The sequence below is a fragment of the Numenius arquata genome, chromosome 6 (genome assembly GCF_964106895.1).
Source record: "Numenius arquata chromosome 6, bNumArq3.hap1.1, whole genome shotgun sequence".
NCBI lineage: Eukaryota > Metazoa > Chordata > Aves > Charadriiformes > Scolopacidae > Numenius > Numenius arquata.
The window spans coordinates 17,201,878-17,490,235 of record NC_133581.1 but is presented as its reverse complement, the minus strand read 5'-3'; the positions used below and the strand labels follow the sequence as shown (position 1 = coordinate 17,490,235).

General features: G+C 41.8%; 5 protein-coding genes and 2 non-coding genes across 13 annotated transcripts; all 7 read left to right on the top strand.

Annotated features, from left to right (window-relative positions):
* The first annotated feature begins 120,539 nt into the window (after positions 1–120,539).
* Positions 120,540–183,467, top strand: OSBPL5 (oxysterol binding protein like 5). 2 transcript variants are annotated; one of them, XM_074148591.1, is made up of 23 exons: positions 120,540–120,675; positions 127,216–127,293; positions 129,167–129,171; positions 137,396–137,476; positions 138,124–138,225; positions 139,839–140,042; positions 145,952–146,036; positions 155,909–156,080; positions 161,306–161,525; positions 165,671–165,855; positions 167,282–167,363; positions 167,987–168,085; positions 169,055–169,151; positions 170,096–170,194; positions 171,438–171,535; positions 173,639–173,728; positions 176,517–176,653; positions 179,368–179,553; positions 180,093–180,231; positions 181,351–181,472; positions 182,017–182,027; positions 182,106–182,208; positions 183,332–183,467. In XM_074148591.1, exons 1-23 carry the CDS (start codon positions 120,540–120,542, stop codon positions 183,465–183,467), a joined length of 2,667 nt encoding a protein of 888 aa, XP_074004692.1. The 2 variants fall into 2 exon arrangements, with proteins under 2 accessions (XP_074004692.1, XP_074004693.1); XM_074148592.1 differs by lacking the exon at positions 139,839–140,042.
* Positions 183,468–187,770: 4,303 nt separating this feature from the next.
* Positions 187,771–196,737, top strand: LOC141465374 (uncharacterized). Its single transcript, XM_074148743.1, has 9 exons — positions 187,771–187,900; positions 188,772–188,903; positions 189,113–189,224; positions 189,821–189,894; positions 190,596–190,691; positions 191,662–191,696; positions 194,355–194,690; positions 195,139–195,187; positions 195,994–196,737. The coding sequence occupies exons 1-9, from the start codon at positions 187,771–187,773 to the stop codon at positions 196,287–196,289; spliced, it is 1,260 nt and encodes a 419-aa protein (XP_074004844.1). The 3' UTR covers positions 196,290–196,737.
* A 246-nt stretch (positions 196,738–196,983) lies between these two features.
* CARS1 (cysteinyl-tRNA synthetase 1) lies at positions 196,984–233,746 on the top strand. 2 transcript variants are annotated; one of them, XM_074148404.1, is made up of 23 exons: positions 196,999–197,090; positions 202,891–203,136; positions 205,987–206,078; positions 206,909–206,997; positions 207,303–207,399; positions 207,848–207,946; positions 208,953–209,102; positions 210,326–210,466; positions 211,203–211,291; positions 212,449–212,570; positions 214,951–215,063; positions 215,618–215,746; positions 215,960–216,089; positions 216,408–216,511; positions 217,531–217,628; positions 219,094–219,283; positions 220,302–220,370; positions 223,204–223,285; positions 227,800–227,880; positions 228,245–228,312; positions 229,645–229,704; positions 230,987–231,070; positions 232,165–233,727. In XM_074148404.1, the coding sequence occupies exons 1-23, from the start codon at positions 197,066–197,068 to the stop codon at positions 232,297–232,299; spliced, it is 2,493 nt and encodes an 830-aa protein (XP_074004505.1). In that variant the 5' UTR covers positions 196,999–197,065; the 3' UTR covers positions 232,300–233,727. The 2 variants fall into 2 exon arrangements, with proteins under 2 accessions (XP_074004506.1, XP_074004505.1); XM_074148405.1 differs by lacking the exon at positions 202,891–203,136 and having other exon boundaries at positions 196,984–197,090; positions 232,165–233,746.
* Positions 233,747–239,742: 5,996 nt separating this feature from the next.
* On the top strand, positions 239,743–268,326 carry NAP1L4 (nucleosome assembly protein 1 like 4). 5 transcript variants are annotated; one of them, XR_012463285.1, is made up of 17 exons: positions 239,751–239,836; positions 241,605–241,645; positions 243,774–243,805; positions 245,053–245,114; positions 246,722–246,821; positions 247,709–247,850; positions 247,958–248,044; positions 249,591–249,716; positions 250,502–250,573; positions 254,140–254,279; positions 256,253–256,398; positions 257,887–257,909; positions 258,525–258,644; positions 258,928–258,957; positions 260,233–260,310; positions 261,475–261,512; positions 267,044–268,326. XR_012463285.1 is itself a non-coding variant. In XM_074149716.1 (17 exons), exons 3-16 carry the CDS (start codon positions 243,792–243,794, stop codon positions 261,478–261,480), a joined length of 1,125 nt encoding a protein of 374 aa, XP_074005817.1. In that variant the 5' UTR covers positions 239,761–239,836; positions 241,605–241,645; positions 243,774–243,791; the 3' UTR covers positions 261,481–261,512; positions 267,044–268,323. The 5 variants fall into 5 exon arrangements, 3 of the variants coding, with proteins under 3 accessions (XP_074005818.1, XP_074005817.1, XP_074005816.1); XM_074149716.1 differs by having other exon boundaries at positions 239,761–239,836; positions 260,254–260,310; positions 267,044–268,323; XR_012463286.1 differs by lacking the exon at positions 261,475–261,512 and having other exon boundaries at positions 239,761–239,836; positions 267,044–268,323.
* LOC141466263 (small nucleolar RNA SNORA54) lies at positions 248,240–248,368 on the top strand. The gene has a single exon (XR_012463299.1). It is a non-coding gene; the product is annotated as a small nucleolar RNA SNORA54 (small nucleolar RNA).
* On the top strand, positions 251,783–251,903 carry LOC141466262 (small nucleolar RNA SNORA54). Its single transcript, XR_012463298.1, has one exon. It is a non-coding gene; the product is annotated as a small nucleolar RNA SNORA54 (small nucleolar RNA).
* Positions 268,327–286,293: 17,967 nt separating the features above from the next.
* PHLDA2 (pleckstrin homology like domain family A member 2) lies at positions 286,294–286,692 on the top strand. The gene has a single exon (XM_074149773.1). It carries the CDS (start codon positions 286,294–286,296, stop codon positions 286,690–286,692), a length of 399 nt encoding a protein of 132 aa, XP_074005874.1.
* Positions 286,693–288,358: the final 1,666 nt, after the last annotated feature.

Here is a 288,358-nt window from a genome sequence, read left to right as displayed (position 1 = left end):
TTGTGAGCAGCCTGAGTAGGCCTGCTGTCTCCAATCCTCCCTGCTCCGCTGGTGAACCAACACCAGGCAGGCATCCTGAATGTGGCCGCAGGCCTGCTGCCTGCTAACGGGTGTGGGGAGGACTCGTTTCAAAGAGCGGAAGTCACAGCACCCAGATGGGTTCTCCTTTGGCAGCAGATGAAAGCTGTGCGGTTTCAGAACAAAGAGCTCGATTTTTGCATGTAGGAAATTAAGAGATCAGCTGTGTAATGTTATGCAAGCTGGAGGGAAGCCCTATAAGTTAAAAAAAGCACATTATACTTGGTGCATTCACTGGTGATGCTGACTGAGGCATTCTGCACTAACTGAAGTTACAATACAGTGCAGGTGACGGAGCTGGGCCAGCAGAACAGTGGTGACCAACAGATTTATACCTCTTCTACACTGCAGTACATCACTGTTACTAAAAGCAGGAGAAAGGGTTTTTTTTAAAACAGAAATCTATTTGAGGTTGTTTGGAAATGGGGGCTGGAGTAAAATGAAAGCAATGGTATCTAGTACTTAAATTACAGAAGCCAGCAATAATTTCTTACTTTTCCTCAGTTTGGCTGTACCCATGGACTTGCACGCTTGGGGAGCTGACTCGGAAGGACCAGGCTGGTATCTTCTAAGGAAGGCTTCATGGCTTCCATGCATGATCCTGTTGAGCACACACATGAGTTAAAGCAAGACTCCTGTGGCACTGGCAGTTGAGAACAGCTTTTAAGTTACTGGCTCATCGAAAAAGCTACTGTGCTGTATGTAGTACCTTATTCCAGGGGTTTATACATGAGAGTGCCCTGGAATCAGTGGACTAAACACAGATGTGGTACTACCATGGGAGCAAAGATGTACCTGTCACCCTGAAGGAATGTACCTTGAGGCACGAGACGTGGAGAAACCTGAGCGCACACATGGTTGCCCACAGAAACATGTACAGCAAATCTAAAGAAGGGTAAATAGTGAAGAGACAATTGTAAAGCTAATAGGAGAGAAAAGAACAAGTTAAAGGCTTGTAGTTTGATAAATAATAATATGCAGTGGGTCGATCTCCACTGGCTGGAGACCCCCACCCAGCTGCTCTCTCACCCCTCCCAATTGTGGGGGAGAAAATAAGATAAAAAAAGCTCATAGGCTGAAATAAAGTCAGGGAGACTGCCTACCCATTTACCATCATGGGCAAAATGGACTCAGCTTGGGGAGAATTAATGTATTGCTGATTAAAATAATTTTGGATAGCAAGAAACAGAGACAAATTAAAACACCTCCCCCCACCCCTTTTTACCTCAGGCTCATCTTTGCTCCTTCATTCCCAGCTCTTCTGCCCGGGGAGACGCAGGGCGATGGTGAGTGGGGCTGCAGCCGCCATAACGGTCTCTCTCCACCCTCTCTCTCCCTCACACCTTCCCAGGCAGCGGCGGGGGATCCCTGCTCCAGCGGCCCGAGCTCCCTCCGGCCTGGCAGCCGGCAGGGCTGTTCCTCACACTTTCCCCCTCACTCTTGGCTGCCCGTACAGCGTTGTGCCCTGTCGGGGGAACGTTGTCCCAGCGGTGCCACAAACTCCACTGACAGGCTGGATGGGGCTGTTGAGGAACTGGCTGTGTCTCCTCACAGCAGCTGCCCTGCAGCCCCCTCACTGCCAGCACCCGGGCACCGAAACCTGGCATGGGACCTCCTCATCACCATGCTGCCATTAAGCCCAGGCTCCTCATCTGACCTGGCCGCTGTGTCCAACCCACCCTGCTCCCTCCCCTGCTTGGGACAGGACAGGCATGGCCCTGCAGCCATCACCCAGCCCTGAGGCAGTGCCCAGCGCTCGTGTCACCCAGTGGGTAGGTGCTGCCTTCTTCAGATATTTCCCTCCAAATAGACATGAAGCAAAAACATTGCTGAGAGAAACAGGGAGTCTCATCCTAGGTGAGAGTGCCCTCAGGGCCTGCTGGGGCTCGTGTTGCCCTGGGGTGGGCGGGAGGGGACGCTGAGGCAGCTCCTCTGCGCTCCTGACCACTTTGGGGACTGAGGGGAGGTTGTTTGGGACCTCACATCAGGGTTCTGGGGCACATGTTGATGGCTGCACCATGTTTTTGGGGGGTATGCTGGGCTCTCCCCAGCCCACAGCACCTGCTTGAGAGGCAGGAGAGTTGTTAGGGAGCCCACAGGCCTTCCCAAGGCCTGAACCAAATGAGTCAGTAAAAATGCAGGATTTTGGTTTCTCTGGCAGAAGTTAACAATGCCCAGAGCCAGGCCCTGATGTAGGCTCACACCCTTGAGATCTGGTGGCAATGAAGGGCTTGAGTAGATGAATCTTGCTGATTGATCCTTGTGCAAGTGGAAGGGAAAAGGGGGTGAGGATGGAGGGACTCATGAATAATTAAACACTGAGATGGAGCAACATCCATAATGCATGATAAATTAGTCCAAGCGCAGCAGAAGCAGCATGGGTAAAGTTTGTTTCGACAAGCATAAAATAGGATGTGACAAGGTATTTATGCCAGAACAGCTGTTTTGCTAAAGTTTTTCATTTATTTATACAGATTTCCTCCCCCTCGCAGTTAGGGGTTCTGCCTAGGGTGGGACAGAAATAGGCAACTAAGCTGGAAAATAAATTTGGTTCCTGCTGGGTCCCAGTTCAGCACAATCCCCACCTGGGAGACCTGCCTCCTTGCTTAGTACTAGACTTTCCTATTTGATAATCTGATGCAATATTTCCCATGCTGAGAGTCGGCCTGGTCGGGCTGCAGTTTGATTGCAGTTTAGGCGGATAGGGTAATGTTCATAATTCCATGGAAACTGAGAGGCCTGTGTTGATTGACTCTAGCCTTTTGTGATCCTGGTTTCCCCAGATGCCTAATTCCTTCCAAACTGTATTTGCTGTTACAACATAAATTATTTATATTTTAAGATGTTACATTCATTACAGATGGTAATGAGGCTGCCAACCAGAGGGCATTGACTCTATACTGCAGTGTCACACTGATTTAAGGGGGGGAATGTGTGTGTGTAAATAAAAACCCAGTTCCTTCTTTTTTTGAAACAAACCTGGCAGGTCTGTTTAAGTTTAGTTTTCCTGTAAATAACACTAAAGGCCAAAAGCTGTGTTAATAGGCTTGCAAAGCTGCTTCATCTGAATCAAAGTGAGTTCTGAGCAATATGACTTTTTTTTTTTTCCCCCACTGTGAATCACTTAAGGTCTCCTTTCCTGTGTTAATGGATAAGCTAGGTATTTGTCATGATAGATGACAGGACGCCATACACAGAAGGTGTTTATTACAGATAACTGGTGCAGCTAACTTGACACACAAAAAACCTTGCTTTGGCGGGGCTGGCTTCATCCCTTTTGCTCATCATGGGCTGCATGTGGAGCAGGATTGTGTGAAGCCACCAGGAGCTGAGCACTGAGCCTTTCCTACCACTCCTGCACCCTTCACAGGAGGGCTTACTGAAACACCAATCCTTTGAGCTTGTCCCTCCTTCCAAGCTCTGCCCACTCCAAAGCAGTCTTCTCACTTAAAGCACGGGCCACTGGATGTCATGCCTGCTGACCTGCCTTCTCCAAGAGAAGGTATCTTACTTCTCACAGGTGTAAACAATACACAGGGAAGTAATTTTCTGTTGCTCTCTGCAGGCTGCATTTTTCTACCCTAGGACTGATGTATGCTTTCTGGTGCATATTGTAGTTCTTTGGCTAGGATTCTGCTTGGATTTCTCCATGTTTCTGGAGGTGACAGAACAGTACTCTCGAACCAGGGACTGCTTAGACATGAAGTTAAGGGAAAAAACAGTCTAAATTCTTCTGATTGTTCTACTGTTTCTTCCTATACATGGTTTTTCATTGTTGCTTGCTAGAAAGGTTAAAGCTATGGAAAGTGACACTATCATGCTGCCACTTGTGCGCAAAGTAGGTGTGAAGGGTTGAGTATAAGACAGCCGTGTCCCAAAAATCAATATATTCTCTTTAAACATTGATGTTATTTATATATATATATATATAAATCTATCTATCTATCTAAAAATATATATTAAAGAAACATGCTAATACTGAGTCCATAAAACATGCAAAAACAGGGGACAGCTGTTAAATGGTAGAACTGCACAACCCTGTTGCTGAGGACACACTGATGCAGCTGCATATTCAGATGCTGGAAGGGATGGGGAAGAGGGAAGCAGCTTTTGATCTTGTGTTACAGAGAAGCCCAATGCAGTTTTAAGAGCCTTAGCTGTAACTACAAAGATAAGCTTCAGTTCCTTGAACTGTCATAGGCTTCCTGCATGCTGCTGGGCTTGGTAGTAAAAAAGTCATGTGACTTTCCCAGAAGTAGCGTCCTACTTCACAAAGCCATCCTAAGGATAATGCAGGAGAATAAAATTGTGCTATGGCCAGGCAAAGCACACACGTGCTATGGAAACTCCTCAGTGAGCAGGTTCAGCAGGTGAGCAGAGTTCTTTTTTTCTTTTTTTCCCTTTTTCTTTTTTCTTTTTCTTTTTTTCTTTTTTCTTTTTTCTTTCTTCTTTCTTCTTTCTTCTTTTTTCTTTTTTCTTTTTTCTTTTTTCTTTTTTTCCTTTTTCTTTTTTTCTTTTTCTCTTTTTTTCTTTTTTTTCTTTTTGGCTTTTCCCCTTCAGCTGTTGCAATGACTCACTGATTTGCATGACCACTCATGTTATGGTTTCCGAAAAGCTTTGAGCACACGATTGTGATGATGAAATGCCCTGTCAGCTGTTTCTAATTCAGTTAGTTTTTTTTTCTTTCTCTCGCTTCTCCTCCTAGTGCCTTGATCTAGATGGGCCTTACCACTTTAAAAGTAAAGTGGGACACAGGGATGTGAGAGAGAAAAGGAAAATTTCTGAACTCCCTGCCCTGTTCCAAATTAATTAGAGCCAAACCTACCTCAAATACGAGTAGAAAGCGCCTTAGAAAATGCTCTTCATTATTGCATTTAAACACTGAAACTAAAGTTTATGATGAATGATAAATCCTGTGTTAGCAGTTCTCTGTGCAGTTTGACTACACTCCAAATACACAGGAGAAGACGATGTACATAATTACTGTGTTTCCAGTGCAATGTGCACAACCTGCAGAATAAATCAACCCTCGAATGCTTGCCAGTGGGATGGGATACCAGCACAGCTACCTGGCTGACTGAGTTTTCTTTTATCAGCTGTATGAAAATTAAGAAGTTCCTGGAGGCAGGCTGTTGTGGTAATCTGCTTGGTGTCCCCCACTGGTGTGGGCCCCCCTGGTCTGCTGCTGACTTTGTGCTCTCCTACTCCCAAAGGTATGGGGGCTCATTTGCTTGCCATGTTTCCCATAGTTTCTGTAAGATGTCTGCTTCCAATAAGTGTATGTCCTGCTCTCTTCACAGACAAGACACTGTTTTCCTAAGCTACTACTCGACAACCCTCTTTCCACAGCACCAAGACTTCCCCCTTTGACGGAGCACCCAGCATGTAATTACCTTCAGGGTGGCATGTGCTCCCTGCCCAGCACTGCCATTGAATGGGCAATATGGCAGTGTACAGTGGCTTCAAATGAAATCCCACGTTTTCCAAAGATAGCAGACGACCCCCAGCTGGAAGAAAAGCCTGTGTGAATTGGTGTGGGTATATGCTAATTTACATAAAAGGAAAATCCAGATCATAAATGCTTGCACGTGTAGCTTTCCAAGATCAGAGTACAAAGTGCAGGCTATTGAATTCAGTTAGGCTGTGCCTCTGTGCTGCCTGATTTTGGCGTACTGTAGCTTTTTAGGAGCTTCTTTTCCAGCTACCCCAGCGTAACACGGCCTTCAGTGCCCCGGAGGTAACATCTTTGGCTTGTGATCCCCCAAAGGGCTGTAGTATCAGCATGTAACGAGAGCAGAGGTAGCACTGTCTCACATAAATAAGTGAAAATACATCCATACAAAACAGGAGATTAAAGGCTATGGCACATGAAAGGGAAAAGCAGTTATTGCTATTGACAATCTTGCTGACCCTATTCTAATATAACTTTTTTTCCTTACCATTTGCTTTTCATTAAGAAACCCCTCCCATTTCAAGATGCAGTGTAGCTTTTTGCAAAGTCTTAACTTTCCAAGGTGTTGTCTGTGCTACAGACAACTTTGTCCTCTAATACATGTAGCTGAGGGTATGTAATGTTACTAGTGAAGATTAGATGATATTTGCTTTTTGCTTGTGTCAGAAGACTGAAAATAAATGTTGCTGGAAACATTGGTCTTGGCCTGGGCTGCCCTCAGATCTGGTGGCAAGTCAATTTTGCAGATGAAGGACCTTTGTGCAAAACTTCTGTGGAAGCAAATCCAAATAGTTTTTACCTCAAAAAAGTTAGAAGAGGTAAATGCCAGCAAGGGAGAAAAATAGTGTGCAGAGACCACTGTGGTTTTTCTCTATCAGGATTTCATAGCAAAATGGGTCATCTACTGTCAAAATACACATTTTCAGACCAGTGACATATAGGCCTGGTCTCCCTCCTAGTGTTAATTTAGGAGTAAAGACCTCCTAAGGCCTTTCCTGACTTGCTAACATGCTTAACTGCAACAAATGCCTTGTCATCCTTAGGATTTACTGCAGGTTAGCTAACAGATACTAAGACTAACTTTTTTGGCTTTTTGTAGTAAAGCCAAGACCTAAGGTTCCCCAGATGTCATCCAGCTCCAGCTGCCGCCACTGCGAAGTTCTGTTGCATGCTGGGGTATGTCGCTGCTGCTGTAGGCTCGCAGGGTGAAATCAAGGGCTCTTCCAAATGGCATTGAAGTCCAGGACAAACACGTGTGTCTGAGGACAGGATGGCTTCATGCAGCCACTGCAGCAGGTCCAGCTCTGGAAGATAAAATAGAGGTAAGATTCCAGTGGTCTCCACGCTGCCCACCACGAACAACAACTCTGTCCGCAAGTGAATGCTAGGTGGTTTGAGCAGCAATTCCCACCACCCCATGCAAAGCTAGGTCTGATGTGGTATCCCCGCTAACAGCATGAATTCAAGGCTCTGGATGTCGCTATATTGCTTCCCAGCACGAGGTACCTGCTTGACTGATTTCTTTACCCTTGTCAGTGTTCAGAATAGCTGTGCATCTATTTTAGTCAGGCAAGTCAAGTGCCAGTTGTTTTTCATGCAGGATGACTGTGTACAGCAGCACAGGCAAGGGGAAGGTGGATTTTTGGAGAGCAGACCCTTAGTGTGGGGCAAAATGCTCGCTTGCACTCTGATGCTGATTTTCTTCTTCATTGGCTGCTCCTGAGTCTGCAGCCGGAGGAATGGTCTCCTGTGGAACGGCAGCTTTAGACAATTTTATTGGCTGATGAATCTGATCTTGCCTGGCCACCTTCCAGAAACACTGACTTGCCCGAGATGAGAGTGAGAGGAAGGTTGCTCTGCCTGAGGCTGTAAAGCAATTGTTTCGAGATCAGCATAACACCCATGCCTTGCTGCACGGTAAGTATATAAAGATAGGTCCGTATACACACATATATATGCGTAAAATGCTTTATAATATAATTGCTGACAGAATTAAATGTGCAGCTCCTGTGGACTGCGTCTCGTTTGCTGCTTAATTATGTGAAAATGTACTTGGTAAATTGCTTGCTGTCACAAAATGCTCAATTAACTGTTGCAGTCATCTAAGTTGAAACACTGCATTTGTCTCCTCCTCTGATTATTTCCTGTGCTGCCAAGACATTGATTTACGCTTTTTGCCATAAGAGAACAAAATACAGCTGCAAGATGTTGATCTTAAAATGATTTCTTCAGCTTTATTCTTTTGCTGGTGGAAAGTGAAAATACCAGAGCTGCTTGCTAATATTCGCTCAAGTCTCCTAAAAATTGCTGATTAATCTTGCCCTTTCTTTTATACGGGTAACTTCTGTGAAGTTTGGTGCTCTGGATTCTTTTGCAAGTTGTGCTTTGCAACAGAGCAAAAATAGGGCAGAGCTAAGGAAGAGAACATTTTTAATGTATCCCCCAAAGTGTGTGGTGCTCAAAGTGGCAGGACACTGCATTGCACCTACATGAGTTACAAACAGCTCTCCAGATGAACATTTCTGAAAGAGCCTCCAAAACTATTGCTACCTAAGGAATTGATGGGTGAGCCACAGCACTAGCACAGAGGGAAGCATGCAGCATTTTAGACTGCAGCAGCTCTGTAATATCTAAAGATGCAGCTAATCCTGAGAGAACAGCATACCTGTTGCTTCAAAAGTGATACCAAATATTTTAACCTTCACTCTAACAGCTTGCAGTGCCCCTAATAGCCAGATTGGAGTTGGAAACTGTGACTTCTTGATAACTTTGGGAAACAACCATTTATCACTGTACTTGTTCAAAATACCTCTCTCTAATGTTTTGTTATTCTTTGTTAGGAGAGGTGGGGAAGGCAGTGTTTTCTGCAACCAGCTCTCCATTGAGCGTAGTGCAGGAACAATATAGCATCCTCAGGGCTAAGACAAAGTATTACATTAAAGATAAGTAAAGCTATATACAGTCCCCAAACACTTCCTGAGCTAGAACTTTCCATATTCTTGGGCTGTGCGTAGCACAACTGTGTTGATGGCAGCGAAGCTTTTCTTCATTCTTCTTCCTAAGGGCCAAGGGGGAACGTGAGCAGCTTCATGTTTTGCCTTGACTGGAATAGCTTTGCAGTACCATATTGGCCTGGGATGCGATGGGTTCCTTAAGGAGCCAGAAATAGATGGCATGGTACTGGCTATAGCCTCTAAAAATCACCTGTATTGTTATGTTTTGAGAACTATGGAAAGAGGTCGGAGTAGGAGGGCCAAGTTTTGCAGGTGGAGGAGAGACATGTACATTCATTTGCAGCTGTAGTTGTAAGGGTTTCCCCATTATGTCCAAGTGGGGAGGAGGGGTCTCTCTTGGTGCAATTCCTGGCTGTATTTCAGCTGCAGAAGGAACTAACCCTGTTGAACTGGCTCCCATGACAAGTGGAATGGCACTATACAAAGTTGTGTAGCTCTTGCACCAGGTGCAGTTATGAGAGTGAAATAGGACCTTATCTTAATGAGAAATGATGCGGCAAATGTGTTTTAGTATGACTTTGGTGCAATTGTGCCAGGTAGCACTGACAAAATTTGGTGCTGTGTCTTCTAAACATTCATAAATGTAAAATAAATGTAAACAGTCTAAACTACTGTTTTGCTTGCTCCTGTGTTTCTGTACTACTCCTGCTCCTGGTTTTGCTGGTTGAGGCTTCTAAGGGAGTGGGGGGAAGTTGATGTTCATACTCATTGGTTTTCAAACATCCCTTCTAGAAATTACAGGCATTACCATTATATGGAAGGTGAGGCAGTATCTACAGAAGAGAATTATCTAGTTTTATAGATGTGTTTGTGATTTCCTGGGATTTTGTTGCGGAATTTCAATTAGGGCTTCTTTCAGGTTAAGATTTAATACATGTGGAAAACATAGTATTGACATACCAGCTGGGTACCTGTTCACCCTCTTGGAAAAGTGTTTTGTATTAATGTCAAACATGCATCTGCGGAGTTGTAGTTGTAATACCAAAAAGGAAGGAAAATGGGAGGAAACTGTGTATGAAGATGTAAATTCTGCTACTTTTAGGTTTAAATGAGAAGCATTTGAAAGCAACACATGGTAGAAATGGAGCTTTACCACTAAGCAGGATGCAGCTCACTTGAGGGGGGAAAGCATGGTCTTCTTGATTCTCCAAAGGGCTCTTTGAAACCCTGTTACTGCTGTACTGCTGGTGTGTTTCTGCAAAACAGCAATCGTGCAAAAGCTAAATGCAGGCTGGTCATTTATTTTTTGAGCATTTGCAATCACTCTAGGTGCCACAACAGTTAAAATGCTGATGACCTTGGTCACTGTCAAGCCAAAAGTAAAGGTGGCCTCACTTTAGACACCTGTGGAATTGATACCCAAGGAGCTTCCATGTACCTGCACTGTGCTGGTGGTCTCTGTGAGCAGTGCCCAGGAAGAGAGGGTGGCTTGGGTCCCTATGGCAGGGCAGGGGAGGAGAACAGGTCACATCAGATGCATTGTCCTTTCCTGGCATGCCCCAGAGCTCATAGGAGTGCAAAGGCCATGACTGCAGCCAGCCTCAAAACGGCATGGCAACATTTTTGCTGTTCTGCTGTCAGTTGTCTGGTATGGTGCTCTGTACCCCAATTGCCTCCCTCAGCCTTGTAAACGTGCCAGGATGATGATCTCTCATTTTTCTTGGAGTAGATAAAAGATAAAGGCATTTCCAGCCCTTTTGCCTGGAGGGGGAAAAATGGAATAAAGTGGAAAAATCTCAGAAGAGGAGGCAACTAAAAATACCATAAAGCTTGTGATCTTTGTTAATGGTTATATTTGGCAATTCTGTAGAAACGGATCTGAGAGAAAACTATGATTCTCAGACTTTAAAAAAAAAAATTTCAAAAATCGTTTCGTTTTTAAATTAAGATATGAGTGAAGAAAGTGGAAGTATATTGTTTTGTATTTTGACAGTTTAAAATAGCTTTTGTGCAATGCTTTTACAATATGTTACTTTAGAATGTGGACTTGCAAATTACAGTAGTATTTTAAAGCACTTGAAATTCAGGATGACATGTAAACTGACTGCAGTGATTTTATTTTTATCTTGATTGGTTTTGTGTTAGTTTGGATGTGAAATTGTATTTCTGTATGTGTATATAAACATAGTGCTATTAACATGTATGTAAGTAGGAAGCTGGTAGGCAATATGCTTACATATATACCAGTGTTATTATTGAGCCATAATATGAACATTTACTATGAGTATCCATTTGTAAACCTGATGTGTTGTGAATTCATGCTAGGAGTAATAAGGCAAGAACCTGTTTATGCTCTGTGATACAAATAGCCAGATCAACAATGGGAATGAAAACTGGAAAAGTGTTTTAATTACAGCCCAACAAATGGTGCATTCATTTTTCATTGTTAATAAATGGCCCATATGGCATCCTTTGCTCACATGGTCTGCAGCTTCTGCAACAGTAAGGCATTTATTTTCAGGGAATACAGAACAACATTTAATCTGGGCTTTCTGAGCAGAAGATTGTCTTAAGTAAGAAAATGGACATTACCAGGAGAAGGTACCTTAAGTAGCTCAGAGTTTTCCAGTCTGAAGGCTTGGTGCATGTTGCATGCATGTCAGCAGCAGGGCCAGCAACTTCCTCACATTCCAAATCAAACTGGGTAAAACCAGGAAGGGTTTTTCCCCACCAGAAAATTTCATTCTTTCACAAAATGAGTGAGGATGGTTTTTCCATGGCACACAATCCAGATTCCAGGAGGCCTGGCATGGAGGGACAGATAAAAACTAACCAAAGAAGGGGGTTTTATTTAGAAAGCAAAATTGGAATTTCTTTGTGTGTGAGAAATATGCAACACAAAAACCAATCCCAACCCAACCCTTCTCCCCTTCCTCCCCCAGCCCTGCTTCCCACACACATCTCAGAATAAAGACAATGTATTTGCTTTTAATCACAGTATTTATCATACCTTTTAGAAACAAAACTGAAATCCATAGCCAGGACACCAGCTGGAGACATTCAGGAATATCTCTGGAAATACCATCTCGGAAAGCAAAGCTTACTGAAGTTTGCTTATTATTATCTTCAAAACATTGCTGTTGGCGAGAAAACAGGAGCTAGGCGACAACTAGTCTCCCTGTTTTCTACACCCACTGTCACAACAGATGGATGGGTGATAGGATCTCTCCAGAGCAGCTCGTGTCCTCCCTTACAGTGTAGCTCTTGTAGCTACTCTGATCTCAGTGGGCAGACAGTGTTTGGGACCTTCCTGGGGTGTTTCTACCAGAAAATGATACTGATTATACACAACTCATATCTTTAATGTAATCTTATGTGTTTACAAAGCATGTGTGTATGTATGCTTCTGTTTCCCCGAACACAAGAGATTTCCTCCCTCACAGTTTTCATGTGATCCTTCCAGGGGCAAGGAGATGCAGGAAGGAAGCAGGGAGAAGGAGCTGGGGGGAAAGCCTATTGGTCTTGCTTTGGGAAAGCTTCGTCAGTAAGATAGCAACCTACAACCACTCGTAATCTGCTGCAACGCTGTCAGCCCCCCCAGAGTAGTCTGAACTTCTGGTCTGACAGTAGCAAATGACCAAACTGCACAGACTCACTCATTGCTCCATATAAACACAGATTTGTGTCCCCTTAACCTTTTGCAAATGATGGGTACAACATGATAGCTTAAAACCTAAGGCAGATGGTGTATTTCCGTACCATGCATCATTTTGTATGTGCGATGAAATGTGGCTGGCTAAGCGTGTCCAGATGGGCATTGCTCCTTTGATGAAGAAATCATTGAAATGTGGGAATTTGTGGGAATTTAGGCTAAAATAAGCTCTTACACGGAGTGTTAGTACAAGGCACAAAGTTGAAAAAATCATTCTCCACATATGTAACTAAAGTGTGGGGGGAAAAACCTTTAAAAGATTGTGTAATGGTTTAAGTTACTGCTTCGTGGAGCTCAAATATAAGGCACTTAAAACACTGTGAAAACGAGGAATGTTTTGAACTCTGAGCCGATACTCAAGTGCTAATAAATAAAATGCTTCCCCAACATGCCTGATTTCACCTTTCAGCTGACTTTTTAGGAAGGATTTTTGAGGAAAATATTCTATCTTTTGTTACATGCCTATAATTTTCAGGCTAGACTACAGAGGGATTATATACTTGTTATTTTGGTTTCCCTTTAGAGAGTTCTGCAATGTTTCATAAATCCAGATGATTGGTACAGGTTTTAGGGAATATGTAATTTGCCATGTGCAATATATGCTGGTCACTTTCTCTGTTCCTAGAGGACATGGCAGCTAACAAAAATGATGTCTGACAGGTTGTTTTGGACTGCGAAGAATGATCTGTCATCTCCTCGGGTTCTTGTAAATTGCTGTAGCTCAAGATTGGTATAAAATATTCAAAGTTGTCAAAAGTAGCTTTAAAGCCACTGACTTTTCAGCTTTTAAAAGTGGTTTAGATAGGGGCTTACGCTGTTGAATCCTGTAATCACCTTTGAAATGCTTTTCTAGTCCATCTTCCTTGAATGAATAGAAAGTTCTTTATTTATCAGAAGTAAAAAGTGCCTAACTTTGGCCACAAAGAATTTCTGATCATGAACGTGCTGAAGTGTTATCTGTGAGAAGTAAAATTTGAATTTGCTGAACTGATACTGTCAGGGACAGTAATGGGTAAATGCCTCAACCTTTGTAATATAAATGATTATGTTTGAAACTAAGCATGGAGGGGAAAGGCACTTGTCTCAGGAAAAGAACAGTGAGCACTTGAATTATTTTTTCTTCTTCCAGAATCCATGCCAGAAATAGGAATTTCCTCAAGCAGTTCTATCACAGCAGATTAGGTTTTTATATTAAATGTTTCTGCCTGGGCTGCAAACCAAACTTCATTCCTCTTGCCCTTATTTAATACAGTGGACATGAAAATTTAATATAAAAAAAGGAAACATTTAGTCAACTTCTTACCCCCCTTTTGTGGTACAATGCTCTGTCTGGGTGGAAGGACAAAGATATGACACATGAAAACATGACAGATTTGTTTTCAAGTTTATGTCATATGTTGGCTCCAATATATGGGCATCACGCTTTTCACCAGAGTATCACAGAAATGCCGTGAAGCCCCTATATGGATGGTGATTTCTGCATGAGAGCGAAGGTAACAAATTTGACCCAGTCAAGTTTGTGATATATATAGACACCCACTGCAGCAACTTGCATCAACGCAAGCTGTGAGTCGCAGGTAAGCCACGTGGCCATGTCCCGGCAGTTAGTCCCTACTTCATACTGCAGTTAAGCTGCACTGACTTCTAGGAGGTTTTTTGCATCTGCATCAGGCATTTGCACTGGTGCAATGGCTGTGTTTCAGGTTTTCCCAAAATGCCACAGAAACACACCAGCTGGTCCCAGGAAAACTCTTGTCTGCATGAAGTTTTGAAAAAAGATGGTTAGATTTCTGAAAAATAAAATGGGAACTAGTAACACTGAGTAATCTGGGAGATGGCTTTTGATCTAGGTTTTATTAATGATTGTTTCCTATTGTGGTTATTTGCGTACATTACTGAGTCCAGCAGAGCTATTTTCCTTGCTCTGGTTGTTTCATGAAATTCCAAATTATAGAGCTGTCACTCATGCTTGCCGGGGATGAAATGTTGATGTGATGTAAGTTAACTATAGGCAAGGTGGCTTAATTAACGCTTGGGGTTTGTCTTTAATAGGTGGGTTTAGGATATGCAATTTTGTTTTGTAGTAACTTCCAATTTTTCTTTTACATCTTTCCTTTTCCACTGTAGCAGTGGAAAAGAGCTCATTGCTCTTTAGCTGTCATATGACCATGCAGCTCCACAGAGGGACAGAGAAGGCTCTGTTCAAGAAAAGTCAGTGTATTTGGGGCAGGTCTCAGCAAATTAACTGGGACCCTGTTTTTCTCAAGGCTGATTTATGCCAACAGGGAGATCCTCATACAGAGTGAAGCAGCACTGTGCTGATCTCAACAGAGCTACTTTTTTTGGTGGGGGTTAAAAATCTGATTCCAAGTGTGTATGATTCTCTCCTTACGCTGATGCAATTATCACCACTGTGCCTGGGGAAGGTTTTGCCTCTGTCTCCTCTGCTCCTCTCTTTATGGCCTAGCAACACTCCAATGCACTGTTGATTTTTTTCTGAAGGTTATCCATGGTCACATGGTGAGCTGTGTTTGTGGTTGGGTGTTGCTACTTGTGTGAGCTTTGATGCCACAGGCTTGGTGGCAGTGAAAGCACAGCAACCCTGGCTTTGCCGCAGCCTTACTGCCTGCAACGGGGCCCCAAGACCTGGTTTGTCCAGTTCAGCCCATGCTGCCATCTCACTTACCGCTCACTTGGTTTGCCCCCACATACTAAGACCATGCTTTCCTCCCTGCAGCACAGCATATTGAAGAGGTAGGGGTTACTCTGGGATGTGTTTGCCAGCAGAGGCTCACCATGCTATATTGAACTGGTTTGCTTCTTTTGTATGGCAGTAGGAAAAGCCTGTCCCCATGCTGCTGCTCCTGCTTATCTTATCATTTCAAAAGACACAGTCCATTTGACTAGCACTCCTTCTGTGTTTGTAGGTTAGACACAACTAACTCCCTGTGGGTCAGCTTTACGTCTTCAGCTGTAAATGTAGGTCAGCTGGCTGGCATGCAGTATATTCCTTATCCTTAAAAGCACAGGTCCGCACATGCAACTTCACGGTATGTTGCATTTGCTTGTCTTCTCAGAAAGCTTATTTTCCTAGTGTAACAAGTGGTTCAGCTGTTCTTGTGACATTAGGAGTCCTGCCAACATGGTAGCAAAATATTTTTCAGTCTAGGTGTTGCAGACACATAATGAGAGCATTTTCTGCTGTTTCACTTGAGGGTTTCCCTGCCACTTTTTTGGTAGGGAAGACACTGATCATAGCTCTGTTAAGGAAATTAATTATAGGGTGTGACAGTGCCTATAAATCGAAGCAAGTCCTTCAACTGTTCTGCTGTGCTCAAGGTCTGTCTCTCCTGATGCTAAACCTAGGATTTGTTCATTCCTATATCCTAGAGAGCCTGTCAGAGTTTTGAAGTCTAAATGTGAAGGGGATTCTCACGAGCTCACAGGTACCCAGTTGGGTTCGCTTACACTGCTGAAGGACCTGCTGTTTCCTTTGTAGCACACATTTGGTTTACATATCACTGCCTGCAGACTCTAATCTTAGATATGACACTTAACATGCTTTTAATTTTTTTTTACCGCCGTTTCCTGAGAAGTTGAGGCTGATGCAACCCTTATGCGAAAGGAAAAGCCCCAAAATGTTTCCCAAAAAATACAGCACAAACCAGCCAACGGGTTCATGAATCAGAAAATTTATTTTGCGTTGTTTCACACAGAAGAACGTGGGTGGTGTGAAGCTCCCTTTGTCCATGGCTGAAGGGACCCTCCAGCTGCTTGTAGGATCATGATGAGGTACAGAGAAGGTACAGAGCTTCCTTTGTCTGCAGCTGCGGGGACCTTCCAGCTGCTTGTAGGACCATGGCAGGGTACAGACTGGGGCTATGGATGACCTCCAGAGGTGCCTTCCAACCTCAACCGTTCTGTGATTCTGTTGTCTGTGTAGTAGTAACTTTTCAGCAAAATTCAGCTGAGGTACAGCTCTCAAAGGCAAACAATTTATGACAAGCGTCTGCACCAAGGGGAAGGCTCTAGCATGGATGGGGCGGTTGTGTGTCTTGGTTGGCATGAGTATGCTTGGACTGACCAAGTGTTCATGATCCCCCAGAGCCACTGGGGTTTGTGAATATAGAAAGGAGTAAGGGGATACACTAGAGGAGAGCTATATGGAGATACAAGACCTATTAGTGGTCTGTGGAGAGATAAGGAGGTGGTGCATCAGTGCACAAGATGTTTCTAGACTTCATTGCTTTTGCTGGCAGAACAACTTGTTTGCAGTATTTAGAGAGAAGGAGATGTGGATGTAGCTATGGTAGCTAACCAGGAAAGGAGAGTGGTCCCTTTTCTGTATCGTACATTTGTCTTCAACAAAGCAAATTTGCAGGGACATAATAAGTGTGGCCAGCAAAATAAGCATGGTCTGTAATATAGTAATCCCTCTATTCAAATATAAGACAGGTTGGCAACTTTCTTAGGGCAGAATTGTCTTTTTAATGAATGGAAATGTCTCAAAAAAATTATTTTTCCCCCAAACTGGATTTTCTGAATAACTGAAACTTGAAATATGACTCTTTTATTGAAATGAATTTATTTGGCTACCAGAAAGAGTAAAAGAAATTCAGGAAAAACTAAGAAAAGGGTTTGGTTTTTTTTTTAATGAAATGTTTTGCAATTTTTTGAGAAAATATCACTGTATAGTAGATTGTTGAGATTATATGATATGAAGTCAAATAACATTAAAAAGTGCTTAGTTCCATTGCTTCAGTAATAGGATGCTACTTTATCCTACTCATAAATCTTCAATTGACTTTTTTTTTTTAAACTTCTGTCTTCTCCTCCTTGAGCACAGAACAGAAATGCAAAACCCTACGTGGGAAACTGAAATCTCACAATTCTACTGCAAACAAATCTGCTAAAGTGATGCCAATTTAATAAGTCATTTGCAGGGCCTTTTCACTTAAGAGAAAATAAATTCTTAAGGGCATCCTTAAGATCAGTCTGACCTGTTACCTCTGTGATCAGCTGTCCTTCCAGAAAGACACTCAAAATAAGACCAATAATTAAACCTTTGAAAAAAATAGCCTCAGACTTTGGGAATTTTGCCTGGCACCATTTGGTGGGGTGCCACCAAAGACAGCCAAGTTCACCACCCAGCGGGTAACCAGTCCCATGGGCAGATATTAGTAACATTTGTTGATCACTTAGAAAGAAAGACAAGTGCCGTTCAAGCTTCATTCAACTGTCAGTAAATACATGTTGCTTGCAGAGAAGTTACCAGTTTCCTACAGCAGAAAATCAGACGATTTGGAACTTTAACCAATTTTCTTGCACAAAATTACAGGAGAATAAAATAGGACTTCATAATGGCAATGATGCATTAAATACGAATTGTCTGTTGCCTCCCCATAAGAATCAAAAGATATTTTGTATCTGCCAATATATGTAAAAAACCTGGGGTTTTTTTCCTCATTTTGCTAACCGTAAATAGCAAATCTTCAAGATTAACTCTATATTCTTAGTAGCCATTTCCAGCTGGGAAAGGAAGGATTGCTGGTCAGATGTTAGAGCACTGCCCCAAGAAAACGAGGGGGAAATTCTGATCAAGGGCCAATTGCTGAGAATATATTACCAATCTGGAGGTGTGACAGGCAACCTGCAGTGGAAGGCAGAGGCAAGCCTGTCCAACTTGGCCCTGGGTCCCCCATCAAAAAATCACTGGCAGAGTACATTGCAGCTTTCTGCTTTGATGCTCCTTGCTCTACCAGCCAAGGATTTGCTTTTCCTTCTGCCCCTCATGGTGCAGCAGGATGCAGTTTGCCAAGTTAATCAACTTTCTCTGAAAAAGGCATTTCTGGCCTGGCCGTGACTGAACGCAGAATAAGATTTACCTGTGCGTTGCCAGAGCTGAGATGACTGAAGACAGGTTTTTGCATCTTCAGGGAGAGTCCCATGTACTGACCTTGGCCCAGCCTGCGTCAGCCAGACCACATCCCCAAAATCTCTGGGGTGGAGAGGGAAATGGCCCCCCTCTGGATAGAGGCCGGCTGATTTTGCATGCACAAGGATCAGCCGGGTGCAACACAAAAGAGTTGTGCAGTGGCTGTTCAGACGCTCACAAGTAATGAGATGTCAGGGGGTTCTTCCCTTGAAAGGCTCTGCAGAGAAATACTCCTCTAAAAATGCTTGGCTGGAAACACACCTGCTATTGTAATCTACTGAATAGATGTGAACTAAGCTTCATTAGGAGTTTTGATGGGTCTAGGCAGATTCAGGGCAGCAATCAGACTGTGACCTAACCAAATCTGTCTCTTTTTCTACTCTTCCATTAACTAGCTGAAGTTGATTTGCTTTCATTATGTGAGTCCATTTGGGCAGCAGTAAGGATGGACTGGGAGTAGACGTTCAGTGAGCAGCAGAAATAGGGAGGAAAAGGTTTTTTCCAGTGGCTGCTATAATGTTCTTGAATTGTGATGGGGAAGGTATCTAGGCTTTTATTGTTACTGCAAACACGTGCATATGGCAGGAATTGGGAGGGGGAAGGATCTGCCCGCTTTGTTGTCAGCTGAGGATCAGGCTGCCAGCAGCAGATGCTAACAGTGGCTGTTTTAAATCAGGCTGTGTCAAGGTTTTGGAGGTGGAGGCAATGTGCATTTAGAGCCAGGGCAGTGACCTGGAAGGAAGCAGGAAAAGCGCTGATGACGCTGACAGCAGATGACACGTGGGTCAGAGGTGGCACGAAACAGAAGATGGTTGCTGGGTCAGGGCCGTCTGGCTTGGTTAGAGGTGGGCGCAGGAAGCAAACTCTGTCTGTTTCTATGTGGGCCACGTCTCTGTGCTATGAATGTCAGAGGAGGGGGAGCAGGGAGTCTCCTCGAGCATTCGAACCAGGTGAGCTGAAACACAGGGAGGGAAGTCAGGTGCAGCTGGTTTTTGGAGTCTTCTCACCAAAGACTGCTGACTGGGAAGGACATTGGTGGGTGACTTGCGAGCTGTCCGTCTTGCCTCCTGCCAATGCGCCAGGAGGAGATCCTTTCCCACATAACCTGACTGCGGCCTGTGGATATCAGCAGCGTGAGAGGATGCTGTGCAGGGACACCCGAACTGCTTCCCTGTGGCTTTTTCTGGGTACCAGAAGCAGCATAACTGCCTTAGCCCAGCCTCAAATCTTGGCTAATTTAGCCTGCCTGGCAACAAGACTAATTCAGTTAGGTGGGGAGCAGTATCTGGAGGCTGTGCTGCTGTTTGCACTTGACTTACCCTGGCTGTCTCTGCCCAGAACTGCATCCTGCTGCAGAGACCTCTTATCAGAGATGACAGCATGTCAGAGGCTCTGCTCTCTGGAAGCCAGCACTGGGAGTGGAGGATAAGCAGATAAACATGATTTTTACATGAAAGAGGGTAATCAATCACTGGAACAACTTACCAGTGCTTTTTGTGGACTCTTCACCGCTTACAGCTGCTAAATCAAGATAATACACGTTTTTTAAAATATAAAATACGTACGTATGAGTGAGTTCAGTGACATCTTCTGCCTTGTTCCAAACAATAAGCCAGACTGTGATCACAGTCATCTTTTCTGGCGCTATAAAAATGACTGTGTACATAATCTATAGAGTGATAATGAATATTAAAAGTATATTATTAATTTTCTCTTGAAACATGTCTTCTCATGTCTGGATCCTTCTTCTGACACACACGTACATTTAATAACATGTTAGTTCTTCATAGCTAGTTAATGTGACCTTCATTTATTCTGGCATAAAACAACTAACATTTTTCCGAGTATTTAATAATCTCCTTGCAGAATTAAGTATGAAAAGCTGAAGTCTCAGAGTCCAGAACTGCTGAAGAGCTGAGGACCCAGTGCGAAACAAATTGTCTCTGTAATATTAGCAGAGTTGAGCATGACCAAGAATGAATTTTAGTAAGATCAGGATTTATGCAAATTAAGGGACTTTGAATATGGAGCGAAAATCCACTGAACAGACTGGAGGAGCTACCCTGGAAAAGGTTTCACCATGTTTCAGGCTCTTGCTTCTTTTCCATATACCTGCTCATTGCTACCAGCCGTGGCAATCAGCAGAAACAGTTAAAGATGATAGGCTGTATTTTGCTAGGGTATATCTTTGCATAGTTTACTACTGATTTCAAGGAGGTAGCTCGCTGGGACTGCTCAAAGTAGAGTTGGATCTGGGTGTGCCCAGCTGCTGCTTCCCCAAAAGCCTCAGTGAATGTGGGATTGGGATGGAGTTCCACTTGGGAGGGGACTGACAGTGGAAGTGGGGCTGCTTGTGGTGCCAGCACGCCCTGCAAAAGGAGCAGGAAGGCCAAAGACACTGAACTTTGGGTCTGGGCAGGGTTCAACAAATTGGAAGCACACCTCTGCACATCCTTGGCTCTGCTGTATTTGTAGCCAAGGAAGTTTATAAACACCTTGTTCATAGTTAAGTGTGTTGCATTGTTAGTAACTGCCTCATGGAAGAAGGGTCAGTTGTATCCCAAAGTAAAACACCTTTATCAGGATCGCTGCAAATTAAATTACTACTTTACTTTAGACTTTTTTCCAGTGGTTGTGAATTCCTTGGAGATGCTTTGCTTTATTAACAAGAGGAGTGTGTGCTCTGCCAAAAGCTGAAAAGAAATAGGTTACCGATTTCCAGAGGATATGATTACAAAAGGCCTTGCAGCCGCTAAAGTATAGTTTAAACCTTTTCTACCTGAGCTTTGCAGGTGCTATGTTTGCCAGGTTGGCTCCCAGCCTAAGAATGTCAAACATCAACTCTCACACAATAATTTTTTGCCTTGTGGTTTCCTGGTGCGTCCATAGAGGGAACACACCACTCTGTGGTGCTCTGATATTGGTCCCGGTAAAGGTCCAAATATGCAAATTCAAGTCTACTGTAAGCATTTTGCAAAAACTCTTATAAAATAAGTCACTGAACTGAATTGCCAAGTACTATAAACATGAATTATTCTACTGAAATGATTTCCAATGACTTCAGGATTTATGCCAGACAGAGATAAAGCCAGCAACATAGTAAAGCAAATTCAGAGAAATGGAGTTCAGTTGTTTTTAATTTGGGCAAAAGAGGCCTTCTCTTCTATCAAACAAAGGAAAATCCACTCTTTAGCTGTTTCTGGATGTGCCCAGAGGCAATAATATTTTTGCAGCTTGATTTTTAGTTTCTTTTCACCTCATACTCCCTCTGCATTGAAGAACAAGGTACCCTTAGCCTTGTCTTTTAAACTTGCAACCCTCTTATCTGGCCTCACACTAGAAACATTTTTATTAGATATTATTTGGCAGTGTCATAATTCACAAACTTCATTTCTGTAGACTGCAATCTCAACCCTAGCATGACAGTGTGTGCTCTATGGCCCTGTGCAGAGTCTATGGAGGGAACTTAAAGATAACTGGTCCCAATTCATTGAAATCCTGAGATTGCAACTGAGATACCAACTACTCACAAAAGAGAGGGCCCTGCCAAGGAGGTTTGATCAGTGGTTGTTCTCAGTGCTTTCCCTTGGCCAGGACTGAAGAGCCAACTGTGGGGGAAGGTCCTCAAGCAGGTAGGATGGGAAAAAAGGAAAAACTCTACCATGATCCCCTTCAGGAACACCTCGGCAGTCCTTATCTCTTCTCAGATTACTGTTTTAGAGACTGATTTTTGCTGTATCTGTGGGTCAACACTGGGGTAAGAATGAATTTCTTTTTTTTTTTTAGGACGGTGAAGAAGCCTTTGGCATAAGGAGGATGATTTTCCAGTGAAATACAAAGTCAGGTCATATACCTGGCTCCTTCTCAGCTGGCTGTCACTCTGTGCAGCAAGCTGCCAGGCAGTGATGTCTAGTTTCTTGCTATTAAAAAAAGGCAATCAAACTAGTTTCTGAGTGCTCCCCTTTTGAGGAGCTGCTTTAAAACTCTTGAGTTAACCAGGTTTTTCTTGTGGAGATGTGAAATCTGATGAACTTCTGCATAAAAGCCTTAAGATCCTGGATATAATAGTGTCTTATAGCGTGGTTTATTGCACAACAAATTAAATCACTGGAGGAAGCCCAGCTCTCTTTCTGATAGCACTCCCTTAAAGATCATTGGTTTTATGCATGAATATAATGAACGTGACATTCTTAAAATTTTTGGTGTTAATGTGTGTGTTCTACCATTGAAGGCAATCATAAAATGATTTTCATTTCAATAAAAACAAACCTAAAATGCTGTGTCAGAAAAGGCTTCCAGGCAAATTTTAACTCTACAGAAGCTATTTTGCCTTGTCAGACTAGCTGACTTTAGTTAGACTCCTGCTTAATAGGAATCTCCCAACTGTTGGTGGAGGATAAGCATTTCCAGAGGGCAAATCATTGTACCCACCAGTGATGCCCTTTTAAAAATAGGATTAACTACACTGTGAAGATCTGGGTCACTGTGCACTGACTGGAGGAGTGACACCATTGACTAGATGGCTGCAGTTGCCTGTAGTTCACTCCAAATGTTTATTCTTTACCATACATGTTTAGGTGCTTATAAAAAGTTTTCAACTCATCAGTCCTTCCCTGTCAAAATGTGTGCATATATAGTTGCAGTTCACACTAGTGGTGAATTTAATTTAAAAGAACTGAGATTATCCATTCTTTAAAAGCCTTCATCTTGATCACCTTGACTGCGGCCAATTTTCTAGGCAATGAATGCAAATGATACTGTTATTTCTGTTTACCTTTCTCTTACATGTTGCCTTTGTTACTCAGATATTTTTCTCCTTGTTTTTTTTGTTTGCTTTCTCACCTATACTCCATCTATACTGTAAGCTCTTGCAAGGTAGTGCTGATTTAAAGCTTAGTGAAATCATGTCTCAGTCATGTTCGTCTCAAAGACCTGTACTGTAGTGTTGTGACTCTCCCTGGTGCTAGTGGGAGCCATGCACCTCAAGTCTCGCATGCCCTTTTGAAAATATTGGAGCAGATTTAGTCTTTTAAGGCATATTGTACTTCCCTCATTTCTTGGATGATTTCCATTTCTGAACAATGTACTAATTTCTGTGCATTTAAACCACTTGCTGTGGAGAGCAGCAAAAAGAAGCAATTTCCTGTAGTTATTCTGTCATTTCCATTCTAGTCAGGGCTGGAATCTTGTTCAGCAAAAAATACTGATTGAAAATCAGCAAAATACTTTGCAAATTTGTGTTGATTTTGCAAATAATTCAAGGAAGAGAAAAAAAGTTTTATCTCAATATACCTTACATTTTCTTGAGCAATAAGTATATCCTTTCTTATCAGGCCTTATTAAGTTACCTGTAGACCTGAGTAATTTTGTCTTGGCAGGGACATGTTTTTCAGTCGTCTTGCTTGTTTATTCATGTGGTCTGCATGGGAGACCTATTATGACTTTGGTGAAAGCTAAGGCTGTATCACAGAATCGTCATGGTTGGAAAGGACCTCTGAGATCACCGAGTCCAACCATACACACACAAAAAGAACCTCTACAATCTCGGCCACTAGAGCATACCCTGAAGTGCCACAGTGTTGTACTGTGTAAAGATGGCAAGCCTGTTCGGCACAGGGTACCCTGTGTGCCAGAGAAGCCATAAAGCCACAGTGAATGATGCCAACACATCCTTTTTTTCAGCTGGGTTGTCAGAAAAGCCACGTTGCTCCTATATGTTCTACTCTAAGACAAATTTGCCATCTTTGGGCTAAAATGCAGCACCCCGCCTCAGTACTCCCGTAGCCCTCCTGAAATGGCCAATATGACTCGGAAAGGCTCAAGCTTCATCCTGGAATAACTTCCACAAACAGGAAGTCAACACTTAAAGGCACTCGCTGATGTGCTGTCGTAGTTTGGGCTGAGCTGGCCACTAAAACAAACAACAGATGCCCTCCCCAACCTCTCCCTTCAGGGAGAGAAGGATGAGAGAGAAAGAGACTTATGAGTTGAAAAGAAACTAAACTAATGAAATATTAATTATAAAAAGAAAAGATAATAATATCCAAAGAAAAGAATATACAACCCACATCAAGCTCCTGGCAGGCACTGGGAAAGTCCCAGAGTGGACTCAGCAATGGATGGGAATTGGATTCCAGATCTGGATTTAGGAATGCACAGATTGGGATTAAAGGTTGATGAACAGACAGAGTTCTCCTTGGGTGCTGGTCATTGAGGAAAGAGAGCTGACCCTTTGATCTCTCAGCTTTTATACTGAGCATGGGGCAGATGGGATGGAATACCCTGTTGGTCAGTTTTGAGTCACCTGTCCTTTCCGTTCCTCCCCACAAGTGCGACCCTTCTATGCTCTTCCACTTCCCACCCTCCAACGGGGCAAATAACAAAGTGGGCTAACCTTGTTTGTTATAGCAATAAGTATAAGCGAGAGCCTCTCTGCATACCATTCCTTGGTATTAATTATAAACATCAGGACTTACCTCTGCTAGAAGCGGATACTGCCTGAAAAATATCCCACTAATTTCAGAGAGTGCAGTTAGTTAGAAGAGACTTAACTGAAAAGTAAAATTACCAAACAGAAAATCAGTTCTGTTTTACCTCAAGCCAGGACATTTGCACACATTGCTAATTTGGGTATAGTAAATATTGTCCTGAAATATCTATTGGCTTTCTCTGCCACTTTTTCTGAAGAACAAGAGGATTGCAGCGCAGATTTAATGGACAGTGTTTCTAACAGGCAAATCAAATGCTTCAAGCCTGGAGAAAAACTAATCACATCCCCTTCTCAGGACTAAAATTTCTGCATAATCCCGAGTGAAAAAAAAGTTACATGGAAATATATCTAGAAGTAGGCTCCAAGGGGAAGATTCTTTAACGCTATTTTTATTCTTATAATCAGAAACCTGAGGAAGGAGGAAAATCTCTCTGTGGGAGTATAAAGTGCTTACCAGTTAATGACATGGAATCAATATCAGGAATGTTAAGTTACTACATTATGTTCTCCATTAATTCCCTTTGCACTCATTTATCTTGAAGCCTCTTAAAAGAGCTGGTGATTGAAAAGACATATCTCTTGAAAGCATAAGGATTTATTCTTGAAAAGCATCTATTGTTAACAGTCCCTTGTGACAACCATCTGATTGTATCGTTGGTAGCACTGGGATCTCATTTATCTTTTTTTAGTAATTCCAAGGTTTATTTATATTAGCGTCTATTATTTGGAGCTGGAATAATATTCCATCTCTAAAAAGTTCATTCAGAGAGAAAAGTGCCAGTGGGCAAATGAGAGAGCTCTGTATTCTGGGGAGATATTTATCTCAGTCCTAAGGCTGGCACAAAGCTCAAAAATCTCCTAAACCCTCCCTTTAAGCCTTCCCAACAGGGCCCTGACTCTGAATGCTTCCAGGTGTGGCTTCCCTGTGCAGGACTATGTTTCGCTGCATAGGGCATTTCTAGAAGATGTGCCTCCAAGAAAAGTCAGAAGCATCAATGTGCAAAAGTAGCACCTTCCCTGTTTGGTTGTTGTTACCGTTTTTTAATCTCACCCCCAAAATTTTCTGGAAGTCAGGTGTGATGTCTCTAAACATGAGATAGCCAAAATCACTATGAAGAAGCTGTTTAAAAGTGAGCTGTTAAAAGTGACCATGGAAACCCTGATGCCCAAGAGAAATGTCTAATAAAGATAAGAAAGTCACACAATTTACCAGGTAGAAGGCAGCATCTTAAACAGAAAGCATTGTTCTCTTTTATTTCCAGCGTCTGAGCAGCCCCCATGCTGGCTGGTAGCCAAGAGATGGGCTTTTTCTTCCACTTTGCGAAGTGAGCACAGAACTCAGGGTGAGTGATAACCCGCAGAGTGCCTTCCGAGTAAAGATGTCCTCTGGTGCACTACAGGCTTCAGAGAGCAAAGCTTTGTCCAGACTCTGTGCTAGGCATTTCTAGAGTGTTTCTGATGGCTTGTCTCCTCTTTGGGTTTTGTTGTTTTTGTTTTTTTTAATTCTGCTTTTCTGCAGAGCTTTGTACTAGACTATACAGGATCCAGAAAAGGTTAAGCACAGCATTTTTCCCCCCTTTTGGGACAGGGAAACAGGCCAGCAGCCTGCAGGCACTTTTCCTTAACATTTATTGAAACCTTTCAGCTTCAACAGCTCCACATGTGCCTGTGTCGAACCAGAAGTGCCAGAATAATTTTTTACAGGTGGATAAATGAGGTGCCTGAGTGTTTGCACATGTGCCCAATCTATTGCAAACTGCACTGTAACATATTAGCTTGAGCCATAGGCCCTTGTCCCATGCAAGAAAGTGAGGCAGAATAATAATAAATGAATGCAAAGCATTAATGCTCCTGAGATAGATTTATTCTAGCTTCCTGGAGATCAAGTAGTGCTGAAGCAGACTTTATGCTGCAAGGCAGTACAAGCCTGTCTAAGACCCTGAATTTGTAGGTACTGAGTGATTATTTCAAAGATTTTGCTACGTGAAAGGTTACAGCTCTTGGGAAAAGGTAGGCTTTCCATCTGCACTCTGAAAGTCTCAGTGCAGTGTTGTACCTGCTATCATTTTTCTTCCTTAGAATGAAGGGTGTGACAAAACCAAGGGATTCTATGATTCTATGACATTTTCCCATGTTAGTGGTGATTTGGAGTGGTTTAGTGCATAAATACATTAGCAGTGACTCCTGTTAACTAAGATAGTTACACATGCTGAGTTTCATCAAGGCTTAATACAAATGTAATGGGCTAATCACTATCTTGTTTCTGTTAATTGTTAACAATTATGTTTTCCATAATTAATTGCTTGTGCACATCACCCAGACTCACTAAGATGTGTGCATCCTCCTTGGCCACCCAAGACTGGCTTCCCCCACCCACATCACCCTCTCACTTCTCATCTCACATGGTTGTTTTCTTCCCACATTCCTGCTCCTATGCTTTGGTCTTAGGTCTTCCTGTGGATGTCTGCCACGGATGTACAGTGTGGGGGTTTTTGTTCGGTTTTTTTCCTGTAGAAAATTTAAAGAGGATTTTCTGGTTTAGAAAATCAGAAGTTGACTCTCTTGACTGAAGAATGACGAAGGGAAAACAAGGTGAAGATACGTAACACTAGGTTGCTAAGAAGCTTTCTGGTATGGTGATTCTCTAAGTACCCCATTAGAAACTAGCTCTGAAACAAGTTGCAGATCTTTTTATGTTCTTGACTTACAGGGCAACTTAAACATTAAATGATTATCTATTCTGCTATCCATGGTATTAGTATGAATTAGTGTGCTATTTTTTGTAGTAGATAAAAATAGTGAAATTGTCTTTTTATTTTCTTTTTTTTGGTAAATGTGCATTTCTTAGATGTTGCTCCAGTTCTTGTGAGTTCCAGGAGTTGGTGTGTTATTCTTCAATGAAATGAGCAATGTTAAAGCGTATCCTGCCTCATAATGGCATGGTGTCTAATCTCAGCTTCACTTCAATGTTGAACTATTTTCCTGAATTGCAGTATTTATGATTTAGACACGCAACATCCTTTCTGATGTTTTATGGTAATAAGAGTCTAAGAATAGCTGATCAGCCTGAATAACTCTTAGCAATTAATATCTGCTGTATTTATCTGTGGAATCAGCTCATGTCATTCATTAAGTGTCTTTAATATTATGCACAACATTTAGTGCATTTTAGCTTTTGTCCCAAGAATTTGGGATGTATTTTGTGCCTCTGACACCTGTCAGCTGATAAAAACCAGAGTAGGAAATGGCTGAAAAGAAAAATTCCCTTTGTCATAACATAACACAATGTAATTTCTTGGTAAAAGATAACACTTTATTCTAAAAGTTCATTGGCAGTAGCTATTTACTTTCCACCCCAAAGTATCTGATTTTGACCTTACACACCTTTTATACCAGTGTAGTTTTAAGAGCGTCAGTAAACTTTTGATTTAGGCACAAATGCAGCAATGTGATTAAACACACATTGATTTCCATCAGGATGAAGTTTGTACTTAAAACTAATTATGTACTTAAATATGTTGCTGAAGATGACTTTTCCACTGATTTATGCAACTGAGCTCAAAAATACATATGAAATAAGACAGGTAACTATTTCTTTTGAGATATCATTTCCTGTCTCCTCCTCTCTTCCCCATTTCTCTGTACTAAAAGAGTATCTTTTTTTTGGATTTCCAAAGACTTGACGGTGGCGTTTTCTGCAGCTATGCTGATGTCCCCAGATTTATGCCAATAAATCTAATCCATATGCTTTCCGTCTTTCCTTAGCAGCCTCACTAGACCTACAGTAGCTGTTAAAGCAGTTTTGCTGCTAAAACTTCTATTTAGCCTTTCTTTTTTTGCTGTGTCTTTTGGAAAGATTGATTTCTGCAGAGACTGTTAAGCTTTAAATCTTCAAGTTTCTTCAGCCTCGTAATTAGTGATGATGGGGCACTTACTGCTGTCACAGAGCCTCTGCAGGATATACCAAGCCTGCCTCAGCTCAGGGAACTCTCTGCTCACTCCTTTGTGAGTGCAGCCACCTCCTCTGCTCCAAAGGTGTGGAGTAACAAGGGGAGGCCAAAGCCTTCGGGCATTCTCACCACCCTCTAGTATTGGAGCGCTTTACCTGTTTTCCACTGTTCCTATGATTTCCAAAGCACAGGGCCTGACCCAGTGTGAGCACTGGGAGATCTGCTTAGTTGTGGCTAACTGCTGTAAAATTAGATGGTACTTCCAGCCTGTTCCTGCCTAACACTGTTTCTAGGATTGCTGTTCTGCAGTCACCGTTGCTGTAAGTGGGAAGAGGCCCTCTTGCTGGCAGTTGCAGTAGAGCACCTGAACAAAAAAATTGTTCCCTGGGCTTTGTTCAGTTCCAGGCATGGTGCTTTGCTGAGGATTTATCTGACTTTGTGGCTACTCCGGGTTAGTAAATAATGCCTCACTGTAAGATAAGGGAAGTTTTTCCCTATGCCTGTCAGTTCACAATTCCTCACGATCTACAATAGTGGAGAAAACCATGATAACCTTTGCCCTGAAGTTGATGGACTGCTGCGATCAGGGCAATTCATCCACTTCTTAACTTGAAGGTTATTAAAAATACAGTGCCTTCCCTGTTGAGCAGTGATAGTCAATGCAAATATTGACTATATAGCAAATATTAACCCAAAAGGTATAAATCCATAACAAGCCCTCTGGCACAGTGCTTTATATGTCATGCTGGGTGCTGTCGTAATTCTACGCTAAGTCTTAGTGCTTTGTTGCCATGCCCTTGAGCTACTCGTTAATGTCTGTGCAAAGAGTGCCTAAAATATGAGCACACCAGAATATGCATTGAGAGCCAAGTGATGTGCACCGGTAGCATGCACTTTAAAGGGCCCAGAGTGAGTGTAGGCAGCTCAGTTGGCTTTGTCTGGTCACACTTTTTGTCTTCCCAAGGCTGGCACATCCCTGCAAGCAGGCAGAGAGGCACAATGCACCCTGGGCAGCCTGTGCAACGTGCACCGGAGAGAGGCTGCAACACCTTTAGTACATTTACACTTGGGGACAGATGCGTGCTTACTTCCTGACAGGTACGCCGGACAGCAGAAAGGGGATCCCTTCTAAGTAATTTGCAAAAAAGAAGGCATAATCTGGTTTAGAGGGTGGACATACCAAACTGCATGACAAGAGGCTCTGAGGTTGGAGCGCAGTGGGTTGGGAAGGTGCTTCCCAGCCCTTTCTCTGGAGCACTAACCCATAGCTGTGCAGGTCATGGTGAACCAGTGCTTCCAGGGGGATAAGGCAGGATGCAACCTATGGCAAAGGTAGCTAGTAAAAGAGCCCTAGAAAAAAATATGCACAGAGTCCTTGAGGACAGCTGAGAGCAATTTTTAAAGAGGTCAAATGTGAATATTGGAAGCCTTCTACTCTCACAAGCTGCTTTTGTTCTGCCTCTGTATAGAAACAATCCCGCATGTTGGGGCCTCAGTTTGGGTCAGGCTGCCTCAACATCACAAGTGAAGAAAAAGCAGAAGATTCTCTCTTTAACGTAGAAAAGCCAGAAACTATTCTTGCTGAGCATTCTTGTTATCACAGAGGTTTACAATTTATGGGGTATTTGTCTTTTAACTCTGAAAAAATGGGTGAGAGCAAACTGCGTTCAGATGTGCACATAAGTTCTAATATACTGAAAGAACCCAATATTCAGGAAAAACTGTCTGTGGCTTCCAACATATAATCTTGCCTAACTGAAAAATCAGGCTTGTGCCCAGAATATGTATTTGGGGTTTTATAGGAGGGAGATAACACTCTAGTTTGAAAGAGAAGCAGGGAAGTTTCAAGGTGCAATGTTTTCTTCGGTGTCCAAACCAAGAACCAGAACAAGAGGACGACTCCCAAACCTGGCCCCATTTATTTAGCAAAAATTCATCTACTTAGAACCCAAGCACTAATTGATGCTGATTGAGACAATTTACTTATGCAGTGGTGAACGCACAAATACAACCCTACCCTTTGGGACTAGACACTCAGATCTTCAGGTGGCCAGGAAAGAAGCACGTGGAGATCTGTACTTCTCCACTGAAGAGCCACAGGGTGAGCTTGGACACGCAGGGAATTCTCTCCTTTATTGTCAACTTTGTGGCAGTGTACTTAGCAGCTCCTAACATCTAGGCAAAGGGCTCAGCCTTTGGCTGCTGCAGAGAAGAAATGAAGGGGACCAATAGCTATTCTTCTGTCCTCTTTTCTTTTCAAGCCATGTATGATTCATGGATTACATTAGCATCTCTCCAACAGAAGGACATGGATCAGTAATGACACCAGTACAGAGATGTTGAGTAACAGCTTTCTGCTTTGATTACAAATCACATTGCTTATGTTGCATACTGCCAACCTTGTCTGTGGCTCTCATCTATGCAGCGCTCCCCATTTACAATTCTCCAGGCTTCAATATGTCATGCTAGATACACCCTCCTTTGCAAGGAATCCATACCATTTCAGGAAAATGTGCACTGATGAAAGTAATCAGCATTGGGCCAGGATACAGAAAGCATTATGCAGAGTGGCTTAACTTGTCAACATGATAGAACAGGTCACACTGATGTAATTGCTAGTGCTGACCCTCTGCCTTTGGGCATGGAGCGTGGTATCTATGTCAGTGTTACAGTACTGCCGTCTGCCCTGGGTGGAGAGGATGCCCTTCTCCTGGCTCAGCTTTGGTTCGGGTCAGATGAAAGCACATTTTTTGTCAAACTTGAAGAGTATTGCAGACTTTAAATCATTTTTTGCCCCACTGAATGTTCTCTTTGCAAAACATTAGCTACACAAGACATGAAAAACTGTTGCCTGTTGTCCAAGGTGCCTGTTTTGACATTAAAAAGTTATAGATTAATAAATTAATAAACAGGCCAAGGACAGGCAGACTAAAAATGCCCAAAAGTACCAGACAGATCATTGGTGGAGCACAGTGTGATCAAAGGTAAGGTAAATTTATCTGAGATGGCATATGCACATAGGAAAAATCAGATGCTTCTACTGTTCTGAGTAGCTGTAAATTTGCACAGTATCACCAAAGTCTGGGGTTGTACATACATGAGTGCTTAAGATCAGACCTCTTTGCTAAATGTATTTACTTTCTCAGCTAAGCTCCAGCCTATTCAGTGAATTAATATCATGCCTAGCACAGCCTGCTTGTCTTCCCAGCATGTTTCCCTGAGAGCAAATAAAGAGGTGTCTTTCCCCTTCAGCTGGGGAATCTCACCTGTGCTCTGTGGCTGGGGTTGCATTGGAGTGGGAATTGCAGTCCAGCCCTTTACAGTGCTTCTGCCACAGTGAAAACCAAGTGTTGTGCTCTGGGGTCACACCGCAGCTGCGTCTAAAACCTGCCCTCAAGCAAAGATGAGATCACTCTCACAAAGAATAAAATATTTTAATATAAACATCCACCTTCATATTTATTGCTCTTACAGGGAAGATCTAGCTCTTTAGGTGAGACATTTTTCCCCCTAGTTACCAATTTCAGGAAATCAAAATACGTGTTGGGAGAAGTGAAAGCTTACAGATTTGTGGCCGTCAGGGACTCATCTCCTGCCCAGTCTCCAGAGAGATCGCACTTTTCACGGTGCTGTGTAGAGGCAGCTGCAATGTACTTGGGTAACATTTCTTGTGTCCTCACCATTTCTTGGGAGCTAGCTTCCAAATATCTCATATCTCACTTGACTCCTACACATAAGCAGAAACAGCTGCAGAAAACCTAAGAATGGCTTGGTCTATTTTTGTCCCAGAAGGTGTCACTGAAGAGCCAGGAAAGGTGCATGTTTAGTAATAGTCTTAACTGTGGCCTCATGAAGTGGAGCCTGGAGAATATTAAATGCAATTTGGAGCCAGAGATCCCTATGGCTACCTGGGGGCTAAAGATCTGGAGATTTTTGCATCAGAGAATGATCACCCGGAAATTTACAATGCAGTGTTATTCCTCAGCTAAATCATCTCATGGTCTGTAACAAAACTAAATGATTCTTGGGAGGTGGTGGGAAGAGGTTCGTAAGTTCAGAAGTGCTTTTTTATAACATACTTTAAAGGAATATGTTTACCTTCTTGCTCTTCGTTTCATACCTGTTGTGTCAACTTCAAATCATAAAGTGCAACCTTCATGCTTTTTTGCAACGTCTTCGTCTTTAGGCCATTCTTAAGGAGGAGAGGAAGAACTGGGACTTTCTGTTGGATTGTTTTGCATTATCAGTAGACACAGAACTAGCACAGATTTGGCAATGATGTAAGAGGCTTCAAGGAGCTTGCAATGGGAATTCAACCAAGAACAATTTACGCACGGCAAGCTGGGTGTCCCTCTCTCCATTTGGAAATAGTAGTTTGAGTTACTGTTTTAATAGTCTTTTCTCCAGTTTTAAGTGTCTTGTGAGTCTTGATCTGATACATAAAGCAAAGACATTTAGCGTACCTGCCTCCAAGATGGGTGTTAATGTAACCAGTGTAGAAAACCCCCTCAAAAGTCTACTAAACACCCTGCATTAAGCCAGTCTCTTACCTACTGAAGACCAGACTGTGATCTGATGTGGGGGTAAGATTATCCTACACCAGAGTACTGCAGGTTATTTCCTTCCCCAGAAACATCTGCTACTGTCTGAGGCAGGATAATGGACTAGATTATTGCATCCATATTGCCATTCCTGTGCTTTAAAGAGAGTAATTGGAAGGTCTTAAAAAAAAAAAAAAAGAGGTTTAGTTGGTATGTCCAGCTATATAGCTAGTACATAGCTAGCCAGTTCTCTGCTTTTCAGGATACTGATGCTGCAGACCTTGTCCTTTTCTCTCAATTTCTAATAGTGGGTTTATCTAGCCTATAGTTTAATACACCACAGGTTTTTGACATGTTGTTAGTTCTCTGAGGTAAAGAACAAAGGAGGGAGACTCTTAAGTTTTTCCCTGACTGACAGAGCTATGCCAGGTTTATTGCTCCAAAGGACTTCCAAGGTCTGAAGGAAGGAATATAAAAAATAATCCCAAATTCTGTAAAAGTGTGAGTTCTTATTTGATAGAAACCACTTGAAATTTCTTTTAAGTGAAAATTGAAATACTTTTTCTAACCTCCTCAGCACCAGTTTAATCATACAGTGACTGTAGGTACATTTAATGGCAGAAATAGCATAAACTCATAGGAATGTGTAAGAAAAACCATTATTGTTGTTTCAATAAAAAGAAAATAAAGTGGAAAAGACCAATTTTTAACAACATAATAGAGTCTACCCAGTGACATTCTGCTAAAAAGATATATGGTCACACTAAGGCAGTCCAGCAAAGGACCGTTGCAGGTCTCAGTGCTGGAATTTTGCCATTTAATCTTTCCTCTGGCAGATTAGCACAGAGATTACATAGCCTCTGTGCATTGTTATCCACAGAAATAAAACCTATAAGAGTTTGTTCACCCGCATTCCCCACTTCATTTATTCATTTTTTATTTCAGCCACTAATCTGCTAAGGATTTCAGCCTTTAGCTCAGGGTTATCAGAATGGCATTGTGAGTGGATAACATCTGTTTCAGCTTTCATCCATCTAAAACACAAGCATTAATCACTAGAAATGGAGTGTGAAATGGAGAGAAGAGTTAAATGCACATTTGATTCTGAACACTCTTAGAGAAAATGGCTTTTGGGATCTGACCAGAGGGAGAGCTTCGCTGTGCTATCGCTGGGGTTGCCAGTGCAGTTTGCATGAAAAGCTAGTCATATTATCTGACAGAAATTCTCCTTCCTTCAGTTTGTTTTAGAAACATAATAAATCTTTGTCCTGTTTATTTTAAAAGAAATGTTAAAAACAATAAACCCCAAAACAATGCCTCTGTTTAGTTCAATTTGGTTGTGGTTATTAGAAAGCTTCTCTTTCCAGGCTTTCTGTGCCCTGGTTGCTGTCTCCAGCCCTGAGCTGTTGCAGCCTCATGCTGCAAATGGGTAGCTGTGGCCCGGCTTTCCAGCAGGTGTGAAGAAAATATAGCGAGGACTAGGAACAATCTTGGACCAAGACACAATGGGCTGACTTAATAGGCTTTTTCCAACCACAGTTTAGAGATTTTCACAGATCTCAGCAAGATGTGGTGTGTTGATTTTTTTTACTGGTCTGGCATGCCTCACGGTAGCTGGACTCTTATTTTTTAAGTCACTTTAAGAACAATCACCAGCCCTGCCTTCATCAGAGCAACAGGCATGAGGTAGCAGGAAACTGCTTAGTTTTCTCTCCAAATTCACTTGCTATTGTACATTTAAATCTTTATTAGTGAACTTCATCTATCTCTAGTTTTCCCTTCCACCAGACTTTCTCCTTCTGTATGGTAAAGATTTGCCTTCCTAGCTAGAAATACGAGTCTCAAACAGCAGCACTATTGGAAGGAATGTATAGTCAGCATATCAGTATTTATGTGATGTCAGTCAAATATCTACTGTAGAGAGACGTCCTGTTTCTTCAAGCAGATTTGTTAAGGGCTGTAAGATTTACTCCTGTAAGCAAATTTTTTGCAGTTAAGATGCTCACTTTGGGTGGGGTTAGTTTGGCTTGTGGCTGACCACGTGTATTTCTCCGACAGTTGCACAGGGAATACGGGCACAGGGAATTACGGGCACAAGTTGGAACATAGGAGGTTCCACTCGAATATGAGAAAGAATTTCTTCACGGTGAGGGTGACAGAGCCCTGGAACAGGCTGCCCAGGGAGGTTGTGGAGTCCCCTTCTTTGGAGATTTTCAAGACCCGCCTGGATGCAGTCCTGAGTAGCATTCTCTAAGCAATCCTGCTTCAGCAGGGGAGTTGGACTAGATGATCTATACGGTCCCTTCCAACTCTAAAAAAAAAATTCAGTGAAATTCAGTGAATTTTTACAGCACAGTGGAGTAAATTTGCTCTGTTTTGTGTGGATTTGTGTGTACTGGGTACCCTCTCTGCGCTGGAGAACCTGTTGGGTGTTGTGGTCGGTCTGGCAAGCAGGAGGTGTAAGACAGCTATATTCAGATGTAGCTGGTGGTACATGTTTTGTATGTATGCTCTTTTGCAGAGGTGATTTCCAGCTTTGCTTCTTACATCACAAGACACTCTGAAAACTGGCAGTAATTACCCTTAGAGAAGGCTTCTCACAGAATTTCTCCAAAACCACAGAATACAATTCACCTAGTCAATACTACCTACTTCTGTCATTTTAAAACCTCTTCTTTCATCAACAGCCAGTTAACTGAGTTCGTCAAGGCATCATTTCTGTGCAGTGCAATGAATTCAGCACACTACCTGTCCCTATTTCCTTTCTCACTCCTTCTCCTGGTCACACTTTGAGATAAACTGTTCTGAGCATCTTGAGCTTTAGATGTCCCTGGAGAAAGCCACTGCAGCTCATTAAAAACACCCCAAGAACCCTTACCCACCCATCAGGTCAGTGCTACACCTCTGGGGGGGCACCGGAAGTGCCCTGTTTCCAGACGCTATGTGGGGTTTCTCTCTGGGAACAAGAGAGAACCATGTTAACAGGAGTATTATTTCTCTAGCATTTGAAAGCTGAGCCCACCTTTAACCTCTTCTAGAAAAATGACTTCATTTGGTACCCTCCCCCTCACTTCCTTGCAGTTTCACTGTAGGTAGACTTAAATATGATCATCATTTGCACACCAGCAGCCAACCTCTGTGTTTTGGGAAGTGTTTCTGCAGGCCCACGTCCTTTGGTCCTTTGATTTCCTTGTGTGCTTTGTTGAGAAGTGAAATAGTTAATGTTTACTGGCATTACAGTTATAATACTTGTCAGCTGAGTTGGCATCTGTTCAAAAGAAGGCAAATATCATGCAGCAGAGCAATCAGTTCAGTCTCTCTTCAAACTTGGCTTATTGACATGGGATAGTTATAATCGAAAGGGAAAGGGAGGGAGTTTCAACCTCTGTAATTAAACCAGCAGTAGCTCCCAGGAGGACACTTTGTGTCTAAAATCAAGGCCTGCCCTTTTTACTTTATAGTGCTGCATGACTTCTTTAAGCTATCTTGACAAAATCTAGTCTTCACCTAAAATCAGAATGTCCACCCTGGTCTAACGCGAGTCATTTAATTAGACTAGTCTAACCAGGAAAAAAAGTCTGCATAGACAAGCTCACAGGTTTCTATTTATATTCACTGGGTGTTTAGAAATGTCCCTTCCCATTTTAGCAGAACAGAATTTCCTTTCACAAGTGAACTGAGAGTCTGCCAAGCAACTGCCAGACATCGAATGACGTTGAATCCTTTGTGGTTTCTGGAGCTGATGCCATTTACCTGGGTTTTGGGTAAGAATAGAGTCTGCTCCCTCCTCAGACAGTGCTCTCCTACCTTTCCACCCCCAGCCTCCCTCTGCCAAGCATAGTGCTCCCATACCAAGCAATTTTTTCTTTCTGTTAAAAAAAAGAGGAGACGAGAAGAGAAATTGTTGGCAGTTTGTGGCCTTATGCTTTTAGAATTATTTAGGGTATATTTTGCTGGCTCTCCTATAAAAAAGGTGTAGAAAGACCTTTATTAGTGTTTTTTTTCTAGGCAGGCAACAGCCTAAAGACAGAAATAGAGACACTGTCTCTGACTGATTTGTCTCTTCTCTAAAGGTAACTTTTCTTCTTTGCAAGTCCTTTGAGTTTTGGAAAATAATATCTTTGATTCTAAGAACGCATTGGTACTTTTAGAAACTCCTTCAGGTTTTTTTTAAGGGAAAATCTAAGGAACCCACAGGAAAGCAATTAGAGAAGAACAAGTCAGTGACTGTGTTTCTCTCTATAAGTGATAAAGTGCAATAATGAACTAAATAAAATATTGTTATTTATATGGGAACAGGAGTAATTGCAGTTCTAAACATGGTAGGTAAGACATCCACTGATGTCAAGAGTTCAAAATGTAAGTAAACAAAGTCTGTGGGAAAGGCTCCAGCCTGCAGATGAAGAACTGCGAGCAGGTAAAAGGTTTGCACCCAGAAATTCAGTAGCAGAGGCCACAACTGGGAATTGGTCTGATGAGGATGTTATTTTCCTCACCAGACTCCTCCTTTCTTTCCTTTGGGCTCTGTGCTTTGTACCAGCTCACAGAGAAGGCTTTTTGAAACTATTTAGTATTCATCACAGATGATACCCTGTAATTTTGTGAAAAGTAACATCTGTTCAGGGAGAAAATGTGTGTACATGTATATGCAGGTTTCTAAGATACGTATTTGAGAGAAGAAGAGAAAACAATTTAGCTTGAATATCCTTAAAATTTACTAGCCCATTTGACATAATCCAGTGACCCAACCTCAGAGCAATCTTCTCAGGTAAAGAAAAAGCATGCATAATGATCTTCAAACCTCCAGTTGACATCAAATGGCATTGCTCCATTACAGATCTAGTCTGTTATGGTTTTGCTGCCTGATAAAAAGAATTTCCCACCACTGGCAACTGGAATTTTTCAAAACCAATCTATATACTGGACTTCACTCTGGCTTTAACCAGCAGAGCCTTGTATTCCTTCTGCTGCTGATACAGGCCTCCTATGAGTTTTCTGACCGAGTCCAGAGCTGCTGAGTTTCATCTGGTTTCACTGGAAAGTTTGACAGTTATGAGGAGCACAGAGTTTTGCTGCAGAACCACAAGTTGGCTGAGATGCTTGGCACAGCTTTGATGAAAATAGGCTGAATTTCAAGGTTTTAATATGACCCCACACCCAGGAAGCTTCATTTGGATTCTGCTTTGCTTAAAAAACTTCTTTTGCCAAGGGTTACTTAAGGTACTTTTGCAGACTACTACAAAGTTAGCTCTCCATATTCAAATGCAATTATTTGTCTCCCCCTGAGATCAGCTAAAGAGAATATTTTATTCTACTCTTTATTCTACTCTCTCCTTTGTACCCAAGGATCTAATGGGAAACAGGACAAGGATTAATTGGATGTCATAGAGCTCCAGAAGGTCTCTTGTTCCGAATGGCAAGAGATCATTGATGGTCTTGAACTCTGGTTTCATTCAAATATGCCTGAGGAACATTACTCCCCTAGTCCTCTAGTCATACAAACATAAATACAGATAATAACACTTTAAATTAACACATTTCATACATTTGTATATTTATTACAATTTCTTGGTCTATGTAACCACAGATAGCATTTGTTGTTCAAAACTATGATATGTTTTTCACTGATTGCCTTTTTTAAGAAGAGATCTGTTCTTAGAAGTATGTCTTACTTCTAATCCCTGTATCTTTACCATGAGAGTTCAAAGTGGATGGGTGCTGCATTTAACATGGTTCATCTTCAGAACAGTAGCATAAAACCACCATATGACAGTGGCTGATTGAGTAACGCAGCCTTTGGCCCCATTGCAAGGCTTGCATTCAGTAGAGGCCTGGGTAGAATATGGGGCTGCATAGCACCAGGTGTGGGTTCTGCTTCCAGCAGTGACCCGTGCGGGATAGCTGCCCCACCTGCTACACAGCCGTCCCCCCTGAGGTGAAGTGGGGACGAGTAGCCTGACCCTCACTTCCAGGTAGTGATTGAGGGAGCGTATAATAGAAGGGCTAAGCAATGTGCTCCAGGGCTTGTACAAACCTAAGGAGCTATTAACAGTCAGTAGATAAGGTGACACGTTATCCTAAAATCTGTCTCTTTGCATTCAGCAGTATTTTTTTCCACCAGTATCTCTTTCTTCAGTCAGCAACCCGCTCATACCTCAGATGTGTCATTCTTCTTTTTTTTTCCAGACATATTAGCAATATGGTTTTGAGGTAAATCTCCAGATTGTCTTTATTTACTTTTCTTTGATTTGTAGTCAGAGCAGTCTCAGAGTACATGCACCTGGATTCCCTTTCAGTGAAAGCATGGGAAGATGTACTCTAGGAGCATACCTAATTCACTGTAGCTGCTGACAGATGCTGACTTGATGGGATCAGACTAAAGCTAGTCCAAAGCCAGCTCTCTGAAATGCAAATAGTGGGGATGTTGCATCCTCACTACCAATTTCTTCACCCTACAGATCAGCTCCTGCTTGCTAATGTAGCAATAGCCTGAGAAAGCCAAACACCACAGCAAGCCTGATTTCACTGTATGAGGCGATCAGGAGACATAATAAATGGCAGTGGAACAATGAAGTTCATCAGGACTGAAAACAGTCAGACATTAATAATACTTCCCAAGCTATTATTCCACTGTTTCAAGACTCAAATAGTAGCTAAATCCAGCCATCCTCTGCGAGGATGCCTTTGTGTTTGGACTTCAATAGAACAGATCTAATCAGTGACTGGGATCAAATCATGTCCTCTATGGCATAAAAGACATGGACATTTTGCTCTGGAACAAACCTTTGTGTGTTCCCCTTTTGGGCTGTAAGTCAGAGCATGGTCTTTGATAGTGTTAGATCTGTTATGGGGAAACAGATTTTTTTCTTCTAGGCTTCACTCTTTTGTGTTTTACTTCTGCAATTGTAATTTGTGACAGGAGCACTGAACAGGTCTCCCTGTTTGAAGCAAAAGGAGGACAAAAATACTGGCATCCCTCTGTGCAGACAAACCAATAAGCCAGCTGCCCTTCAGCAGTAGCAGAAAATATTATTGTACTTTCTCTTCCTGATCTCCTTCAAGCCCTGTGGCAAGTGCAGGTGTCCTGTTCTTGGGAGGCATCAGCAATAACAAAGAATCCTTAAAAAGAATTGAAACAGTCAAGGAGACTTTTTTGCTTGATCACAGATGGAGACAGAACATGGATTTCAGAGAGCAGAGCAAGAAAGAAGCTGTGAGAGGTTCCGTAATTTATCAGAGATGAGCTGGCTGCAAGACTGAGTCAAGAGTCAGGCAAAATAAAAAGGGTCAAGTATAAGAACAAACACATCCTGTAATGTTTGGAAGAAGCTGCAAGCTCGGGAATATGATATAGGGTTATTACAAAACTACTAATAGATCAGGTTTGTGACTCTCTGGCCTGACTTCCAGATCAATAGCGTTATGTTGGGTGTCAGGAATTAGATTCAGTCATCTGTAAGTTAAAATGCCCCTCTCTGGAGAGGATGAAGTAACGAAATAAAGCAGAACTAAGCTGTGACTTTCTGTCTGCCTAGATCCAGATCTATCTATGGGCAGAGTATCAATCAGTCAATAAATAAATAGATATGTATAGAGAGATTGGTACTGGCCTAGACAAAGATCGGTGTTTCTATGTCTGTGAGACTGATAATCAAATCCTTTATAGAGAGATGTGCTTATGTTTCTTCTTGCTGTAATGTTTCCTGTATGACAACAGCACTCAGTCCAGACAGATTAAACTTCTTGGCATCTGCTCAAAGTTTATCTGGGGCAGGAAGAAAAATAAACTTAAAAAACCTGTCCATTTATAAAGTTTGACTTCATATGGACATTTCCCATTAGCTGTTGAGGAAAACAGTAATAATTCAGAATCATGTCAGCTATCCATACTGGTGTGGATGTTCCAATCTTATCTAGCAATGAAAAAATTTCATTTACATATATATTCATATGCTTGTATGCATATATTTACATATAAGTGTATGTTTTACTTTTATCCTTCAAGGCTTTGTAACAGCTAGCTTGCTTTGCAATTAGTTTGAAATATGATCAAGAACAAGGGCTATTGGAACGTTTTTGAATAGGAAGTTGGTTTGATGTCATGTCTTATCAAGGGTTTTGAAATCTAGCCCAGATTTTACTGGATGATTTGTCAGATCCTGGATATCTCAGCTGCTTTCCAGCCTGCTGCTAGCTGCAAAACGAACCTAACTCACCAGATCAGCTCAGTGTGTTGGGCTTCCCTCTGAGAGGAGACTTGCAGTTCGCTACTAGCCAGGCCTGCAGGAGCAAATCAATGGCAACCAAACTCACAGAATCTACTTGGTTGGAAGGGATCTTTGAGATCATCGAGTCCAACCAACAAAAAAACCCAAAAAACCACCACCACACACCACCAAAACGAAACCAAAACAAACACCCACAACCACACACCACACCCACCCACAAACAGACACAAAACAACAATCTCAATCTCAGGCACTAGAGCTTGCCCTGAAGTGCCATGTCTACACGTTTCTTAAATACTTCCAGGGATGGTGACTCCACCACCTCCCTGGGCAGGCTGTTCCAGTGCCTGACCACTCTCTCAGTAAAGTAATTCTTCCTAATATCTAATCTAAACCTCCCCTGTCACAACTTCAGACCATTTCCTCTGGTCCTGTCATTATTCACTTGGGAGAAGAGGCCAACACCCACCTCTCTACAACCTCCTTTCAGGTAGTTGTAGAGGGCAATGAGGTCTCCCCTCAGCCTCCTCTTCTCCAAAAGAGAACTCCTTGATCTTTGATGGGTTTTCACACCAAAGCCATCATGGCAGCCTTCAGCTTAATTTTCTATTGTAGACACTTAGAGGAAAATAAAACAGGTTCATGGCGCTTGATGTGAACAGCTGAACAATAAGAAATGAGGACCTCAGGTGGTCACAACTAAACCTCATTTGACTGCAGCCATAACAAGACCAAGGCATGTGGAAGAAGTGTCTTACCTCCCAGCACAGACATTAATCTAGGACTCCTGAGGGTGAGCCCCCTTGAGATGGAAGTTTATGTTAGCAAGGGTGCATGATAGGGAAGGTGAGATCTGCCCAAGCAGTCTTGTTTAATATAAGATACTTGAGACCACAAAAGACTTCTCTGGGATCAGGTCTGGGTAGAAACAGTTGCAATGACACTGTGCTTAGATTCCTGAAAAACACCCTTGGGGTTAAGGTTGTAGAAAGCAGGGCACCATCGAAGCATATAACAGGTCTTATAGAGAAAGTGAAGCAGGTAAGAACATCTGTGACCTTTTATTGTCTTACTGCCAGGTCTTTAAAATTACCTCTGAAGCCTCTGCTGCAACCTATTGCTGGAGACTCTTTCCTGAAAGCGCAAACCCTCTTTCACAGGACCATGAGAGCTGTGAGTGGCTCATGAGTCCTTTGAAGCCTTAGCCCACTGGGTAAAATTCATAGACAAATAACCTCTTTGCTGTAACCCAAAGCCCAAATGTGGACATTTGAAAATCTTCTGACCACAGTATGTGGGTAAAGAAAGACCCTCAGATTTTTTACTTTCTCCATCTTCTCTAGCCCTGCTGCAGGCAGGGAGCATGGCGCTAACATGGCCAACATCCATCATTCACACAAAATGTCTCCTAAGCTAAACTCAAGGCAGTCCACAGGGAGTATTGCAGGTAGAAAACAAGAGAGCAGAAAAAGAGATGAAATACAGAGCAGCAGAATCTAAACAAGATGTTAGAATTGTGTTATGTACCCGTCCCAATAGCAGACTGACAAGAAGGCCTGTGTCACTGTATGGTGAATATATTAGCCAGGAGAAAAGTTCTCACTAGTGAAATACTCAGGAAAAATTACCTCTGCTAAGGGAGGAAAAAAAACCCAGCCAGAAACATCATCTCAGCAGGGAACACACACCAGCAGACAGGAGCTGCTAAAGTAAACAAACAGAAGCGCAGTCTGCAGTATCAAAACACGGTGACATTCTGCTCCCTTTGATGCTTGCCCACTGTCGGCTGCAACATCTTCATGCTGCTGTTTTTGTGCTTTGCAATGTGACGTGAAACTCTTTGCAAAGCTGTTATCTGTTATCACCGTGCAGCCTCCCGTGTAGAGCCCTAACTTTCAGCAGTCATTACTTGCTGAAAATTTTCCTCTACCTTTTGCCACAAGAGGACTCCTATCTCCAGTGGCTCCCAGGGAGATGTTTGTGGTTTTTTCTAACTTCCTCAGAGACCCATTCTAGCAAACTTGCAATTAGGAACCTGGTTTAGCAGCAGCTCTGTTTTTCAAAATGTAAAATGAGGAAATATGTTTAGCTGTGGACTTACTTTTTCAGAGCTCTAAGCAGACAGACTACTATTTGTTAACAAGAAACTCCTGCTCTGTCCAGCTATGGCTTTAAAAATTTTTGCTAAGGAACTTTGCACTGGAAAATGCAGGCGGGTAAAAGTTACGTTTTTCTTATCATTAATTGTATACAGCTGTGTTGAAGCTTATGGCTAATGATAAAGACCTGTTTTCAATAACTTCTGTTTTAACTAATTTGTTTTAAAGTTTCCTGCTTCTTGTCTTGCTATGTGTCATGAGCTTAAGGGCAAGTATCTTGCAATGATAACAACCATTCATATGATGTCTGATTAATGTGGTTATGGTGGCTGTAGAGACATTGTACTAATTATCGTGATAAGAATATGATTATTCCTCTCAATTTCCATTTTGATAGAGGCCAATAAATATATCTGATAGCTTTTATGGTATTTAATAACCTTTCTAGTCATAAATGTGATCTCGTAGAACTATTGCAGGTATGTTGTGAGATATAGGAAAGCATAAAATGCAAAGTCTTGCGAACGCTGCAAAATGAGTATGTATTTGCATTTTACATAGGTGGGGTCTGATCGATGTTGGGGGGAAGAGGAGCTCAGCAGTTAGCAAGAGGTGAAGGATTCAAAGAGGAAGATGTGGGGAAAAAGGTTTCAATCATTTCCTAGAGTAAATGGCAGGCTGCTGACCTGCAGGAACAAAGTGATCTGGCTGTTGCTTCAGCTCACCTCCCTGTCTCTCTTTATCACAATTTTTAAACAGCACAGATACTGCATTGTTGCATATCTTTTAGGGTTGTTTTAAAAAGATGCTAATATTGTTTTTAAGTGCCCTGACTATTAAGCTCTCTGGATTGCATCATTGGATTGTAAGGACTGGAGTAACACAACTGAATCACGCTGGTTTCACTGTTCCAGCACTACAATTACAGTTTATTGTGCTTTGCTGTTTTTTCTTACCCTTGCTTATGATAGAGTTCACACCAGTTTACAAGCCCTCTTAGGATAGAGTTATATTGCTGTGGTGAGAAAGGTAAGCGGTGCAAACACTGGCAAATGCCCAAAGAAAGTATCACAGCTGCAGACGCCCTAAAAGGAAGGCTGGTTTCTCACAAAGGGAAATTGAAGCCAGAATAGACCTCAGCTCTAACTGCTAGGTACAACCATCAGAAAGCTTTTGTCAAAGGGATATGTCATATCTGGGGGAGACTGATGACTTAGCTTTAAGCTAGGAAGCTCAGGTGGTGTTAGCACAGAAGCTGGTGCACACATCAAAACCCTGCCCAAATTCAGGGTTGGGTCATGAGCTCTCTACTCCACAGCCACCCGGTTAGGGTTTTACAGGCAGCGCGGGTGTATCTGCATGAACTGCAGATGGCGCAGGCAAGATAATCGCAACCAGCAGAGTCTGAGCGGATGTGTTGTCCTCTGAATGGCTGTTAACAGAACAGACACTAGAGGGCTGTGGAAAATAGTCTTTGACAATAATACTGTTTGCATGGTTCAGTTTCCCCACTTTTCTGTAAGGGATTTGTAAGGGGGAGAATGGGTCCAGGTCCTGTCGTTGACAGACAGGCAGGGAAGTGATGGATGTTGCTTTCTCTGTCTAACCGAGAGTCAGAGGACCCATCTGGTGCAAGGTCTGAAGACACAGCAAATCCAATTTCAGGGCTCTCTGGACCACATTGGAAAAGCCATGGCTACATGATGCAAAGCATCAGCCTGATGTAAATTTTCTCTGATGGTCCAACCTAATTTACAAAATATTGACAGTTTAACTGTGTCTAACTTCGCTCTGTGTATCAAGATCAACAATGTCACATGCACTGTCCTAAAGCACATAAGAAAATGTAAAGTATTATTCTTTGTCTCTAATTGTTTTGACAGGAATGTTTTTGGATGCTTGTTTTTTTTATCAAATGACCTCTGCATGGAAATGTGGCAGTGAACGGATGAAATATTAATAATCATGGAATGATTGCCTGAGAAGAAAATCCTTTAGTGGAAAACTTTAGCCAAAACACTTTTAAAAGTGTTTTAAAAATTTTTAAAACAGAAGTCCTTGGGAAATGGACTTTGAGTCCCGCTGTGATTTGTGTAGGGATGCTAGAAATCCTAGATATCTGTATCAAAGTAGCCAACGAGCCACTTCAGTTGCCATGGCTGGACAAAGCCAGTCTGGATGCAGACAGCAGAATCAATGTCAAGCCCACAGTTCAGTGAAAAAGCCATTTGGACCAGGCAAGGTGCTGGCTGCACTTGAGTGGGCCAATCCTAAAAGCAGAAGGGTGAATGGAGTGGGAGGCATGGAGATGAGCTTGGCATGGCCTGGAGCAGACAGGGCAGGAGGCAGTGAGGAGAGGGAGAAGCAAAATTAGCTGGGGTAAGCGGCTTCTGCCTCCAACACGGTGGCTCTGCCTGCAAGTACCCTGAGCCAGGGTGACAAGGGGACTTGGCTCATGCTGGTTCTGGCATCTCCATCTAGCACCCTGCCCCATTGCACAGTACAGGCTTGCCTGCAGGGTAAAATTTTGGTGAGGATTAAGTCAAAATCCCAACCAACTTGAAGGCAGCTGAAATCATGATAACTTTCCACACCTTGCAGGTGATGGCAGAAGTCACTACAAATACAGATGAATCTAATAATTACCTGCCTATGCAGGTGTTTCAGCAGTTTATTTAATAGGTAGAGAAGGGCTATTGGTGACTCTTGAATAGCAGGAGCAGTTTAGGCTGTGTGACCTGTCCATAGTCTAGTTTATAATCTGTTTATAGTTCTGCTTTGTACTAGAACCTCTAGGAAAGAGCAAAAATAGATGGTGAATTTTCTCTCCAGTACTATGCTGTACTCCTAGCTAGCTATTGTACGTATTGTTCTATGTCCCACCAAGCTCCCTAGGAGAAAATCAGTTACTTCTACTGACTAGTGTTAGGTATGTGGAAATAAGCAATGCAGGGTGAAGCCTTGTAGTCTGTAGATGGGCTGTAGTTGGCTGGAGGCAGGAGAAATTGTGCCCTGGTCCAAGTCGAGTTTGCAGCTTTGTATGAATTCAGGATTTTTCTTTTAGATCTGAGAGACCTTTTCAGTTAATGAGTTGTTGCTCTTGAGAGTTGGAATCTGACTTCCTGGGTAGCATGAGGAATATCAGAACTTGTGTGTCTTTGTCTGGGTTTAGAGGCTGCACACACTAAAGAGAAAAAGGATCTAGTCTTTTCTCTGAAGGGTGGGGTAGCAGAGCGTTTCAGGCATCTGGTTTAACACTTCTGGTTTCAGAAGCCTGAGTCTAAGCTCCACGCTTTTCTTTGTGCCACGGGCTCAGCTGTATGTGGGTGACTCAGGCTCGGCAATGAAAGTCAGACAAGCATGTTGGTCACATTCTCCCCTCATGTGATTTTGGTTTCAGTAAGTTTGGGTGCCTTTTAACTCTGCTACTCCAAGTCTGGGTGGACTTTTGGCGTTACCTTTTCCCACGACGAAGAAGGAGATGTGATGTCCCGCTTGGCTTCCTGTTCTTGGTCCAGCATTGAACCATGAGACCCACAGGGTGGTGGGGAGAGGAAGCAGCAGCGAGGTGTGTGTGACTGGGTCGTTTTCTGCTTGTGATATTTTACTAGATATTGTACTGCCTGTAAAGTCATGCCTTCCCCAAGGGGCAGGCAGGCTGTGGCCAGGGACGCGATGATTGGACTGTCCTCCTCGTCTGGAGGAGCTTAGGAGTCTGTGCTTGCCATGGGATTGATTTTTCGCTCTGGATGCACAGGCGAAGCTGGGAGCGTGCCTGGCTGCGTGTCAGGGTTGCATATTGCATGGGCGCCTTTGAGTCACGGCGTCGGAGGAGGCATATGGCTGGATGCTGAGACAAAGTGCTCCTGCAGCTGGAGGGCTTCAGCGTGGCGATTTCCCCAGGTTGACTTTTCTCCATCACCTTGCATATAGCATCAGTGAGCCCCAAGGATGGGTAGTTGCTTGCCTGGGGAGGGGGGTCTGCATGATTTTTGCTTCGGGGTTTGGGGTGGGGTTGGGTTTTTTGCTTCATTTACTCTGCCTTGGCTTCAGCCTCTCCCTGTGTCAGGGAGAAGAAAGAAACAAACTCCGGGGGGGAGAAATAACAAACCAAACCTAGCCGAGCCCCAGCCGGGGTGGCGGGGAGAGGCCGGGGCTGTCCCGGGGGCGCTCCCGCGGGCCCCGGCGGCGGCGCGGGTAGCCGAGCACCGCGCCCGCTCCGCGCCGATCCCGCCCGGATTTTGCACGTTTCCTTTCTTTTTTTTTTTTTTCCTCCTTTTTTTTTTTCCTCCCCCTTCTATTTTTTCCTCTATTCCCCCTTCTCTTCCCTCCCTCCCTCGCGTGGTTGGATCAGTCTTTTGGTATTTCCTGCCGCCGCCGCCTCCCCCGAGCAGCTGTCCGGCCGCGGCCCGCCGCTGCGCGCTTTCCGTACCGCGGGGGGAGAGGCTCCGCGGGGCCCACGCGTGTCCCCTCCATCCCATCCCACGCGTGTCCTGGCGGCGGCGATGCGGGCGGCGCGGCGGCGGCGGCGGGGCGCGGCGTGCTGAAGGCGGCCGCCCCGACCAGGTAAGACGCGCCGGGCTCCCCGCATCTCCAGCCTGTGAGTCGGCTGTCTTCCAGCCCTTTACCCGCAAAAAGCCACTTCCCCCCCCACCCCAACAACCCTCGAAAGCCATCCTCCCCAAAATACCCTCTAAAAGCAAATATTCCCCCCCTCCATTTACCCAAATAAATCCTTTCCAACCCCAAAGCCAGACCTTCTCACTGATCCTCTCTCTGCCTATTTTTAAGCATAACGTAGTACCCCGGAGTCGTTTTATGAGCAGAGTGATTTCAGCTGAGCATTGGCAGCTCCGGGAAGGTAACCCTGCTGTCTCTGCCTGTGCTTTGTGCCCAGGCTGTGTGTAGCAAGGGTGTTCTGCTGTTTCTGTGAGTGCCTGTTGCAGTTTGGGGTTTGGTGATGGGAACTGTGGGAAGCTCCCCCCGCACACACTGGCATCTCTGCATGGCAGGGCTGGACGGCCGGTGTGTGGCCAGTGTGGTGTGGGGGATTGCAGGCTGTCAAGGTGACATCGTTTCTTTAGATGTGTGGGATTATCTGGTCGGTGGAACCCATTTTTAATGTACCTCTTCCAGGTTGGTGAGGAAATAGTCAGTATCCTGTCTGCACTGATACTGATTTGCTATGTGTGAGTGAGGATATTAATTACTTTTCTTATAGGTGCTCATAAGGATACCATACTGGAGACCATTTGCATTGCTATCAAAAAACCAGGTAGACCTGTGTTCGGCAATGCTTTTAGCTTGCACTAAGTGAAGTGAGGCAGCATTCCTGGAGAAATAAATATATATATGTACATACAACTGTCTGCTGGATCAGAAACCATGTTTTTTGAGTGCTACGCAAACCTAAAGTGCTATAGTGTGAAACAATTGTTTAACATAAGTGAGGAGGAAACTTCTTTAAGCTGTGTAGTCACCTCCTCACTTCATCCAGCTGCAGCAGTATCTTTGTTGTCAAAATATTCCTTCCCTCTCTTTGCACTGATGCACAAGATAATAGTATTCAGCAACGTCTGTAGAGCAGAGAGTAGCCACTGCATTGGATGTGTCCCCAGCTGCCATCTTTCCTCCTTGGCAGCAAGTTTCCAAAGAGTTGTGAGTGGGAAAGGGAAGGAGATAAAGCTCGTCATGCTTTGCGGCAGCTTCCCCTCTGCGCATGGTAAGTTTTGCTTGCCAAAAGTGGAGAATGGCTGTTCTCTGCAGGGCAGCTCATGGTGGGATGGTAGGTGGCCCTGAGAGTACGCTCACCCCAGCCTTGCGAGGTGGGTGGTGGCCAAGCTGGGCCAAAAAGATGTGGGGCAGCAAGGGAGTCTAGTTAAGCGGTGTTTACTTTGTACCGCTGTTGATCAAGGTAGGGATGGCAGCTCTCTGATTCAAGGGAAAAAATGCAGTCCTTAGTCCTGCCCGCAGCCGGTTTTGGTCTGAAGTGGACAATGTGAACCTAAGGAATGATTTAATCAGGGTGCTACATGAATGTAACTGAAAGGCGGATTTACTGCTGTAATCTTTTCATGGTACTTAATTTAATTTCCATGTGCTTTATTGTAACACTGATTCATCAGGTGAGTGGGAGGGAGGCTTGTACAGTACAGGTGGTTCAGTTTCCATTAGGTATTTAGCAAGGTGCTTTCTTGGGGCTCCGTGTCTGATACTGCACTGCAGTTTGGAATCTGAGCTATCTCTAGGGAAAGGCCATTCCTGCAATCTGTAATGGGCAGTGTTTGAAGTCAGTGAGCTGTGTTCAGAGCAAAACTCAGACTCGAATAATTCATATTATGTTCCTAGATCATTAAAATTTTAGTTAAGCTGATCTGAATTGGGTTAGACTCATTTCTTGTCCAAGGGACTCATCATCTGCTGGAGGTAATCATAAGATTGTCAGTGTTGCCGGTGGCAAAGATCTTTTAGGGCTGGATCAGGAGCTTAAGGCGCAAAAAATGAGACTGCCCTGAAGTGTGTCAGCAGGGTTCTGCTGCTTCTGAGCCACGGAGCAGAGACCTCCTGCAACTGTACAGATTAGTGCTATTTGATGTCCTGTTTTATTTGGGGAGGAAAAGCTGCATTTAGCGTTTCTTCTCCTGACCTCCCTGCCTTTGGAGCATTAATAGCATAGTGTTTTCTCAGCCAGAAATGCTACTCCTCACGCCTCCACTCTTCAACATGAGACGTCTCTGGCAGCACATTGTAGGTGTTTGTGCATGCCTGCTGTGGTTACTAAGGTAAAGGAAACACAAGCAGCAGCTCGGGGAATGGAAACAGTCAATCCAAATGCCAAATACATCTGGGTTTGGGCACAAATGACAGTGACCTGCTATGCCAGCCTGTCTCAGTGTGGGGCTGGGCTTGGTTACGCCTTGTGCAGGCTCCTGATTGTCGTTGGTGTTCCTGCTCTGGTTTCCAGAGCACCAGGCTTCTGAGACTGAGCAAACTCCTCTCAGGTGCTGCTGCGTGTGGAGCTCGCAGCCCTCCTTATGGAGCAGTGTGGTTGTGTTGTGTTCCATTGTAACTGTATCTGAAGGACAGCCCCTCCCCACCACAGTGGCTCTTTCTGGCTGTGCAATAAAAGAGGAAGGAGAACTGTCCTGAAAAACGTCCTTTTGACAAGCAGCTGCTGAGCCTCTGTGAAGCCCTAAGGAGCAGCGTACGTCCTACCCAGACCTTCCCACCTGCTGCTTTATTGCTTCAGAGGATGAGCTGCTCAGGACTTCATCCCAAATCCCAAGTGGGACCCCTCACGTCTGTCTACACGCTGCCCTGGTTTTGCCCATTGTGCCTGCCTGCTTTCTTCATGTCTCCCCCCCATGGTGATGGGTTACTCTTCAGGAGCGGTTTTCCTGCCTGCAAAATTTACCCATGTGCTTCGGCTGTGATACTAATTGGACATAGCACATTTTAGCATACTGTATATTTTAAGACAGCCTTCAATTAGTAGCAGCTAAACGCTTCTATCCATTGGTACTCTGGAGATGGTGGGAGCAAAATTAATTCATGGATGCTCTCTCCCAGGCTTGGAACGTGAGATCAGGTGAGCCAGGAAACAGCAAAAACTTCCCAAAATAATGCCTGCTGACCAGGAGTATTTTATCATTGAGGAATTCAAAAGCCAAGACTACTTCAATAATTTCCACACTTCTGGATTATTGGAGTACTGTTAAAAGGTGTAAGGGTGTCGTGCTTGCATCAGGCTCTAGGTACCGTATAGGTATCTGTGTAATACGAGAAGATCAAGGGATTAAAGGGGAATATTCTGTAAAAGTGGAAACAGACAGCAGGCTAGTAAGTTACCCTTACATGGTTTCTTCCCATCACAACAGGAGTGATGTGAAAAGTGGATTCTTTTTTTTAGGTTGGAGTAATCCAGCTGCTTGTGTGTTTGTTGGTTTTGTTTCTTTTTTTTCCTTGCAACCTGAACAAAAAACATGAGCATATCCCTTGTTCTCTAGTCTCAAATAGTTTGTATTGTGTTGGTAGAGCTACAGTTGAGTTTGTACCATTATTTCCTTTACACTCCTTTTGGATTGAGGGTTTTTAGATCTCTAAATCAAATTCTAGATTGAAAAGGCTCCTTTCTCCTCTTTGCTTAGTGAAGAGCTAGGTGTATACCTAGGCTTACGTTTTGAAATGTGTCACTGAGGTCTGTGCTATGGGCCGATATCATGCTGGCAGATAATAGCTTTTGTATGTGTTTTGTTATACTCTAAGCCAAGCTTTGACTTCTTGGCAATTGACTATGGGGCTGTATGAATTTGTATGTTTTGGCAACCTGGTTGCCATTTGCATGATTATAGTATCAGTGTAAAATTAACCAACTAAAAGCAAAAGGGAAATACACATGTCCTTCATAAACTGGGTCATGTGCAGCTATCCTTGGGTGGGGGGGGAGGTGGGCAGAATCAGCACTGAATCTGGTTGCTTCATCCTGTCTAATCTGTCAGTGAATCAATCAATGTCAAATTGTACCCCCAAGGAATCATGTAATAGCTATTTTGTGTGTATTCCCAAAACGGGATGCTACTGTAGTAGAGTCCCAAAGGGTGTGCTGTTTGAATTGATCAGCAGAGACTAAGATAAAAGCAGACTTGCTGCTTATCTCTCTAAGATGCGGAAGAGAGGCATTGAGTGATGAAATGTCTAGTTCTGTCTTAGAGTGGCAAGCTTGAATGTGAACTTGGTCCTTCTGCATCCCAGCCCAGCACTTCGAGCACAAAAGCAGTCTCCCGCCAGCTCTCCTTCAGTTTTCTCAGTGCAAAAACATGGGACTGCTCTAAAAGGCACTTTAATTTCCATGCTAATGCAGGTTGTTCCAGACAATTTGTGTGTTGTTGCTCCTTCCCACCTCCAGTGCTGCAGACAGTTTGGCTTTTGTTACCTGTGTTGTTTGATCCTAGTTAAGAGTGCACAGCCTACGCTACCATTGCACTTTTTGATTGTTTTGCTCTTTTCTCAGATTACAATGACAGGGGATTGTCTCCTCACAGCAAACAATTGCCACGTCCCAGTGAGGAGAGGAAGGGAACTCTGCTGGTATGGGTAGCTATTACTCACTGTGGGTAATTTTGGGAGAATGAAAAGAACAATTTAATTTATTTTTTTTTAAATCTTTTCTTTTTGCCTTTTTTCTTTTTGGTATGACTTTCAGCGTTTTACCACTTCTATGTGGTAGCAGGGGGTCACTGAGGCTTTTTGACACTGTATCAAACATTGCACAGTTCACCCAGAGAGCTGCTGCTGGCTCATCTGCAAAATCCCTGGAAGCTGAATGTGAAATTGCCACTGGAATTAATGCTGGACTTGGGGGGGAGGGTGGGTGTGATTCTGGTAAGCTCCTGGCATGGATGCAAATAGATGAGATTTCCATTTTATAAGATGAATCTTTCTGTCTTTTCTTGCTGTGTTGCCTTCAAAAGAACCTTGTGCAATGCTGCAAGCCTGACAGTTGCTGATACAGGGAATAGGTTTTTTCCCCTTACCTTACTAAGGCTAAAAATCTGGATTTGGAGATTGCTTCCTGACCTTTTCTTTCATATGTGGGTCAAAGATGGTTCAGGTCTGGGCAATATTATTTTTTTCCCCATAAAGTTGTAAATCCTTACTTGGATTATGAAGGCTTTCTGTGAACAGTGAATGCAACATACAAATTACAGCACTAGTGGGCAAGGCAGTCATTTAAGTTGCCTTCCATGGAGCTCTCTGTTATTGTCAATCTAAAGGAGGACACAGGTGTATTAGGCATTAATACATAGTCTTTGTATTTTTGAGTTTGGTTTAAAGTAGAATTTCTTCTTTCCATTTTAACGTCTGTTAATTTGGCCCAACCTCATCATCTTGCTCGGCCTTTTTAACATCCCTCACTGAAAAGGAGATGTAATTTGATAAGAATGGATATAAATTATTATTATTTTTTTTTTAATTCAGGTTCAGTGAATGCACACCAGGCCCTATATTTTTTTCACTGATCCACCCAGGCTTTGTTGCTTGTAATCACTCTGCTGTTACCACTTGAATTTGTCTCTGGACTCCAGGTCACGGAAGGCGTGTTAGCATACATGCACTCATTTATTCATACAGCTATGCATTGTGGTAGACTTGGGGAGCTCTAGTTGTGGACAGCGCTGGAGGCTGTGTAAACCAAGCCCAGACTGTCAGGCATCTAACCTAATTTTTTCCAAGCTGGTATTCAAGTTCTGACTTGTGGAAACCCTCAGCGTAGGTGCTGAAAGCTTTCTTTTCCAAGAGGGTGAGGTGTGCTGAGAAGCTGGGAGGCTCCCCTAGCCATGACCGTATCTGAGAAGTGCGGTGTAGGGTCTCCTGTTCCTGAGTGCCCTGAGAAGGTACGTGGCCAGGCTGTGTTAACATCAGCTTCCCATGCCTTTTTCATCTTCTCTTATGTCTGCTGGGATTACAAGGTCTTTGGTGTCAAGGTCTATCTTTTATTTTAAGTTCACACAATGTTTAGTGTAATGTGGCCTTGGCTTCTGCTGGACTGTTCTGTAATATAAATAAAAGTAATCCCATTGTGTAAACAAGATACTGAATAAGTCCTCTAAATTAGCTACAAAAGCGGGTAAAACAGTGCCAGTTTTATTCTCTTCTCTGTACAGGTGCATCCTCATGAGGAAATAAAAGGTAGGTAGGGATCAAGTGAGAAACATTGAGCAACAACCGACTGTGACTCAGAAGTAATTTAACCACAATAATCCCCACAGTGCTAAAGATTCCTTTTCCCAGAAATGCACAATATGCTTTTCTCTGCTATAAAGTTGTTGTCAACTGACACAATTGTGTTAATATAAGCCTTACTGTTATCCACAAAATGCACAGTTAGTTACGCCCACTGCTAATTATTGCTAATGTTCTCCCAATTGTTGAACAACAATATAATAAAGATATTTCCTGTTTAATATTTTATTCCTGATGGCTGGTACGCTTACACTGTGTTAAAAATGCTTTTAGTATCAGTTCAAGTATTACCAAGCCAGTGTTTGATTTATTTATGAGAGCATAGAATGACCATTTACCAAGAGCCTCAAATGCCTCTTGTAGATGCTTTGTCTATTTTATTATTATTTTTTTTTTGCTGAGTAGCAGTATAGAAATTAATTGCTTTAAACAGACTGACCTTCTAGGAAAGATCTATGTTTCTGATTTTCACATCCTTCCATGGTACAGATGTGAACAGGTATGAAATCCATGTCTGCGCTTTGTCCTAACAAATGAAATCATTTTGACTGCAATGGGGTTGCTCTAAATAGGGACTTGTTTGTGTGAGTCAGTGTTTGCAGAACTGGATCTTCCAAGGTCTTAACAATTATCATCATATATTTATTAGATGACATGTAAATGCACGTTGCTTCTTACCTGGTTTCCTCCTGGCCTCTTTAGTTTGATCTCCTGTGTTGTGTTTGACAACCTGACCCTCTTGAAGTCTGTGTATTTTCCTGTTGAATTTACAGCAGCCAAGTGCTTTTTATCCTGTGTGTGTCTCAGAAATCATGTTAACAATACATTGCTAGCTGGAGAGAACTTTTGCTGAAAGCACACAAAGGCAATAATTTGCTTTGTTATTTTGTAAAATGCTAATTTTTCCTCATATGAAAAAAAGGAAACTTCATTGGGATGAATGAAAGGGAACAGAGAATTGGTGCTCAAGTACTGTCTCCGCAATGCGAAAGGAACATTGTGCTATCATTAATGAGATTCTCCTGTTTTTCCTTGGAGATGTGGTATTGAATTTGGAAATAGAATTTGAACAATTTTCAGCTGAACATCTCACTTTTCTGCTCACTGAATAGATACAAACCCTTATTGTTTAATAGCTAAATTCACTTTTAACTGGTAGAGTTTCATAGAGGTAAGATAATAATGTTGAAAAAGTGAGAGTTTTTTTCTAGACACTATTTAATTTGCCATAATTATATTAAGTGCTAAATTGAAAGGAGCTTTTCTAGTTAAGATGAGGATAATGAATAGTTGTGCGTTATTACCATAGCCACAACGGGCGAAGAAAGAAGAGATTTCAGTTTTGCTCCAGACAGAAAATCTGCATCAATGTGGTCCTTAATAATTTCATTTCCCCTCTCTGTTGCTGACTCCAAGGCTTTGCTGGAAGAGTTTTCTGCCCTTTGTACCCCAGGGACGCAGCAGTTTTTGAAAGGAAACGGCAGGCACTTCAAGTGAAAATGGCTGTGGAAATAGCGTGAAGAAGCAGATTGCATCTTCAAGCCAAGCCTGGAGCTACATAAGCAGGGGCACTGCATGGAAAATGCTATTGCAAGAGTCAGCTCTGAAGGCACTGAATTGTAGCATGGCTCCCCGGAGGCTCTGCTCCCTCTGTGCTTCACCCACGCTACAGAGCAAGGTGTAGTTTGCTGCTGTTTTCGCCTTGTAGCAAGTTGCAACAGCTCAGGTCCCCAGGCTGGTTGGGTGGGTGCACATCAGCTCCCCGCACCATCCGCCAGCTCCTGCCTCTGCTGCTTTTCCCCGGCTGGAGCTGCAGGCAGCTTGTGAGGACGATTTGAGTGCCTGAGCAAATCACAAGGTGTGCAGTTGTGTATCCTGTGTGAAATCTCACCATCTCCTTGTTTTGTCATGTTTGGTGCAAATGAGAATGGCATCTTTATACTTTTCACGTGGAGCTGCTATAAGCACACCCTGCCTCTCCATGTGGATAAAAGGGATTTATTTGGGACAGGATTTCACTGAGTCTTCAGAAGTTGCGACTGTCAAGGGCAAACCAAAGCGTGTCCCCTCATTTATTCGCATCTGTACCCTGGGGTCCAAGACGCCACTTCTCTGCAGCATTCCCTCCACCATCTTCTCTTGCTGTCCTGCTAGGACTGCTGCCAACCTCCTCCCCAGGGACTTGTCCCATACGAGCATTTGTCTTCTGGGGATTGTACTCAGTCCATTCTCTTACCTCTCAAAATCTATCAAGAGTACACATGATTGTACTTGACACTTGTGATCTGGACTGGATGTGAACCCCTGGGGAAAGGCAGTGCGTGAATTATTTAATCTCTTGAGCATTCCTGGCTTTTTGCTTGATTTAATAGAAGGTCTGTGTCAGCCCCACTTAAACTTCAGAAAGCTGAGTATTTTGAGCACATTGTTGAGTTCATATCCTTGTTCCAAATTCCTTGAACTGCAATATAGGAGACTTACACCAATGTAAGCAGTGTCTGCTTCTAGGTGGGTCCGAAATATTCCCCATAAATGTTCTGTTTTCTTCCCTTTCTCCTTCCCTCCCCCAGTAATTTGGTATTATTTATATTATATTTATATTAATTCTGGATTCAGACAGGTTGAGGCACTGAAAGTAGGATAATTTTGTGGTTAAGGCATTTGGCTTTTGATTAAGGAGATCAGCAATAGTTCCTGCTTCCATCACAGGGTTCATGTAGCTGTGGGGAGATTGCTTGCCACCCATGTACCTCTGTCTGCACTGGAAAAATAATGAACAGAAAGTAAGTGTTGGGATTACGTTTTTATTTATTTTCCTGTGCTGATGACCTACAGGACTCTGTTAGGAGGGTAGCGAGAGGGTCTGATCTCTTCTGGGGGTTATTTGGCCTTGTTTGCCTGCCCTGTCCCAGCCAGGGTATACCTGCTTACTCTCTGGATAAAGCTAGTGGGAAATCTTCAGGCCCATCTTCTTTTTTTTTTTTTTTTCACTGCCACTTTTTCGTCCTGCTCTTTGCTTTCATTTGACATCAAAATTAAATGGTGAGTTAAGTAGTGTAGCTCTTAATAATGTTTTGAAAATGAGCTGAGCTGCGTGCATAGACAGTGCCCACAGGAAGCCTTGAATTATTCTGTAGTATTTTTAATGGGCAATCCCACTGCGCTCGATGTTGTTGGCTCAGTGATTCTATCTTAGATGAGCTACGGATGAGCCTCCCAGTACTGTAAATTCTGTACCATTTAGTTTTGGGTACCAGAAAATGAAACAGCATATGAAATAATAAAAAGGTTTATTTTACTGAAGTCAGTAAAACAATTTTTTCTTCAGGCTGGTTTGGAAATGGACCTTAGAAGAAATAAGTGGAGAATAAATGCAGTGTTTGGGGGCTAGAAATGTATAACAAGCAACAGAAGCTGCCTGTCGCAGGCTGTCCCGCTACTTGCTTACAGCGCAGCAAGGTACAGCACTTGGGCAGTGCCTGGAGAAAGATGCCACAGCACTTGGCATGGTGATCTCCTAAGGTGCTTATCTGGTGAGTAAGTGGGATCAGGTAGGAAGGCTGGAGTTTGCTTTTTGGACAGTTCAGCTTTTCTTTGCATTCTGGATTTTAAAGCCGGAGGTAACAGTCCTATTGATCTCAATTGACTTTGCATCTGCCAGGCCAGGATTTTGTCCTGGGATTCTTACCTCATGTCTAGTAACTTCTGATTGAATTACAGCATGTATCTTAGGCATGCAGTGCATTTTAATTTCTGTTGGTGATTCTTTTGTGCTCTTCGGCAATGTGTGCAAAGGGTAATTATTTTTACAATAAAACATGTACTTCCTTTCCGATCTGTTTTTTTTGTAGCTTCATTTTTCCAGCTTTCTGATATCTTTTCCCTCTAAGTAATTGCAGTCTATGATCAGGTGATGCTTTAAGTGTCTTTGATAAGTAGGTTGAACACCTTAAATCTCTCATTGCAGTTGATTTAAGACCTGGAGACAGCCTTGTGGTTTTTTGCTGGGCGCTTTCCAATTTCTCATGATGCTGTATTTCAGGTAAAGATAAAGTTTGCATGGAGCTGCCACATACAGAACTAAGGCTGCATTCTGGCTCCTGCTTCTTTTTGTTCCTTCCCCCCCTTGTTTATGTTTCCAGGAATTGAGCAAGTCCTGTTCACCCACGGTATTACACTTGGCATTCAGACTCTGTGGGTTATCTATAATTCTTTATAAATCAGAACTGTTTTGGAAAACTAAGGTATGTGTCTGGACAGAGAGGAGGGGGCGTTTTGGTCTGGTATGTGGCAATACAAGGTTATTTATTATAGATTGTGTTCTCTGCACTTTAATAATCTACTGACATTTTGCCAGTAACAAAAGGTCAAGAAAAAAAGTTACTTCCTTCAAATCATGGCATTTGATTGTTCTTATTATTAAGCAGAGCATGGTTTCCTTGCAACAAAATTTCAGCCATCCACAGCTTTGTCAAAGATGAATTACCAGCTGATACAAATGTATAAAAATAAAAGTTAGATCAGCTTTCCCAAGCATCATTTGTATGCCCCTGTCCCCTGTTCCAGTGATTTGTCCTTTCCTGAAGCAGGGTATAGAGGAGATGCATGAAAAATACTGTGCCTTGAACACTGAATACAGTAGTGAAAAGAAACAATCAGAAGTTGATACTTGGAAAATGAGGCATGAAGTTGATTTAAAATGCTGCTAGAACCATCTCTGTGCTCTCAGGTTTACAAGATCTTATATATTCCTAATTTTTAGCAATGGTTTTCCATGTTACCTATTAAGAATCCTCTGTTATGTCCAAAATACAGTTATTCAGTGATATGTATCCTTTTTTTTTTCCTTTGCCTCCAAACTTCCCTAATGATTTTTGTGTCTGAGATGCCTCCGTTTGAAAAGGCAGTACTGTTTTTCTTATAATGCCAAACAGCCCTTACTGATACAGAAATCATACAGTTGGAGGCAAGGCTGTAGCTTAAATATAACAGTAGTGATTCGGCAGTAGATGGGCGTCAGCAGCCAAGTTGGAGATGCCACAACACCAGCCGTGATGTGGAGCTTGGGTGGGCGCGTGGGAGCTTGAAGGGAAAGGTGCTGGCTCCTTGCAGGGTTACTGTTTGTGGAGGCAGCAGGCAGTTGTGGCAGATTGATGAGTATTAGTGTTGTGAATTAGGGTAGTTTGTTATGTCACACAAAGAGGCAGCACAGCTGGTGTATTTTTGTTAAAGGAAATGAACAAAAGTGTCTTGAAGGGGAGTGCTGGCTTGATTCTCTTATAACAGGACGTTTGCTACTACCTCTCCTTAAAGCATCTCTGTAGATGTCTAAGAATGCATGCTGAATTATAACAATTATATGGCTATGGTGGACAGAGGAATTGTGTGCTGCAGTTCTTACTGCCCAACCACCCTCAAAGTGAATTTGAATGTAAATACTTTCAGAAAAGGGAGTGTTGAATGGTCTGTATTGGGGGAAATAGCATGTGTAGTCTCTGGCTATGTGAGTCAGATTTTTTTTTTTTAGAATTTTACAGTGTCATTACCTGAAAGTCCAGTGGGCAGAAGCTGCATGTTTAGCTGCCCAAGAATTCAATATTGCTATTAATTGGTGTTGGAAATAAGCCAGATCCAGTTGAAATTAATTTATTTCAAAAAGTGCTGTTAGCCAAAGAACTCTTGGGCAACTGAGTGGGTTTTACTTTTTTACAAAGCATTGTATGTGTTGGGACTCTGCACGTATTTGTCCTGGCAGTGGCTGCTGCTTTATAAAATGCTGAAATGTGTTGGAGCTGGAGTCAGCCACTGGCTGCGTAAGGACTGAAGGAGCATTCCCAGCTTCCTGTCATCCCATGGGATAATGGGAAGTCATATTCATGCCTGCTTTTCTAGCCTTTTATGTTTAAATGTTTTTAAAGCTTATTGTGCTTGTGCAGAATAACACAGTGTATTTCTGTACTTGCTTTCTACCAAACAAACATGTTGCTCCTCACCCAGCAAATGTGTGCTGGGTACCTAAACAGACTTATTAGATCATAGAATGGTTTGGGTTGGAAAGGTCCTTAAAGATCATTGAGTTCCAACGCCCACCCCACTGCCTACCCCCCCCAAAAAAAGTACAAAATACAAAAAGTGCAAAAATCTTGTATTTTACCTTAAAAATATCTTTTTCTTAGGTCGACTTACATCTAGAGGTAATTCTTTCCTCTCTAAGATCATTCCTGCTGTAAGAAGGGATGCAGGTTTCCCTTGTGAAAGCATCCGGTGTTGCTCTGTTTATGTTTGTGTGTTGGTCCTCCTGCTCTCTGGAGTATGTCTCTGGCAAAATACAGTCATTTCCGCTCCTAAATTCTTTGTTTAGCCAGCACTATCTATAGGCAGGGAGATAAAGGTGGAAACTTTGAATGAGACTGGAGAAATGGTCCTAATTTCAGGAAGGTCCAAGCTGAACAGGAAGGGAGCAGGTGGGCAGGATGCTCTGGGGCAAACACGTTGTGTAATGCAGGAGCCTGTCTACATACAACAGTGGTATCTTTCTTACAAGTCAGACAGACTGATGTTACACTTCTCATTAATCAGATACCAGTGTTATCTCAACCTGGGAATTTCTGTGGCTTGTCTCCGCCCCAGCTTAAAATTGGACTTGATGAGCAGCTTCTGGAAAGTGGGGAAAAAAGTTTGTCATGACCCGCCACTGTTTTCATTTACAGCTGATTTACTGGGCCTTTTCTTGGTGTTTTCACTAGTTCTTCATATACTTTTGATGGATTGTTAACAAAAAAACCCAACATTTATTAGACTGTGTTTTCATCATAAACATAATTCAAGGATGTGTCTCCCACTTCTATTTAAAACCTGATAATAAATCAGGCAGTTAAGCAAATACCAGGTTAGCTCAGTGGTCACAGAAGAGAAAGACAGAGCCAAGGAAAGGAAGGCAGGGTAATACCATGGCAACTGAAACACTTTTTTGTTTTCATTCAGATATTTTCAGCTAATGGTGATTTTTCATTTATGTAAGTTGATGTGTTGTGTCAGTGTTAGAAGCTGCCAGTGTAGATGTCAATTGACATTGAATACATTACAGGGACTGCTGCATAAAATGATGTTAAGGAAATGTAAGGAATGCTTCAGCAGCTCTCCTTATTAGTAGTAATAAAATCTAGATTAAAAATTGCAGCCCCAGTTAAATCAAGGTATAATTAGACTTGCAGTAGTCCAGAGCCTTTGCTTTATTTCCACAGTTACCTTCCTGCTGTTTCAGACACTCCACTCAGGTAGACACATTTGTTATATTCCTTCCTTTGGTGCAGGCGTTCCCAGGAGAGGTGGTCTAAATACGTTCAAAGAAAGTGATAAATTGTTTTCAATCTCTCCTTAGTTTGAAGTGGATTTTTTTAATCTATATATCCATTTAGGCCCTGCTCTAAATCCCACTGAAATCATCAGGGGGAGGGGGGACGCAAAACAAACAATGGAAACAAGAAGTAAATCAAGCCTATGGGTTGTACTCATGGCTTAAATATGTAAAGGCACTATCTTCATACACATTTGGGCTTTCATTGTGGTCTTGTTTTCTGTGAGCTGTGCATGTTTTATGGACTGACAGTGTGATGCAATGGACCTGTAGAATGTCAGCAACCTGACATGTTTGTAGGTGCAAGCAGGACATGCCCTTTACTAGGTGTTTATGAATTTTCCAGTATGCAAGACAGCAGCTGCTCTAGAAGCGTAAAGTTATGCAAAATGTGTGTAAAATCAGGGCAGAAAACCTTCCCCTGTCTCCCCCAGGGCATGCAGAGGTCAGGTACCTTGGGCTGAAAAGGTTTTCTTCCATGAGGTTTTATTTGCACACTGGGGAGCCTTGGCTGGGTACATATTCAGCACTGTCCCCTCTTGGAGCAAGGAAATCTGGGAGCAGCGATACGAGGTCTTTTTTTCTTTTTCTTTTTTTTTTTTTTTTTTTCCAAAAAGAAACAGCATTAGACGCACAAAAAGATCCTATTCCTTGCAGGATAAATGAAGGTAGCCCTGAGACTGCTGTAATTTATATGCTTCCCTTTTTTTGATGTTGTTGCTGGGAAAAATAACAGTGTGCCTGCTCACTGTCCAGAGATCTACTGTGCCGAAGCAAATAATTGCAGCACATGGCAAGCAGAGAAGGCACCAAGGTGTTTGATGGATGAATGTTCCTCCCCCAAGCAGAGAGGGATATTTGTGAGAAGCTGGTAATATACTGTCGTTGAAATGGCCCATTCACTGTATAGAATTCCTGATGAAGTTGCCCAGCAGAGCCTTTAACAGCTGGTGAATGAACAGAAATCACTATAGATAAGTCAGGTTGGCACCTAAATGATTGGGCCCTGATCAGGCCATGTTACCGCTTTGTCTTGACGAAGGCAGGGAAGATTTCATTGTGGGATGACTAAAATTTGCCCCAGATCCATTCCTCTTACAGCTGCCTCAGTTCATCTGAAAGAAGATGCTTGGCATGTCATGCTACTGTTGAGATTTGGTCTTGCACTAGTGTTTCAAAGTCCTTATCCTTGATCAGAACAAGATGCTGCTCAAACAGGTCCCAGAGAGCCGGTGGTGCAGGACAGTAATGAGCTGGATGGAGGGATGGAGAGCTGGAGCATCCATGTGAATGAGCATGGCTGCTGAAGAGCTCTCCAGAAGTGAGAGCAGTTACAGCTAGCTGTGAGGGCAGAGACAGGTTCCTGGGCTGTAATTACAAAGGCTGGTGTTTTAATTGCTGCTACGTGCTTCAGAGGTGTGTTCAACATTAAGAGGGTGCTTTACAATAGCAGCATTTAACTTCTTTCTGTCATCTGCTTTCTTTTTAATTGATCTAGGCTGGGATTTACCAGAGGAGGCTTCCTGAGCTGTGTAAATCCCTTGAAAGGATGTGAGCACTGGGTTCCTAACTCTCCTGGAGGGGATTTCATGTTCCCCCTAAACCAGGGTAATTGAGTCCAATTCAAGTCGGGAAGCACAGATTGCATACAATTAGATGTTCAAAATTAGAGCTCTAGTATGCAGGTATAGTCAAAATAGCTGGGACAGTGCTTCTCAAAAAGTACTTGGCTCATCCCTTTGTTAGGAATAATATTAAATATCCAGGAAAATATTGCCAGTCTCAGAGATCCTGAAGTTGTTAGAACTTGTGAAGTTCTATTTAAAAATAGAAACTTGAAGGACGGGGGGTAAGGAGCTTTCTTTACTGTTAAATTTTTAAAATTCTATCTTATGTTCCATGTACACTTCCAAGCTTTTTCTTTTCTCTCTGACCAGAAAAGGTGTGTTTTTCAGGTTTTACTAACAAACATTTTTTCAAAGCAATCCCCTGAGGTCTAAAAGGAAAAAAATCCAAACAACTGTGAAATTGATTATGAAATGGCAAACCATAGCAGCCCTAGTTAAAACACAAAATAGAGCCAACATCTCTTTAGTATCCTCTTTTACGCTCCCAAAACCTTTCAAGTTTATGAATAGTAGCTTTAGTGCCAGAGGAAGCCATTTGCTCTGTAGGAGAACAAAATATATTGGACTTAACTCCAAGATAATACAAGGGATGGGTCGTAAGCCTCTCTGTTGACATGTAAACTGTGTGGATACATGCAGATAGGAGCATGGATACAGATTTGTCCATAGGAAGCGGTCAGTACCAGCACACTTACTTGTAGTCTGGATGCGAGGTAGCCGTGTGTGCCAGGCGGTCCTCCTGGGCTGCTGCATTCCCTTTCGCAGGAGGCAGGCAGAGTACGTAGCAATGTGCATACCTGCGACTGGTTCTTGGAGCAGCGCACTTGCAGGTGTCTTTTATACAGCACAGTGCTGTGCCTTTCTTCACTTAATATAATTGGCAGACTTGATTCAGGATAACGCTCTTCCCAATTGATGTGGTGGTAATTAAAGTCACTGTTATACATTAGGTACTCACTATCGTACGTTATGTACTCATTGAAAGAAAAAGAGAAAATAGGTAAGGAAATGCCAGCTTTGAAGAAGAGGAGTGGTTGTGCCAATTATCTTGGATGAGTTGTTCAGTGACAGCTAATCCATGTGAGTGAAAACAAGTCCTCTGTGATGCTGTGCCAAGGTCAGGAGTTTGAGCTCTATTTGGAGAGTGAAAGTTACAGTCTTGCAAATTAAAGCTCCTTAGAAGAAAAGATCTTTATTGCATAAATCGAAGCAGAGCTTTTCCGACTCTGTCATCCATATAATCTTCTCCCATTGATGTCCTCAAAAGGACCATGGCAGAGTAGAGCTAAGATCCCTTCACATGAAGTGCTCAGCAGCACAGGTGTGTAACGCTGGGTTTGTGAAACTTGTCTTAGTGTGGGTATGCCCATGTGCATGTGTACGCACACAGGCTGCCAGAGGAGATGAAGCAATGCATGCACTTGATTCTGTGGGATAGCAACTACTGTAAAAATACGTTAGCCTTTGCCATCTGTGATTACAACAGAGCTGTACTGATTTATACCACCTGGATCTTCTGCTCAGTGTGCTGCTATGTTTTCCCCAGCTGGGAAATGGTCACATTCAGAAAGGTGACTGACTTCATTTTGTCCATGTTTTCTCATTTTGCAAGTAGGATTGAGCCAGCACTTAGTATGTTGGAGGTTGAGCTACATTTGCAATACAATTCTAGTAGCTGGTAGTCTGGGGTATCTGGTTTATCCATATGAATCACTCTGTTGTGCAGAACAAGGTCATTTTCCTTTCTGCCTTCTGTCTGTCTAACCAGATGCTTTCTCGTAGACATTTTGTTCAACACCTGTGAAATAGTTTTCAGTTCACTTCATATTTGGGTTATATATGTCTGTCCATGTCCTCCTGCCTCCCTCCATCCTCGTTATTGGCAGATACACTATATAGGCTAGCCAGAAATTGACATTTCATTTTAGTCTCTGAAAAATAATGATATAAATGCCATGATAGACTACAGTTTGTAGGACATGTGGTCTGTGATGCTAACCAAGAAGATGCCCCTTTGTCTCATTATGTTGGCCTCGCTATGTATGTGATCACACCCATTTTAGTATGTACTAGTACTATGTATTTTAATATCCATAGCAGAGTATAAATATAGTACTTCCCGTATATAGCTTTTTTTCTTTAATATGGTCATTTTGTATAAATAGTACTGTTTTCATGCAGAGGTTGGTATATATTCACTTGTCTATACAGATGAGTGTGTAAGGTCCTGGATGTGGAATCTCATTGATTTTATTTTACACATACATTGGTGTGATTGAAGAAACAAGACCTCAGTATATAAAATGCTATCGTATAGTTTACACTTGCCTCTCCTGCAAAGTGTGTGTATAGAAAGGAATTGATGGCCTTAAAGATAGCTACCTCCGAGCATTAAGGGTTTGTTCGTTGCAAAGAACAAGTTAGATAGATTGGTCCTTCAAATATGAAGTGTTGCTGGAGCTCAGCATCATCAGTACTTCTAGTGCAGTGTGAAAACAAACATTGAGGCCCTGAATTCTTTTGCAAAACAGGATTGCTATGTTCCAGGCAGCCCTGCCGGCTGGTGCCTCTACCAGCCCCAGGGTCACCCGCCCTTTGCAGCGTGGGCGCTCTGGCTGCCAGCTTCTCTCCTCTGCTCTTCCCTGCTCTCTTCAGCGCAGCCTGATAAATTAGTCCTTCCAACTTAATTTGTTGTGGGAAATAGCTCCCAGCAGCTTGTTTCCTTATTGCTGATCCATCCAGGGAAAGTCACTACCACTTGACACCGTTCTAACCTATCGGTAAGTAATTGTTATTTCTCGCTGTCTGGGGCTTTTTTTTATTCCATGTTTGGGATGATACCCCCTTCTGGCACTGAGACACTGTGAGCTTAATTGATATGTACTAAATGCCCTGGAAAAGCAGAAGGGGCAAAAAGGTGCTGTCAAACAGTAGGATTTTTCAAGTGGAAATACCCCATTGCTTGCATATAATTGAAGCCAGGCTTTTCCAGAGCGTCTCACTTGCGTGGGCATCTGCCAGTGCTGGCGAGCTGTGAGTACAGACACACCCTGTAATTACGTAAACGCAGGATAAATCTAAGAGGGGCAAAGTCTATTAAAGTTATATTTTGGAAGACAGGATTGTTGTTAAGGTTTTTGAGGCTTGGAGTTTTTAAAACTGTTTATGAAGAGAAAAGCTGCCATTGCTGTGAGAAAGCTGTGGAGGGGAGGGGATGAGCCTGGGGAGTTCTGGGGATGAGTCTTGGGGTTCCCTTTGCTGCTACTGAATACGAGCACTCATGCCATGAGAAGCACCAGTGCTAGGTGGCGTGCACCGAAGCCGAATAAGCAGAAGGGCAGTGCAAATCAGATAAAGCAGGTTCTTGAACAGATTGAGCTTTATGCTTTACTACATCAGAACATAAATGTCAAATTCCTTTTAAATACCAGGCAGTGCGCAGCTGCATTGAGCTAACATAGCTGCTGTGGTCTGCTGGGTGGGAGAGTGGGGTCAAGCTGTTTCCCCCATGAGCCAGAAATATGGTGGTTGTGTTTCTCAAAAGTAATTACTGCGTTTCCCCCCAGCCTGAGGTGACAGGTCACCCCCTTAGCGTGGTGAAGAATGTGTCCACTCAGCGCTGGGGGAAATCCTGGAATAGTCCAGAAGTGCCAAGCATGCAAACACAATACCGGCATTGGCAAATTGGCGTGAATAGCTTCGCAGCGCTGTAATGTGGGCTGCAAATTGCAAGGCTGATTCCTTACAAAGACCACAGATCCATCACTTTGAAATGTCAGGCCTTTGTCACCCAAAATAGGCTTTTGTCTTCTTTTTCCATGTGTGATACATGGAATTTTTTCATTTTTCTTTTTTGCTTTGTGTCATACAGGATAATTGGAAAAGACTCTGGGCAGTTCACACTAAGAAGCTTAGCTAGGAAAAAAGGCTGACCAAAGATGCACAGACAGAGTTGAGTTGTGGTCGAGGCAGGCAACCAAAGAGGCAGCTCTTGGGACTCCCAGTACAGTGTTAGGATGCTCTCCCCTCTCTGCCCACTGCAATGTTGTGTATGTAAGGTCTAGGAGAGCCACTACTGAGTGGTTATGACTGAAGCCCAAAACCCTAAATTCCCCTTTTTACCGGCTTGTGTTGAGGCCCAGGCTGTCACATTTGCATTTTCAATGACTGGATTGTGAGAGTGGGCTCTTTCCTTCCAGTTTATCTGCACAAACCAGGCATGTATGGATCCTGTGTGAAAACGTATGCAGTGTTAGCAAGAGGGAGATGTGATCCCTCTCAAGATCTCAGCTGTGGTGATTTTCTGAATCTTGATTAGATGAGGTGTGTGGTCCATGTATGAGTTACAAGTCTCAGAAAGGAAAGAAAAACCAAGTCTCTATTTTTACATACATGCTTATACCACCAGAATTACAGCATGTACCTATGTGTAGTACATACTTAAGGTCTCGTTGAGCTTTGAGGTTGAGGGCTGTGCTGTGCATGGTGCAATGGGAGGGGATTCAGGGTGTTGCCAGTAGCATTTTTGTTCTGATAAAGATTGTGCTTTGCAGATACAGTCTCTTCTTGTGGAGTAATCTCCACTTCCTGTACTCTGTTTCATGTTGTGGAGCAGTCCTGGAGTATGCAAACTGGATTACCTTCAGATGAAACTAAATTGTGGTCCAACTGCTTATGATAACCAGAAGAGATAGCCCAGAGTAAAACCTGTCCTGTAACTTGATTCCCCAATCTGGATTCATCTGCCGTCTCGGTAATTACAGTTCATGAGTTTGAATCTTCGTGTTTGCGAAATACATCAGCCCATGAGCAGTCTTGGAGAAATCAGCTTGATGTTAAAGTCATTGGCCCATGTGCTGTGTGGGAGCCTAGAGGAGACAGGTTGTCTGAGGGCCTTTCACAGGTGTGGTGGAAGATTAAGAGGTTTAAAGTATTGTGGGTTACCACATTGCTCCTAAGTTTGGGCCCAGCAGCGTGGGACATATTTTTAATGTGGTCACTGATGTTGTTGAGTTCTGACCAACAAATGGGAGAGCTCAATTTCATTCTCATGGGTCTTCTGTGCTCCACGGTAATCTGGAGGGCTTGTAACCTCCTCAAAACTGGAGTCCAATATTTGTGCTTTTTCTTTTAGCTAATACCTAAACTTAGAGGAGAAAGTAGCCTTGTGCTGTTTCAGTGTAATTATTACTAACAAATATCACACAGGAAACATAGGATACTGAAAATTATCTTGGCAGCAAAGTACATGAAGAGCAGACTTTCGTTTCTAAGTTTACTTTCTAAATAGCTTTTTTCCTTTTAGATTTGGAATCTTTTCTATATAAATTAATTTCAGGTAAGAAAGGGTGGGTTGATGAAGGTTTAGTTTTTTGGTTTTGTTCTTATCTCACCATTCTTCTGCTCTCCTGGGTTAGTTTCATGTGCACAGGTTGCTTCTGTGGAAGGAGGCAAATAAACCCAACTACCTCCACTTTTTCTTTTTCTTTTTTTTTTTTTTTTTTAAGGTATGAAAATAAATGTTTCTTCCCCCTTTACTGGGAGGCAGGGCATGAGCACTGTGTAACTCTCTGAGTGAGTGGCAGAGGGAAGTGGATGTGTCACTGTTAATGGCAGGCTATCCAGCGCTGAAGGGCACACGAGAATAGCTTTTTCTGAGCAAGTTTGTAAATGCCCTTCTCAGAAATGTCATGTGAGTCCCCTTTTCATATGCCAGCATCCCTTTCCAGTAAGTTGAAGGCAACCCAGCTGCTCCTGTTTCCAGAATGAGACGTGTGAAGACAAGAGTGTATTTCTTGGAAGATAAGTAAAAGCCTCACATCCAAGCATAACTTTAGGGAAAACGAGGATTTCTCCTCACCCCTCCATGTTAGTATGGTTGCAGTTGATTGGCTGTGTCATGTGCAAGGCTTGAAAAGTCTACTAAGAGTCTCATTAGCTTAATCAGAGTTGAATTTCACCAAGCTTTTCATACCATATTCTTTTTCTTATGCATCCTAACATAGTGTCGGAGGCCATGCCAGTGAAATTAGGCCCTTGCTTTCTGGGACATATGAAAACCCAGAGCTAAAAGCCTAAGAATTCATATTTGGGGACCTAGTTCTGATATACCTTCCTGCCCCAGCACTGTCACATTGCTGGTGCCTTTGCAAAGCTCTGTGTAATTCAGCTGTAGGGCCAGAAATTCTGCTCCCGTGATTGGTCTGTAGGTCAAGACGTTCTAAGGTGTGAGCAAAAATCCCCTACCAGCCCAAAAGAGAAAATAGCGTTAGACTTTTGGGGGAAGAGGACCAGCAGCAAGTGTGCAATCACCCTTTCACTGTGAATGCTAATGCCTTAGCATTTATATAGTGTTTTCTGCTTGGCCTTGGACAGGGAATTGTTCGCCATGTGAACCATTTGCTCATACTTTTCTAAAGCCAGGAAATTTTAAACATCTAACCATGCCAGACTTTGAGTCAGCTCTGAGCAACACTCCTAAAACCTTTAATGGACTGTGAAAGAAGGCAAGAGCTCAGTGGCTCATCATCCCATCACAGAGCTTTCCTTTGCAGGGACACCCTCTGCAGGTGCTTCTCTCCATCTGCTCTGAGGCTGTTGTCCTTTCTGGGTGCACAGAAGCTGCACAGTCATACCTCCAACACATGGGGAAGGATGTTAGTGACCTGCATCTCATGGGACCTGTGGGATAAGGTCCTTTTGGTTGCAGTGAGGTGCATAGGTGTTAGTGGAACAGCTCCAGCTGACCTCAATCCCCAAATCATCTTTTTGTGCTGCAGCTCTCTGCTGATAAAGTCCTCGTTGGCGTAAAATGTCATATGGACCAGAAGCAGCTCGCAGCTATCATCTGAAAAGGTTATGTTTTACCAGTGGCTTGAGTTTCCTTTTTTCATAATGTTGGGTGAACCTGTTTTAAATTTCACTGGGACAACCAGGAACACAGACTGATAACCTGAGAGCATTCTGTAGCTAAATCTGCATCAGCAGACTTAACAATTAATGAAGTGGCAAGGCTTCCCACTGAATTCCTGAAGGGTAGTGATGGAACCCCTCTTCAGCACTCTGTGTATTATGCAAGCAATATTGAAAGTAATAGATTGCTGTGAGGAAACGCTCTGATCCTTTTTTTCTTTAATATGCTCTTTTTTTCCTTTAAAGAGTTTTAATTTTTTTTTTCTTTTTAATTTTGACACTTAGCAAGTAGAAAGTTGTTCCTGCTGGGCTGGAACAAGCTGGTGTAGTCTAAGTTGTTACTTGTTGACTTATCCTTGCACAACTCCCAGGAAAATGTACTGCAGGCTTTGCTCCATCTGGCTAAATGCCCCATCCTCTGTGAGGCACAAATTGAATTAACAAAGCTATTTTCTACAGTCTGGCTGTTGCTACTCAGTCAGACACTGTTAGAAACCATTTTAAACATGGATCTCGAAGTCGATTTCATGTCAAGTACAAATAGGCGCTAGAAAGCGATACCTTTGTAGCTAAAGACTGAAAGTGGTGTTGATTTTTCCTGTCTTCAGTGCCAGCTTTGGAATATGAACACAGCGTGTGTCCCAGGCAGTCTTGCATGGTAATAAGTACTTCCACATATTATTCAGGTGCCTGAATTGACATCAGGATTCTTGGGGATCTTGGCTTACTCTAAAGACTTAAAATATAGAAAATCATAGTCTGAATTTTGCTAGCATATCTACAAACAGCTCCAAGGTAGGTGTGGGATGGAGCTCCTTTTGTTTTGTGAATTCACCCTCCTTTGTTCTGTATCTATCTCTTGGACTTGCTGGAAAGTAAATCTACTTTTCCTCAATCTGCATTATAAAAGGAAGCTCTTTTGTTATGTGTCTGCATTTCATTTTCTCTGGCCACCTCCACACACACAATCTCCAAACTGTAGCTCCTGTGGAACAAAGGCTTCTCTACCCTTTTGTAGTTTTGACAGCACCAGGTTTTAAGCCCTCTCAGGGCGATATGAGTGGAGCTGAGCTGAGAGACCATGATGCAACCCTAACCTGGTGTCGAGGCTCCCATCCAGGTACTGGCAATAAAGACAGCCTCTCCTGAGCCTGGGAAACAAAATGGGTTTTTAGCAGATGTATGAGTTTAAACAAAATAAAATGAAGCTGCCAGCCCTTTCCCCAGACACACTAGGGACTTGAGGTCAAAACCAAGTCTAGACACTACCTCTAGGAGCCTGTGATTCCAGGGCTACGGCTCTCAGCTGACCCAATCTGCTTTTTAAGACTGAGATGAATCTGTTGCGGTGGTAGGGTTTATCAGTGAGCTGCCAAGGTGTATACTGTTGTGTCAATGGGGAAAGGTCCCACATGAAGATATATCATAAAAATTGAATTTCCTCTCCCCTAATGTCAAAAATGTGAAGCTGTCTGCCATGGAGCTCCAGGGGAAATGATTAATGGGGACCTTGGAAATATGAAAGCTGCACTGCTGAGCCTGTCGGCTATACAAGCTGAAAGGTCTAACATCCCTACAACTGCAAGCTAGTAGGAAGTGTGAGGTAGCGTTGCTGCCTTGGCCTCTCCTCTGTCATCTTGCCCTTCCTTTGCAGCTCAATCCAATCTCAAGATGGATCCAAAATATAGATACAAGCTGGCAAATTTCTGAGTGAACAGTGTTCTTTCCCACATCCCTCTGTTGTATCTGCACCAGCTCTGTTAAATGAGATGTGCTTTGAGGAGCAGAAATGTTTAGATGCATTTAGTAGTGACTTAGCTTCTTTATTTCTTATCCTCCTCTGTTCTCTCAGAAATAGGCAGCGAGTGGTTGGATCATGGTGTTGCTATGGTGAGTTTTAAGATACACCTTTGATCACAGTTGATAGATGCCAGTGAGCATATTAATTCCAAGCTGTCCATATGGTTCCAGACCAAAATACCTCTCTCTTGCTACTCTTAATTTTGTTGAACACTTTGCCTGCTAGCTAACAGACTACTGTGTCTTACTGTGCTACTCTTAAGAAATCGGATCAGGTTTGATATTTCCTTTTCTTATTGGAGCAGCCACTTGCAGAATTAAAGCTGAGTTTCTATTTGTGAAAGTAGCGGTCAGGTCACTGTGTCTTCCTCAGAGCTGACTTTGGCAGCTTTTTAAGATTGGGGGTAAAAAGAACGTTTGGAGATGAGAGGAGAAAGGCTTTGTGCACCAAAGCATGAGGTACCACAAGTGTGGACTTAATGATTTAAATTGCTTATACCCTTGTTTCTTGCTTTTTCAGTCTTCCTATTGCACTGTTCACTCATACTGAAGTGTATGTATTTGCAGAAATGGTTTCCCTGAAATTTGGGGCCCTTTTATGCAAACAAGTGTTTGCTGATGTGAGTAAATTGCATGGTCAAGCCCTGGCATTTGTGTCGATCTATTCCGTAGTGGTGGGGTTGTGTTGTGCTGCTCAGTATCAACTCCTCTAGCCAATTCAGCAGCAGAGTTAATTGGAAGGAAGAATCCTGTTTGATTTTCCTTTGGTAGTAGCTGCAAGAAAAGGCCCCACTGATAAACATTGCCGTGTATGCAAATTAGTGTCACATCATGGCATACTCTTGATGTTGAAGTGTAAGGAGAGAAAGTGAAGGCTTTGGAGGTCTGATAGGAGGAATCAGAAAGTGTTCCTTGTCAGACTCTGAGAATATGAGGGTTTGTACCCTGAGAGCCTGAGTCCTAAGTGGGACTGGTTTCCAAGAAACAGTGCTTCCAGATAAGCAAGCACTTCATGTATAGTACTTAAAGCATCTGATACCTGCTGCTTCACTTCTGCTGAGAAGTTAAGTGAGGTCACCTGGCTTAAGATCAACCTCTTCTTGGGTGAAGCATCTTAGTAAAGGAGTAACTTTAGCTTGATACCGTATTGGTGTTGTCCTTAATGAACATGGAAAGGACCCTTTCTGCTCATGGACTTCAGGATTGTTACCAGAGGCTTTTGCTGAGCTGGCTTCAGGTAATCTGTATATTTAGCTATTTAATGTGAACTTCTGGGTATGTCAAGAGAGACACTGAGATTCTTCCCCTGAAAATCAGTAGCAGACGAAGATGGTTTTGTCCCAACAAGCACAATTAAGTCTACAAAATTGTTGAGCGAGAAATATGGCTGGAGTGGCAGATATTAAATGCATTCATAACTTTGAGATAACTTTCCTGTATTGGAGATGATGTAGGAATGACTGGATTCATGCATAAATGTGGGAGCAAGTGCTGTAATTAAGAAACACTGTCAAAAATCAGTGTTTTCCTTGTGTTTGTTTGGGCGAAGTCTGGCCTGCTGATCTAGCAATGCTACTCTGTGGCAAGGTTGGCTGGATGGTGGTTTTCTGGCCTTCGACTTCACTTGTTCTGCAATAGTTAAATGCCTCCTACCTATGAAAATATTTTGCTATCCTGTGTGGTTTTATACAAATATGACTGAAAAGCCAAGTGACAGGGAATGTGGTGCTCAGTCATTTTCTGTGATTTATGCTCTGGTTTATCTGATGAGACAGCCTAGGTACCCAGGAGAACAGTCTGAATATCTGTGTGAGCAGAGATCAGATAGTGGTCTGCCATGGCTTCTTGGGCTGGAGGGCTTAATCAGCTATTAGAAGACGATATTAGGAAATGTGGTTTACAAAGAGTCTCTGTTCAGAGAGTTTTGAGTCTTTTGTCAGTTCTAATAGAATATTCAAGAGGAAGTTTGCAATTTCAATCTAATCCTTTAGGTTTTACTTTTCATTTTTGTGTGCTTGTTTTTCTGCCAAGCAATTGCCCGCTGCAACTATTTGCTAGGACTTGCTTATCTAGGCTTCTGTTATTATCCTGGTTGAATATTATTATTTACTTGTATAGTAATACCTAGAGCTTCTAATCTGGGTTCAAAGCCCTATTGTGCTAGATATTATACAGACCTAGTTTATTAAAGGTGAGTATTCACTTTCCTAGGAATGTATGGTCTTGCCTTATGATATCAAGAAGAGACAGAACAAGGTAAAAACAAAGCCTTCACATGCAATATAATAAGCAATGGTCAATGCACACCAGCTGTCTTGTTTTGAAATGACTAGAAAATGTTGTTTTCCACAGCAAAACAGCAATTACAAAAGTATTTTCATTTTTGGTGCCTCTGCAAAATATTTGCAGTGCTTTTTCAGTGCAGAATGGGTTTTGCTACTGTTTGCAGGACTACAGCCAACTTCAATCAGCGGGCACAAGAGGTTGCTTTAAACAGAAATTAGGAAATCCCAGGTTTTGCATGACAAACTTTAGTCAAGTGTATACTCCTTTGAATTAAAACCTGGCCTGAGCCTCCAGTAAGTCCTTGCCTTGGTCCAGACCCTGTAAGCTTCAGCATCTTCTGACCGCTTCTGCAAAGCAGTGGGCATGGCTCACGTTACTCCTACTTAGCATAAGTCTGCTACAATTGTATTACAAGAGGCAGCATCGCCGACCTTAAAGGGATTAAATAGATACAGTTTTTTTGATAAATCCGAGTATTCCTCATACGCTAAACTGGATGGTAGCGTTAGCCAGGCTGGGAACTGGCTGGTTGATGTGCAGCCCTACCAAGAAGGACTGTAGGGTCACCATGGACACAATGTTAAAGATGAGCCAACATTGTGCATAAGGCAAGCTACACGCTGGACTGCGCTGTGAGAGGAGCATTGCCAGCAGATTGAAGGAGATTAATATTTTCTTCTACCCTGTGGTGCCCTCCCACATAAAGGGGGTTGTGGAGAAGCTGAGGGGGCCCAAACCTGCTGACCTCATTTGGTTTATGAGAAAAGCAGTAGCAGCGAGTTTGAAATTTTTTCAAGAGTACCACAAAATGAAAGCTGAATGCGTCCCAGCAAGCACAAAGTCTGGGAATTTCCTTTCCTGTGGGAATGGAGGTTTTAAACGTTATCTTCCTTATCTTAAATGCCTTCTCAGCAAGCCTGTCTGTACCAGTGGGATTTGTCCACCCAAGTCTGGTGGTGTACTTGGAAAAAATCAGCTTTTGCATAATCAGCCTCAATAGGGAGGGTACCTGAAGCTTGCGGGGTCAGGTTTGTTTTGTTTGTTGTCTTGTTTTGGGATTTTTTTCTTTTTTTTTTTTTTGGAACAACAGTGTATTTCTCCTGCCAGCAAGGAGGCAAACATCTCTTCCACCTTGGAACTGTGCAGCCTGCACTTCTGTTTTTCTGTTGGCTCCCACACTTGGCTTTCTGTTGTTGCTGCTGCTGGTGAGCTTAATTTCGGAGATGTGCCAGGCTTAGCAGACAGATCCAAATTTAGGTCTCTCTGCCTTTAAACTGAACAGAAGGTCTACAGAAGGCATTTTTTAAGGTAGCTATTCAGAACAGCTAACAACAGAGGCTTATTGGCTGTGCATGAGACTTCACAGCATCCCTGGACCTAGCCATGCTGGGCACATGGCTTTTTTTCTTTTATGCCTTCGTTACTTGCCATGGTGATGGCCCTAGGTGACAGTGGTCCCAGAGAGAAGGTGGGAGCAGAAGCCTCTGGCCAGTCCGGACTCTTGGGACTAGAGTTACTTTTACTTTTCAAGAGTCAGGGTCACTTTATGCCACCCAGGCCTGTTTCCTTGCTTAACTTATGTCTCTTGATGCATCTCCTCTCTTTTTCATATTCCTAGTGAAATGCTGATGCAGTGCATTTTATTCCAGCCTGGAAGAGAAAGATGTTTCCAGAGCAGAAGATGGCATAAGAGGGTGGAGCAGACATAATTTCCCTAATGCAAACTGAATTAGTGTATACCTTTGTAGGGACTGTAGCCAGGAGGGCTATATTATGTAGCTCTTAGACTGCTTTGAATTGCAGAACGGTTGAAGGTAGGAGCTGGGTCATTTTAAGAATCGGAGAGCTAATTCTGGCTTGTTTGGATGGAGCTGAGAAGCAAGAGGGAAGGGGCTGAAAATGAACAGGCTGGTGAGAAAATTGATGTGGCATACAACTAATTACAAGACAAATGCCATCTTGTATATGTGTTATTTTGTTTTAAAATTGGTTGGCAGTTAACTACTTATTGCTTGAAATCCTTTGTGTCTTCAAGTTTAGCATCTGAACTGTAAGGGAATCCAAAGCTCTCCACACTTGACAAGAAGCACGTTTTAAAAGGTAGCCTGCAAGCTTGCAGTTACTTAACTTTGCCTTTGTTCTTTGGTAATACAGCAACGGTAAATGTGTAACTCCAGGACTCTACTTGTAGGTGTGTCTGATTACTGTGTTTCTTTCTTCTTATATTTTTAAGTAGCTAATATTTGAGTAAGCAAAAGCCGAGCAAAAGTATTGCGTTATCATCAGTTGCTTTATTTAATACTTAAGCCTCCTTCACTTTTTCTGACAGCCTTGCTGTCAGGGTTGCGTAAGGGCTGTGCCAGGGGACTAGAGTAGCACTCTGCCACAGCTGCCAACTGCATGCTGCACCCACTTTTCCTCTCCTTCCAAAATACTCCTCTGGCTCTAGACATGTCTACATTTGAACTTGGTCCAGGTCTTGTGGCAGTTCTTTATGTGGCTTCTTTAATGCACTGGTTTAGCCAGACAATAATGAAACAAGCTTTGAATCTTGCCTCGCATGCTGCAGATCTGTGGGAGGAAGATGGCAGTAACAACATGAATGATTTCCAACATTGCATGTAAGTCTTGGGTGGAATTAAACTGCTATAAAATGAGCTGCTGCCACGGGAACAATGTAGTAATCATTTCGGGGTTCTGAAGAATGCTTAGTCAGGAGTTGGGAGAATAATAGCTACCTGGACCATTTCCTCCTGTGCCTTCATTTCTTGGTTTTCTATTATGAAGTTCCTGCTCATGGCCTTAACATCAGTGAGTGGGACATGAAAAGGAGTGAAGGATGCTTTTAGGACTCTGAGGCATTTCAGTGTGGTGATGAATGGCAGAAAGGACTCCTGAACTGCCCTTTGCAAAGAATCTCACCCTTGTGTTTGATAGCAGTTGCTCTGTGCTGCTTTATCCTATGCTGAAATGATTGCTGTTGAGGATACAGTTATGAAAAGGGCTGGGATTGTGGCTCGTTTTTCTTTACCAGCAACTGCTGTGCTGGGGGGGGGCCTTGGGGGTAGGTCAGGTAAAGGAACAGAGGCCCCGGGTCCTCCCCCCAAGCTTCAGTCTCTTTGGTGAGGTGTGAAGGGTACCAGGCTGTTGCTGGTCTCCAGTTATCTCTCAAGGGTAATTCTTTGCAGGAGTACCTGGAATAAGATTGCATCAATCTGGCCCTAAATGTGTCATATTTAGGCCATGAGTTCCATCACCAGCCTAATTCAGCAAGGATCGGAGAACCATGTTTTTTCTATTTCAGTCAAATACCTACTTTGCTGGCATTTTTATCCTCAGTTCATTAAAGTTAAAACTATTCTGTAAGACCTCAGCCATTCATTAAGCTAACAAACTAGTCCTGATTTTAATTTCTATGGCTGGAATTTAATTTTGCACAAGCGCTGGTGCACAGGAAGCTTATGGACACTTCTGTGATTGCCTTTCAGAGGGCTCGCTGGTACTTAGGCCATGATACTGTTATTGCTAGCAGGGACACACTAATACTTTCCTGCTTAAACCTGTCTAGGAATCTATTAATGATGTGGCCTACTTCCAAATAGCGAAGAGGAGCAAAAGCTCATCAGACAGCTTAAATGGTGATAATTTCAGCAAATTCTTTCTGTGTAAAGAAATTGATGTTTTAAGTGTCTCAGCAAATTGGCAATAATGATGAGTGATTCTCTACCATTCTTCACAAAGGAACAGATCTTTGATGAGAGAAGCAATTAAGTGCAGCCACCTTCTGAACTGAATAAAGCAGACTTTTCCCTTTGTCCTGTAAGTTAACTATTAGACCTACAAGTCATGTTTAATGAGCTTTCTGCTTCAGGCCAGCAGGAATCTGCAATGATCTGGGGAAATGTGACCAGCATTTACGGCAAGTGCCTACTGCAGCTTTCAGATTACGCTGGACAAAGCTGTGATTTCCTTGTAGTGGAAATGGGATAAACCAGGAGATGAGCAATGGTTCTGCAACAGCTGCTGTTCCTGTTGTGCTGTTTGCTCATCTTATAGGTAGTGGCTGCAGAAAGAACATCGAACGGTTCCCTAATACAACATATGGAAAGATTTCATCTTGGATGTCTCTGTACATCCTGACTGTGTATTCATAGATGTGAGGAAGAGATCTAAATTGAAGGTAAAAATGAATGTAGTGTTACATAGATGGTTCAGTGTAGGGCTCCTTTTACTTTGCTACAGGAGATGTTAATAGTGTGGTCTATATGTTGCAGTAGCCCCTGAACTGCTTTACCTACCCAGTTGCAAGACGATCAAATTTAAAGCCCTGATTGAATTGGGAAAGCCAGGGACCAGTTTCCAGATCCAGTTCTTTTTAATAGTAAAACTCAGTTTCATGATTCAGTCTCCTCCTGAACCTAAGCAACCTTCTTGCACCCACAGTGTCCTTTCACAGGGTGATCTTACTTGTGTGAAGAACAGGGATGCTGTTAGCTTCACTTAGTAGGCTCAAGGTCCTGCCTTGAAAAAGACAGCAATCAATCAGTTGTTATCCATGCTGATGCCAGTCATCCTTCTACAGACCTCTGTTTTCTCCCCTTAAGTCAGGTGTTTCCCAGATTAATGAGTTCCAGGCTATTCAGTCATTCCTTATACAGAGCAGTACCTTTGATCATTCTTGCTGTCTTTCCATGAGCATATTCCAGCTCTAATTTATCTCGTCTGAGGTGAGAGGACCGTAACTTCATGTAGTATTCAATATGTAGATTAGCTGAGGATTTCTAATGTCATCTTCCCTTCTCCAGTGTGGGCTCCTAATGAAACTTCACTGATGACCCCCTTTCACTGGGAACTGAATGCTTACTGCTACCTTATGTTTCCTAACTTCTAAAACAATTGGGTTTTTATGCAAGGACTTCACTTCTTATCATGCGGCTTTTAGCTTTCAAGAGCTTTAGATGAAGATCTTTGTCACGACTCTTCTTGAAATCCAGATTATGTGAGATAAACACTTTTATCCACATGGTTGCTGACATATTGCAGGAACTCCAAGAGGTTGGAAACGCTTCCCTTTACCGCAGCTGTGATCATTGAAATTTTAGATAGATCCTGAAAAGACTCCACCATGAGAACCTCCCCAGTTTCTGTTTGTGTTTCTCTTGCAATTAGATCTATGTAGGTTTTAATGAGTATGTTTTTGTATGGTTTTTGTTACTACTCAAAACAGTTTTTACATTAATTCCTGCTACAAAGAATATCATGAGACTAGCTATGTTTCTTTCCCTTATTTGTCACATTTTCATTTAACATCATTTCAGTTCTCTTTAAAAGGAGAAAAAAACCCAGACAAATGTCTTGCACTTGGGATGTTTTTTGTTGCACTGGCAAGGCAAAGAGATCCTCAAATTTGGAAAATTACATTTATGTCCCTTTTAACTGACAGATCAGCGGAAAACAGTTGCTGCTATAAACGAGAATTACACCCCATAGTTTTCTTCTGGCAAGATAAAGAATACTTTAATACAGATATGCAGTACTTAAAATGTTCATAAAAGTCACTCCATTGCTCTAAATCTAAGTGGTCACATTTAAAGAAAAATTAAGTGCTGCTGTTCCCACATTCAAGTCTGCTCATCTAGGTATGACTTATTTCTCTCCTGTGTTTACTCAGTTCTGATAAGAACATCTATCTTTTGATTATGATGGGATTGAACTTTGTGCTGGCAGGCTCACAGCTCACATTGGCACCATGAGGACAGATTATGGCTTTTCACATTGATTTCTCTCTGTCATTATAATCAAATCAACTTGTTTTCATCCCCAGGAGGTATGCAGAAATGCAAACGCTAACCCAGCGCTCTCAATTTCTAGAAGTAGCTAAAGCTGATGAGTTTTCTATGGAACTAAATTTCTTTCCATCTCATCTGTTGTAACATGGAGTCTTCAAAGTGGTACCCAAATCAGGCAATTAGCAGGCATGTAAATGATACTTCAGCACACAGAAATTTTTTTTGCTTCTATTCTGATTTCAAATTGTGACATTTTGGCTGTGTGTTTTGCAAGTCCAAGCAGAACAGTAAATACTGATTTGCCAACTCTACTGAAAAAAGCTTGGTCTAGGCTTCCTCGGGACCTGAGCTGTTTTGACAAGTCAATTCTCTTTTTTTTTTTTTTCCTCTTTCTCTCAATTTTGACAAGTTTTGACAAGTCAATTCTCTTAGTTTGTTGCCAGGCTCTTTTATAAATATCTTCACTTTTCATGTTTTTGTTATCATGAGAGCTGGAAGCCTATATTTTCTTAAATAAAAGCTGATATGATTCATATTCACATGTCCCCAAGAACACAGACTTGAGGAAATATACTGAATGCCTTTAAATTTGAAATGAAATGGCAAGTTTTCACAACAAATTAAATGGTACGATACCAACACATTATTTTATGAATGTGTTTATTATTATATAACCCCAGTCTCTGAACTTTCCAATAGGACAAAAGAAATTCAGGATGTTCAGAGTTGGGTGCCTTGGAGCTGAGATGTCCTTAAGGCACTTGCATAAAAGCTGTTGGCTTTTGGAAGTGCTGACTCTTGCAATAGCTGCTGGAGTTGGTAAAATCTGTGGGGCTCAGACCTTTGAAAACCAGGCTGGTTTTGTCAGGTGAACAGCTGTGGAGTTAGATGTGGACATCTGAGTATCAAGGCTGGAAGAGGTGCCTAATAATAACGTTATCCCAGAACTCTGGTAACTTATAGGCCTTTATATGCTGAAGGCTATTGTTGATGACAGTTTTACATCCCAATTCAAGCGAGCAATCCTGCTCTGCAAACCACTGATGTACAGTTTAGGCTCTATAGGTTGCATTAGCCTATACTCTGCTGATGCTTTGTGTACTTAGATACTTGTGCTTTGCTGAACTGGAATAATTAAGCATGCACTTAAATATTTTGCTGAACTGCTGCCCTAGAAAAGTGATATAAATTGAGTTTATGTAATTTGTAAAACATTGCAATGAATACTTCAGAGAAAGATGCTTCTCTGGATCCTTTTATGCTAGCACTTATGTGGTAGGGTTTTTGATGTTTTGTTTCTCAAAGTTAGACATTCTATCGCGTTATTCTTGTACTGTGTTAATTCTTTCAGTTTTAGTTTCAGAGACATTTTTGGAGACTATTCTTCTGTTAAGTGAAATAAGACTTTCATCTATCCTTTGACATGTCAGACAATGACATCTACTTATTTTCAGCTGAGGACATTTTGTTTTGAACTATTGGTCTCAAGATTTATTTCCCTATTTCCCTGTGTTGTTCTCATCAGGTCTAAATGCAGAGTCATGATTGTTCTTCTCGGACCCGAGCCTTCAGTGTCCTCTCTTCTTGATTTCAGTTTGGTTACAGCTACATCAGGAACACTGTTTTGAAATCCAGACTCCAAATATGTGGCTTGCTTTCACTGAGTGAAGTATATTCTCCTGGGAAATCCAATGTGCAAGTTGATTTCTGAGCACAAGCTCAAAATGATTCACAGGTGGGGACTGGTCAAGATTTTTCAAATGTCAGTCCTGATTTCAGGTTATCTTAAATCTTTGATATGCCACTTGAAGTGCTGGAGAAGATCCTGGCTTGCAAAATGTAGCTGCTGAGCTCTTTGAAATTTGGATCTCTTATATTCTCTCCAAGTGGACATACGAGTTGCTAGGTGCTTTTCACCATTGACATAACAAAAATGGCCTGTTCTTTTTTCCTCGAACTGAGGAATATGACTGACACTCTTTAATAACTAGGAAAGACTGTCATTTATATTTGGAGAAGTATGAGGTCTCTTTCTCTTTCAGATTTGCAGTTTATTTTAAACTAATTATTGAAAACCCTAACCACTTCTGTATGTCTGTAACCTGAGATGTCTGTGGTATCTGTCTTCTCTATATCTAAAGGAGGAGACATTGGTGTATTGCACTGATGGATGAGTGGTAGACAGTCATTACACACAGGCAAAAAAATGAAACTGTCTATTATACATCCATCCCATCTGTTGTGGAGAGATGCCAAATAGCACCAATACTTGGTGGGTAGGTTCGTATCACACTCAGCTGATGCGAGAACCAGCTGCCTCTCCATTGACCTCCCTTTACATTGCCGTTTGCTCCTGTCTCTTCTTTTTGAACTGGCACAAGTGCACAGAAAAACGGGTCCTACAAAACCATCTGTTTGTTATGGGATGGTTAAACTCCCTGAATCGGCTCACCGTGCCTGTCAACGAAGATGCAGGAGCTTGGGGCTGCCTTCCTTCCTAATGAGGAGCAGACATTACTGCTCTTGGGATCAGCTCACTGTCAAAGCTGTGCTGTTGTGTGATGAAGCCTGCATCCCAGGGGCAAAGCCTATGTCCTGGGTTCACAGTCCCACCTTGGGATGCTTTGGATGAGGGCTCCTGTGGATGGCCAAAAGCCAGGGAGGGTGCACCGGACCCATTCTTACTATCTTTGCAGTCAGTTGGATAGGAGGGAGGATTGCTGCAGTTCAGACTGGGTGCCAGCAGGCTTTTCCGAACCATCATCAGCAGAATATGATTGCTGATTCATAAAGAAGGGACCAAGGTGAGTATATTTTGAGACTAAAGCCAGCTTTTATAAGTCTGCTCCTAAATCTCTTTCTGAAGCCTTCCACCACAGGCATTTACTCACCAGCCTTCCAGATCATCCTAGCTGTTTTGACATATGCTATTTAGAGGCAAACATTCAGCTCAGCCTCTCTTTCACAAAAATTCAGTAGTTGCCACAAACATTATGCATATAGTTTGAAATTGCAGTTTAGATGGTTCTGAAATGAGTGCTTGGAAATGCTATTAAAGTGAGGATATGGGCAAGAATTAATCACTTCTCACCCTTTGAACTCCCTGGGCTGATTAAAATAGTGATTGGTGTCTTCTCTTGTCCAGTCATCTTCCCAAGCATTTTAGTGAGCTGTATCTTCTGGATGTTGATGGATGAGCTCTGGACAATCTTGCTACTGCAGTTGTAAAAGGTACTACTCTCTGCTCCTCTTTCTTTCTTGGATGTACTGGACCCATAACAGAAACAGAAAGAGGAAACATGCATTAGTAGCTGAAGTTAAAAAAAACAACCAGTGTTTCATCCTAAAAATACTTCTTAAGCTGCCCCAAGGATATTCTTCAAAGCCAGGGCACAATTAGTGCCTCTGTTTAAGACAAGGCACAGCTCCTGTGTTAATGTTACATTCTCAGATGTACCATTGTAAAGCTTGATCGATTTTTCTTAAACTGGCTTAATTTTGTTTTGACAAGGACTGGAGAAAAGCCAAAGTGATATCTGCTGGAGCTTTCCCTCCCTTGGGTGTTTGCGGGCGTGGGGCATGGAGTCTTCTCTTACAGTCCACAGTATAATTCTAGCTGATCTAAGCAGACCAAGAACCAGCTTCATGCTCTTGTCTTAGATGGATGTCCTGCTAAGTTGTTCCTTTCCTTTTCCTGTCATGTTGGACCTGGGGTAGCTGATATTTTCTTTTAGACCTGATTCTGGGAACTAGGGGGTTGCCCAGAAATGCCACAAGTGCTGAAATTTCTTGAGTATCTTGCATCTCCTACTTGAAAAATAGGAAAGATATTAAACAACAGAAAATTATAATATTTTAAAATAATCTCATGATTTTGTTTTGTGGTGGGTTTTTTTTAGGTATCCTCGTGAGTTTTATGGTTTGACTTATGAGTATGTAGTCCTGTGTCTTGGCAGTTCTGTGAGCATGCAGGAGTCTTTTGGCAATCACAGGGAGTCATGCTGAAGGACAAATACAACCTCATAATTATTCTAGCTTTCTGTACAAGGAAAATGCCCTAGTGTCTGGAACCATATAGTTTCTAAGCTTCTGTGATGTTTCCTGTCTTGTCTTGTGGCATTTCCAGCCGGAACACAGAAAATAATGTTAGCCAACCAGCTACGTATTCTGGGCAGATTGCTCTTGCTTGGTGGGGTAGTACTGTGTAACGGGATGTTGTTTCTTTTCTCATGTTGATACCTGGGCTGCTTGCAGAAGATCATGGCATCTATTTCAAAAGCACTGTTTACACGTGTATCCTTTGCCCTCAGCATGTTGATTGTGCTTCAAGGTAGTAGAAACCTCTCTTTAGGAAGAATTTCTACAGGAAACAGGAGCTATGTTTTAGTGTAGAAGCTCCAAACAATCTTGGTCATCTGGAATAGAATGCTTGTGGATTTTTGACTATTTACATAGAGGCTCCATCCTGCAAGCTCTTGTTGCTTCACAAAGCAGAATCACGGCCAAGGAACTCGATGAAGAACTGTCAAACTTGGACTTGCTGTGAAGCAGTGCGGAGTTTCCGGACACAGAGCTGCTCTCCTGCAGACTTCCCACTTGCCCTGCACCCCAGGATGCAGGGCGTCATTTCTCAGCTTGGTCTTGACAAAGATTCTGTCTCCTGTGGGTCTTACCCAGAGCCTATCCCTTTGAAGGGGAAGTCAATGGCAACACCTATAATCTGTGCTACTTATTGATTCTGGGGGTGGAGAATGGTTTCAAGGCTTCACAGTAAGAATTTGTTGCAGTGTAATGAACGAGGCATCATCTCATCTTTTAAATCAGAGAGTCCAGGAAAAATTGTCTCACTGCTGTTTCTTCAGGACAATGTTGGCAGACAAGCTGGACACTCTGGCCTCTGCAGACTATGACAGCAGCACAAATCATGACAGTAATTGTAGCCAAATTATTCCCTTATTGCTTCTATCAGCAGCATTTTTCATGTCACAGACGTGGCTCTCCTTCAGTTCTACTGATAATCCTCCAGTTGCATCTTTCCTTTATGCATTTCCTGTTGTATTATTTTTCTGGCTGAAAGCCCTTTTCACATGCCAGCAAGGATACTGATTTTTAAAAAAAAACCTCTATGCAAAGACGAACTTTGCTTTTGTAACAGATGTCTGTTTGTCAATCCAGACACAAAACTGGTAATGATTTGGGATTTTGCCAGTAAATCCCATTCCTCTGCCGTGAATAATGAGATAATATGTTGCAAATTAACTCTTTGTCTTACTCTGGCAGATCCCAGGAGAAGAATCTGCAAATGTGTTTGTTGAGTTTGTAGAACGCTGTTAATGTAGATTTCTCTCTCTCTCTCTCTTCACAGAGACACCCAAGTTGAGTTGTGGGCTTAGGTTTTATTTCTGAATTAAATTCAATAACCAGGAATAGGAGCGAACTAAGAGCTGGGAGAAGATTTTTCTCACTGTGATTTGAGAAGGGATAATGGAGCAGATCCTTTGGGCCAGATACAACAGACTATATAGGTTCTTAATTCTTAGTGGAATAAATGGGGAAGCCAATAAAATACAGACCCATTCTAATGAAATCAATACTAAAATAAGGAACGTAAATATCTTGTTGAATATGGTCCCTACAGTGGTTTATGAGGAAAACAGATGAGAAAGTTCTCCCATCAAAGCATTTCCATATTGTAGTAACAAAAAACGAGGATTTGAAAATGAACTGAGCAAATCGGAAGCAAAAAATCAGTTTCTTTTCTCTTTTGGACAAAAGCAAGCAGGATAAAAAGTGTCCTTTGGTACTGGAAATCTCTATGCTGAGTTTCAGACATGGTAGAAAGTTATTTGCACCAGGTGAAAACATGTTCCACATTCCGGAAAATTAGTCCTTAGCATGGAAATGCTGATGCAGTCCTAAGTACAGTTTTATAAAGAACACATTAGTAAAAAAACCAACCCCTTCTTTAAACCAGTCCCAGTGGTCTGCATTAGATGAACTACAACTGGCAGAAGCAGGGATATTAGATCTTTAATCGCTTTCACAAAGAGGAGGAGACTTCCAAAGATGTGTAACTCTCTGAGATTCTGAGCTGCTTTTAGGAAATATTAATTTAAATTTGACCACCAGAGCCTTTTTGTTCTTTCTAAATAGTTGTAACCAGGATAACACTAAAAGGTCTGGTTTTTGTGTAAATAGCTTGTCTCAAAATTTATGCTAATGTGATCTTAGCTGAGACAAACATCTTTCTGCGTACATTGAAATACTGTGTAAGCTATGGGAGAGAAGATGAATTTCAGCCAAAGATAAATATAAACAGTGCATTTCAAGCTTTAGCAGAAGATATTTCTGGTTGCAGCCTAATAGGCAGCTGTCTCTTGGTGGCTGCAGCATTACTTTGGCTTCTGCCAGATGGGCGAAGATGACACGCTTTAAATTTTTTTTGGCCAATTTTAGAGTCCTGCTACTCTGAGCATCTCTGCATTTGTTGAGCAGTGTGTGTGTATATATTTCTGCTCCTTTTGAGGGCAGTCTTGATGCTGGTGTCCTGCACTGAGACTATCCATCAGTCCTTGCAGAATGAGAGCATAAATCATTTACAAATTAAGGGGCTGAGACACTATACAGTGCTACAGATGTGATATTGTATGAAGTTCTGTTAATTGATGTGGCTGTTGCAAGAACACCTACTCAAACCCATTTACATTGCCCACTGCTCTTGAATTTAATGGACAAAACCTGTCAAAATAAGTGTAAGTAGTCAGCAAATCAGGTTTTTCATTGTCAGTTCTGCTCATCTGGAATGTAAGCCACCTCTTGGAATGTGTGTAGGTAGATCAGGTCCTTGGATGATTGAATTCAGCCTAATTCCTCTGAAATTAGAAATTCAGTGGGAGACATAAGAGACAGACCAAACTGCAGTTGAAAATTATTTGATGTGTCTCCCTGTAAGCTTCTATAAGGTACTTAAAACTGCTCAGTTGGTGTCAATGGAGGGCAGTTCTGTGGGAGCCAGGCATTCTGAGCTGCTCCAAATGATGTGAGCTGAAGGTCTGGCTCATTAAAGCTGATAGTCTTAAGTTCTGAGGATATGTAGTCATAGTTACCTTGAAAGCAAACAGATGCTCTGGGACAAAATACCTCTTTGAGCATACGCTAGTATCTCTCTTCATGTCCTCTTCTATATATGTTTGTGTGTATACATATACATATGTATATGTATTGATATGTTTATATATGAGAAAAGGGAAGAGACACAATATACTTCAATCAGCTTATTTCATGTTTGTGTGTCTTTGAAAGAGTTGTGTGTCAGAGGGGGCAGGAGTAAAGGTTAGAGTTGGGAGCACTGTCTTGGAGCCAGGAGATGCAAACAATTTCAGGGTAATGAAAATTGTCAAATATAATTTTAATACCTCTGGGGAGATCGCTGGTTTGACTGTCCTCTCATTATGTGCCTTGGGAATGGACTCTGTGAGATTGCTAGTATGTTCTCTTATTAGTTTGCCTTTCTATTGCAGCAAAGCTGATGGGCTTACGGCATTAGACTTTTTTTGCAGGAGATGCTGAATGAACATGTAGAAAACAGCAGTCCCAGAATACTGCAAGTTCATTGCTGCTAGCAAGCAGAGAGTTGGTCATGATGCAGGACCAAAATGAAGTTCAGCATGAGTCATGTGAAACAAATATTCTGCTATTCTGAGTGAATGACTCCTTCCTTTTGCACTTCATCCAAACCAAATCAAAAAGCCACATCATCGAGTGGAAAGAAAATACTTGCAGTCACGAAGTAGGACAGCAAAAAGGGTCTATTTAATCATTTTCATGTGTTGCTAATGGGAAAATACAGAAAGCAAGTCCTCTGCAGTAGCAGGCGTTTTTAAGACTTCCACAAACCAAGGTTTTTTAACACTTATGTGAGTATGACTGCACAGTAATTGGTGTCATAACTCTTACTAGTGACTGTCCTGCAGAGAAATTACAGTCTGTACCTGAGAGATGCAGTCAGAGCTCTTGCCACAGGGAGTTTAATGTCATAGACTGGACCCAGTGTAACCTAGGCAGCAGAAGGTTAACAAGACTGAAAACAGAAAATATAATCAGGAGACTTGGGGGGTGACAGTAGGGCGGGAACAATCACATCTTGCAGCCAAATACATCCGAAGAGCCACGTCAGATTGCTGAAGATAACTGGTTCATAAAATCAGTTCATCCTCTGGGGAGCTCCATAGCCAGCATCTATCCTTATAATGGTGGATGCAATGGAAGTGTAGAAATCTTGGACTGAAACTTTCATTTGAAGTATATTGGGAGTGTTGAATGCACTACAACTATTTTAGAATATAACATGTACCTCATACTGCTGCTGACTTCTGGTGTTGCAGATTTCCCTCTTGTCTTTATCATTGTCATTTCATAGACTAATTTTCCCAGCTGTGTGGCAGCAAAACCACTCCCAGTCACTAGGTCAGTTAATACTGGGTTTTTGTTAGCAAATAACATTGCTTGCACTGGTCCCAGCAAAGGTTTTCTTGGTCGTCTGAAACACAAAGCTAATCTAATATTTTCCTTTGTTTGGTAAATCTCCTTAGGCCAGACTGAAAGTACCAGAGGGTACAGGACCTGGGTTCTCATTTGTACCTACTCAGTACCTACTTATGAAGTCTGCGTGGTCAGCCAACTTGTGTTCTGAACTGAGCTCCTTGGTTAGATGTCACTGTTTTCTGCTACCCTAGAAAAGTGGTTTGGAAGCGAGAGAAGTCCAAGGAAGCTTTTCTTGGCTGGTCCTGCCCAAACTGGCATTGCTGCGTGTTAATCACAGTCCTCGGATATATATTGCCATTTAATTTGTAGAGCTCTTCATGCTTTATAGCAATCATAAACAATTGCGGGGGGGCAGGGACAGGACACGACACCCGACCATATTAAGAAGAAGTAAATTAACTTTAAGTTCAGCTGCTCTTTTCCTCTTAATATTTTCCATCATTGTCTGGAACCTCTGTCTCAGACAGTACTTTGAAAACAAAACCCTAAACTTTTCCTTGTTACTGTTCTGGGTCAGTCGTGTATAAACCAGAAGTGCCTTTTGCAGTGATTTTTCACATCGACAACACACAGACACTGTTTGCTTAGCTTAGTCATCCTATGGGAGGCAAGGCTGGGGGAATGTCAGCTCATTTTCTGAAATGCCGGCCTTTTCAGCTGAAAACTCTCACTTTGCTATGTGTTCAGAGCTGTTGGTGCATTTGGGGAATGCCTGCTAGCTTGGGATAATTTTGAATACATACCTATCTAACAGCTGTTTATGAAAAATTGCTACTTTGCCTAATTTTTGCATATTTTTGTTGCACTCATCTTAAAGTTTTGATTATGTATGTTAAAGGTACAATTCCTGTTTGCCAAAGTCTGTTAAAATTGCAGAAAATAGCCCCATGCTTCACTGTAAGAGGTGTTTCCCTCTGGTCAGTTATGATGTCTTCTGAAACTGAGAAGTTCCCCTCATGAAGAAGTGGTGGGTTCTGATTTGCTTGTCATAAAAATAGCGTAGTGCAGAATGTGGGTTTGGTTTTGTTTTTTTTTCCTCTGTGTAGTTCCAAGCTGACAAGATGCTTGTTTATGAAACTGAGAGCTTGAATATCTGGCTGTTATCAAAATGCCAGTGCTATAATTGGGACCATATGCTAAAAGAGTTGAAAAATCTAAGAAGGCCTTTTACATGATTAAGTCCATTTCTTTACAAAGATAAGACAGATTCCAATAAAGGCTTTTCTAGAGCATTAAAGTGATGTTGCAGTGGTTAGAACAAGAAAGCTCCTCTTTCAGCTTTTCACATGATTACTCACACAAATAATTTCTGAATGGGAGAAAACATCATAAAATAAGTGTTTGATCATTTGGGGTTTTTGAAGTGACTAAATGATGCTTTTCCCCATTTTTGTGTACAGAAATTTGAGCAATACAGAAAACTTGTCTGTAAAAGTTTACATGGCCTTTAACAAGGACAGGCATCTGGAACTGTCTATAGAAAGCTCCTTCTAGAGACATGAATTTTAAATGAGAGCTACATCCCCAGTAGTGCAGCAACGTTCTTGCTCTTTACACATTGGCAATTCTGTTCCAGATGGCAGAGGTTTGAATCCTGCATGGCCTGAACGGTAACAGGCACATAGCAGAGTCCGAACACAGCTGTGCTTATTTCAGCTCTCACACATTCAAATGCCCCTGGATGTGTGGTTGTGTGTATGTGAGAGCTGTCAAATAGACGCATGCATTGGCTTATGCTTTGTAATCAGATGCGTGCGGGAACTTACAGTGACAGGCCCCTCTTCTGCAAACGTTTGCACACTTGAGTAATTTCACTAATGTGAATAGGTCTGTTAGGCAGGAAAGCTCTTGAGGTTTTTCTTTTTTTATTTTAACTTGAGGGAGTTTTAGTTTGAAAGACAGACTGAGGGGACTCCCTTCTTTGTCTTGGACACAGTCTGAATAGGATTCTTTTCTGTCATTTGATTTTATTCCAGCAGGAGTAAAGTGAAAAAAGAGAACTTAATATATGCAGAGACCTGTATACATAAATAATGTGTTAGATTCAGATATAGGTATATATGTAGATGGAACTTGGAGGAATGGTCATAGAAGTGAAGTTACTCATCAGAGTAACACCAGGAATGAAGAAAAGATCTGGAGACTGGTCCAAGTTTAATAAAATAATTGCTGTATGTCCTCTTGAAATGCTGTATCTGTGCTAGAACCCCTCTAAGGTGGAGTTGCACAGCATTTTGTATAGGCAAGATAGATGACAGTATCTCCAGGTATTGAGTTTCTGTAGGGGTTCTGCCCTTGCTTATCTTCCTCTCTTTGATTGTATGTTGTTATATTATGGTTAATTACACCATAAGAGATCAAAAGGGGTTTTTTTCCAAATCTTGTTATCTGTTCCCAAAGCTGCTGCTAGCCCTTTTAAGGATTTATTTGTTTCCTTTTCACTGAGTGACTGCAAATTGAGAACTTCTGCTTAAGTGGTCCCTTGGAAAAATGCTGATGTGATTCATGCCCCTTCCCATGCTCCAGCTGTGAAAAGCTCACTGCTTTCATGGAACAACCCTCCAGGCAGTGTGCCCCTTAGAGTCCATTCTATACATTGTGATGAAAAGCAATGGGAAAAGGTAATTAGAGTGGGATTTAACGTGGTATATCTGGCATCTGAGAGACTGAGTTTACAGCTGCAGATTGGAGTGTATTGTGCCTTCAGCTTGATTGATCTATTAATTTTACAAACTTTATACCTGTGGAGACACATGACAGCACTCAGGACTTGGGCTGCTGCTTGTTTTCCACGAGTCTTCTTGTTAGTACTATTCTTCCAGGTGTAAGACGCATCCTGAGTCCACTCTATTCCACCTGCTAATAGTTTCCACTGTTTTTCCAGTTCAAGGTTTCTTCTCTTTTCGGTCTGAGATTTATACTTTTTTTGTGTGTGTGTGTGTGTGTGAACAGAGCAGCATGAGGGCTGAGGATGTGGTTTACTGCTAAGGAGTAGGGTGAGTATAAAGAAAGGGCTGTTGGTAATACCTTACGTTGTGCGGCATGTGACAGTTTCAGGCAGTTGGGAAATAAAGAGCCAAGCTGCTGGCACACCTTAGCTTGTCTTTGCTTGGAAAGCCTACCACATTTGCAAAACCATTGCAAGGAATCACTGCCTGGCTGGTCATTTAGGTGATGAACACATCTTCAAAAAAGTTGTTCTTCCAAATTAAAGACATCTGCACAGGGTTGTCATTTTTGGAATAACATCCCTTGTGAACAAGTCTGACAGTGCATCAAGACTTCTTATGAGATCAGAAACCCAATGCATTCATGCATTGCCCAACAGGAAGAGTGAAAGTCCCCACCCTACGTGTTTGTACAGTTGAACATGGACTAGGAACAGAAATGCAGAAGATGTGGAGTTTGGGTTTTATTTTTAACTTCCAATCCTGTGTTATATCTACAAGACCATCAGGTCTGTATGGCAAGGTGCTGCATATGTATGGTCATCTGGATATTGAGAATCAATGCTTGAGTACACCACCTGACCCTTCCCAAGTGTGGTTACACTTAACATGTTCTGGAGCAAACAAAGCTGAAGAGCTCAGAATGATGCTGTGGGAGAAGCAGAAGTGGGAGTTTTTTTTTTTCCTTGTATTAGAAAGTTAAAGCAAAGTGTTTGTTTCCAGTTTTGACTTCACATTATTTCTGGAAACAGCAGTACTATCATGCTAGCAAGAAATTTGGGGAATGTTGCAGGAGTTCAGTTCATTCAAATCCTTACTTTTGTACTGCATAATAATAGGTTAGCAATAGACACATTAAGGAGGAAATGTACAAAACGGTTACCTTTCTGCAAAGTGATGGTGTAAATCACTTTGATGTCCTGTAAAATCTGTTGTGGGCATTTACGCAGGATAATTTTCTGCTCTCAGAATACTTCAGGGCACTATGTAGGGGAACGGGAAGTTGCTGCTTAAGGCAGGACCCGGGCTGTTGTTTGGTGTGAGGACAGCAGGAAGTATCAGCTCCAGGATGGGTTGTTACCATGTCCAGTGCCCATTTTAGGTATTTGAAACTTGCTGACTAAGTATGTTCATCAGCAAACACTTGTGGCAGCCTGTCATGTGTTCAACCTACCTGTATATCTGTCATTTATATTGTGTATCAGAGGACACAGGAATTGCATTCCCTGCTTTCCTAAAGACACTGAATCCATGCTGTATACAAGGTGAAAATCCATCATTTCCTATTTTTGGTGTAACAGTCTTTCAAAAGGTAAGACACACCTAAAACATGAGTCAGTTCCCTGCATGCCGTTAGTCTCATATATGCAATATAGAAGGCCACCTCTTTGTGATAACTGGAAAGAAAGATTTTTTTTTTTTTTTTTTTTTTTTTTTTTTTTTATATCACCTTTGCTCACTGTGAGTTGTACCTTACTCACCATAACCACCCATTCAGATCAGTGAGGCTGGTGTGGAGTACAGCATTATTCACTGTGTGGGAGATTATCAGAGATAATTTCTCTTCACTAGGATGTTTCCAATAGATCACTTCATTTATTCAGGCAACATTTGTAAAAAGGACTCCCTTCTGTAAATGGATTGTGATTTCAATGGAGCAGTGTCCAGTTGTGGCAGCTTAGGAACCACCACTCTGCTCTTAATTTATATGCATTGCCAAAGGCTGTCTTGGAAAAGTAATATGGGTGGATTTTATGGTGCGCTGTGGTTCCAGCTCACACCAGGGCAGGATCTGAACCTTGATGCTTTGTGAAAATACTGGTCTGTTCTTCCTGACACTTCTTTCTACTTTTGCTGGAAGGCTGTACCTACCTTGCATTTGAAGAAGGATTAAATAAATTGCACCTGTCAGGTCTGATACCTGATGCGTCACTCTTTGGAAGAAGCTCCATTTATAATTATCATTTTATTTGCTTTGATGAAGATGCCTGGATTTGTTAGCTCCTGCAGTGTTTGATTGAGCTGAGTGGTCTGATCAAGGAAATTTTCTTCTGTTTTGGTAAAAGTCAACTCAGTGCACAAAGTTGGTGAGATGCCAAGAAGATACATTTTTCTGAAGGCAGAGCTCCGTTTTGTGTGAATGTCATGTAAGGACTGGGAGATGAGTTGAGGGAAGAAGAGGAAAGCTCTTTTCTCATCGTGAAAATCCTAACAGTGATTTCATTTAAGACCAGATACTGCTCTTCAGTTCTTTGCTGTAGCTCACTGGTGACTCAGGATCAAAGAGGAGCTTTTACCAGCTGAGTGACTGGAAGTGCTCACAGAGAATGCAGTATTAAGAGCAACCTGCCGTTTGAACCAGCAGAAATTTAGCTATTGTTCTTTTTAGGGAGAATGAACACCTAGTGCTTTTCACAGTTCTGATATATTTAATTTTTGTAACATAATTCCTATGAAACGAATTAAAAAATGTTTCATCTGTAGCCTGTGTGGCGCAATACGGAGCAGACAGTTTGTGGTCAAATCCTCAGTTGTGCTGAGTGGCTTCATTGGAGAGCTCCCATAGAAAGGTGCAGGAGGCTGCGTGTTCACTTTTGCTTCGCTTCCCTTGCGGTCAGCGTGACGGGGTCCACCCTGGATGCAAAGCCTCTTACGGGCCGTCAGAAGGTGCCTGCAGTTCCTTCATGTCTCAGTAGTCCTTGCCCATCTAGAGCAGTGCATGATATGGGAATTTCCTTTTTTAGTTTCTTGGAAGAATATACCGATTGACATTAAACTCTGCTAAAGGGTAAATTTCTGCAGTCAGGATTGGTTTTGTTTTTTTTCTGGTTTGATTTTGTCACTTCAAAGTTATTTCTAATCCGTGTTTGTAAGCTGAACTATGCCTCTCCACACACCCTAAACTAAGCTGTACTATTAACTTGCAGATTAAATTGCAGGGATTTTTTTTTTTTTGTTTATAAGCAGAAAAAAATGATACAAAAGAGTTGAGGCAATAACTGGAATTTTCTGATGCTTTTTATGCATGGAACTATAGCACTAAACATGCTCAATCTTGAGATTTCTCTTTTGTTATAGGTAATGTATCTACATAGATCATACTTTTTTTTCTGTGAATGTTTTTTTTTAATATAAATTTTCCATTCATTGTCCATTAGTATCAGTTGGCACAAAGACTAATTGCATGGGCAGGCACAGTGATAGGGATATAAATCTTTGCCAGTGACAGTGTCTTTAAAATAGCAATCAGTTAAAATATCATCAGTGCAGTGTAATAACGTGGGTAGATCTTGCTGCCCTTCTGTGAGGATATGAGTACTGTGTTGAATCTCTACATGTGTGTATGCATAGATATGTATTGGGGTGTGGGTATATATGCATGTATGTATTGTGTGTGCAATTATGGAAAGCTTGTGTAGGATCCTTCTGTCACTGAACCATTAGGGTACAGTGGATGTTATCACACAGTCAGAGGTCTAAGCAAAAACCAGCCTCTGCCTCCTTTCTGTCCAGCTTCATCCACATCTGTAACACCTCTGGTGTGCTCTCAGTGTCAGCTGTTGCTCAGTGTGCTCAGGTGGGAGATGAAGGCCTCGGCTGTGATGAGTGTGATGGTGTGAACCCAACTGGTCCTGCCTGCAGATCTGTGGGTGGGTTGGGCGCAGAGGGCACTGAACATGTTTCAGCCCTGTTCACTGGTGCATTTTGCAGGTTTGGCTTTCCCCAGGCACTGCCTCAGTGCCATGGTTAAGCAAAGCAGTAGTGGTTGTGCTCTGGTCCCGAGCTTGTAATGTGGATGTGGCATTCCCAGGCCATGTTTGGCTATCCCAGGCCCATTTAACATCCCTGGAAATCCTGACCTGGGGTTCACCAGTTGTGAACTCAAGAACTGAAGCCAGATTTCAAGGGATTAAATGTACACTTCGCTTGTTTTATTGCTTGATTGATTTCTACCAGCAGGTCCCAGGTTAGCCACGTTCTTGCCTGTCCCCGCAGGGAAGCGCTTTGCTTGCATTGTTTCTCCTGTTGTCAGACCTTAAACTGAGTAATAGCAGTCCACTTGGAAAAGCCATAAAATGCGAGACCAGGAGCAGCAGGCATGAGGACTACACAGGACTTGTCTTCCACTTGTTGTGATCACCTGCTGATCAATGCAGGGAGCTGCAGAGAAAGAGCATTTGTGTTGCCTTTCCTCCACGGTCACGTTCCAGCCGTGGGATCAGAGCTCACAGTCTGTTTTTGCATTCACTGATGTATTCACTCTGTTTAATACAGGAAAAAATACTCCAGAAGCCAATCTGGATTAGATATAAGTGTCAGTCCTGGTTCCCTGTTCTCCTGAGCTGATCTCCCCTTCTTGCCCATGCTGCCACTGGGCCACTGGTTGGACAAGTCTGGGGACTTGGCACCAAGGAATCTCTGAGTCACTGATGGCACAGCTGCAGAAAAGGATTTTCTGGGAAGAAGACATGATAAGAGGTGTGGTTTCAGAGGAAAATTCCATTGGCAAACATGTTACATTGCCATTTAAAAAATGACATGTTCTGTCAGAAACACTTCTGAGCACTCCTGCTTTAGATGTAGAAATACGCCCTTTGATGTGGAGAGCAGACTTAGGGCTGGAGGTCCTGCCTTTGGGCGTCCACCTTTTTGAGGGAAAGGCTATTTTCTAAATCACAGGGTTCAAACCCAACTGTTTTCACTCTGTCAGAGTTAGCTGCCACATGTCCTACTCCTGAGCCTCCGGCACGTACAGCACTCTCCTGGCTGGAGTGCAGGCACTGGCGGTTCTCTTGGGTTGCTAGTCATTCCCTCCTTGCTGTGTAGCTGCTCTGCTTAACCACGGGAGCACAGTTTAAAACCAGCAGCCAATGAAACACATGATACCCAGCTATCTGTAGCATGAAATGGCATGTTAGCTCTTCAAAGACAGCCTGGAGTGTCGTGGTTGTCCTCTCGAACAGATCCTGCTCTCTGCTAAACATAAAAAGACATCGTGTAAATAGCCTCACTTGCATCAAAGTCAGTTCACCAGCTGTGGATCTGGCTCCACACGTCTGGTATGTTCTTTAACAGCAGAGATAATGGTATTTAAAGTGACCTTTACTGAGGTTTTTGACTCTGTTATTTCTCGCTGCATCTGACTCTGCTATTGGCTTTCTTACCACTCCTGTAACATCTTTTTCTTTTTGGGAGCTGTTTTAAAAGCAAAATCTTGTCGTTCTGAAAGCATTAAAGCAAAAGGGTTCATGAGCAGGGAGCAGAACTGGCTCTTTCTGACTCTGGTTGCTTATAGCTGGATTCAAAAGAAGCTGACACATTGGTCATCTCACGCAGCCCCGTTTATTTTAAGCTACAATACACAATGTTTGTGTAAAAGGCCATAGTGAAAACAAGAGTGTTGGAAGAAATAAGGTTGCTTATTTTTTCTGGGTGTTCCTTCCTTCCTGGTTTAATGAAACACCATATCCTTATGTGGCTCCAGACAATAAACTCATCTTTAAGCAGTTACAGTGAATGGAAATTAAGCCTAATGGCCAGTTTAATTTACATGCCAAATACATTCAGCTAGTCAGCACTGACTGTGCTGTAAAAACTGACCATTAATCAAGTCATTGGTATATTCTGAAGTATGTGGTTTTTATTGTGTAAAGTAGCACCAAAGTCATGTTAGAGGGCATCAAAATTACTTAAGTCTACCACGTTCTCTGACGCAAAACCACAAGCTTTTGAACATTTGAAAAGTGAGCTTCTGAAGGTTTAGATACATTTGTCTTGTTGGAATTTGTTATATCTGAATAAATCTTTCTAAGAAAAGCCTTTTTTTTTTTTTTTTTTGTGCTGTTTCATCCTCAGTGGCCCATTTCTTATCAGAAGTCCTCTGTGGTATGCTACTATAAAGAAGTACTTAGAACAATATGTGTTGGCACCAAGCACTGTGTGAATCTGAAAATGGACCAAAGCTATGGGTGCAGTTAGGATTTTTGCAAATGAGTGACGAGATTTGGAACAAAACCCTTCCAAAGATGGGGAGACAAGCTGTTTCATGGAAGAAGGCTGACACTGCTGAGAAGGCAAGGTCATGATTTAATAAACAGCACTTTTTCATTCTCCCATCTTAATTGTCGAAGGCAGTCAGAATTCAGCTCTTGCATGATGGGCAACAAGAAAAAACAATTTCTTTGTCCTTTTTGCTGGCTTTTTCTCACAGTATGTGTAAAACTGTAGGGTGATCTTTTTCCTACCTTATTTCAGTAACTAAAGTTACAACAAGCAATTCAGGACTGCACATAATAATGATAACTCAGTGTGTTTAGAAAGCTTACTTTGCCCTGTAGCAGCCCACACATGTTTCACCATATGGAGTTTTTCAATCTAAACCTCCTTTAGTGCTCTATAGCTGCTGGGAGCAGAGAAGGGCGCTTGGGTGGGTGGGCAGCACCTTTATCCTGCCTTCACCCTGTGCCGAAGAGTGGAGAGAAATGGGTCCCAGTAGCTTCTGCCCTGATTTTCAAAAGAATGAGCACCTGGCTTAGTGACCCATTTGCCCATGGCTCACTGAACTTGTCCTACTGTGGTCATTTTACTCTGGTTCTCAACTCAGCATCTCCTGGGGCTGTGAGTCATCCTTGTCTCTCTCCATCTGGCAGCCGTTGGGTAGCTGGACTTTGCCCATCTACTTTTCCCCTGTTTACCCCCAGTGTGGGGCTGATCTTTGTAGGGCAGCGTTGCTCTGGCAGCACAGTCCTGCTCACTGTGAATGAATCCTGCTACTATAATTCCTCTAGACCGGGCTAGGTGCTGCAGAGGTTTCTGTGCGTGTGTGAGTACCTTGCAGGGTGTGTTGCAGGACTCTTTGGTACCTTCCAGCTTGGCTGAAGAGCTTTGCTTGTTTTTCTGGGCATGAAACTGCCTCTTGGTTCACAGTTCTGTGGCATCTTTTACTTTTCAAAGACAAACTCTCTCCTACTCTTTTCTTCTACTCTGCAGATTTGCAGTCTGCCTTCAAGAAAAAGACTTCTCCTTGCAGCTTTTGTTTACTAAACTGAGGAAAAAGAACAACCTTCCAAAACCAAAGTACTGTCATTTATTGGCAGCATGGCAGTGACTCAGGCTAACTGGGTGGCAAGCACAAATCTGTTCTTGACTATATCGTGTTGTTTGGGAATATCATTACAATAGCGCATGTTTCAAGCAGTGGTATTTCCTCAGTGTCCTAGCCCTGGAAAACCTCTTGTTACTGGACACTCACCAAGATGTTAATGGAGAGCTTGGAAGCAGCCATCAGATGTGGCAAGATTTATAAACACACATTAGCGATCTTCTTGCTTCTTCCTGGACCTAATCACATATTTGGAAAAAGGTTTACATTTCCTCCTAAACTAGGGCTCAAAGGCCCAAACCTACCTGTATGTTCTAGCAGGCTTATTTCTCATATCTGTGTTCCCAGAAACAGGCAGAGAATGTAAAAAATATATTTCCAAGACTAGCCTGTTAGCCAGAAACATCCTGAGAAGAGCAATTTGCCTAGAGGGATGGGTGGTGAACATATTCTTGCTGCTCTTAGTTCTCCCCCGTTGCTGCCATTTGAGGTTTCCCTATTATTTTCTAATAGCTTTTATTTTCAGATGCTTTTCTGGCTAGCTCTCCTTGCATGTCTCTCTGACTTCTGGGGTCCTGGATTATTTGAACTGTAAGAAATACTGGCTGTAATTCTTTCACTCTCTCTCTTTTTTTTTTTTTTTTTTTTTTTTTTTAAAAAGGTACCTTCAAGTGTCTTACTGTGAATCTCCAAAATGGTACCTCTCTAATCTGATCCTTTCGGTGCTGCTAGTGCATAATGCCTTGCATTTTCTCACTTTTCTACCCTGTCACTACAGTATTTTACTGCTTAGGTACAGTGGAGTCCCTGTGAAGGCAAGAAGATACGGCTTTTCTGAAAGTCAGCTCTGTATCAACGTAGCAAAGCATTACATGCATTGATAGTGGTGGTGGCAGGGAAGTTCCTGTGTTGTATAATAGACATTAATGCTACAAATCAGCGAAGTTCTGAATCTGTATTCTTTCAGGGGACTGCATTCACAGAAAAGCCCACAGTCACCTTTTCAGACCTGGTTATGGGGTTGGTGCTGTTGCTAATTCTATTATGCCTTGGGAATGTGAGTGCTGTGATTTAGAAAGGTTACTTTCTTTACATGAGCTAACATGACAGCGGCAGCATTGCTGGTGAAAAGCAGCATCCCATCAAAGCTGTACTTTGCATAAAGCAGCAAGCATGCCTCAGTACTGTCAATAACCCACTTTCTGTGGCCCTATTGATTTGCAGACAGAAAAAAGGTGATGTTTAGGCAAAAGAAGCTCTTTAGCATGTAGGACTGTTAGCAGTGATGATGATGATGACTCTTTGATGATGATCTTCCTCAATGATATTTCAAAAGGATTCCAGGTCTAAAATGTAAAAGAAAATTAAGTTGCTTCTGGTCTGTTTGTTTGCTTTGGTTTGTGGGTTTTTTTGAGCTAGAAATACACCGTGGAGACTGTACAATTAGGAGAAGGCCTGGTAGACTCAGTTGTGCCCTCCTTGCCAGAGCCGCTGGAGAAGACCTCATGGCATCTCTGCACTGGGCTGGCATTGGGATGGCCAAAGCTCCTGGGACTGGAGGGGTGAGCAGGGATGTAGGGAGCTTCCCCCAGCAATGCCTGCGACCCGCTGCCTGGCCAGAAGAGGGTTAAAGGCTGCCCGTCTGCTCCGCTCTGTGATTCAGAGGGATTTGAAGGAAAAAGGTGTGCCTTTTTTCCAGGAAATCAGAAGACACAGAGGGACATGCCTTTGGGCCTTTGCTACTTCAGTCATAGGAAGAAGCTGTATTTTATGTTACTTGGGCATTGTCTTTGGCCGAGTAAGTCATGCCCAGAGGAATAGGGTGAGTGTAGACTTTAAGGCGGGACGGTGCTGAGATTTTCCTCCACCGGTTAACAAGCTCTTCCCAATTTGTATTGTCTTTGAAAGCAGCTTCGCTACTGGACCATGAGCTGCTGCGTGGGAGCCTGAACCTCCTTGCATAATCCAGGTGCCAGCTCAATTTTTTTCTAGTTGTAAATTGATCAGTCCATTGACTGTAAGCGTCGGAATTTAGAGGGGTTTTAATTGTGGGAATCTGCTCTAAGGTCTGGGTTTACTTTGTTAAATTAGCAACACAAAGTTGCATGTGCCCTTCTTCTAGCAGCATTTATTAGTGGTTATTTTGACTGTTGTTGTTTTGTTGGGTTTTTTTGATGATCAAGGTGTTTTGACTACTTTTTAAGAAGGCAAGCAGTCCAGCCAAACTTATAAAGAAAATCACCTGGTATAAGCTTGGGGACCCTGACATGCTTTTCCAAGTACAGGAAGGAAGCTGTTGCTTGGCAGAAATGGAGCACAAAGAAAGAAACAGTGGGAATGTGATTACCAGGCAGATGGAAAAACAACTTTCAAGCAAGTGTCTTTAAGATCAAGAAGCGTTAAGACTGATCCTCTCCACCCCAAGCAAGTCACCACTGACCCAAGTCCATCCGAGTGGTACGAGCTAGCAAGAAAGCAACCATATACCAGTTTGCAAAAATTAGTTTTGTTATGGCATTAATGCTGAACTAGGCTGTGTAAGGAAGAGGCAGAACACCTTAGAAGGGAGGCATAATAGCTTTGTTCTGGGAAGAAAGTTGAGAATTTCCTCTTGGTGTGGCTGAGATGGCAGAGGTAGATGTCCCATTGCTCACAATGCAGCGGCAGTTCTCCTCTCCAGATTCTTGCATCCTGCATGGAGCCAGCGACAATCATGGCTGGCAAGGGCAGACCACAGTCCAAAACTATTTGTGGGGACCCTCCAGGTTGCTGTGACATTTAGTGTTCAGTACAGAGAAGGGGATGCTTAGAGCTGCCTTCTCATCTACCCATTCAAAACTTCCCCACTCTCTCTCAGAGGTGACCGGCCGTGGCACCGTTGGATTTGCTGGTGTTCCTGCCAAACAGCCTGAGCAAGTTCTGAAAGACTAACTTATCTTTGCAGCGCTGGGCAGTGACAACAGGGGAGTTACGAACCGAAGGAAACATAGGGCTGGAAGGGACATTCAGAGACCATCAAATCTTTTTCTTGGACAAAACTGTTCCTGGCAACTGCTTGTCTCATGTGCTCCCAAAAATCCCCTGTGCCTTCACAGCTAGCATGGCCTCAGGGTGCCTGTCCCAGCCAGGAGCCCGCCTGCATCCCCTCGTCTCGATGGAGACCTCAGACACCTTGCAGTGCCAGTTGCTTGTGACTCTTCAAATTCATCCCAGTTTTTTTCTTTCAGTTCATAATACTCGGCCACAGAGGGCTCCTTTAATAACTGTCAGAAAGCAAGAGAAACTCTTGTCTGAACCGGATCCCAGACCCTGAACCTGCTGGGTGGATTTACTCTGCCCCCTGCCCAAACCAACTGTGGTATATGCAATAAAAAAAAAAATTACTTTCCACTCTTTGTGTCATATCCTGCCAGAATTTACTGCAGGATTTCTCTGCCCTCTTAAATGAGGCTGGACTCTCCTGTGCACAGCGTGTATCCCACATAGTGCCTCCTCTGTTTGGTTACCCCAAGACACATAGGCAGTGTCTCTGGGTGCCCTGGTTCTTCCAGCCCCTTGTGGGAGAGGGGATGTGGACCCCTGGCCTCAGCATCACTGCTTGGACGGGGGCCCTGCCAGGGTGTATTGCTTCCTCTCAAGGTGACAGCATTAGGATCCGGGCGGTGTTCGTGCTGCTTGACACATGAGCACTGCCTCCCACAATGATTTCAACAGTTTCCCGCAGCGACAGTGTCTGCAATAGCTGAAATTTCTGATCTAATAAAAGATCTTCATGTCTCAACAGACGCTGCAACTTCAGCAAACTATGTACTGTCAAGTGTAAAGGTGGTGTTTATGCATACATTTTTAATCCTTGTTTGTACAGTACTTTGATGGTGTAAAATACCTTGGAAATGCTGGCTTCTTATTGTTACTGTTGTCACTGTCATCTTATATTTTCCATCACTTTGAATATCAGTTATTCATGAGAAATCAGTGCAACAAGTGGGAGTTCTTCCAAAGCTTTTTAGTTCACATTGTTTTCGGTCACATCATGCCAGATGTCTTGGAGGAATCTGATCTGACACAAACCCAGACAAGTCACTGTAAAACTGTATATAAAAAGACACAGGCTGATACGCTGCAGCTGGTGACACCAGCAGATACAGATGTTATTTGCAAAACTCTTCCTTCTCTGTGAGAGCGTGAGGGCCAGGGAAGAGCACATGCTGCAGAGAACAGCAGCAACACAAATAGCCTTGGGAGCAAGCTTTGGCCGAGGTGTGTGTTGTACTTATCACTTAATTTAGCAATGTTGGGAAAACCCACAAAGGAAAAATGTGGATATTTTCCAAATGCAGAATGATGCAGGAAGAAGCAGGGCTGTAATTAAGCATGCTTGCCTACTGAAATATGTGTACAATCACTACAGGATACTGTTACTAGCAACATCTATTGGACTATTTTTAAAGCTAAAGCAGTAATGCTGTGCTAGTGTGCCTAACGTCTGCGCCTGTGCTTGGCAAACCTGCCTCCGCATGGCAGGTTTAGCTTCTGTGCAGCTCAGGGAATGATGCTTTTACTCTGCTCAGCTGCATCAGCTGAGAAATCTTTCTCAAACTCGAGTGTATGTGAGCCCTGCGCAGAATGCACTGGGTGATTTCCACCACCACCAGCCCACTGTTGCAAGGATTTACTTTACTCCTTACAGAGTAATTACAGAAGAGAGTGAACTGTTTGGCTTTTTTTTTTTTTTTCTGATTGCACAGTGATTCTGCGTGCCAAGAAGCCACTAAAAAGAAACAGAAATAGTATGAGAGATTATGTGTGACAGGAATAGAGTCTTTCACAGAGTTGTAGATTAAATAATTGCTTTTGGACTTTGATAAGTGGCTGCAACCGGCTCTAATTTTCTTAGTGCTGCCTGGCTGCTTTGATCAGGAATGAAACTGTTAACAGTGCTGACAATTCAGTTATTGTTGATGGGCATTGCAGTTTAAACTTCCCCAAACAGTGGCAGATCACACCCATCATGGCTATTGTTTCAGGGTTTCTTTGGACATATTGCTGGGTTGAATCACGCTGTGCTTCTCTTCAGGATTTTCTTCCACAGTCACCGTGGTTAGAGAGTCGCTCTGATTTTCTGAGCGAGAGCTGGGATCGTAGACAGCGTGCTGGCAGCGTGTGGGAGGTGTGTTTCATTGCCATGTGCCCCTGGAGCAGAGGCTTTGTGTGCGGGTGTCTTCTCCGGGTCCTGTCCTGATCTGCAGCTTGGAGGAATGTAGCATCCAGGAGGGGACCAGAAAGCCTCTGTGCATGTAGCAGGTGGCGAGGATCTGGGGTAGGGATGGTGGCTCTGAATGCAGGTTTTGCATGGGAGAGGAGAGTGATTGGCATCTGAGACAGCAAACACTGTGGTGAGTGTTCTTTCCTCGTCCTTCCTCGAGACTGATCCCAGCCTTCCTACTTTCCTATAGCTCTTTAAAATCTCCTCTCCTGTAGACTCTTTCTTTACTCCTTTCAATCTCTTCTTTTTTCACCTGCCCTCCTTTTCTCCCCTCACCTCTCATTCCCCTCCCTTCAGTCTCCCCTTCTTTCTTTGTTTCTGTCCCCCTGCCTCTAAGGCTGGACACAGCCTCATGCAAATGTAGTGGGTTCTTTGAACATCTGTAGCCTTATGCTTTGGGAACTGTTGACTGGCGGGAATTGTCTATGATGGATTTAGAAGTACCTGAACACCCTATTTGCATTTCTGCCTGTCTGCTCAGAAACACAGGCATTCAGCTCCCTTGAGACTTGAATTCTGCTAGAAGCAGCTGTGGCAGTGGCATCCTGTGGTTTGCTTCATCAGTTGACACTTTCAGGAATTTGGTCTGATATAACAAGGTTGGCCATTTTACTGCCCTTTGCTGCTAAACGGCTTGGGTAACTTCTCACCTACCTAAAGGAAGGGAATCCCCTAGCTATAACAGGCTTTATTAGTGACAGCCCACATGAAAGTGTGCCTCCTCCTTATGTTGTTGTTATTATTATTCAGCGGTCTGCATTGATTTGTGGTATATTTTATTCACCAAAACCCCTGATCAGCCCAGTTCTGTGCTCTGTCTAGATTGCTTGTAGAATTAGGAGTTTTAGTAGCGATTTCCAGATCAGAAGGAGCAAATCCTCTACAAAATTAGGTTTTGCCTATGTAAACAAGTTGCACTACTTTTAACTACCATTCTATAACATTGATCTAACCCTCCCCTAGTGCAAATTCAGGTATGCCAGTATGAACATGCTTATACCAGCGTAGCTTGTTCCCCTGTGGGAAAGGAGAACAAGCTGTTCCAGTATAGAGCACTTTTATTTGGCTCTGACTACATCCACGCTTTCGTTGCATTGGCGGAAATATACCAGCAAGTAATATTTGTAATTTAACATGGGTGAAGTGGTACAAAATTATGTATAGAACAAGTGTTGGTCTGCAGACTGCCTCAATAATTCCTTCACAAGCCAGTGTTGAATATACCCTGTGTTTATAATCTTGTCTTTGTGACTGGAGGTACAGTGGGAAGACTTAGTGTTACGATCGTTATGTGTTCACAATTAAGAAACTAAGAACTGGTCAGTGTGTTGGCTATAAAGTCATGACTGTGAGTCATGTGAGTCATGGCTGTAGTTTATTTTTAAATAAAGTGCGTAAGACTTTATTCCCTTTCAGACTGGTTACTGACCTTTGTTTTTATTTGCAGATATTGGCAATATAAGAGGGCCATGGCAGAGATGCAAATTCCAGTAATGCTTACTTGGAAGTGCCTTTGAGCTGGCAGGGAAATACAGAGGTGTTCTAGCAATGTTGAAAATCTGGGTCCTGAAAAGCCACTTGTGCCATTGAAAAGTGAGTGCCTGGTGGCTGTGAAATACTTGGCATTCGTATCTGTGGTCACCTACCTCAGTCATTGGCAGGGCAGGGCAGCCTGGAGATCAACAGGCAACAGGTACAGAGAGAACTTTAAAAATTTCCAATCAAATACTATAATCCGAAATGTCATGGTTTATTGATGGATTTTTCCCAGTACTGCTGCTAATCTAGATGATTGGAGTGTGCCTTGTAGCAAGAACCATGTAGGAAAGACTCTTGGTGCTTGCAGGCAAAGGAGAAATACATTTGGTGTGGGAAACGCTTCCTATTCAGAGTAATTGGGGGAAAGCAGTGCCACCACCAGGCTAAGGTCTTCTGGAGAGGAACTGTCTTAATTGCACATGACTGGCAGGTGTCTGGAAACACGGGACCTAACTAAAACTTCCAGGTTTTCTTCTAGCACAGAGTAGATAAACTGATATGACCATTTTCTTCTGCAAGATAAGAGGTTATTTTAAGGCAGGTGATCGTGAGGTAAAGGAGTCTGTGGTGAGGAGAAGCTGGTGCCGTTAGGGGACTGCAAAGCTTTGCTGGGAGTAACACGCTTTATCGTGCTACTTGTTGGCACAGTTATATTGCTGGGCTGTTGAGGGAAATAAATGTTCGCAGAACCTAATAGTTTCCTCCTGTGAGTTAATGTCACCTCCATCTCATTTAATTCCCACCTTTGCTTATTATGAGTGCCATTTCAATGCTGCGTTTCTTGGCTTCATTACCTCCAGACTGAGCACTGCTTTGGAAACAGCTTTCCGAACTGCAAGTTGCTTGTTTTGCAGAGCAGGGAGGAAAGCTTTGCTGTTTTTTTGCTGAGCTCATTGACTCCTGTGACTCTGACAACGGTGGCTGAGGTCGCTCCTGCGAGCGGGCTGGGGCTCTTGCCCGCAGGCTGGGGCTGCGGCTGGGTGGTGCTGGGGCTGTTGAGGTGGCACAGGCAGGCAGCACTCAGTAGAACTGGCATATGTTTGTCAAGAGCAAGCAGCTGACCTTGGACAAACCTGCAGCTGGGCTGTAACCCAGCCTAGCATCCAGCTCGCCCTGGTCTTTGCTGCTTCTTTCTAGGAGGGAAGTGATCTGTGGCAACCTTTTTGCTGGATTACTTCTCTCCCTGGGCTGACTCATGCCTGCTCTGTTTGCATCTGGTGGGAGCCACAGGCTGTCAACAGCTGATCTTTCTCCTTAAAGAGTCCAGCAACATTGGCAGCTCTGGAAGGAGAGGCAGAGGCATCAGATAGGTCCTTGCCTGCAGTTCTTGGCAGTGAGGCTTGCAATCAGGACAGTTTATATGAGATCGACAGTCAGAAGCAGTATCAGCTCAGCCCCACTCCCACAGGAATCCACAGAATCCATTGGTGAGCAGTTTTGAAAAGCTCAATTTTAATTTTCTCTTCGCCTCCACTTTTAACCAGATATGAAATTGTTCATTATAAAACAACCCATCGTCCTAACAGCAATTGCATCACTGATGTCTGAGGTGATGTGTTCTGAGCTGCACAGGAGAGAAATCATTAATATCTGTATTTACACATTTCCCTAAAGATGAAGAGATGACTGCAGCAGAAGATTAGTTTTGCTGGGAAAGACACTGAATGAGCTGATCTGATCAAGGGGAGAACATTAAAATGTTAGGCTCTTTAGTTTTCTCTGCCTTACTCAGACAGTACCTGGTGTGGTCTGCTGCTCTTCAGCAAATATGTTTGAGTCCAAGCACTGCTTGCAATGGTTAGAAACCCAATATGCGTTTTGAGGCAGGGGCAATTATTTATTACATGTTTGTACAGCTCCTAACACTTTTGGTTACTGTGCCAACTGATTGCTAATGGTTGTGCAATACTATTTATTACTGGCAGCTGGTAATAGCAGTCTGTGTTTATGCCCTGTAGGGGAATTTGGGATGTGCACACGGCCATGTGATGTTAAAGGTTTTGTACCTTTCAGAGGCACCACAAAGTCTGTACAGACCATCTAGCCTTCTGCCATTTTAAGCGCTTCCTTACTTCATTTCAGAGATATTTGTTTATTTCTTCCCTTGTTACCCTCCAAAACTTTTCACATCTTTTCCATCTGGGCTCTTGTGTTTATAAACTTGCCTGTGTTTGGAGCTTGTAGGCAGCAACCACTTTGAAGCCTACTTTTGTAATACAGACCAAGTAGTTGTCAGAAAGCACCATGGGCTCTCGTTCTCCTCTGCTGTCTCCTTATGGCATTGCAGGTCTCTCTGAGATTGCCTCCCTTCTACCTGTTGGGTGCCCAGTCCTTCACTCACCACTGTAAGGCAGCAGCATCCTGCTAAGGAGGCCACACAACTTCCCTGATTTACACAGCCTGGGGATCTGGCACAGCACAGTTGCTATTGAAATATTTTCATTTGTCTTGGTTTGTTTCTCTTGAAAAGTCATAGTGCAGCAGCTCTAACTCCTGTTTTGTAAGACCCACACAGCTGAAGGCTATCGCTTTTTTTCTGGTGTGGAAAAGATGAGCTAGTCAGCCCTGAGCAGGGCTGAAGTCCAGCCTCATAAAATCTGTCTGTCACCTTTTAGCCATTCTCTTTGCTGCTTCCTTTCTGAAGCAGAGATAATGGGAGTGTTTCCTGCTAACTCCTGTCTCTCTATGATAAATTGCTGTGGTTTGTATTGGAAAGCATTGTCTGGCTGCTCTTAGCACTGCGATAAATAAAATGCTGTGAATCGGCTGCATTGTGTTTGGCTTCCTTTCAGCCAGGACCAGTCTGGACGCTGAGGACCTGATCTTCCTTCTGTGCCGGGCCTCAGCTCATGTTTGTGTGGGAGGCAGGGATTTTGGCTTGTTTGTTTAAAGCCACATTTACACTTTGGACATGGAGCTGTTGAAGGTCAGTGTGAGCCATAAATCTATAGATGGGGGTCTGTAGGTGCCCCTTATTCTCCATAATCCTGCTTTGTGCTCTCCTCCCTCCCTTGTGGCAATGCCACAGCTGGTGTAGACATCCTTGTGTTGGTGCTGTGCTGCGTGGTTAGTGCTTGAACCCCCAGCTGTCCAGGCAGGGGTGCTTTCAACTGCCCTTGTATTTCCAGTTATCAGTGCTTGTAGCAAGGAGAGTTTGTAGCGCAGCAGTACTGTTTTGTTTCAGTTTGGGTTTTTTTTGCTTGGATCTTTCCATTCAGTGACAAAAAAAAAGCTGGTGTCAGTATAGGTTAGCTTTAAAGTGATGAGAAGAGTCCTCTTCCTGAATTCCATGGCTTTCAGATTTGTTGTCTTTTCTTATGAGCTGTGCTGTGAGGTTTGCTGCCCATGAGATCGGGAGCCGGATCCTGCCTTGCCTTGCACTGGCATCAGCAAGGAGAAATTTCACTGCCACCATTGGTACTATTTCAGTATAAACGCAGTATGAGAGAAAGGTGACTCAGGTCTTCTGTATCAGGTGTTTCCAACTAATTACCATTGAAATGTATGAGATGCTCTTAAAAAGGAAGCTTGCAATCACTACAAAGCACATTTAAGTCACTTGGGGACCTTCCTTTTTCATTGAAATGAATTCAGAGGCAAAATGCACACTCCTTCATAACTGCTTTCTTGCTGGGATTCTCCAGGGCTTTAGCTTTTGGCCGATAACTCACACAAAGAGTTTCTGTCTGGCTTATGCCTGGCATGCACGCAGTTGCATCTGGTAGAGGGACAGTTGTACAAGTACCAGAGCAGTCACCAGCAAAAAAAAATATTGGGATAATATTATTTGAACAGGTAGGAGGAGACAGCACAGACAAATGCATGGTTAAATTTGTATGATGTGGGTGTGTTCATTCACCTGCATGCCTAAAGCTGAATCAAAGGAAAGCACCAATGCAAAGGGTTTGTCCTCTCTACTTGTTTTCACTGGCTAAGTCACAGATAAACTGGGAGAGAAGGAAAGACCAAGGTAGGTGCAGAAAGGTTTTTGGCTGGAGAAGTGAGGCTGAGAGTGGGTTTCATTGTGTGTGCTGCGTCAGCCTGTGCACGGTTTGAGTCCTTTGGGCTCATTTAGCACAGCATAAATTCCACCCTAAATGCTCTTTGTGGGTTGTCTAGTTTCCTTCCTCCCACAGAGATTTTTAATTAAAAATCTAGGACCGAAATAACTGCAGTGCCATCTTTTAACTATTGTTGAAGGAAGAGCTTGATGCTCTTGTCTCTGAGAAACAGTGAAGTTTATGTAAAGATGCATAGTATATTAATTTCCTGTAGAATTTCAGGGAGAGTGGCTGTATCAGAGGAAGTATAGGTGGTTGCTAAATTTAAACCACTGTACACCAGATCTTGGTATAGTACTGTGCCCAAAAGCCTGAAAAGCTCAACAGGGGCATATAAGGTTCTTTTCAAAAATAGATACACTTCCTTAAAATTTATTTGGTCTTGTTTATTCAGCCCTCCTTGTGAAGGCCCCTGAAGTTCACAAAGCCTATTTGAACCTGACAAGAAGAGGAGTGGAAAACTCAGCATGATTGGAGCACCGTGCCATGGGATGTGGTCATTTTTCCATTGCTTAGCTGTTCTTCAGAAGTAGATGAGCCAAGTCAGCTATAATTTAGCGGGCTTGGCATCAAAGACATTGAGTGGAAATATAGTTTGTGCTTATACAGGAGGTCAAGTTAGAAATATACTTCTATTATAAAACTCTTGGCATTTAGGATTGTCCATTTCATTCTTTGTGAGCATGTGTTTGGAAGGGTGGATGCTCATGACATAAATAATCTGGAACTGATTCTGGGAAATCTTTGTGAAATTCAACAGCCCTTGTTTTCTCTCTTATTTGACTTGTAAACATCCTTTCCTGCCATTAACCTTGCCTTACTTCCGTGTTGAAAAGTTCCCTTTTGAGCCTGAGTCTGAAAATGGCTCAACAGGACTTGATATGTAAGTCTGATTTTGTTTTACTTTGTTACAAGGGACAATATTTTACTAACAAGGGAATAATGTCAGGAGGACACTGTAAGGCATGAAAGCAAGTCTTAAAATTAGCTTGGTATTTCCTCGTAATTGTGTGGTGGGAGTGTAGCCCCAAGGCACAATCTTTTCTAGATTTAATTATATAAAGGCAGAGGTGGATATCATAGAAAGCCATCAGTGAGGCTTGCAGTAGTCTGGGTTTTTTTTTTAAAATGTCATTAAAGCTTGAAGTAGGATCCTTCCATTAAAAGGGAATATGATCTCATTATGTGATTTAGATAGCAGTATGAGGCTGTAATGATGCTCTTTAATATGCTCTTTTTAAAGAAAAATATCAAGGCAAGAATTGACCTTGAAGATGTGGCCTGCTTGCGAATGATGTAATTGCATGCCTGTCCAAATCGATGTCTTCTTGTCATGGCTTTAAACCCCTGAGAGCTTTAGCTAAAGCAACTAAATGAATTTCTCATTTATGTTTCTATCTACCTGATACCATATCTTCTTCACCACCCTGGGCCTATCCCAAATCCTGTTGCGCCCTGCGAAGGGCCGTGCTCATCGGAGCCTTCTTGCAGGCAATGGGGACAGCAGGTGCCATTTGGGGCCAGGCTTCCTTCCTCTTCCCAAGGCTGGTCATGGTGACTTCATCAGAGTGACCCTTACCACAGCCTGGGGTCTCTAGCCGCTAAGGTACCACTAAAAAAACGGAGTTATTAAAAAGTTGTTCTCTTAGGAAGTCAGCTACAGTCTTAAAAGATTGTATGGGAGGTCAGCAGAGGGTATTACTAACAATTAACCTGCATAAAAACTTCAGGGCACCGGGGGGCTGTGGAATATCCATTCCCCAAGTAGCAAGTGTACTGAGTTCTGGATAATTACTGGAAAGCTCAACGTGTCAAAGGTGGATGTGGTTTACAATTATGCAACTCATTAATACTGTTCATGGGACTCAGAGACTTGCTCCCAGAAATGCTTAGGCTTGGAGATGTGTTCACAGTGTGCCTCAAACAAAAGCCATCACTGGTTGATGAGCTATCAATATTAATAACAGCAATACAAAGGAAGCAGGGCACTTCAAATCTGCTCTTCAGGTGGATGTTTTTTGTCATATGTCCAATCTTCTTTGTACCTAATATTATTTATATTGAAATTCATAAGCAAGTGCTTATTTCCTTAACTAGCTCAGAGCTTTTAACACTGTTTTTTTAGTGTCTAACCTAATACATTTCTCTGTGCCTGAGCCTTGCACATGTGGAAGTCAAAGGGAGTGTTGCCTTTTGGCTCAGGCGTGAGCTGCCAAACTGCTGTGGGCTGGCCAGGAGCTGTGCCCACACTTCCAGTGCAAGCAGCAGGGACTCAGGGGTCATCTGTATTGCAAGTGAGGTGTGATAGTGGCTGATATCTGCTTACCGGAAGACTTGAACAAGCTTGCTCAGTAGCAGGCATCAGCACAGATTTCAGAATGGTCTGGCCGTGTGGTTCTTGCCTGATTTCTCAGTTGGAATTTCTGGCCTGCCTTGCTTGCCTTACTACTGTGGCCACACTCAGCCCTACTGCAGCTACTAGCTCAAAGGTAATTTATGTATGTGTGCCCGAGTTGCTGTTATACCTTAATTTTTATGTAAATATATCTCCAACAACCCCAAGTTCACTTCCAAGAAGCAGCTGTGATAGCCATGTGAATCCTTGTCATCTATACGAAACTTTAATTTAAAGAAATATTTATATATTTCTGGATAGACAGAAATTTAGAGGCACAAATCAGGTTCCTCAGTTTGTTCCAAAGTGGATCCTTACTAGAATTTCTTGGCTAGTGTGTTAGGAAAACTGAATCAGGTGATCAACTGTGATCTGTCATGGCATGTTTCTTCCTATATGTTGCACGTGTGCTTGGTTGTACACTGTGTTTTGGTGGGCACCCTTTGCTAACCTGCATTTTGACTTTGTTTTCCTGCTTAAAAGAATGCTGACTAGAGATATCAGTAACAAATCAGTAAACTTGAAATAAAAATTCAGTAAGATGGATAAGCATTCAGGTGCTTGATGTATACTTAACAGCTGTGATTTACCTTTTGGTTGTCTTCAGTTGAATATATTAGAACATGGGATTAAAGGGTTGAAGAGGATTCAAAGCAAGCACCTTAGCTTCCTGCATAGATTGGTGCTTCAAGAAAATACCTTTGCATGAGCTTTATTCAGTAGAGATGCCTTCGGAAATCGGGGCCTAAAGGAGATTATGCAAAGTATGATTTACTGAAAATAAAGTGAGGGACTAAGAGAAAGGTCTGCAGGAAAGGTGCTCGCTCCTGTCTTTCGCTGAGTGCTGGGGACTTTCTCATCCTTCTGATGGTAGGGGTAAAGCCTTCAATTCTGCACGCGTCTCCCATTACTGGGGAAATAATTAATGTTGATGTATTAGTTTTAATTACAGCAAGTGAGGTATGTTCTGTATAGTTAGCAAGGGGAAAGACCAGTGAAATTACTAAGTCAGGAGAAGCCCCTCAGTGCTAGTGGGAAATTTAATATGCTTTGTTAAATTAATAGCCTTCTGCATAACAATCAATTTACAGTTTAAAGGGCAGAGGAGGTGAATGTAAAAGTCATTAGGCATTCATTTCAGTGACCCACTCAATATTCTTAGTCGGAAGAAATCTGTAGCATAATGTTTACAGAGTAAATTGCAAGTGTTTTAAGACAAAAAACCACATGAGGATTGTGTATTTAATAATGCCCATTTCTAAGCCGTAAGGTTGCAGTGATCCCTTTCCCAAACACAATGTGGCTTTAGTGATGGGCTGGTGTTTGCTCACAGGAGATATTTATCCAAACCAGAGGTGTTTCTGAAGACGAGGTTTTCCTACATGTCAAATAAAAATGTTTTGCCCTTTGTGACCCCACCTTTAAACTTCTTAGTCCTGAGTTAAATAGGGATTCCCAAAACAAATTATCTGGCATGTTTTTTCCTCAGTGTAGGCATTCAGTGCCTGGTTTTGCCTGTAGTTGTTTGTGGTCTTTGTACATAACACTCACTGTAGAGAGAGATTAGTTGTGAGAAGATTATGCGTGTAAGTGCTGGTGGTGTGCCTAAAGCTGCAAATATTCTGCTGTATACAAAGAAAACATTAATCAAGACATCTTACAGGGAATTAAGGAAGGAAATAGTTTTTTCTCCTGATTACTACATAATTTTCACTGCCCAGTGCAGGAAAAGGCAGGCAGAGAAGCAGAAGGTGATAGAAAAAGGTGGCTGTTCTGTTCTTGTAGAGAGCAAGAGCAGATTCTTAGGGGTTGGCTGTGGTAGGCATCTTCCACAAGAACAGCATGAGAGAGGCAGCTTTAAGGACTCTGAAGGGCATGTGAGCTTCGAGTTAGATTGTAGGGGTGAACTAGCCACAATCCTGAGCTTGTCGAAGAAGCTGAGAGAAATCCTTCCTCTTGCATATAATCTTAAAGCTGTCTGTAGCTTTAGCTTTCTGTAACTCGGTTCCTTTGTTGCAGATGGGTGTCTTCAGCAACCCATGTTATTTTTTTTTCCAGCCTGGACTGATTGTCAAGCTGAGTGATATGGCTTGCAGCAGAGGATATGGCAGCCCTTAAAATCGGAGCACTCCTGCAGTACCGGCATTTCGGTGTATTCATCTGGAGTGCGTGAAGGATTGAAAGAGTTGGGGGGGCTCCATCAAGCTGCTGGGGCTGGTTTGGGATGCAGGAGAACAACACATGGTCTTGGAGGAACATTCCAGGGAACACTATTGGAGAGGAAAGGTCCCCTTGACAGCAACACAAAGAAATAACTGACCTAAATAATTCTGGGGAATAGGTGACACTTATTGTGAAGCTTCATTTCTTCAGGTTCCAGCCAATAGCGTGACAGCCCAAAGCATTCAGTGTCAGCTGTAATATGTGTGTTTTGCCATATCCCTAACCAAAAAACATGGATTAGGTAGAGAAAAAAATTGCCTGCACAGGCATCTTTCACTGTATCAGGTTTTATTTCTTAGTAGGGTGTTGGCTGTCCAATTACCTATCTTATAAATAGGTATTTTAGGAAGAGCTTCCAGAAACAGATTTCACAGGCTTTCTGAATTGATTGTAATTCTTCAGCTGCTGTAAATCACCAGTGCACCACTGAACTAATAATTTACCCTTATTGAGGATCTGTGCTGCTATTTTTCCTTGTGAATACTTAGGACTGTAATCGCTAGAAACGTATCTGCTAACAATTTGCCTTCTCTTTTCATTCAGGAAATTTTTACTTTCTTAGGGTTAATTGAATGAGGAAATGTCAGTACCTTTAGCTTTAATTTTCCTTATTGATGCAGATTCTGGAGTGAATGACTACCGTGAATATAAAATATGGTTTAATTTGATTTCTGGGAAATATTTAGTGACCAGAAAAAGAAAAGGTTGTTTGAAACAAGCCTTGAATAAATTAAGAGCACCCCCTAACTAGCACAGCCATCTTGACTATATGAACCCCCTAATTAACTATTTATAGAGATGTGCATATTTCCAATCTATTTTAAAATGCTGGAAATGAGAGTAAGCAAACCAACCTACCCACCAGTTTGCAGAGGGTAGGGGCAGCATAATGTCTGCACAGTGTTTAGCTGTGTTGTAATTATACACCAGGAACTTAACAAATTTGAAGATTGAGGCAGGAAAATTCCATCCCCAAAAGCCTCGGGCCCAATTCTGAAAGCTGCCACTATCTTCCCAGAATGCACAAAAGGTTCAAATGCAGAGCAGCTGTGTGAAAGGCATCTCTGCATCAACACTGATCACCTGTAAATGTATTAGTCGCTACCTGGTGCCAGAAGAGGAGAGCACTGGCAGTTCCCATTTGCTTCAAAGGCAAAAGGCAGCTTGCTGATGAAATAACTTTTATTCTTGCCCCATTGCTCTTTCGTTGACTGTTCCTTGAGCCACCTGGGAGTGAAAGACCCATTTGACAATTGCACCCTGTTAAATTCACTGCTTTCATTGTCCTGTGTTTCATGGGGATTTGATGCAGAGTTTTCATCTGCAATATTTTTCATTTTCAAAAAAAACATAAAGTGGTCTCAAAGACAGGGTTAGCAATAAGTTTATTTCTTGCTGCTGAATTATTTATTCCTATTTAAGCTCTGGAAAACAGCACGCATTTAATAGCCCATTACTGCTTAGAGAGCTGTCAACGCAAAAGGGGCAATCCTGAAAAATACTGTTTAGTGGCTTTGTCAATACCCCTCTATTACCTCTCCTTCATTTTTATGATCAAGAGCACAGAATAGAAGGCCAGAAATGACCTGAGCTGCAAACTTCAGGGTGCTTTAATCTACTAAGACTAACAACCAGATAAATTCATGCAAGAGCTAGAGTGAAGATGCAATGAGGTTAGCTTCCTAAGAGAGCTTATGGATTCTGCATCAGTTGGCGTCTTCAAATCAAGACATGATGTCTTTCTTAGACATTTCTCCATCTCATCTGCCAGATTTGGAGGGAACGCAGGAGCAGCGGGTGAAATTTGTTGCACTGGGTTATGTAAGTGGTTTGGTAACATAATGGCAATTTTTGGCCATCTGCAATTCTGGCCCAATTTTTATTTTACTTTCTCTCTATTCCCTGACCCCCTGAGGAACTGGTTTCCATGAAGGATCTGCCATATCCTGAAGTAACCTCTCAAATACTGATTTTGAAGCATGTTTGGGTTTCAGAACAACAATGTTGTCCTCAAATCAGCCATGCAAGATTTGAGGCTCAAAAGCACTCATGTCTAGAAGTGTATTTTCTATGGTTGCTTATTTCTTATCAGATACGTCATCGCCAGTGAATTTGTATATGTTTTCTAGATAATCACGTATTGGTAGTATAAAAGTAGATTTAGTACAAGGCTATATGCTTGGAATCCTTCATACCCTCCTGTCTTGCACAGGTGATTCTAGGCAGAGGCTGGATTATTTAGGTGTCTAAAGAGCCCTGTTGTGAAAAACACTGAACACACCTCCCATATTCCTGTTGCATCCCTTTGGAAAATTGCCCCTGGCATTTGCTGTTCAGCATCCCCTACAACTCTCATAAACTATATGTAATTTGAAGCCAGCTTGGGTGGGCAGTCCCTTGTGGACAGACACAAGTAGCTCTATGAGTAAGCGAGCTAATGAAGCCTCATTTTCTTATGGATTTGTGGCTTATGTTCTACTCACTGATGCTTGGTAATAGCTGGGTTCATAGTACTGCCCTTCTTTCAGAAGACAACAATACAATTTCCCTCCTTTTTTTAGCCGTTGATTTTCATGTAACTTTTAAGAAGATAATATTTTCAAGTTTTTTAATGCCTGTCAGATTTCCTTGACTTTTGCCAATGGTAAAAAAGGCAATGGAAGGGAACTAAGATAAAACAGGATAAATACAGGTGCAGACACACAGAGAGATATCTTTTGGAAACCAAGCCAAATATTTCAGGTGTATTATACAACCTTAATAGTGTGAACTACATTTTCTCTCACCAAGGAAAGATGTGTCTGATGTATTAAACCCCCTCCCCCCCCCCCCCAAAAAAAAAAAAAGTCCTCTTCTATGATTTCGTGCTACACTTTGCACTGCATAATGAGGTAAAATCGTGTAGGCTGAGTCTGTCCGTCTCAGCCTTTTTCTGAAAAAATGTCATGGTAATCTAAGATGGTGCAATCTCAGGGAATGAACTGCAGGCCAACAGTTCTTCTCTTTTACCCAAAATAAAGGAAAAGTAAGTTGAACTGCATGCACACAATATAACGCATTGAACAAGAGGCTCTGCCGCTCTCAGTTTCTAGTTGGAGTAAAGCCCATGAAAATGTTGACAGCGTAAGAGTCTGGATGAGGGTCAAATGTAGGAAGGATCTGTGCCCGTGAGCTGGAGCAATGCAATGTTAGATGTGTCTTTGAAAAACATGCCGGGTTGTTGATGACACAGTGTGTTGCATGGTTGTGTCTGTGTCTGACGGACAGACACATCACCACTGCTGCTTCTTGGGAAGCTTCGGTTACAGGAAGTCTTCTGCCAAAAAAGTTAAAAAAGTCTTCTGCCAAAAAAGTTAAGAGGAACTTACTCAAATTGATTTTTGTGGTCAAAAAGAGATGAGCTGCTGCCACAAGTTTGTATTAAGATATGTAAGAGAAGAGCCAGAGCAAATTATGGACTTGGCAAAAGTCTTTCCTTTGAAGAGCCCAGTGGCTCTTCCCAGTTGAATCATGCATCCAGATTTCTTGCCATCAAGCCTTTGAGGGAATGAGAGAGCATCAGCACAATAATTGTCAATTATTCCATGGTTGAATAGTGTGAAATAATAGGCCAGGGAAAAATTAGACCATCGGTCTATCTGCATAGTAAATATAGCAGCAGTTGAAAGAAATTGTGTTCTGGTATGTCTGAACTTGGTATACAGCCTGCTCTTGCTCCGGTGTCTGGATGGGTTTTGCCACCAACATGAGTGTAAGCTGGCTGGTGGTTCTCCACTGACAAGACTTGCAGTATTGCTGAGACAAAATGTTGTGAATGCAGCCTTTTTGTTACCCGTCAAGATGAGCATTTGCCATGAGAGCAGGGAGTAAGAGCTGGATGGACAGATGTTTTGTGTTTGTAACTTGTTCCCCAGCCTGCTTTCCCTTGGATAGACCTGGAATTTCTGAACACCTTCCTGCACAATCTGCTTGGCGTCACCAGATCACTGCTTTTTGGGGGGAGTATCCCACAGATCTGCTTTTCCTCTGAGCCACTTACAAGCAGTTCCAGAGGCAGAGAGTTGAGATGGCCTTTCTGGGAACACGGGCAGAAAATAGCTCACTGTTAGCATTCCAAACCCAGCTATTTAGACCTGGATTATTTTTAAGTATTTTGCTTTCAGACACGTAACTAGCTGCATTTTTGTCCTCTCTCTCTTTTCTTTTTTTTTAAAGTTAGCTTTAATTTTGCATCTTCTCCCCATCCAGCTGTATGCAATTGAGTGTTTATGCAAAAAAAAGGGTTATTTACATTGCCAAATGTTAGGTAGCTAAGTTACCTGCTGCTTCAGAGATGTCACTGGCTGCCATGGGAACCTGGGGACTTTTTGAGCCTGGGTGTATGTTTGCAGGGTGGTTTTGTGGGGCAGTTGAATTGACAGGAGGCAGGGCAGCAGTGAGTGGAAAGCACTGAAGCCACTTCGTTTCACCTGGCTGCCATCGCATGTCATCGGCCTGAAACAGCCTGGCATGAGGTGCTGTGTGAGGGGTCAGTCTGTGGCAGCCCCGTCTAGCGCGCGGTGTCCTGGCGTTCAAACACAAAGCCTTTCACCGAGAGTTGTGTGAAGTGGTTATGGTGAAATGCTGCTGCTGAATCTGTAGTGTCTTACAGCCACTTCATGGGGCAGGGGGAGATGAAAACATGTAGGGCTTTTGGGGGATGTTGTGTCCTCAGAGCATTGCACAGGCCTTAATTCATCCTCTGCAGATAATGCGGGCCCAGCAGGGGACATGCATCCCCTTCAAAGTGCACTTGTGTGGCCTTGGGGAGTCCTATTTTCAGGCTAGCCCCAGCTGCCAGCCATCAGCCCCTTTTTGGATGTTACAGACCCTCACATCTAAAGGCCCATCCATCCCAGCATAGTAAGCTGGGTTCAGAAAGATGTGCTGCTCAAAGTAGTTTTGGTAACCCAAGCTCATTGTTGGAGTCCAGTCTGGTTTAGTTCAAATTAAGCTTTTGGGCACTGAGGCCATCTCTTGAAGGAAAGAAGGAGCAGATTCTTTCACCTTGTAAATCACAGCTAATTTATAAAGTTGATGCAGCCTGCTTGTAAATAAATGGGGGGAAAATGCAAAATCTGAAACACTGGGACTGCCTTCTACAGGGATTAGCAGGGCAAGTGGAGGGACAGAACTAAGATAAAACACAGGAGGGGAGTTTCTCACACTGGGACACATTTGTGGCATCCCCCTGTGCGGTGTCTCAGCTGTGAAGGCTGAGCTCCAAGAGGCCATTGAGGGTTTCCCATTAAGCTGGGGCATTTGGGCCAGTGCAAGCACTGTGGTGGTACTGGGAGCAGGAAGGGCAGGGCAGGATGTTCTAGCCCTTAATCAGCCCATTTTCCACCTAGTGCCACACAGGTCACCTTACATGCATGCTGGTCCTGCCCTCCCGAACTGCACTGTGACTCTGGGCAACTTTTCCCCTTTGCTTTCCCAGTAGCCTAAAAGAGATGGGAAAACTTGGAGGCTCTTGTCAAGGAATGTGTACCATCCTAAAGGGTTTTTCTGACTGCAGTAACTGTCCCCTGGAGAAGCTGCGGACCTCGTGGTCTGTAATGGCCACTCAAAGGCTGGGTTAATGCTTCCTCCTGTTAGCACGAACCCTGCCTCTGGCTGCACATGGGGAGAGAATGAAGCTTGTAACTCAGGAAGGAGACAGTCATAATATCTGTTTGTAATGGGTAAGAAAGAACTGCTTGTTGGATGGTTATAAAAGAAACCTTTAATTCCAGCCAGGATAGTCTAACACTTTAGCCAAGTGGCAGTAAAGAGCACAGTACCACCAGGCTCTTGTACAGGGACGTAGGAGGCTTTTGGGAAGTTAAATGCTGTCTGTTACTCTGACAGAGCAGCAAGGTTTATCTTATTGATCAAACTGCAAAGCTGATCTAAATTCCATTTTAAAGAAAACTGAAATTATTTATATGTGCTGTAATTGGAAATAAGGGCGGGAGTGACAGTGGCGTTATCTCCGCTTGCTGCTCTCTGCAGCCAGTGCAGCTGGTCCTCCTCCATACAACTCGGTTAAATGTTAATTTTTGCGGATATGGTGTAACTCAGCTGACACCAATGGAGTTACATTTATGAAAGAGACTCTAAAACCTTTAAAAAATAAAAGTGACTTTTAGCTGCTGTGCACTGGATAGGCCCAGGAAGTAGCTATTATCCTAGATAGATCCTTGTACATAGGAGGGTGTTATGCCGCCTGGATTCACCAAGGAGCAGTGTCCTGCTTCCCTGCAGTTTGCAAATACTGAGAGTCAGCAAATCAGTAATTGTAGCTTCAAACTAATAGAACTTTCTTTTTCTGTGTAGCCTTCTGGCACTCTATAAAAAGATCTGGCACACTACATAGGATTAGGCGGCTTTGAAGCAGCAGAGTCATCTGGGTGTGAAACTTTGATTTCCTGTGTCTTGAAATGAACTGTTATTTCTATCTTTCAGAAAACCCCCACAGCTCATGCCATGAAGGAGGAGAACTTTCTTCGTCGCAGGTTCTCCCTTTGTCCGGCCTCGTCCACCCCTCAGAAGGTTGATCCTCGCAAGCTGACACGCAATCTGTTCTTTGGGGCCGACAATGACATCTACCCGCTCAGCCCAGGTTGGTTTCTGGTGTGTCAGTGCAGAAAGCAGCATGTCTCAGGTGCTTGACTGCAAGTAGATATTTTAGCAGGCTGCCAGGAAACGAAGAGAAGCAAGTTAATGTGAAAGAGAGAGAAGCTGTTGCAACACAGGTTTTACTGGATCCCAGACAGTGCTGCTTTCATGATGCTGTTGTCTGTCATTGCCATGGGTGTTAAGTGAGAACGGCGGGCATCAGAGTTGGGGTTCACAACTGTTTGAACACTGTGTGGCGTTATATTTCAAAAGTGACTAACATTTTCAGGCGCTTCCACTTTGAGGCACTTTGTGTGTTTCACCCTACGCGTTGGACTCATTTAAGATTTACTGGCCCCATTTGCAGATGTTTAATGGCAGGTTTCCCTGTTCAGATTTAGAGCCCAGGATAAATATTACAAGAGCAGGCTTTCTGTGGTGCTTGTAGATATTTACAGAACATTAACTACAAGTATAAGGAGTCTTGGCAGGTTGTGGTGAATGGCATATTGGCTTTAAGCATTCTCTTTACATCTTTTTTTGCTTTGAATTTCTTAGCACCCTTTTGAAGGAAATAGAGCTCATTTTATTGTTTCAGAATTTGTGGTTCACAGTAAACATTCAAGTCTCTCCTTGATTGCAGTCTGCAAACAATGCTTCCGTTCCAGTCAGTAAACAAGTGCTTCAGGGAACAGTCACAAGTTTGTAGAGCTGTCATTTGCAGCTGCCATGTCAGTGCTAAATAATCAAACCTCACAGCACCTTGCTGAGCTCTTGAAACACTGATATCTAGAGAAAGAACATAGCATCTCTCAGAAGGTTTCAGCGTTCATGTAGATCTAATGCCTGACAGACTCTCTGGGCTTCGCAGATGTAGAGCAAAACCAGGCTGGGTTTCCTGAGCTAATGGACTTTAAGTGCAAAGGTTTCAAGGGCCTCTGATTTTGCAGATATTTCTATTTGTGGGTGTCTGCTTCAAGTCAATGGGGACCCTGTTTTCAGCAGTGCCGACTAACCCTGGCTATCACTGAGGTCGCTGGAAGCTTCAACAACCTTTCAGTAATCAAATTGAAAACAACTTAAGATATGCCACCTAAAATTTCATACGTTTTAAATCTGTAGGGACTTCTGAACAGCTAGCTCCTCCTAAGTACAGTCTGTACTAATGTGTGGTAAGTAAACAGCTGTTTCACTTCTGCTATCCTTGGGACCTGAAGGACTGATTTTTCAGGCTGTAGTCACTTCCCCTTGCTTCAGGGAGATGAAGAGCCATAGCTTAGGGTTTACCCATTCTTTAGTTCTTACCAGCATTTTCAGTGTTAAAAGTTACTGACTTCCTCACAGAGGAATTCCAGTGCTGCAATCTTTCAGAAACCAGGGAAAGTTGAGGGTTTCAGCGTGGAGGAGGTAGCTAGAAGAGTTTGTCCCTTCCTCAGCTTCCCCCATCGTCTTGTTTCTCTTTGATCCCTGCTGGCAGTGGGACCCAACAGCCTTTGCTGGGCTCAGCAGAACAAGTGCCTTGAGCTGCACTGAAGCTTTTGTTCTGCTGTGCAGTTCTCCCAAGTAACCTCCAGCACTGGCATCAGCAAGGGCGGTCGCCCTCTGTATTGCAAAGGGGGAGCATAGGCCAGAGAGTCTGTAAATCAGGGAATATCCCTTTTACGCAAACAGAAGTTACTGCTTCAGCCAAGGGATTTTTTGCAGAGAGTCTGAACTTTTGTCTATCCTTATATTTTTGTTACTCCTTTAATTTCTTTCCTGGTCCCCACAGAGCTGCCTTGTCTCTCTGTTTTCCTCACATTTCCCCTAAGAAGTAACTGTTATTCTTCACATTCAGTTGCCATTTCCTGTGACAGGCTCTCCTTTCACTCCTTCACTGCTGCTTCTGCCTCGTTTTCCTCTGAGCTTCATGTACTTCCCGCCACCTTCTCGGCAACTAGGATGATTAAGGTATTAGAGCACCTCCCTTATGAGGAAAGGCTCAAAGAGCTGGGGCTCTTTAGCCTGGAGAAGAGAAGGCTGAGGGGAGACCTTATCTATGTTTACAAATACCTAAAGGGTGGGTTGAAGGATGGTGGAGCCGGACTCTTTTCAGTGGTTCCCAGCAATAGGACGAGGGGCAACGGCCACAAGCTGGAACATAAGAAGTTCCATTCAAATATGAGGAAAAACTTCTTTAGGGTGAGGGTGACAGAGCACTGGAACAGGCTGCCCAGGGAGCTCGTGGAGTCCCCTTCTCTGGAGATTTTCAAGACTCGCCTTGATGCAGTCCTGAGTAAGGCAATCCTGCTTTGGCAGGGGAGTTGGACTAGATGATGTCTAGAAGGTCCCTTCCAACTCTGACAATTCCATGATTCCGAGATTCCGTGATGCTGCTATCCCCATAGATAAGCCACAGGTCCACATCTATAAGCCATAACGAATATTTCTCTATCACCCTTTTTTCTCTGTTGCTTTACGTGAACTTAGTTCTTGAGCTTTTCCAGTGGCCCGTGTTCCGCTGCCTGACACCAGCAGATTTTCTTTATGAGGGCACTGGGCTGATCATGTTGGGTGAGTACTGTGGGCAGCGCAGGCAGCAAAGCCCAGTGGTTTCCTGCCAGGAATTTGGTGGGTTGTGAGGTGGCTGGAGCTGATGGTCTCACAGAACCAACACCTGGGGTTAGCCCTCCAACAATGAAGGTGTGCAAGTAAATAATTCAGTGAGAAGGGAGTGACAGACTTCACACCTCAGGCAAGATGCGCTGTGGAGATTCAGTTCAGTGAGAGGATTATTTTTAAAGGAAACATATGGGAAATGCAGAGGGCACTATCTGAAATAACACTTTGGACTTTTTGCCTCTTGCCTGCATACAAAAATGGTAATGATTATGGTAACTAAAAGAAATTTGAGGAAGGCATTTTCTCTTTATAGAAAGTTCACAAACTAGAGAGACGTGAATTCATGTTCCTTGCCCATGCCTTTCTTTAACCTAGCAATAAGGGGAGAGAATCTCTCTTTTCTCTTTCAGAGAGTAGGAAGTTTATTGGGAGAATAGCTAAAAGAACTTTTAGAGAATCTCTTTTTGACCAGGCTGTGAGATCACACAGTGGCTTTAAATAAAAATTTGGATTAGCCTGTCTGCATCCTCAGAAATGCACTTTCATTAATATGGTAATTTTACTGTGATAGATACATGGAATTAAATTTAAGTCTGGTGTACACATTGAGCTGTGTGGCTGATATTTACAGCAGTAATGGGTTTTATTCACAGTAGTTTTTCCACACATCAGACCCTGTATTTCATCTTGTAGTTTTGTAGTACAGATACTTTATCAGAAAGCCTGTAAAATAATAGTTCATGCTGGGTGGAGCTAATCATTAATTCCTCAATAACCCAGGGATTTTTCTTCCTGTTGCCATTGATGAGTCATGCTTGCTGTAACATTCTTTATAAAGGCAAAAGGCAAATGAACCTGTAGAATTGATGCCCAACAGAAAACCAAAAAAAAGGAATAGTTACTCTTCTAGAAGAGAGCAAAATATTTGTTTTTCCTATGCATGACAGTAATGGGATAAAAAAAGGTATCAGTAATTCAACTCTGTAACTGCAAGGGTGGAGATTTTCTTCATGATGTGGTGAAGGTTGTTTCCATAAGCACCATTGATTCCTTTCCTGAAATATTTTTCACTATTTGGTGCAAAACTTTTGGGCTGCTTTGTGGAGGACCCTTCTTTGCATGTCCTGCTGGCAGCCAGCACTTAAAGTCAGGAGAGATGCAGCTCTATTTCTATTGTGGGCATTATGTTTTCTTGATCAGGGAGATGAGAACTTCAGCTTCCGTAGCCAGTTAATATTTAGCTCCTTTTATGTTTTTATGTGGTTTCCTATTTATTTTCTCAAGGCGGCTATGTCTGTTGTGCTCTGGGTGGGACTCTTGCTTTTGGGCTTTCTGTGCACTTCACTACGTGTGCGGGGGTTTGAGAAACTTGCACATGGTTTCAATGAAGTTTGCTTTCCAGAAAAGAGCTGGCTCTCACCCTCGGCATGGCTGCAGCAAGTCTGCCTGAGACAGACAGCAAAGATAGCTCTACTCCAAAAAACAGCATTTCCTGCACAAGTGCCAATAGGCTTAACATGTTTGGCATAAGAAACCAGTATATGCTGCTCTATAAACATATCTTACAAATCCCTGTAAGTGATATGGTGAAAGCGAACAGTTGCATGTTCCCATTTTTCATAATAAACTGTGAGCAGGATGGTCCAGAACCTCAGGAGCACCAAAAATCTCATTGTTCAGTTACAAACCCTTTTAACTGTAGTACTGAGAGAAGCCAGAAGTCTCTCACATCCAGGCTTTTTGTATGGATACCAGCTTAGAGTTAAGCTTTCTTTAAGAAATGAGATGTAATAAAGAATGGATGTGAATTCTGTTATGCTAATAGACGCTGTTCCCTCAGAGCAGGCAGCAGCTGATTCCCATTAACTTCACTTGAACTTTTAGACCATATGTTACTTTCCCATACATGCACAGAAAAAACTTTTCATGGGAAACAAGTGCAGCAGCTACATGGCTTTGTGAATTTGTTTCAACCTCCTCTGCCTTTGTCAGGGAGAGCAGGGGCTATAGAGAGGAAAGTGCCATCAGAGGAAGAAAAAGTACGGAGATACAGGTCCTAATCCATGCCCAGCAGTGCTTATAGCCATCCAACTTGTCATGGTAGCACAAGGCGACTGGCAAATATCCATCCGCTTGGGATTTTCTTTTGTCTATGGACATGAGGTTTCTGAGTATGTTATCTAGGGCTCAGTGTTTCAAGGGGAGGAGTGACAGCTAAGAAACTAGGTTAAGATATAGGCTCCCTGTTGTTGCACCACCTTCTTATGTGACTGCGTAGGTCCTTCCTCTGCTTCAGTTCCCCACGTGAGCAATGCATGTGCTGTCCCTCTTCTCCCAGGCTTGGAAGAGTTTGCTTTCTGTGTCAGTGTGGCTGCATGCATGTGGCACAGAGCAGGACTATGCCAGAGGGTGAGACACCCCTCTGAAACCCCCACTCCCTTAGTCACCATGTGGAAAGTTGAACACCTTCTAGGATCAATTGTCCCACAAAGCCTTTTCTTAAATTTAAGAGTTGGGTCACCAAACTGCCTGTTAATGCCTGTAAAAAGGGCACGGTTCTTGTCCTGTCTCTTTACCAGTGAAACCCTGTAGCGCAGTTGCAGTTCCAGTTATATTGGGACATCCTTGTTCTCTCACATGTCCCGTGATGGAAGTGGCGAAGATGACCATGAGGATATTTATTTTTTAGTACGCTTCTGTGGCTAACTTTTCCAATGGCACTTGGCTTCTTAAATGGCTGCTCTGAAAACTCCAGGAGACATTATGGCTTCTGACACGTCTGTGACAACTTCTGCTGACTTCAGGAGAATCGGGATTTTCCCTTCCTAGTTTTGGATCTGGTATTGTTTCCAAGACTGGCTCACACAATGTTTAAAAATATTTTTAAGAGTTCCCATGTTTGCAGTGTGCTACAAATGGATTATATTTCACTGTCTTGGTGGTTCTTTACTGTGTCCAGTATTCTGAAGCTCTTATTGCTAACAGTTTGAGAAGAAACCTACATGGAAATTGGATAACTGACTGTTTTGGCACTAAAAAGCTAGTCTCATCAGATGTCATTTTTTGGCTTTTTCTTAATAGAAGCTCTGTGCTTTCTTTTACCGTAAGGACATGATTACAGTTGGCAAAAAGAACATAATTTATCATTGCATTTTATTGCTTGGATTAGGACTACACACACTCATACTAGTATATAATGGGTATAATGTACTGCAATTTTAGTATACTTGGGTAGTGGAAATATATCTCTACAATGATTGGAAAATGTTATACTGTTCATAAATACTGCTTGTTAATTGAAAATGTTTCTTATTTTAACAAATAACTTGGTCAGAAGACACTGACCTTCTGCAGGTTTTTTTAATTTTGTTTTACTAATTATGTCTAGATGCTCTTCTGTCTCCTGTAACATTTTATGATCATGGTTATTATTTGTCAAACAAAGCACGCTGTCAAGTGCATCTGGGTATAGTTGCCAGATACTGACCAAGAAGGATAACGTATTGAATAGCTGCTTATTAACTGAATTCCATTTATTATTTGCATTGAATGAGGCATGGGATATGTAAGAAAAGAACAGACTGTTGTAATGTAATTAAAGACTGCATCATAATGCAGACGCAGAAGGGAGCTGATTAAGGATGCATAAGCAACCTTATTTCTATTTTTTTCCAGCCTTCATGTGTTGGACTTTGCAACCATCATGTTGGTTTACCACAGTGTTTTGAGACCTAACTTTTAAGCCGTACTTGTTGCGTAGCCCAAGCCTGTGGATCCAGGCTATTTCAAGCTCTGCAAGATCCCTCTCTGTGATCCTCTCTGCCCTGCTCCTGCTCATGACAGCTTCTCTTGCTTGCTGTTAGCAGTAGCCCTTCTAAGGCCATAAGTAGCCACAGTTTCATGCAGAGTTTCTCTGTTTCTGAATCACATTTATTTGTTACAGGAAAAGATGTGGAAGCAAACAGTCCCTCGGCACTGAAGGATGAGACACCACAGACTCCAAACTCCATTAGTAAGGTACGTGGGATGTGGGATAAGGATCATCCCTAGTCTTGCTTTCATTTCTTCTCAGGCTGTTATTAATCATTCTTACTCTCTTCTTTTAAAAACCTTTAAAAAAAAAAAAAAAAGGCTTTTTGGGAAAGCCTTTCCTTCTATTCCTGCAGGAACTGTGTGTGCATGTTTTGAGAGAAAGAAAATGAGTGGTTTTGCGTGGTTGGGATGACAGAGAAGCCCACACTTTCCTCTGACTTGATAGCACCTACCACAGAAGAACCCTGTTTATTTGGGCCTCATTTGGCAGTGTAATTGTATATGAATAATTATGGTTGAAAGGTTGATTTTGTCAGCAGAAGTGTCTCCTGCTGTTCCTGATCAGCAAGGTAATCATGAATCTTAATTGTTTTGGAAGAGAAAGCTGTAATATTTAGTGCAGTGCATGGCATCTGAAACTGTGAGTCGAGATCCTGGGAGAGAGCTCTGGGAATTGGTGTAACAGGAGAGGAAAGCAAACTATCCAACATTTCCTGAACACAATGTTTCCATCCAGCCTGTTATGGAGAGGTAAAGCTGGATCTAAAGACTCTGGATCCGGGTGTTCAAAACCTGGCTTTACATCTGGAGTTACTGAGTGCCTGGGTTTGATTTCTTGTAAAGATGGAATCAACCTAATAAATTAGATCTGGCTTTGAGATTCATGTATGGACTTTTTTGGCTGCAGCTTCCTGTTTCTGGAGGGTAACTAGAAATAGAATCAAGACTTGTTAATAATTTTTAACTAAATTTATTCAACTATGAAGCTATAAAACGCAAATGACACCAGCTGAAATGAAAATATAACACAAAGAAGCAGCTTCAGACAAGTGATTTCCTATAATACATGAAAATAGCCTATGAAAGTAGGCTCCACATCTTCAAATACATTTGGCTGTGCTTGCCTGGAGCTTGCAGGTTGTTCTGCCGGGATGCCCTGGCAGAGGTCAGCACAGGGAGATGGTGATGACAGGAGCTTTGGGAGTATGCGACAAGGGCTCATGTACCTGTCTTCTGCTATTGCTGGAACCTGGCAAGCTGCAAACAGACCTTGGTTTTGCTTTTTCAGCTAAGTTCCTCATGGAAACCCAGCCTCCCACTTATCCTGACAATGGAGAAGCCCAAGAACCAGTTAACTGCATCCAGGGCTTTGTTTTAAAGCCAGATGTTTTGCACGCCTTTCAAGGAGTGATGTTACATTCCCAATGACTTAGGAATGTAAAGAAGAAGGACTTTGTCTGGATAGGACAACTCAGAGCACTGAAATTCTGTCCAAAAGGGACTTTGATTTCTGAGATGCAGGATGAACTCAAGAGTAGGAATGTATTTATGAGAAGTATCTGGGTGAGAGCATGGCTCGGCTGTGTTTTCCCAGCCTCAGGGCCTGTCTTGCTATTTAGTCTTCTACAGGTGTGTTTTTGAAAGAGAAGCACCCTTGGAAGATTTGAGTGCCCACTTAGATTTCTGCCATGCTTTGTGTGACCTGGGAGGTGTTGGTGGGTCTCTCCTTGACAGTATCAAGAGCAGATGTTAAGGAGAGGTAAGAGAAAATGCACAGCACAAAACAGCTGCATCAGATTTGTGATTCAACACAAATGGGGGTCTGAACCTGGACATGAGCTTTGCTCTCACCAACCCAAGACTTTGGTTTTACAATAGTCAAAATTGCTCTGAAACACCAATGGACCAGATATGAGGACCCCAAAATGCCAAACTTTAACTTGCCTGCTCGCAGTGTTGCAGTCAATTGCTTTGGGTACTGAATGGGCCAGAGCTATGATTCTCTTTCCTGCCTGAACGTTCTGCTTAGGCACATGATGTTTGATTCAGAGACTTTCTGCTTCACTGGACCTGTGCTGTAGCGCCTGTCATTGTCATTTCACTCTGCTTTGCCTTGCTGTGTTGTACACTACCTTGTTCTTTTCTCGTCATCAGTTTGCTTAATATTTCATTTTTCACATTCACTTAACTCCAAAGCTGTAAAATGAAACCTTACTGTCTGTTGTCCAGAACTGTAAGTAGGGGTCTGTCACAGTATTTCAGTTTAAAAATAAATAGCAAATCCACCTACTTGAACCAAAGGAAAAAGTGTGTGCTAATTGGGTCATGTTTGGATTCCTGATGGCAGGGGGGAAATAATTTTTAGAAACCAAACTGTAGGGTGTGCAGATTTAATTAATGGGTTCAAAAGTAACTGTTGTAGGTAACAGATCCGTGCCATGAATACTTACCCTTCTTTTGGCACAGTGGATATAACAAACCTTGTTGGAAATCAGTGTTCCTTCAGCGGCGCTATTTTGATGTACCACACCACACTGACTCTTTTCACCCAGTAATGAGAAGGAGAGGAAAGCAAGTCCAGTGATTCGATCGCTGGACTGGGGGTTAGGTGACCTTGAATTCCCAGCTCCGACTTGCATTTCCCCAAGCAGATTAATTGCGTTTCTGTTTCACATCTTCATCTGTGAGGTGGAAATGGTTCTACTTTTTGTTCACTCAGGCCATACCCACACTGCATGGTAGAGCAGGCTGTAGGTTTTCCAGGTTAGCAGACACCAAGACGTCTGTGAACTTGTGAGCTGTGAAGCCATTTAACTGCAACCACAATACCCTGTGCTCATAGATGGACTGCTATTCTGTGTCTGAGGTGTGAAGACATCCTGATTGTCCTGTCTGTACAGACAGTAAAATATTTGACACTGAAACATTTGCTTTCAGCGTGTTTGGGCAGTTCTTAGCAATATATATTTCTGATTTCAGTTGTGGCTTCTCACCTCAAATTTTATTAGGACAAATTTAAGGCACAGTTCAGTTACATATTACATTGCTAACTTTCCTGCAGCATATTTTCTCCTATTTAATTTTTTAAGTGGAGTCTCATCTCCTTTTTCAAGGGAAAAAAAAATATTACCTTATTTATTTCAGATTGTTTCTCATATTAGTTTCTGTCTTTTTTAGAGTCGTTTAGCCTTGTTTTCTGGGACCAGTGCTTATAGTGGGGTGTGAAAGTATCACAGAACTGTCTCTAAGCTTCAAGATCATCTCTGCATCCAGGTAGTACAGATAGCACACGCCTGATAGTGACAGGAGGTGCCCTTCTCTCATTTTGTGCCTCATCTGGCACTGCTGGCATCTTTTAAGGCCCCTTTTATTGTAGTATGCAGTGTTGCATTTTCTCTCTCTTCCCTTCTTATGCTTACCTATTTATTCTACTGGCTGGAGAGCAGCTGGGGTCTCTTGACATGCATGCAGAGCCCACAAAGAATTGAAGGGTATTTTAAGGGATTGTCAGAAAAATCTTGAAGCTGGTGCTCAGTGTTGCTTCACTCTTTTCAGTCCCCCACTAATGCCACAATGAAGTCTAAAATTATTACATTGTAGGAGTGTGGCTGTTGTGTGCATAATTATATGACGTATGGGAGGGCAAAGCTTAGATTGCTTTGTTCATCGTGAATGAGTTTTTCCATATGCCTGAATTGTTCAAGTCTTTATTGCGTGATTTGTAATCTGAAATATGAATCTAAGTGGCTGCTAGAAATTTATTTTAGCTGCAGAGTGGTTTGAAACAGTTCATACCGATCATTTGAGATTTAAGCTACAACTCCTATGCTGTCTCAAGCTCATCCTTCTATATCCATGAATCGTGCTCTTAACCTCTGAGTTAATTCCAGCCATGGTTACCTTTGGGACTATTATAAAAGATCATTCACAACTCTGGCAACCTACAAGGGTACCTTTCCCTCTGTTCTCCCTTAGCCAGCAGACCAAAGAATTGGTTGTCAGAGAGATCTGGACGTTGCAGGAATCACCTCGGAGAGGCTCAGGAGTGAAATGTCCCCTGTGTGTGCACTAAGCACAGCATTATAGGAGAATTTGGCCCTTCCAGGTGGTGTTATGCTTAACTGGACCCTTGCTGGCTTTTCATTACTACACTTCATGCTGTCGATGTTATGGATGGAATTATTTTGGAGCTAGTTGTCTCTGTCAAGACTTAACGCTCAGTTTCTGATACCCTGGCTCAGGTACAACTTGCTTCTTCGATTCCTTGTGCAGCATTTTAGGGTAATCACTGCTGTCCACAGTGGGCTTTGCAGCTGATTTCAAGCGAGCAGAGATGTATCCTGGGGTGTCCAGGGAAAATCGCATAGAAGAGTGGGGGAGAATTTTGCACTGTGAGGTAGGAAACATGGAGCATCCCTAATTTGTGTAGGTGCATAAAAGTCCTGAAACTCCAGGGAATTAGACAATAGTAATTGTTTGCATACAGAAATGAAGTCTCCAAGTTTATAACTTTGGATAAGCCACAGCAGTCCTGTCATGTCACCTTGCATCATTGGGGATCATAATTTCTTTCTGTAGTTTTTCGGATGGGAGAGATAAGGGTAAATGGAGGTGCTAAAATTGAAATGGTTTATTAGACAACTTAGCAAAGCATATTTTAAGCTGGAAGTCCAATTGTTTTTCTTTGCTTACTTTCTTCATTTCTGTAAACTCATCCTAGGAACAAAAGCTGTGCCTATAGCTAGAGGAGAAAGCAAAGCTTTGCTTCAGATTTCTCCTTAGTGCTACAACTGTATCAGTCACGTGACACAGTATCTTTCTCAGTGTGCAACTTCCCATCTGGCCTAAAATGTTCTTTAAATATTTTAAACTTGCAGAAGGTTCTTCCCATGAAAGGCACACTCAAATGATCAAATAGAAATCCCATGAGGTCTGTGACTTCTTCTTTAATTACTATAATCTGACGCAATGGAGCAAAGCATTCCACTAAACAGTAATATAGCTTGATATTTGGAGTTGCTTGGATAGCTGGATTTCACCGATGATTTCCCCCAGATATTGCTGTCATGTCAGCTGTTTATTTGTACCGGCTTTTCAATCTGTGATAATCATAGTACTATTTCAGTGTTGTAAACACAGTTGCTGTGTCTTTGTAACATTGTTGAAATGAGAGGTGGGGTTTTTTTGTTGTTTTTACAAACTAAAATGTTTTAGGTGCAGATTATTCAACTTGCTGTAAAGCAGCATATTAATTGAAGGTAATCTTTCCTACTGCAAAGCTTGTTTGTCAGTAGGAATCATTTCACTGACTCTACTGTGCTTTGGATGAGCTGTAAATTCACAATAAAATAAAAAAGTTTTTAAAAAGAACTGCTTATACTAAATTGAAAACAAAATTGTTTAAATGTGGTTGAGATATCTGTGAATATTCACAGTCATAATAAGAAGCTCTTCACTTCTAATGTTAAACCCAGCTTTTCCATAGTGTTTATACTACTTCAGGAACTTTTGTTTCATTTCTTTTATTTCTGCAGTGATACAGTACTGTAGCAATTACATGTGGAAAAGATACTGGAGAAATTACATGTGAGCAAGGATGTGTCTCCCATGTGATGACTATTTTTGCTTCTGTGAAACGTAACTTATGACCCCAGCTACTTTTGCTCTGCCTTCAAATTCCCATCTGATTTTGTCTTTCCCTCGGATGCAAAGAAGAAAAAAGAGCAACTTGTAAGCTGTCACTGCTGTTAACATGTAGACCACAGCTTGAGAATGATTTCAATTAAATATTTCTGATTTGGAATAGTTCTGTCTATTTGTCTCTCATTACATATTTTCTGTGTTCGTCCTGTGCAGCAACGATTGCTTGCGTTAAACAACAGGATATGTCTCTTGCTGTTATCCAAGGCACGGCATGCTGATGGGCTGGCATCCCCCACACCAGAGTCGATCACACACTGTTTATCTGTGAAATGATTCGGTTCCTCTTGGAAACGAAGTCACCAAAAAGGCACTGGATCAGAATAGCACTATTGTGAGGATCCTGTATGGTCTCTTGCAAAGCTTAGCAGACATGTAAGGGTATTGTGATAACTGCTAATAATTAGCAGTGGATGCCCAGAACTACATGACGGAGATGAAAGGGAATAAAAACTTAACTGGGATAAAAAGTATGTCTTTGATGACACAGCCCATCATCAGCTGGCAAGGTCATCGGTCCATCTTGGAAAGGACAGATCTGGTTAGAGAACTAAAGAAGGACAACAGTTTCGAACCCCTGCAAGCGTTGCTGCATACCCTGGTAAACATTTTTGGCAGATTAACAGTCTTTCCTCCTTAGAATTATGAGAACCAGCATATGGAAAATATTCCTTGCTTTCTTATCAGAATATTCCAGTGGGTTTTTTTAATTTTAAAAAGGACACCAATTCCCTGCCCTCCCAGTGTACAAAGTCACATCTCTGGGTAATACTGTTCACATGTTGCTGCAGAGAGAGGAGGCCAGATTCTGATATCCTGCACAAGCATTATCCCAGTGTCCTTGAAAGATTTGCTGTCATGACAAATGGATTCTCTTAGTTTTCTGCCAGGCTGAGAAAGGCAGGTCAATAGAAGGACATCATTAAATGCTCTTGATGCGTCTTAGCGATGTAAGGCCCTGCTGCATCTTAGGGATCTTTAGAGCTGATGGTGTGGATTTGTTGGATCTTAAACATGCCACAAGGTACAATCAAAACTATTAAGACAGATTCATGGAAAAACATGTAATCATATTACTTTAAGTCACTTAGCAGGTTAAACCTGGAGGAACTGTACGTTGCTATCAGCAGCGTGGGGGCCTATGGGTATGCAGTCCTGGGACCTTAGATCCCACCTTTCTTGTGAAAAGGCAGGAACTTTAAAACCCAGAAATGCAATGCTTTTCATTCTGTAGACCTGATGATTGCCTGCAAGGATCTGTGATGGTGCATCTTCATCAGCATACCAAGAAGCAAAGTCAGCAGGGAAAAGCAATCAGTTTGCCTCATTAAAAAAGTAACTGGGGTACAGTGTCATGTTTCTGAAAACAGAAGTCCCGGGTCAGGCATATCTGAAAACTTGTCCATGGCTTGGTTTTAATAAAATTTTCTCTCTCTTCATAAAGCTTGGTCATTTTACAACCACCTCAGCGAGCTGTGCTACCCGTCACACAGCTGGTACATCACAGTTTTTGGGACATGGCAGCACAGATATTTATTTTCCCGTGCCTAGAAAGTCTTATGCAGGCAGTGAGGGACTTGCACTACTGCTTCTTTCTCATCCATTCTTAAGCCTGTCTTAGTGTGCACTGTCCCTGTGGCCGTGTTTCCCTTTACAGGCAAGGTTAGCAAATTCAGCATGTCTGGACATACCTCAGACATGGGGGAGGCAGTGCCTGAAAGAAGCAGCACAGTGGTTCAGGAGCCCAGTGCAACAGGCTCCGAGGCTGTTAATCCAGCTGCTTTGACCAAGTGAAAGACTGATTTGTAATGATTTCAGACAAGTTTTGCTGTATTTATTGAGCTCCTAAAGGCTATGGTGGTGTAAGGGGAGACTATCCCATCATACACTGTTGTGTGCTACATCTTTATAACATGCAGAGCAGTATTGGCTGACATCGGGCATGCGATGTCCCTGGTCATGGAGCTACAAGTCAGCTCTCCTGAAGAGGCAGAATCAATGTCTCTCTGTGTAAACGTCACAGGTTTGAAGCCTTGTGGTTGTTTAATTCTATTTTTAGCATGACCCGGAGAGACTCCAAGGAGGAGGCAGGTGTGGCTCATAGAGCAGTGAAAGCGCCTGTGTCTGCGTTACTGTTGGTTCCCCACGAGCAGCAGATTTAGGGCTCAGGTTTGCATGTTTTGCGGCGGTTGTTGGAAGCCTTTCTGAATTCAAGTAAATTTCCTCGAGCCAAGTGAGCTTAGGGGCCAAAGTTTTATACTTTTTATAAGTGCTAAAATGTAATTGTCTAGACAACAAGTGACTGTAGTTTGTTTTCATTAGTTAAGCAAAAAGCCTTCATTATATCCTGATGCTGTGCAGACACCTGAGCAGGATTTCCTAGAATCTCGGGGACGTCTGTGCTTTTTCTGCTTCTCACACAGGCTAATGAGGGACAGTACGCAGTGTTTCTCTCTGTGTCTGATCTCCTGGGCTGGAGGGAGTGAAATTACCAATAAATAGTTGGCTCATAATTGTATCTCAAGGACGGGACATTCACCCTGCTAACTGGGAGAAAGGGGGAGAATTCTTCTGGCCAGTTTCAGACATCATGCGTCTTGAATCATGAAAGCATAATCTCCTAATGATTCTGAAGGATTCTTGCTCAGAGACATTTAAGCACTTAGAAATGTTTCCTCATAAAGAAAAGCTTATAGCATATCTCTCAAATGTCTACCACTGCCCTTTGAAATGTGACAAAGACCCTGTAGGCACAATTCTCTGCTCAGATGTCGTATCTGTGCAGCAGTCCCCAACATAAATCCTGTGTTTTTACAGTGAAGTCTCATGTGCTGAAATACAGAATATGCATCAGAGACTGCATTGCAGGTAGAGGAGACAGGTTTAGCTTTCTATTAAAACAAAAATTACAAATATTGAATAGTTTGCAGGAGTCCAGGGCTTGCATTTTCTTTGAGTGGATCCAATGCCAAGTTGACGTGTAAATTGGAAAGTCAGGCCAGGGGCTTCACTGGTCTTTATATGCCGTCACAGAATTTTCATTTCTCTATTTATTCTTAAGCGTCAAGTGTATTTTGATTTTAGTGAAAGACTACTGTAAAGGTATGTGAGAACAAGTAATAGGTTCTACAGTGACCCTGGCTCTGTTGCAAATTGCACCTTCTGCCCCTAATTTCAAATCTTGCATCATCCAGAATGAGGTTTGCTCAGATGAACATGGACCCTTATCTCCCATTTTTGCTCCTCCCACAGTTTCCAAAACATAGTTGATGACCTGTTTGCTGTGATCTGGTCATGCATTTGCATGTTTTTATCTACCTAAGTTGTGTGAAAAGGATTGATCTGGCTGTCATTAAATATTTTCCTGCTCACACTAATGTTCGCAGAGAGGTTTCTGTGTCACTGGGAGGGAAAAGTGGGTCTCAAAACTGAAGGCGCTGTAAAATGATTACATCAAATCATGACATACAGGAGAGAGAGTCTGAGAGCCCAGTGGGTTTGTAGCAGTGAATTTGCAAATGGGAACTACATTTGATATGTTTTTTCCTCAGTTCAGCTCATTTTTGTGTCATACCCATTAAATCAAGGTGGCCACGGGCTGAACTTTTTTATAAAACTGTCACGCATAAGTAGGAGATACAGTGCCTGACCCCAAAAAATCACAGTCTGAATGCATCAGACGCATGAAAGGTTGGAAGGAAAAGAGGTACAAGGAGAGAAAGTAACTTCCCCAAGGTGACATAAAAAGTAGCAAAGTCCAGACTGTACCATAATTCTCATGCCACTAACCCAAGATTTGGATAATTTGCTGACATTACCTCTATTCAAGTAGGGGTTCTCGTCGTGAGCTGGGTTCCAGGGAGCTATAATCTCTAAGCATATATTGTTTTCGGAACCGTAATATTGTGACCGTGCCTAACAACAGCAAAGCATTTTTTTCAGCCCATCAGCACAATCATGAGATCTGCAGCTTCTGAAAATGAATTTAAACAGCACTGACACTATCAAACGTGATTTGAAGTGACTGTGTATTTTTTGCCTTGCTTGTCAAGGCCAAGATGATGATAATTTCCTCTATTATCTGTAACATGATTAGGTCATTTCTTGCCCACTCGTGTTTCTGGATATTTCAGTTAGGGCAACAGTCATTGCCAATATCAAGTCTGGTTCTGAAAGATTATCAACAGCTTCCCCATAGTTTTTATTCCAGTAATTGAAATGTTTTCAAATCTAAAAAGAGATGGTCAGTTTTCAAAGTTAGGAATAAGAACAGGGGGGTTGGTATTTTATTTTATTTTATTTTATTTTATTTTATTTTATTTTATTTTATTTTATTTTATTTTACCAAGAGTAATGTCTGCGTGGGAGAAATATGAAGAAAATTTGGTGGGGAATTTTTCTATGAGAATAAACTATGAGAATAAAAAGGAAGGTTCGAGTGCACTGCAAATACGCGTTTTCTGTGACTGCTTGGTGTTCTGCTGCTGAAATCTGCAACCAGCTCTTTCATAGATTTCTGGAAGGTATAAACTGCTCTTCATTAGAGCATAACTTTAACATCATCATGTTAACACATTCCTGTTTCCCCTCTCCCTCTTTTTTTTTTTCAGATCGAATATAAGCTTTGCAATGGGTCTGACAAAGAGTGTGTGTCTCCCACAGCCAAATTCATGAAGAAGGAAACACTGAAGGTATGGCCAAAGCAGCCGAGTCAGCATCAGCTGACTTTCTTTTACAAAACAAGTAGTACCTTCCAAACAAACCATTGGGAACTACTCTGAGTCATTTCCCAAAACCCAGAGAAGCCTCTGAGTCTTCCAGGAGTCATTATAGGCCAAGGGCATTTACAGACTTTAGATACAGGATTAAATTATATACTGCAAACAGAACAAATCAGTGTAATTATTTCACTGTGTTCATAAGTTCCAGAGCCATTAGGCACCTCAAGAAGATTGTAATCCTTCATTGGTCTTGTTAGGAGGGGTGTGTCTAGGGAGTCTGAACAAATTATTGCTTGAACACTTGTTTGTCTACCAAACCAAAAGTATAAATAATTTGGTTTGGATTAAATTAATCTCTTTAATTTGAGGAAGACTGGGTATTCAGCCTCTTTCCATTCCCCCCGAAAGGAAAGCCAAGTTACGTTATGTTTAGTGGAACTTCAGGAGTGCCTGCTATCTCGTTATGTTTTGTTCTTCCTTGTGCTCATTTCTGGGGAACCTGTGCTGGGTCATGTTCTAGCTGTGCTATACATAGCACTGTCCTTAATGCATTATGTTCTTTTCTCCCCAAAAGAGGCCATGATTACAGCTGCTATATTTTCTCTGTTCTGAACCAGGTACAAAAAAAAAATTACAGACAGGAGAAGAAAAGGGCTACCAAACAACTCTTCAGTGCTCTGAAGGATCCCAGTGTAGTGATCACAGCAGACTGGCTGAAGGTATTTCATACAAACCATTGCTTCTGAGGCTGTAGGAAAAGAGAAAGTGAGAAGTACTCGATGTGTCTGAGACTTATGTACTAGCACTTCTTTGAGTGAAGCAAGACCAAATAATTTTGAGTTGAAGTTGCTGCAAAGCCAGACTTAATAACTGCTATGAAAGTGGAGTTATGGGGAATATTTACTTTTCATCTTAACCTAAATCAATCCATCTAGCCCATGTCCTTAAGTAGCAACAAGGTCTCAAAAAGTGCATAGCAGAAAAGGAAGTGATGATGTTTCTTTCATTCTTCCTTTCTGAAAGGAAGAAGGACATCTCTTCCAATAGACATGTTTTTGTACTGAAGAGAGAATAGGCAGAATCACAGCCTGGAAATGGGCAGATACAGCTTGTTCTTTTGACAGTTGGATTTTATGTTGCCACAGCACAGAATGAAACATATTGGACCTGATGACAACTGTAATTTCTCCTTGTGCAAAGGCTCAACTAGTGACAGATTCGCATTGAGGTCCTGAAACTTCATATGTGGCAACGTAAATTTGGATTGACACTGAGAGATGTTACCTTTCACCGCTGGTTTTTTCCTCATCTGCGGCCATTTAGTGTTCTCGACTAATAGTGAATTGGTTGCCGCTTTTATTATAGCAAAACTTAATTTCCAAACATCACCAAACATATAGCTTTTAAAATAAAATAAAAAAAATAACTTAGGGATTTCATGAAACCGTACAATTGCATTTGACCAGTGTGAAAAACCTCCAACATTGTACTACGATCAGTATTAGAGGCCAGAAAAGATGTGTATGGCTTATTGAGAAATTACATTGGCAACAGAATATTTCCATACTGTTTAGTGTTTATGATAGATAAATACTGAGATTTTTTTAAACACAAAATACCTGTTGCATGTTTGCTGTGGCTGGAAATATCTGGTTCAGCAACAAATGATGCTGGGCCACAAAAACAGAGCACCAACATAAGACTTGAGGTTTGGCCTATGTACGTTAAAGTCAAGAAGACCTTAAGCAAAATGTAACCTTACTGAGAAACTTCCCCATTCTTAAAGCTGTTATCTTTAATATATACTATCAGATTTAATATCTTCTATACAAGAGAGAGTGTGCATTGAGCTTGACAGAGAAGTAAACCAGCTGGAGAGAGTGCTTTTGAAAATGGGGTATTTGACAAAACCCATTAATAGCTCTGTTTTGCAGAACACTATTAAAACGACTTATAAGTCGAGTTAGACTAGCAGTAACATTTTTCTATGCAATGTTCTAATTGGTGTGTCCTCCATGATTATTAACAAATCAATCTCACGTGGGCTGGCAGTGCTGGTTGCCTAAAAAATTAAGCAAGCTGCTAACACTAAGCCAGTAATAAAAATATGAAAACTAGATTCTGATAGCCAGATTTACAAGGTCTGGGATTTTGCTATGAGATCCCTAAGACTGTTCAGATAATGCAGGGAATCTTCCTAAGGAAGTGTATTGTAGTGTGGCCTTAGGAGAAACACATACTGGAAATACTGTATACGTGCTGAATAAATACTGGTTTTCTTTCAAGGAGCAACATAAATGCAACTTTCTGTTCTCGCCCTGCTTCCCTCCAGATTCGTGGGACTCTGAAGAGTTGGACCAAGCTGTGGTGTGTTCTGAAACCAGGAGTGCTGCTGATCTATAAGACACCAAAGAACGGACAGTGGGTTGGGACAATCTTGCTCCATTCTTGTGAGCTGATCGAGAGACCCTCCAAAAAGGATGGTTTTTGTTTTAAACTTTTTCATCCTTTGGATCAATCAATCTGGGCTGTAAAGGTAACAATCCTAATGAGTTGAACAACCTGCTCTTGGTCACCAAAGTGTCTCAGCACTAGTATTGTCTAGCATTGATATTATCTAGATTTTCAGTTCTTCAGTTGCTGTTAGTGATGGTGAATTGACTGCATAAAAAGATTAAAGGCAACGAAGCTTGATCATGGTATGACATCAAAGGAACATGCTGCATTTTGATTAGTTATACAGGTGTCTCATTCTTGGTGTATAGATGCATGCATAAACTGAGGAAAGGGGAAACATGTTAGTGCAGGAAAAAAGATACCTGGAAGCTATATCAAGCCATGGCCTACATCTTAAAAAAGAGATGAGGAATAGATGCAGTTAACTGACTTCCCCAAAAGAAGGACCCACAAAGCACCAAATGCTTTGCGCAACACTGGAAGAGGGCTTGCAAAGTGACAAAGAACTGATTAATCATTTGATTTTTTTTTCTAACACCTCTGAGGTTTGGGTTTGTTTGTGATGAACTTGGAACTCCGTGGTCTGCTCAAGATTTGACTGTTGCCCAAAACTGTGGTTTTGGATAGGTTGCCTTAATTTTCTCTTCTTTGAAATGGAAATAGCAAGGTTTTCTCTCCTTCACTTTGAGCTCTTCAGTCTGTTGTTGCTCACAGGCTGAGACAGTCTCTTCCTGTACATACAGTAGGTCCTGCAGTGACCTTTGCATCTCCCTGTAACACAAATGATTAATAGTTTCTCACACTTCTGGAAATAACTCCCTGCAAATTTTAAAGAGCTGCATTTCTTATTGCCTTTAAGAATAAGCAAAAACTAAAAAAATATCTAGTGCCTATGAACAAACAGGAAGACCCAAGTACCTCCTGAGAGGCACTGAGAACAACATCTGTTGGATACCCTGGAGAGAAAGCTTAAATGTTCATGAAATCTTGTTTCCCCATTAAAAACAGTGACTCAGCAGAGTTATTGCAGACATAAATTCTCTGGGAGACATCACCAGTGTAAGCAAGGCATTACAAGCTACTGCCTTGCTGCAAGGTGTTCAGCAGAGTAAATCTACTTGGAAAGACTCGTGTGAGAGCGATGAAGGCATTTGTCATTGGCATCAGAAGTTCTAACAAAATGGAGGGGAAGCCCTGTGGGAGCAGATCAAGCAGCCTCACTCCTGCTCATCCCTGCAGTTAATTGAACAGTTTTAAACACAGCTATATAATCACTATAAAAAGTCTTGCAATTCTTAATAAGGTAGGAGGAGAGAATTAAAATTAACCTCAACAACCAGGGGTAAGAGCTGCTATTTTCTGACGGTAGCTCAGCTCTAATCTGTGCCTAGATGCACAGATATTTTGCTGTAAGTCCCAAAGGTTTCATTGCTATCTTGCTTCTTACTCAGTTTTGAGTTTTTATGCTTTTTTAATACAGACCATGCACCCGAGAAGGTTGTTGGTCATCTGCTATCCATCAACAAAAAAATTCCTTGTGATTTGACAGGTCAACTGAATTGTTCTGAAAAGCACAGTCAGGAGAGGTAGTGAAAAAGTAGAATCAAAACTACAGTCAGGTAGTGAAAAGTAGCGTTGCTGACAGATCTGAAGTGTTATGCCAGAGTGCCCTTCCCTTTGAATGAATCATCCAAAAGAAAGAGGAGTTTTTATTAATGTGTGTATGTATTTGCATGTGTGTATGTGTATCTAATTCTTGTGTCTCTTGAGAAAATATATGACAGAAATAGGAATTAGTATATTAAATATGAAGGGAATATATCTCTGGAAATATTTGTGTACTAGAGGAAGTCCCAAAAGATTTGAGTTTTCAGGTCAAAGTAATATTCTGAGTCACTTGAGACAGATATTTAGAAAGCTACATTTGAGCTGCATGGTAGGATATTTCCCAAAACCTGAGTTCAGCCTGGATTGTTATGTGTGATAGATGCTTTCAGCCACAAGGTGAACACCAAAATACATATTAAGAAGAAATACAGCAGTGAACTACTTGATGTCAAAGAAACTGTCTGCACTCTGACAACAGTTTAAGGCTGAAACTGCTAAAAATACTCTTTCATTTTATGTCATTTCATGGCCTTCTTTTAAAGCAACTGGAGCAGAATAGACTGATCTAAATTGGTTATGTATAACTGTGCAAAAAAAGCCTGTTTCTCATGAAATATAGATTAGCCTAGGCTTAAGGAAAACCCCAAGTTACTGTCCATCATGACAGAAATAAGATCTGGCTAGACAACTTCCACTTTTGGCTAAAATGGCTTGTGAAATTTTCAATTATTTTCCGGACTAGAGTTGATGGTCCAGTTTTGACTCACATAGCAGACTTCCAGCTAACTCGGGGTAATTAATTAACACCCTTGTAGATGTTGGCCTGGCTCCTCAGCAAATGTTTGGATCTAACTGTGGGGCTCAGCCCTGAAACAAATGTCTGGTTCAAGCAGTGCCCTAGACACTTATAGTTGAGCTAGACAATTGAATTTGATGTGCAGTTAGAGCCAGATGAAATTTTGAGGTGCCTTTCAAATGATAGGTAGGTAAGATGTAAGACCATTGCTTATAGTGGAAAGCTAAATATATACAGTAGGGAACTGGTCTTCCTATAAAGCTATAAACCAGCTCTCTGGTTTCTAGAGCTATCTTAGTAGTATATCCCTGAGAGGAGACAGTCCTTTATTATACCCTTCTTCCCTGGCTTTTTGAGTGTTTTAGCCTGAAACTCCTTCACAGTGCAAATGGATTAGACCTTCTACCTTTTTGCTCTGCCCAGGCCTTTGTAAACCCAAGGCCAAAACCACCAACGTCCCAAAATCAGTCGGCATCGCAAGCGGCAGTAAGAAAAGCTTCCCTGGCATGCTCCAAATACTGTGCAGAGGCACTTTGTCCATCACGTGAAGGCAGTGTGATCCCACGCTGCTTCAGGGAAGAGACTTTTTGCTGGGATGACAGCAGGACACCAGGGAATGCCAGCCTAGTAATTAGTGTGAGAGTGTGGGTGCCTGTCCTCTTGCTTACAGAGGGAGAGTAGGGCTGTCAGCTGGCAAGGTTTGCCTGACCGTCCCAAATAAATGTCCTGGAATAGTTCATATTTCCCTTTGAGCTTGCTCAGAAGCCAGCTGAACAGTGTGGTGTGGGAAGGCTTTAATTGACTGCAGCTTGTTCTGTCATGCATTTACAGTGCTAAATGAGTCGGGGTCAGACCCACTGAATGTAGGAATATATATAATTTTAAATTTGTTAATTTTAAGAGCTTTGAGTCATTCCTTTAGAGAAAGAAGTTTAGTAATGGGTTTGTGCTGCTTTTTTACAGTTGTTTGTTCTGCTTCATAATACAGCACAGTTAGTTTCATCTTCATCCTTACAGTTACCCACAGTACTGCTTACAAAAGAGATTTTTTTTCTCTTTTTTAAGCTTTGCTTTATGACTTTCCAAGACTAGATGTCTTGTCATGCTATCTAAAACAGTGTGATCCACTCCATTTTTCAAAGCCTAATCAACCCCTGTTTGATAATGCCTTCTGAGTCTCGAATCAAGGACAATAAAGACAGGAATGATCTGAAGATGATCCTTTCTTAGTTGTACTGTCTAGAGGCTGCAGCTGAGCTCCAGGTCCCTGCGTAGCAGGGATAACATTCACTTTTAGTCAGAGATGGTCATTGTCTTGGAGGTCTTAGACTCTAAACAGGCACAACGCTCAAAGACTGGGAGACAGAAAGCATCATTACCTCTACTGTGCAGATACAGAACCTCATTTACTCTGTGGAGATGTTGACTTTATTTTTATGGCCTCTTTTCTTCTTCTTTCTGTGGGAAACAACCCCTTCCATGTATAAGCATGCCTTACTGTTGAATACGTTTCCCTGACGGAGTGACTTGGCTGCTCCTTGTGTTTATCCACATGCCTAAATGTCTGTTAAAACCTTGTGTTATCCCCTCCTTTCCTTCTCCTCCTTTTTTTCTTTTTCTTTTTTTTTTTTTTAATTTCAGTTCTCTGGATCTGTACTGTTTTGTTGTAAGGTTTTTCTTCCAACAGATCAAAACCTCTGCACTGAAAACACAAGTAGTGGTGTTATCAACAATTCTCCAATGCCCTGCTCAGCTGCAAGCTACTGAAGGGAAAGATGCCACTGGGAACGATGCTTGATTGCATTAATGTCACTAGTAATATCTTGAGCTGCTCTGCTCTGGATTGCTAATCAAATCCCAACTTTGCCAGTCCTGACTATTAAGCCTTTAAACAGTCTTAATCTTGTGAACGTCTTGTAGGAGAGGAGAGGGGAGAAAGAAGCAAGTAATAAGGATCCCAATTTCTCCTGGCAGCAGAAGAACCCTGGAGATGTAGACATGAGAAGCTAAACTGGAGACTGTTGTCTTCTCAGCACTGCATCTTTGTGGAGTAGATACAGATACCATTTAATGTTTGTCCTATGCTTGCACTCTTCATTCTTTCCAAATTTTTGCTTTCTGAGTGGAACTCAAAACCAAAAACCCAGAGAAAACCACCATTTAACTACAAGAGACCTGTATACAGGAGCAGTTTTCACCAGTAGTCACAGTTTCCCTGCTTACAAATTAATGCTAGGGAGAAGTCCTTCTTTCAAGGAGCAGGATGGGATGCTATAAAGGCCCATGTAACGGAGGAGAGTCACAGTCAAACTGCAAAAATTTCCCTACAGATTTTCAGTATTGTGTGGTATTCTGTAGAAACTTAAGGAAATCTGTGTTTGAGCATCTTGGAGAAAACTGCTTGTTCCACCCTGCAGTTGGCATGGTGGTCATGAGAGTATTGGTGATGTTTTCTGCTCTGTATGTATTTCTGACATGGTGTCTGCATAATTAAAAAAGGATCTGCTTTCATGTTGTTTGTTGTGAAGGGAGGAAGAGAAGGAACTGGAGGAGGCTTAGTAACTTTGGAAAGGCAAGGAAGGAGGAGGGACTCCCATTTATTTCAGCCAGGTTGTGGCATAAATTCCATATCATGGAGTGTATGAAACTGTGTTCACCAGGTATGGGAACTGCTTTTTCTCAGCAGTTTCTGGAGCTCAAGAGAGGAGAAAACAGGGAGGAGATCAAGGCGGGAGCCTGTGGTTCTGCTCAAAGAAGTTCCTAATCCAAGATGGACTCTGCTTCCCTGGCAGTCATTTCTTGGAGGGTCATGTTGGAGGGATTGTGGCAGGATGTTTATGAGACTATAATCTTTTTTGCCACAGCTCCTAAACTAAAGGCAGCATAAACAAGCAAAGCCTGTTTTTGTTAAAGCCTGAAATGGCCAGCACCCCAGGCACCACAGCATAAAAGTTCTCAAAGGGTCTGGATGTAGAGGTGAAGGGCTGCAACCCAGCAGCATGGGCCCATGCTGGGATGCCTTTGGTCCTCAGCCTGTGGTTTTCACTGTCTCTTCCTTTCCCACAGACAGGTTTGCAGAATGGAGTTTCCCCTTTGCTTCCTTCCAGAAAAGCTGCCATTGCCTCTCTGCTAGAAGCACTCACAGCACAAGGTGTGGGCTCTGCCACTTTTATAGTGACATGTAGAGGGTGTTTTATTGCTAGTGTGTCAGGCTGCAGACAGACGTGCACCACATGGAACAGTCCATTCAGGTCTTGCACAGAGATGACTAATAGCAAATACTTGACTGTTTTTGTCCCAAGCGACAGGAATGAGATTCTTCCATTCCTGAGGATCTGAATAAACAGAGTAGGTTTGGGGCTGAGCAGAGGTTAGACCAAGTCTCATTTACATCAGAGCTCATTACTGCTTTGGAGCTCCAGCAGCAATATCGTGACTACTAATGAGTCTCTCTAAATTACTCCATCTGCTCCTTCCTTCTTCCCTATCACAAAAAAACACTCTGCCCAGGAAGGGTGGGAAGACGTTGAACGGTCCATTGCACCTTGTGTGCCTTATGTCTTTTTGTCTGTGTGCATTTCCAGGGCCCAAAGGGAGAAAATGTTGGTTCAATCACTCAACCTCTTCCCAGCAGCTACTTGATTTTCAGAGCAGCCTCTGAATCAGATGGTAAGTTTTGGTCTTTGTTTGTTTTCTCCAGATTGCATACTCTGTGCTAGTTAAGAAAATAGGTTGATGCAAAGAAAATTAGTATGTAAAGATAAAAATGGGAGCTCACCCAGCTTGAGATGGGTTTCATTAGCAATGGTTTCATTAGCAAAACAGACTACAGGCATGTTTCATATTCCTCACTGAAGAGCCACCTTTCTGGTCATGTGTATGGAAGAAGGACCTAGGCTTGTAGCTGGGGAAAGAGCACTGTCAGTATCTATTAAAGGATGAAAGGAGTCGATCCCAAAGTTGGGATGAGAGGGAGGCTTAACTGTTTCCTCAGTTCAGCAGAGATTTTAGTTGGTTATCTGCCTACATCTTACCCTAGGTAGAGATCTGTTGGAGGAAAATGACGTAGTAATATTGAAGAGCTGTTGATAGATGTCTCAGAACCACTGGAATTCTCCTGTAAACTTTTTGTACCGTGGTTTACAGTATAGCAGGCCCAGATGCTGGTGACTCCACATGTAGAATAACATTCTGGGGATTCACAAAGTTATGGAAGGTAAATTTAGGTCAATATATAACAGGCATGCCAGCTTGTGATGTGAAAATCTCTATAAATGACTTTAGCAGACCTAAAATATCAGTGATTTATAAGTAAATAAGAAGATTAAAACCATGTTTTCATTCCATTTGACCTTCAGACTAGTGTAATTTTTTTTGCCATAGCAAATTATGCCAGGCTATTTATTTTGTGGATATTTTTCACCTACCCCACCAAGGGTGCTCAAGTAGCCCATGTGCTCTTTTGGGTCTCATATGGAGTAACTTTAAGGACACAAGGATTTTTTTTATGGAGCACAGTGGGCTTTGAAAGCAGTGATCCAGTGATTAAGTTTTACATATTCCTAAAGGCTAGAAATGGGACAATGCCAAATGCATCTTTGACATGGCACTTAGAATAGGAGGAAACCTTCATTCATCACAGGCTTGGCATGCTGTTCTTCCTACTACTACACAAAGAGGGCTGTTCATAGTGAAGGATACCATCTTGACAATGAAAGCTGCTTGCAGATGCCCATGTAGTGAAATAATATGAAGTAAAATGGAACTTCTGTAGAGCCATAGAAACACATCTGTTTCTTTGAATATTATGCTTTTGTAGTTTATGGAACAGCACGGCTTATTGTGTAAAGGAATACAGGATTCCAACCTGGCTCCAAATATCACCTGTCTCAAAAGGGATAGGTTGATACAACAATATCTTGGGAAAAAACAGTGTTGTTGGGGTAGAGCTGCTAAATTACAGGCATTTTAAACCCTGGTTACACAGACAGCCCGCAGAATAGATATATGGAACAGTCCCGGAGAGTTCTTAGGCAACCAAATAGCTTCAACAACTGTCCATCAATCCAGATTTTCTAAATTATTATTGCCTTAGAGATCCGTGTAATTTGTCTTTCCATCAACTTAATTAGAAAATGCACGAAGGGACCAATGTGGTCATTGTATGTGTTCAAGACAAATTGCTGTCTCATAAAGTACCTTTTTTTTTCTGGCATTTCAGCTCTCTTATAAATGAAAACTTTCATTCTAGTGGAAACCTAATGATTAAACCTTAAAGCCAGCCTGGCAAAGAGACCTGTGACTGAACGTCTATTCTCTCTTTTTATGACAACTGCCATAGGCCAGTTATGTGGAGTAGAATAGCTTTAGATTTGTTCTAACTAACCTTACCCATAAAGGCTCCCAAGGTAGGAATAGCTTCCAAGGGATCATCAGAGGTAAGACCTTTCTAGCTGTGAGCTCTCTGTCTGGGTCATGCACCACATGCTGAAAAAGCACAAAAGGGACCATACCTAGGACATCAGAATTTTCAATATTTAAATGCCAGTGGAAAGCTTCCTGCCCAGTGAATTAGTACGTGTCTCTGGTATCATAGGAGCTTAAAATAGTGAGTTACTGGAAAATATCTTTAAAGCAAAGATACTGGTCAAGATTCTCGGGAAGCATGATCAAAGTAGAATTACTTTAGGATTTAGTATGATTTTCCTTTACTTTGTTGCTTCTCTACAGTAGGATCTTAAGGTTAGATGGAAAGCTAATGTGATCAGGAGAAGGAGGAGGAACTGAGATACCTCTCAATCAAATATCGTAAATGTGTACGTAGAAAATAGCTAGGGCCTTTGGTTAAGAATGAAATAATATATGCTCTTGAACAGCAGTAGCAATGCCCTAGAGCCACCTGCACAGGTTTGGAGCGCCTACATTATGCCTGGCAGATCCTGAGAGTCTGAGGAGGTGACCGTGACAGCCGACGTGAAATGAAGCTTTGGGTTCTGTCCATTTAGCAGTGGACTTCACAAAAAAAAATAAAAATTGATACAGTATTGCACCAGAAATACTAGCGTGAAAAATGGTGTGATTTTCAGCTGAATGAGAGTATTTGACTTCACAGGTGAGGTCAGTGACCTGTGAGAGGTGGCTGTACCTTGTGCGGGAAGAGAAGGATGTGAATCTGCAGACAAGAGGGAAGAACAGCTCGTACGCTCAGGCCAGCATCCTTCCTAAACACAGGAGCTGGCCTGGCATGGTGACTGTGCTGTGTGCTTTGGTTTGTTAGTTAGCCTGCGTGGGGGGTGTTTGGGGGTATCCACTCCGTTGAGTGGTGTAGACATGCTGACAAATGGCCAGAGGGGTGTCACACTCAGAGATGAGTGACTTGGAAATGGCATTAACGTCAGTAGGTGGTGTAAAACATATGTGGACAAGGACACAAGGTACACATAAAGAAATCTGTGTAAACTGCAGCAAATTAAGGCTTATACTTTGCAATTAATAAAAATTTGTTTTTAAGCCCAGAAGACACTACTGAAATGGTTGTAGACTGATATATAGCTTTACCTGTTGTAAAGAGGCATCTCCAAGAGGGTGTACCTGAGTTTGTTTCATTTCTTTAATGCAGTGGACAAACACAGAGGGTGCAGTTATGGTCAAGAGAGACAGGAGATTTAGGTAAAATGAGCTAAACTAGCTGACAGAAATGGGGCGGGTGGAATCTGTTCTCTTGCATAATGTGAGCGTATATTTGTAGTACGTTCGTGTCTCCTCCGTAGATGCAATATTGTGTGAATCTACAGCATCTCTGAGGAGGCGTCCTGACCATGTTCTTCTTAATGCAGTCTCCCATGTTAGTAGTGGAAGTGAACCACAGAGCATTTGGCAAATTTAACAGTAATTCATGGAGGCCTCTGACTTGTTGAGGAATATTGAGTTGCAGCATATGTTAGATGTAAAGTTCTGCTGTCCAGGAAACTATATCATGATCAGCAGCTACATGGCCTACTTTTTCTCTCAGCATTTCAGAATCCCTTTTTTCCCCTCTGCTGTACCATCTGTGACAGGCTGTTGGTAGGATTTAAGGTCCTGACTTCTGGATAGCCTGCAGAACCACCGCCAAGCTACAGTAAATTTCACCTTCACAGACCACATCAGCAGCCTGCTTTGTGATGTGTTTTAAAGACACCTGGAAGGCCATGTCAGCCTACAGGGCTCAACCTGTATAAACACAGGGTCTTTCCTTCTTACCAGTTTCAGAAAAGAAAATTGTTTTTTCCAAACCAGTGACTCTGTATGCATTTCAGATTTATGCTGATGAGTCTGTTAAAATTAGTAGTTTAAACCTGTCCCAGGCTTCCTGCCTGGAGCATTCTGGGGCTGCCTCTGAGATCTTCAAACCGGTGCCCCAGACCTTCTAAGCGTTTTGAGTCATCTGCTTAAATCTCATATTGCGGACCTCCACCTTGTCATGGGCACTGCCACCAAAGGGGTTACTAGGGGAATTCAAAGTGGCAGATTACCAAGGGTTAAAGGCTTAACAGTAGAATTGTAAACCACGCTTACATTTTGTTCCTTATGCTTGCCCTCTCTTCAGGCATGCTTTGGGGAGTCTCCATTGCCTGATGTGGATGAAGTTGTGTGGAAATCCTGATGGTCTGGCTTACAGTGTTGTTATTTCTTTGCTAGGCATCTGGCCCTTCCCCTAGAATTGATGCTCTGATCTGGGGAGGAAATTAGATTATTGAAATAAGGGTCACACGCAGAAGCAATGAACCAGGAGGAAGATTGCAATTTGAAATCAAGTTCATAATGAAATATATCGCTGGATCCTGGCAGTACTGGAAAACATAGAAGTTACCTTCTTAGCTATATGTCTGCCCTTCATATTCCTTAGACCTTTCACAGCAGTTTAAAAGCAGGCATTTGCAACCAGACTTCATTTAGCTCTGTGCATAAATTGCACCTGCAGCTAACTGAGAGATCGCATCCTTGCATCTCGACAGCCAAAGTGTAAGAAATCAGACACGCAGGCACCCAAGTGGTACAGCAAAGTAAGCAGTCAGCTGAATACAATGACCTTAATGTTCACTGACTGAAGCAAATCAGCCTCTTCCTCATCATTCATGATTTGTGTGCTCTTGAGCAAGAATTCATCGTTTCCAGGTGACAGTCTACTTCAGGTTGATTTTTAAAAGCATTTATCTTGTAACTGTGAGGCATGAGGCCAAAAGCTGGATGACTTCAATAATTCAAGAAGAATAATACTTCCTTAGTGATGCCTCTCTGGGGGAATGTATGGTTACTAGGTGTGAGGCTTTTGAAGTCTTAGTTGGCAAGAGATTTATCCCAGCTGTTCCGTAGCTACAGGAATGCAATGGAAGAAAAAAGTATAGTCTCAAACTGAGATTTCAGTGTGCAATGATGTGATTTCATCTTGAGTAGATTTTTGTTATTGCTGAGTGCTCAGAGAACGTTGGCTGGCTCCTCTGTGATCAGCTGTTGCAAAATGTGGCATATAGACTTGGGAGGTCAAATTATTAGTTCTTCTAGGTGACTGATTGTAACTGTAAAGAATTTCAACTCTGAATAGCTGAGTGTTTTTAATACTGCCTTTTTTTTTCCTCTGTGATATTGTTGTAATTTTAGATCTGTTCAAAGACTAGGACAGACTCAAGTTATTCCTTGAACTGAGCCTAGGTTAGCAGAAGAAGCAACCTTCGGTTATTTTGGATTTGTTTTCTTTTTCCAAGGGGCGAGAAGAAATGTGGTTTTTTTTTCACTTGGTTTTAGTAGTTGCTTTTGTCTGTGAAAAAAACAGTTGGTGCGAGTGCATGGCTGCTCCTATTCAGCCTCCAGGTTTCTGCATGGTGGCAGCAGTGCCCTGCAGACCCGGGAAGCGTCCTGCAAGAAGCCATAGTGATTCCCATTTGCACAACTGTACTGCAGGAGTCATCTCAAAGGACCACAGGGTGCTTTTCCAGCCTGCTGAGCCAAAAGGCCTGGAGAGGGCTTTGAAACATACGTGGGATGCATGTTCAGCTTTGTTTCTGTGAGGTCAAGGCAACACACATCCTTTATTGGCTTATTTTTCCCAAACCTTTCAAGAAGTAAGGAACCTTGGAACACAGCTGTGTTTAACTGATTTTTCAGAGTTTCCTTTTTCAAATTGTTACTGATGATTGTCGTCATTTTACTGTAAACACATGTAACAGAAAAAGGGTTACAGGCCTACTCAGGGGAGACACTTCTTTTGGTTTTGGGTGGGTTTTTTGTGGTTTTTTTTTTGCAGTGAGCACACCTGAGTGATGTGCAGATGTGTTCCTCCGACATCCCACTTTTCTGGGACATCTGTCACATGCCAAATGCTGTGATCATCATTTGCTAATGTGATGTAGGGAATGGATAACGAAACAAATGATCAGTGGAAGGAGAGAGGCTGCTACAAAAGAGAGCAGGAACCCAATCTACCGCTAGCACTCTGGTAGGACATCCACTTTTGGTGCTTCAGGAACAGCCTTGTCAAAGTCTTACTCTTTCCCCATCGTTTCTGGAGGGGGCCAAAGTTGGCTGGGCAACCCACCCCCCTGACCAGTTCAGGTGCCGAAAGATGGGTGATGTGAAATGTCCTCCTTGTGCCAGCTGCCAGTATGAGTGATCTAGCTGGCTTGACTGCACATCGGAGTTGGGGATCTTCTCTGTGTGGGCTGTCATTTCTCCCTGGTATTATCTTCACTGAGAACTCTGTTAGCTTGGATGAAAGATTTCTGCTGCAGGGTTTTATAATCCCGGCTATGTGGCTTGAGAGATATATGGGAGCATTATGTGTAGATGGACTATTATACTCTCTCCCTCTTTCGTCCTTCCACCTCCGCAGCCCGGGTAAGAGCCAGAGCTTACTCTGTGGGCTGCGCCTTGGAAGTCAGTGACAAAATACTAAATTCAACAAAGAAAGGGAAAGCTCAGCAATAACATTTGAAAGGGAATACTTAGTTCACAGCTCCCAAGCAGAAGGAGGTAATGTAGGTGTTTTTGAGACAACATCTCTGCAGAAATTGTCCAAAAGTAATCATTGCAGTGGATAGAGTAATACATCATTTGATATAAAAAAAACTTAAAAGCCTATGGGGAGATTTTGCCATAGGCTGACAATATGTTCTTGAATTTTCCTTCAGAATTTAAACATATGCTTGTTTTAAGCCACAGTTTGTGGAAAATTATAACTGATAATTGATTGCAGTGTTTTACATTGCAGCTTTAAAAACCTCAAACCTTCTAAAAGAATACCATTGTAACTCCTTCACAGCTCTTTTTTGCTTCCTTTATATGCATCATACTGGGCTCCCATTCATCTCTGAAGGAAATACATTTTGCATCCTTCTCTGATTGAATTACCTTGCATACAAAAAACCTGACTTGAGTCAACCACTCAAAATTAGAAAATGTGAGTATTCAGGTAACCATGAATCCTTCGTGCAGACTACCATGACTATAGATGACAGCCTTTAATTATGTGACCGCGTACTTTTTTCGCCTTCTGCAGTTCCTGAGGGAGTGAGTAGACTTGTCAGGGAAGCAATTAAGTAATTCAAATGCTAGCATTTTTCTATCATTTTCACAATAAAGAAGAATATTACTCCATAGCAAGATCACTCATATGTAAAAACATTTCATGTAGGCCTTTAGCAAGGAAACAGGTTTATCTTGTGTGCAATCCCTGAAATTGAGAGGGTATAATTTTATGGTGTTATGCTACAATTAACACACTGTTGACTTGCAGAGAATGTAACCTTTTCATTTGCAGAGGAAATCCCATGACTTACATCTGGTTTTGTGGCATGTATTTGTTTGGATTCACAGCACCACCTGATGGCTGAAGGGCCATTTCTTAGCTTGGGGATGCTGCGCATCCCTTGAATTCAATTTCTCTTAGAAATGAAAACAAGGGCTTACACTGATGCCATTTCTGTGTTCTGCAGGGCACAAATAATGCTGACTACTAATGCACAGCAAGATCCTCTAAAGCTTTGTGTCTCTGCCTTGGAATATTAAAATGATATTTTAAATTTATTTATTTTTTAAAATTTAGGCTTCTTGAATAAGGTTTCAGAAAAGATTAAAGTCACTCAAAACCCCTTCCAGGGAGTTATCTAAAGAGATAAAAAAACCTAATTATGTTATTTAGAAATTTCCTCTGGTAATGTGGTGGACCCCAAAGGCTTGACCAAGCCTGTAAGCTCATGTTAGTGCCAGTGAACACCTCTGGCCGTGGAGGGGGGCAAGAGAGCTCCCATGGGGTCACGGCCAGCGTGACCTGCTCTGCCTACAGCCCCAGGGAGGGGTGAGCTGCAGGTGCATAGTATGGAAGATGGCTGAGGGAGACTTCAGGGTCACCATTGCCACGCTTGTTAGAAAGCATAGACATAGCCAGTGTGTTGCCATAACTGTCATAAGAAAAAGTCTTTCTGTGAGTGCTGTGGGGAGCTGAGGAACTGACCTCCATTACTGCTCCAAAGTGCTCGTGCTGCTGCAAATCAAGCTACCTATCAAAGTACCTGATTTTACAAGACCATTGAATATAAAAATATCTTGACATATGCAGCATTTCCAAATGTTGAATCATGTGGTCCTCACTCTGCAGAACTGGGAAAGAAAAGCAAAGGTAAAGACAGAGGAAAGTCAAAGGAGGTGAGCCTAAGCAGGAGTGTGCTTCTTTGTATGGAATAGCCTGAAACAGCTTTTCATCTTGATGGGTTTGGGGAGAGGGGATATGTAGGAGGGAGTGGATTTGTGCTCAGCGCAGCCATTAACTCTAATGGGTTATCCATGCAAATCCTCCACATGGCAAGAAGGGAATAAATCTCTGCGTGTAAAGCCTTAATGCAAGAATATTTGTTAAATACAAAATAGTGTGAAATCAATTCCAACAGCCTTCAACCTTCCTAATCTTTTATTAACCATTATGTGTGATTTTATTACTAAATCATAAGCTGATGCTGAAAGAATTTATGGGATGAAATTAGAATAAATGACTGGGTTCTGCAGTGTTTGTGGCTCAGTGTTCAAGTGCAATTCTTTGTTTGGGGATTTTTCCTCTCATTTAATGGTTGCAGCTTTGTATCAAAGCAAGTACTGAAAGCTACTCAAATTTATAAAAGTTTTTTCATATACATATGATTTTTTTTTTTTTTTAATTTGTTGATCTTCTTATAGAGCCAAATTTTGGTCATAGCGAAATTGATGAGAATTCTGCTCAAGAGAACAGTGAGATTTATGCATATGCTTGATGCTAAGTGTGTGATAGAATTGAATGTAATGGAAATATTTCCCAAATGGGTCCAGGGAAAACCTGTTTGTAGCACTTGCCATTGCTACAGCAAAATCCTTTTGTTTTCCTCACTGCCTCTCAAGCACACTTCTAATTATTGCAAAATATATTCTGAGGAGTGTAATGAAGAGCTCTGTTTTACATGCTTGAAATTAGAGGATAACTCCCTTGATACCTCAATTCTTGAATGTTCAGCCAATTTGCAGGTGTCCTGGCCTCATTAATGGCTGTACTACAGAAGCAGGCTATTTTCAGGTGCTTCCAAGAATACAGCGTATCCAGCATTGTGGTGGTTCAACTTCAACACTAACACACAGTTTTGTAGACTTGTATGGATCATTGCAAAAGGAACCAAGGGTCAGTTTGGATTCCTGTGCTTTTCATTTGCTGCCTGCCTGTGGGACCTAGGCAGGCCTTAAGAAAATCCAGTGAGGATTTTCCAGTGTGTAGGAACTGCAGTTTGTCTTCTCTCTGCGCCATGCTTATAGTTTCTGGTATTTGCAAAGTAGACCCTTCAGGTAAAGATTTTTTTGTGACAAGATAGGAAAAACTGATGCTCCACCCAGATTATCTGGTGGACTGGGCAGGGAGAAGGAATGGATAAAAGGGAAAAAATAGAGAAAAATGAACAGCCTGACAAGCAACTTCTTCTAGTCTTAATCACTCTGGCAAGTATCGATCATGCTGTCTCTTGTTCAAAGTGATTGTTATTGCAGCACTACACCCTGCGTGGGACCCCCAAGATGGCTTGTAATTCAGTGATCTCACACCAAGCAGAGGCCCCTCCTGTTCAGCACAGTGCCTTGGTATCTCCCTGCCATTCAGTAGCCTGTGTGGTGGGGGTGCCAAATGCTGAACATGTTTTTGGGGTGTATAACTTGCAGACATGAGCTGCTCAGTGGTTTGAAGGCAGAATCAGAAAGGGGCAAAAGTGGATGTGAACATGTGGGACATCAGAGAAGGAGATGCTATTAGAGAAGGGGGAGTTGGGGTGAACTTCCCACTGTATTACCCATGCAGATGTCTCACTCAGGCAGCCACTAAAGCACACCATTTCTGGCAAGTTAACCTGGGAATTATATATATGAAAAATAGACTATTGTACACAGTGACCTCTTGAATTATAGTGAGGTCTACTCCCAGGCTAGAAGCTTTTAAGGAGCAATGCATGAATTGTCTTATTTACTCTCCTGTGCTTAAATAATTCCTTTTGTTTTCACAGGCCGATGCTGGCTGGATGCTTTGGAACTTGCCCTGCGTTGCTCCAGCCTCTTCCGGCTCAGTGCCTCCAAGCAGGGAAAGGATGGAGAAATGAACTGCTCGAACGATTCTGCGCACGCAGGGCTCAACCACCTCTTGCACACAAGCACTATCTCAGACCAGGAGTTCTTCCAGTAAGATGGGACTATCACTTCTTAATGCACAGAGAGGTGTTGCACGGCTAACACTTGCTCATTTTTTTAGCTTTAGCATAATCTACCCAGAGACCACTAAGGAAACCTGTTTAAAAACCAGCCTGTATGTTCTTCTGCTGCATCCAACACTAATATATAGGTTTGGTGCATATGAGGTTTGTTGTCAACTAATGCTTGAGCACACAGACTGGGGGGAACCTCATCTGTGTTCGTGTGTTCATAAACAATTTTCTTCTGCTCCTTCCTTGGGCCAAAATGCTGTCTGGAGATGCTGGTGTGAAAAATGACTTGCCTGAGTAAAGATTGCAGAATGTAGCTACTAGAGCAGACCTGTGGTTACACAGACACAATCACTAACAATGTCTGTCTGTTGGCTAGCACATATGGCTCAGAGTCTGGTCTATTTTTCAATAATGTGCTCTCTTTTCTAATAATACTGTGTCATAGTCAGCAGAGTCCACACACTGCATCCTTAGTTTTATAATTACTTTCGCTCTCTACAGGGTTTTTGAGTGGTTTCCAATTTCTTCCTTGATGCATCAGATAAGTTTTTACATAAGGGAAAAAACTCCCCACAGCCTTCTTTCTTATTCATATTCCTAGTATTACTGCAGCATTTTGAAACAACTCACATCAAAGCTCTGTAAGCATTAAAAAACCCCAGGCCTTTTCTGTTGCTTATAGCTAAATAGGGAACTTCAAAAATCTCTCTGGTATAGACACTTGGCCCTTGGAGTAGGAACTGGGAGATGTATTTCTAGTATTTCTAGTATTTCTGTATTTCTAGTTCTGCTGATATGAATTTGACTCTTAGGGCTCATAGCAATGCACCACTGCTTACACAGTTCTTAGGGTAGCAGTTCTTGCAGTCTGCAAAGATGATGCCTTGCATAGTGGGACCTCACCTTTAAGTGGTTTTCTTAGGCTCTGTTATAACAACAGCAGGGATCCAAGTCCTCTTCAGAGTGTTGAGGTATCTCTGGTCCCATGGGACCAAAGGAACAGCAGCATTTTGGTCTGCCCCTTTCTCTGAAAGTCTTTGGTATTCCCAGCACGTGTTCTCCAGTTCTGCTGTTTGGGTTTTTAGCTAGAGTTTGAAGAAGAGCTTTACTGAAGAGCAACGGGAGAAGAGAAGGAAGTCTGATGTGTTACCAGGCCATGTGCCCTAGTACTTGTGCAAATATGTCTGTTGTTCTTGGGCTTCTTCCATAATCCTTTATTTTCTAATTTCTTTCTGCCTAAGAGAGAGTCTCATAAGACTCTGCTCGCTGTGATGATGAATCCAGGAATTCAGTGGACTTGTTTCTCAGATGATGGATGCGTGTACAGAAAAGCTATATTAAAATGGAGCCTGTGGCACTGAGAATATTCAGGCAAACCCATGGCTACTCTAAGGAAGTGCAGAAGATAGAGTTTAAACTGTATTAAAGTACTTCTTCAAAATATGATGCATAAATGATGCTTAAATGATGCCTCTGTTTCACCTCTTAGTTGTTCAACATTAAAAGTCCTCTTGAATTATGGGGCTCAGCAGTAGCACACGTGGCAGAGTTTCCAGCAGGACCGAGTACCCACAATTGGAACCAGATTTTTCTGACAGGCTCAGATTTTAGCTGAGTCTGGTTCAAGCTGGCTGTTCAGCGTCTGGTCGTCTGGACAATACGCTTTCCTTTCTGACTCCTATCACTGGTTTTAATATGTACCCAGACTTTCCCCAGTGCTTAAAGCCTAGGGGAGTTTGATTGCCGTGGAACAGAGGGACAACTTTCTGTCGTCCCTGGGGGAATAAAGAATATTTAAACAAGGGAGAATGCAAAATCAAAACTGTGCAAGTGCTGAGCAAAGTGCTTTTGGTTTGCCACTGACAGTGACTTCCTCATAGGGATTCAATCATTCTAATTAAATGCCTTCCCTACAGGGAATCTTACCAATTAAATTGGCACGCTGTTGTTAGGGGGCCAGTTAATTACATTTAACTCTATCTTCAAATTAGCCAAACTACTCTGTCAAGAAAAGAAAAAGAAAAGGGAGATGATGGATATTATAGGGAGAACAAAACCCAAGGGAGCTGGCAAAGGCAAATCTTTCATTGAGCCAAAGTTACATCTGTCTGCTGGCTGCTTTGCTCCTTTCCTGCTGGGAAAGAAGTCAAGATTACACAGCGATTTTAGAATCTGTGTCTTTAGTAGCATATAAGAATGAGAGGGAGAGAACTGTGCAAGTGAATCAAAGGCTAAAGGACTGTTTAAATCTGTGATTTTAGACAAGAGGCCTTTAGGGCACCAGGCACTCTTCTTTTTAATATGAAGTTATATTTCTTGTGGCTTCCATGTCTTATCTCCAGCAATCCCAGGAATCTGGCTGGTTTACTTGTTTGACAAGAGCCAAAAGGGTTTTCTTTTTGCTTTGTGTAGAAGAGTGGTATCAAACCAAAGGAGTCCTGGTCACTGACTGAAGTTTCCAGGAATGCCCCCAGAGAATAAAGCACTGGTATAAGACAGCTCCAATATGCTGAAACAGTAAATTAGCTGTGAAAGATGCCAAGGTGTTCATGTTCATGGTGGAAAAGCAGCGTGACTTCCAGCATAGTCATTCCCTCCCAGCTTTTAAAGCCTGGTCCAAATCCTATTGGAAGCCTCTGGGAAGTCTTTATATTGATTTTAATTCAAGCTCATGGTGTGGTTTTTGTTTTTAGCGTATCATACGTGATTGATTCAGTGATGATTCTCTTTGGAGGAATAGAAGAGCCTGGCTTCACTTCAACATCTCAAACTTGTTCCTCAGAATGAGGACCATCTGTTCTCCTTTGGTTCCCCAGAGCGGCTCCTTGGCCCTGGATGTGTTAGGTCTTGCCTTATTTGTGACTGGTGGGTAATCAGTGCACAGTTGAGTGGGATTTCATGTGAATTTAATTCCCTCTTGGACTAAATCTGAAATCCTTAAAAGACAATGGGAGAGAGTGAAGGAAACTAAGATAAGAGTCATTTGCTGCACTAAAACCAGATATTTCCCAAATGTGAAGCAGGTGACACTGAAAAACACTTGCTCTTCTTATAAATGTGAAATAGAAACAAGTGCTACTTCTCAGTCATGAATAATAAGCCTTATAATGAACTGTTCTTTCAACCATTTTTACCCCCTGGAGAAAACTTTTCCTAGGTAAGGGAGCATAGCAACCACAAACCCATATTTAGCTGATCACTGACAAATTAAGAAATAAATTAGATATTTAAATGATCAGCAACTAATAACTTCCTGGATCTACCATCCAGGAAGTATCTGTGCTGAGGAATCATGGGAAAATCTCTCTAGAAAGCTCTCTCCTCACCTTTTTCCTCTTTTATTGTCTTTAACTCATGCACGTGCTATACTTTATGCTTTCAATGTATTTCATTATCAGTCATTACAGTTGCTAGCTTAAAAAAAAGAAGTAACATGCTGGCACTAGAATGATGAAGACATGTCATGTCTAATAGCAAATTATTAGTGCTGGAGTATAGTGGTCATTGACCAATTTATGATCTTACTCTTATTTTATAGTAAAAGTGTAGATTAAAAAAGCTTGTAGTTTATATATATATATACACACAGATATATATGCATACATGCATATATATACAAGTGGAGTTGAAAGAAGGATTTTCTAAAGGCATAGAAAGCTGTAGATGACACTTTCAAAAGAACTCTAGAAACTGAGCTTCTCCAGACACTGGACTGTGACTGTCACAATGTAGTTTGCTTGGTGTATTAAAAATTATGAGCTTATTTCAGTGCATAGTTGGAAGTTGAGATCTTCTGAAAAGCTGATGCCAGTTCTGTGTTCTGACTCTTCTGGTGTTTTTTTTTTTTTTTAATCTGGCTCTAACTAGCAATACTGAATTATCTTAACAAAAAAAAAAGAGGGGGAGAGCAAGGGATGGGAACTTTCAGCATTAATATATAATCAAAATTGGAACATGCTCAGAATGGCCTGAGAAAAGGCCCATCATGGAGAGACTTCAGGCTGGGCAGAACATTCCCATGTACTGAAAAGAGATATCTTGCTTTGAAAGGGAGATAGACTACAGGACGTAACAAAGATCTTCTCTTCAAGATCCATGGCCATGGATCCTCTGAAACCCCTTGTATAGCTGGAAATATTTTCTTACTGCTCTATCCAAGAGCAATTTTGCATGAAAACTTGGGTAAGAAATTTTCAGAGGAAGGTCAAGATGAGAAGGTCAGCACTGAGAGCTAGGCTAGGCCATGAAAGAGGCGATGTGTGTGCAAAGGCATGTATGAATAGGGAAAAATGAAGTCAAAGCTAAATATCACTTGAAAAAACAGGCATCTAGTGAATACTTTTCAACGTCTGACCTCTGGCCCATCTAATTATGTTTGCCATCTGTCGTATGAACTGCATCTGCTTTTTCAAATGGAGATGCTATAGGGTACTTGAGAGAGAATTTTTGGCTTTCTCCTCATTCTCTAAAGCCTGGATCAGTGAGCATGAAGCTTGCTACACCTTCCACACTTTCCCTTGGATGCTGTTATTATCTGGGTATTCTTCTTACATGTAATTGTCCACTCCATGCTTTCAACTCTCTTCTTCCACACAGCATTATCTGGGCTGGTTAACCTGGTATCCCCGGGTTAGTTTGAGGGGGGTAGGGGTGGAGGGAGGTGGTGTGTGTGAAAATACATGCTTCTATTGATTTTTAAATTTGCCTTTTCTAGCGTAGGGCTGACTTAGGACCACAATCTGTTGAAATAAAGTAGCAGTAGCACTGAAAAGAGAATGTATCCCATACAGCCATATTTCTCTCATATGCTACGATCCACTGATTTGCATCTGTAAAGGGAAAAATCTCTCCCAATTGACACTTCAGTTCTCTAATCAGCACCATACAGTTGTTAGTGTGTGCTCTGTATCCCTCTGGTATGTAGGCTCCCATCTAGAGACAGTGGCAATTCTGCATAAGGATGGGTAGGTGGAGTTATGTGGCAGATTTTGCAAAGTGCAGTTTGGAGGAAGAATTTTTATGGAAAATATCTCACTGTTTCTGTGATGAAAACCCTGCTATTCAGCAAACCAATGTCTTGCACTCTCCTGGGCTGCACACCCTATTTTGAGTCCTGGGGCGTGTTTTTAGTTTATCTAAAAGGCCTTAAGTAATCTGGCTTTGTAAATCAAATTGAAGCAAGTAATGAACTGTGTGTTGCAGTTTGAATGAATCAGCCCTGGAGAACCACCACCATTTGGAAAATGATGCTTTTTCGGACAAGTCTGAGAGAGACAACGTAGAAGAGTCGGAGAATGAAACACATGAGAACAGCCGGAAGACAAATGAAAGTGAGAGCGATCAGTCAGAAATCCATGGAGAGGTCTCTCCAGGAAGGAAAGGGACAACTTATATTGAACAGATCTATGAGGAATTTGGGGAGGTAAAAGAAAAAAAAAATATTTTAATCACTGCCTGTTTCTGTTAAAATGTTTCTGTTTATAGTATTTGTCATTCAGCCTTTTAGATGCATGGCAGTTAAGAACCAGCTTTGTGAGTTCCAGTATTTTACAGATAAAGCAATGCATATCTTTCTGCTAAATTATGTTGAATTATCCTGTGCTCTAATAATTATGCATTATGAACAGCAGCTGCACTACTGTGCTTTGGCATGTTTCCAGCATCCGCGATTGCTTTAACCAGTTATTGCATTAAAGAGCTGCATAGCATTGGCACAGTGCTTTGTGGAGCCAGTGGGAGGGGGAATTATTATTCTGGGCAGGTGTCCTGGCCAATTAGGATGCTCAGTCCTTGCGTGATACAAAATATGATACTTTCCTTTTTTCATTATGCATGGAACATCCTTTTTGTGTGTCCTAATGGAGCATTTGAGCCACTTGATCCCTAAATGACAGGTTCTTGTAGGAAAGCCATTTCTTATGTCATTTAGCAGCAGGAGGATGCATTTCTGTTCCATATAAGAGCCTTTGTTAGCTGGATGTCACTGTGACACCTCTGTGGAAGGCAGCAGTAGAGAGCTGGGGGAGCCAAGTGTGTTGAGTGAGAATCAGTGTGGGCAGGCAGTGGAGGAGCTCTGCTCCAGTGTCAGGAGGGCCCTGAGCACTCCCTTGCCTATTGCTTTGAACAAGGAAGCTGAACTCTTGGTGCTTCAAAGAAAACCACTTTGCTAGAAAGCGGTTTCTTTCTTAGAATTGTAGAATCATGTAGGTTCGAAAAGACCCTTAAGATCACTGAGTCCAACCGTAAACATAACACTGCCGAGTTCACCACTAAACCGTGTCCCTAAGCACCATGTCTACACATCTTTTAAATACCTCCAGGGATGGTGACTCAACCACTTCCCTGGACAGGCTGTTCCAATGCTTGATAACCCTTTCAGTGAAGAATTTTTCCTAATATCCAATCTAAACTTCTCCTGTTGCAACTTCAGGCCATTTCCTTTCGTCCTATTGCTTGTTACTGGGGAGAAGAGACCGATCCCCATCTCTCTACAACCTCCTTTCAGGCAATTATAGAGAGCCATAAGGTTTCCCCTGAACCTCCCTTTCTCCAGGCTAAACAGCCCCAGTTCCTTCAGCCACTCCTCATAAGACTTGTGCTTTTGACCCTTCACCAGCCTCTTACTCTCCTCTTTCAACATTTTTCTGAAAGTGTACTACTAATATTGAGGAAACAAATATAGTTAAATATAACCTAATTACACTCTTAGGTTTCACTGAGTGATAACTTATAACATTGAGAATGGTTAGGTGTCCCACACACAGATTATATTATTCCTGTTTATTTCTTCACAGACTCCTTATAGCAAGACAACCTACATGAGAAACCACAAAAGAGTGTCTCTGCCTTACCACCTTGCAGAGATACAGGAGGAGCTCAGTTTTGCCTCCTCCTTCCCACAGCCCAACCACCCCCAAGAGCAGCAGTTTGTGATCTGGAGCCACCAATCCAGGTAGCATATGTTTGCTGCCGTTTCAGATGTCAGGTGTGAGGTGCAAGACCCTGCTGCAGGAATTGTGCTTGCAAACAGAACTGTTGCCTACAGAACAAAAAAAACTCCAGCTCCTCTTTTGTGAGTCTCTCCCTCCAAATCTCACCCCAGACACACAGCAAATGGTAACTGGGTCCAAACAGGGGATTTTGGATATAGCTGAGCAACTAAGCAACAGCAAAATTAAGGCAAACTTAATCAGCTAAAATTGTCAGCTGCTTATTCTGAAATTCTGTCACTCTGGCCACGTGACAAACTTGTCCTAGAAGTGTTGGTAGGGCAGGCTGACAACTTGGTGTTTGAATGAGCCTTACAGGCAGCTCTGATGTGTGTATGTGGGTGTGTGAGAGTGAGAGAGATCTCTGCAGTTTTACATTAAAATAAAAAATGTGGTACAAACCAAATGGAAAGGACTAAATTTCTGCTGTAGAGTGACACTTTGTGTAGTATAAAATAAGGCTAACCATAATGTGGCTGCTCAGGCAGAGGTAACATCCAGTGGGCCTTCAGAAAGAATTGCCATGTAGCCTTGGCCATTAGGTGTTTTATTAGATTTCTCCTGTTGGCCAAGAGATGGGGCTGTCGTCACCTGGGACACAGAGATAGGACTGGTAGTTGAGTCTTACCCCACTGGTGACAGTAACAAAAGGAAAAGTAGGTTGTATGCAGTGGTGTAGTTTGCTATCAGCAATGGGTGGAGTTGTATCAAGGTAAACAGATGCCAATTAATAACATTAACTGTCATCTTAAACTGAAACTGCTGCCCCTCAGTCTGTGGGTACAGTTCAGATTTGGCAGGACAAAGGTCACACATGCAAACTATCACTGTTAAATTTTCAGCTTGGCTCTGAAAGCTCATTTGAAAGGTATGCACGTACCTATGTGCATCTGCATGCATTTGAAAGGTGTGTGCTTGTGCATCTGATGTTCCAGCTTTGCCTTGTTTGCAGCAGGAATGTGAAGGCAGACACAGGTGGCAGAAGGACTTTGAGATTGCAAAAGTTGGTCTAGAATATAAAAATGGCACTTTTTAGTAGGTAGACTGGTAAAGAAAAGGACATTTTTCCCCAAGCTTTTAGTTTTAACGAGTTATCAAAAGGGTTATGGAGGGTGATCTATTTTAGGGCAAAGCAAACCAGAAATGACTTGTTCTCATCCTCCTGCACCTTCTTCTCCTTCCCTTTTCATCCGTCCCTTCTGCAGTGATTCATCCTGAGTAACACCTTGTACAGCAATTTCAACATGGCATTAATTTACATTGCAAATACACGCATACTTGAGAACCTGGATAAATAATGGAAGTTCTGGTAGACTCATGTGTATTGTAAAACTTAGATGACACTGTGGTATTATACTCTTTAACGGTTTCCATTTCTTGAAGGTTCAAGCTGTATATTGCACAGACTGTCACAAGAAGAATAATATGATAATGGAAAAATGATGAAATGAAAAGAGCTTTGCTGTTCCTCAATCTGAAATTCCCCTCAGCCTGCAAGCTGGCCTTACTGTGTGTTTCTGCTTGACTAGTAAAGGGGCTGATTGGGAGCCAAAAAGGTGGTGCTGAGAATGCTCAGGTGGTGAAAATGAGTGTTTAGTGATTTACACCATTTGCTAATCCTGTTGGGATATGCTATGTGTCCTCTCCCAAACCAAGATCCATTCCAGAAGTGGATCTGTGCCCTATTGCTCATAGAAATCTCTCGCTTAAAAACAGTGGAAAGCCTAAGTATTCTCTTTCATTGTTAAATTATGATGCTTAGGATGCATTAAAATGACATTCATGTTTGAAAATTTAGTTTCATTTTCTTCCTCCAGTGGCTTGAAAGGCCTATTCCCCCATGTTAAACCTCATGTAGCCCCACTGAATGCAGAGGAACTACACAGTTGTAGCTGAACCACAATATAATCCCTGCCTTTTTTACCATTACCTGCACTTTTGCTGCAAAGGGCACTGAGCAGTGCTGGGGGGTGCTCTAGTTTTTAAGCATGTCACCTGTCAGTGGGGCCTTTACCATACCTACACTACCAGTTTGTCTTATTTTGAACTTGGAGGACTGCTTCCATTCTTTATTGATTGCTCCTTTATCTCCTACATTTTTCTACATGTATAATAGTAAATCTTGCAGTTTTTCCTTTGCTGAGAATGGGACCAAGAGTTGCTTCTCGTATGCATCCCAACAGGTCACAGTGATGCTGTAACAGCCATGGGCATGTCCACACCTCCTGAGGGACTGCAGTGCAGGTTCCCCTTGGTCAGTGTTGGTCCAGGTTGGCCCATTGAAGTCCTGAGGTGTGTGGAGGCAGTGGCTTAGGAAGGAGAACAGCAAAGGGGTGGCCCTTGCCTTGTGTGGTCCAGCTCTCGCAGAAGCCCAGGGCTTTCTCTGCCACTCACTTTAGTGCTTTGGGGATTCGCTTCTCCTGAGACAAAGCTGATGCCTCTTTGCAGTGGTGTAATTGGGCATTCACCCTTGTGCCAGAGCCAGGTATGCCTGGCTGAGCTTGGACTCTCCAGGTAAATGCACCTGCAAGAAATTGTTTTCCTGTTTCTGCTCTGAACTTCCCTTTTCCCATTGCAGACAGGTGAATCATCTCAAACAGAAACTGTCTCTGAAGAGAACAAGAGCCTGATGTGGATCCTGCTGAAACAGCTACGGCCTGGCATGGACCTGTCACGAGTGGTGCTGCCCACCTTCATCCTGGAGCCACGCTCGTTCCTTAACAAACTCTCTGATTACTACTACCATGCCGACCTGCTTTCCCAGTAAGCAGCACACAGAGTGTGCCTGATGTGGGCACTTTTCTTATATTTGTGAAAATGTGTTATGGTGTTAGCTTGGTGCTGGCTGTGGTGTGCTTGTATGCTTGAAAGGCTCCCAAATAATACCCAGGACTCTGGATTCAGTGTAAATTAAGCCAGGCCCCAGCTGCAGTGACCTTTTAAAGATGGACTGCTGCCAGTCAGGGGCAAGGAAGCAAGAAAAACTGTTAAACTTCAGACAAAACTACATTTCCACATCTATGTGTTTACCAGCATTGGCTGGAACAAATGGGGCTTCAGCTTATGCCTCTGAGCATCTTGCAGCAGACCTGTGCCACCTTCTGGTTTACTCGTGTATGGAGAGGAGTAGGACAGAGCAAAGAGCAGACAAGCTCTTCTGCCCCCAAAAGCAACATAATTATGTTGGTTGATAAACAAATAAGAAACATCTTTTAGCATCATTTTTGCAAGAGACCTGCTGGGAGAAGCAGAGTAGAAAATAGAAAATGTTGTGCTTGCATATAGGACCAGCCTTCTCAATGAGATAAGCCTGGTGTATTTTAAATCCAGTGTGTACAATATTCAAATAGCAGCACAAGTTACTCATGTTTATTCCACTGCCTCTGGGTAATTTTAGAATCATGGTATTTTCAAGCCTTGTTTGTGGTATTTCTAACATCTTAAGTTAAGGAAATCATTCTCCTCAGTGCTGAGATCTAAGAAAACTTCAAGAGGTTTGGAGATTTTGTGAAATAAATGTCTTTGTGGTATGGATGATCCTTCTAAATGGATTTTGCAAGAATTTTTCCAGGTTGATTTTCAAATCTAAATGGTTGGAAATATTAGGAACTCTATTGTTTATGTTTACTTCCCACTTCATCTTTGAGCAGGGAGGGGTTGGCTGAGATGACCTTGAGAAGTCCCTTCCAACCTAAATTATTGTATAAAATCTGAAAGTAATGAAAGAGGCTATGTAGCATATCAGCTTTAAATATCTTTTAAGGAAGAGGGAAACAAAGAAAAAGAGAGGAAAATAGAATTGTCTTTGATTTTGGTGGCATAAGTATTATTGCTTTCTGACTCACACTGTACTATTAGCTGTAACTAAATGCTAGTGTGAGTGGTAGCCTCACACTGACATCCTTGAATGTCCAATCAAACATGATACAGTCCAGAAATTTTATTAGGCTTTTTACAGGAGTACAGGGCAAGGGGTGCCACTTTTTAAGGATTTATGTGTGTGTTGTATGATGTATATAACTAAAAAAGCATAATTTCTGCTGACAGACACATTTTTCACTTGCAACAGCACAGAAGTTACTTCTATTTACTACTGGGGAAATACTGTTGAAACTAATGTTATTATATGGGTGTGAAATGATTGTGATGTGTGAGCAGTACAAAGAGCATTTTGTGTTTTGTCCTGCAGGGCTGTCCTTGAAGACGATCCATACAGTCGAATGAAGCAAGTTTTGAGGTGGTATCTGTCCGGCTTCTATAAGAAGCCAAAGGTAAAAGAATGCATGAAGTTGGGGTTGTAACAGGCATTGAAATCTTCTGCTGTGGCTTTATATTTCTTTATTGCCTTTCCTTTGACACTTTACCTCTTCTATTGTTCAGAAGACTTTGATCAGTACTTTTAAAACTGAAGTTGCATTTGGTTTCAGAGTAGATATTGAGTGCAAAATAGTGCTGATCAATTCAGAGCCTTTGTGCTGGACAGTTAGAAAGCAAAACAACAAATAACATGTCCACAGATGCAAGATTTTTCCCTTTGCTGAAAGCAGGTCTCCTTTTCCTTTTCAGGCCTATTGGTACCATAGTGCCATGTTTCCACATCAGTATGCACCTGCTGCATATAGTAGCAGAAATAATAAAGTTTGATCATTTTGTAAAGCTTTGATCAAAGCTTTGAAAACTTTGTAAAGTTGGTGAGATTAGCAGATGAATCCGGGGCTCAAATTGAAAGATTAGATTAGGAGGATATAGGTACCCAGTTCTTCAGTTTGGATTCTTATGATTGACTTAGTTTAAAACATCAGGTAAAAAATTATTATGTTGTTTTGTGGCCATCTCTGTAGAGCTGGATTGAAAATCATAATTTCTAGCAGGTCTTGGTTGCTTTGTTTTTCAGGGAATAAAAAAGCCATACAACCCTATCCTGGGAGAGACGTTTCGCTGCTGTTGGTTTCACCCTCAGACAAACAGTCACACATTTTACATAGCAGAACAGGTAAGTGGCTTTATTTGCATGCTCAGGTGTTGGAAACAGCAGCCTGCTTGCACCTCTGAGAATAGAAACACACCTCTCATCTCACCCTAGGAGAGGGGCTTGAAGTTTTGTGTAAACATCCAGAATGGGACATGGGGTACACTAGTTGCTGATCTTTTTTCTTTTTCAATTTACAGAGGTTATGTGAGCTTTGGTGGGCACTGAAGACTATAAAAGCATGTCTCCCATATATAACATCAGCCTCTTCAATAAAGACCTTTTCCATGGGATTCTGCCCTACTGTTTTCTTATTGTTAATAAAACGTGGTTTGTGTTGCCAATGTCAAAAGGGGCATAACACACATAACCAAGTCCTCCCTTTCTTTATTTCTAAACTTTCTATAATGATTTTAATAGGAGTAAATTGAGGTCTTATCTCTATATCTTTGGGGATAAATGAAGGGCAGAGCTCACAAGTAAACTGGTCTGACAATATTTAGTTTGAGATTTACAGTGTTAATAAAGGGATCTGAGGACCATGTGGACTTAGGTACAGACTTCCTGTTTAACATACATTTTTTTTCCTATCTAATCAAAGCATTTTTATTTTGTTTTCTTTTATTTCAGCCACTTCATCCATTTTATGGAGGTTATTCAGATGCTGCCAAAAAGTCCTGCACTGTCATTTATTGTGTTGAAAATCTGACAGTGTACCTGTTGGCCTAAAGTGATCTTGAAGGCATTAAGGACAAGAAAATACAGGGTGGGGGAGAAAGTTTACACATATAATGTTCTCACATATCATAATCCCTCCTTTAACACCAAGGTTAAAGGTACAGATGGGGCTTAGAGGACTCTGCTCAGTCCTGTGGCCTCTGTCTTGCATTTTCCCTAGAGCAGGTGTAGCACCGTGTGAGGCTGTGTATGCACCCACCGCTCTGCTTAGCTTGTAAAGACTGCTGTAAATGACCCGTGCCTATTTTTTTCTAGGTCTCCCATCATCCGCCAGTGTCAGCTTTTCATGTCAGCAATAGGAAGGATGGATTCTGCATTTCTGGCAGCATTCTAGCTAGGTCCAAGTTTTATGGTAAGGCATTAAGCTTAGACACTTCCAGGTAACATTGTGCTATTGGTTTTGGTTTGTTTTTCAATCACTCCTGAGTGTGTTGAAAGTTAAGAACAAATAAATGCTTAAGAGACCTACCACCAGGACACCCTAATTCCTTGTCTTGGCTCTCCTGGGTTTTCCCTATTTCTATCATTTCAGTGGGAGATCACACCAATGTTAAAAAAAAAAAAATGGATAGAAAAACTGAGAGCTTTAAAAAACTGGTTTTCAGAAAGCAAAGCTTCGTGAGAATGTATGGGCAAATGTAGATGCTCATGGATGAGTCATTTTGTAACTATCTGATCATCCAACTGACTTTTGCAAAAGTCTCTGCATAAATGTAACCAGTTATCTAGCTCCCAGATTTCTGAGAATTGAACCCTGGAGCTTCAGAATGGCCTCGAATCTTTTAGTCGTAATGGAGACAGCACATCTGCAGGCTCTGAAACAGTGTTGCTGTTTGAAATAGGTTTTTTGTCTAGACAAATGCCTCTCAAGTACTATCCTCTGATAAATGTATTTGCTGAAACACTTGTAAATGGTCATTGCTGTCCTTCTGGCAATTTTATTTGTTATTTGGGATCATACACAATCAGAGAAGTTTTGAGAACAGAAGGACCTGAAAAACTTCTAATCATTTCAACTGCTTTCTGCATCCCACTAATGATTTATTTAATCTGCTGCCTTTTCTGCAACAGGGGCTAAATGCCACAGCAAATATGAGCCACACGGCAGAGAGTTTATTAGAACTGCCTGCCTCCAAACAATAAATGATTTGCAGGGTCTTGAATTATTAGCATTTCATATCTCTTCTTTCATTAGTGACCTACATTTAAATGGAAATGTTTTTCTAGAGTAGGATGAGTGAACCAAGTATCACATGCATTGTTAAATATATATGTATTTGTCCTTTCAAATTCTAGGTAACTCACTTTCTGCACTGTTGGATGGGAAAGCAAAGCTCATGTTTCTAAATAGGGGGGAAGATTATATAATTACTATGCCATACGCCCACTGTAAAGGTAAGTTATGATTGTTCAAATAGGAAGCAAACAGAAAGAATAATATAATGGTATCTTACTGACTAACCTTGTGCTGGCTCTCTTATTCTCTTTTGAATACCTGGCACAGCAGGGGCTGGTAATTCCAGGGAGCAGTTGCTCCACACATGAGTAATAGCGCTCAGCAGAAGACTGGTAATCTTCACTGAAGTCTTTTTGATTTGTCTGTGCAGAGCTGAGGACAGAATTAGGCCCATCTAAGTTAATTTTAACACTATGTAGAAACAAAAAAATACTGCGTATACGCACTGCAGATAAAGTGAAGATGGAAAGAATACAAGTACATTTTTGAGCTTCTGAGGATAAAAAGTTTTTCTAATGTTAACACTGAAATTGTTTAATATATTTTCTGACTTTTTGAGATGATGGAAATTCCTGACTTCTGATTTCTTTTTTACTCTAATCATGATATTCCCCAGTATATGAGCTGCCTCAGTGAGGCTGATACCTGTTACCGTGTGACTGCTCTGTTGAGCTGAATGTGCGCTGAGCCCAGGGGATGGCTGCTGATTCACTGCTGTAACTTTGCATTTCTCCTTAGGAGGTGCCAGCAGGATTTCAACCACGGTGATAAAATCACTCCAGCAGCACTTTGATCCAATTTTCCTTTTTGAATAATTTTTTTATTTTGGCATGTTGACCTGTAAATTAATATGTATGGAGGGTCTAGCTGCCTGAAAACAGTAACTGCTGTAAATCGTGCCCTCTGTGAACTATTCCTGTGCATAAATCTTTATTTTGTCAATTTTTCTTTTTCTGCAAATGACCTTTTCAGAAAATGGTAAGCGTGTGTAAAAAGGAGTCCCCTACATGACCACTAGTCTCCCAGATTCTGCTGAATCACATTACAGCTCCTGTCTGTCCCATCCACCCTGTGAGAAGCGGCTGCATCTGTTTAAGCACTAGTATAAATGAAGTTGCTGGGCACAACTTTTCGTATTTTTTCTTTCCCACTTTCAGCTTACCACAGATGGACTATCAGCACCTGTGAGTCAAGCTGTTTCCTAGCTGGTGTAATCAATGGGGAATATGGACTCAAGAGAGGATTATTCATGCTTATAGTAAAGAGCCGTTTCCTTGAAACTTTGAGTTCTGTTTTTCAAAACTTTAAGCCAAGTAGTGAATTTCATAGCGTGTCAGCAAGAACCAGTTTGAGTTATTGCTTTCATTTGGGCCTCTCTTAAGTCTCTTTTTTCCCTTTCAGGACTTTTATATGGTACCATGACAATGGAGCTTGGAGGGAAAGTTACCATCGACTGTGAGAAAACTAACCACAGGGCGGAACTGGAATTCAAGCTAAAGGTAAGAGACATTGAGGCCTCCATTTTGAATGGGTCTCAGGATTGCCTCTGTGTGCTCCAGGCAAGGTTTGACCATAGACTTCAGATCATTTATGTACCAATAATGTATGCATCCACCAAGGGCTGGCCTGCCCGCAAGGGCGGCATCGTCCTGCAGTCAGTTTTGTCTAGTGCAATTCAGTTTAAACCCAGGAAGCCTGACTTTTAGACATGAATTGTGTAGTGTTAGTCAGCTGGCTACTGGCCAAACTCTGTTCTGAATCCTTGGCAATGACAGTGTGGCTTCTGTTTAGGAAGCTGCAATTATTTTTGCTTGCCAAATACAGCGAGATATACATATTACTTTAAAGCAACTCAGGATGTGGATCTTCAGTGTAGCTCTCCAGTAGCCATCACATACGTACTCTTACCTTGTAGGTATTACGATCAACTCTACCTTGTGTTTCTCAAGGCTACAGGACCTTGCCTTGACAGTAGGGTAAGAACTCATTTTCAGTCAGATAATTTTGGGTGACTATCACACCAACAAGCCGCACTGTCAGTACAAGCCACACTTGTACCGACTTGTTCATGTAGCGATTCCCTCCCCTAGAAAGCCTGATGATGCAAATGTATGGTATGCAGATAAAATGGAGACATCATTGGGCATTTCTGTAGTTATATGTGTTAAAATTTGAGAGGGAAAGAGATGACCCGTAGCTTTTCTTGGACAGTTAACTTGCTTTTTAAGTTTTTAAGGAACATCGTTTCTTTTCTGTTCCAACAAACAATTTTTTGCCTGGGCATAAAATGAAAGATGGAGAACTGAGAGCCTGTAGGACTTTAGAGCTTTAGAGAGCCAACATAAATGTGAGAGGTTGCTGGAGTTAGGGGAGTCTTTTGCAGACTGTGTTTTTCTGGTGGCAATAATAATCTTCTGTCTTTATTAGCCCTCACAAAGTGAACTGTTACCCCATGTACTTCTTTGACATTGGCATATGCATTGCATTGTCTTTAAAGCCTGTTCTTCTCATAGGCCTGATGTACTGTGTTGAGGCCGATGGAGGATTTCCCTGACTTCAGCCAGTGTCAGCTCAAACCTACAAACACTTCAGAGCTTAAAATGCAGAGCCATCTTTTCTGGCTTGACTACAATAAGCTTAGTCCAAACATGACTCAGAAAGGTCCCTGTGGCTTAATTACGTGCTCTGCTTTCAATATTTCTTAACCACCTTTTTGGTAGAATTGAGAAGTTAAAGGTAGACCCCATAACTTTGTTACTAATTTGGATATGTACCAATTCTCTGCTGGAATGCATACATTGATTCTTGAGATACTTGTGGTTTGTTTTTCCATGGGTGTTGCGGGAAATTTGGTTTCATATTGTTATTAAAAAAAAAAAAAGGTTCCTCTGCACAAAAGTTATTGGAAAGTAGCTGCTAAAATGTCTGAAGAAATGTTGTGTGGAACGAATGGAAGAGCTGGTCACTCTATCACTGCTGTTTCCTGTGTTTGGCAGGCAGGAGGTGAGGGGAATTTTCCATTGTTCTGAGAATCTTTTCCTTGACTCTGGAAATACCCTTTTTCTTTTTTTCTTTTTTTTTTTTGTTTGCTGCTGACGAGAGCTTCTTCACACTAGAGACTTCACACAGATGCAGCCGTCAGCAGTGCCACACTGCTGTTGCTGTCCCCTAAGCAGGAAAAGTCACCAACTACTTTAGTGCTGCTCCTTTTTTTTGGACGAGGCTGCAAGTATAAGGCTGCAGACTGTAATGTGATTCTGGACAATGGGAAGGACTTGCTCACACACATTTATCCCGATGTCTGGCTGACAATAAATATATTTGCAGTGAAGGCAAGGCCTTGCACTGCTGAATGTTAATCCACCTGAAGGCTTATCTCCCCTCCTGCAGCTCCTTCAGTGATTTAGGTATTGCAAACAAAAGGAGGAGGGCACCATACTAGGCAGTCAAAATCCATCTTAGAATTCATTCTGCCTTTCCCCAGAAATAGTGGAAATCAAGCAGGTTGCACTTTCCTTCCCTCCTGCTGCATCATTGTCTTTGGCTCCCTTCCAGTTCTCACTAGACTGATCATATTTTCTATTCCTATTCTCCCCTGACAGCCCTTCTTCGGTGGCAGCGCAAGCATTAATCAAATCTCTGGGAAGATTAAATCAGGAGAAGAAGTCTTAGCAACTCTCACTGGACACTGGGTAACATACCACAATCAAAGTTGCTGACAGTTTAAGCACGCGTGGCAGCAGGGTGCATGGGAGGACTGGCAGCCCCTGGCAGGCTCTCTGTGCTGGAGTGGGGGCTGTGGGGGGCCCCTGTCCTGCCTCCTCCCTCCATCCCCAGGGAGTGCAGGCAAGCAGAGCTTTCCGGGCCACTCCTCTCAAGGTCATTCATGCTTCCGTAGTCCCGTCCACCTGCAGTGCGAGTAACACTTGCACTCCCAGAGCCTAGACCAAAGTGAGGTGTGTTTCCATCAAAGCCAGTGGCTCTGTGTTTAGGGTCCCAGGCTTAGGACAAGCACTGATGACAGGAGACATAGTGTGTCTTATGTGTGATGGTGAAAATCATGAGGCTTCCTTTCGTCTAATGTTTAATTACTACTTCCCCAGCTACGGCAGTATCAGGGAAGAACTTCATGGGGTTTTAAATTCATTATTTTCACAGCAAACCTTTATGATAGAAGACAGTTATTCCTCTGTTCATGAGATGAAAGACAAAGAGACAGATTCTGTGAGGGTCTATCTGTATGGGCAGCTCGGAATAGTCAGTAGAGCAGCTAGCCCCTTTGCACACCTGGGATCCACGAGTGAATCACTCAAAGGCATCCTTAAGCCAAAATCCAGCAAGAGTAAAGTTGCATGGTGAAGGACGTAGACTAGAGTTTTGGTTGGGAACTCCTGGTAACCGAGGCCGAAGCGGTGAGCCCTGGCTTTGGGGTGGACACTTAGGCATTTATCTCTGCAACATTTAGACATCTACATCTTCATTATTGTTGACCTGTGCTCCCTTCCCAGTCATTAGAAATTGTCACTGCTGAGACAAGATTTGTCTCACCCTAAAGGATATGTTTAAAGTAGGTCAGGTGAAATGTGCATGGATAAAGCCCTTTCCATAGTCAGGTCCTAACCACAGTGTAGCCTTTGGTATTTGACTCATCCACTCAGGCAATCTGTCTTTTTGCATAAAAAGCTAATGACCATTTTGAAATTGGGAGATTTGCCCTTTCTAGGAGCATACAAGGAGATTTGCTCCCAGTGCCTGGGTAGCGTTTCCATTCTGAGCTCCCTTTCCCACAGGATGAGCCTTGGCAATTGTGGGTTGTGCTGGACTGTGGAGTATCTTGTCTGCGTTGGGTCCTGCAAACACCATCCGTGAGAGCACATAATCGAGCGGCTCCCCTGGGGAACCGAGCCACATGGCTGTGATGCTCAGCTTCCAGCCTTCTGTGTTTGGATTTTATCAGCCTGAAAATAATTTATTCCTCCCTTGTTCTTTGTGCTGGTTGTTTGTGGTGCACAAAATTAGAATGATGTATAAAAGAAGTTAAATGGCTTTGAAAGGGTGGCTGCATAAGCCGCTGTTTGCAGTTGCATGCTGTGAATAGAGTAGCTGCTGTGCAGCAGTAGGGACATTGTTTGTTCTTCTCCCTCCCTGCTGAGAATATTGGCCTGCTCTCCTGAGCCCTGCAGGCTTTTCTCTGGCACCGTTTGGTTTTCTGACAAAAACCCACTCAGCTGAAAGGCTAATTCTCTGCCTCAGGACCTGAAAACCCACCTGAATAAAGAAGGGAAGCAAATTCCAATGCTTCTCAGCCCCAAGATCAAAGCAACAGCTGAGAGCTTGTATATATGCAAGTAGTGATGTTTGGTAGTGCCTACCTGTCTCTTCCCATGCATAGCTGGGAGGCTCTTGAGGACCTGAGATCTGTCTTGGAAATGCCACTTCAGGACATGGCAGAGGAATTCCTGAGGGAGAGTTTGAGGAGGGATGAGAGTACCTCAGGGTTGAAGGAGTTTCACAGCTGAAGATCTGGGAAGTGGACTTTGAGAAATGCATCAAGGGATCATGGCAGGGGAAGAAATGCAGCGGCTGGCATGCAGAGAAATTAGGCAGCGACAGGCAAAGCCAATAGCCATGACCTAAATAAGGTTTGCGTGATACTCCTACCATGTCCAGGCAGCTGAATGACACCAATGCACATGCTGTTCAGCAGCTGTAATTGTGTGATTCTTTCTACTTGCAGTCAGCGTCCTGCTGTTCACTGTATGCTCTGTAAACTACCTCGTCTGGCTCCGTGGCATTGCTGCATCTGTGAGCAAGGCTGGGAAGCAGCTTAGTTAAGCAGGGACACAGCAATATTGTCTAGCCATCCTCAGATCAGAGATATGCTGCTTAATGGTTGGTTGCCAAGTAAATTGGCAAGGAATAAGGATGAAAGACCCCTGGCATTTTGAAGTGCTAAATGAAATTCAGGAGCAATAATAGAAAAACCTGGCTAAACTGAAAAAAAACCCCAAATGTGAAAGCGTATCTCAGCTTTAGCTCTCCTTTCTAGAGAGGATGGTATTTCAGTAGGCTCTGCATGAGATTTCAGCATTGAGAAACAGAAGAAAGCCTGGAAAAAGAGCTAAGGATCTTGTTTATATGTGCTGGGTGGTACCTGGGAGGAACAGTGGGGGAAAGAAGAGCATCTTTGGGCTTCTGTGGGTACCCTTGTCTGGACACAAGACTAACAAAAGGGACCAGGTCCCTTTCTAATTCTTCCCTGATTAATTCAGCCAGTGTTTCCGGGAATGCCTCGCCTCATTCATTTTAGAAACTTTCAGGAAGTTTTCAGTGGTATTTAATGGGATAGAAGAGGAAAGAAGCCTTCTAACCAAGCCTTATCCCTGATCATCATCCGGAAGCAGCTCCCATTTGCTAGGATTATTTTCTTCCTTGTGTTTCTGATTACCATTAACCTTTTCACTTAATTTTCCTTCTCAGGATGGGGAAGTGCATATAAATGAGCTGAAAAATGGGAACGCAGAAACGTTCTGGAACCCGACCAGTGAAGTACGGAGGCAGAGACTGAAGCGCCATATTGTGCTCTTTGAGGAGCAGACGGACTTTGAGTCAGAGAGGTACGGAGCTCTGGGAACATCTCACTGCTGCTTCCCCACTGGAAGCAGGGGTCTAATCAGAAAGCTCCAATTCCTCAGCACAGTCCTGCAGAGGGAGTGACCTGCTTTGTCTGCACATATTACCCAGCCATTTACCTGTTTTTTCCAGTCTATTAACTCTGGAGTGTTTTCGTGAAGTGTAGATCTGAAATAACCGTGGCACTGGGCTGAGAAATAGTGGAGGATACATTTTATCTGCTAAAATAACAACTCTCCCTGAACTCCAGAGACCATGAACAGTCTCTGTAACTGCTGGAACATTTTATGGAAGGGCAAGATGTCAATCTGAGATCGAATGTCTTGTTAAGAAGGGTTGTTTCAACCACAGGCTCTTAAACTAGATGCAGGAATCATGGAAAGTCCTGGCATGAGCAGAGCAGTAGTTTGAACCACATAACAGGATTTTATGAGAGAATGTAATTAAATAGATGTTTAACCCTGCCTCGTAATCTCAGCTGAGATCTCCACTGAAGTCTGCACCTTTTTCCTTAGGGTAATCTAGATTACTTAAAAATATAGTCATGGCACATGATTTAGGAAATGGAAGGAACGACTGCCTGATGCAATGAGCATCCGTGAGCCAGTTCTTGAGCAAGAAGAGCTAGAGCAACATCATGTGGCATCGTGTGGCTTCAAACCAACGACTCCCGCCATCTCACCAATACGCTTAGCCAGTACCAGTTAATATCCCAAGCCAGTATATGCAGTTTGCTGCCTGGCTCTGCATTACATTGGCCACTTCCCTGTGGGTGTCTAACTTAGGTGTTGCATCACATCATACTAAGAAAATTCAGCTTTTTATGAGTGAAGAAAGGGATAACACAAAAATGAAAACACATGAACATTTAGTTTGTTCTGGATCACACTGGATGTTATGGGCAATAAAGTCTGTATTTGTAACTTACAGTCGTGCGATTGCCATTGTCACAGAGCGGAGCAGACCACAACACATTTCTCTATTAATCTTCTGAAGAAGATTCTATTAAAGGAGAAGAGAAATCTTGGTCTTGCAGACAAAAAATCTCCATTTCTCTGTTTACCAGTCAGCCAGAGCTGACTCCCTTTGCTACATCAGAGATTAATAAATATACATGCATCCAGTGGAAGGAGGCAGAAGGAAAAATTCTAGAAATCCCTAACAGACATTGCACTGAGCTCCTTATTATGCTGACAGTTGCATGAATAAATTACCATCTAATCCAGGTTATGTTCTGCCTGAATTGATTAGTCTTTTCTGCAGTGCTGAAAATCACCTATTTTCACAAACGTTGGAGTCTCTGAAGCTCATACCATTATGCAGCTCACCATGGAGGGTCTCATTGTCTGACACATGTAGCTCTTGAGGGAGTAATTTGCTGTTGTCAAGCAGTTTTGTGCATGACCCTCTGAGGTTCTTAGAATTAAAGGACTTCCTCTTCACACCACCACATTCCTTAGGACTGACTTTTTACACCACCGCATTATTTTCTCAGGCCATTCTTTTCACTTCTCCATCCCCCACCCCCATCACTTTGAGTTTGAATTCAGTTTCCTTCCTTTGTTTCTGGGATAAAAGATTCATACACAGGAAAATGGGAGTGACGTGTCAAAAAGGACAGGAAAGTGTTCTTCTGCCTTCAGTTAATTATCTAGGGCCGCTTTTTTGGAAGTGTTCTGTTAATGTATGGTGATAGAAATGTAATGAAAACATCAGCATCCCCTTTAAATTAAGAGCTTCACAGCAAGCTCCAAATTAAATGCAGTAATGTATTCATGTAAATGGAGGACTAGGGTTTTTTGGAGCTGGGAATACTGGAAAAGCCTAGATCTCCAGTGCCTATTCTAACCGCTAAACCACTCGGTAATGTTTTGGGAGGGCTAGCTGCTCATCTCAGAAGTATTTCCAATCTGAAATGAAGATTAGAGTGCTCTGATTAGAGGGACTGTAAAGAGGCCTATCATAGCTTGGCTATAGTAAAAAAAAAGTAATGATTTTTCTCTCGTAAAAGGCAGTTCCTCTCCCCTGGGCAGAGGCTCAGTGAGACATCATATGACAGATCACGTATCTTTTGGCAGCTGAAAACAAGGGCGAGTGAAAGCCCGTGTTCGTGCCTGCGGTTTATGAGCATAAGTACGCATCCATTTCTTGCAGACTGAATCAGCTTCCTACAGATCTGGTTGCTAATCCTGTATAGAAGTACAACATTGCATGTGCAGCTGCAAGCGGCGCAAATGGATTTGTTTTCCAGTGCTTCTAAACTTCAAAAATAAAGCCTTTGTTTCAGGGATAGACATTAACAAAAAGGCTCCTGAACATAAGTGATTGGAAGGGCAAGGAAGATCACAGATTTTCCATTATATATCAGTCACCTCCAAAGAGGCCACTGACCTCAATGAATTGAGCATAACTACCTTATAATGCACACAGAAAGCACTGAAGATTTTAATGAATGCTGTAGGTGATGTTATCTATGGGAAAGTTCCCCTGCTCTTCTGTAGATCATTGTATACAGGATTCATTGTTGCTGTTCTCATAACGTTCCTTTAATTTTCAAGCCAAAACTGAGGCTGAGCAATCCTGTTACAGTTCCTCTGGAGTATCCATAGACCAGAAAAGTGGCTGGTCTAAGGTTGCAGCTGGCAAAATGCTTTATTGGTTTTAAGGTGGTTTAACTTGCTTCCCTCTTTATTTCTAGGCTTTGGCAGCACGTTACCAGTGCAATAAACAAAGGTGATCAAAACAAGGCAACACAGGAGAAATTTGTGCTGGAAGAGGAGCAGAGGAATGCCGCCCGGGAGCGGAGAGAGAATGGCACAGAATGGAAACCGTTACTCTTCCGGCACGATGCCACGACTAACGAATGGCACTACAAATACGAGGAGTGAGTGGTGGGGCTAGGGGTTATGAACAGACCTCGCTGCTTGAGTCCCCAGGGATGCAAGCAAGATTACAGACCTGTAATTTGGGTCCTGCTATTCCCCAAACTGTGCCCTGGGCTTGCTCTTTCTGAGCTCCATGTCATTATTAGAATACATATTCCTGATCTTAATTGGGAATAGCTGGAAATGAGGGCTTGGCAATGGAAAATCTGCTATGCCATTGGTACAAATCCCTATTGCTGCAATCAAGCGTGGAATCATTTAGCAGAGATTTTCTGCGCTGTGTGAGCAGAGTTGACAACTGTCTTCTCCTCCCCTGGCAAGAAGGGTGAAACCTCTGGAGACTGAACCCCTCTCATTTATTGGTAAGAACTGTGAATGTAGAGGGAAGTATCTGTTACTGCTCACACTGCATCTGCGGAAATTCTTGTTAGGGTCAGGAGTGAATGCCTGCACTGATGAATGTGGAATTGGTGCATTGCTCTTAACACATCTGGTAGGATTCTTGCTTTTCTGATGTTTTTTCCTTTAATCTCAAAAGTTTAAGACCTTGGGATCCTCTGAATGACATTGCCCAATTTGAGAAGAATGGGATACTTCAGACCATGGAGAGACATTTATCCACAAGGATGTCAAACCACAAAACAACCTGCATAAATAATCAAATTGCACGGCACAAGGTAAAGAGCCCATTTTGGGGAATATAATATTCTTTAAGACTGTTTAGATACACATCCTTTTTCTGCAGCATTTTCATGTCAGCACAGCATAGGCTGAAATAGTTTTTCTTTTTTGGGTAAATATAGCCTGCAACTCTATACCTGCAATATTATACCATCATTAACTCCAAATAATTATAATTCTTGGTATCCTATCCATCTTGGTGTTTTTCTTCCACCTAGTGTTAGTAACAGTGACTCCTACTGGGTTTTGCACATGACTGAGCTGAACCTTACTGTTTGGTGTTTCCAAAGGAGAAAACTTCCCATAGTGAGGGTGAGCAAGGTTTTGGAGTATGCTACTGAGACGCTGAAACTTCAGTTTTGGTCTTTGCCATTTGCCTTTGCCTCTTAGACAAGACAAGAATCCTCTCTCCATCCTCTCCCTTAAACAGGGATGATACTTTCTTATTTCATTGCATTCATCTTTGGAGTAATAGATGTCATTCATAAAATGCTTTGTAAATGTAGAACTGCTGAACTAGCTAGATGTAACCCATATTACACTGAGGAACTCATATCTCATTACGAACATAGACTTTTCTTTTACAATACCCCAAATTTGAATGTCTCTGAAACAATGGGAAAGTTGAGGTTCATATTAATAATAATTCAGCAGGTAGGGAGAAACTTTCCAAAGTGCATCAAGAAATTATGCATAAAAGTTCTGAGATGTTTAAACCTTTCAGGCACCTTCTGAAAAATTTTTCCAAGGAAATTTTATTCTAAGTTTTTCTTCTTTTCATCCTTTCTCTTGTGTATCTGGTTTGTGGGTACGCAGCTCAGCAAAAGAACTATAAAATCTGTCACTAATATGTGCCAGTTAAAGCTAAAACAAGAATAATTTGGATGGGTGTCTTAAGGATGTTATCATCTGAGGAAATGCTTCTGTACGAGGCATGTGTGTAATATCCTTAACCAGCTGCCAGGAGTCCAACTGCTAGGAGTTGCCGAGAAAGCAATCAAGCTTCACAGTCTCACAGATATTCTACATCACCCTGAGTTATTTTGTTTAAAGCCAAACACAGGAGTCTTCAAATTGACAGTGACCGAGTCTCTTTTAATCCCTGTTTCATCCAGAGATCTGCCAAAGACTGCAGGCGCCGCAAAACCAGCGATCAGCCGTCCAACCACAGCCAGAACACAGAAAGCAGCTGTTCAACGCCAGAGTCGGTGCAGGAGCTCTCAGATGATGATGGTAAGTATTTTGGTACCAGTGGGTCAGGCTTTAATGTTCTTCCCCTGGAACATTACTCCTTGAGCCAGCTCTGGGACATTTCCTGGACCAGTTAATACCATGGGCCCATAGCCCACAGGCAAACATGGAGAATGTTCTGTGCTGCTGTTCTCCATCCATACTACTTCTCTTTCTGCCTTACGCTATCCATGCCAACATGGGCTTCGCAATTCCAGGCATAAACATGTTGGAAAGATACACTAACATTCCAGTCAACAGATAGGGAACAGGCTTTGTTTCTCATTCCGTTTTCTCAGCCTTTGTTGGAGGTGACCTTGAATGTTTCAGAGATGGGGGCAGGTGTGAGCACTCCATTCCCCTCCCCTCAGCTGGGGGTCATGCTGCAAAAATTGTTTCCTGAGAGCCGAGAAGGCGCCCCAGGCCAGTGTCACAAGATCTGTCCTATTGACCTGAGTCTTCAGGATGGAAGATTCTGTCCCCTGTTTCCTCCTCCCGATGTTTCCACCTGAGGGTGTCCCCCCTGGCTGTGACAATTTGATCACAGCCAGCCAGTTGCCGGGTGAACCTGGTGTGTGATTCATCACCACCAGCAGAGACAGTGATGCAAAACATAATGTCCTTCAATACTTTTCTGCAGGGTTCGGAAACCTGTGCGCTCAGTGTGGAAAAGAAATGAATCACCTGAAGGAAATTCATTCAGCTGTCTTATCCCTACAGAGAGCCCAACAGGACATACACAGGTAACCATTTTCCCTCATCAAATCTATGATCTTAATGGGCTAAAAATAACGTGTGGCATTTAATTCCTCCACTGCAACCTTTGGAGCGTCCTCATCAGCTGCAGAGGTGCAGTTAATAACTGTTTCAATAGCTAACCTATTAACACACTGGAAAGGCAAAGCCACTCCCTACTTGAAACAGTGAGGAAATCTTGTTCTCTCAAGACTCTCTTTATGGGGCAAAAGGCATCACCTCAGCATGTTAAGCATCTCTGGGCACTCCCAACTGCAAAACAGCTGCAGAAGTTGGGAAGGGCTGGGCCTGGCTATAAATAAGTCTCTGCTAGGCAAGAAGGTATTGGGGGGTGTGTGTGGGGGTGTGTGTGTGTGTGGGTGTGGGGGTGTGTGTGTGGGGGGGGGGTGGGTGTGTGTGGGTGTGTGTCTCTTCCCTTCTCATCAAGGATGTTATGGATTTGCTCAGTTTGCTGCAGAGATGCAGGTGTGTGGTCTGAAAACTGGGTTCCATGGGTGAAAAGGAGTAAATTCATGCTTTTTGTATAAAATGCTAATTGCTGCCTGAGGTAAGCAGTGAGCACACCTGCTTAACCTACTGCTGGCAAAGGGCTTTGCCCCGCAGACTCCCGTGGGCAGGTATTAACTGCTATATCCACTCCAGGGAGCCCTGCTGATTCCCCTCTGCATGAGGAGTATTATCCAGCCCTCCCGAGGCATCAGTGGGGTGGGTTCACACATGAAGCCCACCGTTTCTGGATGCCAGAGCCATCGATGACAGCTTTAGCTTTTCTCTGTTGTTCTTGGGGGTGTCCAGGGCAAGTTCTTGCATTTTGGGAAGGTTAGGGCATAGGTTTGTGAGTGGGTGCTGGATGAAGAGATTTCTTGGGGTTTGTGCCCTTTCAGCTTCTCATGCCAACCAGGATGCTCTGTCTGATCCAACAGCAGCCAGAAGTACTTATCTTTCTGTTAAAAAGAGTGGAGGTAAACTCTGCAAGGCACAGTGCTGTACCTGTGAGGGTGTCTCTGCAGTAGGGGGATCCCTCCCAGTGTGGAGGCAGTGGGTACACACACACGTGTGAATGCACACCTCCCTACGACACACAAATAAACATCCTGTTTTCTTTTCCAGAAACCTCAGTGCTCTGAACAAAAAGTCCTTCCACAGAAAGGTCTCTTCTGAAAGCTTCCTCCTGGACTCTCGCTGTTGGTTTCTCCTCTGCATCTTTCTTACATGTCAACTATTCATTAATTATGTCTTCAAATAAAATCACTACGTTTGGCAGCAATAATGATTACTGGCTGCAGGAGAGGGGCCACTCACACAAGGAGCCCAGCGAGGCACCAAAGCACTTTAGAACCAATGCGGCAGAGGTGGAAGAAAGTTGAAAAACGAGGTTTAAAAGGGACCTACGAACCTGCAAAACTTTGTTCCTGCAGATAATGTCATTTTTTGCCTTTTACATGTACATCTTCAAGGACCTCTTAACCTGTACGGGCCTTAATGCTGAAGCCAAATGTAGCTTTAATTGTGCAATTTGTTTTCTATGTCTTGTCATTTACTGATGCAATTAATAATTACTCAGCAGTATTGGTACCCCCAAAATGGTAAACACTCCAGCGTTTTGGAAAGCTCATGCTGGTCTGGGTCATAGCTCTATGAGTGAGGGAGTGCAGTTGGGGAGCTGTAAACAACTGGTGTCCACGGTGCCTGTCCGGCTGCCTTTAATTATGGGAGGGAGCACACTTGGTCCAAAAAATCCATCCCTGGGATATTAAGTCATGATCTGTTTTGTCAGCACACACAGAGTGGGACCTCAGGATGTGTTTTATTTCCCATTTGACAGGAACTGTAAATATGCACAATTTCCTAGAACTTTCCTCTTTAGGAAATGGGAAGTGTTCAGTGAAAGCTCCTCGTCTGGTTACGGAGCTGACCGGTGTCCTGGACCAGGCCCATCGAGTGTAATGTCAGACATGTCTGTTTGTAAAACCTGGTCACTTATTATTATTGTTATTATTTGCTATATGGCTGTTTTATATCACACACTAGCATTGTAGAGAGGAATCCACTGCCCCAAGGATAGGTGAGAAGGATGGGAGTGATATAGGTGTACATGTGTTCGGTCATAGGCACATTTATTGTCAGGAAAGAGGAAGGGTTTTGCCACTGCATTGTTCAACTGTTAATAGTCTTCCTATTTTACACCATTTTTTAAAGATTTGCAATATTTTCTGTAGACTGCAGACAATACTAAGCCTTTCTTTTCTGGCCTGAAGTAGTTCCAAGTGGTAAGTACTGCTATATATACAGCCTTAAAATACTTAGTGATGGTGCCAGTCTGGGCTATCTTTCAATGTAAATGTTTCCAAATTTTTAAGTACATTCCTCATCGTATTCCCCGTTAGGGGAAACCTGTTTGTGCTTGATATGTTGAAATAAAACAACACACAACTTTCAATGGCAGTCTATCTGACAAATTATGTGTGTGTTTGAACTTGGTTTTATGTTTTATAGTAATTTACAAGTAAACAACTCTTAGGCCATGCTTTTTAGAGGAAAAGCTACAGCAGAAGACCTTCAAGAATCTGTCATGGGCCATAAGTTAGAACAGCAATAGCACTTTAATATCCCTTTGGCTCAAATTCTCCATGTCTTCTAATTGTAGCAACTTCCTCAAAATAGAAAGAAAAATGGTTGCCTTGATTTTCACTGTCATACATGTAAACGTACAGGCTTCTCTTGGACTTGGAAAACCACTAAGGAGCTAACTTGATGATAGAAAGCAGATAGGTCCATGGAGAGAACCACATAGAATCATGAACAGACGGGATAAGTATCTGGCATCTGGAAGCCAACATTCAAGAAGTAGATCACAAATAATAAAGGATGAGAGTGACTTCGTTATTAGGAAAAGTCTCCAGAAAACTCAACAATTCTTCATTCTTGAGAAATCATCTTTGAAGAATGACAACATTATTCACCCAGATTGGGTGCCTTTTTGAAGGAGATCATCCTAGTGACTCCTTTCAGAGGAAGTGTGACGTGTGCTACACACGGTGTAAACCTCGGTGAGAGGGGGTGCCCCTGGCCTCTGCCTGTGAAAGAATGTCCATCCACTAATAATGCCCGCCTGGCGATGCAAAGTCCCATATGCACCTTGGAAGTGTTTGCTCCTAATGCTGTGCAAACACGTCTGCTAATTTCCTGCCTAAATCTCCCTGTGAATGCTTCAGCAAGTCAACACGTCTCCAGCCTGTCAGCACAGCCATCCTCATCACACACATCCCTCTGTGGGACCACGTATTTGAGTTACTGATAGGAGCCTCTTCTCTTCTGCAGGGATATTTATGTCTCTTGGGTACAAATGTATTCTTTGTTTGAGAAATAGTTACATTAGAAAATAAATAACTAAATAAATCCCCAAACCCACCTGAACCAAAGAGAAGCAGCGCTTAACAGGAAGCCTTCAGTAGGTGTAAAGCAAATGCTTGAAATTCTTTGGATCTTTTCCATTTTACCAAACTACGCACCCACAGGGATTTCACTGGGACTTGTTCCTGCAGTTCAATAAAAACAAGAGCTGTTACCACAAGAGGAGCAGTTCAATGAAAGAAGCTATTAACCTACATAAACTATGCATCATCAGAGCAGTGTTTGCAACACTTACTGCTGCTGCCGCAGGGGATTAAAAAATAATCCAAAAAGGAACAATCTATAAATCATTGTGCCATTAATTTTAATCCAATTTCAACAACTGGAGGTGAATGTTCCTACATGCCAGTTATGTGCACCTAGAGGATGAAAGGTATTCGTGAGCAAAATCATGGCCAGAAATGTTATTTCTGCAGGAGGAATAACTGCCGTTGAAAAAGTTCAGAACTCTTTCAGGACTTCAGAAAACCCTCCTTTTCGTGATCAGCGAACAACACGTGAGCTGTGGGTGGAGACGCGAATCGGCCCATTTCCGAATATGGTTTCCTCCCGCTCTAATAGGTGCAAAGCGTGGTACCAGGGCATGTCCTAAGGCACGACGTGGTCCCCCTCGACTCCAGAGGGTGGGCAGTGTGCCACCGGGGTACGCGCTCTCCGGTGGTCCCGCTTCTCTCCGAGGGGTTTGCGGCCCCGTAGCGGCGGGGGCGGAAGGCGGCGGCCCGCCCCCGGGGGCGGATAAAGAGACGGCACCGCCCTGCGGGACTGTCGAGCGGAGCGCAGCGCAGCGCGCAGTGGGGCCGCGCCGGGCGCTGCTATGGGAGCCGGAGCGGTGACGGGGCTGCTGCTGGTGGGTGCCGGGGTCGGGTCGGGACGGGGCTTGGCGGGGGGGGGAATTTCTCTGGCTGGGGCCGCTGTTCGCGGGCAGGGGCTTTTCCTCCACCTGTTTGCGGCGAGTGGGGGCTGGCACCTGGCCGCAGCCAGCCCCCAAATCCCTCCTTTGGAGAGGGGGCGGAAAAAAAAAAGTCTTCCTCCAAGTCCCGTCTGGAGGAGCCTGGCGGGGTTTTCTGTCCTCCTTTTCCTCAACAGACTTTAGTAGCTCCTCTTAACTTTTTTTTCGTGTTGCTTGTAGTTTCGGGAATCCTGAGTTAATGCAGCTCTCCTAGACCTAAAAAGGTTAAGGAAGCGCAGCTGTCGTGGATTAAACCTAACTCTTTCCTCTCTCCTCGGAAAAAAGAAAATTACAAGTCAGGCGTGAGCTCTCTGATAGCCCTCACGTTATCCGATTCTGAAATTGGTGGTTTTCTCAACTACGCGATCGTGGGGAAAACTTTCCGTCCCCCGAGGAGAGAGTTGAAAGAGTGGAGCTGCGGGAGCCGGGGAGTGTCAGTTTCAGTTTAGAAGTTGGCAATTAGCGACGGGGAGCTCCGCGGCCGCCCCTTCCCCTCCTCCTGCCTCTGTGTTTTAGCACTTTCTCTCGCGTGTGCGCCCTGAGTGAGGGATGTACCTCGGCGGCCGAAACCGGCGGCGTGTGGGCTCCCCGCTCGTCTCCTTGCGAAGCACCTGGCCTCCGGGTGCTGGCAGCCGGTCCTCGCCCCGCTGAGCCTTGCCGAGGTGCGCATCCCGCGGGTGCCTTAAAAAACAAACAAAAAAACCCCGAAAAAATCCTAATGCTCCTGTGGCTACAGTAAGTTATTTTTCTTAATGACTCAACTACTTGCCTTCTGATGAAGATTACAGAGCCAGCGAGAAATGCTGGATGACGTCTCTGGGGCGTCTCCTCCATTTTGCTGGAGGAAGACTAAGGCTGACCCTCCTGAATTAAGATGGGAGGAGGGAGAAAGGAATCCCTCGTACACAGCAGAAACCTCGGCCTCTGAGGTTCACTTGCAGTGAATTAGTAAAAAGAAAATGGAAGTTTAAAAAGGAGGTGGGGAACTGGGGCAGTAATTGCCTAAAACCCATCAGCCGCTGCAAGGTGCTGCTCTAACCCCAGCTTTGTGATTGTAATTATGGCTGTGAGCGGCACATTTAGCAGAAATTAGTTTGGGTTTCCTTTGTGGCTTCCCATGAACTTCTGAATGTGTTTTCAAGTCTTTACAGGAACATCTCCCCGCGATGGTTATCGTCCTAGGAGGATGAATCACTCCAACACCTGTTTGTCTCTGCTGCAGGTTACTCTGCTGATAATGCCTGGAACCGGAGCACAGGACTGTGGGGAGGGGGAATACCTACATGCAGGTCACTGCTGCCTATTTTGTCCGGCAGGTAAGACTTCAGGCAGTTATAGCTGCTATCAGCCATATTTTTTTCCTCATGAAGGTGACTGCATCACTACTGGTGGTTTTGTGTTTTTTTACATTGTATCCGGTGAAAGTGTAAGCCAAGCTGGAGCTATGATGGCTTCTTGGTGCTGCTAAGGCCCGGCTCCATTTTGAAGTGAGAGTCCCTTGTGCAATCGGTGATGACTGGGAGAGGTGCCTTGGCAGCAAGCCAGGAATCCTCTGCCTGCTGTTGAGGATAAAGTCTTCGAAGTTGGATGATGTGTTGCGGTTTGGTGTTTTTTTTTAAAAAAAAAAAAAGAAACAAAACAAAAAAACACCACAACAAACTTCAGTTGCACAAAGAACAGGCCTAGGGGAATTCTGATATTTCTGTGTCTGTAGGTAAAACTTTGGTTTGCCTTTGCTGTCCCCTCCTTGCTCAATGTGTGCAGAGTTAACAAGCTTCTTGCCAAGCAGCACCCTGCCCTTAGATAGTATTGGAGGGCTCTCTGGTGTTTAAGATACTTCAAAGGAGAAGAGATGTTGTTATGAGCAATTCTCCCTGTGCCTGCTCTGCTCCTTCAGAGGAGATGGTGCTGGCCGCATGGGTGACTCCCAAGTGCCTCTGTAAGTCATCCTTGTCCCCAGTGTGTCCTGGCAGAGGCCTGGCTGGATGCCTCATCTTCCACCGCTCCCTGTCTGAGCGGCAAGCTATGAATGTGCCTGCTGTGCCACTCGGTTCATGTGGCACACCACTCACTTGCAAGGAGGGGTTGAACTTCCACCAAAAATGACTTTGTGCTGCAGAATCCTGTTATAGTCCTTGGCCTGTTAAATGATCCCTTGAGGCTGCTGCTTCTTCTCCTCTTCCACAGGTACTTATGTTGCTCAGCACTGCAGCGCTCCGCACTCGAGAGGAAAATGCGTTCCTTGCACTGAAGGAGAGAGTTATACTGCCCATGAGAACGGTTTGGAAGAATGCTTGTCATGCAGACAGTGCAAAGATGGTACCAAGCACAGTTTTGATGAAACCTTAACCCTTTTCCCCTTCTTTAATGTGGAAAGTCCTGTCCTGTGTTTTTGGGGTTTTTTGCGTGTTGGTCATTGACAATATTGAATTTATAAATAAGTTGCCTTTATGGCCTGAATATAATTTTTGCACTGCTGTAGAGTCACAAATTTTTTATTTACTTTGTAACTTATATTTTATTTTTAGATCAGATAACTTTGAGACCCTGCACTCTGATGCATGATACTGAATGCCAATGCAAACAAGGGTATTTCTGCCCTGCCGAGGGCTGTGAAATATGTCAGAGATGCAGCACAATGTAAGTTTGATAATGAATGCAAGTGAGTGTTTTCCTTTTAGGGAATGTTAGGGCTGTGGCCCAATCTATGCCAATATCTAAAACAACAGGCTGTAAATAATTGCCCTGAAGCCAAATGGTATTATTCATGCATCTAGATTTTAGGTGTCAAAGTACATGAGATTGAGACCTAGAAAGATATGAGTTTTGGTATAGTTGTACTTGTTGCTTATGGCTGTAAGCTTACACTTTTCATGTCTTCAAATTACTACTTCCCCATGTACACACCTGAATGAGCTTTGCAGCAGCCACTCTAAAATTTCGGAAGGTAGAACCACCTGCTTAAGGAAACTAACTGTGCATGAATAATGCATCTACTCTGGGCTTTTTTCCTGCCACTTAAAGCTCATGTATGTTAGCCTCTATCTGCTTTGCTTCTATTTAATCTTGTAGTCTTATCTTGGGTTGTTTAAAGGTGCACTTTAACAAAGTTATCTGTTTATGCATCTATACATCTGTTCATGTATCTAAGCTCTGCCTGAAAAAAATCAGGCCTGGTCAAAGCTGTATATTGCTCTGGAAATGTTGATAGAACCCTGTGTTGCCATCCACTTCAGGTGTCCGGATGGGAAAGAAATCGTGCAGAATTGCAATGCTACTATGGACCTAGGATGTGGCTCACCTGGTCAAGGTCTGGTACACAAATATCACTTGACTTGGGCTGTTGGATCTGAGGCTTCAGGCTAATAACACCAGAGCTGTCTGTAAAACAGTGGTTTGAACCACTGTAACATGTTCAAGAGCTTCTGTATTTTGGTCTGGGAATTACTTCCTAGAGACAAGGTCTCAAAAGGGTTGGTGTGACAAACCATCTTAAATGTCACTCAATGACAAGCTACACATATTGCCAGGGTTTTCAAAGTTGCAACAGTGACACCATTGAAAGTTACTGGTGATGCAAAGATGTCATTTGTGTTTTCCATGTCTGAAAAGCTGTGTATGGGGTGGCTTTCTGTTCTGCTGGGAGATAGCTTCTGCCGGACCAGAGAAAGAAGGAACTCGCACTACCAACACTACAGCACCTGAAACTCACTGCCATCTTGGCATGCTTGTTTCACTCTGTTAAGTGTATCTTCAGAAAGCCTTTTAGAACTTGAATTGCAGCTTCTGATTGCAGAATCCCCCTTTGGGATAATGATGTGCAGTGCAAACAAGTACTTGCATGTTCAGGTCAGCTGATAGTCCTGGTGCCTTTTCCAGGACAAGCTAGCTGTGTCACTGTACTGGTGCTGAGCTTAGGCTGTTCTCTAGAACAGCAGGGAAGATTTGCACTTAAGAATATTGTGCTTGGGGACTGCTTCAGTACTAATTTTATTCCTTTTTCCTTTGCAGGAAGCACAGCTTTTGTTTGGATTATTGTGGTTATTTTGGTGGTTGGTGGTGCTTTGTTGCTGTTATTTGTAATTAGAAAGCTGAGGAATGGTAAAGGTAACTGCTTGATTACTATCCATAAACTTTCCAGAACTAGGCAGAACATTCACTAAGGCTATCTGTGGTTTTTGTGATACCTTAAAGACACCTGTTTTAAGCTCTAGCTCATTTAGTATGTGATTTGATTAATTAACTCCTGTATAATGGAGATCTGTTTTGTTCAGTAAACAAAATGCACAAAAATTTAACTGTGAGCTTTCTTACTTTGCTGACAGATGCCTTTGCTTCAAAGCAAGATTAGCATAAGGTCCTTAAAAGGACTTTTGCTATCCATTTGCATTGTGTTGGCAAAGAGTGAGAAAAATCTGTATGTGAGCTCAGACATATGGGGTGAGAAGTAGCAACTAATTAGATCATTAACTACTTTCATTCATTGTGTTTGGCTGTGATTTTTTTTTTTTCTACAAATTGTTGCCCTTAACATGACTGTTAGATTGGTAAGTCCTGTGTGACTTAATTTTATTTTTTAGTGGAAATGTCGATGTTTTCCTGAAAAACTTTTCTTTCCTCTACTGCATATTAAAGTGTTTTTGCAACTAGCTTAGTTAGAATAATTATTTTGAATGTTAACTTTTTCCAAATCATGTCTTCCTGATTGTATTGCAGTAAAGAAAATTTGTGCCTTCTCTTTTATATTGCAATAGCCCACAAAAATGCTAAGAAGCATCAGCTGGAGTGGGGGAGGTTGAGAGAGTGGCTTAAAAGCCAAACCGCATCTTGTGGTCTGTACTTTACTAAGTGGGACTCTTCAGCCCCTGTATGAAGGCACAGTATCAGTGCTGTTGGTGGAAGCTAAGGGTAGTACTCTCATGAAATGTATGACAAGTCAAGGAAAGTAAATGGCTTGTATTAGAGCTTTGGTTTATGTTACGAATGTGCCTACCGCATATAAATCTTGTGCGAATTCAGCTATGTTTAAGTTGCTGCAATTCCAAAGAGTTTCTTAGACATTCATCTTGTTTTCCAGCTGCTTCACCTGATAAAGATGCAGAGAAAGGTCTGGTAAGTATATGATGGATCAATTTCTGCAGCTTAATTGTGCACTGTGTAATTGTACCAGATAGACAGCTCTCAATTTCTTGTCTCACTGTAGACCTCTGGTAGGATGCATTCCTGTGATGCAACAAGTTGTGATTCATACAGGGCCAGAAATTAGCAAGAGCCTGATGTGTTTGTTAGCTGCATGTGTCCACTGCAGTTAGCCTTTCCTGTGCTTCCCGTGGAAGTATTCCAGAGCCTGTGGCCAGGATGTTTTGAAAGTGGAAAAAAATTAAGGCTAAGTGCAAGCTTTCACTTCAAACTGTCTGCATAGTGATGGTCTAGCTTTCCTTGCATATTGACAACAATGTTACTTGTTCATAAGACTTACTCGTCTTGAGCCAGCAAAGTGACTGAGTCTTCCTGCCCTTGGGTTCTTTTCACAAGCTACAGACCAGGACCTGGCAGTATAACTTCTTGGCCCTAGATAGTCCTCTATGACAAGGGGTTCAGGGCTCAGAGCATATCAGTTCAGAAGTACATCCCAGAAAAAGGGTTTACCAACCTAAGGCTGGCTGCTGGCATATGTTGAACTTCAAAGCTAGGTTCACCCTGGCCTCCTGTAGTCAAACACTATTTCAGAACCTTACTGTTTCAGTCTAAAAAGATTATTGCTAGTCTAGCGTTTTGCAAGATAAATACAAGACTAGCTTGTATTTAGCTAGTGTACCTTAACTCCTCTATTTAGAAGCTACATTCCTAACAGCACAGTGAAGCAAAAATAAGCTCATCTTCACTAGTGTAAGTTAATGATGCGTAATGCCAAGCTGTAAAACAAATGTTTGTCTTGATAAGCATCTAAGAAAAGCATCCAGATTCCTCTTGTAGCACATGTACAGCACCTTTTTCTCCCTGCTGCCTTTCTTGACCCCTACCCAATGCATGTACTACTCGCTTGGTGCGTGAGCTCTTGTCTAATCTTACTAGTTAGACATTTCAAGTAAATAAATGCATCTTATGTCACAAATACTTGAAGATGGAAGAAACAGAATTGAAAGATCTGTTAAAAACATCACCTTAAACTCTTTTCTTTTTTTAAGGTCCATAAGTGTCTCAAATATGTGAATCACCCATGGGTTTTTGTTGGGTTGTGTCTCCCCCCAAGCCCTGGCCAGATCTGCAGCACTTTGTGCATTCGTAGAAGCTGATGAAGAAACATGACAGAAAACCTGGTCATAATGCTGTAGCATAGGAATAGGCAAATATAGCACTCTTTATTTTGAATAAAATGGTAGTAGAATAATGCAAGCTCTGAGGGAAGAGTTGCCACAGCCTTGAGTTGCAATGCCTGCGCACTTGGAGTCCTCATGCTACTGTAACAAAAACCGTATTTGCCAAGGAGAGTTACACTGATGCAGTCCTGAGACTGGGCATGTTAGCACCAACACACAGTCCTTTGCAGAGTACCAGGGAACTTACGCTGCTGTAAAAAAACAACCCCACAAGCAAAACAAAACCAAACTAGCTGATACTTTATTTCATTTCAAAATAGCTGACTAATAACTGCTGCTCTATGCTGTGTACCTTCAGTTGCTCAGTTAACTATTTAAGAACTAGTCTGTATAAATAGAATCAACTTGTTTAACCTGTGTGCACCCTTAAAGAAAAAGTCGATTCAATGAGGATGATGTACAACTACTATGTGTGATGTGTGGGGTGGTTCCCCTCATATCCCTGCTTACGCATGTTAGTCACATGGTGGTGTCACACTTGGGTCACTGACCTTGTGCAAACAGAAATCACACTGGCTTATGCTCATGGGGGAGCTGTACGGAAGTCTCATTGGAAAAAGTCACTCCTGGCCCTCATTTCCCACCTTTAAAAACAAAAATTAAAAATTCTAAAGCTTTAGAACTTTTAAAGTTTTAGGACTAGATGATATACTAGATAGAGGCTGGTCTGCTTTGTACTTGTACTGCTCTTGATGAGTTGGAGCTGTATGTCCTGGCATATGCTTGTTTAATATACTGACAATGCTAAAAATGATGTAGCCCTTCTCACTTGCTTCCCTCTTTGTCCCCTTGCAAAAGCTATGCAATGTACACTGGTGCTCACTGGCTTCTTTCAACTGATTCTTGTTTGTGAATCTACCAGAGAAACAAATCCATCCAATAAAAGTCCAAGCTAGTTCACTTACATGGAGCTGATACGCTAGTATCAGCTTGGCAAAAGCTCTGAGAGCATCAGCCTTGATACAATGATAGGCTTGAGGCCCCTATTGCTGTTAAGTCAGCTCAGGTGCAGCAAGGCAGTTTAATTTCCTCTGGCCACAGGAGGGGTGTATGCCTTCCATACCTAGAGAGGAACATGCAGCAGTACTTGCCAGTGAAAACATCAGGAAAAGTTTGCTGCGTTTGTTATGGAGGTAGCCTGTGAGCCTTACTCCACAGTCCAGTGGGAGAAGAACATCCAGCGAAGCGGGGAGTTTAGGCTCTGAAAACATTTAACGTCCAAGCCTATGAAGACTGTAATTTTTGCATGTTTGTAACTTCACCAAATTAGTAGTTCTGCTATTATTTCTCTGACATCTGGTGACTTCAAGTATTCTATATTCTTCCTCCAGACTGTCCTTGAAGGCCTACATATGAAAGATCTCTTAGAATATGTTCTTTTTCTTTGTAGGAGTCTGAGGGCAGTACTGAAAGCCTCATTTTACCAGAAGTGGAGACACCTGCAAATAATGCAAACAACCCAGAGGATGAGAACTCTGGTGAGAGCCCAGAGGACCAAGCACAAATCAACCTTAGTTTGGAAGTAAAAAAGCCGTCACCAGAGGAAAACAGTGTTGGGCTTTCTGAGCGGGGCACCATCCTGCCCAGGGTCTGGAGGCACCACATGGAAAGGTGCTGGAGGAGGATCGCTGAGTTTTCACTAGCAGCAAAAACTGGGCAGAGTCTTGCTTGCCAGCAGAATGCCCTGTCTAATGTACCAAGTGATAGGATACCAGCAAACCATACGGTAAGTGTGTGTTTGTGAAATTATCATTGTCTTTTCTCTGATAGACGTGTAATTTCAGTTGAGTTCTTAATTGTTCTTTGAGTGATAGATGCTGTTTTCAGGTAGAACAATAGGGAAGAGGAGGCTTTGCCTTAAAGTTTGATTAATAAGTATAGGAAGTGGTATCTTGGGAAAGCAAACTTCAGTCGCTCCTTTAATCTGCCTCGCTCATCTCCCTGTTCAATATTTACATAGAGGCTATTCTTTTGCAATAGCAGCAAATGTGTTGCCTTGTTGCTTCATGGCTGTTTCAGCATGCAATTTTCTTTACTCAAATACTTTCAGCTGTGCTGTGAAATCTGCCCTCCCAGCCCCCCAATTGGTGTGTGTGCTGTGGAAGCAAGCTATCAAGTAGTTCAGGAATAATGGTGAATGAAGTCCTGAGTAATGATCCAACTTTGTATTACAGGTACGAAAACGAAAATACCAAATAATTGTTAAAGATCTCTCTCAAAAAGGTAAGTATTCCATAAATTGGCAGTAGTTGGAATTTGTTTTTTTCCTGTTGACTTTAGTCTACTTAAGGAATAGCGTAGGGAGGAAAATAAGTATTGCTTAGAGCTATGAGGCTTTCAGTTTATTGTAAAATATGCTGAAACAGGATAATCACTACATTTGAGAGAAGTTGTAATCCCTGTGGTAAATTTTTCTACTTTAAAGCATGGCTTTTCTGCACAGGGGTATAATGCAGTCACACTTTGAAGAACAAGAACAGTACAAATTTTTTGTATGTTTTAAACGAGTCTGCATTGCAGCAGTGCACTCTGCCTTAATGAGTGAGGTGTAGGTCAGAGCAGGAGCTGTTTTTGTCAAATGTCTGCTCACATGGAAGACTGCATTGAATGCCCATACATCTACCTGTACCCAGCAAGTTGATGTGCTGGATGACCAAGCATTGGGTTTTGCTCGTGCTGTTCTTGGCGTGGCAAACATATACCAGTAGCATAGTGAAGTGGTTAAAGTCTACTCTTGAGTAGCTTTATTAAGCTTAAGTGAAGACATGCAGGCAAATGAAACCTTCCTCAAAACCGCTTTACTTAACGGTGTCTCATCTTAAGAGACTACTTTTGAGATTTGTAGACTGGTGCCTTTAGCATCTTAAAAGATTGCTGAGCTATTTGTCCTGCTGCTTCTTAGGTGCCAAACCTGACTGCTGTTTCGTCTGTGCTTGTATTGGATGAAAATTAATGGGAAAAGTTAGCTATGAAAAAAGATCTGTATTTTAGAACCTAAGCTGATGTGTGTTGTGTGTTTGTTTTTTCAGAACTGAGAGATAGCTTTTTGGCCTTTATAAAGGAAGTACCACCGAAAAAATGGAAGCGGCTTATGAGAACTCATCTGCCAGAAAATGATATTGTTAAAATTATTTATGACTTTCCTAATGATATAGAAGAGCAATCTTATCAGATGCTTCTCACCTGGAAAAACTCACTGGGAGAGAAACAATCTATTATTAAGTTACTGGATGAGTTAAGGTATCTAGATAACAAGGCTTATGATAACATAGTGAACACTTTAAAAAGTAATAACATTATTAGTAAAGTAGAAGTTACAGATTAATGCTTACAATGAACTTCAGAAATGCTCCTGTGTACATATGTATGTCTACAAACTTCCTGTAAATGAGGACATCAACAAACTGCTAGTAAAAATGATGGCACAGACTTGATATCCTCCTCACCTTGACATGGGGAAGCTGGAAGTGATTTAACGCCGTCGGTGTTGACACGGACTCCGGTTGTGATGTTCACTAAGGTCTTTTGAGTTATATGATATTAAACTCAGGCACCGGATGCCAGCTTGAGAGCAAGGAGCCGCAGCCCATCCTTCCCTTCCCGTGAGGCGGGACCGTGCGGTACGGGCCCGGGCGGTGGGAACGAAGAGGCTGCCGCTGTTTTTCGAGAGAATTGCAACGCTTTGGTTTCCGAAACAACAGTGTTTTGCTTTGTATCGGTATGCTCGGAACTCTTATGTTTGAAGCACAGTAATAAAAGCCTGGTCGAGCCAGAAGCTGGCGTTGACTCTTGGACCTTCTTCCGTGAGGGAGGGGAGCCCGTTGCCGGCCGGTCTGGGGCTGTGGTAAATCCCCGCCGCCCAACGGCCGCGGCTGAGGACACCCCGGCCGCGCGACGCCCGTCCAATTGCCGCCAGCTTGGCGGGAAGGCGGGGATGGGGGGGGGGGGGGGGCGGTGCTCCCCCGTTGCCGTGGTGACGCGGGGCGCCCGTCGGAAGTAACGTAGGGGCGGGCGGGGCGGGGCGGGGCGACGCTTTCCGGGCACGCTGTTGCATCAGCTTGCGAGCTGAGGGGAGGAGGAGAAGGAGGAGGCAGCAGCAGGATGGCAGCGGCCGCCGCTGAGCAGGGTAGGTCGGCGACCGAGCGTCGTCGAGGCCCGGCGAGGCGAGGCGAGGGGTCCTGCGGGGTTGTCACCGGCGCTGTGTCACGCCTCCGCCGCTGTCACGGTGTCAGGTGGGCGCCGTGACGTCAGGCGGCGGCGGGATGGGGGGCGGCTGCCGACCCACCCGCCCTGTCACGGCGGCTGAGGCGTCGGGGCGGGAAATGGCGGCTGGGGGCATTGGGGTGTTGCCCCGGCGGCCGCCTCGACGCGTCCCTTGGGGCCTGACCAGCCATCATGACACGCTCAGGGGCAGGGGCGACGTGTGAAATCCGCTGTTGGGTGGGTGTCCCTCTGCCCCTCAGTGGCAGGTGACACGTAAGCAGGTCCTGATGCCACTTCAGGGTATGGTTAGCAAGGAGTTGGAAATGTGTCTGGGTATGGATGTGGATGGGGTGGTGGGAAGCATGGATCTATAGGTGCTTCTCACCTCTCTCAAGGACCTATGGTGCTTTGCAAGACCATGGGAGGTGATCCACATCGTGCCTTGCCACTAATTTAAAGGTTAATGATGGTTTGTGGAAAAAACTTGGAGCTTCTCAGTACCGAAGTCTGGAAACAGCTGTTCTCCAGCATGGTGGGTTCGAAGAGATGTTAGGTGGCTGCTAGCCCGCTTAGTCAGTTGTGCATTTGTGACTACCTTGTCTGCTCTCTTTCACCTGCCTCTCTCTCCCTTGCTGTCTTTCCTAGTCATCTGTGTTCTCCCTTGAACTCATGTCTGAACTTTTTGACTTTTCTGGACTTTTTTTTTGTGGTCATATTTTAATGATGGGTTATTCTACGCTCTTCCATATGGAAGGAGGGCTAGGGTAGTCCTATAATTTTTGGCGCTACTGGAAAGCAAAGTAGCAAATGGAAACTTGGAATACCAGTCATACAAGTATGAAATACCATTATGGTATGTAAGGGGTTGGAAATTTCTGTCATTCCAGTTAAGGATCTGTAGATTCAGAGGTTTTTCCCCTTTTTCTTTGTTCCTGAAAGTTACTTTGCTCGTTGTTCATCGCAGGTAATGTTCCTATATAAGGAAGTCCAAAAACATTTATTGTTGTCAAGGGACTGTTTTTTTCAGATGTATTTTCAGTATCTTAGTTAAGGTAGGGGGGAAAAGACCCCCTCCAAAGCCTCAGTTCAGGTATGCTTTAAGAAACTTTCAAATTAAGTTTATTATTGGGCAAATGTTATTAGCTTTTTACTTAAGTTGTGATAGTTACATTTAGTTTCAGTTCAGGAGAAGTGGAAGTGGAACTCACAGGGCTAAAGTGAGTAGGAATGACAAGCTCTTTCTTGGTATACTCCCATCTTAAAAATCCCTGCTCTACTGAAAGAGTCTTGATCCTTGTGTGTGAGTCTTGAAAAGTCCTTTGTCTTGCTGTGTGTATGCTGTGTCTTGCATAGGTGGGATAGCTACATTGATTCAGTTCTTCTGAATTTTTTATGGAAAAGGATAATTCGTCTTAGCTGAGCAGATAGTTGGACTTCCTTCCAAAGCTACCAGAGTGGCCAGCCAGAATGATAAATGGCCAATTTACAGCTGTATTAATAATGAGACGTTACACTTATCTTTTATGAGTTGTTTTAAATTTGTGAAAGCCAAATTGGAAGAGAAATGACATTGTAAAATATTCAGAAATGTCTAAGATTTCTTCTCAGTGAATGCCTCTGCAGAAATCCCAGAACATTTCAGTTGTCATCTAATTATGACTGACAAGGTTAGCAGGTTCAGGGAAGCCCAGGAAACCTAATTTTTCCCTGAAGCAAAGTAACTCCTTGTTTTGTGTCAGCCAGCTTACTGCCTGCTTTATGGCTTTTCTGTGTTTACATTGCTGTCAACACCTTCAAGGAACAGAGGTTTTCGTTTTCAAGTTAATAAAAGTGAAAAATTTCAATCAAATTTGATATTCTGTGGGTTACACATCTTGATTAAACTTCAAAAGGTATTTTATGTGCAAATAAAACGCAGAAGTGATCTTACACCTTTGAGTCTGTGTGTTGCTGCAGTCTTGCAGGCAAATTCCAAGTATCCTTTAGTAGTGTCCGAAGTACTCCATGCATGGAAGGAAGAATGTATGACAATTATATCGCCCAAAGAGATCATACACCAGCAATTACTGTACTGTATAAGAACTGTATTAATTAACATCTACAGTGGAATTTTTTTGAAACAACTTTTTACTGCGGAGGGAGTGTTACGTTATTAACATTCATTCTTATGATTTTTTCACGGTTATTTTGATACCTCTCCAATACTTGTGCTCAGTGTTTGTTTTCTGAACGGAGTTGCCCTTGAGTGATGTGATTTGATGTCTACGGATCATTCCATTCACATGAGTTAACATTCAGTGTTATGCAACAGCTCTGTAATACTCCCGCATTTCTGTTGTCAAGAAGACACTTCCTAATGCAATTGAGTAGTAGCAACTGTAATTTTTCTGTTTGGGGAGGGGAAAAAAATTGCAGTCAGAGAGAAGGGCTATTTCTTAGCCTAGTTTCCTAAGGCAACAGGGGTAAACCAGGTGAGACCTATATATGTCCCTTGTGCCTTCTCTCTCAATAGTTTTTGAATCCATTGATTGGTATTAGTTACATTTGACAGTGGGCTGCCTCTTGCACAACATTAGCAGACTGAGCAAAGATGGATTGGAGCTGTACAGGAGGATAGGGATACTCAAGTGTATGAGGAGAGCAGATGAAACACTTTGGAGGTACCAGGAAATCTTTCAGTGGGAGTGTGTGATGAATTAAAGGCATTGTGAGATGCTGAGGCAGGGAACTGAAGGTGCAGAATATAAATCACAGGAAAACAAGATTCTGTAGATTTACTACTCTTGTTTTTAGTAGTGATATAAATGAAATCAGAACAGACTTTTATGTAAAGACAGTTTTGACTGATTTCTTTTGCTTAAAAAGAAAGAGTCTTCTGGTATACTGCCTTCCAAAGGACAGTGCTGTCATATTCATTCTTTCTTCCCAGGAGAGCACCTTGTGCTTCAGGAGAAGAGCTTTTATTTTATTAGGTCAGTCCAGTTTGGAGCTACTCACAAGAATGCCGGAAGTGAGGATGATTTTGTCTTCTATGTGCTGAAAAAGGATTCTCTGAGATAATTCCAAATTGCACTGATCACTCATCACTCTCTCAAACACAGCAAATTTGCTTGAATCTCTGCATCTGATTGCAGCAGAGAGTAGAACACACCTGTGCTAGCTTTAAGCTGGGTGTCATGGTTTGAGATGCAGCTGTCAGTCTAGAAAAGGAAGTTTGGAGCTCAGCACAGCCTGTGAAACCAAAGTGGGAAACTTGTATTGGTACAGTGAGTGTGCTGGGAGCTCGAGACTGCTGTGGCTCAGCTGCTGTTGTGCCCTGAGAAACCCTGTCAACAGCTGCTCAGGTGTGTTCATGCTGTACTGCACTTGCTGTGATGTGCAGTCATGGACATGAGTTTGGGCTGAATTTGAGTCAGTGATCAGTCTCAACATAAAGACATCCTCCTGTTAGGGCCCCTGGGCTAACTGGTTTCTTTGATGTATTGCACTTTCAAGTCTGCAGCTGCTCTTGCAACTAGACATCACGTCAAACTTTATAATTTCAGGTATTAAAGGGCATGCCAAGATTGTTCAAAGTAATTTTGGCTGCTCTGCTATCAGGGTTAAGCTGGTACTGACATTCACAGGCAGTATTTGCCATCTCTCCTCACCAAAATTAGCTTGTATGAGTTCTGTCATCTTTGTTGTATTTGTGTATAAGTTTGTGCAACTTCCCTTTTAGATTGGTTTACAGATGTGGTTGGAAAGCACTTACATTGTTTCAGATACACTGACTTGCTTCCCATTAGCAGCCTGGTGTGTGAATAATGGTCATAATAACCCTAATAATACTTTGCAAATTGAGTGTTGCTTTCCTTGCAATAGGCCTTCAAAGATCTTTTCTTTGAGATATAGTTTCATTTCTACACAGATCATTCCTGTAATACTTTTTTTTTGCCTTCTCCCTCTTCATAGATAAAAAATTCCCATTCAAGGAAGACTTATGTCTTAGGTTTCCATAGTTAATGAACGTAACTTTTCCAACTATTTCATGTGTATATGTAGGTAAAGTTCTATCATGATACACATCAGTAAGTATTTAGGAGCCTGAAAAGTTTATAGTAAAATTAACTATGTGAGCCGAAGCTGAATCCCATTCAGCTGGGTAAGGCAAGCCCATAAGGTCAAGTTATGAGTCATTATTCCATATTTATACTGAACAATTACATAGATAGCCTTTGAGAAGGATTGAGGCTTTATGTGAATCTGACTTTGCTTTTGTGTATGAATTTTAAATATCTTTTGTGACCTTTATTTTTTATTTATTTTTTAATCACTTATCTTTTATATTAGTTCTGCTGGTGTGCCACTATATCCCACTTATGCTCAAAAGAGTCAAACACAAACGTACTTGTTATCTAGCTGCCATTTTCCTGTCATCTTGAATTCCTGTAGAATATTTTAGTAATTGTTTTCCATATAGGAAATGAGCTGCTCATAAAGTCTTAACTCACGATATTTGGAAAAACTTTTCAGTTCTGCAGTTCCTCACATTCTGTCCTAGCCATCACTTCCCCATCTCCTGTCATCCTTCCCTTTCCAAGAGCATTGCTCTACGAGCACCTCCAATGCTTTGGGAACTACTTGTGCAGAAGATGTTTGCACTAGTGTAAGAAGCAATGCTTGTGGCAGTGGTCTCTGTCAGGGTTGGGAGCACAGACAGGTGTTCTCATTCTGCCTCTCTTGCTTTATTGCACTATGACCTTGACTACGTCTTACATTACCTTCTTGGCTGACTACCTAAGCAGGATATCGGCTTAATGTTTATACAGTACTTTGAACATGAACAGAGTTACAAACCTTGAATCATTGTAGGAAAATATAATTGCTAGGCTTACCTAATGTCAGTGCTAGCCCAGATGCCATAACCTCCGCAGTGCTTCGTACCCACTGACTTACACAGGGCTTGCTGTTACTGTGAGCATCCCCACCAGGTCACAGAACCCTCCTCTGCTTCCTCGGTGTCCCTGCATTTGTAAAGATGAGACATAATTGAACCTGCTTTGCCTGTATACCAAATAAATCATGGAATTAAAAAGTTGTGAGGGAGGAGCATGATCCAATATTCTTTCTGTTTGTTTGTGTAGATCTTACTCATTTTAAATACTATTTATGTGTCTGAGGAGAGAAAGTGGTATAGGCTAAATATGGAAATATACAGCAACAGCTTAAGTTTTGAGTTGTGAGAACAAGTAGGAGTAATTGAGCATCATGCTCGGAGCTTGCATGCAGGCACCAGTCCTGCAAAGGTTTAAGAATATGCTCAACTTCAGTAGACGTATTCACATCCTATCCACAGTGTATAAAATTAATCATATTTAAATATTTGCAGGATGAGTGTTTTAGCAGTGGGGAAAAGAGTGACTTACTCAGTTTGCTGTCTGTGAAGAATTTTCTCCAATTTCAGATAGATAGTGTTTCTTCATGAAAGGGACCTGTGTTTTTGTCCTTAGTACTCTTTGTAAAGATGTCTCAAAAAAAACGTATCACAGCATGAACGTCATCCCATTAATAGGAAATAGATAGTTATTCAGTAGCTTATATTAATATATTTTCCTCAAATTTCTTGTTAGTTGCTAGAACTAATTTAGAGGGGGGATATGTATAGTATAAGGATATATTTTGGTCATGGGATCTCCTTCTTCTTTTAATGCTGACCAAATGTCCTGTGCCTCTCTTTACAGCTTCCAGCTACAGTTTTATTCTGAGCATTAGTGAAGAGGAAGCCAGGGTGAAGGCTTTGAACGAGTACCTGAGCACTCGTAGTTATATCCAGGGGTTCACATTTTCACATGCAGATGTGGAGGTATTCAGAAAGTTTTCGGGGCCACCTGTGGACCAGTATATCCATGTTGTCCGGTGGTACAGACACATAGAAGCAATCTATGATGGCAGCAGTGAGAAAAATGAGCCTTATAAACTTCAAACAAGTGAGTAATACGAAACTGGTGGGCAGGTTATAGACTAGCTGACGTTGTAATGGTTTTTATTGCTGAGAATTCTTAGAAGTTCCCTTTCATACTCCCTTGCACGCTTTAAAATTTACTGTATCAACTTGTATTCAAGGTTATGAAATTCTTCTTGCATACAGTTACTGTGTAACTGATAGATTCTGACATATTTGAATGTTAAAGCTCTCTTTCCGTGTTTCTTTGATTTTAAAATTCCTCAGTGTACAGAATTTGATTATGTGTATTTTCTTTAAAAAGCTAGTTGCTGGATTGTAAAAGTATGTGTGGCTTTTGGCTTGTTCCCTAAAATATCAGGATTTGCTCAGTCCACTTTTTTTTCCCCTGCAAGGGTAACTAAATAGTTGTATCATATACAAACATCATAAAGTAAACTGAATACTACTTCTTATGGTTGTTATTAATACTGAATTCCAAAAAGAATGTTTGGGGTTCTTTTTTAACCCTGGTAATTTAGGCATTGGTGATGATTTGAGGAAATACTAACCGGTTAATCTAGGTCATTGTGTAAGCATGGGTGCTGGCATTTTTGGGAGCTGCATCACTCTCCTGAGTTGTTTTCCAATGAGCTAGTCTAATTTAATTGCTTTATAGTGAGGGAGTTGCTTTATATTGCTCAGGGAGTCATGAAATAATTAATAATAATAACACAGAGCTGTTGTATAGTGCTTGCAATACCTACAAATGAATGCATAATGTCTGTCATTTTTCCTGACGGTTGTTGACTAATATTACTCCAGTGGCATTTTCTTACAACCTCTCATCATGTGTTCTCAGTTCCCAGCAGACCAGCAGTTAAAATCAGACTGCTATGAGTAGATTCTCTGTATGTGTGTGTGTCTGCATGCATTTGTACTGGTTATTGATTTCCTTTCAGCAGTGAAGGAATCTCAGCTGTACCGCTGGCTTTGATAGCAGATTTAATGCCAGTAACTACAGTTTGTCTACAGACTTTCATGGATCAGGGTGGAGCAGTAAGAGAAAAGGTTTTCCTGACCATGAAATCATTAATGTTAAGTCTCCCTTTCTGAAGGGTTATTTCTTGTTATCTTCATGATCTGTGCATACGTATCAGAAGTCCTGAAATGGTGTTCTGCAGTGTTCACTAGGAAAATGACATGTGAATCTGCCACGCTTCTTTGACCTTGGATATTTAACCAGTATTTTTGGGGGGTATCAGAGAGCTCCAGGGGTGGCTTAGAGCAAATGAACTTCAGTTTGACCAGGGGGAAGACTATAGCTGGCAGAGACGTATTTGAACAGACTAAACACTATGCCTTTTACTTTGCCCTTGGTGTCCATGTAGTGGATGTAGCGTGACGCCTAACTGCAAGCTGAGAACTTCAGGGTGCAGTATCTGGGTTTTTTCTTATGTTTAGTGTGGTTATAAGTAAAGAAAGCTTTACAGATTTATCTTTTATTAGACTAACCCACATAGGCTTCTTTCCCTGAGGGGAACATTAGCCGCAATTAAGCATGCCAGCGTAATCTTTGTAAATCAAAGAGTAAACAAATCCATACCGTGGTATATGGTCTGTGTTATGGATAGACTGCTCTTGAGCTTGAGGTATTCTTTTCAGGAGTACCTCATACAACAAAATGTTTAGAATAAACACATTTTTCTAAACAGTTAATATCTTTTTGTGTTATTTAGGCAGTTATGCAAAAAAGTAAGATGAGGAAGAGGTTAAATTTTTTTATACCATGAATGTTTACATTAGTAGAAGGTTTTCAGCCAAAATATTCATGTGACTATATCGGGGAAACCTAGTTAATGAAGAGCACTCTGAGACACAGGATCAGAAAGGCAATTCTGTTGTCAAAACAAATAGTTTCTATTTAAAACAAATATTTTAATTGCAGTTAAAATGCATACCATGAGAATTCCTAAAGACGGTGCTGTGTGTATTAAGCTGGCAACCTTGCTGTATTTTTTAATTTCCTGGTTTGCTTTCATTCCTAGTTAATACGATAATTAGTTTTACATCATTACAGCTGTAAGCAGCCCTGCGCAGAGCAAACTGCAGCTCTTCAACAAATGACAAACTCACCTTTTGTTGCAAAAAACCGTGAGTTTAACAACTATGCTGCTTCTTAAAGTTTAAAAGAAAACAAATGCAAGAATATTGTCACTAACACTACCCTGGATTTTATCTACTCTCTTTGATGGCAAAATTTAGCCTCGTGCTGAATTGCAGCATATTTGTCGTAAATGAGTGTGTTCAAAAATGCCTTGTGTACATAGCAACAATGTATGATAAAAAGCTGAGGTTCTTTCTGAACCTTTCCATTTCCCCTCCCTCTCACCCTGAGTACACGTACTCTGTCAATATTGGCTCTAGAGACTAACTCTGGTCTCTGGAGATTTTTGCAAATTCTGTATGAGATCTGTGATACGCTGTCACAGTAAAATGAGTAGCATTGCAGAAAGCCCAGGACTGCTGTAACACTTTATTAATAATTCATTAAATTTCAAAGCTTTTTTTTTCAAAGCTTTTTCTTTCACTGAATTGCATGCTCTTACTTTTATATCCTGTTTCTTTTTGTTACTTGGATCAAAAGTTGATAGAAATGGCAAGTCAGAGAGTAGAAAATAAACTAGATTGAAATGGTTTACTTTGGTTTTATTGGTTTTGTTGGAAGCTCTAACAAAAGTAGTTGGTTTACTAGGTTTGCAACTGCTTTGTCTAATTATATGTGTGTTTTTTCTTTTGAAATAACTTAGTGATGTGATGAGGAGAAAATATTATATTGCAAATCTGTTTGTGGAAAGTGTATTTTCAGTTCTCTTTAAACTATTTTTTCCTCTAGGTAAAGGGAAGCGTGTGCAGCCTCCCTGGTCTCCCCCTGAAGGGACAAAACATTCTAGGCTCTGCCTCTACAACAGCCTGACCCGAAATAAGGTAACTAAATGAAAGAAAAGTGGAGATTTCCATAGAAACACAAGTAGAGAAGTCATCAAATGTTTATTTCTTAAGTGTTTACCCTATTAGTAGACAGGTTTCTGGTTGTATTTTGTGGAATGTTAACAAACACGTGCTTCTGTCAGTCAAGTGTGTTTGCTGGGCAAGTGTTATAATATACACAATAAATATACATATACTACAAGTGTGTGTGTATCTATGTGTATATTGCATAATATATAGTTCCTAACTGCAAGTTATCATCGTGCAAAATAGCCAGGGGTTCAACTGTAGTACACATAAGTATAGGCAATGTGAATGGAATAAAAATCACAGTTTCTTTGTTTAGATGTTGTCTGTGTAAAAAAAACAATTATATTATTGTAATATAAACTGGTAAAACTTGTGGTCTTCTTTGAAGGTCCTTTGGGAAAGAGAGGAAATACTAAGAATACTAATGTTATATGGGATGTAGTATCCAAGTATGTGTGAAACGATTATACTCTGTAAGCTTTTTCAATGCAAAAGAAAGTCTGATCTTCCCTTTTACAAACACAGCTTGAATAGTGCCCTGCCTAGTCCCAATCTTTGTAGTCTGATACCTTGATTGATAAGAGTACCGATAACATGAGCAGCCACACCCTGTTATCTCTCTTACATGATAAAGCTAGTGGTGATCTTTTTTCACAGTAAAACTGGAAATGGAATAACTATTCCTTTTTTTGTAATTATAATCCATGTTTCCACATTTAATCTCCAAGTGTGGTGTTACTGGTCTGAGATCATGTCTTCAATTTCTTCTGATTACTATACCTTCCCTTTCATTTAAGGAAATATTTCAGCCTCAGAATGGAAAAAAGGTCTTGTGGTATTGCTGTGGTCCAACAGTTTATGATGCTTCTCACATGGGACATGCCAGGTACTGCAGTTCCTTATTTTGATATGCGTAATAGTGCCTACTGGAAGCAAAAGATTAATAGAAAAAGGTACTTCATTTAGATGAGTGTATAACTAGAAGATAGTCTCATTAGACTCAACACTTGAGATTTGAGATTAAAAGCATGTTATAATATTATGTCATTGTGTGCTTAAAAACTTACTAGTGGATGAGGGAAAATTAAAACTACTGTAAAATTGACTCTGAGATTAAAGTAGTTTGTGCATAGAATAAGAATAGACTTGAGATGTTCACTAAAAACATGCCTATATCTTTTATGTTTTTAGGTCATATATCTCATTTGATATACTGAGAAGAATTTTGAGGGATTATTTTAAATATGACGTTTTCTATTGTATGAATATTACAGATATTGATGATAAGGTAAGGTCTTTTTAAATTGCAATCTAAAATACTGTACTTTGAGCAGTCATATGACAGAGAGTCATATGTAATTGCTGTTTGATAAGCCAAGATAAATCTTACACTTAATAACTTTTATACAGTTATTGATTTTTCTCAGTTTTGTAGCATTTCTATGGTAGCAAGCCTGTATTCTTGTATGTAATGAATGTTGTCATAAATAATGAAGACTAAGGAATTTACAAAGATAACTTACTTTATTTGCCTGTTGTTGAGATACCTAATTAACTTTGTTGACGTAGCTGATTAACTAGTATGGTGTGTTTAATTTGTATTACTGCATGTAATTCTTGTAGCTTGTTAAATTTACAGAGATTCTGAAGTGCCTTTGGTATGTAACAGATTTTATTTGCACTTTGTAGAGCTCTGTGTCACTGCACAAAAATATTTTCATGTTTCTGCGTTGTAGATCATCAAGAGAGCAAGGCAAAATTACCTTTTTGAACGGTATAGAGAGAACAAATCATCACCAGATCAGCTACTTGAAGATGTTAAAACTGCCTCAGAGGTGGGTGTGGTATTTAATCCCTGCTAGTGTCTTAGGTTCTTAGTCAATAATGTAGCAAAGCACCTAAAGAAATGCCTCTGACTTTGCCACCTCCTTAAACTTTCTGCTTGTTTCAGTTACACTGTTAAACTGGTACCACACAAATAAGAAATGTTATTGGAACTTCACAGCTGGTTTTCTGTTGTTTTAGAATTGACAAGAACTATATGTGTAAAAGGTGTGGATGATTTTTGTGTCAATAGAACTTGTTTGCGAGTGCATGTATATTGTTTTTGGGGTACTGGGGAAAAAGATTAAAAAGCAATTGGGTGTTTGTGTGTTAGAATTCGAACTTTAAAAACAACCCTTTAAAATAGTTTTTAAATGGTGGTATGTCCATAATCTTTTAAAGCTTTTGAGATTTCTCTTTTGTACCATTGATGGCCTTGGAAAGAGAAAAAAGTCTCCGAAGTTTTAGGGATTTAATAAATTGTGTGTGCTGGACTGAAAAAAAGGTGGGGGAAGGTGATTCTCTGGTCATTTTAGAACTACAGATGACAAATAGATTATCAGTTTAATGAATTGAATACAGACCTAGGAATAGGAGGCCTGGAAATTTTGCCCAAGTATCATTGCCTGAAATACTCTCCAAGCATAGCATTTAATCTCTCTGTATTTCACATTAAAGCTTCTCCTTCTCAGATTTGTGAATGAAATGTAATTAGGGTGATCAACTGCATAGAGAATGAAAATTACTAAACAACAGTAATGATGATGTAGTAATTTACAAAGTCTTTCTGAAAAACTGAATCTAGATGTGAACTAAATTCTTTTGACTTTCACCTTTATTTCTGATAAGGAATATATTTCAGAAGTTTGATATCAAATCTTTTTATGTGGTATAATATATTATTCATCACTAGCAAGGTACTACGTGGCTAAGGTAATATATTGTGTATGGAACACATATCTATGTATGCAGTACTTTACTGCAAGTTGCTTTATAATTATTTTTTTTTAATTGTAGCTCTTTTCAGTTAAATTAAATGAGACAACAGACCCAGATAAAAAGCAAATGTTGGAAAGAATTCAAAATGCAGTGAAGTCCGCTTTTGACCCTCTACAAGAAGCTGTGCAAGCAAAACTCCCTGCAGAAGAGATCAATAGACATCATGAGGTTGGTTCGAGCTCCTTTTTAAATTATATTTGGATTACAATTGTTAGGGGTTTTAGAAATAATATGTAGCTTGTATTAATCCCCTGAAACATTATGGAAATTTTTATTCATTAAAAGAGGAATGGTGGGCCTGAGGACTTCTTAGTACTTTGCATTCAATACAGGAAATTTGGCCCTTGAATTTGACTATATAGGTTTTGGATGCTGTTTTTATCAATGACTTTTTTTTTAACTCCCACTGTGATAATTACTCAGTTACTTTTACCTTTCCAGTGGGGATTTTTCTCTTGCATATATTTAGACTTTCTCTTTGACTTTTTTGTCTTGATGAATTGCTTTCAGTATAAATTACCAAACATTCATTTTTGACATTCCAGTACTGGTAGCAGTTTTCTACACAACTGTTTCTGTCTCTGATCAGAGAAGAAAAATTATGCTCAGGATAATTTTTATGCCAAGACCATTACATTTAGTGACAATAGTCCTGTTGACTTTATTGGGCTTTGGTACTGTCCCAGTAACCAAGTCAGTCAATATAACTACTGTCTTTCAGTAGTTGGTTTCCACTTTCATCTTTTCTTGCTTTCAGATTATGTGTGGTAATTACTGTAGGAAGCACAGGGTATGTGCTCCATTCTTAAGAAGGCTTTCTCTCTTAATTATCTTTTTTAAAAAGTCCAGCTATTCTAATACCAAACGCCTTTATAAAAGTGTATACTGACCTAACACAATTTAAAAAAAACAACTACAATCTAAGTAATCACACCTTCTGGGCTATATCCAATCCTAAAAAAAAAAGTCATCTTTTGATATAAGACTGAATTATATCCTTGCTGATGTTCATATTAGTCTTTCAAACACTTTTTTAGCAATGTGCACAGTAAGGCTTCTGTTAGGATTATCTGATAGTAATGAGGGGAACAGATGATGTGACAAAACTGCAGGTCTCATCCAGTGTTTACAGCATAAATTCCACATACCTGTTTAAGTGATTGATATTAAAACAGATATCACTTGTCAGTTTCTCTTCCTTCGTCTGTTTGCTTCATCCATATTTATGAAGAGCAATATGATAAAAATCTGGTAGAAGCATGGATTACACTGTATTCATAGCCAAGTGTCTTTTTCCTTAAGCAAACCTCTCTGTTCAGGATAAGATCTTTCTGCAGTGTTTAAACAGGGCAAGTCTTTGATCAGTTGCACTTACCATTATTGTTTTATAGACACTGTTGGAAGAAGCCAAAGACTTGCTGTCTGACTGGTTGGACACAAAATTTGGCAGTCAGGTGACTGACAATTCCATATTCTCAAAGCTCCCCAAATTCTGGGAAGGGGAGTTTCATAAAGATATGGAAGCACTCAATGTAAGTAAACAAACTGTTTTCAGTTCTAAAAGTGTATGTGCCAAGCCTCATAATACCCTGAATACAATTTACCTCCTTAGCAGCTTTTTTTTTGATAGAGAATTTCCTTCAATGTGAATAGGTAGCTGTTACATTAACACCTGTTCTGTTTCCATCCCAACGATCTTAAATCCCTTGTGCAAGTTACCAGAGCCGGCTAACTGGTGATCAAGTTTGATGTGTGCACTCCATCCCTTCCCCTTGGTGTAATATCAGCTTATAATCATAAAGTGATCCAGAAGTTTGAGATAGAGTCTTAGCTGCATGAGAGCCCTGCCAGCCTCAGCATTTAGACTGACTACTTATCAGTCTTCAGCCACTAAGAAATTATGTGATGATAACAATCAAGGACAGTTTTGTCTGTTACAGATGAAATTCCGTGTCATATGCAACGGTTCAGATCAGTGAAGGTTTATTTATTTACCTGCAAATCAGAGGGACTTATTGCCTGTTCTGTCAGAAGTGCAATAAGTGTAAGAGCTGACACCTCCTGCAGTAGTTTGTTGCTATTGTTGCCTTAAAGGTTGAGGAAAAAAATGACCACAGCACATTGCTTCAGAGCAGGAGTCTTAGATTCTACTGTCACTGGCTTTTCAGCCAGTTTTTAACCAATTTGGAGCATATTTGCATATGTATAAATATTTTATTTTTATATATATTTTTTAAAAATATATAAAATCCTACATTTTATCTATAGGTTTTACCTCCAGATGTTTTAACACGGGTTAGTGAATATGTGCCAGAAATTGTGGATTTTGTGAAAAAGATTGTGGATAATGGTTACGGGTAAGTTTGCTACTAGATGCTTTTATTGCATGCTTATAACGTATCAGAGCTTGAATGATTGCTTTGAACACTTAACGGTGAACTGTTTTCTCTGTTTTCTTATGCAGTAGTCATCTTTTCTAGAAGTAGTGTTTCTTCAAATAAAGAAACTTCAGGTTTCTTTACAAAAGACCTGTTGTTTCTCACCTGATGAAAATGTGCTGTTCTATACTTCTTATGATGATTTACAAAGAGGGAAGTTAGATTATTAGATGTATAGGGTGAAATCCTCATTCATTAAAAGAAATAGTCAAAGTCCCATTGACTTGAACTGTGTTTGACTCCTGGCCTTCAGCAAGGGGTTTCAAAAATGGATGCCTGAGTAGATGGCTAGAAATCAGTTGTAAATAACATGTTAAAAAAAAAAGGAATCGTAAACTGTTTTTCTGCCCTTGCCTAAAATTTGTGAAAATCAAGCTAAAGCTTTAGAAGTTACGAAGTATCATGATAGATTCCCGTCTGAAATTTTTGAGTTCCTTTCTGGTATCAGCCTCAATTTTTCAACATGGATGTATTTTTATTGTGAAAAAAGCAAACCTATGGTTCAGACTGCCAAAATTGCTCTTGCATGTTCTTCCTTTAAACCTACATTTTAAATTTTTCTGAAAAAAAAAAAGGGGGTGGGGGGACAGTACCAAGTTGTTTGCACTGAATTACCAGCATTCCTGATGGGCCTGAAACTTACCTTTGTGTCAGAGTTTTTATTATGGCTGTAGCGGGACAAAATTAGCAAAGTGAAGGAGGACAAAATGGACTGTGAAATGAACATGATTCATATTATATTATTGCAAAATATTAAAAGGGACCAGAAGTATTGTAGGTATTTCATCTCTTGGGACTGTTATCTGACATCTCACTTCTTAAGAGTTTAACAAAAGATGTTAGTTGTTTCCCCTTTGATCAATTTTATTATGACTTTCGATGATTTGTCTGAAGTCTTTATGGAAAAGCCTTAAAACTTACGCTCACCTAAGTCATCTTTATAATACTGAGCAGTACCACACTGTATGTGGTTTCATGGTTTCACTAGAGAACTTAAGACAGTGATTTTTGGGATAAAAATTCAGTGAAGTCTTTTGATAGAAAGTTAGCTCTAATAATGATCTTTAATTTTTCAGGTATGTGTCCAATGGATCTGTATACTTTGATACTATGAAGTTTGATTCCAGTGAAAAACACTCCTATGCTAAGTTGGTTCCTGAAGCTGTAGGTGATCAAAAAGCTCTTCAAGAGGGTGAAGGTAAAAAGGGGAAATAACATTTGCTTAAGTTGCTGAAGAAACTCATGATGTGTTGATCTTTTCAATTGATGTCACTGACACTTGGATCAGTTACTGTCAGACTTGAATGGTTTACCGGATACACTTCCTTTGCCAGTAGGTTTCCAAAGTTTTGTAGCTTGAGCCAGCACTTCCCTGAAAGTTTTTAATTGGGAAATACCAAGAGACGTTATTCATTCTAGGATATTTTTGGATTGGTTGGTTTGTTTGTGGGTTTTTTTGGTCAGAATTGTGAATAGCTCAGTCTTTGACTATAGCCCAGTTATTTGGCTGTTCATCTGGTTCAAGTACGAGGAGCAAAGACTTGAAGCTGGGTCTTCCACATAGCAGATGAAAGCTCTCCACATCAGGCTATGATTATTTCATGACAAATATTTGGGTTCCTCTTTCATACTGAGAAGTCTTTTTACTTTGTAAAGCTTGTTCTGTTGAACTAAATCCAAATATAGATTTTTTTGAGTCAAGCCATAGCAGAGGAGTAGCTTCAAATGCGCAAAAAACCAGATTCATTAGTCATCTGCTCCTAAGGTTGTGCAGTTTTAATAGCAAATCATCCACAATGTCTATCAGAATATTAAAAGGTTTTCAAATAACACTCACACTAGGTGAAATTAGGGCACTCGTACTAGGTGAAACTAGCAATATCTGAAGATATGCAGCTTAAAATGGATATGATTTTATGATTTATGATTTTTCTTTCTCAATTCAAATCCTTAAAACCGAAATCTTGTATGTGAAATCAAAGGTGCTAGCTTAAACCACCATATTTGTAGTAACATGAATGTATAATTTCTACCACGTAACCAGTCACTTCTGTTGAATTGTTGTGTCCTTTTGCAAATAGGAACCAATGGTGAGTGATAAATGTAACTAACTGTTGTGGTTTAACCCTAGCCAGCAGCTGGGACAAAGCAGCCACTCTCAATTCTGTCCTCCACCCCATGAAGGGTAGGGAGAAAAGGGAGAAAAAGAGAGGAAAGGGAAAAAAACCCAAACCTCATGGGTTGAGATAAAGACAGTTGAATAGAACAATAATGGACAAGAAAAATAACAATAATAATGGTAAAAAAATATACAAGATAAAGTAATATAAGACAAGTCATTTTCACTACTGGGTTATCAGTTGCCCAGCCTGTCCCAAGCAGTGATTGCGAATTCCTGCGCCTTGGCCAATCCCCATTTATGTACTGGGCATGACATCTATGGTATGGAATATTCCTTTGGCCAGCTTGTCCTGTCTATGCTCCTTCTCAGCTTCTATGGGAAGCTGAAAAAAGTCCTTGAATAATATAAACATCACCTGGTAACAAGAAAAACAATGTGCATTACCAACATTCCTTTCATACCAAATCTGAAACACAGCAGCCACTAGAAAGGAAATTAACTCTATCCCAGCTGAACCCTGGACACTAACCAAGAGTATGTGTAGGTCAAGTTATTGCTTGTCAGCTTAGCTGCTTTGACTCTTTTGTGATGTCAGTCATAACCTTGACAGATAATGCACAGGCAGCAGAAATGCTAAGCTTTGAAAGTTGCAATTAATGTAAATAAAAGCATAATACTTTTAAAGTGCATAATGTTAGATATTCTAAACAATTGAGATTGCTGGTATCTCACCCTGTACATCAAAATTAATTGACAGGTTTAACCTTGACAATTTTGTCTTTAATCTGTCTTGGATTCTTAAGTGGTATGGTATTGTTAACCACTTTTAGTCTTGGACAGTGCTGTAGAAATGGTAAATTCCCTGTGTTTTAAAGATACTATAATGAGAGTACCACCTAAATGATCATAAGGAGCTAACAGCAAATAATACATAACACATCTGTGATGGTAAAAAGCCAATAAACATAGCTATTGAACAACTACCAGCCATTCTATGCTGCAACTGAGAGTAGAGGTAGAAGAAATATCCTCTGATCCTGTTGTGTGTGCAGATTAAGACAATCCTAGTCTTAATTTGGATCCTTCTAACTTTGGAGTTAATTGATTCTGCGGTCTTACTTGTCTATGAGTACAGGGTTTTTTAATTTCTGTATTTCTTTTCCTGTAACTGCGATATTGGAATTGTGCCTGCAGAGAAAATGTAGATGAATCTCATATCAAAATTTAGAAAGCGGTGCAGCTGATACTTGTTTTCAGATTTTCTGTCAACCAAACATTAATCAGAATCCCAAAGGATCATCAAGGTTAATTATGAGGAATTTTGAGGGCTGAGTGGTTTTTTTTTTTTTATTTATTTGTTTTTTTAATTCACTTGATGTGAGGTACGGTGATGCCAAAAATCAATAATGCTGGTGTTTAAATAAAATGTATATATTTACATTTTCTCTTTTGAAAGGTGACCTGAGCATCTCAGCTGATCGCTTAAGTGAAAAGCATTCTCCAAATGATTTTGCTTTGTGGAAATCCTCCAAGCCAGGAGAGCCCTCATGGGATTCTCCATGGGGAAAGGTAAGGACATTATAATCACGATTTAGATCTTCTACACCTTATTAAATAGCATGTTACTCAAATACTTTGCCTCACCTCATATTAATAATGTGTAGATTATAGGGATCTTGTATTCAGTTGTAGATTCTGCTGCTGTGTTCATTTAATAATTTGGATTGTGTATCAATCTGTCTGTTTGATACTTTTTAAACAGGAGTCCACATGCAGACTCGCAATGGCTGTTACTGGTCATTTGTCCTCTATTAATCTGCAGGCTCTATCTGCAGATCTATCTACTATATCCTTTTCTTTTTCCTTGTGATCAAAAACATTAATGTCATTTTAAAAAGAATAATATGCAGGATAACCAAAGCATCACAGATGTATATGCCATGTTTGATCTTTAAATCCAACAGTACACTTTTATGAAGCTGAGACTTTTTTTTTTTTTGCTAAGACTGTATCTCATTTCCTGAGGTGTGTAACTGCTTAGAGACCGACCCATGAAGGAATGATACATAGGCAGGAGAGGAAGACAATTAACTAGTAGCCAAATGATCTCTTTTTCTTAACAGGGTCGTCCAGGTTGGCACATTGAATGTTCTGCGATGGCTGGGTCCCTTCTAGGAGAGTCGATGGATATTCATGGAGGAGGGTTTGATCTCCGATTTCCCCACCATGACAATGAACTGGCACAGTCTGAGGTGAATAAGGCGGCCTTCGGTTTCTGCAGTGACGAAGCAGCATGCTTTGCTTTGACTGCAACTTTTGCAATCCGTCAATTAATTTTTAAAATTTTATGTGTGTTTTGGATAAGCATAACTTTTTGTTCTCCAGATTTTATTCTTAAATTATCCTACTTCATGGTACATATGTAAACAGTGTTGGGTCTTTGGGGTATTTTGTTTTTGCTGCAGGCATACTTTGAAAATGATCACTGGGTTCGGTATTTTCTGCATACTGGCCACTTAACAATTGCTGGCTGTAAAATGTCTAAATCTTTGAAGAATTTCATTACCATAAAAGATGCACTGAAGAAACATACAGGTAAAAATTATTTTGCAATTTGATTGCTTTTAGTGTACTTTGAATGGTGACTGTGGTAATTCTGTTATTCAGGCACATAATGGAGTTTCCAAAAACGGCTAACTTCAGGTGCCTTTCTTCTTCGCTAATTTAGAACAGCTTCCTTGCTTTTCCGTTCCCTGTTGGTATTATCTGTATGGATAATAGTGTTCTTGCTTTTTTGGTAAAGATATTGATATTAAGAATATTAAAAATTATGTTCTTAGTCACCATATCGGAGGTCATAAAAATGCTTTAGATTATGATTATTTTCCTTGTTTATTTTGAAACTCCTAATAGCACGACAGTTACGGTTGGCTTTCCTCATGCACTCTTGGAAGGATACACTGGATTATTCAAATAATACCATGGAGTCAGCTATTCAGTATGAGAAGTTTATGAATGTAAGTAAGCTTTCTGTTCCTCCTCCAGCTCTCTAGGCTTTGTGTTGTCATATATGTTTCAAGGAACAAAACCCAAGGATGTATAGGCCATATCCATAGACTGAGTTTGCCTTCTGAATTCATCAGGTGGGATGTCACAGTATTTGTTTAGCTACCATTGAACATTCAAGTCATGTAAATTCCACAGACAGCTATGTTTCTCTGCAGCTGGGTGCTCTCTCCAAGTTTTGACATCTCTGAGCAGCTTGGCTCTTACACACAACATTGGTTTCTCAGTTCAGCTTGCTCATAGGACTCAGTCCAACAGACACTCGCATATCATTGTCTACCAGGTCAGGCTTTACAAAAATATAGCCAAAGGGGAAGAGGGAGTATCATTCCTACCTTGTCTCCTCACGACATACATCAAGCGTTTGCCTCTATGCCTTGCAGGCATATGTGAGGGATAAGGCACAGTTCCTTTCCCCGCTTAGTTTTGAGCTGTGATTTAAACCCATGTTTCCCACAAGGAGGCTGTACAGCATTTTGAGATTGTTGATCTTGCACTCTCCGGCTGAAGCTATTCTACTTTTTCTGTAAAGTGTTTGGTTTGGGCCACAGAATCAGTGAAAATGACTTTTCACCAAGATGGATGCCCACATAAAATAGGCCCTCACTATAAAGCCATTTTTATTCTTTAGTTTCCATTGCTAGCAACACACTTAAAAATCTGCCCTCAGAACTCTTGCCTAAACTTTTTAAAAATGGTATTGTATTTGAGCAACTTGGCGTTAGAGTATCATAGTGTATCATGCAGTGGCAGAGCCAAGAGAAAGAACTGAATTACAGTCCAACTGTGATTTACAGAGTTATGCAAAATGTATGGGTTTCCTTGTTTTGACAGACATTCAGTAGATCCTGGCTGAAACAGTGTTGAAACCATAAACTTTAGGAGGCTAATAAAGAAATAATGACTTTTCATAGTAAATATTGGTTGTGTCTAATTTTAACTGATTTTTAGCTATATTCTCCTTTTATAGGAGTTCTTTTTAAATGTGAAGGATATTCTTCGAGCTCCCGCTGATGTGACAGGCCAGTTTCAGAAATGGGAAAATCAGGAAGCAGAGCTGAACAAAAAGTGAGTGGAGCATTCCTACTTCTTTGTGAATAGCCATTGTGTAGCTACATGTTTAATATTTTTTTTCCTTGCGAAATGACTTGCTATGTATGTAGTGATATTTATAAGTCTGTAGCATTCCCACTGAATCCCTTAACTGTATACAAGCTAGTGAATTTAATCTTGCAACGGCTTTATGTAGTATAGATGAAATCGATAATTTCCCTTTCGTTTATCGCATGCCTCATCACCCTGTTTGTGAAGGGAAGAGAACTTTTTTGTTAGACAGCTGTCATTTCCTTCACTACTTGAAATGCTGTCCTATCTGAGAAGTGCCCGATAATTCACAGTGGTTACATATGGAAAAATAGTATTTTACACATTTCAAAGTGCAGTGAGCAAACTGAGACAAACAAAAGTTGAATGACCTGATCAAAGGCACAAAAGATCAGAGTGCTAGTGTTTGAAAATGTGTTATTGAGAGAGGCGGTCATATCAATATTGCAGTCTTTCACTTTTATAGCAAAAGTACATTATGGTTTGTAATACGAACAGCTTCCTATACGAATTCTATTATGACTGAAATTTAAAATTGAAGCATCTTATATTACAATACTAAAATTGTTCCTAGTTCAGTTCACTGTTTTGGACAGAGATGTTGACTATTGAAGGACTAAGTGCAGATGGTTCTGTTTAGTGCTGTCCTCTGAAAATTTCATTTTCAACTTGAGGTTGGTAGAAATAACCCTTTTTTAAAAAAAGAAGGAAGATCGTAAGTAATAGAGAGGTCAAAGGGAAGGGACAAAGGAGTGGGAGGAACAAAAGATTTGTTTTTGTCTCCTCTCTCTACCACTTCTCAATCTCTTTTCTCTGGAAAAAGTATGATGTTTGAAAAAGTAGTAACCCTTGCATAATGAAATGTTACTTAATATACTGTATTACTTATTATGCCTATTCATGAACGTTACAAATGTTTATATAAATTTATTCCTTGTATTTGCTTGTAACAATTTCATAACACTTCACTTTGTGGTAAGTTAACTTCCAAACTGGTGCTTCTCACTGGAAAGATGCTAAACAGAGTACTTCGCTGATACATAAGGATAGGAGAGGAAATCTGTATTAAAAAAAAAAAAAAAAAAAAAAAAGTAAGCACAAGAAGGTACTAAATAAGCAATTTATACTGCATTTTAAACTTGGTATGAAAAGGTCACGTGGTGAAAAAGTGTTAGATGTAATTTGTTTGGATAGTTGTTGTCAATTAGATTATCCTGCCTTCCTGCCTGCCTTTGTCCATAGCAGAAAAACAGCAGCATCATGATAATGCCTTTTTCTTGCTCATCTGTTTTTCCTTCATATATAATCTATGACCAACAAGAAAATTATCTCACTTTTAGGTCCGCCTCACTCTTCTACTAGAAGTTCTTCAGAGTAGGTTGCAGATACTTTTGACGTCAATAGTAAAAAAAAAATTTTTTCTTCTTAGTTTTTATGACAGGAAGGCAGCAATTCATGAAGCACTGTGTGACAATATTGACACTCGCTCTGTCTTAGAAGAAATGCGTTCGTTAGTCAGTCAGAGTAACTCCTATATTGCTGCAAAGAAATCTTCCAGACAAATGCCAAACAGACTTCTTTTAGAAAACATCAGTTCCTATCTCACTCAAATGCTAAAGGTATGTAATAGCAAGTAGTAATGTTGCTATTGCACTGTGCAATTATAACTGTTGTATTTTTCACGTATGTAGGGACCTGTACAGTCTTTGTTTACGTAGGAAACTAGAGATCTTCCACACACCAAAACAACCCCAAATTGCAGTGTGCTGCAGCAGGAACAATTTGGGGTTCTTTGTGTTAGTTATAATTTCAGCTACTGTTTTGTTGAATAGTGGAGAGCCCCTAATACATGCAAGGCAAAGTAGGCAGTAGGAAAAATACGAAGTCAGAATGTCAAATCTGACATTGTCATGGTTTAGCCCCAGCCAGCAACTAGGACCATGCAGCTGCTCACCCACTTCTCCCCTAGTAGGATAGGGAGAAGAGGGAGAAAAGGAGGGGGAAGGGGAAAAAAAATCGTGGGTTGATATAAAGATAGTTTAATAGAACAGTAACGGAAGAGGAAAATAACAACAATAAAAATAATGGTAAAAGAATATATAAAATAAAGTGATACAACACAAGTCACGCTCACCACCCGATGATTGATTGCCCAGTCCGTCCCGAGCAGTGATCGTGGGTCCCTTCCCCTGGCCAACCCCCATTTATACACTGAGCATAACATCTGTGGTATGGAATATTCCTTTGGCCAGCTTGTCCTGTCTATGCTCCCTCTCAATTTCTTTAGGAAGCTGAAAAAGTCCTTGACTTACTATAAACATTACTTAGCAACAACTAAAATAGTATTTGTTATCAAATTATTCTCATACTAAATCCAGAACGCAGCAGCTACTAGGAGAAAAAATACCAACTCTTTCCCAGCTGAAACCAGGACAGACAGCTCTAAAGCTAAATCAGAAAGCCAATGTTTAGCACACTTTATCAATTAAAAACCAAAACATCTTCTTATTAGACCAGTGAATTGTGGGTTAAATGAGAACTAGGTGGCTTCAAAACCCTAGTACATATGATTTTGCTTAGTTTTCAGATACCTGTGACTTGATGTATACAATCTTTTCTTTTTTTTCCCTTGACCAGATTTTTGGTGCCATAGAAAGTGATGACGCAATTGGTTTTCCTGTTGGAGGGAATAGTCAAAACATAAATGTAAGTGAAGGACAAAGTACATTATACAAAATTACTCTGTGTCCTTTGAAAGCTTAGGTTAGGTAAAGTGATTACATTACTGATGTGTAGCTAACTTACATTCTTTCGGCTTTTAACATTTGAACCTGAAGTAATTAATTGGCCTAGGAAGCAGGATTTTTCATTTATGAGAGTTGGGTTTTTTTATAGGTTTGTTTGACTTAATGACAGACAAATTGTATAGCAACCAGAAAAAGAATTATCTTGTCTTCTGAATGATGAGTCTGCTTAAGAAACCACATATTAACTACAGACAGCACATGCTACAGTCTAAAGACTCATTATAAGTATTTGTATATTAAGTAGTTTCAAAAATATAATTATACTGATTAAACTTCTTTGTGGTACACCAAAAACCAGCCTGGAGGCAACTGGAGTTTTATCCGCATTTCAATCTCTTTTTCTGATCTCCTTTGTAGCCACAGGTTTTATCTGGCTTTTGAAGGCTGTTTTGCTTTGGTCAGCCAGCAGTTCCACTGTGATATAGAATTTTTCTGGAAATACCTGGGAGGTAACTGATGAAAGTGCTGATGTGCCCTGTAATAACAGTACTGTTTCATGGTGCAGATAGGAGAAATATGAAAGCTGTCAATTTTGCTCTCTTCGTTCATGCAAAAAATTTGACATGGACAAATCAGTGCTGTTTTTCAAGTATTTTTCTGATTCAAAGGTGTGACCATATGGTTTTCTGTTCCTCCTTAGAAGGAATAATTAAAACATTCGTGATACAACAAAAAAGGTAAACTTTTTATTCATCAAAGATAGAGGAAAGCTTGCTTGTGGTTGAAGAATGTGAATGAACACTCATCTGATAATTACCCATGCGAATATTTATATTACTATGCTGTGGAAAACCCTGCTAATGATATAACAAGGATAATAAGGAAGGTGCTTAGTACTCCATACCAAAATCCATCAATAGTGAATTTTAACTGAGCTCAGAATTATTTTTGAATTTCAGAAGAAAGGCAGCACCTTAACACTTACCTTTTTAGGGAAAATGAAAATGAAATTTGTAGTTAGCACTTCATTCAGGCAATGCTTACAACAGGTATGCTTTCTGGAAGGATTGGCAATATCTTGGAACAAGAAGCTAAGCCATTTCAGTCCTTTAAAGTGGCGTTGCCAAGGGTAGTAGAGTAAGAAGAAACTTGTGCAGAAAGAATCCTGTACTAACACGTGTTACACACAGGTTTCTTCACAGGAAAAAACTTCTGGTTTTATCACTTGAGATATTACTGGTTTTAAGCATTATAATATATAAAGATGCATGATATCACAGATGTTTTGGGTGTTGCATTAAATATTATACCCTCTTTCAATCTTCCATGCAGATACCTTTCTTCCCTAGCAAAAATTACCAGGTCAACATTCAAGATTGGAAAACTTCTCATTAATTACAGAAGGCTGTGGATCAGGCCTATTGTTTCTTTGTCTAAATTGGAGATGAAGGAACCAATACAGTCATTATCTCCAAAAAAGGCATAATCCTCTCCAAAAGCTCTGAAAGAACAACTAGCTTAATTACTGTGGTTCAGTAATTCACTTGAAAGGGGATAAAAGAGATTTGAAGTCAGAAAACGTCAGGTTCCATAGTCTCATTTTCCAAATGAATTAAGCATTGCTGTCAGGCTAGTTATTTTGGAAATAAAAATCTTTCATCTTTAAATGTCTGATAAAGTAGTGATAGTACATGCTCTCCTGATGCCAATTCATTTGCATGTTGAGCTACTTTCAGTGCAGAGGGGGTAGTGAAATGTGACTGTTGCTCACTTACCCTATTCTTTCTGCCAAACATGTCAGCACAGGTTCCAGTTGTGAAACTGATTGCATAGTATTCACAGTTATGAAAAGTTTTAATGGAGCCCTTCAGCTCCTTTCATATGGGCACTTCTGGAGCATAACAGACTATCTTGTTAATTGCACAGAAATTTGTCATAGTGATTTAACAGATGGAAAAGACATGTGGAAACTAGGGGAAACAAAAGTGTGCGCTTTTTTTTCTCTCACCCTCACCCTCCGAAGTAATGAAACTTTTAATTTAAGCAGTTCACTGGGTGCCCGGCTTCTCCTCTTGGGATTCTAGAGAAGTGTTGGCAGACAGCACTGATCTGTAGTTGTTTTTGTAATTGTTCACTGCTGTTCACTGTTTGCTCTCGCTATTCACTACCACTGAGAGCGGGATTCTTGGGACTTTTTCTTTGAGCTTAATGACCAGCATTTACTTGCATCTGAAATATTTCAACAGTAATCTCTCCCCAGTTTTTGTGGGGAGAGAGAGTTGTGTGAGGAATACAGACAACTGCACTGTATTGGAAATAAATACAATTAGCATAAGCTAACATCTGAGGAACAGGTGTTCTAATAAAAGTAAGTCCTAATATCAGGTATATCAGGTATTATTTCTGACAAGCAATTTGACCTAAGTAAGACAACACAGAACATGAAGGGACAAATTCATCTGGATGCTGTTTTTATCCCTATACTGCATTATAGTTAGCTGGACTGTAGCGTAACCCTGTGGAACTGATGTATCTGTAACTGAAAGGAGACAAAAAAGGAATGGGGAGAGGCAAAACTTCACAAGATGATTTTATCTGTGTGAAAGGAAAATTGACAGCTAATGCAAATTATCATCTCTACTTTGACATCAATAGAGCAGTGACAATTTTTATTGATACAGATGTGCCCTGAGGATCAAGTTCCATCCAACAGTACATAAATATGAAGTGGGTAAGGACATGTTTTATATCTAACTGATGATTAACTAACTGTGGAAATAATTACCCTGCAGATTGAATCTACAGTGATGCCATACTTACAAGTTCTTTCTGAGTTCAGAGAAGGAGTGCGACAAATTGCCAGAGAGAAGAAAGGTGAGAATTCACTTTTTCCTGTGTTGTTGCTTATGAGACTGAGAGGTCAGAGGAATCAAACTGGGGGGGGTGAGCCAGCTGATACAGTCTCTCTTTGCTTAGAGAATAAAAGTAAGGTATCTTTAAATCAGAGTTGATTTGAATATTTGTATCTCTGCTACCTGTCTCTTGAATTTGGGAATCTTTTAGAGGCTGCTAAACTCATTTTCTTTTTTCTTCCTAAAGAATCTAAAAGTTCTGGAATGACTGGTCTAGGTGTTGTTTCTCTAGATTAGGGCATTCCCTGCTTTCTAGGTATGGAAGTACCCATGATCTCTTCCCCCAGGGAGCTTGCGTTCTCTTAAAAGTGTAGATTGCTACACAGTGATACTGTCTGTGTTTAAATAGCCTGAGATGTTCATTCTTATTTGTTAGCATAGTTGGAATTCTAGCTCCCTTGATGGTAATTGAGTACTCTCTTTGGAGAATTAATCTGGGAGTTTGCTAGAAGTTGTTTAGGGCGCTCTTTTATTTCCACTTTGAAAAGCTTTGATCATGCTGTGTGTGTTGGCAGCAGAACTATATGGTATTAAAAAGGTTGTTCCATTAAGCCCTCTTTGATTTTACTGGTTGATTAGTTCCTAATGGAGCTCTTACTATTTTCTGCTGTTCCCTGTGGAATTTTTCATGTTTTCAATATGTATCTGAATCTTGTTTTCTTAAAACCTTGTTGCACTCAGATTTGTACTTGAAGGCAAAATAGGGCATTTTTATATATAAAACACATATATGTATAAAACCCATGTGTATATATATATACCCAATATATAAAACCCATGTATTATACAGTAGTATAAAATTACTTGTAGTGTCTGTTTGATAACCTATTCAGCTGCCAAAGAATCTGAACCCTAATTCTGCTACTGTTTTGAGTTCTTCCAAGGGCTAATAAGTTTACCTTAAAAGCACAAAACTGTATTTGGTAATGTGACTACTCAGCTATTACTGTCGAACTCCTATAGGCCTAATTGATGCTGAGAAATAGGCCTATTAGTTCCAAAAGCAGATATTTTCTGTAATTGGAATTAATTCAAGAAATTTGTGTGTATATCCTCAGCCAAAAATGTGACCTCTGTTTTTTTAGTATTTAATGTAGATACTTGTTTTATATGAAGCTTTTCCCCCCCCCCCCCTTGCTTTCTGATGGTTGAGCTAAACTGTTCCTCACTCTTAACAGTGGTAAGATTTAAATATCACGGGGCTTCTTGTATATCATTTTTAAAGCATACTTAGTGCTGGATTACTTACTGGCACTTGAGTTTCTTACTTGGAAAGTATTGATTTTTTTTGCCTGAAATAAATTGGGCAGTAAGAATAAAGCTGGATTTAGTTGCTATTTGGTTGGAGTATGGAGTGGTTATAGCACTCTGCAGTTTGACCAGGGACGCACCTCTCATTAAACTATTTGATATATGGAAGCTGAGCTGTGGTTGGCAGGACCAGTACTGACATGCTACTGATTTGTTTCCCTGTACCCGTTAAATTCTTGCTTGCGGGAAGTGTTAAATTACTGTAAAAGTCATTTTGATTAATGGCTGGGTATATTGCCTCCACATGGTTGTTTGAAGGGAGTTTCCCCATTATAGCCCGATGCTGGCAGGATGGTGTTAAATACTAATTAACATGATCTTTATTGCTTTAAGTATTCTTAGAGGTTAAATAAAAAGTATGCTGTTTCTGTAAAACTGGCAGAGGAATACAAATGTCCCCCTCCGTATATGCATAACTTTTAAAAATGTATCTATATTTACAAAACATTTCACAGAATATCCATTTGTAAAGCTATGGGTTTTGGTAAGAATCAAAACCCTACAAAAATTTTACCATCATCCAGAGTGGCTAACATTCAAACATATCAATAAAATAAATTCTCTATTTTGTAAGCTTATTAGTATTCAAAGTGGAGACCTGCACTGATCATTTGCAGTTGAGTCTTTACTTAATTGTGAACATATCTAGCAATGATGGTAAACAGAAAAAGGGAAACACTGTGCTAGCCGTACAAGGGAAAGAAACGCAGAAAAGAGGCAAAAGACACGAATGATTGGTTGGTCAGAGCATCTCTATATTGCGCATCCTGATGTTTTACTTGAGTACTTGACCAACTGCAAGACCCCATATAGTTGTTTCTGCAAGGGTCTGTGCTCCAGTGCAGCCCCTGATGCTTAGGAAGAATTCTCATTAGCAACAAATTGTTACTGAGATGCTTAAACAGGAGCAACTCTCTTCAGTTGTTTTTTACTTACCTCAGGACATCTGCTTCAATTGACTACCCTGTGGTAAAGATGTCCGTGACTGAATTCTACCTGCATCTTCATTTCCTGCCACGGGTGCTGGTGCCATGTGGTATCTTGGTCTAAGCCGCTTCTAGGACACAGTTGGAAACCCTCTGCCCTCTTCCTAATATATCATAAGTTGATCAGAATCAGGACAGACTTGATCATTGTAACCATGCCTGCTCTGGTCTTTTGCTGCCAGTCTTAACATCCAGCATTCCCATCACAGTGTTCCCGTTCACAACAGCACAACATCTGTTTCACATCCGAGACTTTGGCTTGAAATTCACAGAAAATGTGAAAAGAGGTCTGGGAAATAGTCACAAGCTCAAGGAGTGCCAAGGTGCCAGGGTGTTTATGGGCACTGGTGATAAAAGTACTATCCTACTGGTTTCCTGGTCACTGTCCTCAGTGAGAGGATGATGTCTTCGAGCAGCCCATAAATAACCCCTAAACGCCTTTGCTCTGGAGGTAGCACATGCAAAGAACAGACACATTTCAGCCCTTAGAAGCACGGTGCTGACTCCTCTGGATGATGGAGGATTGATCAGAGGATGTGTCCTTTCATAAATAATACATGTTTGTTACAGGTTTCTCCTTATTCTTAGCTTGATGGATTTCTTCTTCTTAAACTTTCAATTATTCATGATTTCTGATAAGTAAATATTTATAACTGAGCAGATGCTGTTTTACTGAAAAAGCAGTAGGTGTATTTGATACATTCTTGACATGATAGGTGTAGTTTCTTTGTCTAGGCTAGAGTCAACACCTTTTACTGTTAACAGCCAGTGAGATAATCTTATCCCTTGTTTATCTTAATGGCTTCTTTAGAGTTGCATCAAACACAAATGTGGTTCACTGTGTATAACTGCTCTGGATCAAGAAAAATAACGACTTTTTTCACGGCAGACAAAAGAGCTTCTATAAGCTGCAATGCCTTCCTATACAAAGAGAGTTGTATAGGACAGTTGCACAACAGAACACTGTTGTGCAATGACATAGGGTGGCTGTTCCTTTCTATGGTATTAGGATAGCCGGCGCTCTGTTCACTCTTCAGCTCTGAGACTTGTGGAGGAGATGAAGGCTCAGGGACGGTACTTCTATCTACTGATATGTGCAGGGTTTAATACAGTGTCTGAATGGTAGCTTCTACTGCCAGAATCACTACCTTTGAGACCCCTATTGCTTCTTAGGTTTAACCTGCTGAGAGTTGCTGAAAGGGCAAACACTTGTTTATTATAAGTACATGGTATCATCTAATGCAAGTGTCTGTCTTGTCAGACTTGGTAAGCATTTCCTCCTAAATACAAGACTGTCTATAAAAAATGTCACTGAATTAAGTTCACAACAGCAACATACTGGTTCTTCTTGATGTATTTAGTTCCTCTTAACTGTTCTGCTGCTTCTCAGCTGATACAATTTCTTATCCAAGTAAATATCTTGCATGAAGATTTATGTTCCTCTTAAGACCTGAAAGCATCTATTATAGCTAAATCTTGAATTCTTAACCATTTGCACTGTCATCAAAGACTCCTTGATAAGTTTGCAAGAAAAAAAAAAATTGTTAGTTATGAAGTCCTGATCACCATCCAGAAAGCCAAATCAAAATTCTCTGTTCTGTTGCAACTAGCTTGCTTGAAAAAAACAGCTTGGTCAGACGAGGTGGAAAAGATAACTATCTGTAGAAAAAGAGGATTATTTGGATTACAGTTACTCTGAGAAATATATATATACTTATCAAACCAACAAAATCATAGTCCTTCAAAGGCACTGTTAGATGTACCACATGATATGTTAATTTGTGATTTTTCTAAAATAGGGTTCTTAACCCTTTTTATTGGAAATCATACAGCAACCATTAGGATCTTCCTGAGTCACATACCCTCATTGTTCCTTAAGGGGAACAAAAAGAAAATCCAAGGCAAATCAGAAATGATGCAACAATGCTACCAGGGTATAGTGGAAGGGTATCTTGGAAGAAATTTATGAATCTCAAGTCCCTGCAAAGAAACAGGCTGCTTCTCTGTGTACTTGAAAGAAGGCAAAACTTACTTGAAAGTTTTATCACTTAAAAGATCATTCTCTGGCCTATGTGAGAGAGTGGCAATTTCTTAATTGAATTTAAATAACTATGTAGCAGGTTAGAAGTATACTTTCACCAAATCTTACTTCACTAAAAGTACTTTCCATGCTCTATAGTAACTGAAGTGCTGCAGTTGAGTGATGCGCTTCGAGATGACATCCTTCCTGAACTTGGAGTTCGATTTGAAGATCATGAAGGTACCCAATTTTATGTCTTGCAGCTTTTTAGGTAGCTGTTTTTATAATCTTACTATTTTCATAAGAAGTGGGAAAACAACCTGTCAAGACTAATCTGGAATAATCTGACAAACTCAAGGACTGCAAAGCTATAGCATATCACATTTCTGATATATGACTATATATTATAGAACTGTTTTACTGGAATAAATGTATAAAATATAAAAATGTATATTGCAATTTTTTTTTATAGCACCTAGTTTCTTAGTCACGTTTGAATAGTTACTCAGTTGTATTTGCATTCAGCTTGCAAAAATAATAAAAGTTATCATAAATACATTTATTCAAGCATTGGAAACTCATTCAGCTGTTTTTGCTTCTTTAGGACTTCCAACTGTGGTTAAATTAGTGGATAAGGACACATTATTGAAAGAAAGAGAAGAAAAGAAAAAGGTTATTATTTTAAGCATTCTATATTTTTTAACTCTAAAGTAATGTGTAAGCTATGGATACTTTTACATTTCTTTGATAACTTGTAAGCGAAATCCTCAGACTATCAAGAAGGCAAATAACATAAGAGAATTGATACTAAAATTTAAGTGTGTTCAGGAAAAGAATTTTTGAAACAGGAGCTTCTTGAAAATTTTGTATGGGACTTAATGAATACCTCTAAGGTTGGAATGTTGAGTATTGCACGTATACTGTCTTAACTCTCTGGAAGAACAATTCCAATGAGAAGCTAAATTGGACTTCTTTTGTCTGTATGAACAAAGTTGACATTTTCCCTAGAACTAGACTGTATTTATCTGATATGTGAGAACAAAATGTACTGGCTAAATCTTAATTAATGCAGTATGGATAAGCGAGATATTCAGGGTGTGGGGGCAAGAATTCACATGTTACTATATAAAGACTGTAAATTCTAATTCACATGCACAAGGTCTGTACAGAAACTCTCCTTGTGGCACTTCTAGCATTGATATTTGGTTTTGTAACATCTTAAAGTAACACTTCATATGTCTGTCTTCAGTTTTAACAAATAATAAAATTCCATCATGACTAGAAATGTTTGGAAGACTTTCCATCATTTCTTCTTCCATATAGAAGTTTTTTCAAAAAGGGAGAAATAATATGTAATTTCAGCCAATTCCAGATGTTTTCAAAAGACATTTGAAGGAGTTTGTATGTAGCTGGTGGGTAGAATCTGTAGGTAAAGTACATTTTCCCTGGAAACAGGGCAGTGCTGTCAGAACCCTTGGAGAACTGATGGGTCTCTCCTAAGCAAGTGGAAGATGAGATCTTTATTTTTATTAAAGTTTTATAAGTTGGCTAAATTTGGCTAGTTGTTTCCCTAGGAACATCAAGGGATACAATTGCTTCTTGAGAAACTGTAATATCTTCACAGTTTAAAGCAAGAGCTTAAAATATCAGCAAAATATGGTCTTTTTTAAAAGTAAATTGCAAAACATTTTTCCCTGTGAAATGCCAGGACCATCACTTTTTCAGGCTTTGTAGGTATTCTTTTACATGTATACACTTTGCATGCAAAGTGCATTCTAAACCAGTTTTAACTGTTCAACTTTGAATAAAAGCAAATAAAATCTAAGTCATACAGTGGGAAGTATCAGATAATCCTAATTATAAGGCATGGTGTTTTTGCTGCAGGTCATGCTGCCAGTTCTGTCTGTAATTAGATATCCAGGGGAGCTAGCTGGCTCAGATTTGTAGAAAACAACCAAATGAAGTAGTTAGTTACCTTTTACTCATTAGCATTGCCTTTCATAGGTTGAAGAAGAGAAAAAAAGGAAGAAAGAAGAAGCAGCCAGGAAAAAACAAGAGCAGGAAGTAAGTGTTCCGATCCTTTTAATCTGGTTTTGAAGAAAAGTGTTAATAGCAATAGTCACGTGCAGGAAAGATTACATTAGATCACAGGCATTCTGCCCAGCCTTAACTGGGCCTCCATTTATTTATTTTTTTGTCTACAGTTTCCTGCTCAGAATGACTTTGGCTTGCAGTTCAGATTTGAATATTCAGCTCCTGTTACAGAGAAGCCATCTTTGAAAACACAACTAAAGGCTGCAAAAGCTTCTGAGGAGGACTTGTAGCACTTATTTCAGTCTATAGACAGTGTTACTTTGTTAATTGCTGAAGTAGTGTCTTACATGTCTGTTAGAGCAGATTTTGCTTATGTCATTTATTATTTTCTTCCATTTCCAGTGTCACAGGTATGTGTAAAAATAGGGTTTTTTTCTCATTAAGAATCCACCTGTTCCCTATGATTGAACTCTGAAATTTAGTGTTTTGTGGGGAAAAAAAAAAAAATTATCTCTACTGTTGGAATTGAGATAGCTCAAAAGTTTCAGGCTTTGGATGAGGAGTAGGCGGCCAGAGGAGATGAACTCATAAGAAGAAAAGATTGTTTGCTGTGCTGATGACTATACAGGAAATGCACTCCTGGGTTAAAAGAGGAAGTAAACTTTTAGAGATAACCACGTACAGACATAAAACCAGATAAATAGTATTTACCATCCACAAATTCCAAGAAGCTTTTTGCATTCATTCAAAGAGGTGATTCCCTTGCATTGGGCATAAGTTACTTGGGGAGGATTCTGAGATGTGCTTGTTTACAGATAAGTGAAAGTTTAGTTTGTTTTCAATGCAATTACTTGCATCCTGGTCCTGCTGTGACCTGCATAGAAACCTGGGCTTGTCAGCAGGAAACTGTTGATAAAGATGGTTCCCTTTGCAGTGAGTTAATTGCTGAATATTCTTTACTCATAGCAACTATTCACTTTGTCTTTCACCTAAAACACTATAAGGAACCAAACTAGCAAAAATCAGATGTAGTTTTTGGAGTATATAAGTGAGTTATTTTGAGTTCCTGCAATACATCTATTTTATGAAGTGGGTTTCTACAGAATTTAAACATTTTTTTTTCCCCCAGGCAAGTACAGCTAAGACTTATTGACTTGTTCCTCACTGAAAGTTTCTTTTCACGTGATAAACAATTGTGAATTAAATGCTCTTTGATTTGCAAATTATAGTCTACTTTTCCTTTTGCATATGTGACAGGTTGTTAGTAATTAACTGTGATGCTAATGCAGTTAATGCACGTTTTATATTACAGGCAGCAAAACTGGCAAAAATGAAGATTCCACCACATGAAATGTTTAAATCAGAACATGACAAATATTCCATGTTTGATGAAAATGTAAGAGACTTTTCTTCGGATAGTTTCCTGGTTTTCCTTCCCCAGTTGTATGTACTCAACTGTATGTGTGCATAGCCGATCTTGTTCCAAAACCTCCAGTGCTATTAACATTGCAGGAGGAGGGAAGGAGACAAAGAAAAGGCAATATATTAATTTTAGTGCACATACCTTGCATTGGGAAGAAGGCTGTCTAACTGTTAGCCATTGTTTTAGGGGTATTTTCATTGTACATTGGTCTCCTTTGGCCCCTCTCATTGCAGAGCAAAATTCCCTGTAGATAGGAATATGTATTACGTGTGTTCACAGATTTATTACTCTGTTGCAAGGCAAGGAATTCACTTGCAAGTACAAACTCCCAAACTTTGCCAGAACTGATAGACAGAGCCATGTTTTTCAGAGAGGTCCTGTGCTTCCTTTTTGGTTCTGCCACTGTTTTGCTCTCTTCTGGCAAAGGATCTCTGAAGGGGCTGTATGGCTAACTTAGCTCTTGATTGCTCCCTTTGAGGATAAAAGGTCTTACGTTGAAAACATAAAGCACTGTTTCTTCAGTGCTTGATCTGAGATGTTGATCCGGCTTCTGCCTGTCCTCTTAACCCACAAATTCAGGCCCTTGGGGCAAGTAAGAATGGAAAATGTAAATACTGGAAAATACCCCTACAAGTCAAGGAGAATGTCCATAAAAACTCTGATCATACTTTCTCCATCGATAACACAAATCTTTTACTGCTTTTGCTTTAAGTCATGGATTCAATATGCCAGTATGATTAAAAGTGCTCTCTAAACCATCTGTTTAGGGATTAGTCATTATTCTCTTAACTATAACCAGCTAGATGTTAGTTGTCTAAGCTTCCCTGACTTAGAACAGGACAGAAAATAAATACACCCTTTGCCCCTTCATTAACTAGGAAGGGAACATACACAAATAGTCAGTTAGTTGTCAAACTTCTAGGTAACTAAAATTAGCCAAGAGGCACCCCATCCTGACAGCTTGTCATTATGACATTATCCCCCTATCTTATTAAAACACTGTTCCATAAGGAGCAAAAGCAGTCCAAGAATTTATTTTAAATATTCTCTCTTTTTTAATATTTCAGGGATTTCCCACCCATGATACAGAAGGCAAAGAACTCAGCAAAGGTCAAATTAAGAAGCTAAAGAAACTTTATGAAACCCAAGAAAAGCTATACAAGGAGTATCTACAAATGGTTCAGAATGGAAGTGCAAATTGAAAACAACAGGACTTTTTTTTAGAAGGCGAGTGCTGGGTCAGCATTGAAGAAGGGAGCATACAACAATGCTCAAATTTCTGTTTACACTTTCTATTATGTGCAAAGTAAAAATCCTGTTTACGTGGATTAATAATGTCATCTGGAAAGTCAATAAAAATCCATTCTTAAAAAAAAAAAAGCCAACCTGTAAGAAGTTTCTTCGCAACAACAGTAGCAGGTTGAATGGTTGCCAGTTCTATTTGGGAAGGTGCTGCTCTGTCAGCAAATCCACATAAGGATTCTTGTTTATTATAACTGTCCAGGCTTTGGTTAATTTGTCGTGCATACTGATCTCTATCTTAAGACCCACTGTAGTTTGCATTCTGCAATATGTCCCAGTCAGCAAAATTTACTGCTAAATGGGAGCTGAGTAATTTGTCCCACAGTAAGAACAGTATTTTCCAGATGACTTTAGTATCTTTACATAAGCAGGAAAAAATGGGTAGTTCCACTATGATACTTACTCTAGCTGCTATTATTGAAAACTCTTATAAGTATACCCAGAACACTTTGCATAGTAGAAGCTAACACTCCCTTTGTTGCAAAAGGGAACAGGTCATCATCTTTGCTCAACCTGCAGTTGCAATCAAGTGGGTAAGTAAAAGGCAAATGCGTCTGCATTGAACAAACAGGTGGGAAAGACATGAAGAGCTAATGGTGGAGGGTGGTGCATTCTTGGAGCTGTTGCTCCAAGGAAACGGGTACTGCCAAAGTACCTGATTACCCAAAGTATTCAGTACCTAATTAACTGTTCAGAGCCAAGGGGAATTAACAGAGGGTTTCTAACTGAGATACAGTTTGTGGATTGGTTTGCAATTAGGCAATACAGCTATATATTGCTCGCTATTCAAGACTGATGTTTTTAACATGACTATTTAACTCTGAGTTAATAATTTTTCTGATTAGTGTGGTTACTTTATGTCTGCAAGGACAGTTCTCTGTTGCCTAATAATGCATTTCACTGGCAGTAGCTACTAAATGAACTGAAGTTTATGAAATCCTAAAAAATATCTCACCTACTTCACAACTGCATATAACAGCTAAGTGTCCAATATGGAGAACTATATTCATGCAGTATTACTGAGCCTCAAGGTGACTTGCAGGAGGTCATACTGTGACACCTCTATTCTCTCAACTCTTCGTTTCATGCTACAATGATTAGGCTATGTTCCTTTCCTTACTTAAGAGTTAAAACATCTTTGTTTTATCTTTATATTTTTATATTTGTATTCCTCCTTCTGAGCAATCAGCATATTTGGAGTAACAGAAAGGTCTAGGTTTTTTTTTTTTTTTGCTTTGTCTGTATTTGCCTTTGAAAACATACATAATGTTAAGGTCAGTAAAGCACATGCATCTTGTATGCAGAAAATAAAATCTGTTGTGAAGTGCAAGTTGTATGTGACCTTTGTATAACAGGAAGAATATAGAGCTTATCTTTATTCCACAACCATCTTTTTGAAATGTGGTTTACAGAGCTTTTCCTTTAGCTTGATTTAACTAATTTAATTCATTTTGCATTCAGTATTTGATTATTCTGCTAATTTCTAATTATTGTATAAATGCATGTTTAAACTGCACAGTGGTACTTCAAACAGCCAGCCACAGCCACAATGGCAACCTCTCCATCCTTTGGTCTGTGAACAGAAGAGGATCACTTGCATTTTTACACCATTCTAGATTCTAACTCTCTTCAACATTATTAGCTCATCATTTTCTTCCCAGCATGCTCATCCAAGACACACGTGCACTCACGATATCCACGAAGGGATGGGATGTGCCCAGGCCACAGTCATAAGATGCTGCTTCTCAGCCAGATAAGGTCCTCCAATTCCAAACTCCCTGCAGTCTTAGAGAGATTCCAGGGATAGTTCTGCAAACTTTACCACTAATCCTAAACTGGAATAATTTCTAACCACAGCATATACTTCACTTTCCTGAACCTGAACTGCTTCCAAAGTTGCTACTTAATGTCAAATAGTGACAGTAATTTGCTTACTGCAGAAATTACTTTTTGGTGATCTGAGTTAGCACTGCTTAAAGCTGGTTAGTATGTAACACGGAGAAGATGCTATTAATCCGTTGCTGTCCTGGATTGTGGTTTCTTTGACATCTCCATGAAAATATCCTGGCTTTCCCCCCTACAGTTTTTTCTCCTCCTGCTATATTTTTAGTAGAACCTCATTCAATTCCATGCTTTATCTACTGGATCAATGTAGAAGAATTTTAAACAAAATGCCCTTTTCCCTTCCTAAATCTTCGTTTTGTTTCTGGAACAACTCTCCTTGCACAGGTCTTAGGAGCATTTCAGACTCACATTCTCTAAAGGTTATCTTGGGTTTTTTCTGTATGTCTGTGTGTTTCCCGCACGCACACACTGCTTCCTCCCTCAGTATTTTTTTTAAATTCGTAGTTGATCATTTCAGATAAAGATCTCTGCTGTATTTACTGCCCCACTAAGGTCTTATTCTACCCCAAAAAATTATTTAGGTCATGCTTGCCATTTCTGTGTTTTGTCTGATTGTCAATTTATCTGTTTTAAACTAAGATGATTTGAAAATCTCCTCTGGAGATATTAAAAACTCACCTGGAAATGAACCTGTGCAACCTGCTCTAGGTGAACCTGCTTTAGCAGGGTGTTGGACTAGACGATCTCTAGAGGTCCCTTTCAACTCCTACGATTCTGTGAAAGAATCCTTATCTGAATCTTCAGTGCTGCTGAAGTCATCTTTCTCTTCTGCTGCAGCATAACAGCCTTCCTGTCTTTGACTTCTCTTTGAACACAATCAAGTGTCTCCTAAAATCAATGGCATTCTGTTCATAGACATCATAAGAAAATTATCTCCTCTTCAGGCTTACCTTGTGTCTCGGGTGATCATTGTTCTTCCATGCAGCTACTTATTCTCCCCTGCTTTTTATAGTGCTTTGCTATCTAGTTCATGCATTTTCGAAGTTGCCTTCTTCAAGCAAACTTGTCACTTGACTCAAAACCTTCCCATACTTGAACTGGTCTTTCAGTTATAATTTTCTCTTCCTATCTGTTTCAGCTGTCCTTGGAAGTCAGCATTGTCAGCAAGGAAAATATCTGCTTCATGAAGTTTCTGTGAGTTTGTTGAAAGGCCCAAGTATTTTCTATTAAAAAGAAAAAATTGCACAAATTGGTAACTCCTCCTGTAAAGAAGCTGCTAAAATATTTTACCTTGATACATAAACAAACAGGAAGTGAATTCATGCTCTCCAAATAAAATCAGAGGTTTGCCCATATTTTGAGTTCCTTTTTTTCCAAAAGCAGCATGATAAGAAAAACAATGACCTTGGCAAAGAGCCAGAAAAATACTTACTCTCCTAGAATCTGTAACAAGAAGAACAAAACCCAGCTCCAGAGCTACTACAGATCAGTTACTTTTATCGTTTCTGCAGCCACAATTTAGCAAAAAAATAACAGTATTCATAAAGTCCTGGTGAAGAAAAACTTGCTAGGGAAGAAAGCGTGCTGCAGCCAGGCTTGGATGCACACACACTGTTTAAGATGACTTTTGGTGAAGGTGTGCCAATTGATCTGTGCAATCACTGAAACGCATGGGCACAATACCTCTTCCCTGGCAATCCATCAAGGTGGCACTTAAGCGAATCCCACTGCACTTGCTTAGTGAGAGTGACCTGGCAATCAGAAGAAGAGAATGCAACAGCAATGGTCTGCGTTCAGTGTCTTAGTCACCTGTCTGTCTGAGCAAGGAAAAGGGAGAGGACAGACTCCACAGTACTTTTTTTTTCTATTTAAAAATGTGCATGTATGCATACACATGCTCGGGGAAGCCAATCTGGAATGTGATTTTCTGAGCACTATGAAAATGAAAACCCTCATGGCAAAATCTTGGAATTTTTTAATATTTTAATTTTCTGAAACACATTGCTCATGTTGGTTTATACAACATGAAGCTTTTTATTTCCCACCTATCAAAGAATTTATTCAGAGATGGCGAGGCAAGGTAAAAGTGTGGTGTTTCTGTTTTTAATTGTACCCTTGGCTGAAGGCCAAACTTGGCAGCAGCAAATTTTGTTTCTGTCTTTTGCTCAGTGTGCCTTTCAGTCTTTCTAACGTGAATATTCACATTAACGTCAAATGTGAATACTGCTCCACTGAAGAGAACAAGTTCCTCCACCACTCAGTTTGTTCAGATACCGGTAGAAAAAAATCTGTGAAATGTACCTGGTCTTGTTACCACCAATCTTTTCAAAGACTTTAAACTAATGAGTGCCTAATAACATTTATGATACTCTCTTTGACCTCTTTATTCTAATGTTTGTATTTACTGTCCGCTGTTCCAGGAAACCGCTCATGCATTTTAAATGTGCAAATAAGCAAATCTCTGCCACATAGAGGTACATACCTTCAGCTTTTTTTTTTATATTTTAAGCTAATATTTTCAAGTGGTGGTAGTTGTTGGACCAACTTTAGCTCCCTCTTTAATTACACAATTTCTACCACACAGATACGGAAGGTAATTTTTACTCCTCTCTGTGATTTCACAGGGCAATTTCTATGCAGGACACCGTACTACATGCATAGTACTTAACATGTCTCCAGAGACAGAACAAATTAATTAAGAAGCACATTAGCTATTTAGTACCAAGACTCCACTTAGCAATGATCAAAGTACTTCCTCTCCCTCCAGAAAAAGTCATTGACAGCTAAGTCTTATCTCTCAAATTAGGCTGTGAATGTCTGGCATCTCCCTAAGTGAGAGCAGTTTCCATTAACACCCACCCAAGGGCAGAAGACAGAGACATTTTAATGCCAGTTACAGGTCTCAGCCTAACCTTTCTCTCCAGTGTCTGGTGCATCTATGCAGCAGCTCTGCCATAATCCCATCTCTCAGTTTTGTTCCTCCAAGCTCTCTTGTATGCTAGGCTGGGTGTTTAAATCAAGCTAGGGTGATTCAGCAAATATCTTTTTGCAGCTCTCTGCAGGGTAGGAGCACCTGACAGCAAGATGACTCCACAGATTGTGCTTTATCCACAGTCCTAAAGTCTGCTGCCGTACTACAAAAGGTTAGAAAATAGTCAGCAAAAATCCCTCATTGGTCATGGGAGATTAATGCCTTTGGAGAGGGGCAGTAACAATCCAAGGAAGGATGTAAAGTATTTTAAATATGTTTACTTTCATACACATCAGTGGACAAAGAGAGCCAGATACTTCCAGCACTCTGGCCTGTTTCAAGGCTTTAATAATTGGTCCAGAAGACACCAAATCTATTTTTGCAAGACCATCCTAATTTTAATTTAATTCAGGGATTGCAGCATTTGAGAACTGCATTAACAAGATAGTGACTAGTTCCGAGGGACAAACTCTACACATGCCACAGAAGATGCAGTAGCGCAACAAGTAGCCTGAACAGGGCTGCAGTGTATTCCTGCAACGGCAGGAAGGTGCAGCTACATCACATGATCTAGCAAAACCTCCTACATCTTTGTAGGAATCACAGTTTGGAGTTTGTACTCCAAACATCTTCTGGGTGAAAAGGAGAAATGGCTTTTAATAAAATGGAGATTGACAGAAAAAGCTTAAAAGAATACTTGACAGGTGTGAACCAGCAGCAAGAACAAAAGCGTGAAGTAGGAATACCTTCAGATAAATCCTCCTTTCAGAGTTCATTACTCTTCTTTGGAACAATGAGAATTAAGCCAATAAAGTTGTTCCAAAATAAGAATTCATGGAGGCATGAAGACGTCATTAACCAGCTCATGTTAGAAAAAGGACTGGTTTGGAGATGCGGGGAAAGGAAAGGGAGCTGGAAGCAAAGAAAAGAAACAGAAGAACAATGTTCTGAGAATGTCCTCGGGCCCATCAAATCTGCTCATTTGTGCAACTGACAACAACATTCCTACAATTCTTTAGCTGTTTGAATGGAATGCAAAATCATCTTATTTTTTAATTACAGTATTGGTACCTACTTAAGTAACAATTCCTTAGTTATTCCCGTCACTTAAATTCCTACAATAACTGAATTAATTCAACATTAATGTATTCATTGTTAACGAATAAAATAGCGGTCTCATCATTTCCAAATTTTACTTTTGCCTGTGAAACTATTGTGATGATAAACCCTAGTCATGAATTACTGAAATCGAAGACTAAGTTGCAGACCTGGAGAAAACAGGGAATCCACTGACACAATAAAGGGTTACAGGTTTTTCCTACTGAGTGAAGGATCACTTAAACTCTTAAGTGGCTTCAGAGCTGAAACTGCACTGTTCCTAACACTGTGCTACACTGCATCTGCTGCTTACAAATCACCACACAAACAGAAGCAGGGCTGTTAGGGTTGTTTTGTTGATGGTTTGTTGTTTATTTGTTTCTCTTTTTTACAGAAAGGGAAATTATATACATATAATGCTGGAAAGGCTAACATCTGCATTTTAAAAAGATGCTTGATCTGAAACATCAAAAAGGGCTTTTTTTTTTTTTTTTTTCAAATAGGAAGCACTCAGCTCTTTGATTTACCTTTCAACTTTGAACATTTGGCCTTACCCATGCGGATGGCTAAGAACAGAGAGGTTCTTAATAGCACGATCACATTATTAAGCTAGTTAAAATGCAACCCTTCAAACACATGTGTATCTGCAGAGACAGTCAACCTTACTGTGCAGGCAGGTGGCTGAGCAAAAGACAGGCACTGCTACCTCTGCTTTTGCTGCTGAAGAAACCGGAAAGCAGCACCGCATTTTTAACAGCCGGACGCCTCACGAAGGGCATTTCCCAGCCCTCAGCACGGATTATTTTAACGACACCCCGAAAGCGAGGCAGACGTGGGGGGCGATGCAGCACTCCTCGCCATCCCAGACGCACCTTCAGCCCGCCTCCTCCTCCAAACAGCAGCGCAGCCCGAGCCGGCACCTCCCGGCCACGCACCCCCGGCCCTCCCGAGCCCCGGCCACCAGCAAATCGCTGACGCCGCCGGGGTGGTTAAAGGACACCCGCCCTCCGCAGCACGAACACCAGAAGGTCGCCCTCTCCGCCCGGGCCTGCCTCGTGGGGGCCTTTCCCGGCGCCTTCCGCAATTGGGGCCTACGCCGCCTAACGACCGCCCGCCGCCATATTGCCCCCTCACCCCCCCCTTGCCTCGCGGCCTCTGTCGCTTTAAGGACGCAGGCACGACCCCCCCCCCCCCCCGCCCGCACATCCCGCATCACGCGCTCTCCCTGTTCGCCGCCAGCCCCGCGCGCACATCCCCCAGCGCGCCCCCTCCTCCCCCTCCCCGGGATCGGCGCTCGCTCTCTGATTGGCTGAGCGCCGTGCCGTCGGATAGTCAACATGGCCCGCGTGCGGCGCGGCGGCGATGGAGTCGTCAGGGCCAATCGGTGGCGCCTTTGCTGAGGGAGGTGTCCGCGCTTCGGCCAATTGGTGGGGGTTTTCTTGGCGGCGGCGCAGCCCGAGCGAGCCTGCGAGAGCTTGGTGGCGGGCGCTGCTGCCTCTGCAGGCGTGAGGGGACGCGGGCAGGTGAGGGCGCGGCGGGGCTGCGGCGCGGAGCTGCTGGCCTTTGGGCGGCGGGTGGACGGCGAGGGCTAGCGGAGGGGTCGAAACATCCACCGCAGCGTACGGCTGGGGCGCGCGTGCGGCGGCCGTTAGGGCCCACTCCGGGGTGGAGCTGGGTGGCGGTGGTGGGGGCCGCCTGGCGGAGAGGGGCGGGCCCGGCCCCGTCAGGCACCATTTTAAGGCTGGCTTGAGAAGTTTGGACTGAGAGAAGAGGGGAGTCTGCGCTGCTCTTAGTCCGGCTGAGCGGGGATGGTGCGGTTCCGGCCACAGGCATGGCCGCTCTCGCCCGCCCTGGGGAGCCTGGCAGTGAGCCCTCCCTTCCCCCACCCTCCCGGGGGAAGTAGGGGAGGAAGAGGGTGGGAGGGCTGTTGTTTGTGGTGAACGGTTTCTCCGACTCTCTCGCCCCGCGATGCTTGCGTTGAGTCAAACCCTTAGCCGCTTAGGTCAGGCGGGATTCTTTCGTTTGACCTCATCCACGATCTTGTGTTCCCTTAGCGCATTGTGGGATCTTGGGGGCTCAGTTTTTCATTTCGAGGTCCCTGTCTCCTAATTAAGGGCCTGTTTAAAATTTTCGCTGCTGTTACAGCTGTTTATTGCATATAATACCAACGTTTGTAGGATTTGTCTGACTCTGTTTCTGTAACCTGTAGTCTGTCTACGAGGGTTTAAAATAAAAACGAGGAGAAGCAAATACGTAAATTAAAGGTGAAACTAGAACCGCTAGGCAATTTTTTTATAAAGCCATCTCTAAGCAAACTAGTGTTCCCTCAAGAAAACTTCCAAGGTGAGATGAACTATTGCTAATGTTCACGGCTTGTTGAACAGGTTAATGAGTTTCTTGACTATTTTCTTGACTATTTTTTTCATTATTGCTTCTAATTTTCCTCACAAAAAGTATCAGACTGCTGTGCTTTATTTTCCCACAGGGTTGCATCCTAGCAGCTCTAAAACGGAAGTCTTAACTTTCCCTTTTGATTTGTTGTAGTTACTAAAACCAGTAACAGTTGTGGGTAGAAGTTCCCTCCTTTGTATTCTAGTTATGCTTAGAAGGCTTGTACAACGAGACATAGGGTTTTTTAGCAGAGAATGTTTATTCTCTGTACATTTGTATTTATGAATATGTCTTGCCATTAAATATACAGATTTTTCCTTTAAAGTTGCATCCTTCAGGATGTTGCTTGCCCTTATAATGAACTTTTACTGTCTTAGCATGCTTTGAGTTTTCCTGCTGTTTTAAGTGACTAATGTGTGACAGTTGTGCTGGACAAATGGTAGCAGCCTACTTTGTAGGACAAGTGGTTGATGTAGTCCCCTCTGTTACCAGAGTGTCATGTCTACATTAGTTATTTGAAAACATGGAACTGTCCTGAAGAAATAAGATATTAATTTGGCACAATACTTTATACTATTCTTTTCTTGGAGTTCTGATAGCATTTTCATGTCTTGATTGTCTGTAAACTGAGCTTGCTTGCTTGGAAGATAATGAGGGCAATAAATATGAAGGCTCAGTGCTTTGCTATTGTAGTTTTTCAACTAGGTGCACATGTAACTCTGTCTCTCTAAAATCACTTTGCTCTCCTCTCCCCTGTCCTTAGTAGCTTTTACCAAACAGTTTTGTTAGTATCTCTGCAGCGGCTAAGTCATTAGAAGATAGCTGTAATGCAACTGGGAATCACAAGCTGTTTTGTAAGAAAGCTTCTTCTAATTATTTATACTTATTTTTACTTTTTAGTTACCGAAGGAACAACTTTGAGGAGCGAAACAAGACTTAAAGTATGTATTTGGACCAGAGAATGGTGCCTTTTTGTTGTTGTTTCTTGTTACTTAGGTGAATGGCTTTTGTCAGAACATGCCTAATTCCTGTCTGTTCCAGTGGAGATTAATTCAACTGTTATTTAAAAATTATTCGAGTTATAGGAACTTTATTCCATGTTTTCCAAACACAAATGAGGATGGAGTGAGAATCTTGTCTTCCCTCAGCAGGATTGAGAAGTAGTTCCCTGCAGGAAATAGAGCACAAACAACTGAGCAGTAGAATTTGTATGTGGGGTGGATTTTTTCCATTAGCTCTGTCACTGGGCCTAGGTTGGAAGAGACGAGTCTTCAAGGCTAATTTTTAAGTAATGCGAGTCTGCATTTTTAGCTGCTTACTATTGCTTCCTCAAATAGTGATGAGGATCATATAACTTGTTGGCTGAACTCTGATATTGGGTCACTTTGCTATGTCTTACCTTTTTAATTGTATCTTTTTTTTTTTTTTTACTGCCTTCTGTCTCTGTGGAAGGACAGACTTGTGTATGGTCCTTTATTTCTTCAGCTGTAAGCTACTAAAATTCTGGTTTGCTCTAGTGGATCCTTACTGGCATTGCTGCTTTCTCATGTTATGTTTAAGGAAAGAATAAGTGTTTGCAAATAAATGTGCCTGGGCTGCTGAAATAGACCTAGTCTACAAGAAGCCCCTTTTGTTTTTCCTGGACTTAATCTATAGGGTGGGTTCATGTCCTTTTTTGGTTAAGCAGCTTTACTTCCTGTGGAATAATCTAAAGTATACTCTTAGTAGTTTTGTAAATGAACAAAGCTTTTTAACTCTATTTACGTGGCTGTTAAAGTGCTGCTTTTCTAGCTTAGAGCAGGAATCAGCATTTTTCAAATGGGGGAGTGGATGCAATCTCTGGGCCCTTTGCTCTGGCCGTTGCTCAAGATGTCATTAGCACTTAGGTGGTTCTCTGGTAGCTGTGTATTGGAAGCTGGGCTAAAGCCAGTCTGCTTTGCCTTTATAGAATCTAACAAATCAGACCTGTTGACTCTCATGAATGATGGAAAGTACTTTTTATTCTAAATTTTATTTGCAGTCTAACATTCTTGGAAGCTTGATAGTGCAAAATATCACCTATGTTTCTGTATGGTATGTAGCAATTAGTTGGATTTGTGATGAACCGTTTAGAATTGGGGAGAAAAAAAAAAAAACTGACCTGTGTTACTAAAATAGATGTACAGGGTTGCATATTTCACCCCAGTAAGAAAGTAAGAGCAAAATAAGTTAGGCTCCCTCTGGTTTCTCAGGAGAGCTCATTTGGATCTTGGGGGCTACAGTAGCTGTGCTAAACTTGATTCTGATCACTGCTAGTATCAAGACTTTAACTTCTTCTCTCTTTGTTTCCTCGCTCCCAATAAGTAAATTCAAGGCAATTCTTCATGTAGAGGATTCTGCCTTTGTAGCTGCTGTTAAAAACCTTTCTCTTGGTAAATAATTTTCTTGCCTTCAGTGTTTTGCTTCCTTTTATCTAGCAGCAGTTCTAGGTTGTCATTCAGTGTAGTGCAGCAGAAGCAGCAATTCGCAAAAATAGCCCTGATTAGACAGATAAACGAGGCGTATTTTTCTGCTCAGGTGACATAAGAAAAAAGCTATCCTGAAGCTGTTGAATTTTCATTGTTTTCAGATTGGACATAGTAATATGGTATATGCAGGGATTAAAACTTCATTATTTACTGTGATACTGTCTAGGAATTAGAAAGTAATATTTTTATCTTCCTCTTTGGCATGGTACTCTTTTTAATAGAATGCAGAGCTAGTCTAAGAAACTGTGATGCTTGTCTTCAGACTGAAGACTTACTACCTGGTAGAAATGGATTAACATCTGGAATATTTAACAGGAAGAAAAAGTTTTAAAAGGGTTAAATGAAAGCACCTAACAGACTGTTTAGAAACTATGAGCAAGTTCTAGTTTGAATTGGGTATTACAGGAGCTATTCAGTTTACTGCAAAAGATGATGCATGATTAATTTCCTAGCAAAACCATCAGATTGATGTTTTAAACAATGACCTGTTCTATCCTCATCTTCTATTGAGGTGAACAAATTGCCATTAAAGTATTTTTAAACACTGTATTTCAACTTGCAGGTGGATACCGGCACACAGATGGCCGATAACAGGTATGTTGGACTGTTTTCGTGACATTAAATCAAGGTTGTTAGAGTTGACTGTATATCTGGTCTTCTGTGGGGAAGTGTTTATGGTTTTTTACCTATGAAAAATGGATTACCTAACTTGGATAAGAATAAAATGGTAATATTTTGTCTAACTAGACTGTGTTTACTTGCACCAAGGACAAAATGCTTATTTGGTACAGAAGAAGCTGAGATTGTAGTATATTGGATACAGAATTACTTTTACTTTGTTCTTGGGTTAACATGATTTGTGTTCTCTTGATTCAATTTTCAGTGTTTGCATTTAAGTGTTTTAAAGACTTGAAGAGATCACTGATCCTTGGTGTTTCTCTGATCTGTATGATTAAAGCATGCAAAAGGCACTGTTTTATTCAAGTTTTTATAGCAATTTTGGAACAAATAAGTGCTAAACTGTTAGAAATATGTACGTGATGCTGGTCTTTCAAGGCTTGCAGTGCACCAGGGTAAGCTGGATAAGCTAGTCTATCTTGTAACTAATAGTACCCATTTACATGTGTGGTATCTTTTCTCCTTTTGTATAGGAGATAGGGTTAATTTCAGCAATACCCAATCTGTATTTTGCAACCTGTAAACTGGCAGGGAGTACAGGGAATGCTTGCTGGCTGTGACTCATTCTGGGCCCTCTCTTTCTCCAGCATAGGAAGTGTGCTGGAAGAATGCATTGCGGCAGGGAGATGGAGAGGACAGGGACATCTCTTTTTAGAGTAGAAGCAAGTGTTTTTGCTATTACTCAAAGCAACTTGATAGAGAAATTTGAAACAAAGAGCTTTAATCTTGTTTATCTTCCTTTCTTACCTGTATCCTTTCTCATGTTTGTCTCTATCACTTAGGCTAAAAGGGTTTATTGTAATTTCATTTGTGAGTAGTAACATTTTCCTGTGCATTACGACCCAGTACAGATGAAAGGCCAGCCATTCACTTAATCTCATTAATTTATCTGTTGGTTTCTTTTGGCATGGGATTTTTCTGCTTTGCTTTGATTTTGGGGGGCTTTGAGGATTATTTTTTTTTGCCTTTTCTTTGCATCCTGTTCATCTTAGGAGAACTAGTTTCATACCCAAACTTCTAAGTTTTGAGTTCTAAGTACGTGTCTTCTAGTGGCATATTTGTTCTGTAGTAAACACTGAAAATTCAGAATACTTTTGTTCTGAAATGTTAACATTTTATAAAGTGATGCCTTTTTTAATACATTGCATTTTCTATTGTTCTAGTAAAACAGAAGATACTGCTTCAGATTCTGTGGAGGCTGCTAAAAATGCAAGTGACAAAAAAGGTAGGAAATAAATAGTAGTAGGTAACGTTACAGAGGTGGAATAAGTCTATTGTCTTGTGTATTGAAGCTTCTTTATCTACAATTCCAAAACCTTTACAGTCAAAACTACAGATGTGTTCACTATTGAAAGCAAAGCAATGATTTCTGTGCTAACTGTTCACTTTTTGGTGTTTTCCCTGTTTATTGCAGCTGAGAGTAAAATAAAGGCTGTATTTCTGTAATAGTGAAAATATTTTTGCATATGTTATGAGTAGGGTGCTTTGCTATTGCATGAAATACATACACTAGACACTTGCAATAAGGCCTGCAGAGACTAGCTTTTAACAATGTGTAATCTTTATCAGCGTGATTATTAAAATGACCAGTCCTGTATGTGTGCTAGTTCTTTACTATCTTGTTTGTAGGAAAATGCATCTTTATAATATGTCCTTCTGAGGCTTTTATTATTCATTTGTTATCATCATTTTGTTCATTCATATCATTCATTTGTTATCATATATTATCATTCAGTCTACAGGTAACTGCTGAATAATGCTTTTCAAATTAATACTGCTGCGTGCAGAAAAGCTGCAGTTCCATTATTATTAACTTAAATGTTCAAATTTGTAAGTTTTAGTGAAATATCTTTCACATATGCGGTCACTGAATGTTCTTTGGGTCTCACTTATTTTTTTTTTCTTATTTTTTAAGAAAGCCTTTGTGACCGGCAATTGGAAGTCACATATAAACTGGTAGATGCCATTGAATAATTCTTACAGTCAAGTTGGATTACAAAAAAACAACTCACCAACCCCCCCCCCCCCCCGAACAAAATAAAACACACAAACCCATCTATACGAAAGCTTCATCAAGTTAGTGTGTACTATGCAATTTTATTTTTTTTTAATGTCTAGAGAGAAGAGCAATGTAAAAGAATATAAAATTTGAAAAGCAAATGTCTTTCCACTATGATCACCTGTGTGGTTTTTAGTAAGGATTTTTAACTCTTAACCAGAAACATGTTAGTTCTGATGTCCTGTAAAAATAGTCTTTTGTGAACTATTATGATGACTGAGGAGTCTTACAGATTGTAAAAATATCTTGATGTCAAAAATCAGCAGTTGTCAATTAAATGGTCATAGTGTTATGCTGCTTTATTGTAGAAAACACAAAATGGTTGTCAGTTTTTTTTTTTTCAGGAGACAGACTAGCTGAAAAACACTTTTACAAATGTTTTGGAAGTTTAATTCAGTGTTTCTTCTCTTCCAAATTTGATATGTGGCTTATGAGCTGCAGCTAGTCTAGAGGGAGGATAGAGAAACTCCTATTTTGCACTTCCTTACATAAAAGAGAAGGCAGGAAATTTGCTTATGTCATCACTGTAATGCTTCTAAAAGCAAAGATTTGATATATTTGCAAAGAGAGGTGCGTTTTCTATCATTATCCACTTTATCTTTCTGAAACCTGATCCTGAAGTAATCTTGCTTGAGTTATTAGTTAACTATAGCGGTGCTATTTGAGATCTGGAAAATAGTATTTTTACTTTGACTTCTGTAAGACACACAGTATGACAAAAGCACTATAAATATATTCAAGTTTATTCTAAAAGTGGGTTTCTTTCTTCATAGAAAAGCTAGCAGACCAAGTAATGCAAAATCCACAGGTCCTGGCAGCTCTACAGGAACGTCTTGACAACACAGCTCTTACTCCTTCAAGTTACATTGAAACGTAAGTACAGGGCATAATAAAATTCTTGAAAGATTGAAAGCATAATAGGTTGTTATTACTGTGTAATTAAGGTAGGAAACTGGAACAAGTGATTCACTAAGAAAAATGGTTGACTTAAACTGTGATTCATAGTGGCCTGCTTCTGGAAGGAAGAGTCAAGTTTTAGTTTACACAAAATTGCAAACAAAATTTTGTGCAGTTCAGTATTTTCCTTGGCTATTGTTATTTTGGTTAGAAACAAGTTCCCTTGTCCCCCTTTAGTTTCCTTCTGTGACCCTTATTCTGTCAAAGTGTGAGCTGCATTGACTGATTATTTCTATAAGATTGCTGTCCAGGATGTAGTGGAAAGTTCAGGACTTGTAAATCCTTAGTTTGAAGCTTAGTTTTATGTTAACTGTAGCATAGACTTAAAGTTTAAAAATTTGCCTTGAGCAGATATTTGTGCTTTTATTTTTTTAGTAGGAATATCTGGTAGACCTCTTTTAAAAAGAATTATAAATGCTATAAAAAGGTTTTACCTGACTGTGTATAAATGCTTAATGATTTAATGTCCAGATCAGCAGTGTATACTTTTCTGAGTATCACCGGTTAATCAAAACTCCCCCCTGTAGAATGCACAGTTCTTATTTTTCATAGATGGATCCATGCAACTCTAGTCTCAAAGTTTAGGTGTAAACAAAGGTATTAATTTCAGATCCCTGGGGTGTTGGCCTCACGGAACAGAAGATAACACCATTGTTCTCAATGTTTTGAAGAAATATGTGTGGTTGACATAGGCTGCTTATAACTAAAAGCAATTTTTAAAGAAAAAGTTTATTTCACAGTGATATGTTAAAAGTTAGTTGCCTCAGCATTATTTAACCTTAAAAGAATTGTTTGGGTTTTAGCTTACCAAAAGCAGTGAAAAGAAGAATCGATGCCTTGAAACAGCTCCAGGTGAAATGTGCCCATATAGAAGCTAAATTCTATGAAGAAGTACACGATTTAGAGAGAAAATATGCAGCACTGTATCAACCCCTTTTTGATAAGGTAGGAAGACTATGTATATAATCTTTGTCTCCTTCTAGATGAGTCAGTTCTGTTTGCTTGTATGTAATTTTACATCTTCAATTACATTCTTGGTTTTTCGAACACAGAGAAGAGAGTTTATTAATGGGGAAGCTGAACCCACAGATGCAGAGTCAGAATGGCACAGTGAAAATGAGGAAGAAGAAAAACTCGCTGTGAGTACAAGTTGGGAAATGAAGTACAGATAAATTGGATTATTTCTGTACAGTGTTTTCCATTGAAAGACTCGTCTCCTGGAAATAAATATTTTATCGGTAATGTGTTATTGTGATGAATTGTGTTATTGTGAGTTACAGTCAGTGAAAGCTTTTGAAGTTAGTTTAGCCTTTTTTCAAGTTTGTAGCTTGCCTTTGCACTGTTCGTAACCTCTTAACAGTATCTTTCTGATAATGGGTTCCATTCCAGTGCTACATGATACCCCAAGATAATAATAAGGCTGGCTGTTTGTCTGCCTGCCCTCTTTACTTTGGGGAACATAACTAGCTTTCATTTTCATAAATACAGATTAGATACACAAATGTCACCTAGTTGTAAAATGGAATTTACCTAATAAAATGTGTGCTGGGTAGTGGATTACTACTTGCCTATTGAGTAGGAGCTATCTACATTTAGGGAGGGATAATAAGACATGTAGGCTGCCTTTTTATCTCCTGTCATCATTTTTTGGAGGTGTATACTCATGGCTTGCTGCTTTTTCTTGGAGAAGCGACCTACTTATAAAGCTGTATTTCCCATTCTGTCAGGTTTTCTTTGCATTTTTTCCTTGGCCCACCTTCCTTCAGTTTCCTTTGGACGCTGTTCTTCTGTATACAAAGTGAATTGTTCTCTTTGTTTTTACTGATTTTGTGAGATTTAGCATGACGCAGTACTCTGTGCATAAGCAAAAAAGGTTTGTTAGGCTTTGTGTAAATAGAGCATTGACAGAGCCATATCCCATGCAATTTTAGATCAGAAATATGTCTAGATGGCAAGTAAACTGCAGCTTCATACTTGGCTATTCATAACGCAAGTAGCTGCTGTTTGGACGATCTTATGTATTTGCTGCTACCTAGTGGTCTACAAGGAAAGGTACAATACAACTAATTCAGACTGCGAATTTCCTGGTTTTTTGGGATGGAGAAGTGACTTAGTCATTCTTTTCTTATAACATTTGACATCAGTTTGTGTAGGAAGTCTTGTATCACAAAAGGTTAACAATTGAAGACAATGTAATAATGAAAAATAACCGTGAAAACCAACTCTACCAAGTATTCTGCAAAATTGGGAAGCTAAAACAGTATTTTGGAGGGCAAAGTTAAATTTGACATTTTAAAATGAAATGCTTTAAATGGCACATGAAGCTACAGCAGGGAGATGACTTGAAAACCAGAAAGGTGTTTGTTTTTTCTATTTGTAGAAAGATAGAAATACGTTTTTTATTATTTCTATTTGTCAAGTCAGCGGAGCTGTCAGTCCAGTCAGTCTTTGTACAGAAAAATTCCAAATAAGTTGAATGTAAATCTGAATTAAATGTATATATGTTTAGTTATATAAATAAATCCTGTGTCTCTTAACGTCATTTAGTGAGAAAAATGTAAATTTTAAATGTTCCGTAAACACAGCTTCAGAGATAGCAAACATTTTGTACATCTACCTCTGTTTATGAAATATATTTAGAAGCTGTGATTTCATTTCTTAAATGTTTCTGTATTTGTTTCACAGGGAGACCTGAAAAATGTAGTGGTAATAGAGGAAAAAGCGGAAGCAGAAGAGACAAATGTAAAAGGAATTCCAGACTTCTGGTTTACGATCTTCAGGAATGTAGATATGCTAAGTGAACTAGTACAAGTAAGTTTCTCACTTGAAAAGATTAGCTTCTGTTGTGTTAAAGGAATTGCTACTTTTTCCAATTAATAGCGAGTGTTTGTGGAATGTGTGTGAGAGACCAAATCTTTGAGTCTTCAGAATTCTTAATATTATTCCTGAAGATGCTTGAAAGGCTTGTGATGGGCAAATAGAACAGCTGACTCAAACTGCTAAACACTGTTTGAGTTTTGAAGAAAACTTAAATGTTTGATTGTTGAAGAAATGATCTTGTAACAACCTTTGTAGATACTAAAAAGCAAGCTTATGTACTGCTTACAACAGCTGTTTCCATATAGTTAACTAGTCCGTAAAGGATTTTTTTATATTACATGCTTATAATACAGGATATTACAAGCATACCCATGGATTGGTTGAATTTGTGTTAAATGGCCTATGTAGTTTTGCTGTCAGTTATATCAGTTGCTTTTAATGCTGATGAGGAAGACCTTCCTGAAGCCTATCTTTCTATGAATCTCACCAGCAATAAATAACATGAGTGAAGTTATTTTATTTTCATTAGTGGTCATGTAGGCTAGTATTGTAGCAGCTTTATTTACTGAAGACAAGGCCTAACAATTGAGAATTTTGCATGTTGTATTTGGAACTGTGATCAATAAATTTGGATCCAAATCTGAACTTTAGCTGAAATTGTTGAATAATTACAAGGTTTGGTTCTCTCTTAAGAACAGGATGAACAAGCAAGCTAGGTTAAAATTTTTTCTTCTAAATATTGCCTGCTGAATAGGAATTTTTTTTTTAATTTTTAGGAATATGATGAACCAATCTTGAAACATCTGCAGGATATTAAAGTTAAGTTTTCTGAACCTGGACAGCCTATGGTGAGTTTTGTTTCTCATAAAGATTGTAGTAATGAAGTGAACAGTGTTTTGAAACTAATTCCATTCTCTTCAGCTGGAATGTAATGTGAAGGTTTTCTTTCTAGGCTAATACCTTCATGCTTTGCCTGTTAAAGATTTATCTTCAGCTTTCCTGACACTGATCTTGCGTCCTTAGCCTGAATATGTCTGACATCATTGTGCTTTCTAGATTCCAATTCTTTCTCAATTCTCTCTAGTTTTCACTTTTTTCGCTCTCAAATTCCAAATTAGCTACTCTTCATAAGAAAATTGCATGGCTGCTTTTGGTTCACTTGAAAATGAATTGTGGAAAAAAATCTGGATGCTACTTACTATATCAAATATTTCATCAAAAGAAGAGATGTGACTTCGTAATATTAATCAAAAACCAAGATGATGGATACTGTGCCTATTGAAAAGGATAGAAAAATTAATAGATGTTAAGTGTGCCTAATGAGCAATTTTTAAAGTACAACTTTGCCTTTTTTCAGAAATTGTTTTCTTGTTTAAGTTCAATGTACAGAAACAGATACTGTCTTTGTTGAAAAGAAGTTGTTCTGTTGCTTACTTAATTCATGCAGGCTATACTTACTCTTTGAACTCCTTTTGAGGGCAAGGCAGGGAGAAGGATCCTTTTTTTAAGCAAAGATCCTTTTTTGTGTCTTTTGCCCTACATTTGGTGGTTTTTGTTTTGTCTTACTGAATTGTAGTCTTCTGACAAAGTCTAAAATAAATGCAAGAAATGTTTCATTGAAGATTTGCATAAGAAAGATGGAAGGACTCTCTGAAAATACCTTTTAAAGGTTAAAACAGCTGAAGCAAAGTTTGTTATTTTTCAGTCCTCGTCTGTCTCGTATTGGTACCAAAAAACTTGAGCTGATGATAGGCAAAGGAAGTAGTGTGGACAGAGGAAAGATTGGGAATTAAGTTCCTAAATATCGCTATGGCTGAAGGAGGGGGATATGAATTTTATGAAGAAAATTAATAGTTTAAGCACAAAGTGAAGTCGTCTAAGAAGCTGGTGTTTTGTTTGTTTTGTTTTTTGTCTTGAAGCTTATCTATTCAGTGGCATTTGGATGATTTGGGAATGGTTGTTTCTGCCTACAGCATGTTTGTGTTCTCATTCAGCTTTGTTTTATAGTACATTAAGTTGAAGAACTGCTCTTAAAACACTAATGAATTTATATTGTCTTGCACTGTTCGTAACCTCTTGACAGCATATTTCTGTGAATAGGTTCCATTCCAGTGCTACATGAAATCCAATAATGGAAGGCTGACAAATTCCATGTCCCTTCTGTATTTGGAGACAAAAGGATGCATTCCTAACTGCTTTAGTGAAACCTGTTGCCCAGTTGTCAATGACTGGCTTGTCTGAAATTCTCTGGCTATTGAAAATTGTTGCAGCAGTGATAGCTTTGTACTGTGAAAGCTCACATAACCAGTGTGTAGTAAATACACTAATTCTGCTGGGGATTAGGTTTTGCCACTAAAAGAAATAGGTGATAATAACTTTCTGATTTACTATTGACCCAAAGGGATTAACTGTAGTTACTGTCCTCCAAAAGTAGATTTACCTGGCTACAGTAATGGTGCTTAAAAAGTTTTGTGTGCTATAGCCTGTACATATAAACTTTATCTGCATGAAGCATAAGAGATTGCCTAGCTATTTGCTTTTATTTATTTATAATCATGTGAATAAACTTGCATATGTTTGTATAAATATAACTTGTATAACACATCTATTTGAACATTGGTATCCTTAGCTAGCATATACAGACCTGGGTGACGTGTCTGGGTCTGACTTAAGTAGGTAGCTTAAAATAAGGAAACTGGTTTTTTTGAACTTCATAAGAGCATCTCATACTATAGGGGAAACCTAGAAATACATGTAAGCTGATATCAAAAACGGAGTCAAATAAAGACTACTGGAAAGGTTATTGCAACTTCAAGTAGTACGTGAAACTTGAAGCCTCTTATTATTGTCTCCTAATTAGCAGGTATGGAATGAAATACTGAAATGCAGTCTCTACAGATACTTTTGTCTTGCTAGGCCTTGGGATCCTGCATGTTAAGTGATGCCGCTGGCTACCTACTTATAACCCCAATGACAGTTTGTTTTTGGGTGTGAATGTTAGTTCACTGGTAGCGGATAAGCTAAGTTTGTAACTTATCCACTGAGCATGTTTGCCAGAGAACCTTGCCTTAGCTGAAGACAACCTCTAAACCATACTAGCTACCTTGAATTGCTTTAAAACGGAAGGAAGTAAAGCTGAAATAGGCTATGTGAAGCCAATACAGATATTCCACTACACATCTGGTTCCCCGTGGCTTCCTTTCCTGAAACTGTGAGCATGTGAATTGAGAAGGCTGCTGTTGCCACAGTCCCCATCACTCCTTGACCACTATCTTTCCAGATCTCTGTCACATGAGGAGATTCATGTGGTCATAGAAAGGAGATCACGTGGAAAGAATAAGGGGCTTTTGAGAGATGAGTGAGTGATAAATGTCTTTGATGAAGAGGCTGCTGTCCCTGGAGTTATTTATCCTGTCTGCATATGGTGGATGTTTAAAAAGAGGGGAGGCCACAAAAGATTTGAGTAATAACAGACCATTTTCTGGTCGGAGTCTGAAGAGTGCCTGGGGAAGTATATCGATGAGCTATGCAACACGTGGTCTGAAAGGCTAGTGTGTTTGGCAATTACCAATCTGTTTTACATGTGTACTAGGTCTGGCTCTGACAACATATTGCTGGGGTAGTAAGTAAAATATTTAAGGTAACTGTTATGCATGCTGTGGCTGTGCAGTAGATATGGTGATGTTGGGGATTTTGATTTTCAGCCATTCTGTGTTGTTGAACTGACCTGCCTAGGGAGACTTTTTCACCCTTCAAGTAACTAAAGCAATGCTGCTGAAAACCTGTTTCCCCTGTTCCAAGGCAGTTTGAATTTTGTTTTACTTCTAAATAGTTCATAGTTGATACTGAGTGTGCAGTGGGCATATATAGTATTGTGCAATTGGTTTTTGAAAGCTTTTCAGATTTGAAAATCAGTATATTGTGTATGCTGTGGTTTTCTATAACTGGAGCCTTCTGTTCTCCGTGTGAGAAATTGATTTTCTGCAAACAATTTTCAGATGCCAGTGGAAGGGTGAACTCAAGTGTAAGCAGAAACACCTCCTTTGGGCTGTATCCTGTTAAAACAGGGATGATGACTAGGCTTCCATAGAAAACTAAACCAACACTTTTTTCAATGTACTTACTTCTTTAGTTGCTTTTAAGACAGCAATTCTATATGTAAAGGTGAATGAAATGTACTAGATTACCTGATTATAATTTGAATGTTAAAATTGCCCAAGTTTGTTCTAGCATCAATTCTGAATGCACAAGAACATTCTTCATTTCCTGCTTCTGGTGTACTTTGAAAGTACTTTGCCATCAAGTTCTTACTTATTTTCCTGTATTCAGTTTTTGATTTAAGGTAATTCTACTGATGCGCTATTCCAGAGATAAAAGCAGTGGTAACGTAGAACTATAATGAAACTCTTTCCAGTCTTTCTCATTAGAGTTCCACTTTGGGCCCAACGACTACTTTTCTAATTCAGTCCTGACGAAAACATACAAGATGAAGTCAGAGCCAGACAAGACAGATCCCTTTTCATTTGAAGGACCTGAAATAGTTGACTGTGAGGGGTAAGGAAAACTTGAAACTCATATTATCCAAATGCTCTTTTCTCTTACTGTGGCAATGATTAATGAAGATAAACTAAAGCTTTTGTTGACTTAAAAACTGGGAATTTTGTAGGGGTTATGATGATGATGACCTTAGGCTCAGCATGCAGAAGTAACAGATACATAGATACGTTTTTAATCTTGCACCTTTCAAATTTAATGCGTTCTTAATGATGTAAGAAGCCTTTTACTTCCAGATAATTGGGTAAATGCATTTTTAATTGTTACATTTCATAGACACACACCACTCTCCCATCCTCAGTCTAATAAGTAGCCTTAAACTCTCTTGGACACTTGCTCATCTCCTCAGCAATTTTTATTCCAGCAGTACTCTTGAATCTGGTAGGAACCGGTCATATGTATGATCTGTTCTTTCATCTTGTTTTGAGGCTGGAACATACTGGCCATACTATTTATTTGTGGCATTTGTGGCTGTGTACTTCCAAGTGAACTCGCAATGCAGAAATTTTTTTGGCAAAATGTTTCAGAAACACTGGGATAGTGAATTCTCATCTCTGTTCTGGAAGTCTAGTGAGTTGGACACCACGTTAAACTTCTTTGGGTAAAAGATCATTCTGTCTAACCTAACACACTCTCTGCTCTGTAACCAGTCTTCAGTGCCACACCAGAGCACCTCATTGTATCTTATTTTTCTTAGCTTCCTTGGTGTGGTGTGTGGGGTTTTTGTTTTGGGTTTGTTGTTTGTTTTTTTTTTTTTTTTCCCCTCTCCTTCAAGAATGGAGTTTTGTGTTTTGGTAGGAGGGGTGGGGGTTTTTTTTTGTAGTTTGGTTTTGATTTTTTTGTTGTTGCTTGGTTTGTTTTTTTTAAATTAACACTTGGGGGATATCACATACTTGCTTTCTTGAAGGTACCCTGACAACCTCAAAACCTTCTGCCTTTAGTTCTACATGTTAGCTTTTGAATAGAGTATTCACCCGCAGTGAGGCAAAACGTCTACTTGCATGTTGAGTGAAAGTAAAAGGCTAGTCCATTTTGAAGAAAACTTTAGTTAATTCCAGCAAAATGTTTTCTATTTAAGTCTTCCAGAGGAGGAATATCTTTCTAAAATTGCTGGTATGTCAAAACTGATTTCAGTTCATGTTTCCTAATGAAGGTTATAGGTACTAAAGTAAGTAGAGCAGGAAAACATTTTTCTGTGACTTCATACAACTATAAAATTGTTGACTTTGACCATTTATCTATAGGAGAAGGTATTTTGAGGCACGTGAGGGTTACTGTGACACTTATTTCCATTAGAGAGCTAGCTGTGTTTACCACTCATTCTTTGCCATGTACAGTTTTGGGTAAAAGTATAGGTGGATGGGGAGAGACTCTTAATTGAGATAAGTGTTAGTTTGCACAGTAGCGGAAAGGAACTGAAAAGTAAGCTCTTTCTACCTTGCTGTACTTGACTGCCAGGTCAGTATCAGCACTGTTCTTTGGAGAGCTAAAATGTACCTCTCCCTGACTACTCTTCATGCGTTTATTTTTAGGGTAACTGGATACTGCCTTGACCTGTAGTGAGAGGACATAACGTATTGTTTTCTGCTGGTCTGACTGTTGGAAGACAAATTCTCAACTGTTGAGATTTTTTTTTTTTTTGGAATTGCTTAAATATGTCCTTAGTTACAAAACTTCAGTAGTTGGGGCAAAGGGGTATTAAAATATGAGTGGGGGCAGCGATTACTCTGAGAAGGCAAACTATTTAGCTTTTTCATTTATGGTAATATTTGATATGGCCAACATACGCATAGTCTCTAGCAAAAGGGTAAGGCTACTTGACATCTTCTCCAGTAGATTAAGTTGCCAGTGTGAGTAAAACTAGCTTTAGAGAATAAGCTGTCTTTGCCTTGATGTTTGTTGCTGTAATGCTCAGGTTCTTATTTTCACTGATGTCTTGTGTTAAAATGCTGTTTCCCATGTGTTGCCTCTAGGTGTACTATTGACTGGAAGAAAGGAAAAAATGTTACAGTTAAAACAATCAAGAAAAAACAGAAACACAAGGGTCGAGGCACAGTTCGGACAATTACTAAACAAGTACCTAATGATTCTTTTTTCAACTTCTTCAGCCCAATAAAGGGTAAGCTTGGAAACTGAGAATTCTTAAAATATGTTGTTTTATTTATATGTATTTGTACAGCTTAAACCTATACCCTATGCTGCTGCATTGAATACTTTCTTCTTAGTAGGGGAAGATAGCAAACTGTAGCCCATCCAAATGAATCATTTCATCTTGACATTATTCTGTAGAATTTGGCCATTAGGTGTGCTGTGTAAACAGGACTCACAGTATGGGAAGAGCCTTGTGTAGAAGAATCTCCTAAAGAAGTTGACTCTTCTTGCCACAGGATGGCTCCATGCATCAATTTCAGATTCTTAATAGGCAAAAGAAATCTCTTCCAGCACTGGTTAAGTTACAGCATATTGGTTTCATTTAAACCTTTGTGTTAAGTGATGGAGCTTCTTGTGGTTTCATCAAAACCATTATTTCTTCTTGCTACATCTCCCATTGTACTTTTTTTTTTTTAAACGTGGATGGAAGAAGCAGTTTACTTTGCAGGTTTCAGAGATGTATTAAACTCAGTTCTTGATTCAGTCATGGGCTATTATGTACTACCTGTCCTTTCTAAATACCACTGCAAATCCCATGCGCATGGGGACAGGAAACAAGTGATAAGTATTTCTGAAGTTGGAGTTTGGTACAGAAATACCCTTCATGTTACACAACTTTATTATTTTTTTGTTGTTAAAGTAGCTCGTTTCAGAAAGGGATGGAGATTTGTTTGTGTCATGATGGTTGTGTATCATTTTATAATTTAAAGGACATACTCTGGAGGTAGCTGTATAAGAAAGATAAGACCGTGACATCTGCTGGCTGTTGATACTTGCATTTTCATCTTGAACAGACCAGGCCAAATTATCGATTTCACAGTAGGATCACAGTACCTTTGCACCCGAGTAGAGGAGGGAAATGTGGTTTTAGTTGGGTTTTTTTGTTGTTGTTGGTTTTGGTGTTGGGGATGTTTTGGGGTTTTTGATTTGTTTTTTAACATACCAAAATAAACCCCACCCTGTTCCTTACTGGTTATAGTACCAGGTCTCTTCTCAACAATTGCAAATTCGTGACAAAATGTTAATCTACTTGGTAGCATCAGTGTGTGGGGAGAGGAATGGGTTCATAGTGCTCTAGCATAATAAAGTTACTGTAATTACAGCATTGATATAGAAACAAAATACGTTGATCTTTGAGGAGAGAAATGTGATCTACATGCCTTCTGAACCCATCTTTGTAGAAAAAGTATTTCCTGTGCAAAAATCTTTGACATCAAAATGGCAGCTTTGGTGCTCTGACTACAGCACAAAATTCTTGCAAGTGCATTTTCTGTGGGTTTAATTTAGGATGAATCTGAATTGTCTTTAAAGGTTTAATAGTTTTCTTCTGAAGATTTCATAACCCTAGTGTTCTCTGGTATGAGAAGGTCTTTATACTGTGCTTTGTCATCTTCAATATTGAGGTGGGCTAGACTCTGCAAACTCTTCTTAAATTTACTATGTTTTCTTTTTGCAGTATCTGGTGACGGGGAGTCATTGGTAAGTTTACACTTCAGAAATTGCATGATTGCTCTTTGCCATATCTTTTTTGCTAAACATCTCTATAGTTACTATTTGGGTTCTTTAAGTACTCTGTATTTTTATTGTTCTTTTTACTTTTTGCCAAAGCTGAGCTTCATCTTGATAAAATAAAATATACTGTTGACTTCTCCAAGTAATCCACTGACATTTTGCTGCTGCATGAATTGCTGATCCAATAAATCTGTAATGATCACTGTTGGGAAGACATTTTTTTTTTTTTTAAAAAAAATCAGATACCAGCTATGCTATAGTAAATAACCTGAAGAATTCTGAACAATTCTGTAATGTCAGGTGTCAGAACTAACATTATATATGAGCCTTTTTAATAGAAGGTGTTTCAGCAGGCCAGTAGCCTGTATGTAGGAAGTAGGAAACTTTGAAAATAAATCTCAGTTTTGCAAATCTGGATTTAGACTTTTATTGTTATGAAGTTAAGTATACTAAAAGTACATGTGACCTGAACGTTGATGACAATGTGATGTTTCTCAAACCTGTAAATTTGAAATACTTTTGTTCACTCCTCTATAGCACATCACATCTTTAGGAGAAAAATCAAACTGACTTCCTTTACAGGATGAAGATTCAGAATTTACTTTAGCAGCAGATTTTGAAATTGGACACTTCTTCCGTGAAAGGATAGTCCCTCGTGCTGTGCTTTACTTCACCGGGGAAGCTATAGAGGATGATGATAACGTATGTATGCTATCAGCGATTTTGTTTATTAGTCACCATGTAGAGAGAAACGTTCTTCTCTGATTAGACTACTATGTCATATTAGTAGAGACTAACAAAAAACTTGAATAGATTCCTTACTTAGCAAGTTAAATAATTATTTCCTGTTCCTATGAGTTGTTAAATCTCTGCTTCTGGAAGGGGCTTAGTTTCAGTAACTGTGTTTGAATATGTGACATCTATTACTTCAGAAGATTTTATGTGAATGTTACAGAGCTAGTAAAACCTTGGGTTTGTTTTTCAGTTTGAAGAAGGAGAAGAAGGTGAAGAGGAGGTGAGATGCGTACTGTATCTTTTATAGATAATTAATTACCTACTACGTTCCAGAAATAGTCCTATATCGAGCAGAAAATAGTTGTTCATAGATGCCCTTGTATGATAACTACTTCCCAAAAGTCTAGCATTCCAGACTTACAAAATTCAAGGCTGTTTTTCCTCTTAACAAAGGTTCTTTCTGCAAGAACACTTACCCATTTTTTTTCCTAGTATTTTGAATGCTGCTTTCTAACATGAATCAGAAATTAAAGATGAGCTTTTATTTCTTGAGTGCTACATGATATCAGCCTTATTTTAAAATATCTGTTACTTAGACAGTAGTGGAATTCAGATTGTCCGCTTTATGTTGTCGTAAGCTTGAAGACTGGGCCTTGCTAAATGTAAACTAAAAAAGGGAGAGCATGCAGCTGCTCAGGATACAAGCTTAACTCAGGCTGGAATTTCTAGTATATCAAGAGCTCTGGTCCGTTTACAGTAGTTTTGTATGAATACAAACATACTGTGAAAGGATTTGCACAAAACCATTAAATAATACCACACTTAAATGAACTAATATCCTTTACAGATAATTATATTCTTATTTTACTGCTTTTACTGTGGTGTTCTTGCTAATTGTTTAAAGGTGCATACCTGACTGTCATCAAGTTCACCATAGCAGAGTACGTTAGTGAGCTGGTGGTCTGATGTGAGCCGGCAGCCTTCAGCATGTGCTCTCTTTTCTCTATTTGCAAGTTGCAATATGGACATTTTCTTATTTTTATTTTCTTTAGCTGGGTCTTGATATAAGTGTACGTATATTTTAATCTATTTTCAGTGCCAGGTGTTACTACTTGGCTGTAGGTGTGTGCACAACAGTGTGAAAGTACTGCAAAATCCTGTACAGGAGTGTATAACCTGTCCACAGTAATCCAAATAAGCAGAGACTCTTTGGAGGAAGGTCAAAATAAAGAACAAAATTACATGTATATACTTACTACCAGAACAGTAAAATTCCAAATAATACGTCAGGTAGAAGTTAAAGATTCTGGGAGACTGCAGCAACTTATGTAGGAAGGTTGCCTTAAGCGATGCTAAATCTTTTAAATACGTTTTAAATTTTCTTTTAAAGATTTTGCTTTAAGATTTTGGAGATGCTGAATTCTTTTAAGTCAGCCCAAGTAGTTTTAATGTTGACATCTGAAACACTCTGGAATACAGTGGTAATATAATTTGCTTTTTTGTTTTTTCTCCATTACAAAAAGTTGCACTTTTAACCTGTTTTAATTTCTGTTAGTTTATCTCTATTTTGTCATAGGAGTTGGAGGGGGAAGAGGAGGGAGAAGAAGAGGAAGATGCAGAGAGTGATCCTAAGGTAAAGATTTTTGTGTGCTTAGTCATAATGCAGACTACAATCATGGGCAATGTAACTAAGGCTATAGTAGTTTGTGAAAAAGATTAATAAATAGTTAAAAAGCAAACCCCACCCTAACTTCTGACTGCAATGTTTTAATCTTCATAAGCACTCAAATTGGTCTTAAAAATTGTTTCCATGAATTGCAAAAAAATACAGGTTTTGTCTTCCAACCTGCACCAAGAAAAAGATAGATGAATTCTGAACTGTGTACCTTCACTCCTTCATGTTATCTCTATACAATAATGATATATTTTTTCTTTAGAAAGGTCTTATTCCAAATATTCTTGCGGCTGGACTTCAACTTATAATTAGTCTGACAAGTCTTGACTAGCTTGTTTGTTTATTTTCTTTTTCTTAGAATTATTCTTTTTTGGTTGCCCTGATAGCTGCAGGTTAGGCTCCATGTATCTGTACTCAGCTAGAAATCAAAAAAAAGTTAGTCCTTAACTTTTAAATTTAAACTTTGAGACTTGGTTTAAAATGCAGCCTTTAGGGTTAGGGCTCCTTCTTGTAGGTATTTTTCAGTCCTTCAGTCATGGTAAAGTTAATGCTTACATTTAGTAAAGCTGGGACAGCGATGACAGACTTGTGTTCATTTACTTCTTTAAGCATCAGCTTTTAATTTTTTATAAAGGCACAGATGAAGAAGTGAAAGGCATGTAAAACTGCTTGATCTTCGGATGAAAGCCTTAACAGCAGTTTAGCATGTCACTCTTGTGAGGTAGAGTTTTATTTACATCATCATATCACTAGTAAATGCTTTTTGTCACCCTGTCAAGAATGGAGCTTGTTTTTCTTTAATGAGAAATACTCTAGACTAAAGAAAGCCTGTCTTGTGGAAAGATTGATCAAACAGGTTTGCAGTTCTGACTCTGTTCTGCAGGATCAAAATGCAGTGGTGTATCTGTAATGGGAAAAAGTGGGACAGCTGAGAAATTATTAGTTCTGACTTGAAGTATATTTGTGCTAAGTATCAAATATCCTCTTAGAGGACTTGGTATTCTGTAGGGAAAAAAAAAGCTTAAGGTATCTTGGAAGGTTATAGTTATTGCCTCCTGTATTATTTTGTACATTTCACTTTTCATTCATGCTGACAGTTCCTTTCAATTTTTTCCCATTTAGGTATAATTTAAGTCTGTTTATCATTCATACATTTCTAGGTAAGGTGGAATTCCATTCATACCTAACTTCCAAGAGTCCCATTTGTAGCCATGCAATGTGGTGTTTTTTCTAGGGTTTTCTGTTTTGTTTTTTCCTTGTTTGGGGAAAAGAAATGGGGGAATGGTGATGTTAGAGTATAGGTTTTATTATTAAAAAATAGAAAGAAATGTGTATAAAGATGAAGATAAATGCCTTTAAATTGTTAAATTAGATTTTTTGGAATGACCTCTCAGCATTCCTGGTGTAATTTCTGCTTTGCCTTTGTAGCAGTCAAACTGTATTTTATATACACATGATAAAAGATACTGAGACTTGTCAGACTTTTTTTTTCCTTGTTTCTGATTTGATGTTGTCTCTTTACTGTTTCTAGTGTACTTGCAATTTATTTCTTAAATATCTCCTGCTTTTCTTGAGAACTCTTAAGTCATCATCTTACTTAGTATGTCTTTCCCAGCATTATTCTTGTTCTGCCTGACAAAGGCAGTCAGTCACCTTTAGAGGCCTTTTCTTGAGCTCTCATGATTCTGAACAGATTTAAAAGGAAAAAGTTCCTTCTATTGTATAGTCATGTTCCACCTTTCATCCTGCACCTCATAGAGAATAATGCCTGCAACAGGCTCCATACTTTTCCCCCCTGTATTCTAGCCTTGCATCTTTTTTCTTTTCCTTTGGTTACTTAGCAGAAGGTGTAGTCTTTCCAACTCATTCTCTTTCTGTATAGAATGCTCTTCTTTGCCTTTGTTAAACTCAAAATTGAGCTGTGTGTTGGTGTTTATTTTATTTCCAATCTGATAATGCTTTAAGAAGCCAGCCACCCTGCCCCAACACACGTGCACTGTTCATTCACCTGCAGTAGTAGTCCATCCATTTCTCACAACAGCTTGTATGTTGTCCTGCTGCAATCTGTTACACAGCTGTCTTCACTTGGAATTAAAAATTGTCAGCTACTGGCTTCAGTTTTTCAAGTCACCTTGAACGTCTGGTTTTTGTCTTCTCAGACACGTACCCCAGTCCTGTTTTCTACTCCTCCTTCTGTCCATCCCATTTTCTGGTCCAGTTTCTCCCTGTCCCTTGCTCTTCTTTGCCTTTCAGTTTTCTCCCCTGCTTTTCTTGTATCTAGAATAGTTTTCCTTTTCAAATATACAGAAAGTAATTGTTCTTTAGTCTGTTTTCCTTTCAAATCCAATTTCTCCTCTTCAGTCACTTCCATATTACCTCCTTTATTGTTGTACTGTCTTTGCTATATAAATGTCAGTACTTCCTGCTTTAACTTTTCCTCCTTCCTTCCTCTCACTTCTGTCAGTTTTAAGTACATTTGAGTGGCAGTTAGAACCAGGTCATTATCATTTCTTGCACAAAGCACTTACGCTATTTATAAGTTGTGAGTTTGGAAGACTGGAAGTAGCTTCAGAAGTTGCTAAGAAAACAGCTACCATAGCTTGTTTTCTTTAGTATGTTTTTCTATGTGCTTGCATGCCTTGTTTCTTTAGCTGCCTTTATTTCACCTTACTGACACTAAGCTTTAATAGAGAAGTAGCTAATAAGGTAACATAGAATGCTGTTTTGAATTATGAGCTAAAGCTGCTGTGGGAAGAGACTGCATGTGCTTCAAGGTGCTTAGTCAATCTTTTAAGTACCAGTGGCAGAAGGTCCTGTTAGCAGCAAATTCATTTTCAGAACCTTTGAAGTGTTCTGTCCAGTTATGGAGGAGGCAGTTCAGACCACTTGCTTGCTTAACTCCGATTAGCTCTGAGTTTAATTCTCATGTATATATTTGACATCCTTGCTTTTTCTCATTTGGTAACATAGATTACAAAATGAACAAAGTAAGGTTTAGCTTTAGGACCCCTAATGGAACCGTTCCATGGTAGGACATTTGAAATATCGAAAGGCTTTCTTCCTTCTGTGCTGGAAAGGACATAAGCTTTAGTGCCTTCTGCCTGCATTGATCCCACTGTTGGCAGCAAAGTCTCTTTGGAAGTCAGATGAGATCTGGATGGGCTGCCTGCACCTGCACAGCTGCTTTAGCGGATGGCTAGCTTCCCAAAAAGTGACTTGTAAAAGTAAGGAGGTAAAGGCTTGATTGCTCCTTGAATCGCGTAGGAATGTGTCCTACCTAATCTGTTTAAACATTGAAGATGACTAGAAATCCAATGTCTCTTTCAGCAGTAACTTTATGTGAAAGAGATCTGGTTTGAAAGGGTTAATTTGCTAAGATAGATGACATGGATGCTTTGGACTTATGCCCCCATCCTCTAGGACACCAGATTAATTGGATGGTAGAAGCAATGGGCTGTATGAAAGTAAAGAGAGAAATATTACTTCAGACCCGCCTTCTCCATTTTAGCCCTATGGTCCTGCAAATTTTAGATGAAGTTCTCTCTTTAAATTTGTCCTCTATGTCCATAAGCAGCTGATGTAATGCTGATGTCTAAGCAAGTGGTCTGTACGTAAGCTACCTACCTCAGATTTCTTGCATTGTTCTCCTGGGTAATCAAATGCCGGAAGAAAAATGTTCATGTCCATTGTAGCAAGAGGGTTGTGTTCTTGGTTTGTTTTTTTTTTTTAATTCTAAGCAAGTGATGCAATAAATAAGAGGCAGTGGCAGAAAAGCTTTATATTTGATGCTTGTTAGCAAAAGAGATAAGTAGGTGGGAGTCTCACTTGTTTAGCTTGTATATCTCCATTGGAACAGTGTTTCAAACTGTAATCAAAGGCCCTGAGTAGTTTAAACTCCTTGCACAAAATAAGTAAATATTAAATACTTAAAAGACATAAAAATAAAAAAGTCCTACAACTTTTCATATGAGTTTAAGGCATTCCTTATGACTACTATAGATAATCGCTTTATGTCAAGAGGAATTCTTACTTCTCTGTGTAGCGCTGGTAGTGAACTTTTGTGTTTGTTGCCAGATTTATTTTAAAATAAGGTGCAGTTCCTCTTTGCCATTTAAAATCTCCCTGCTCTTTATTGCCTGGCCAGTGCACTTCACCACCATTTCTAAGATATCTTGGGAACTTAATTTAGCGAAATACAACATAACTGGAAATCTTGCTAGAATGGGGAGATAAATAGTGCAGGGTCTGTTGGAGGCCAGTAAATGGATCGGTAGTGGTTGGCTGATCAAATGTCACCAACAGTCTGGGCATCATGGGAAGAGCAGGCCTGAGGGAGCGTGGATGTAGTGTCTCAGTCACGCTTGCAGTTTGGGGTTTGGTCTCTGATCTTACAGGATCCATTGGAGGCCAAAGATAAACGTGCCTGATGGGGCAGCTGTAACTTGAAGAAAATTGTGATCATCTGCCTGTGCTGTTGTTATCCCAGGATTAGACTCTGAGATGCTTTATGTGAGGCTGACAAGTAACTGAAAGCAATAAGGATCTCACGTGCTGGCCTGCTCGGCAAGAGCAGTGCTGTGCTATTGAAATGGTGGAAGAAAGTGGATTATGTTGGAATCTGGATCTGAGATACTGCCTTGTTACTTAGGCCCTGCTTAAACATTTTTTTTAATATGGTCAAGATAGATATGCCCTCAATTGTAAGCTAAAAATAGCATAAATTAGCAGTATTTTTCTCAGAATTCTCCAACAACTGACTCATATCCGAGAACCCCTTAAGCTGTATGTTTTTTTTGTCTGAGAGCAGTACTAAACAGAAAGGGTCCTTAAGAAGGAACACTGTAATCTGAGAGGCAATTTTTTTTACAGGATAAAGACTTACACGTAATAATGATTCAAGTGTTTGCAGAAATGCTAAAGTATAAAGAAAAGATAATGAAGTTTATTAGAAAATATAAGAAGGGTTTTGATTGATCATTAAAATTTGGCTGAAATGGTTGCAATGGTCAGCCTAAGCGTGTCTGATTTAACAGATGAATAGGAAGGAAGGAGGGAGATGGAAAGACTTTTAACTACTTTCTACATACTGGGGTTTTTTTACTTGATTGTGTCTCTTACCCCAGAATGCATGGGGTAGGGGAAGTGATGCTGTGCGTTCCTCTTGTGGCCATGCTCAAGTACAAAGCAGTTATAAGAAAAATAAATACTTTTGGAAGGGTTTTTGATAAAAACGTTGCTGTTTTTTCCTGCCTCTAAATGAAGAGGAATAGTATGCAATATCTTACCAGTGGCAGTCAGTTTGGGTTTTTTTTGAGAGAGAATGCTAATTTTATGTTCTGTGTAAACATATCCCTCTCTTTAAGAGGGGATTCATGCTGTATTTTGTCCCAGATCAGTGAAGATGAATTCACATCAGTGTTATTTGGAACCCCAGGCAGATGAGAGCACAAAGATGAAGTTAGCCAGATGTGCTGGGGGAGAAAAACCACAAGAAGAAGTCTGAAAGGTCTTCGGCAAATCTGTGCAGAACAGGCTTTAATCCAGACTTCCAGTGGGAATGCCAGTGACCGCTATAGCCCTAAAGCGTTTTAGGAGAGGAAGAGGAAAACAGTCTGGGTTTAGTGCAGATTATCAAGGGCAAAACTTGTGATAAGGAATCTTTGTTGCACCTGTTCTTCCTCACCATGGGCAAAATGCTTAAGTTGTCTTAGCTTGTGGTCACTTGATGTATAATGAACTCTTGCATGTTTGCTTCTTTTACAACATCATCTTTAGGGTAGTTACTAAGAAATGTTTTATTTTGCCGTCAGTGCCATTCAAGATGTTATGTTTTATTACCTGTGTTGTTTCTTTACTAGAATTCTGCAGGTTTCTGTAACTGCTATTTTGTTATAATAAACTGTATTAGAAACAGTAAAGGGAGAAGCAAACAGGATAATAAGTTCTCCTGCTTTCTAACAATCCTATTTTACAACAAAAAAGCAAGAAGTGCAGTGTAAAACCTGAAGTTCTTAGTTGTTTGAATACTTGTTCTCCTTCCCAAATACACTTCCTTTTGCCAAAGGGGAAGTTGTTTAACTACCTAATGAAGGTGTTTCTACTTCTACGTATTCAGATTAACATGTGGATTTCTTGCCCAGTGCTAAACTGTTGAATAGTTACCTGCTGGTGATGCAGAACCTAGAAGAAATCAACACATTAATTACATTTTTATCACCTTAGCAGAAAGGGCAATGCTTCTAAGGAAAAACTCAAACGTGCAGCAGAATAAGCAGCCTGCCTTCCTCCCTCCTCAGACTTCGTGAGGTGGCAGTTTATTGTTAAACTGTTTTAATACGAACTGAAAGTCAAATTGAGCCTCTGGTTGCGGGGAGGAGAAGGTGGCTTGCTTTCGTGTTTGAGTCCTGGCCTACTGGATGGAGTGTAAAGAATGCAAATATAGATCAAAAATATTATGGGGTGCAAAGCAGCTGGGGGGGTGGCAGTGCAGAGGGGAGGGAACCCAATAAATATGGTGATTGCTGTTCAGAACTTTATGGTCTAGCTTAAACTTACATGTAGCTTTTTTGTACATGCTAATGATATCCCTAGCTGATTCAAACTGCATAGCCAATGTCTTTATTTGTTTAAGTATTTTCTTCTATGCCATTTTGATTTTTAACTGTTTTTTTTTCTTTTTCCCTTTATACAGAAAGATTTCAGCCAACCTGCTGAATGCAAACAACAGTAATAAGGAAATACCACTTGGAAGTGATATTTGAGCAACTTGTAACAAATATTTGGATACCTGGCCTGCAGTTCAGGATATTCCATCGCTGCAGCACAATCTTATTAACAATGCTTAAAATTAATTTGTTTTAAAATGCATGATTTTCACTAACTTTTCTTTATTGCTTAACATGTACAGTGGCAACTTCAATGCATTTGGGAAATATGAGGTTTAAATAAAGCACACTCTACAGCCGTTGGTACACTGTAGCTAAGTATGTCAATAGGCCTTTAGAGCCTTTTGCCCTATGCATAGGGGAATAGTCAAGACTACCAAGTGAGGATTATCCATTTTCTTGTTAAACATTGAAAATTGTGGAATAGCAATGTGCTGAGAAGCTAAAGTAAATGGATTACATGTATGGTAGCTGAAACAGATAGAGCAATATGACTTTTTTGCTAGTTCTCCCCTCCCTTTTTTAATGTTTCTTGCAACCTACAAATTGAACTAGTGCTTGAGCAGCTTTAAATGTCATATTTATTATCTCAGTAAAACCAATTGAATTGAAGTAATTTTACTTCATTGAAGGGGGTGTCATATTTGAGACTTAGTTGTTCATCTTACTATTTATTTATTCATGTTTGTAAGTACTTTGACAGAATTAGTGCTTTTTAATAGTTTTTAATATACTTGAAAATCTTCCTCTTTTGCATACAATATGGGTACTTGTAAAACAAATAATTGGAACTGGTCTCAATGTAGTAGTCTAGACAGAAGAAACAAACTTGCATCAAAATGACAACTCTTCTGGATGAAGATCAAAATGCAAAGGCCAAACTGTTGCTGTTGATGGGAGTGGGTTGCAGCCAAAGAACCAGAAAATTTCCAGTAGTCTTACTGCTTAGTGTCCAGCATGGAAGGACCTTTCACTCTGAACACGGAAATTTATCAAAATTCAGTTCAATAAATCTGAAGTTTTCGTGTCTTACTTGCAACACTGAAATTATTCCATTCCACAGTTTGTTTTGTTTAAAGCTCTGAAGTCTTCAAAACTACCTTTTGTTGTTGTGTGGCACTTCAGGTACACATTTCTACTTTCAACATCCATTGCCAGCCTCTGGCAGCAGTTGAATAGCAGCTGTATCAACACTGTGACCAGGCATGTAGAGTGCTCCAGCCTTACCTGACACATTTGTAACTTAATACGGTGTTTTCAATTTGTACAGAATAGATAGAATATTCTATTAAAGTTGTGAAACATGATCATTGGTGCCTGTCTGCTCCATAACACTTCCTAGGTTAAATGGATATCCCTTTGACTCTTGGTAGTGAAGAGTGAGGTGTTTCACAAGGGCCACGCCAGCTGTTCAGCTCGTGTCTGAACATCCTCCTGGTTTCCTTTGTGGCCAAAAGCCAAGGAAAAAGAGCCCTTGTAAATATTGCGTTACAGAGTTCTTTGATGTAAATCAGAACAAACTTGCTCAATTTGCAACTGAAAAGTTTACTTAACTTCTCATTGTCTGAAATGTTTTTTAGGAATTGGGGTTTTTGGGAGGCAGTGTCATTATTGAAGATGCCACATTTGGTCATGAACTAAATGAGGTGCTGGTAAACTGGTTGGAAGGGGCATTATGACAAGATATCCCCGTATCAGTACCTTGCAGTCAGAAAATGCTCAGGTGACAGTGTTAAGGCAGGAGTGAGGGAAGGGGGGAGGCAGCAAGAACAGGGACAGGTTCTGGACTTGTATGTTAAAAAAAAGAAAAGTTTGTAGCCAATAGTCTACTGTGGCAGGTATGGAGGACAGTGTAAGAGCACGTCTGAGAAATGGAGGAATACAGATGGGGTTTGCACACATGCAGACTGGCTAATAACGGTGCCACTGGTGTTAGACACATCAAATAGATTTATTTGACCAGCTTTTTTTTTTTTATATATATATATATCAAAAGAAATTCAATGGTAGTTCTCCCATCCTAAAGAAGTACTTTCCACTACACGGTTAAAGAGGAGCACTGCTACTTGGAGATAAACATCTGCAAATTAGCACATGGAGGTAATTTATGTGCATGAATCCCAAAAGGCTAACTTTAATTTTGAGAAAACGGGAAATTCCAGAACATGCAAGAGCATATGTGCCAGCATTCAAGGAGTGCAAATGAGGTGGGTGGATAACGAAGCTGCCTAACGAGATGTTCACCCTTGGCAAAGTGATGGGAAAGCTGAGTTGGGATTCGTTCGAGCAGAGTTAATGCCAGTCGGCACAACCTAATAGGAAACAGATCTTGTCAAAACCCAGCCGTGCTCTTGCCATTGCAGATCTAGCTGATAATGGCAAAGATAGCAGTTTGTAGATTTTTCTCTGTTTTCAGGTGGTTATTTATAGACTTTGTCTGCAGGAAAGGTAACTAACAGGTACTTTTTCAGCTCGTTCCTTTAGCAGAAAAGAGTATGAAGAACGGATGTGTTGGTTGTCAGACAAATCGTCATGGCTGTTGGTGGATACAGGGAGTGTGGGTGTGCAAAAAAGAGTGATTAACTGTTGGAAAAGAAAATTAAAAAAATACCCAGTATTTGTGCTTTCTGAAGACTGTGCCTTAAGACAAATAAATTGGGAGCCCTATGCAAAATTAAGGTGGGAAGTTCTAAAAATGGTGAGGTGATACCAAAAAAGTGAGTCCATGCGTGTACATGCCTGATTACCATCACGGCAGCCTGATAAAAGAAACTGAAGTTCAGTCTGTGGGAACACGCTCTTTTGATGCAATCTTCATGGCGGTAGCTTCTCATTTAAAGAAAAAAAAAAAGCTCCATTTCTGGGTCTAAAAGTTGAAGCAGCTGGAAGCGCTTCAAGGGAGATGAATTTGGCATGTCACCTACCTGGGCTGCAGCGTGATTAATAGCTTCTCAGCGCCTCGGTTGTCTAGGAAGAAAGCCTTGGAGGTACTACCCCACTGCCCGATCTGATACAGAAGCAAATGGCAAATATTCTGCTTCCAGCTGAAAATCAGGGATGGTTTGTGGTTTCTCAGGAGCCTTTTACACAGCGTTACGGTACCTTCACGGGAGCTTGGTATTTGGGATAACCAAGAGCTGTAGGCTTTCAGGCCAGTTTCAGTGAAAGTTAGTTATCTGGGATTTGCTGTTTGGTTAGGATTTGTGGTAGCTGGAAAAATTAAAATGTTCTCTGTGCGTTTCCACTCTCCTTATTAGACAGGCTTTTCCTGTTTTAAAATAAAGGAGACTCGTAATAAAGTCATCCTCGGTTAAATGCTGCCTTGACACAGTTCCTCAAGCAAATGAGGGCTTGCTGAGGAAGCCAGCTCAGCACAGTGCAGTCTGGAGGAGGGGAGGAGGAGGAGGAGGGCTTAAGAAGAGGTCAGACTAGTTGTGGCACGAGGAAATGCATTGCTCCTTGCGAGCTGGGCGATTGAGGAGGCAAGTTTCAGATGTGAGATGTGCCCTGGCTGCTTGATGTTACACTGAGGTAGCACATCACCTTGTGAACTTGCACTTGAAATTTGCACCTTCTGAAGCATCTTAGCTTGAGCCCTTTTGGAGACAATTAATTACAGCTCATCCAGAAAACCAAAGAAACATTCTTTCTAGTTGAGCCCATAAGCACAAATAGGGGATCGTGCAGCTGGGTGGGAGACTTGGTTCTTGGTGTTATGTACCCCAAAGCCTGGTCCCATGGCTTTTTATGTTCACCAATGTGTGGCTTTTGGAAAAACATGACGTTTACCTTGGACTCCTGCAGTTGACCTCTCAGTAGGCTGTTGTAAATGGCAATGTATAAAAAAAAAACACTAAAGTGCTGCATTCGTGCTTCTTTATCCTCTGCCTCTTCCCACAGATAAATATCTGTATTATTTCCCAAATGAAGTCTGGGAGGCATTGATTTTGTGTCAATGTAAAATCCGTTTGGGACTCCTCCCCTGAAGTCCCTGCATTTTTTATCTTTGTTGCCCATGTTTTTCACTATAATCAGTGTGCCAACAGCTCTGTTGCCATAGCCATGACCTGCACATGGAAGAACCTTCATCCGCCTTTCCCAAGCGGTTTACAGTCATCACACTAATAGCAAGCAAAGCTATTTTTTTCCATATGCTCATATTGCTGTCCTAAATACCTCCAGCCTCTCACCGGCCAGGGCCAGGAAGCCCAAACAATAAATGCCGTAAGTCACTCTGGTTTGACAAGGATCCAAAAAACTGGAAAAAAATTAAAAAAATAAAAAACGTCCAAGCCTGTGCGCTGTTAATGAAGCATCACATGAATGAAGGCTGAGCTGTTCGCCAAGTGCCAGCTTTTGTTTCCAGACCGGCTTTCCTCTCTGCTTGTTCACCTCGCCATTACACAAGCAAAAATGCACGCTCCACCCAGCAGCGCGCTCGCCTCTTGCACAAGCCGCCTTGCCCTCCGGTTTTTACCGTGGGAATCCGGACACCTTGTGGGGATGCCAAACCAGGTGACTACAACCCGGCAAACGTGTGCTCCAATTGCCAGGGCAGCTCCGCGCAGCCTCCCGGCTTGTGCGAGCCTTCCTTGTAACAGTCCCACGCCGAAAAAAAAAAAAAAAATCGAAGAACCCTCCTAGCAAATTTTCCTTTCCCAAAGGAGCCGTTGTCAGCGACGCAGTGGCCTCTCGCTGACTCACCCCTGCCTCCCTGCTTGCCCCCAGCACTTAAAAGTTAAATGTAACCCATACCAGACCCATCCTAGCCTAAGAAAAGGGCTGAAGAGAAGGGAAACGGTAGGGAAAGGAATGTACTCATTATGCAACATGACCCGAAGGGGAAATAAAAATAAAAATTAAAAAAAATATAGAAAATAATAATTTGTTCCTGCTTGGGACAGAAACCAAACAGCATAGGATGATGCTGGAAAAGGACCCTTGGTCTATCACCACTGCAAACTTTGCACCATACAAATATTCTTTGTGAGCTGTTAAACTGATATTTTCGCAAACCAAATTCACCCTGGCAGTTCTTGAGTCCACGCTCATCCACATTTTAGGGGTAAAGGAGGAACTTATCTCTGTGTTTTAGCATTAACGTCTACTTGACCAACAGTGGTAAGGTCACACTTAGGAGAAAAAAACAACAAACCTGTCCTTTTTTTCTATTATTTTTTGTTTCACCCAATTATCTAATCTTCCTTCTTCTTTTTCACACTCCTGACTTAGGGCACTTTTCAAACTCTTTGATATGCCTGGACAGAAAGAGCTCAAGAGAAGGAGGGTTGGGTACAAAATTAGTATTGGAGCCACTACCAAAGCAAACTCCTGAAGTTGACGATGGGATATAACTTGTTAGGGAAGCTAAAGCGCTTGCTGTAAAGGTCACGTAGAGCTCCTGCACACAAGCGAATAGTTCAAGACGTTTTGATGCAGAGAAAAACCAATTAAGATATAACTGCTGCTGACATTCCCCTAAGCCGTTTCATCTCTTACCGCTTCAAAAAAGCAGGGAAAAACAAATTATGTACTTTCAATCTGAGATTTATATAGGGTGAATTGTTGCTTAGCCTATGAAAAGATCAAAAAGGAGATCTTTGAAGACAGATTGCCTACAAAGAACGCTGGACTGTTATTATACCAAAAAAGAAAAAAAAAAAAAAAGGGTTAATAAGCACAGTTCAGGTCAAAATGTAGGCAAGTGTGGTGTGTGCAACAAAGCGTTCGCAAGCGCTGCTTGCTCAGGCGTTTCAAAGCTGGGCAGCAAGAGGGTAAATCACTGAGCCGGCATCTCGAGGAGCAACGCTGCAGCCTTGCACCTGTATTTGGCTCTGTGCTTGTAGGCTTGGTAGAGCTTCTTTGGCTGGAAACTCCTGTGGTCACGGAGATGACTTGGCTTGCATCAGGATCTCCTGGCCAAGGAGAAGACCGGATGAAGCCCTCCCTCCCACCACCCCCAGCTTCATCTTATGCCTTCTGGGGACCAGGGGTTTCAGTCCCTTTCTCCCAGTGAGTCAGGGGAGGTTGCAAATACCGTGTCATTTGGGACTGAACCCCATGTGAACTCATTACTCTTGTGGCTAGGGACAGCAAATGAGGAGCCCTCGGACCGAGCATCCCCACCTTGCAGGTGAGGTCAGCGTAGTTCCCAAAGCCAAGCAGGGGTGGGGACCGCTCCTATGGGCTCTCCTGGCCCTGGTGAAGAGCCACGACTGGCTTTGAAGCATCTCTGAATGATGGAGACCAAAAGGCAGAGCTGCAGTAGCCATCCCAGCTCCAGGCCAGCAAGGCCCTGGCGCAGGGGGCTCCTTGACCAGGCATGGGGAGCACTGTCCCCCAGTCCCGTTCTCCATCCCTCATTCCCCTGAGCATCCCTCCTCTGCACTTGGCCCTGTCTGCGGGCACAGGGCAGCGGCAGGAGGAGGAGGAAGAGGAGGCAGACTGGCCTGCCTTTCCCACCGCAGCGTGCGGCGGTCTCTCCCGGCACCCAGCCCGACCAGTACATGGGGTTTCCTGGGCACGAGGAACCTGCCAGTGCCATTTCACCCAGGGTCCAATTTCAAAGCCAGCCCTGATGAAGATATTGGGTGAAGGCAAAGCAAACAGACGTCGTTAATTGCGGTGTGTGCTTTCTCATCTCCGCAGCAGGTTGCAAAATGTGCCGCCTCCTCCCTTGTCAGCTGGGCTTTAATTTGGTTTAATGAAGAGGCAATTACATGATTTCAATTTTTAATTAAAGGGGGCAGTGGTGCAGGGGAGGGGGAGACCAGCCCCCTTTGAGTGTGTCAGTGGCACCATGGAAGATCTCTGGACATGGTGTACAGCAGGGTTTGGGGGGCTCCCCTGTCCTCCTTCTAGGCTGGCAGAGCTTTGTGCGGGGGCTCTGTGATGACTGGTGGGAGCAGAGCGAAGCTGGCTGCCTCCCGGCCACGCTGCCGGCACCCTCGGATCCTGCCCAGGCACCCCCAGGCGAGCTACAATTGGCTTTTTTGGTGTCGGAGCCAGCACATCAAAGGGACAGCGAACAGCTTAAAAAAAACCCCAAACCCAAAAACCCTCCAAAGCCAAACCAAGCCTTCCCCACACACTGCACCAGCCAGAAACGCCTCCTAGATAAAATACTGGGTGGTTGTTGGCAGGGGAAGGAGCTGCTGAGATGGGATGGGTGTCTGAAAGCAAAAGCAGAACCACAATTAGGAGCTCAGAAAGTAATTATTTTATTTTATTTTATTTGCACCAAGCAGTAGGCAGCTGTACTCCAAGAGACACCCTCCCCGTGAGCCTGCAGAGCAAGCACCAAGGTGGGACTGACCCACCCAGCCCATGTGTGCACTTTTCCTGTAGGCACCACTTCGTCTGTCTGTCCTAATGTGTGACCAGGGAGGGGAAAAAGGAGGCACGTGGTAGAAATTTGCCTTGGGAAACAGTGATAATTGCAGGAGCCCAACTGCTGGTTTAGTCCCACGATGCCTCTGCCTTTTATTGCTCTCTCTGGCAGCTGGGAGGACAGAGCTTTGGCCCTGACTCGGTCCCGTGCACTGGGATGTCCTTCCTCCCCATGTTTCAATGAGACGTAATCGCTTTACGACTTCCTCCTGCCAGAGATAAAAAAATAATTAAGAGAAAACCCGGCGGCTTTGTGGCTGCACCGCACCCTCAGCATTGCCTCCGCCCTGGCCAGTGCTGCTGGCCTTGCCCTCAATGGCAGTGGCTGGCAGGAGCAGGTGGCCCCAGGATCACCAGGCTGTTGGCTGTGGGCAACCCGGCTGGGTGGCCAATGCATCGCTGCAATCCAGCTCCTTGGGCAGGCAGGGAGCTGAGGCTGCTGCCCGGCTGGTACTGCAGATGGGAGTGTGGCTCCAGGGAGGGGAAGGGGGAAAAAAAAAAGCAGAAAAAAAAAAAAGGGAAAGGAGTCAAGGTCCAAGGTCTTTCTGTGCAATGATTGATTCACCTGCTCGGCAAATATAGCTGGGGCTGGATGGCAGGCTGCTGTGTGGGCGGGCTGAGTCACCCTGCTGCTGCCGGCCGGCTGCCCCAGCCCTGCGCCAGATGGAAGAACAAGGTTGCCTTTAGCCAAAGAGAAGTGAAACCTGCTTTTTTAAACTCCCGGATGGGAGCAGCATGCAAGAGCTGGGCCAGGTCCAGCAAGTCAGTGCCGAGCCAGCAGCCTCCTCCCTTTGAAGGTCGGGGCTGAGATCCTGCTCCAGGCTCCCCACCGACCCCTCCACCAACATGAACCTCCTCCCCGCCTTCCTGCTCCCTTTGCCCCGGGGTCGCAGATGCTCGACAAAAGCTCATCGGCCTGGGATGCCTGCAGCAATCATCATCACAGCCTGGCATTGCGGAGGGGACTTTCTTGCAGTGACCCACAACCTGCTGATCTTGCAGAGAATGCAATCCAGCTCCTGCAGGGACGGCTGCGTCCTCATCCCAGTTCCCAACTTTCTCATGAGGTTCAGGCCTTTTTCAGGATGACTTGCAGCAGCCGCTCGTGGGAAATGAAAAAAACCACCCTCCTGCATTTCAGGCTGGGGTGCAGGGTCCTGTGTGTCAGCGGCACTAAACAGCCACCCTTCCCTCAGGACAGCCCCCTCCTCATTCTCATCCTTATCCTCATCCTCATCTGCATCTGTGCACAGCCATCACCTGGCTGGTGTAGCTGAGGGTAAGTGGGTCCCAGGCTCTTGCCTTGGTACCCTGTGTGCATAGTGCTGGTCTCTGCACACATGTAATGTGTGCGTGCACAGAAATAAATAGCTGTTGGGAGAAGACAAGGCTGTAAGAAACCAGAGGGAAGTATGAAATTTCCCCCCGCTGCCCATCGTGGTGGCAGCACGGGGTAGTGACTAACTGGGCACATGTCATACCTGGAAAGGTATTTTTCCTCTGTGGCAGCACAACACCTCACACCTGTGGGGCTGTTGTGCTCCTGAGCACCCCACCTTGACGTGGGTACCTTTCTTCCCTCTGCTGGAAAAAAGTCCACAGTGCCACACAGACGGGCAGCGTGTCCAGGGATCCCCATTTCAGAACTGGGAGCAGCATGGGGACAAGCCGCCCCGCAGTACTGGGACACCCAGAGATGCCTTTTGGGGATTGGCAAAGATGTGATGACTTCAGCCACCCGAAACCATGGTCACCTGGGGATGGCCTGTGGCATAAATAAGAGAGGATTTTTATTTTTCATTAATAATCATGCCAATGATTGTTGCCATTCAGTTCTGAGCAGGAGTGAAGCTAACTGTTCCATGGCACCACTGTTACAGCCTTGTTTTATGCCCTGAGAGGAGCAGCAGAAGCAGCGACACACCGCAGGATGATAAGTGATTGAATGACAGTGGCTAAAGGGGATTTCTGGGTGCAGGTGTGGTTCTGCCCCTCCTGCCCCTGATCAACACTTAGAAGCTTTCCCATGGAGGAGGCAATCAGCCCTTGACGCGCAAGTGAAGCAAAAGCAGCCATGAGTCACCAAAGATAAAGGTCAAGCTCCTTCTCTTATCAGCCACGGGAGAGGCCGGGCTGAGGGCTGGGCATGCTGCAAAGAAATGGACTCAGAGGGCAGCCAGAGCAAAAAATCGGGGAGACCTCCACCCAGGAGACCAGCCCAGAGGATGCTAGGGGCGACTGCCCAGTGTTCTTCTTCCATTGCCTGTTTCCCAGCAGCACCTGATGATGATGATGGTTTTTGGTGGTGCTGTGAGTAGAGTGGCACCAACAGGGCGGTTAAATAAGCCATGAGTGGTGAAGTACCTGCACAGCTCCCCACAGGATGCTTGGCTGTTACACATTGCTGAAGTGGCCACAGATAATTCCCATCTGGAAGGGAAAGGAATGAGTGATGCTGGCAATGGCCGGGCCAACAGTGGGTGCTGCCACATCCCTCCTCCACAGCCGGAGGAGGAGAAGAAAGAAAGGAGATGGACTCGCTGAAATCAAACATTTCTCCTCTGGCTCTCACATAGGTTCATGCTTCAGGGTCTCGTAAGAACAGCTGAGGATGGAGAGGTTCCTGTGTGAGTCTGAAGAGGCTTTTAGAAAGCGCTTGGCAAGGAAACTGGGCTGGCAGTGTCCATGTTGGAAACTCCAGCCTTGTTTGCCACTATTTTGGCCAAAGGCATGATTTGCTGTTCCTGATCATTGGTTTCCTTTTTGCAAAGCACTCACAGATGTGCATCTCCCCTCTGGAGCTGCCCTGCCCGTGGCCCCATTGGCCCCTCACAGCCCACCACAGCTTTTGCTGTAGCCCTGGATCCCATGGTTCTGGCCAAGGATTTCCAATTATGGGAAATGTGTCCGGCTCCGTCACTTTGAGTCCTGCTCCAGTAAGGCTGGAAGAATGACTTAGTCATCCCGGCTGCCTGCCAAGGCATTTAACCCGTTTTGCTCCGTTTGGAGGTTATTTTCCAACTCCAAAAGCTGGCCAGCTAGCAGGACTCGATACTTTAAATATCCAATAGTTGAGGAAACAAGGAATTTAAGTCTTTTTATCCCTGCTGTAGCAACTCCTCTGGTTACAAAATTTCCAGAAAAGCTGGGGTGGTAAATGCCAGTCAGTGCTACCTGTCTTTGCTCACAGAAGGGACCCCTCTTCTAAAGGGCACCAGTAATTTGGGGTTAATAGCTAAGCTTTTATGACATTTGGCCCAGCGAGCACTCAGCAATTACACCACAGTAAGGGGGTTTCTGTGTTTTAAGCTATTGCACAACATTAAGAGGGTTCCTGTGTTTTCAGCTCAATGAAAATAACTTTTTCCCCCACAGCTGCACCACAGGGAGACCCACCGAGCCCATGGAGGGCCCGCGAAAGGGAAAGTGTGGGCACCAGGCTACTGAGGAAAACCCCGGGAAGGGGGCACAAAGCCACCCCCAGTAAAGCAGTGGGATGCCTTTAGCCAGGCAATACACCTCTGCCCCTTCCCATCCCCTGTATGTGCCATGGCTGCTCACCCCCCCGGCTCATCACGCAGCAGCTTTAACCCGGGCGCTGGCTGCCCTGGCTCCAGGGAAATTTATTTTTGGCTTGTCCCTGCAGAGGAGAGCCTGGCCAAGGTTACGTGCCAAGCGCCCTCATTTCCTCCCCTTAACTGCCTCCCTGCTTTATCACAAACTTTCTCGCTTCATCTTTTTTTTTTCCACTCGTAAAGACTGCAGTCACTGGTGCCTTCAGCAGCGCTGGCAAAGGCTGTCCCTGGGACACCGGGCCACTGGGCCACTGGCTTGTGCCCACATCCAAAAGTTCCAGGTTTTGCCCTCTGCACAAAACACAGAGATGTTTCTGCAAACCCATTTGTCACTGCCACCAAACCATGGTTTCTTTACAGGGTAGAAAAAAATCAAATCCTCAGCTTTCTACGACTTAGGATTTCTGTTTCCCACCTCCTGGTTCAGCCAAGCAGCTCGGGGACCATCAGGAGAAGAATAACGGCATCAGTGGTGCTCGCTGCTTGTCCAGCCCTCAGCCCAGCCTGAGTTCCAACGGGACAGCTGGGCTTGGCCCCAGAACCTAGGGCTGGGACATACCCTGAGCTACTTACTGCAAATATTTGCCAAGGTGGGGCCGGGTGTTTGAACATGAGACAGGCTGAGTAACCGGCAGGAAAAAAGAAAGTTTGGCTTTTACACCAGCAAATATTAACTTGGGTACTGCAGAGCAAATGAGTTGCTGCTATCCCCTGCCATACGACCCAAAAGGTGAAGGACAGGTACAAATTGGGTGGCACCTGGAGTTTATATACACCAAATTCTACAGTGCAGAGCTCTTGAACTCACCCCATACCTGCTTCTTTGGTAGTTGGAGTGGGGAAATAATTCAGCAACAGGTTAGATTTGGGAAAGTCAATCAAAACTGGAAAAATACACATTGCTGATTCCCCTTCTTTTTATCCCATATATTTAGAAATTTTTTTCTCTCCCATGTTTTTTGGATTTCATTGAATCACCTGAAGCTGAGGCAGGGAGAGTATTTTTGGTTTTTTAATCCACCCTATCAGACACCCATTCCCCTCCAGACTTCCTGGGCACTGCCAGCAGATCAATGTGGAATCCTCAGCTCTTGCTGGCTGCACTGGCAGAGAGCTGGCCACGGGTGTGGGTTTAGGGGGAAGCAGCAGGGTAAGGGTAGCAGGTAAATGTCATGGCAGCAGGAACACTGGCAAGGAGGCAGAAAGCCTCAGGAGAGGACACACACCTACCACAGTGCAGTGTCCAGGCTTCAGAAAGAAAACTTGGCAGCCAAAGGATGATGTGAAACATGACATTAAGGCTACCACCTGTCCAGCTGCACACACCGACTGCCCAGGGGGCGAAGGATGCTCTTCTCCCTCCAGCTCCTACCCACGTCCCAGCCCTGGCCACTGCTGGGAATGATGCGCTGGAGGGTTTTGTTTGTGATGGCTCTCTAGGGTGCCTGGAGACAGGAAACATCCCAAATCTGGACAGTACCATGACCTCACCCTGGACCCCAACTGCCTCATTTGCTGATGTTGTGATGCGGCAGTCCTGCGACGCCTTTCAGTGTTTACTCAAAGTTTGCACGCTGTTAATTTGAAAAAAAAAAAAAAGAAAAAAAGAAAGGCGGAAAGCAGGAAGCGGGGACAGGAGGATGCGCCAAGTGGGAAGCTCAGTAATCCTCCCTCGGGACAGCTGGGACAGGAGGCCAGGACAGGCGCCACGCTGACGCCAGGCAGCGCAGCCCAGTGATGCGCTGGGATGTGACACAGGACTTCCTGTTCCTATGTGCTTGTCAGCGCTGGACCTGCTGGAATCTCCACACATAAATTAAAATGGGAAAAAGACGGTTAAAAGCCACTTTACTGATTTCTGCAGATTTTGAAAGGGCAGGTTATCCGGAGCGGTGACCTTCAGTTTGGCGTGTGGTGTCAGCATGTTACTACAAGGCCGGGCCCTTCATAATCTCCGGTAAATGTTATTGCTGCAGCACACCAGGGTAATAAAAGGCCGGCTGGTAGCAGACAGGCAACGTCAGGCTGAATGGCATGAGCTGCAGACTTCATATGCAGAAAGCACATCAACATCAGTCAGGACTGAGGTTTCAGACATTTATTACTGCTGCTGCAAAATAAAGATACCCAAATATTTTTCCCAACAGACTTGGCTTGGGAAATTGAACATTTTGGAAGGGGAATGTCCTATCATTTTAAAATCATGAGCTGTAGCCTAAACCATCTCCTGAGCTCATTAGACATGAAAAAATGTTGATGGCGTTCAAAGGGGCCAGTAAATAACCGCATAGTTCAGGGCAGCGCTTGGCAAGCTGCTGGTCTTCCCATGCTCTCGGCAGAAGTCTTTATTGAAGGGGAAGTACTGAGTCAGCATGGGTCCCATGGCAGCCATGCAATGGGGCGCTCTCCTCCCCACTGACATAAGTCTCAGGGTATTCATGGATCCCCCTGTGCTGCTCAGCAAGCCGCTTCGTGAAGATGAGCTTGAGAACAGGCTATACCCAGGTCTGCGAGCATTTAGACAGCAGTCCTGGACCAAACCCACCCTGTTGGGTCAACACCCTCCTTACCCACATGAGGATGCATCCAGGTGCCTCCGAGTGGGGAGCCAAGCCATGCCCAGCTACCCATGGACCCTGCAGCAGCTTTCCACTTTTTGGAATTCTGCCACATGGGCTTGAAATTGGGCCGAGAGGCTCAAAGTTATGTGTAGTAGGTGGGGAACCAGAGCAGGGAACTGCATGACCAGCAGCTCAAGAGACCAGATAACACAAAGCCTCTTTTTTCCTTTTTTTTTATAACCAAACTAACACCTACACAGTGTCCAAGAGTGGGGAACATACTATGCACACCGTCATGCTGGCTGCTGGGGGGAAACAGAGCAAAACAGCACTCCCACCTCCAATTTTTAATCCCAGTGTGGAATTTAAGTGCCTGAAGTCCTCCTAAGCAAGTTTGAGTTGGCACATACCCACCCTTATTTGGTGATCTCCTTCAGAGCACAACCAAGGACTGGCTTACTGGAAATGACATCCTTATTTTCCAGCCCCTCACACCTGCTTCAGGACTGTCTGCAGCAGTTTACAACATGTAATGGTAAAACACTGAGTCAGTGGGATGAGACATTTCAAGCTGCTTAGGAAAAAAAGAATCTTAGTCAGATAAATATTAGTAAATTGAGCAAGCAGGCTACGTGATACTGCTGATTAATGCATGGCTTGCGTACAGTACAAAAAAAATTCTCACTGATTGAGCAAAGATGCTTCCGCTGCTGCCCTTGTTTAAATTAATCCAAAAGCTCCAGCCTTGCTGCGTTTCATTTGCTGTAATCATTAAACAAACAACCTCGGTGGCCTTCATCTCTCTGGCTGAGACCTTTCCCAGCGAGCTGCCCCTAAGAGAAGAGCTTCTTCACCTGAACTCGGCCATCTTAGAGTGGAGTACCTGAGCTCCCTCTGTGCTCATGGAAAGAGCTGAACACCCCCAAAGAGAGACTGATCCCTCTCACAGGGTGTCTCTGTCTTGGACAGCTACCCCTGATGGGCTCCATGTCCATCCAGGAGGTCCTGCCCGCAGAGGAACCGGCACCCACCACCCGACCAGTGGGATTTAGGGGGATCCAATGGCACCATTTCTCTCAGGACATTACTGAAGGAAAATATTTGGAGAATAACAAGGACAATAGCAAAAACTTGCCAGAGTTATTCTGGAATAGTTTAATTAAAAAAAACCACAAACAACAAAACCCCAAAACATTTTAAGGAGTATGAAAATGTGAAGAAATGGGGGGGAAAGTGAAAAGCATGAAAAAAATCACTGCTTCTCACAACCTTTCCGCAGTAGCAACCCACACCCTTTGATTACTGCTATTTAGGGTTTTTTTTGCGTACAAGTTTCCTAGGAGACCTGATGGTCACCACACTGAGCTCTAGCTACACGTGCCTGTGGATACAGCTACGCCCTAATATAAACTTGGAGGGCAACAATTTACAATGCAAGAGCATATGTTCCTCTGTTACTAATCGACTTCAGCTGGCAGGGTTACAATATCAATCCTGTAAACAGCTTTTTTCCCTACAGATGTCATGTTTAAACCATCATGATAAAAGACGTTATATGGCCTTCAGTCTCCACTTTCCTCTGCTGATGATATGTTGCCTTAATGCCAGTGAAAGTATGGGTCCTTCTCCAGGGACAGATCCCTCGGAGAGGAGATGCACACCTCTGGGATTACAGAGCAACAACAGGAATAAAAACATGATGGCAGTGGGAATGCTGGTGCCCTGCAATGGCTGATAGCTGCAGTGTGAGCTCCTACATCTCTTGGGAGGGAGATGTGATGTCGGGGCCAGCTGGAGACCTTGGCAAGCTAAATGCCTTTCTAAATCCTGCAGGAAAGCTAGTAGGTCCCACCTACGGGCATGTGGGAAGAGCTGCAGAGGAGGTAAATCACCAACCCCTTCTTTTTTTTTTCATTTTTCCTCAGCTGTGACCTCAGACCGTGGGCTCCTCCTGGCAGCGCCTGCGTGGCTGCTGTGCTGCGTTACCGTGACTCACGTAGCTAAGGCAACCTGATGTTGCCAGCCACAGGGTACATGACGCCTCAGACTCCAAAATGATGATCAAATCCCTTCTCCAGAGGAGGCACTTACTTAAGGGACATGTGCCGTGGCAGAGCCAGTGACCCAGCCTGCAAAAGCTGGTGCCCTCAGCCCATCAATGAAGGCTGAGTGTGGCCACCCCATCCCACACTCATAAAAAAAAAATATCCCTATACACAATACACACACATGCATGTACAAGCACCTCCCCACTGAGACCCAATGCTATTCCCTTTGCCTGGGAGAGAGCTGAAGCCACAGTTTCATGCCAAATTACTACATAGGCTTTTAAAAATGCCCATACTAGAATAGAAAATGCTTTGGGGCAAAGCGGAGAGTGGTACCAGCATTCCTCGTGAGCGCAGGAAGAGGGAGATTGCCACATGGGACAAGGCTCCAACGAATGAATGTCAGTGCATTTCCCATCGCCTCCCCCTGCTTAACACTCCCTACTGCATTATTTTTGCCCTGTTTCTAAGCAGAGAGAAAAATTCCTAAATTTTCAAGTTCCTGCAGATTTCTTGTATTTGGGTGTTAATGAAAGGCTGGTTCCTGAAAATCTTTTTTAATGGCAGCCACAGTAGTTGTATTTGGGAGCTCACACACTGCCGAGGCACAGGTGTGGTCATGTGGGGGGTTGCAAGAAAAAAAAAAATCTGTTATCTTGCTCTGGCGGTAACACAATTAAACCGAACTAAACTAAACCCAAACTAAAGGCAGCAACAGGATTCTCCCAGCCCCAGGTTGGACAGAGACAGCAGCAGTCACTGAACTGCAATCACCCAAAGCTCCTATTAGCTAAAGCTGTGTAATGTCCCTTAATTAGCAAAGGCACCCACTACCTGCACGTACTCAAACTGCCCCATGACACCCGTCCCATGCTGGTCCCAAGCTTCGGTGACAGGGTATAGTGCAGGCCTGCATCACATCTCTTACCCCTTTTCCCAAGCACTGGAGATGAAATTAGCACTCTACTGTAAGCTCCTCACCTAAGTTATTAACCATCATAATTTGAAAAATAAGACAATATACATTTTTTTTCTTTTTCCAAGCAAAGTTAGTGCTATACGCTTGTAACAGTAGTGACCAGCTACCACAGCATTCACTAGGGTTGGGGCTGTGCTACTTGTAAGCAATTGCCGTGCTTTCCAGGTCAGATTGCTGATACACGTTCCCGTAGGAGATTGCCCATGATTCGACTTTACTGACAAGAGTCACCTTTGCTTTCTGTCTCAGTAAAGGTTAATAGGCTTTAAAACCTACTTTATGGAATTTTTGCATGGTCACATGCCAAATACCTAAAATTATGGCATTTTAATGCACTGGACTTTCCTTTTATGCAGTTATCCACTTAACAAGCCTGTGCAATTTAAAAAAGTGGAGCCTTCCTACAACAGACATCGGTTGGAAACTAGGGTCCTAGTTCTGCAAGAACCTTTTTCTACTCTGTGAGCATTTTTTTCACATTTTTTTCCTAATAATCTTTTATTTTTCTAGCAGTTTTCTAATTTGGCCAGTGCTAAGACAAGTTGACTGCAGTGACAGCTGGGGGAGGCTTTGAATTTTTCAAAATGATGTTTAAATGCATAAGAAAAATCACTCAGATGAAAGCAAAAGTGGAAAGACAGAGACCAAAGCGGGCTGCTGACCCCGCATCCACAGATGTGAGTTTCATTTAAAAGTGAATTAATTTTTTCTTACCGGACCTTTTGAAGCAAGGTGTGCACAAACATGCCAAGTCCTGCAGCCTTTCCACACCGGGAGCCTTCCTCCAGATGTTTCTTGTATGCTCCTGACTTGCTGCCTTGTTTTTTTTTGCTCTTTTTGAAGTGGTGTCCCATTTCCTGTGCACAAAGACCATTCCCTTTTGTATTTTGGAGCCCAATTAAAAATATAATGATTTCTGCTTAAGATCCAGCTCTTTATTCTTATGGGGCCTTTTGGGCCAGAACTTGCTGTTTTACAGAGCAGACCAGCATTTGCCCAGAAAATGTAGCCGTGCAGCCTGATGGTTAGTCAATCAGAGAAAACTGTATCACACTAAAAAGTGAGCTATAGTGTTGGCTTTCAGGGAAAAGTCTACAGCTCTTCACACCAGGACACAGCCACCTGCATGGTCTGTGGCTGTTCCCCACTCCATGAGCAGTGATGGCCAGCATGGTCTTCCCAGGGCGGTCCCCAGCCCATTCCACCCTGAGAATTTCAGCCAAACCATTCCTGGCTCATTAATCAACCCGAGTGCATTGCACAGACCCCCCTTTTGTTCTGGGCCTCCTCCCAGATGTGCACGCTGCCGTGAATTATCAAAGTGCGGCTGTAAATTCCAGCTGATGAGTGATTTACAGCGGAAATGGGTTTGGCTGTAGGTCTAATTTGTTCCCGGGAATGGGCTTCTGACCCTGCTGAAGTCTCTGGGAACGCCTCCAAGCTCTTCAAGGAGGCCAGGCCTCGCTTTGTAAACTCACCTCTGGGGTTTGGCTTGCAAACACCTATAGAGGTGTCGGTCACTCAAGAAAAACGATGGAGGGGAAGAGGGCTCAAAGTCCAAAAGGTGATGCTGCACAAAGTACATAGCTGTGCAAATACTGCTTCGGAAACAGCGTGAATAAGTTCATTAAGTGCAGCCCTGCCCTCAGCTGCAGCGTTGAGGCAATGGCTAGGAAACTGGATCAGCCTTGTGTCAACTATCATAAAAGGGTGACAAAATTAATGGCATACAAGAGGAAGGGACTGCAGGCTTGCACGTGCTTCTTAAATATCACTTTCAACTGCCACAGCCTTTACTGATTTCCCTGTGGCGCTGAGCTCTGGCCAGACTATAATGAACTGTGGCGCTTTTCCTGGGAGGAGGGGGAGGGCTGGGGGGAAGAAAACGGGAAAGATTCAGTGATTACAGGGGACAACAAAAAAGATAAGGGGGAGCAATATTAATGCAAAACTGGAGTGGTGACGTGCCCTAAGGAAAGGATGTAGGAAGGGCTGATGGTGATGGTGCAGAGCCAGCCAGATGTGGGACCTCAAATGAAGGTGGTGGGCTTGGCCAGATCCTGGCTGAACCTCTTGGGGCAACCAGGGGCTAGGGCCCAAGTCAGATGCCCATGGGGTGCCTGTGGGAGATAGCAGTGGCCTGTCACAGGTGGTGCCAGGTGGAGATGGTGCCTGGGCCCAGGACCACTGGGATGTGGTTTTGGGAGCATCGTGTAGCCAAGAGTGGACCTGAGATGCATCAGGGAGTGCTCAGAGTGGCAAGATGGGGGTGCATCAGGTCACAGTGGCCCCATCCTCACCTCTGCAGGGGGGCAGAACTGGGGTCCCCTCACGGGATGGCTGCTGTCCCCCTGCCCACGTCGGCAGCTGAGATGGGGGCCCTCAGGGATGCACCCACCTCTCCACACCCAGCCCGCCCGCCGAGGCGGGGCAGCATCCAGCATCCTCCCCTTTGCTCCCGGGGGACCCTCCGCCGCGACCCCCTTCCTCCCGCAGCCCAGCGCCGACGGGCGGCGGCGGGCGGGGACGGCGGCCCGGGGGGGCGGGCGGGAGGCGGGGCGGTGAGGGGGCGGCGGGCTGGGCTCCCCGGGGGAGGCACCGGAAGGCGCCCGGCGCTGATTCATTGCAATAAATTGTTCCCGTCGCGGCGAGGCTCGGTCATCGCCGCCTGAGCCACAGTGGGAGCCGGAGCCGCAGCCGGAGCGGAGCCGCCGAGGAGGGAGGATGAAGATGCAAGCCGAGGTGATCCGCGAGGGCGAGCTGGAGAAGCGGAGCGACAGCCTTTTCCAGCTGTGGAAGAAGAAGCTGGTGGTGCTGACTAAGGACAGCCTCAGTCTCTTCCCCGACGGGCACAAGCGGGCCAAGGGCAAGGAGCTGGGCTTCGGCTCCATCCTCAAGGTGGACTGCGTGGAGCGCACGGGCAAGTACATCTACTTCACCATCGTCACCAAGGACCGCAAGGAGATTGACTTTCGGTGCCCGGACCAGAGCTGCTGGAACGCCTCCATCACCATGGCCCTCATCGACTTCCAGAACAAGCGGGCCATCCAGGACTTCAAGAGCCGCCAGGAGATGGAGCAGGCGGCGGGCGCCCAGGAGCGGCGGCTGGCCCGGGCGCCCTGAGCCGCCGCCCCCCCGCCCCGGCCGGCGCGGCCCCAGGTGAGCCCCTCCACGGCCCGCAACGCGCACCTGCCCGGGCTTTTAATTTTTTTAAAAAAATTTTATTATTCCCCTCACGCCCCCCCCCCCGCTGCTTTGGGAAATCCGACGGGGACGGGCAGTGGGGCTCCCCTGGCACCGCTCACCCCCCCGTCTTTTTTCTTTTTTTACCGGAGGGACCCTCCGGCCCCACTGCCGTCGCCTCTCTGGCTCGGTGCCGGCCTGCCAGGGTGCCCGGCCGCGCCCCGAAACCGGGGCATGCTGCCCGGCCGCTTCAGTCCAGGAGTTTCGGGGCTCGTTCCCCCTTTCCTGATGCGGCGCTGGGAATTTCTGGTGGGAGCTGAGCTTAAGCCGGGCGCTGAGAATTGCTGCTATTAGGTGAGGAAATAGGAAATAGCACTTGGCAGTGCTTTGCTTACAGAATTTGCTAAAAATACAATATCAGCAGAAATAAATGCTGAACACTTACTCCCCCTTTAGAGCCTATCCCCACCTCCCCCCCTTTTTTTTTTCTGCCCTGCTGTCCTGTTCATTTAACTAACCTGCTTTTTCTTGCTGCCTTTAGAGTATACCACTGGATGATAAACCAGATCAAGTGTCTTGGACTGAAATGGGACAGGGTACCAATGAAGGAAAGCGAAGAAGAGAGCTGGAAGCGGCTTGGTTTTCTCCAAGCCTGTTGAGGCTGCTGAGCAAAGAGCCCTGAGCTTTGCCTGAGATGCATTTAAAGAAAAACCAAAGACTTTCGTAAAGGACTTCTAGCGAAGCATCCACGTGTTTTGAGTGGCACAGCTTTGCGAACATTTATCTCTTATTTATGAAACGGGAGGAAGATTCAACACTGACTGGTGGTGTTAAACACAATTTAAATTATTTGTAGTATCTATATTTGTATTTATTTTGATGAATGTCTTTCAGCAGTTACTGGTCTTAATATTGCTTTTGCATTAATATGTCCATTCCAAATAAATTACTTGAAATGTTCACTTTTTATTACTATACTCTAGGCTGCAGTAACTTTGTTGATACATGTTTGTGGAGTAGGCAGTGGTGTAGTGGCTTAAAAAGAGTGGGTAAGCTCAGCTTTTTGGTGCCCTGGACTGGGCAGTGGGAGGTGGAGAAAGCCGAGATGACCCATTTGTGTTTGACCTCGTCCACCAACCGGGGAGAGAAAGTGTATTGAGGTCCAATTCTGGTCAGTGGTGGAAACAGAAAAGCCTACCACAACTTGGATAAGTGCCGCTTTTAAAGCATTTTCCCCTATAATTGAGTAATAGTGGCTACAGAAGGCGCGAGAGCTCCTTGTGACAATAAAATGCTGCTGTCTGCTGATGCCTTGGCCCCCATAGCTTAGTCCTGTGCTAAGGCAGAAAACTGGATTCTTGATTTCAGAATAACACAGCGCTGACGCTCCATGGGATTCCTCAGCTTTGCAACAAAGCAAGCTGAACTCCTCGTTCTCTCCTTTTACTCCAACTCTGCATTTTCTAGATTAGATTGAGTTAATTTTCTACAGGATAACTGGGAAAAATGGAGATGCTGGAGCACCCGGATCAAGAAGCAGCTATTTTTTTGGATAAAACTACTTTTTTTTTTTTTTTAAAAAAGTTTTATCTTGTGAGGCTCACTA

What these genes read in the sequence shown, in the direction of transcription:
- OSBPL5 (XM_074148591.1), top strand. Translation starts at nt 120,540, where the DNA reads ATGAAGGAGGAGAACTTTCTTCGTCGCAGGTTCTCCCTTTGTCCGGCC. An exon ending in TCTATGAGGAATTTGGGGAG is followed by an intron (nt 161,526 to 165,670) that starts GTAAAAGAAAAA and finishes TTCCCATTGCAG; the next exon opens with ACAGGTGAATCATCTCAAAC. An exon ending in AACTGGAATTCAAGCTAAAG is followed by an intron (nt 171,536 to 173,638) that starts GTAAGAGACATT and finishes CTCCCCTGACAG; the next exon opens with CCCTTCTTCGGTGGCAGCGC.
- LOC141465374 (XM_074148743.1), top strand. Translation starts at nt 187,771, where the DNA reads ATGAATCACTCCAACACCTGTTTGTCTCTGCTGCAGGTTACTCTGCTG. An exon ending in ATGCAGACAGTGCAAAGATG is followed by an intron (nt 188,904 to 189,112) that starts GTACCAAGCACA and finishes TTTTATTTTTAG; the next exon opens with ATCAGATAACTTTGAGACCC. An exon ending in AAAGCTGAGGAATGGTAAAG is followed by an intron (nt 190,692 to 191,661) that starts GTAACTGCTTGA and finishes CTTGTTTTCCAG; the next exon opens with CTGCTTCACCTGATAAAGAT.
- CARS1 (XM_074148404.1), top strand. Translation starts at nt 197,066, where the DNA reads ATGGCAGCGGCCGCCGCTGAGCAGG. An exon ending in TTACAGATATTGATGATAAG is followed by an intron (nt 207,400 to 207,847) that starts GTAAGGTCTTTT and finishes TCTGCGTTGTAG; the next exon opens with ATCATCAAGAGAGCAAGGCA. An exon ending in GGGATTCTCCATGGGGAAAG is followed by an intron (nt 215,064 to 215,617) that starts GTAAGGACATTA and finishes TTTTCTTAACAG; the next exon opens with GGTCGTCCAGGTTGGCACAT.
- NAP1L4 (XM_074149717.1), top strand. An exon ending in AGGAAGAAGAAAAACTCGCT is followed by an intron (nt 248,045 to 249,590) that starts GTGAGTACAAGT and finishes TTTGTTTCACAG; the next exon opens with GGAGACCTGAAAAATGTAGT. An exon ending in GAGAAGAAGGTGAAGAGGAG is followed by an intron (nt 258,958 to 260,253) that starts GTGAGATGCGTA and finishes ATTTTGTCATAG; the next exon opens with GAGTTGGAGGGGGAAGAGGA.
- PHLDA2 (XM_074149773.1), top strand. Translation starts at nt 286,294, where the DNA reads ATGAAGATGCAAGCCGAGGTGATCCGCGAGGGCGAGCTGGAGAAGCGG.